Raw genomic sequence first — 282,940 nt, forward strand, 5'->3', positions numbered from 1 at the left:
GAACCATCTGGTGTTTATAAAATCCTGATTCACCTCACTTCCCAGCACTCATCAACCAACACCTCTCCCTTTCAAAAAGTCTGCTAATCAAATGATGGTGCCTCTGAATGTCAACGAGAGCATCACAGTTCTCCAGCAGCCTTGACGACTCAGGACAGCAATAGCTGTGTTAGGACTTGCATGAGGTATACACAGACGAAAAGCCAGAGATATAATCAGCTGAGCATAGGGACTGGTATTGGTTTAAGCATAAAGCTAAAGATGGATGAAAGGGGCCTCCTCGTCTGAGAGGGTCGATATGAGACCGTGGTGGACAGCGGTCAGATTGAAAGGCTTGTTGAGAATGGCCCTACAGGCTATTAAGGGTCCAGGGCAGGTTGTTAAAGTGGAATGCAAGGTAGAATCAGGTGTAAATCACACATCTCAGGTCTGACTGAGGGTTTATGGAGTCACACTGTCAGACAGAGCACATCTTTGAAGGCACTCAAGAAAGGAGCACTTGAGATCCATTTGGAGTCTTATTAAGAGAACAACTCCATACGTAGGGCCTCCCAACAGCTCCAAACGAGCTGGGATGGTATATTCTGAATCTGAAATGTTTAGTCATCATACTGAAAAAATATTTCACAGTGGCTCCCTCACAGAAGAATGGGAGTGTTTTCATTCCAGAAATTCATCAGCTCTGTGCCAGGTAATACGGCGGCCAAATATCCCTCTGTGAAGAATAAATTCTCACTTACCAGGAGTGCCTTAATCTAAGAGTCTGAAACGAGGTGTGGGCAATAAGACCTCAAACTGAGGAGAAAGAATCACTGAAGAGATTTTGTCAAAGATGAACAGTAACCTACCACATGCACATAGCCCTCGCTGTCCTCTGTTAGAACCCATCCTTCCTCTTGAACATCATCCCCATCCTCCTCTAACATCACTTTTGTTTGGCTTTTATTATTTGGTAGAGACAGTGAAAGAGTGACAGGAAAGGCAGGGAAAGAGAGAGGGGATAGCATGCAGGAAACGGCCCAGGCTGGCCTGAATAGAACTCGGGCCTCTGCGGTATGTGGTACACGCTCAACTCTTTAGCTCCATACCAGACCTCCAGAAACATCTACCCACCATTAAGATGAGAGAGCCTCTGGAGAGAGCTACTCTGCCTCAACCGGTAACCCCTCATCAGACACATCACTCAATCCCACAGAGATTCGGTTCACCCAGTGAGAACTGACACGAATCTGAGCAAATGATATATATCTCTGTGACTGCCGATGACGACACTCGAGCAAAGAACCAAAAGGACAACAAAGACAAAAACAATAACAGAAATAGGAACATTTGCTAGACTGACTTGAAAGGCCAAGTTCAAAGGAATATGGAATTGCGGTTGCATTGCATCATATGAGGGCACCCTGAGTCATCTGCTGCCAAGGCCACTACAGCCCAACCTGCAGTCGAGCGTTCACCCAGACACAACAAAGGCTCAAACTCCATTGATCTTGTTCATGAATTTAAACATCACCTCGGAAAAACCTCAACTGTAAATTCATTGGACACAATTTAACAAAGTCCTACAAGAATCGTAGTCTTTTTGTTGAGAATTTCATCATAATCTGACATCCGTGTTACGAGCAAGGTTCTCCCCCCCCCCCCCTCAATTTACCCTATCACTTGAAAAGATGAAAAATCTCAATGCCTGAAGCTGTGTAATTCAGAGGCAGAGTGAGGCTGGATCATAAAGGTCTAATTTAGACTGTTTTTCGTATGCATATCTGCCAGAACTCCCCCCCTGATCGCCACACAACCCCCACAGCAGACTAAACACAGGGTGTTTCCCCCCAGTGCAACCATAATGACACACTGCTATTTCTGCCCCAGCATCTGGAGGAGTGCAGCTCTACTAACTGCACACTTCTTTATTTGACCCCCCCTCCCCCCCCTAAAATCTTGTACGCTGATGGTAGGGCAACATTTTACAATCAAGTCTCGGTAATTCTTTGTTGTAAAATGCCTTTACAAGTGTTGACCACAACTCTCAAGGTTGTGAATGAAACGATTTCCAAAGAGCCCGGAATTCGAGAACGGAATTACATCCAATCTGTTGGCAGGAAGGGTACTATCTCCTCCAGCAGTGCTGGAGCACATGGTTGATGACCATGGGAGCAGAGGGCATGCACATATTAACTCACCATCAGATACCTCACTCTGGGAGGACATGGGATACGGATGTCTTGAATGAGGAGAATCAACCCTTGTGTGGTGTTCATAACTGTTACTCACCTACTGATTGTGAGTCTGATGGACAATACAGCCTTATCATTTACTGTAAACTAACCCCAAATTTGCACCTTGCTGGGGTAGATTATGGGTATTTATGGTAAGACATTTTTAGACCTCCACATTATTTGAGTTTACATACAATGCATCACTTCAACCAGTTGAACTGCTCTGTATTTCTTTTCTTTAACTACACTTTGACCAGAGTTTCTCTGTTACCATAATATGACCCAGTCTGCAGAGCACATGGGCACATTAAGGCACCAGGCCCTCTAAAAATGCTAACAGAAGTCCCACAAACCACTACCCTGGTCTTTGAGGCCAACTGGTTAGGGACACTCCCTTTAAATGTATTTGTATTGCTTTTGCTGTCCAGACGTAGACAGGGAAAAAGGGATGCTATACACTCCTGACTCCAGAACTGTAATATCATATACAGCATATTCTTTGTTTCATAAACAAAGAATAGCCAAAATATGCTATTGTAACATGCTATTAACATACTAACAAATAACATGACCATTATTTACATTTACATTTATTCATTTAGCAGACGCTTTTATCCAAAGCGACTTCCAAGAGAGAGCTTTACAAAGTGCATTGGTCACTGATCATAACAACGAGATTGACAACGAAAACATTGCGAGTAGCCAAAACATGAAGCACACATTGTGAACAACCAAAGTAAGTGCCAAAGGGAAGAACCATAAGAGCATGTAGTTAAACAAGTTACAATTAAACAACATGAACTGCTATAAGTGCAAGTGTACCTGTGAAAAAAAAAAAAAAAAAAAAAAAAAAAAAACAACACTAATACAAACAATATATCACAGCGAGTACAAACAATTTTAAATCAGTTACCACTAACCACAAGAGCAACAAGTCTCTGAGCAAGAGTCATTGTGATCCTTGAGGAAACTAACATCGGGTCAAGCGAACCATTCCTAAGTACCGTTGTACTCCCGGAACAAGTGCGTCTTGAGCCTTTTCTTGAAGGTGGAGAGACAGTCAGTGTCTCTGATGGAGGTGGGGAGTTGATTCCACCACTGGGGGGCCAGACAGGAGAAGAGCTTGTGTTGGGACCGGGCGGTCTTGAGCGGTGGGACCACCAGGCGGTTGTCTGAAGAAGACCGTAGGTGACGGGTGGGGGTGTAAGGCTGCAGGAGAGACTTGATGTAGACGGGTGCAGTCCCGTTCACTGCTCGGAAGGTCAATACATTATGTTAGGTAATGTTAAGTTTAGAGTCAAAGTAATTACATAATTTGATCCTGTCCTACCAAGTATTCTCAGGAAAGAGAAGTTGTGCTGCATTACCTGCTCCTATATGACCTGACTGAGAGGACAGGCTCTGATTTAGGTCCATTTGGAGCCTAGGGCACTTCACAGAGCTCCAGGTCTGACAGGCTAGCAGTCCAGGCTGTCAGCTTTGAAAGAATCCATTCTGAATTAACTTCTAAATTAAACATAACCGGCATTAAACAACAAAACATTAATGCAAAAACAATTAAAGTCAAAAATTAAAAAAAGGGTGGGGGCAAAGTTTTGCTTTTAAGTTAAACGAAGAAGAATGCATAAAATAAACAGAATTAATAGGGTCTAATTGCATCTATAATTAGACACCTCAGAGACACAAAGCTGTGTCTAATTAGAGCAGCTAGCGGAAAGCAAGGAAGTGAATGAGAGAATCTAGCTAGGAGTCTTGAAAGGCGAGCAGCAAAGGACAGGCAGAGCTTCCCTGTGAGTGGAGGGGCCTTTGCCACCTCAAGGTTACAACACAGCCAGTCTGTGTGCCGCAAATGAAATACTCAAGGAAGACATAAGTCTCATTAACGCCTATAAAGGACATCCCTAATAAAATCCCAGGCCTGACATGTAGGAGCTCTCCAGTGATGGCTGATTAATTGCTGGTGCAAATGAAAGCTGGAGAGAGAGCTGGGGCTCCGTGGGTGTAATTTATCCTCCTCTGTCCTGTCTTGTCCTCCCTGCCTGGGGAGATCCAGCAGGAATACGGGGGCTTGAAGAGGAGAAGGAGGAGGAGGAGGAGGAGAGAGCAAGGGGGGGCTGTCTTCACGTCCTCCTAATGTGTGGAGGATATCATGTTTAGGTGGCGGGTGAGATCATCTATTTAGACTGTTTTGGTGATAACAAGCTGGAAGTGTTGACACCAGGGAGTTTCAGAGAAAAGAATATTCCCATAACAGGTTATAGATTGATAATGATGACCATAACAGGCTCTGTGGAAGAAATATGGTGACAGCAAGATGACCCAAAACATATCCCCTGCAGCCATACATCACATGGAGATTGTGCTTATTTCTTGACAGCCAGTACCATAATCCATCACTGATATAACATCCCAGATTGTCTGACATGTGTGTTTCATCATTGCATCATATTCGTTTGTCAGATCCAAGTTTATGATTAATAGAGTGCTTTCGATGCCAGGGAGGGTATATTTGTCAAAGATATGGTTAATGAGAGACTAATTACCTCAGTAAAGGGCTTTGATGCCTTGCCTTTGATCATCTCCAAATCTGACTGAGCTGGATTTATCATTAGTAGGATGGACTTTAAGAATACCTGGCAGTATTGGGTCTTGTAACCTCACAGCCTAGGGGAAGGACAGTCAGGGGGTGGGGGAGGGGGGGGGGGACGGGTTGAGGACAATCTGTCCCCGAGCATCAGAAGACTTTCTGGGTCTGGGCCCACACCCGGCCTCAGGCAGCACTATGGGGCCCTGGTGTATGTAGGCCAGGGGAGCGTTGGGAAGGATGAGGGGAGGGTGCTGCTCATCAGATCAACATCCAATAATAAAGCGACCTCATCGTCGTCATCGCTAACCCTTGTGACAGCGGGCCGGCCGTATGGAGGCAGGATGGGAGGCAGGATAGGAGGCAGCATGTGTCAAGAAGCGTTTGACAGCTGGAGGAGGAGCAGCTCCAGCAGCGAGCGCCAGGCCTAACGAGACGCTCCCGCTCCCGCTCCCTCTCCCAGACAAGCCTGACAGGCTGGTCTCACAGACAACTAACTCAAGCAGCCACATCACCCATGTGCTAACACGGAGTAGCACAGGCGTAGGTACAAGAGGGAAGCGCAGAGGAATGTTAACAGGGGACACACGGAACAGTGCCAAACGAACGCATCACAGACAGGTTATCAGCGAACCAGCAGCAGCACAAACGTGGGCGCGAGCATGCTTAGCGTTGAAACCACAGACACACTGACAGATTCAATGTCACTCCAGTTGCTGGGCTTGGGAGTGCTGCTGTATTAGCCCACTCCATAAAGACTGCATGTCATGAGAACTAGCAGGCAAATGTCGGGATTGATGATGATTTAAAAGGCTGTGTGTGGAGATGGTGCATCTAAAAGGCTCCTGTCAGAGCGTCTGCAATATGGGGTGATGCATCCCTGTGTCACCTTCAAATGAGCCTCTTCCTGACTGAAAGCTTGATTGGACCCATAAATACCAATTCTAATTACATCTGCAGACACACACCCATCCCCTAGCCCCCTCCATACCATCCTGAAAGTGTTGAGAGTAAACCAAGTGGCCTTCAATGCAGTTTTGCATATCTTCTCTGACTCATATGTCTTTGTGATGGCTTAATATTCCATAATTATGCCTTTGTAAACGTCAGTTGGCTGGGCTGGCCGGGCCCGGTAATGCATAGCTAGCCGTGGAGGACGGCAGTGTTTTCCTGTAGATTGCGTCGGTGTTGTTGACATGAGAGGTGATGAATCTTCGGAGGTGACCTACCCACACAAAGAGTGATGGCGGGAGGCGAAAAAACAAAAAACCAACACCCGTCTCAGTCTGACGTCCTGTTCAGTCTGGGGAATCATTACACACAATTACGTATAATCTCTGTACAAGGAATACCTGGCACCAGAAACATGGCATCCATCACCCTGATAGTTTGTTTACTCATAATTCATCATTCTAATTTCTACATAGTTTACAGTATGAGACTCCAGATGATACATTTACATATTAATGTCAGTGGAATGTGAAGAGTTTTACTGGCAGGTGCCTTCCTCAAGGGATTCTGGCTGTCATTAAACAAGCAGTTGTGGAGTAAACTGCCTCCCATTAAAACGTGTTCAAGCTCTATTGCACTTAATATAAGCACAATAAAAAGCAGCTCTTCATTTCACTTCTGATTAATTTGACACGACAGCCGAAGGGGTCAGTCTGCTGCGTGCGTCCCTCAGCTGTCTCCTGAGTCGTGAAGCCTTGCTGTTAGGTCGTCTCCCTTCGGTTCCAGCTCCACCCCAGATATCTGAATGCTCGCCAGATCGCACTTTTGCTACGTCATGTTTTCCTCAGGACTGTCACAATTCTGCTTTCCCTACAGATGTGAAGCCAGAAAGGGCTGTGTAAAATGTTTTCAAATAAAATTGCTTAGCAAATGCAGTCCATGCAGGATTAGAAGGTGAACACGAAGCAGTGCAGAACTAAAACCTAATATACAGATGTAGAACATTTGAGATTACCTTTTTAATAACATTTGTCATGAGAAAGTCTGTTTATTGATATCAAGTCTGTTTATTGATATCAAGTTGTTGTTGAGTAAAACCACCAACACGAATCAATGAAAACAATCAGACACGTTGATAGATGTCTGAGTAGGTAAATCAAGACAATAGTATGTCTTAAAGGAATATGCCTGCATCTGGGTTGCTAGCTATGACCAACATAAGCCTCTTTCAAAAGTTATACAATCTCTATGGCAAAACATCCCAGCCTGCTGCTTATACTGTGACATGATTTAATTACCAGTCAGGGGATGACTCTGTGTCTTAAACTCTCATTATCTGACCGAGCACATTGCTGGGTGAGCTGGAACATGTCAGATTTGGAGCACATGAAAGGCTAAACGGCAGTCTCTGTGGCCGCATGTGGCTAGCAATCACACTAAACCAGAGGGTGTCAAGTCAAATCAGCAGTCTGATTTTCATCACACACACAAAATCAGAATCAAAATACATGGCCTTTCGCTCACATTTGAACATTATCATTTTCATCAGACACATGCCAGACACACAGTTAGAAAACAAATTCTTAATTCTAAGATTTAAGCGACCATGACCCTTCAAAGACTGTTTTCTATGCTACATTTGTGTTTAGTTTTTATAACAAGGAAATACTGAGTTTTAAATCAGTATATTTGTTGCTTGAAACACCCATGTGCAAAAAAATACTGATCTGTCAATATAGAAAGGATTTTCTCACCAGATGTAGCTGCTTGTTGATTAGATATCCTAGATACTGTAAGTTTTATAAGTAGATACAGTATATGTTGATGAAGCCAAAGTGGAACTTTGACCAGGCAATTTGGCTGTACTCGCAACTGAAAATATTATTTTCAAAAAAGTACAGAGCAAATGTATTTCAGACTTTCTGATTGCATCCACCAGAAAATGTACTTCAGGATCCATGCTACTGTACAGCCTTTATTGTTATGCTACAGTAACTGAGTATACTTATTATGGGCTGCTTTCAAACAGGTTCAGTAATCACAATTTGACAAAGTCACATTATAAAAGTCCCTGCATCAGCGAAGACCTAAAATTATCTAGCAATATGGAGGAGGAGTCCTGATTGCAGTGTTTACTTCCTGCTACATGTGACAATGTGATAAGACTGAGTCACACATTGTTTGCCGCCAAACCTTTCATTTACTGCTAACAAAAAAACAGGACAAATCAGAAAATCTTGAATGTGAAGTGGTACAAATTAATACGCCCAGAATGATGTGGGGTTATAGGGAAATCTGAATTAAATTTGCATTTTAAAGTCATATTCAAAGTCAAGTATGTGTTCTGACAGCATCTGCAGAATAACATTTATGTTTGGACTTCTTCTCTCATCTCACAATATTTCCTTTTTACTATACTCCTAGAACATGTTACTGTCAGTCCATCTTAAGTCTAATAAAGTGAACAAGATAATCAGACTGCCTTGCTCCAACCCAATTACTGACAGGCCGTATTCTCAGGCTTGGGAAATCATCCTTAGTTCTGGCAGTGCCTTTGTCACAAAGACCCATCCTTGCTCTCACAGAAGACACAATACTCCTGTCTGCTCAACCACAACTTCATGCTAAATAAATAATTTACATCTCCCATAGCACCCCATCTACATTTTCCAATAAAACTCTAAATTGATGGATGTCATCTTACTGCTCACAGGCCATAACTCCTGCTGGTTTCTAATAACAGTGTGTTTGGTTTTTATTAGGTCTAGACATCCTATTCTTTATAATGCCATCCTGAGGCTTGGACTGTTTGCTTTATTGATATTGGTTTAAGACAGTAGAAAGTTACCCTTGGAGGCATGAATCTGCAAACAATCGGTTTAGAGGACAAGACTGTTTTCACATTGGAGAAGGACGAGGTTGACTGCAGGAAGGAGAGGCAGGAAGAGGGCATAGATTTGTTGATGGACTGTAAAGAATAACCACATAATAACTTTCACAGACATACATTTCTGGGATATTTTTGGGCTCATGACTGGTAGCCAAACTAAACATGTTAAACAAAGGTTCGAGGAAAAAGTAAGCCTATTTAACAATGCTAACTTTATTCACCACCATTATGTGCCGAGGAAAGGCATTCAAAGCCAAATCAAAGACGGTCTTTTTTCTAAGAACACCATTTTCAGAGCCATGTAAATGTACTCCAAACAAACAGCCACAGTCCACAATTGTGTTAAGCTCCACTTGTGAGAAGGTGCACGCACAGACTGAATATTTAAGTCCATACCCTGTCGTAGAGGGCAAAATCCCATATGTTCCAAATGTTAAATGACAGACACTGCCATGAGTGGAACAACACATGAGTTTAAATAGCTTTGTTGGTGAAAACTCTTTCCCATTCATTCTGTTTTAGATCCCTGTGAAGGGAAATCAATGGGCCTGACTTGGTGGAATTAGATTAACATTGTGGAGGGGGTTTAGTGTTCAGGATGACTAAAGGACACGCCAGCAGAGCAGATGAGGGGGGACAAGGAAGACGAGAGCTCCCTACCTGAGTCCAGACGGTTAAGGATAGACTTCTGCAGGGCTGCAATGCTAGAGATAAACAAAATAAATGCACAGGAAAGCTGCTGGTTCTAAAAGTATTAATTGAATTGATTGACTGACAGGGTCAAATACCACAAAGTTTCATTATGACAAAATGACTTCTGACAATGAAATATCTGTTCAAACGGCTCATAGCAATGATAAATCCTGTTCAACGTAGGTATCCAACGCTTGTACTGGACCACTACGATCCTGATTGGTTGTTTGGCAGAATACTTGCTTTCCTGGTTAAGCAGGATTAGCCCAGCTATAGGACCAAAGTCTGTATTTTCCTCTTCTATCCATCTCTCTGTCCTCTTAGGAGGATGAATTTAGGTTTCCTACTCCCATTAATGGCATGGCCTTACTGTCACCCCTCAACAATGTTGCTCAAGTCTGAGAAGCAATCAATAGGCTCCTGGTTTAGGCTGACTGATTATTATTGCTTGGGTTGCACACTGCTGATGGGTTTGACAATGACAGATTAGAGTAGTGTGTCTGAGAGTAATTAAGATAGGTCTAGTGTCAGGCTGATAACTCACAAACTCAATGCCCCTAGGCAGGCTGCACAGCTCCATCATAGCCCTCTGTCATGTAAACACTGCTCAATTATCTTATATTTCACCTTGAGAAATTACATCAAGTTTGAGTTGTGCCAAATGTTGATACTGTTGTATGCACTATTTTATGAAGTCCCCTTTCTTTATTTTGTTGTACTGTCATTTGCACACATTGTGCCACTGCCAAGGCAATTACTCCCTATGCAATACAACCTATAATAACTGCTTTATTGGACTTTACAAAAGAATTAATGGAATACAAGTGGTAGATTGTTGTACCTTGAAGGACATGATAATGACTGAAAGGGATTGTGTTGAGTGATGAAAGAAGAAGTCTTGTGACGTACGTCTTGAGGGTCTACAAGTATATGTGAAACTATATTGTCCCCTTTCAATTCTCCAGCAGTTTAGGGTAAATACCCATTTTCCAGAAGCGAGCTGGCAGTGTTGGCAGGTGGAGGGTAGAGGTGCCGTGCCCAGGTCCAGTCAGATCCGGCTGTGTAAGTGGATAATATGTATGCCATTCCAATCGCTCTGTATAACGGCATCTGCTAAGATAACAACATCACTTAACCATGATGAGCCGTGTCTGCAGAGACTGCAGCACAGAAAAGAAAGCAAATACTGAATATGCTTTGCCCTGACAGTTTCTTACACTGCTCTGAGCCCGTTTTGAAGGTAACTGTCTGAGGCCTTTTCCAAGAGGAGAAGGTATTTCTAATGTGTTGAAGTGACGGTGCAATTCTAGGTATGCTGTGCCCACTTGCCAGCAACTACAGATTGAGTCTTACAAAACCGAGGTGTTTGGATTAGAAATGATAAAGTTGTAGAGCTTTCACCTTCAATGCTAGTCAACAGTTGAAGGACGCCCTGAAGCATTCTTGCATTTAACCTTCTAGACATCCTCGTACTGCATCTCCCTTTGATTCCACGACTTAAGTTATGATTACGGCTGTAATACTATTACAGTTTTATCTCAACACTAACATGAAATGGCTTGTCAAGTTCTTGACCTGAAATAGTGCTTTTAAGCATTCCACGTTCTGGTAGTTACCAGTGGCTTAGCGTTTCTGGGAAACATTTCTCTGTAAACTTCATAGCAGCCAAAGTGTCCTACATCTTCATCAGCAGGAAGAGCTGGGCTGAGCTGGTACTCATCCTTGAATGGCGTTTGTGTTTGCTCCATCAACCAAACTAATGTGCACTCCATGTCCTACAAAAACAAAAACACAGCTATTCCATTTTCTTCCGGTGATGTACTGACAGAGGCCAGGCTGGACAATGCAGAGTGCTCCCTGTAATCCAGGACAGGGGAAAACAATGTCATATTCATACTGAGACATCAGTTCTCCTCATTACCACAACTCTACCATGAATGGAGGCTTCTGTCCTCACAGCCATGAAAGAAACCCTCATCAGTCTCTCACTTCTAATTGACTGTTTACTACAGATCAAGAACCACTGTTCTGATGCAGCCCTCAGCAACATTCCCAAACTCGGGTTAAACTGGAAATTCCAGCCATGAGACTTTGTAATTTGTTTGTAGTGTTTATTCATCACATTTTTCTTTATAAAAATACTTCCAAATGCTTACAGGGACAAGGACTTCAACAGCTATTACCTTTGACCCTGACATTGCACGTATTTATTGAAGCTAGGGGCTATCTGTGTGCTGACATGGAAGGTTGGAGTGTGTTCCCTGCTTGGAGGGAGCGTCACTATGTCTTCAAGAGGCAGAAAAGCCTACAAGGTCAAAGACAGGGAGACATTCTCCAGGCTCCGCTTAGCACGGCTCTCTATAAACACTGTCGTCCCGGTGACTGCCTTCAACCTGTTTGGCTTGGGAAGACAAATACAACAAAGCGAGCTCACTACTCACTCTGAGTCTAAAATTATACAACTGCGAGAGCTTCTTCCCGTTAAAACTACACAGGAAAGGAGAGCAACAGTGAAGGAAAGTGGAACGTGAACGCACACATTAAGCGCACACACTCAAATGGACAAAAGCACACACAAATGAGTATGCATGCTGTATGCACACAAACAAAATGCACACACATACAGACACACAAGGGAACAACACACAGAATTAGAGTCTCAAGCTCAATAAAATACTGCTTGGGGCTTTGCAATCTTCTGTCAACTCTCAGTGATCGTAGCAACACAAAACTGGATGATTTTATTATATACGGTAAGTCATTGCTACTACAGTACACAATCTCTTCCACAAGCTGCTCAGAGAAGAGATGCCAGTTCTGTGGATTATTCTGTCTGAAACAGCAACATCAGCTGCCACAACATAAAATAGTGGCGTACATTATCTCGCAATTATGAAGAGGGATATTAAGCACAGCGTAATGTAATTTTAATGAGCTATAAATTCAATTTCTTTAAATAGAACAGTGTATTATTGTTACAAATGATGTAGTGAACCCAACGTAAAATGCGGGCCATGAAATACTTCACAAGCTGGCACGTATTAGGACTATTAGCCGGGGTGTCAAATTTAACTCGAAAAAGGATAAGTGTCTCTCATGGCGAGGTTTTTGAAAACTGCTGTATGCGATGTGCACCAACAGCAGTTCCAACATGATACGATACTATAGTGCCAGCCAGCATTCAGAAGCAAAAGATGAACAAACAGAGAAGATGTGCAGGACACGTGGACAACACAAAGCCAGATATCTATCAGAACTAGCCCAGTGGGTCCCATTTCAGTTCATCAAACCCCCCATGGCAGGAGGAAGAAGCATCAGGAGCAAGAGAAAGAACATCTCCCCAGTTTGCTGTTTTCTAAACCAACCCCTTCATGAACCCTGAGCCAGTCATCCACAATCGGAAGGCAGGATCCCACATTTTCGACCTGTACGACCAGCACGGCGTGCGGTAACGGCAGTGTGTTTCCGGTGTTTGTGCAGGAGCCCTGTCTGTCAGCAGCACCTAAGGCTCTACAACAGGTTGCATCGATCCACTTCAGCGTCACTCACTGCTGATGAATGAGATCAGCCCAGGATCACAATACGAGGAATTACACAACCCAGTGAAACAGCATGATCGCACTGCAGCTGATATGGCTCATAACAGACATCGCCTCTGGAAAAACACACAGATTAGAAATGCTGTCAGTGTTCAGATTGTTTACGTTTCATGTATTATCGAAGCAGATCATCGCAAAACAGATGAACCAAGGTAGTGTGTCTCGGCTTTAGTTATGAGTCATCTTCTTCCTACAGTATCATCTGCACAGTCCTCCACATCCACTATGAAGAATGAAGCTACTTCTTTTCTACATCTATTGTCCTTTTATGCTTTAGCATACCTAAACCAACCAATCACGTCACAGCTAAACCTCCTTGGCCTGCTGGGCCAGATCTTCACATCCACTCAGAGCTCCAGTTTCATACTTACATCATCAAAATATTGAGCTATTCAAAAGAGAGGAGTTGTCAAACAGCATACTGGCTGTACAGGTGTTTTGAGTTCAGTGGTCAACCCTCTCCTTGCTGGCAATGTGTTGGTGCAATGGCAATCAAATCAATGAAAAAGATCTGCAGTCACATGACTTTCTTGGCTTGGAACATTATTCGCTCACAAAAAACTGCATTAATCTTTAAATGCTGCAATGCTTAGCGTATTGAGGCATGAGCTATTGTGCATTTGTGGGGACAATCTGATATGTAATTTTGAGGTGGATGACAATCAATAGAGACAGGGAGATACACTCCACAATACAGCAGATGCATTTCAAAGGCAATTCAACATTTATCAATTTAAACCAACAGATATAATTCAATTTCAACCTATGGTGGTATTCCATACAGGGACTAAAGAGAGAGAGAGAGAGAGAGAGAGAGAGAGAGAGAGAGAGAGAGAGAGAGAGAGAGAGAGAGAGAGAGAGAGAGAGAGAGAGAGAGAGAGAGAGAGAGGGGATGAAAGAAAGACAGTGAAAGAGGGAATGAGAAGAAGAGAAAGACTCAGTTCCCACAGGGAGCATATAAAGGCATAATCTCAACATGCAATATTCAAACATGTTTGAAGTAGCCTGAGACCTGTTGCTATTGTATAAAGATAACAGATAACCAAGAAACACTGAATCAATTTCAAAGTTAATCTCCTTTTGGCTCCATCAAACCAATATTACCAATACAATGTAGTTTCCAATTGTTAAAATACGTCAAGGAGCTGGATGCAGCCAATTCGGTTATAGTATGACCTAAATTAGTTCATACAATGAGAATGGCCGTATACTATATTTTGGGGATTATTGTAAATAGCTTATTTGAGTCGTGAAGAGATCGGGAATGGGTTTCGTGTACGAGGGAACATTTTGTTAATGATCTTTCAGCGCATCTGTGTGGTGAAAAAGCACAAGTCCGTCAGGTTCTGAACTCACATCATTGTTGACAACCCTTGAAGGACTAAACTGTCTGACACTACCACAACGAATGAACAGGTTGAATGATATACCAACACAATTCCCACCATTCACAACTCTTTAACGACAAAAACGCAGCAAAGTGGCTAGATTCTGGGTAGTCTATCCAAACGTCATGCGCCTAACCTGTTCACGCGTCGGGCTAAAGGACAGACTCACGATGGCACCGCTGCAATGCGTGTTTTTCATAGCGCATACCGGTTTCCGCACATAACACATTTATTTATAATAAATAATTACACTAGGTTAATTCCCCGTTAAAAACTGGATTTAAAGTTAGGTCGTGTTTTATTTGGACTCCGAAGTCGAGTCGTCACGCAAGAAGTTAAAGACTGGTGTTGGATTGCCTATAGGTTGGTTAGTCTAGTGGACACGGTTTCACAGAAAGCCTTTCATTATCTATGGATTGGCAGTATTTTGGCGCAAAATTAGGACGTTGGGTTTAGACTTTCTCCAAGCTACAGTAACACGGCACTTTTAGTTTATGTTCCAATACACTACTGAGAAACAGTGTGCAGAGGTAGCCAATTCGAGCCATTTTAAATCGACAGAAATGTGCTGTATTTATAGGCTAATATATTTCTTAAAAACTGAGTAGCAGAACAGATTTGGATTAAGGAAATAAGAAGAAAAGTGACGATGCTTTACAGTAAAATGATGCGCATCCGTGCCAGCTCGACTCAAGTTAAACAATGTTTTCCTTTCACTTTGAAATCTGTTATTACATGTTTAGGTGGAAACGTAGTGCAAGAAAACATACCTTTCAGAAGAAACGCTGCTGAAATCACGAATATAGATAGAGAAAAAGTGAGAGATCCGTTCCCCGTGATCGCCATGTTGGACACCTGCTCGAGACTGGCGGTGCTAAATCACCTAGAGACGGCCATAGGATGAGAGTGGAAGGAGGGAGCAAACAGGGAATCTGCTGTCAAATGAGAAACCGACAGTGACATTTGCCATCTATCGTGGCAAGCTAGCTTCTGTTTAAGATTTAGCTAAATTTAGTTTTTACAGGCTGCGTGCATTCCATAAAAGAAGCATTGAAATCGGTATTTGTAATGGTCTTTCCTTGAATGTAATATGTCACAATACATCTGCAGCCTCTAAATAATTTAGCCAAATTGATAGAAGCAATTATGGGATTATGTTGGAGTTTACACTTTACTATGGTTTTGGGTACAATCGTTTTAAAGACATTCAGTGATTTATGAAGTTCGGTCTTGATCGTCACCGTTGTGACTCATAGAGCGCCCCCTGTTTAATTCTGGACGAATCATTATTACTGTAATAAGACTAATCAAAATAGAGGGGAAAAGAGTTTCATCTTCATGGGAAGCTGGGTAAATTGAATCCATAGCCCCCACACCAAGACAGTCTGTGTGCGATAACTGGTCCTGCATTATTCCTGCATCCATCCTGTCCACTCTGGCTAAAGGAGTGTCACAAGGAAGGGTGTATAATGTAGAATCTCATTTCCTTTTTTTATTGTGTTAAAACACGGCAGGAAAGCTAATTGCACAATCTTTTTCTCCAGAATTGGTGTCACTCCTCATTCCACTGATGAGCAGATAGCATTTAGAACTTCACTCTAATGCCGTTTCCATCACTACAGATAGAATTTCCCCACATCAAATTCATTTGTGATGTCCTTATCTGTGGCAGCCCACCAGCTCGGCCTGTCAATCACACACGACTTTGGAGACACACACTACAGTAGGTGTTTTTCTCTGAGCAGCTTGGTCTTTCCCAGCTAGTTAAATGATTGGAAGCTTCCATGAATTGTATTACATGAATACCTGCAGTAAGAAAATGTGGCACATAGTACCTCTGTAAGGTAGTGGTTAAAACAGATTGAGCTTTCAGTGCATTGGCATCGTGGGTTGATAGGCCAACGATGACCAGCATCTGTGTCGCTACATAGTAGTTAAAGTCTATTTTTAGGAGGGGACCAATTTATCCTCCCAAAGTCCAAAACTTGTGTTGTCCCTGGTGGTCTTTCACTTTGGTTGCAGTTGTAGCCAGTCACTCAGCTGATGTGTGGCTCCTCTCTACTCGTGAGGATAGACGGGGACCCGGGGCCTCTCTGAGGAACCGACTGTCTTCCATCCAGCAGGATGAATAATGGATGCTACTGGATCAGATGACTGAGGCGCTTCATGTGGGTCATCTGTGGTAATGACCAACCTCAGTCCATGTGTGTACTGTATGTGTGCGTGTGTGTGCATGTACAGTACAGTACGTTTGTATGCATGCATGTGTGAAGTGCACACTGTGTGTGTCTTTGTCCTCTCTCTCTCTCTCTCTCTCTCTCTCTCTCTCTCTCTCTCTGTCTCTATGTGTGTGTGTTTGTGTGAGAGAGAGGGAGCATGTTGGTGACTATTTGGCAGTGGCTTCTCTAGGAGAATAGATACAGTTTGTGAATAGATTTAGATAAATTGTCTCTGTTTCCTAGTTCACAATCATTGTTGTTAGCTTACAATCATTTGTGTATTTATGTCAGATATCTCAGCCTCAGAGCAGACAAGATATCTGACCTTTACCCAGAAGTTGATTGTGTCTACAAAGGCAAAAAGCAGAGCAGTCAAAGGACAGTTTTTTAAGACTGGAGCAAAAATAATAGAAAAAAAGAGGGAAGAAAGAGCCTAACCGTAGACTAGAAATGCAATTAATTTGTAATGACGTTTTTGGTGTTGTGGTAGGAAATCAATCAAATTAACAGAAATAGAATGAACTGACATTGTAATCAGATCAGGCAAACCATTTAACAATGAAAATATTCTCCTACTGTTGTGTAAGAAGGAATAATGGATGTTTGTCAGAGACCAACAGTAGTATTGTACAGAAGAGAATACAGTGAGAATGATCCTCACATAATTATTTGTCATAATAGCAAACATTTGTCATAATCAACAAGTTAAGGTTTAATGGTGTGAATCTGCAAATAGTGCATCATGACTCAGATTTGAACAGGTGACTAGGTTCATAAATGTGCGTGTTACTAGATTCAGTTTGTTATCCTCTCAGAGGTGCTTTAGCTCAAAGGGTAACCTAATTGAAATAAGTGCCGATATTCCAACTTTACCCAAAGGGAGAAAGTTATTAGTAAAATTGTTCATTGAAATGTCGAAGTATGATATATTAAAAGGTCAAATGCTTTCTGGGCATATAATAATTGGCTGCATTTGCATAACAGAATTAGTTCTAAATCATGAAGCTTCCAATGACTTTAGTATCCTCTACTTTAACCACTAAATTTGCATGAAATAATTAGTGAAATTATTAAAATGTTTGGACAGGACTTCGGTGCTGATAACTAACACAATCACTGTTCAGTCTGGCACTGTGTCACATAGGCTAAGACCCCCCAAGAAAGTACAACCTTGTTGATGAAGGGCAACATGTTGGGTTAGGACCTCCAGATCACAGGAATAATAACTTGTCAACCTTCTTCACAATTAAAAGGGTGGGTTTAAGCCACCTCCAGTACAGGTGCTAGTCAGTCCCCAGCTCATAATGCCTTTTATACAAGACACAGCTCACTGAACAGCAATTTTAGCATTGAGGATTATTTCTCTGTTCCAGTTAGAAAAATGGTCCCATTCTTAACAAGTGAATGGAAGCTCTTCGAATCTTCTTGAAAGCAGACAGGATTTCATCAGGTGTGAAAAGTGGTGTGGTTTTATCCAGACTTAATTGGGTCTTGTATGTATTATTCATCACTCTCTCTCTCTCTTTCTCTCTCTCTCTCTATTTCTCTCTGTCACACACACAATCTCTAACTCTCTCTCTCACTGACACTCTCTCCCTCTTGCTCTCACACCGTCTCTAACTTTCTCTCTGAGATCACTGCAGAGTCGTCTGAAAGTATTTTACTCTTAATAGATCTACCATTTCCCCAAATATCTCAGTACCTACACAGAGGAGCACTTTGAAATGTTTTATTCTCATGTTTAGTGTTCCATCACAACTCATACAAGTTGCTGATTGCATTGTAAAGCAAGTGTCAAACTAATTCCTTAAGTATAGAAGGTTGCTGAAATGATGCCAAGCGTTTAAAAACAGACTTGAAAACTATCACCTCTAAATAAGTTTGGAGAAATATGCAGATCAGACAGAAGTGATGAAACGTATTGAAATAACCATCAAACTCTTGCACTGCCTTAACGTATCATAAGCCCCATTAACTGACTTCTAACATCGAGAGAAATAACAACTTATCAAGCCTGAAGAAAATTGTCCTTCCTGTCTGCCTAGTCAATCAACACCTCTGCTTTGACAATTACTGGCTCAGTGGAGTCCACAATCATTTAGGCCAACATTAAAACTTATAGTGGCATTATCTACCTAATCACTCTGGAGAGTAATGAAGCGGGCACCGGATCAATGCAAATGAACTGGTCTAGGATCAGAATGACAGATATGACAGGGCCTCACTATTGGACTCGTTACAATTATTAATCTGCACATTGAATAATTCAGCTCACAGCCATTGCAAGAGACTTGTGTTTGCAAAGTGACCCTCATTATCCCAGTCTTTTATTAGTAATTTTGTACTCCTCTGTAATTGGGATCTGAGACAGTAATGTTGGCAAAATACCTTCCGAGATGTACTGTATTATTATAACATCATGCCCAATTCTGTACTCAGAGCTCTGTGATTATATGAATTTGCTTAGCATACATTAACATTCCAAACTTTGTTCACATCCACACCAGTGTTTAACTATTACAGTATTGTATTGTAAATAGACAATCAAACATAGACTGAATCTACACTGTGTATCACTATTACTGATCTCAGTTATTTAGAATAGCTCCACACTCAGGTAATACTGTCTCAAATGAGCTGTCATTACAAAGACCATTACAATGTCAGTATGTTTTGTATTTTGGAGATTGGATCTTTTCCCTGTAGATGAAAGCAGATGTGGTAGCGTTGATGAGGTCCAATATGAATTATTCTGTTTCATTTTTTATGTTTTCATGTCAGCACGGTCCTTAAGTCAGCCTATTAGAAGTAGGAACTCCCCATTTCATCTGACTCTCTTTTCTTTCTCAACCCTTCTCAACCCCCCTGCCCCTCTCTCTCTCTCTCTCTCTCTCTCTCTCTCTCTCTCTCTCTCTCTCTCTCTCTCTCTCTCTCTCTCTCTCTCTCTCTCTCTCTCTCTCTCTCTCTCTATTAAGGGTGAGTGATGTAGAGTATGTCTCTCCACCCAACAGCCTCACAGTATGAAGAGTAATCCTTTATTCCACCTCCTCTGTGTTCTGTTCATATTTAACATGATACCCTCTATTTTAGCATTTTGCATGTTTGTTTTTTTTATATTTATGTTTGTCAACCTATGCTGAGAGGACTGTCAGTGCTACACAGGGGATTGATCCACAACTCCATGGGAGCCCAGGTATCTCCTGCTAGACCAGATTCAACTTTAAGATAACCTTGAGGCTGTATGTAGCTACAGCCATTGATTTGTCTACTCTACAATGAAAAAATGCATGTAGATTTTGTTAACTAATTAAAAAGTGTAATTATAGCAGACAAGTCTTGTAGGAAAGGCAAGTTCCTAAGATAGAGGTGACCTCAATTTAACCAGTCAAAGGAAACTATTACTGTAATTAAGGATATTTGGTTTCAATGCATATATTTGGGTCTGTGTCCAGTATCTTTTCCAAATGGTGACCCTATAGCCTATGAGCCAATTTAAGTCTAACTGTCTTAGACTGAGGAATTTTTAGTATTTTTTTTACTCAATCGTGTAAAAGCAAACCTTTCTTAGAAGTAGGCTAGCAAAATCACAAATTAAATTTCACAGTAAATGATGACAGGTCAATGAGCTCCCAGCTGAATCTAGGTAGTAAAGCATTGCTATTTACGTAATATGACTCATTAAATTGTTTAACAAAAGATACATTTATAAAGTTGTTATCTAAGAATATGTAATTTCCCTCCTCTGTTACAGGTGGAGTCTTCTTATCAAATTACCCAGTGCCTTTTTTATGTCTGAATGTAATTTTCGTATCCTCATAGGAATTATGCCAGCTCATTCACGCATTACAAAAGGTACTCCCAGCGGAACCGGGCATTATCATTAAATCTGAATAACTGAATTGTGACTGAACGAAAATATCTTTATTAATCCATCTGTGAAATTCGGCATCCGTCCATTCACCACCGTCTCAGCACTCAGACCTTCATACCATTACCCATATTTCACAGCGACTATCACCCAGGTTCGCTAACGATAAGGACATGCCTGTTGAAAGCCTCCTTAATAAGTTTCTCTGATAAAAACAACGTGTCCCTCCTCCGTCACACCAGAAAGCTCTTTCATATGGAAATTGAATCGGTGTTGATATGAATATAACAATATGAACTTAGGAGTATGTGTTCGCAGTTCTGCAAGAAGGTCATATGGTGCATCTTTCTCATACTCTTGTTAGTATTCACCAAAAAGGCCTGACAGGGGTTTATTCTCATTTAAATGCTGTTAACAGCAGGTCAACAATACTGTGCACTATTATTCAAAATAGGGTAGGACAGAACAGCACTGTCTAACAAAGAAAATGTGATCAAGCAAGCACACATCAGAAAGAGAAAACAATGAAATTGATGTGCAGTATGAAGCCATGCATGATTCAATTGAGATGCATTAGTTGGTAGTATTGTTCATCTGACACATTTCATGTTGGGCTTTGTACAACTGTATGTTTTAACATAAATCTGACTTAATTAAAGTCTCTTCCAGACAAGACGTTATAAATAGTTCTGTCGTTTATTCCACGATGATCATTGAATCTACCAGAGAGGAATATGAACACTGTGCTTGATTTAGCACCGACAAAACCAGTGGATAGAAACTGGAATTAATGAGGATAGTTCTGAATGCTAAACCTCTGCCATCTAACATAGCCTCAGCTGTGTACACTAGAGGGTGCGACCCAAAGAAAGTTTGATGGTGGTGATGATGATGGTGGCAGTATGATGATGATGGTGATGATGATGATGGTGACAATGATGACGTAATGATGATTATGAGGATGATGATGGTGAAGATCATAGTGATCTCGGTTTTCATGATGATGATGACACCAGCCGTGCAAATGCACACGATGAGGATTCCAGTAAAAAAGTCACAAATGAGCTGAATGATGCAGCCAGCTCACTTCAAAGACCAAAGTGACACCTGAAATATCCGGTCCAGGCCCATCTCCCTCCACGCCAAAGAGAATGTGATCACACATGAAATATTTACAGGATCACTTCAAAGAAAGCAGTCTTTCAGTGCATCAACTACCTTAATGCTTCAATAATGGGTGCTGAATTGACTGAGGCTTTTTATTTCAACCTTGGAAACAAAGATCTTTGATCAGAGTGCAGGAAATCTACCAAATAAAGACTTTATTTCTCCACGAGAGGATACTTTTGTGGACTATGTATGTCATTAACATTTCCGAAACTATCGTTTGAAAGAGCATGTAAAAAGTAAGAACGTAGTTGCATTATACTGTATACAGTCTGGGGCACATAGCATTAGGACTAGCATTGTATTGTATGTACAGCAATCTGTCCATTTGGAGATAGGCCTACTCTGAGAGGCCCCTATGCCCCTTCATATAAGTTGAGTCTCTTGTGTTAAATTCTTCTTTTTAAGAGGGAATGTTGGAAAGGAAAACGTACGCTCCCACAAATTCCGAGTGAGCTTTCGTTGTTTTGTCCCAACTAAACATGACGCCACTCAAAGAATTAAGAAGTGGACAGAGATGAGGTTTGAAAGCTAGCCAATGGGAAGAGCGGTGGGTGATAATTTGTACTCCTCCCATGCCCACACATACTATATCAGCCAATCAATAAAAGTGAACAGAGAGAGAGAAATACCTTCAAAGTCTGGCTTATGCTGTTTGAAGTCCACATTGTACTCAGAAGTTTTGACATACCCCGGCATATGATAAATTAGTAATCACAAGCTTGTCTGTGACCATTGAAGATATCACATCATTGGATGAGAGGTACAGGATAAAGAGGTTTATCTGGTGGCTTGCCGCACAGAACAACTGAAGTGAACACATTACTGTTGCATACAACCAAAACAGAGCACAACATAGTTAGCCCAATATACCTCAAGTATCATCTCAAAATAAAATTCAACTAAGTGAACCAGTAACTTCACAATCCAGTCAGAAGAAAACTGTATTTATCTGTGCTTACTGACTGAAAGACATGACCAGTAGACTATTTGCAAAATGTTATGTGGGAATATGGAGGAGAAAAGATTATCTGTGCATACACACTTCCACATGAATCAGCATGACAAACTGCTGAATGTGGAAACAGAGTAGATGATGTGATAAACTTGTCATACGAGATTAATTCAAACAACATGTTCCAGACAACATCCTGAGGAAAAATAATGAAGATCTGAAGCAAACTGTCATTGCACATACGCTTGGAATACTGAACTCGAATTACCCCATTTTTTGTTTGAGTGTTGCATCATGACATTTTCACATGAAAAGAGAGATGATATCTTCTGTTCTGTCTGTTAGTATAATCAATAATGTCAGATATGTCCTTATCAATCAGGATGGGAGCATTCGGAGAACAGGTTGGATGCTTATGTTCTGACAGATTTATGATGCAAGCCAGCTTTCCACCACCTGTTCAAACACCACAGATGCGAAGAACCCATTTTCATGTCATTATCAGATTGTAATTTGGATCCATATTTCAGTTATCTATCACAATAATTGAGAGCCAAATTGTTATATCTGTTCATCTGGTATGGTTCTGTGTGTGTCTGCATGTGTTTGTATTTCTGTGTGTGTGAGTGTTTGGTTCACAAAACAGATCTTTCTTGATAGGGTAGGCTGGAAAACAAACTAAAATGAAATGTTGCTCTGACTGGTAAATGAACGGCAGCAATGCACATTTCCATTTGCTTTTTAATTTAAGGAATGAGCCATGGATGGATATTATCGTTCTGTTTGCCAATCACTAGACCAAATCATAGGCATTTTTACGGCACAGTTTCTTTCATTCATTTGTCACAAAAAAATTCATTATTTTTGGTAAAGCATGAGTAAACTGCGATGCTATTTTGTATTGAATTTGGTGTTTAGTAAATCAAATGAAGAAAAAAATAAAACACTTGGGATGAATTGTCTAGATAATACAACTTTTTCTGAAGTTGTTTTCAAATTGTAACAGCTGAAGAGCCAAAACAGGTTTCGTTTCTTATCTTCCACGGCACCTATATCCATAGGTGTAACTTTCTCTCTGTCCAATCCGATGCAATTACAGTAGGCCTACAGTTTATTCTGACGACCGTAGTGCAGTGCTAGTGGTATGCGTTTTTGACAAGGTTGCTGGTTCTTCTAGTTAAACAGACACAATGTGCTTTCTCTTATACATTTCCCTTTTTAGTAAGGTGACAAGATTGCTATTGAAATAAAAACCAGGGACATTTCCAGTTCCTGTCAAGTTTGGGACAATTCGTGTTTTATGTATTTTGACCATGGTAGGCTAAATGTTGTATTGTAATATACTATGGCGCAGGACAACTGATAATATTGGATACTAAGTAGCCTTACTTGTAAACCGTGTCAGAAAACCACAATTTACGGTACCATGATCAGAATCAGAATCAGAATGGGATTTATTCGCCATGAAAGTTTGCACAGACAAGGAATTTGCTTTGGCAGGAAGGTGCATACAATAAACATATACCTAAAATTTAAATATGTGGACTATCTATACTAAGGGTACATAAACTAGCAGTACTAAGTGGGATTAGAATATAATTAAATATACAATAAAATAAAATATAAGTTGCCGTAAATTACAATATAAAAATACAAATATTACAAAAAATACAAATGTACAAGATACCATTTTGTAATGCAGTGCAAAAAGCAGTGTGTTTTAAGCAAGAAGTCATTGATGAGTGAATCTATTGTATTCGTTGGCGTAGCTGGTTGCACTTGAGGTGGCGGGTTCGATCCCAGATTAAGGTGAACTTCGGCTAAGTGTACCTCAGACAGGGGCACGGCCTTTGGATCCTGAGCAATTTACCTTAATTAAACCTAGTGCAATTTCCGGATCTTTTCGATAATCAAGTCACATACTGATACACAGAGATCCATGCCTTTATAGAAAGAACTAGATGAAGACCAACAAAAACAATCACCAGGCCTATGCCTTCATCAGTTTTCACAACTCTCTGAACAGACTACTTATTCCTCAAGAAAACCCCAGATATTAAAACATTGGACAGTTGTTTAAAATCCACATTAGGCTTCCAAAACAACAGGCAGGATTAGTCCAGCTGACTTGTCTTTAAAGACAGTTTCAAAAGTTGAATCCACAATGATACATGAACGGTGTTGCTGGATTCAAGATTAGGCAGATACTGCCCCCAAAAGTTACCAAAGCAGCGGTGCATGTGAAAATATGTTTACTACCATCCTCCTTGCTTCTCTTTATTTGATGTCATAAAACAATCTGGCCACTAGACGGCAGCATATATTAACAATAAACTCTCTAAAAGCTCAGCCTACTACTTCAACTCCTCATGCTTTGAGCAAAGGAGAGTGTATTCATAAAATGAGGAAAGTAGAGCTACTTAAAATGCTATGCTTCAATCTAATAGCTAAATAAAGACCCACAGAGGCATGACCTCCAAGTGTTCGAGCATAGAGCCAATGGTTCACTTGGCTTTCTTCAAAGATTTGGAGCTCAGAGAGGACTCGCTGATACTTCAGGCTTTGTAATTTGTCATTTGTTTTGTCATTTGATGTACTGTGGCCTTCAAGAAAGATAATCATGCATCTAGTTGATTGTGTTAAACTGTGGGTACAGTATAGAGTAGATATTTTTTTTTAAACACGTACAAAATTTAATTTGTAATGCATTTACTTCCAACTGTATAGGCTTCATAAAATATAGTGAACAGTATCTTACAAAGTACTTGACCTAAGGGAAGCATTCAGGGTGTGGTGAGAGTGGATTATTTAATTCCTTCTACAGTAACAATAAGCATGACAACATCATAATGTTGCAATGAAAGAGATGTTACATTCAAAGCAGAGCTTTCTACTAGAATCAAAGTAGCCATCTCATATCCGTTCAAAGGAAGATAACCCCAGATCTATGTGTACCTCTTCATGCATATAAATAGATTTCATGTTAAACTAGCATGGTGTTAAGCTCCACAAACATGCACGTAGCCAGATTTTACATGGGAAACATTTAACCATGTTTCTCTCCAATGCGTGACATAGATCCTGTATGTGTCATGAGAACTAACCTGTTCAGCACACATTCAGTAGATCATCTGCTGCCTTGCCTGGAGGAGATCCCAGAAAGTATCAATCAAGAATAAAAAAATACTTGCTCATGCTCTTTTCACATGCCGTTTTAGTGTACAGTATAATTCTGGGTGTGTGGGTTTCATTATACTTATTATACACTTTTTTATGTCGAAAATGGATGCATCCTCCGTCATTAAAAAAGCTGTCCCACCAACATTTGAAAACAAACCCACCCCCCATGTGTGGTTGAACAGTGAGCAGGTCATGTAGACCACTGTGAAGGTGGACTATTCATTCAATCTTCCCGAACATGATGATGACGTGTACCAGCATCACAATGGTTGGTCAGGGAGACACTGGGCGACTTTGTGGGGGACTGAGGCCTCCCTGTGGTCTGGCGAGATGAACGATGACGTGGCTGGAGCATGGGACAGGCATGTTGTGATGACATCTTAGGTATCAGGCGGAGTCAGGTGGCTGAGCGGTGAGGGACGCGGGCTGGTAATCGGTTGCCAGTTTGATTCCCGGCCGTGCCAAAATGACGTTGTGTCCTTGGGCAAGGCACTTCACCCTACTTGCCTCGGGGGGAATGTCTTTGTACTTACTGTAAGTCGCTCTGGATAAGATTGTCTGCTAAATGACTAAATGTAAATGTAAATGTAGGTATGGAGAAAAACAAAGGTTCTAAAGACAACAGCAAGATGCATTGATTGATTGGTCCATTACACTACAGCAAACAGTAATTTGAAAGAAACTCACAGGGATTGCTGTTGACAAATAAAGACAGGACATCCAGATAGAACTAACAAGTCCGACCACAGTGACCATTAATGCCACTGTGAATGTATTTGTGTGACATTTGTTTGTGTGTGTGTTTTAGAAAGAGAGGGAGAGGCAGAGACAGAGGGAGAGAGACAGCATGAAAAGGCAGAAAGAGTGTGTGTACTGTATGTGTTTGTGTGTGTGCGTGAGACTGGTTGAGAGTGTGTGGATGTGTGTGAACACTAGCAGACTCCTCCAGTTCCCCGCCTCCCCCAGATTGATATCACTGGTGCACAAAGGGCTCTTCTATGCCCCCCAGGACAAACTCCCTGGACAATGGTTCCACTGTTTCCTAACACCACCGTCAACTCAAGCAAACTGATCCATGTGAAGATCTTTCGGCTCTGAGATGACACGGAATTTGATCCTACAATTGTATTAGGGTTTCCTGTGACAATAGTGTTTGTGATGTTAATGATCAGGATGTGCTCAAAGCTTTAATGTTTACTTTTGAAAATAATGACACAGTTGAGCTCACATACGGGTCACTTTGGAGGATGCTACTGATACAAATGTGTTCCACGACAGAATTACAGAAGATTTTAGTATGCCTATCCAGACTTCAATGATTACACTACAACGTAAACTACAATGTGTGTTTGAAATAATCAAATGTTTGACTACAAAAAGTTTTGGGGGGGGGGGGCTGACCGGCACTGATCTGAACACCTACCATATTATTTTTTACATTCAAATTCAAGTATGTGATCCATGTGGGTTTTATGCCTGAAAATCTTGAACAATTTAAAGATCCCATGACATGCTGTTTTTGGATGCTTTTATATAGGCCTTAGTGGTCCCCTAATACTGTTTCTTTCCCGAAATTCAGCCTTGGTGCAGAATTACAGACACTACGAGCAGTCCCACAATGAGCTTTCCTTCGGTTTTATGATGTCATAAAACCAGCATTTTCAAAACCGAGCGTTTCAGCTTTCATTTTCTCAAAGGCGGAGAATAATACCCAGCCCAGGGCTTGGTTTACACCTGTCGAAATTTCTAGCCACTGGCAGGCTAGGGGAACTCATATTAATGTTAAATAACCTCCTAAAGTGAACATTTCATGTCATGGGACCTTTAAATATGTTGAACATGTTGGTGACGCATTTGCATTCAACCACTATTACACAGAGCCAACCGGACTATTTCACGTCAATTTGGTATTAGTCCGCATGGGCGGACTAATCTACGTTTGTAAAAAGGCTCAAGATTGTCACTCACTCTTTGAACAGTGTGCTGGCGCTCAGCATCAGGGCTCCTTTTGCGACTGATATCCCGCTGGATAGCTACGCAATTTCTTTTTAATCAGTTTTAAAATAAATACATTGGAATGCATTATTTCTGAAAAGCATCAAGAGCAACGCGTGCTTTGCCATAGGGACCACTTTATAGAAAAATACGTGATATATTAAAGGAGTTGCAATGCTCCACTCAAAGGATATCGTTTTTGCCTTGCTTCTTGTGGGCTCTACAGGTAAGGTTAAGTTTATTAAGATAATTTATAAAACAATGTTTTTCTTGGCAACAAATGATAAAACACTGCGGTTATAGTGGGAATATGTTCCAACAACCATCGTCCCACACGACCATCGTGACTTGCGACCATTCATTGATGGACTGGCTCGCTCTGCTCCCTTCTTCTCAGGTGCCAGCTCAACTGCTCATATTTAATTCCGTTCCTTATCATTCCTGTCAACTATCTCAACACTTTAAACGATTATTAAGCGAAGTATAACAGCGAATTATACTGAAGACCGTGGGGATTAGCTCATAATATTATAGATATAAATAATTTCAAATCACATCAAGACAATATTTCGTTTGGTACAGTCAGTAGCTCTAGCTAGGTAGCTTGATAAGGAGTGCCAGCCAGATTAAACGCAATGTATTAGCTAGCTACTGTAAGCATTCATCGACTACCGACCACAGGTATACTGTAGTATCCTATTACCCCGGTTTGGGTTACTGCAGGAGAGGAAAGCCAATAGGTTCTGCAAAAATAGATTTGACACAAGGGACAGCGCGTGGTTTCTGTCAGATATTTATCGCCTTATTATAACGCCATAGTTATTTCAAAATGTCACTATTTCACTTCGTTCTATCTAACTCTAGCAGCTTTACAATTATTGCCTCTTCCTGGCCCTCACTCAGTTCGTTAGTGCCAATAGTTTTGTAAGTAGGGCCATCTTGCCTTGCTGCTTGGTTTAAGTCTTCACAAACTAAGAAGTTTGTATCCCGTCTACAGAGGCGTACAAGGGAGTCAATTCTAGTCAGTTTCGTTTGGACAGTAATTTGCTCAATTTTGATATTGAGGCTTGGCTATTCAGTGGTTCTGTACTAAGAACATCCAGGAATTAATTATCAATATCCCTCATCAGAGGCCTGTTATAGCTAAATATCTAGCAACCGCAGGTTCCCGAACAATGATGCTAGGCCAAAATGACGCCATATCAGTTTGACTATACCTGTAATTGTCAATGGGAAGGTAATAAGCAATAATTTAAATCGTTGTCTTGCACCTGTTCACAACCTGTGTTGTTAATTCGTAATTATGTAGGCTACTACAAGCGATGCCAAAGAGACAGTATGGTAATGCACTCACCACCGCTACACAGAACACACATTATGACTCATGTGTGATGTAATGTCTTCACGGTTATGAGTCCAGGCTGGGGGTTCTATCACCCGTGGTGGAGGCTGTGCTTGGCAACACTAGTGCATATCAGAGGATGTATCCCAACTGTGGTTATGCCATGACTTGTCTCTCAGCTATGAATCAAATCAAATCAAATTTATTTGTATAGCCCTTTTTACACGCAAGCATGTCACAGAGGGCTTCACATATGCCCATAGAACTGCCCCTCAACCAACCTAAACCCTCAAGGATAATGAATAAGGTCTGTGTTAGTATAATGGTGCTTGTCTTCCAGGACTATCGTTTGCAAGGGATTTGTGTTTGCTAATGCTGTTGGATTTCCCACATGAGGATAACACTGTTATTCCCCAATGCCTCGATTGTTAAAGTAGAGATGGGTAGATGTTAATTGGCATCTGCAGTTTTTTTCATAAGCCCTATCCAAGGTGCAGTAGCAAAGCTTTTCAATTTACATTTGCTCTTCATGGTGAAAATGGATAGTTTAGGATATGTTATGCAGATGTTTTGAGCGTTAAACACACAAGGGCACTTGGGGGAAAAGAGTGCATCATAGCGTAATCCAATAAGGGCTAGTGTATTCCTCAGAGACTTATCAACACTGAAGTTACTGGAAACCTTTCTGCATGATGATCTAATACAATTGCTCAGGTGCTCATTAGCAGATAGAAAACCTGGGTAGTTTTGAGAGCAAAATGACAAAAGTACCGTTCATTGTTGTTAAGTAGTATTTGGGGGCTTTTTATTTTCGATATCTCAGTGAAAAGAAACTGTCCAAGGTGGGAGTGTCCTGCCTGCCTCTCTCTTCTCTCTCCCTGTGATGCTGACTGGAGCCGACAGATCCAGGACTCATATAGATGAGAGCAGAGAGGCTTGGCTTTCAGGGACTGAAAATCATTACATTACACATGCACACACACTAAATGCAGAACACAGTGATGCTTGGAGGCATCTTTTTGAGGGACATCCGTCCCATAAGGCTGACCTACAGACTGACCGCCTGCTTACCTGGCTTTGACATTGATTCATCACTGATACAAGCAGAGCAGCACTACCAACAGACAGTCACAAGGTTTCAAAACAGAACCGCATGTGGGTATAATTACATAGGGATGGAATGCTAAGTTAAAGATGCTAAAAGTTGTATTCATGCTGGTGTTTCATAGCTTGTCTCTACCTTCACGTGTACAGGTGTTCCCCCTCAGAGTTCTCCTTCCTGGCACGATGGAATCATGAGAGTTTGTCTGACTTTGCCGACGTTTTGTCATAGCAGCAGCTGTCTGCTGAGAGAAGTGTTGCACAGATTGCATTTTGACGCTTCATATACAGCAGATGCAAGACTAAAACATGTCATGGCTCCTTTTGACTCAAAATTGCATTATCTTTGTTTGGTACAATCACTGGCAATAAGCCTAGATAAGCACTTGGCAATAGGTTAAACATCTTGTCAAAGCCAACCCGGGGCTTTTAGCTTGCAGGAAACTTGACTACTAGCTCGGATCCTCTGTAATAAGCGTACTTATAAGGTACTTGTTCATTAAATTAGATGTTGGAGGATCCTGGTGGATCCCTGGACTCTCACTCATCAGCCAAGTCTGCTCCCCAGTTCCTTACACCCGGATATCACGTTCAAGTTACATCTACTGCCTCCTTCCTTCAGCTTCCTTCCCGAGGGCCTCCCCTTGTTATGATGCCGTAATTAAAAGAACATGTGTCATGATTAAGGGTCTTATGTTCCCGTGTGGTACTGGACTTAATCCTGTCTCACCCACCATCGCCTAATCCGGGGGGTTACAGGAGTCATCTGATCCTAGCCTGCTCCACAACAACCCTCTCCAATGAGGCCCAAAGGACCCCAGTATGATTATGAGATCCATCCAGAAGGATGAAGCTAGTGTCCATGTGTGTGTGTGTGTTCATGTGTGTGTCTGCGAGTCTCCATCTCAAGTCTGGCAGAGACATTTTTAATTTCTCCTCGAGCTAATGCCTGCAAGGCCTATCTCCCGATGTGTTATTGGAGATAGAATAAACCAATGGCACCATCTCTATGGTGATGAGCGCCATGCATCTTTTATGTGGTGTAAAGAAATACCATCTTTTGTTTTCTTGCTTCAGTGCACAATATGGTGCGTCCATTATTAAAGCACTGTAGGATGGCAGTGGCACGGCCATAACACAGCAGTCTGACACACAGAGGAAAGAGATGGTGGCGCCTCAGGCTTCGTCTACACAAATCCACACCAGTGCTTTCCCTAGCATCCCTCTCTGAGGTTCAGTCATCTTTTTTTTTATTTTTTATAGTTTAATAGTTTGGTTTATTTCAGACAAACAACTTAGTTTCATACAGTTGAGCTAACAAACAAAAGCATATTTACATCTTCTGTCGTGGTCCAGTTTCCTTGCGTTAACGAGTTTCTTGTGTTTCTTGTTTCTTGTGTTGGTCCTTGCAGTGTGTACAGCACATCAATTTGTGGACAAGACAGTAGTTAATAGTAGCAGAATCATATTTGTTGGGCAGGGTTGTGTGTGACACAGCACCATATTGCCAGGAGCTACAGAAGAGCCTGCACATTAAACATTAAAACTCAATTATCCTTTCGGACCAGTCACTCCTGCGGAATTCTAAAGGGTACCAAGACACATGAACCCTAACCTATCAGGTCTGCTTAATTTATCAGAATTGGTCTATAACGACATTAAGCCTATACTGCGTGTCAGAAGAGTAGGACAAAAGGAGGATAATACTGCCATATAGGCTTAACCTAGAGTACTGTCAGGCACAAAGACATCGGTAAAAAACACAAAAACATCACTTTGGTACAAAAATGGGCAATTGTTAAAAGGTATGGTTTTTCTAATGCATTATCTGCCATTTTCATTCATCTGTGTCCAGCTCTCTTCACCGGCACACAGCAACGCACTGTTTAGCCACTCTGCCGCGTTCCTATTTGTCAAGCACAACCAAGACTGTTGTTGTGTTCTACATGAATAATGAATGTCTGATCAAAAGGGCATAGCGTTCCTTCCTCTGCTACCTCGGGTCTGCCTGACCACTCTGCTGTTCCCCTGAGGAACAGCTCTGTAACATTGGGACTGTTAGAGAGCTGTGACAGACCTGGTTGTTTGTTTTATTCAAGCCAACTGTCTGCTTATGAGTCTCAAAAGAAGACCGGTTAGCAAGGCGCCACAGAAGGGGAAATGGGCGAGGCTGGAGACCCATTTAGCAGCATACTGTGTAGGCTCACCTCCCCAATCATTGTCTTTCTGACGGATATGATGATTTTGGGGGAAGGATCATCTTTTGAGGACTATACAGTTGCCATGAGAGGCGACTGTATAGTTCCCTTAAGGAAAAGCACTTTTAGTAAATCCGCTTTCTCTGTGAGAGCTTCTTATGTTTGGAATACACTGCCATCAGACACATATAACAGCACCACCTATCACACTTTCACCAAAAACATGAAGACATGGCTAAAGGTCAACCAGATTTCTGAACATAATCCCTAGCTGTGTATTGCCGCTTTCCATGTTGTCTGTAGCTTGTGAGGTGTGGAAACACTTTTTTGCTTTTATGGATTTTGTCATTGCTTTTGTTCTATGTTGCTCTATATGTATGCTATGTCTTGCTTGTCCTACGTTGCCCTGCGTGTGATCATTGTTTAATGATTGTTTGTAAAAAACGGCACTTTTACTGAAAAGTTGATTAATGTGCACTGTCCCTGTAAAAAATAAACGAAATAAACTAAACCAAACTTGCTGCCTTGACGAAGTGATTATGTTTTGACTTCACATTACCGTGTTTGGTTAACTCGACCTCTCGTTTGGCTTCTGTGCCCTCATGAATGATGTCAAGCTGTTAGAGGCTACAAGGAAGTTACATTGGTAGCGGGGAGTAAGAGGGGGATTCTAATGTGAGAGGTGACGTAAGCAGCGACACTAAATGCTCTTTCTACATATTAATTTTGACTGAGAAATGTGTCCATTACTCTGAAATGACGGGCCTCCACTCCATGTTGTGTGCGACGTTGAATCTGCTTTGTTCCTTTTGCCTGGCAGCAGGATTGAAGCCATTCGGCACAAACTGAGCAGTGATGCTTAATCTGAGTCATGCCGGACGGTAGAAATGCTGCCTCATTTTCTAATAGATATATATTTAGGTAAATCTAGATTCTGAGTGGCAGTCAGATCCTGACTCTGCTCGCTCATCAGAGCGAGCAGCGAGATGACTTTTATCCCTTAAAATGTAATGCCCTGCAACATTCATAGTTGACTAAGCCATGTTTGTGTTTGTGAAAATTCTACAAGAAGATTCTCCTCACAGATTTGGGTATGCACTGTGATTCTTTTGCTCAACGGGGCTTGTCTGTCCTCATTTTGTTTCCCTCTGTTTATCTCTATTCTATCTAGAGCCCTCTATCTTTTTTCATTTGCCCCACTCCTCTCTTTCTCTCCACCCCTCCATCCCTCTGTCCACTCCGTTCTCTCATTCTCTCTTCATCTCCCCCTCCCTCTTTTACTCTCTGTCCCTTAGCCTCTCCCTCCCTCTTTCTGTCACTCTCTCCTCCCCTCCTTCTCTTGCTTTCCCGTAGGCCATTCTCTCTCTATCTCCCCCCACCCTCTCTCTAGGTTTCCTGTAGCCTCTCTCTCTCTCTCTCTCTCTCTCTCTCTCTCTCTCTCTCTCTCTCTCTCTCTCTCTCTCTCTCTCTCTCTCTGTCTGTCTGTCTGTCTGTCTGTCTGTCTGTCTCTCTCTCTCTCTCTCTCTCTCTCTCTCTCTCTCTCTCTCTCTCTCTCTCTCTCTCTCTCTCTCTCTCTCTCTCATAGCCTCGCTCTCACCCTCCTCCCCAAACGGTCCATACACTGAGTGTGTGACTCATTGCCCTGCTCTGCTTGAAAGCCCCTCTTGCTCTCTGGGCCAAGAGAAGCCGGATGTGTCATGAACCCCATCGTGCAGCCTTTGCACGGATGCCATGCAGTGCCATGGCTGATGACAGCTGACAGCCAGGGCATCTGCAGAAAATCATCTTTCCCAAACATACGCTCACACAGACCAACAGAGCAAGAGGGGGTTGCCTTTTGTTAAAGAGCAGTGGAGCTGAGCACCATTAGAGTTTTCTATGTAACCAAGGCTGTTTCCAATGTTGTTTCCCGTTCTCCCCCCATAGTTTATTTATGGACGCTGACTACACAGGAGCTTTGAGCAGCTGAGTCTTACAAGTGCCTCAGGGTCATCAGCCTGTGTTTAAAGCCCCTCTATTCACTCCGGAAGTCCCGGCATCCTTTGCCATGGGAGATCCCTACATCAGGACCACCCCTCTCCGGGAGGGAGGGAGCAGGAGGAACAGGAAGTGCGTCAGACTTGTTGTTGAGAGCCGTGGCTGAGGTTAGCGTAGTGCGTCTCATTCTGCCTGGCCGCCCATGATAAAACATGGCCAAACACATTCTGACTGAACAGGGTCAACTCTGGTTCGCTGTCTGGTGACTTTATGATGACATTGCAAAAGTGTTGCATGATTGTATTCCTATCTCAATATGACCATATGGATTGAGATGTCTCGCCTCCTAAAAATCAATGTGGCTTGAATAAAAAAATACAATTTGTTATCTGTTGCAAATGTGTTTTCTGTGCAAACATAACCAGGACGCAAAGCCTTGCATTTGATTCAAATTTGTGTTTTTGTGATATTTGATTCAGAATATTTTGTGGGGAAAATACTTGCAAGTAGCTAGATTCTGTAGTGATGTTGTGGTTGAAGATGTTCCCTTTGTTCAAACATTGACTGTGCTTGTGAGGTGTGTTGGAGGGTAAAATGTCCCCTCGCAAAATAACCTACATGAAGTAAAGCCATATTTTTTATATTCCAGAAATTGACACCCTCTAACCAAAAGATAAATGGCCTTATGAAGGCACAGCTCCTGCCTTGTATATCAGCTGTCTCTGTAATGCTGTGTGGACATGATTCATGCCTCAAAAGAGGAATATGGATGTGAGAAAGATGCGAGGAACGTTGTATATTTCTGTTCCTGTGCTTCTCAGGTACAATGCAGTCCAGGGCTTGAGTCAGTATGACTAAAAGATTGTCCGTCTGGTTTATGCAGAGTTAATTTAATCCTTGGCTTTTGGGGGGGTATTTTGTCTCTATGCTGAAGAGCTGTGTGGTAGAGATTAAGGTGAGTTCAGACTGTTGGATCTGAAAGCTGTTCTTCAGAGTTCCAAACGGCAATGACAACTTCAAAGTCCAACTAAAATACTTTTCAGATTGGAGGGTATGCAGATCGGTGACTCTGCTTGTCTTGTTTGCTTGAGAGGCCTCCTAGCTGTCCCTGCAGTCTTCATTTCAATCAACATTCATTGCATTTAGGGAAATATCCCAATTTCCATGGTGATTGTGTTGGTTCCTGAACCTGGCTTATATTCATACTGTGTAGACTCTACACTTTATAGTGTAGAGCTATTATCAGCCATAGCTAAGGGGATCCGAGAGCATCCTATTGTATAGTGATCCTTAGCATGAGTCAAGTGAATACACCCTAATAATTTGATAATAATCTGGTTATTACAGTGTTCTACCACTTGGCTATGATGAAATATATTTTTTATTATAAAATATATGATTTAAACACTGTATAGATATATTGATCTGTCACTAGGCATTCATACTAATATGACTACTGTTTACATGTACAGTACTGTAAACATGGTCATGTTTACAGCCGGAATGTTCTATTCCGGTCAAGATGGGAATCCTCAGTGTTGAAATGCGCAGAACTGTTGAGCGGTGTGTATCGATCTCACAGGAGACACTTGCAAGCAGTGGAATATACTGTTCGGCTCTCTGGGGGATAGCCTTGTTCCCGGTCTATTTTTATCCCCCTGCTTGTGATTGGCCAGCAAGGTGTATTGTATCTCGTAGCGTGTGACGGGGTGCCTGTGTGCCATCTGTCCCTCTTCGTAGCCTCTAAGGCCAGAGCCACGCCTAGCCTGTGTGTCTGGGCTGCAGAGTCCAGTGAATCGTGTTTGGGGGTCCCTACAGAACCTGTTGCTAGCTGGGGGGAGTCAGGTGGCTGAGCGGTTAGGGAATCAGGCTAGTAATCAAAAGGTTGCCGGTTTGAATCCTGGCTGTGCCAAATGACATTGTGTCTTTGGGCAAGGCACTTCACCCTACTTGCCTCGGGGGGAATGTCCCTGTACTTACTGTAAGTCGCTCTGGAGAAGAGCGTATGCTAAATGACTAAATGTAAATGTGGCCATCTCACGGACATCTCACGAGTGTCCGTGAGATGCCACTGCTTCTAGGAACCTCAGGGTTCAGGCTTAGCCACCGCGCACGTGCACAGTCCAGGGTTTAAGGACCAAGACAGGCAGGGACACGGCAAAGTCACAGGAACCCTGTTGTAATACTGCTCGATAGCGTAATCCTGACCAGGAGAAGCCCTCTCTACAGCACAGCGCTGATCTTAAGGGGCTGGTGGAGTTCAGGCACGCCATCTGTTTGCTGGCTTCACTGAAGGGAGCAGTTCAATATGTCCCTGCAGGACCGGTCTGCCATTTTCTACACACACAACGGGATTAGAAACTTCTGCCTCGTGTGACCTCAGTACTCCATTACAGTGTTCTTGACACACGAGACGATTCTTTTCATCAAGGACAATCCCACATACCAGCCCTATTGTAGGTGCCCTGTCTTATTTATCTGAAAATGCATAACAGTCATTTAATTGCCCTGCCAGGATGCTGGCAGTGTGTCTATTATGGGCTGTCACTTGACCCTATCACAAATACAGTACCGTAATCTAATCCCCATCTTATAATCAGATACTCCCAGATCTGTTTCCCCAACCTGTTTGTAATCGAGGACATGAGACAGTACTGTACCTGTAGTTCCTGAGCCCAACTTAACACGATAGAACTTGTTGGTTTGACTCGGACCGGACACTGACTCAGCGCTTACTGTAGGCTGATCAAAGTTCTACCAGGGCCTCAGTTAGTTCATCTGTCACATCTGAAACACATTTGGGAAGAGCCTGACGGAGTTGTCCAAGAGCACACTGCTGTTGGGAGTATTAGCATAATTAAAAGTGGCGTGGATTAATGACCAATGTCAGGGACAGCCTTGATTAACACAGCAGGCTAACACGCCACAGGATCATACTAGTCATGTGCTACAGGACTAACACAGCTCCTGGGTGTAGGCTACTGCATGGAGAATTGTCACGTAATAAAGCTTTTCATTACCCCATTTGAGTATGGGAATTAAGTAAATCCTATGACAATTTTTTCGTAGCCTTCAGAGCAAGTATTATCAAATGACTAATTATAGGCTTATCTCTTACTCTCTCACGAAGGGACAGAGATCGTGTTCATCGCTTCTTTCACTGAACATCATTTACACTAGAGAACTATCATAATTCCCGGGTTAGCTCATTTTCAACTGGTGTTTTAATAAGGGTGTCGTGCAGTAAAGTGTTGGCTGTGTGTAAAGAAAGGAACCTCACAAGAGGTGGGCGAGGGTGGGATGAGCGGTCGGTCGCACGGCCAGTCCCAGGGGGATATCCTGCCTTACCGATCCATAGTTCACAAAGATGAATGGATCTCATTAAGGTGGGACTCCTGTGTGACTCTGGAGATGGAGCTTCAGTCCCTCAGGTGAGACTCTCACCCTGGCCCCGCTCATTGGCAGGGTGAGCACGCCGGTGCAGGAGCTACGGTCGGTGTCGGATCTGAAATCCATATTTGACACTGATGCTTTATGCAGACCGAGACATTAGTATAGTATTTGGTGGATTATGGGACAGCCTAAGGAGGTTCAATGCATAGCAAGGGATTGCTCGCGTGAAATTCCCAATGTTATTAAAACAAAGAAACCGTCCCGAGAGGATTGACATGGAAAGGAAATATCTCTTTTTTTTCATTCTCTTTCTCTTTCTCTTTTTTTTTTCTCATCTGAAATCGAAAAGCCAGATGGTTCTCTCCTGAGAGATTTTGATTGCCAATCTGTTGAGGACCATCAAATCAATGGTTGTGTTCATAGTGTATGAGTTGGTGGTGGTAATGATCCCCAAAGTACTGATGTGTGCTCCACTGGCAGACTGGCACACTCCACTCCATCCCGGCCTCTGCGGGGGGTCTCTACTTAAAGGGCACTGCTACACTTCCAACTTTGCCAATCATCTAGAGTCCATTCCCTTGCTGATTCATGCAAACCGTTCTGAAATTCACCTTGTCCCTTTTTGAAAACGGCTATGTTTATACGGAATGAGCATGTTTGACTAAGTCAGTGAATCATCTCACAATCTGAATACCTTTTTCCGTCAGTTCAGTGGGACAGTTGAATATGGATATTGGAGAGAAACAGCGACGGTAGAGGAACAAAGTGGGGGTAAAAACCACGAACAAAAAACCTCGTTATTGTCCTGGCTCGAAGACTTTGTCTTCCATAATGGGCCATGCTTGTCATCCTTTACCCCCATAATGAGTGCTGAGATGCAGCGTCCTTTCACCTCCTAGAGCTGCCTGTCTGGGTCTGTCTGGATCGGTGCTTTCCCTCCCATCGACCCCCCCATAACCCTAACCCACCCCTGATGGAGGCCCAGGCTGGCTTATCCGGCTCACCCCGGCTCCCGTGCCTGCTGAATGGACACACAGAGAGATGTGTGAGCCTCTGCCAGGCCTGGGGATCACTGTAGTCGCAGGCAGCTTGTGGCTGAGTGGTCCTTGTCTTTCTCCCCCTGTTCTCCCTCTCCCTCTGTCTCTCTCTGGTATTACAGTAATCAACAAAGGTGGTGCATGACTAACCACTTATTTTGTAGAGCAGTAATGGCTGCATCTCTTTCTTTTTTTTGGGGGGGGGGGGGGGGGGGGTGCCTTAATGGCCAGGCCTCGTTCTCTGTCCGCGAGGAGGGCAGCTGTTGCGTAGGCTTCTGTGTTTTGCCATGTGAGTTTGTCGTGACTCGAACAGAGTGAAAGAGATGGAGGGGGGCGGGGGGGGGGGCGCCACTGTGATTAAGTGCCAGGAATGAGTCTCTTCTCTTGCGTTCCTGAAGCCCAACAGACTTTGGTGACTCAGCCGGTTCACACAAACATGTTGACATCTCAATATTTGTAAATGTCACCCAGCCACTCAGACGGCTCTGTACTGTGCTTTGACGCTGAACAGGATTATGAAACAGCAAACCAGAAACCTCACACCTAGGAGTCAATCCGTCCCCTTCACTAGTCATGCGTTTCATGTCAGGCACAGCTCTGTTTTCGTAGTCTGCAAATGACTGCAGGAGTCAATTGAACAAAAGCGAACTTGCGTGGGGGGGGGGGGTTTGGTTCCGTTTGCTCGCTTCAGAGCACCTGCTCCCCCTCCCCATGCTGGCTTTACACTCCCGAAAATAAGGGCTTAGGTGTTGGTGCAACCCTCGGCCCCAACCCAACCATTTCCACCATTATTTATTGATAAGAGACATAGGCCCCAAATGGCCTGGAGCAACATGGCAGGATGGAATGAAAGATTGGGGAAGATTGGGTGTTGTGTTTTTCTCCCAGAGAATCTCCTTCCTTGTCTTCATTGAGTGCCTCCCCTGCCTTCCATCCTCCCCTGCCTCCCTGTTTCTCTCTATCTCTTTGCCTCCCCTGCCTTCCATCCTCCCCTGCCTCCCTGTTTCTCTCTATCTCTTTGCCTCCCCTGCCTTCCATCCTCCCCTGCCTCCCAGCATCTGCCTGTTTCCCTGGCCTAGTGCTCAGCCATCTAAATGGCGTCTCATTACGGGGGGAGCACAGCGAGGCGTGATGGGCCGCAGACGCGGCTCCTCTCACGACTCTCTGGGTTTGCGTGGTGCTGCCACACAACAGAGGCAGATGCTACGGGGCTCTCACTCTACACTGCTGGAACACGAGCAGATCTCATTGGATACAGGCTGCACACACTGCTCTGGGCTGTGCTCATTGGGTCACTGCTAATGTTCGCCAATGAGGAGAAGAATACCCAGCCCAACATTAAGCAGGCAGGCAGGCAGGCAGGCAGGCCAGGTCTTGATGTGTTCAGGTGATGTGGTTATGAGGAAGGGCACCAGAGCATGGCTGAAATGTACCGTGGCTCTTAGAAACAAGCACGTAGATTAGAGGGGAAACAGAATCATCCCTTCTGCCTCATCCACGTTTGGATTTTTGCTCTGACCTTCTTCTCTTCATACTAATGTGCACAGACCTCTTATGTAACTCGTAATCGTGTTCACTTAGGCTACACTCAAAACACTGCAAACAGAATAGGCTGTCAGCTGACAGCTTTATTGCAATATTGTGCATTGTGTTTAATCTGCAAATATGTGTATGAGTTTATTGGACAAATACCCATTACAGGGATTGTATCTCACACTGAGCAACTAGGGGCATGGATGCTTTGTAATAAAAAGACAAAAAGAATGCAATAGGATTTTGTCTTTGATGTTTTGTATTATACAAATTTTTTTCACGGCAGTTCTTTTTATGCAACACTTTACATTTAGGCTAGGTCATGTTAACGACCACCTACACCTATATATATGTAGAAACAACTGCTATGTAGTTCACTTAAGTGAACACGTTATTAAATACAAGTTACTACACAATTGAAACTTAGGTATATTAGGGCAGGTTGGGTTTTCCAGGGGAAACACCCACACACCAAAAGACCCCTTCCCTATTTGTGCCTTTAATACACAACTATTCATATGTGCCTACAATGGTTTTAATGTGGATTTTGACATGGTAGTTAATGTTATTATTACAATTTTTATTACCATTGTAAGATATAATCTACATAATTCTGAGAAAACAATAAAGCGTGTTGAAACGAAAGTATTGTTTGTTAAAACAGTTGAATGTGTGCAGTACAGTGCTCTTTATGCAGGAGTAGAACTGAACTGTAGATTTAAGACCATCTGTCGTGAAATATAAATGTTTTGAACGTGGCAGATACTGATGTATAGAATGGTTTGGCAGGCTGCACTGTAAGCATGAAGCAGAACCAGGCGTTCCTCGAATGAGCTGTAAGATGTAGCTCTGTAAACATGTAACTTGAAAGGGAATGATCTCACGTAGTCCATTTAATATCCAGAGTAATAGACCAGAGCTTCCTCTGATCAACGGGATCCCGATGTTCGACCCTGAAACTTGTGTCCCATGAGGTTCAATCTGTGTGTGTGTGTGTGTGCGTGCGAGCGTGCGTGTGAGCGGTCCATGTGTGCAGTATCGACACCCCTTACATTTTATGGAGGCCGTGCCCCTGCATCCTATCAGAGCACAGTTGTGGAGAGGGAGGGAGGAGTGAATCAGAGAGAGGAGAGAGAGAGAGGGAGGAGTGAACCTTGGGGAGAAGAGAGAGAGGGAGGCTGGGTAACACGTTCCCATAGCAACTGGTAGCAGTGAGTATAACTGTGGTTGAGAGGCATGATCAGCAAGCTAATGCTCCAACACTGACTGGCTCTTTAAACAAAGCACTCTGGATGCAGCCAGGCCAACTACTGTCAGATTAGCCCTTGGTGTCTTAAATTTATTTTAAGCCCGGGAGATTGCCGCAGAGATTCAATCTTTTGTTTAAAGACACTCTGGTTAAATTTAAAGGATAGTAAGGGATACAAATAGTGGGCAATTGACCTGCAATGCGTACAGTAAACCCCTTGGAACCACACTTGAAATCTATTTTCTGTGTGTGTGTGTGTGTGTTAGAGAATGAATGTGTGTGTGGTGTGTGTACATGTAAACTTTAATCCCTTTAATCTTTGACTCCAAAGCACAGATATCATTTGTAAATGTTATAAAGACCTGGATTTGTGTTGAACCCATAGTCCTGCCCACTTAGCCTCTCTACCTCTCTTCTAACAAGCACAGTCCCAGAACAGTGCTTGTGTCGAGGAGAAGGTTCGGTGCAGAATCCCAGCAACAGACGGGCGCGGCAGAGGTGCCTGAGCGACCGTAGAGGATGGGGAAACGAGGCCAACGTCTGCATAAATTGACCTTCTCATCTGTGCGGCACCCTGACTCATTACATCCCATTAGTAATTTCCAACACTTGTTGCCAAAGCCAGTGTGTTCCTGCAGGAAGTCGAGAGACGAGCGGAAATGTCAGCGTGCGGAGCAAAGCCCTCTGGGATAGGGAGGTATGACAGGAGGGAAGCTGCATGAGGACGCTCCACCGGAGCCTGTGGCGCCCCAGAGGAGAGAGGACGCCATCATTACCATACTCTGGCGTCCTGCTCTCCTAAGCAACGCGGGGAACCCTGTAGGGAATGCTGGGAGGAGTCCAGGCTTCAAGGACTCGGACGCCCCGTAAAACACAAACATAAGGGAAAGAGTCAAGGCACCCTTGGGTGGAACTTCCCCCTCCGTCACTGGGGCTACGGGGGGAGGAGACGTGTGAACGTGTCCATGCTCGGCTGAATGATCCCCAGCACAGAGCCACACAAGCTACGGATGCTGATCGTTTCTTCAACTCGCTGGGAATGGTGCGGTGGGCTTTTTTTTCCTCTTTTTTCTTTGCGTTGAATTATTGAGACTGCCAGCTGTCACCTGGGGTAGGATGAGGATGGATCCAAATCTGTCAGTCCCCCCCCTCTACTTAAGTGTTCTCTGCCTAACAGTGCCCGCTGGGCCGGCGTTTTTTATCGGTGCATCTGAAAGCGATACACTGCATCCAACCAAAGAGTGATTCATTTGCAATGCATCCTGAGGGCTATAACTTTAGAATGTATTCCACGGCCAGCCTCTTGTTTGGCTGCTTCCTTAATCATGAAGAGACTGTAAACATGGTCTGATCAAAAACAAAGAATAGTTTTTCTTGTTGTTTAGTTGTTGTTGTTTTTTACATCATAATCCGAATTATTCATTTGTGTGTTGTTCGCAGATGTCTTCCTTAGAATGAATGCAACCAATGAGCTTTGGGATTAGGGAACGACTAGCACCACCACAGAAATTCAATATTCAAATAATGTCTTCCTCCTTTCTCTTTTTCTCTCTCTCCCTGTTAAGTGCGACTAAGAGGATGTGTATATTAAACTGCTGGCACTGGTTTGAATCTCTATAGATCTGCCGTTCCTCAGACTGGCTCAACAAACTGACCTTGTTGTCTATGGATGTGGGGATTCCGATTAAGATTATAGCACACTGTAAATCCCTCAGCCTATCCCTGAGTAATTAATGCTGCTTGGCTAGGCGCCCTCTGCCTTGAAGTTCTCTCTCCACCCTCTTAGCGGACATGTGCATCTGACTCCTCTTCCTGGTTAATATGAAGAGATCTGACGGTAGGAGAACAATTAGTGCACCCAGGGCAGTTCATGACCGTCTCCAGTACACAGCTTGAGGCTCCGGAACTCTGGGAGGGATCTGCGAGGACCAATTAGTGTTTTCAGTTTAGTGTTTAATTGTTGGAGAATTCCCAATTTGTGGGAAGTCAGACTGAGCAGGTGTGAGAGATATGTAGAATCTCTCTCTGTGCTGTGTTCATTAGCAGCGAAGGGGATGATAGTATGTGTTTTAGAGAGCTCGGTGGGTATTCCTCGGGGACCTTCATTGGTCTGTCATCTGCCTGCTTGCCAGAGTCTTGTGCAGTAGGAGATGAAAAAGGATTCGCTTGAATAAGCCTGGAAGCAGTCGCTTTCAGTTGCAGCTTTTATTAGATGAAATATAATGCAGTGGTTCAGCATTAATGAGGATTGGGGTTTTGGCTCACATGGCAGATTGGACAAGCTGCTCTGCTCCACTCCACTGGGGGTGTTCTGAGATATGCTGGAGGGAAGACCTTCACTGGGCAACTGATAGGGGACCAAACAGGATACTATCCATGGGTGGGAATTTACTTGGCCAGCAAATATATGCAATCCCCCCTGTCTTTACTTGGATACATACATTTCATTCTTTTGAATGTATGTTTTTGTCTTTTTCATGCTTTATTGGACAGTGAAAGTATAAGATTAATAGGAAAGGCAGAGGAGAGAGAGAGGGGAAGACATAGGAGCGATTCCCAACCAGTGGGCCGCGGCCCACTAGTGGTCCGCTAGGGTAATACAGGTGGGCCACCAAACCAATGAACACTGAAAAGTATGAAAGTATGAAAAATGAATCAATATCAAAATATTGATGTATACTGTTGGTAAACGATTATTAAAATTGTTACTCATTTTAAAATGACATTTTGCCTTTGATTGATCATGACCGAAACGCCAATAGTTACATTTACGACCTTGCTGACAGGCATCCTTGTAAGTTGTAACGCCTCTTTAATGTCTTTACATTCTACAGCTTTTTGCCTTTATGCAAAACATACAAAATAATAATATACAAACTCAGTTGTGTCTACGGAGATGCCTAATGTAGACAGTGCCGTGGTAGTACTGTGGTGACCTTATTTCTGGAACAAAAACTCAATAGGGGAGGGTAAATATGCTTGTCTGGAGCATTCCTTAATAGTACTGCTGAGGCCAGAAGACTTTCATAGTCTATCCTTATGTGGTGTGTGTGTGTGTGTGTGTGTGTGTGTGTGAGAGCTGACTGTTCAGAGGTATGAAGATAGACATCTATGAAGCGCCTTTTAAAGCAGGCTCTGTCTCCAGTAAACAAATGATTGCCTTGTCTCTTCCAATCTCACGTTGGTCTCAAGTTATCAAAATCAGAGATGGCTTTACACTAACATCGCTCCTCCGTTTACTGGAGACTGGTCCAATCTCTCTCCGAAATCAGATCCTTCTCTCGTGGGGAGCTTCTGGAAATGGACTCCTAATCCATAAAAACTGTTTCCCAGACAGCCCAAGCTTGAATACATGATCTATTTCTGTAATGATACACTGAGCAATTAGACGGCCACATTCAAGGTAATCCTGCACATACCCGCGGAGCAAATGCACATCTGTGTGTCTGTCTTTGTTTTGACGGAACCGTGGCACGAAACTAGACAGGGTGAGTTAATCTATCCTGGTCATATGAAGCTTTGATGTTTGCGCACAGATATCACAAGGCAAGGATTACAGAGCAGATCTCCATTAGAAGCTAAACAGTCATGGTTATTTACTGGCATTAAGCTCATGGTAAAGTTACGTGTTTGTGATGACCTTTGCCTATGACTGGCTTGCCATAAACTAGCTGGCTAGTACAGAATTCAGAGACGGTTCTTGGTTCTGTTGGTGTAAACAATCTCTCTGCGATGACAGTGCCTGGCTACTGAGTGGATTATCCCCTAATTAGAACAATCACAGCATTTTTAGTCTTTGTATGAGTAAAACTAAACAGCTGCAGGCCTTTCAGTACCGACCAGCGCCAGTGCAGAGCCGTGTGTTTGAGCTCCAGCCCCTAGGCTCTGTCTCCCAGTCACGAGTGGGCGGGCGGGTGGCTGGGATGATGTGTGGGAGCAGGCTGCATTCATTCTGTGAACCAGAATACTCAGACATTTACATTACATTTACATTTAGTCATTTAGCAGACGCTCTTATCCAGAGCGACTTACAGTAAGTACAGGGACATTCCCCCCGAGGCAAGTAGGGTGAAGTGCCTTGCCCAAGGACTCAACGTCATTAGGCACAGCCGGGAATCGAACTGGCAACCTTCTGATTACTAGCCCGCTTCCCTAACCGCTCAGCCACCTGACTCCCTGTTTGAACAAGAAGTAGACTTTCACTGATTTGTTACATCCACACTGTCAATGTAAATTGGGTGGTAATATGGCTCTGTGTGCATCATCCAAGTGGGTTAAGATGTTAGTTTCATGCTGAGCAGCAGAAATCGGGGTAATTTTCACTTGTACGTTCACAATGAACGTACAAGCAGATTCACACTGAAACTGGATTTAGCCAAGTGTTTCTCAATTGAAGTCCTGAATTCTATCTGGCCTGTGTTGTTTTCATCAGTGACTTTTCTTTTAATATGATGTATGGCTCCAAACTTCTGTTTGGAGATGTATTTGTCTTATTTGATGTTATCGGAACAGCTTTGGCAGTTATAAATTAGAAACACAGTTTTCAGAGTGTTGTGTCTTTGGTGATGATGAATATGACTGTGTGAATAGTAGGCTACATCTCACATCAATCACCTCTGACACAATCGAAGAGGAAATGTCTCACAATCAAGGCCAGATTAATATACTGTCTGAATAGAGATTTTCCTTCTCCACTCTGGCATGAGAACATCTAGAAAATATGTTTCTAGCCCTTGGGTCTTTGAGGGTCTAATGTGCCAAATGCATGTTCAGTACAGAGTAAATGGTGTCTGTCCAGTTATATGCTGCTAACCCTCAGTCAGTCTGCCAGGGATGTCTGAGCGGGTTAGTTGAGTAATTGAGTCAATTTCTGTTTGAGGTACTGATAGAATCTTCTAGATGCTGCTTTTGTTTTCTTGCATCATTATTGAGAGCCAAATTACCTGCGGTCAGCTCACTAGTATCGATGCCTCCAGATATTCATAACCGCAGGCTGACAGCCAGGCTGGTAGACAGGCGGACAGCCAGGCTGGTAGACAGGCTGGTAGACAGGCAGGTTGTCGGGCTGACATAATTCTACTGTACCATACCTGTATACCTTGCTGTGTGAGGCTGCATATTCATTGTAGATCATGTCTACAGTTTTGTTGAATTAGGCTACATTCAAGCAACGTTGTCTAAAGTGTCCCGTCAGACACTATGTAAGCAGGCTAGAGTATCACATGATTGAAAAAATCCAAGTGATTATTAGCAGTGGCAGCTCTACTGGGTCTCATAATGGCTGACTGCTGAGCTAGCAGCGTAGATAAGGACACTGCTGCAAGGATTTAATGGAAGGTACTGAGCAGAACGAGCAAAGGCCCTGAATTATATATCTAAGCAGGGATGCAGACATAAACCCCTCACACGATACCAGTGTCATTAACGATATGTTCTCACTCCCTGCCTCACAGGCTCACCCGGTGGCTTATTAGCTACTTACTGTAAATGTACTATTGATGTCTCTCTCTCTCTGTCCTCAGTGGCTTTGGACGTGCAGATCACCCCCAGGCAGGGAGAGATCAGTGTCGGGGAGTCGAAGTTCTTCCTGTGCGAAGGTAAGCTCACCAGCTGGAACACTGCGGTGTCCACTTTGACCAACCGTCTCGTTACAATATTAAACATCTCGTCAAACATCAACGCCGACACTGTTTTCCCCCTTGTCGGCATGTCCGATGAGGGAGGCAGAGACGGCTGATCACTCACAGTGACACGGCAGGAAGCTAGGTCTCCTGTACCCATGACTATTCGACTCTCCGCTTGTTAACCTTCTTTTTACATCACACTAACAGCCAGGAAGCTCATTGCTGTAAAACAACACAACAGGAACACCACAGATACAAGAAAAAGGCACACGTTGAGTCATGCTGCGTACTGAGTTCATGAGTATTCATGAGTATCTACATTTACATTTAGTCAGTTAGCAGACGCTCTTATCCAGAGCGACTTACAGTAAGTACAGGGACATTGCCCCCGAGGCAAGTAGGGTGAAGACACCCTACTTGCACACTTTCCTGTTGTCAGATGTTTTGGCAACCACAGATGTCAGGTCACGACAGGAACAAGGAAATGCTCACCTTGTCTGGGACACGTAATACCATCGGCCCTCTTTTGACACTGCTGTATAGAGTGTCTGCATCAGTATTCTAGAGACTTACCACCCCCCCCCCCTCCCCCTTCAAACATTACAGCATGCCACCTCATGACATAATGACCTCTGGAGATCAGGTGTTAAGAGCGCCGTTCTAACAGAGCATGCACTGAGTGTCTGTTTCCCGTCGGGACACGAGGGATTTTCGTTCGCTTACAGCCCAAGCGACCTGTTTGTGTTTACAGTGGTCGGGGAGGCCGAGAAGATCGACTGGTTATCTCCCAGCGGCGACCGGATCGAGAGCAACAGGCCGGACGTCACCGTGACCCGCAACGACGAGTCGTCGTGCACGCTCACGCTCTACAGGGCCGGCGTGGACAACGCCGGGACGTACAAGTGCGTCGCCACCAACGGAGACCAGCAGGCCGAGTCCACGGTCAACGTCAAGATCTACCGTGAGCCCCTCCGAATGCTTCTTACGTGGTGTTATTGGATGAATGCAGGAGGGGCGGTCTGGTCGCAGTAATAGCTTCATAGGATCATACGAGGATGTCTGGGTCCTAACAGGGGGGGGATGCGCTAATTATGTTCTTTTCAGTAAAGAGCAGGAAACAGTGGATTGTATTGATGGCTGTAGGGCAACACATCTTTCTTTTCATTTTCTGGTGAAGATGGATTTTTCATCACTCCAATAAACCCTCTGAAGTCTATTAAAGCAGGAGCTAATGACCCTGTCTGTTGTGCACTTCTTCTGAGTAATGGGTTTTATTTCTCTTGATTGCCTACCATCAGGAAACGTCCATCAGAGAAATCCTTTATGACTGAGTATCCCAGTGTTTGCAGCGGAAGCCATTAGAAATGGTGGCGTAGCGAAAGATATTAGCATATATAAAAATAAAAAAAACGGAACATCAGTTCAGTTTGGTTTGTCGTCGTGCCTTTGCTGAGTGAACGTGTCGCCTGTCGCCCTCTCTAGAAAAGATCACTTTCCAGAATGCCCCGTCCCCCCAAGAGTTCAACGAAGGAGACAGCGCCAGCCTCATCTGTGATGTCATCAGCTCCCCGCCCCCCACCGTCATCTGGAAACACAAAGGGGCCAAGATCCAAATGGAGAAGGATGGTAAGACACCCCCCCCCCACACACACACACACACACTTCTGGGGGAGACATCGTTCTCTTTCCACCCCCTCCTAGTGTTGTCACCCATTTACACCCAGACATCTCTGCCCAGTCGTCTCCCTGCTGCCAGCCACCGTTCTGTCTGAATTCTTTCCTGACAAATGATAAGTGATGGGTGTGAATGGGTTACTGTAAAAACACTTTTACAGCTTAATGAATCACACAGAAGAGTGCGAGTTTTTGTCTTGTTCCCGGGGATTGCCCATTTTCCACCCATAAATCACAGCTCGTCTGACTCTCATGCGAGTGTTGACGTGCTGAATTCAAACCTTTCCTCCGTACAGTTCGGTTTAAGATCCTGAGCAACAACCACCTGCAGATCCGGGGGATCAAGAAGACTGACGAGGGCATGTACACCTGCGAGGGGCGCCTCATGGCCCGGGGAGAGATCGATTTCCGGGTCATCAAGGTCGTCGTCAACGGTCAGTTAACCCGCACCCTCGCTCTCGAACCCCACGGCTAAACTCTCAGCTCGCTGGAAAACATGTTTCACATCTGCCAGCAATTCTCCCGGTTGGATTTGTTGTTGTCGTTCAGAGTTGAGTTTTTTTCCCTCTCCTTTGACAGTGGCCCCGTCCATCAGGGTCTGGCAGTCTGAGGTGAACGCCACGGCCGACGCCGGCCAGGCGGCCATGTTGTCTTGTGCTGCCGACGGCTTCCCAGAGCCCATGGTGTCCTGGGCAAGGTGAGCAGACACACACACACACACACACACACACACACACACGCAAACACACACACACACACACGCAAACACACACACACGCAAACACACACACACACACACGAATACACACACACACACACACGCAAACACACACACACACACACGCAAACACACACACACACACACACACACACACACACACACACACACACACACACACACACGCAAACACACACACACACACACGCAAACACACACACACACACACACACACACACACACACGCACACACACACGCAAACACACACACACACACACGCAAACACACACACACACACACGCAAACACACACACACACACACGCAAACACACACACACACACACACACACACACACACACACACACACGCACACACACACGCAAACACACACACACACACACGCAAACACACACACACACACACGCAAACACACACACACACACACGCAAACACACACACACACACACACACACACACACACACACACGCAAACACACACACGCAAACACACACACACACGCAAACACACACACACACACACGAATACACACACACACACACACACACACACACACACACACACACGCAAACACACACACACACACACGCAAACACACACACACACACACGAATACACACACAAATACTACCCCATGAGCCCCTCACTCTGACTGGCAGGACTCTTCCTGCTCGTCCTTAGTTTGTTTTTCCTGCTTCCCTGACGTCCTCTGAGCAGTTTTTAAATGATAAGAAGAGGGCAAGACAGAAGTGGACTGCGTTTGACACCTGAGAGTCGATACGTTGAAGGGTCTAAGATCACGTCTTCATTGGAATGGAACCATCCCCCCCCCCCCCCTTGCTATCTCCTCTACCCTTCCATTCTCTCTCTCCCTCCCCATCACTCTCAAGACCACAATGCAATTATCTGAGCCTAAACCTTGACTTCAAGGGTCATCGTTCTTGTCAAGAAATAAATGGCTTTCAAGAGTAGTCTTGGTTTCAGACTGGGTGAAAACACCCAACATTGGATGAGGAGAGTTCTTCAGGTTCGCACTGAAACTTGAAGTTATATGGGAGCTAATTTGTCCACAATGTGGTAACGTGTTGTTGGCCCACTTCACAGTTTGAAAACTACGTTTAGGGTGAACGGTTTCATTTATTAAAAGCCACACAAGCGCTGTGGCAGACTTATCTGTCTGTGTCTTGGATTCTGGCCTGTGTGGTTTCAGGAGAGCTGATTGCTATCACGAAACTAATGACCTCTGTATGCCCGCTGCCTGCCTCCTCACTGGCCTAACTCAGGAACGGAGTGGTTCTGGAAGCAGGGGAGAAGTACAGCTTCAACGACGACGGCTCCGAGATGACTCTAATGGACGTGGCCAAGCTGGACGAGGGAGAGTACACCTGCATCGCCAAGAACAAGGCCGGGGAGGTGGAGCAGGAACTCAGCCTGCGCGTGTTCGGTGAGACGACCACTTAAGATCCACTTCAACTTGGTCTGCCCAGGGGCATGGAGGGTCATATTGGATTTATTGTGTGTGTGTGTGTTCCCAGTGAAGCCCAGGATCACCTACCTGGTGAACCAAACCGCGTCAGAGATGCAGGAGCAGGTGACTCTGACCTGCGAGGCGTCAGGTGACCCCACCCCCACCATCAACTGGAGCTCCAGCAAGCGGGTCTTCAAGGAGGAGGAGCAGGTAGAGTCACTGAGGCTGTGGGGGGGGGGGGGGGGGGGGGTCTACAGTACTGCTGTAGACCCTCCTGCTAACCACCGCACAGTCACCTGTATGCCCTTAATCTCCATGCACTGCAGCCTCCTGTACTGTGCTAGGCTAGTGGAATCTAGGCCAGTAGGAGGAGGAGGAAGCTGGGAGTTCTGGGAGAAGTGTGGACGGAGCCTCTAAGGTCCGTTTCATATACAACATTCTCTCCTTTACAGGAACATCCAAACAGGATCTATCAGGTATGACATCAGCGTGGCACAGAAATGTACAAAAAAACTAAACCCAAAAAACAATTTATGGAACAAATTATGTATGCGATTCAATTCGCCCCAAAACCCTGATGGAATCAAATAAGCCTTTTTTATTGAATTTTCTACTCTGCCCTTGAGTCAGAATTTATTGGAAAATCCTCAGATATGATCTTATCAGGGTTTGTGAATTCAATTTCAAAGTTGCATGCCTTCCAATTATCGCCTGATTCTCGGTCCTTTAAACACTGTTTATGGGTGTTTACAACGTGGGGTCTTCCTCCGGCCTGTCCACAGAGGTCAGGGGAAACCGTGTAAGTGATGGCGCTCATAAAGAGAGGACCTCCTCGTTTCTGTGTTGTCGTTCCTCCATCACCTGCGTCTCCCCCCTCGGGAGACGCGAGGACGCCTGCTCCATGCCCTCGCTCTCCGTCCGTCCATCCATCCTCTGTCATCGCCTCTCCTGTCATCTGTCATTGTCATGGGGTCAAGGTTGAAGCTGAAAGCAAAACGCCCGCGTCCGCCCTCTGCCCCCCGGGCCGCGCTGCCCTCTGCCCCCCGGGGCCACGCTGCCGCTGCCCTCTGCCCCCCGGGGCCACGCTGCCGCTGCCCTCTGCCCCCCGGGGCCACCCTGCCCCCAGGGGCCGCGCTGCCCTCTGCCCCCCGGGCCGCGCTGCCCTCTGCCCCCCGGGGCCACCCTGCCCCCCGGGGCCGCGCTGCCCTCTGCCCCCCGGGGCCACCCTGCCCCCCGGGGCCACGCTGCCCTCTGCCCCCCGGGGCCACGCTGCCCTCTGCCCCCCGGGCCGCACTACCGTGCTCCCGTTGTGGTTCTGCGGGGGCCGTGGGGTGTAGAGATGATCAGCATCCTCGTTTTGATTGTGGTTCAGAGCGGCATGAGTAATGTACACATGCGGCACACAAGGGAGATGGCGCCACACCATCAGCAGACATTGTGCTTCCATTGTTAATGGTGTGCATGGAACGTCTGTTCCCAAGGCGGCCCGAGTGTGAATTGCAAATGGCTGTTAATTGTTTGAAACTTTCCTGTCGTGTGGTTTCTCTATAACAGCCTCTGTTTCAAGTGGGTATTTGGCTTGGGAAGTTATGAGAGATGAAAAGGCCTCACTTGTCTCTGTTCAGCCGTTGGGAAAAGTTGTTTCGGTGAATACGGCCGGTGTTGAGCTGGCTCTTAGCATGATAATGACTGCTTTCCTCGTTCCTGGATCTGGTGATGCTGGATATTGTCGTCCCTGTCTGTACAGCACCCGTGGGCTTGCATGGTGGGTGTGTTCCTCTGCTGTGCACTGTGTCGTTGCCGCCTATCTCTCTCTGTCTCCCTCTCTGTCTCCCTGTCTCTCTCCCTCTCTCTCTCCCTCTCTCCCTCCCTCCCTCTCTCCCTCCCTCTCTGTCTCCCTGTCTCTCTCCCTCTCTGTCTCCCTCTCTCTCTCCCTGTCTCTCTCCCTCTCTGTCTCCCTCTCTGTCTCCCTCTCTGTCTCCCTCTCTCTGTCCCTGTCCCCCTTTCAGCGTTTTGAAGTCCATTCTCCTCAGGCAGATGGCACCGTTGTACTCCCTTGAAACACTCATACTCAAAATTCCATCTGAAAGCTGTGAAGGATTAGCGTAATCACAGCCACCTGGGCGTTCCCCGCCCACTCCTGTCTGGGCTGACCTCAGAATCAGGCGTCCGTCCGAGGTGAAAGAGGCTTCTCTGGAAAAGAGACTGGTTTCTATTCTGAAGCACCCAGACGTGAGTGTGTGGCTAACAGGCTCACAGAGGAGCGCTTGTCGTGTGTGAGAGACGACACAGACGATAGTACAATGACGCTCGGCTTGTTGGAAAGGAGATTACCGTACCATACTACAAAGACACAGTGAAGAAGCCCCTTAGATTAGAAGCGTTAAAAAGCATTTTGAAGGATTTCTATGTGGGGTTTCCATGTGGTTGGATCTGTAATTATGTAAGTACATTCTACTACTAGTCTGTTCCTCCACTTGCGGTTTGCAAGCAGTGGTATTTTTGGTTGTGAAGGAAAGTTACATGAAAGTTACATGTCTAGTGCAGTTGGTTGTAGAGTGTCTGTTTAATAACCGAGATGCAAATAAACTGTTTTCTCGTGCTTCACACATTATCTACATAATGAAGGCTTTGCTTATTTGAATACATATTAAACATTCAGCTGCAACACTAGGGTTTGCCAGCCAATGTTCTGTTGCTGTGAAAGCCGAGGTTCCTGCGAACAAAATTAATTGATTCTCATTTGATTTGTTCCAAAGCCATGCAGAGGAGGGGTCTCGATGTAGACCCGACGATTACATGACTAATGTCGAGTGGCGGATGAAGTGTCGTGAAACGAGGCTGTCCTTTTGTGTGAACCATCGGTGGCCATGGACATGAAACCAGAAGCATGCTCTCTGCAGTAGGTGAGGGCCTGCTTCTCTGAGAGCCGTGCTGTGTCGTGAAGAGGCTCTTGTTGTCCATAGAAACAATGCCCATCTCTGTGCCTCGATGCCAGAGCGAGGGTGGAATGACTGGGGTTTCTTTTCCGCAGAAAAGCCGGTTTGTTCTCAGACATGGAACTGGCCCGGTCGTCAGGATTGATGACGGACATTTTTCCACGCAGCGGCCGGTCAGAGTTCATTAAATGGCCCAAACCCTGTTGCCCCTGCGTGCTCTCCTGGCTATCTAGGCTGAACCGTGATCCCATATCAACATGATGCCTTGTCTGTGCTCTCACAGCCGCTGTTCCTTCTGCCGAGTCCCTGCCACAGCCCCCTCCCCCAAGACTCCCGTGACATCATTAAGCACGTCAGAGCAGACAGCCCGTGTGCAGAGACGCGCCTTGTTTACCGCTCTCTCCATCATCGTGTCATTTGCCGTTGTTTATTTACCTCCTCGTCTAAAACAAACATCGTCGTGTGGGTTTTTTTTTTTACGTCGACACGTGTCAACTCAATTACAGCCACGGAGCAGCCGTGCCAGACTCGACTGTTACTGCCTGTTCCTGCCCGCCTGCCCGCTCGCCAATCTGCCTGCGTGATAATTGGTCAGCAGCCCATCCTCCTCCCTGCGGGACACGCAGCCCTACTGCTGTTCTGTGATCATGAGCAGAACGTCTTTCACAGGGGTGGGGGGCTCCTCTCCACCTCCCTCCCTCTCCACCCCCCCCCTCTCCACCCCCCCCTCCCTCTCCACCTCCCTCCCTCTCCACCCCCCCCCCTCTCCACCTCCCTCCCTCTCCACCCCCCCCCTCTCCACCCCCCCCCCCTCTCCACCCCCCCCTCCCTCTCCACCCCCCCCCCCCTCTCCACCCCCCCCCCCCCCCCCCTCCACCTCCCTCCCCGACCCCCTACCGACAGCCTGGTCTCACCCCAGCGAGCACCAGAAATTACAATTACAACCAGGCACTCTGTTGCCAACACTCACTCCCGGGCTATAACAGCTACCCCAGCCACTAGCACTACCCACCGCTCATTGAGAAAGAGATTCCTATCTCAGTGTGACCTCTCCGTGACCAGGCTAAATGGAGAGGCCACACACACACGGCCAGGGCAGCGCACAGTAGAACACAGATGCCACAGGACAGGCGGTTGAAGAGGGAGTCGCCCCACATCCCAGAGAGAGAGGTCAGGATGTCAGCGGCGCGGGGAAGCTGTGGAGCCCCAGACCCGCGGTCCTGCTCGGCGCTGTGTTAGCATGGCGTGAAGACAGCCAGATTCATTCAACCCTGTGCATCTGGGTCTCTGCCAGCTGTGAGGAGAGCACGGCGCGGTAGGAATATAGAACATGACTTTGTTCACGTGTTGAGAGACAGGCTTCTGTTGCCGATGGATCCCAGCAGGTTGGGAGACTGCTGCTCGCTTTTTGTGCGCCGTTTCTGGTTTTGCTTGTGTTGCTTCAGTGCCCCGCTCCGCCCATCATCCTTCCCTCATCCCATCCCATTCCTGAGTCCTGTGTCTCATCCTCCGCAGGGACTCAGTCGAGCTGCTGTGGCAGAAACACACCTTCTAAAACACATTTCAGTAGGTGTGTAAAGATTTAACCGTAGCCTATTGAGTCTAACTCTCAAAACCAAAGGTGGATAGCTAGCCGTCGCTTTTGTTTTTGCCCGTGAGTTTTTCGTTATCATAAAGGTAATGTTAATTAATATTTATTTGAGTGGATTTTCACACGGATTCCTTCACAGTATAAAAGCCTTAAATGGGAGAACGTAAGCAGGTTTGAAGATGAGGCTTAATGAACCTCCGATTTTCTTTTATTCTTCCTGCAATCCAGCCATGTAAGAAGGTAGTCTTTATCATGCTGGCTACTGGATGTCATACATGAAAGGACACATTTCTGAATTGAATATATAAAGCCTTAAATCCCTCATCGGTGTTAGAATAGTTGGATTGTGACTGGATATATTTACTTCCGGCATGCCTGAAATCTGAAAGACTAATTAGAGGCATGCGGCGAAGCCTACAGAAAGTGCATCAAAGATGTTCTGAATGAAAGCGCGTGCCAAGCGGCACGGCTACATCCTCATTGTTGCCATTCTCATGCTAATCATATGAATCTAGAACATCTGCATATGAATGCAACATAGTCTGTAGCTGTTTTTTTTTTTACTTTTTACGTTTGACCGCCATGCATGTTCATTTAGCAGTAGCCCGTTTAAAGCCTCGGACTAGAACAGGTACCTGCTTCGGCCGGCCGGCCGGCAGCCAGACAGTTGTTGCATGCCCTGTGCATTACTAGCTCGTTGAACCCAGCTGCGCCTGGATGAAGACTCCTGTCTAAGGTCTGCTTTGCCTGTCTGTTGTTCTGTCTCTGCCCCCCTCCCCCTACAGGCCTCGTGGACTCGACCTGAGCAGCACAAGGTAGAGCTCCCGCTGTCCACCCTCATGCATGCCTACCTACTGGAACACGCACGCACGCTCCTCTCTCTCTCTCTGTCTCTCTTTTTACTTCCTTCTTTCTTGTCCCGCAACACCTTCCTCTGCTGTTGCGGTAGTCATGGAAACCGCCCGAGGTTCCTCTCATCAGAGTTCTGTTGGGTTCATTAGAGAGGCTGGCACACCGAGAACCGGGAGAGTTTTTTCCCCTCCTTTCCGAAAGCCCTGAAAAAATGATTACCCTCCTCCCTCGCCCTCCTCCCTCGCCCTCCTCCCTCGCCCTCCTCCCTCGCCCTCCTCCCTCGCTCCCCCCTCCCTCGCCCTCCTCCCTCGCCCTCCTCCCTCGCCCTCCTCCCTCGCCCTCCTCCCTCGCCCTCCTCCCTCGCCCTCCTCCCTCGCTCCCCCCTCCCTCGCCCTCCTCCCTCGCCCTCCTCCCTCGCCCTTTCTGTTCCCAGGTTTCACACACGGCTGAATGATGCCATGTTTCCATTCCTTTCAGGGAATAAGGGTCTACTCAAATGATCAAGCCGTCCTAAAATCGCCTAGATGTTTTCAATAGACGCCGCCACCCTTCTGAATAATTCATAGCGCTTCCTTGTTGAAGTTATAAAACTTTAATGAATCAGCGATCTCATGTTGCACATCAACAGCGATATCCCCCCCCCCCCTCTGTCAAACATGAGATTGTGTATCTCTGACGTGTATTCACCTCCTGGTACCACTGTCTGCTTGTAGCCATGGAGATCTGTAGCGACCCTTTGACCTCATACCCCCACTATCTAATCGAATGAGGTCGCTCTCCACCATCTGAACGGTGTGGGGTCACCAGCACTCGCACTCAAACACACCTAGACCTGACTCGGCTCACGAGGGCTGTCATTGGTCGCAACACAACCCAGGTTAAGCAGTGACGATGCGTGATGTCATCTTCTCCAGACTCTGGCTGGCGGTGATGTCATGAGCCTCGTCAGTGTTTGTGGAAGACCAACAGAGGGCATCGGAGAGAATGAAAGGGGGACTGCGTTATGTAAGAGTTTCCCCCGGCCCCGCTCGCCTCGGGCATAATTAATGCCCCAGACACGCTGCTTCCATCGAGTTAGAATGCAAAGTAAGGAGGTCTTCTCTTACCAGGGCTCCCCTGCCGAGGCCCTCCTCACACGGTCTGTTCCGGAGCTGTAAGTGTAGGTGGCATGCTTGGCATGTCTGCTGGATCAAAGACATGCAAATAATAGAAGTCCCCGGAGGAGGGAAGCAGAATAGACCTGAAAGAGAAACATTGGGAGTATTTGAGGCTGTGAGACCCAGGCGGACCCTGTGTCACCATCCATGCAAACGCAACTTGAAGAGAGATTCCCAGCCCCCTTAGACTGTAGTTAAGGCAGGTATCATAAGGAGACAGCATCTTATTAGCATCGTCTCTGCGTGTGTTGTAATTGGCGAGCCCCTGAGTGTGCTGGCACTCGTCCTTCATCTCCCTCCTGGTCTCCAGGAAGATCTCTTCGGGAAGTTTCCCTCGTCTAACTTTGTTGCCTCCCTCTCAGAATTCGTCAAATGCATCATCAGCATGAACGTGCTGGCGGTGGAAGCCGTGGTCACTGTGACTCATGAAAGCTGCGGCGTCCTAGGGCGCTCGTGTCATAGGTGGCATGTATGCACCATGCCAAGGTGCTTGGTGGAGTGGAGAAATAATTCAACACCATATTTTATTAATGGACAGTCGTATTTAGGTAATGCTAAATAAATCAAACCCCCGGCAAGACCTCGGAGGGGTTGTAAAAGTGTGAGCTCGGCATGTCGACTCATGTGACAGACCCAGACACCCTTCACAACTGGTGACCTAAATAGGGAACTTTTAACAGTTTTCATCCTCCAACTCGCTGCACAGCCATTGTGAGAATCGGTTGATAGTTTCTATCCGCCTCTTCCATTATTGATGCTGTGTCTCTCCTACTGTACATATCTCTCTTCAGTCTCACACTAAGAGACCACCTGATGTTTTCTCTGGCTATCATGTCTGCCTCTTCTACAGCACCGGCTGTGTGTGTGTATGGTTGTCCACGTCTAACACACACACACACACCCACACACCTTACCAGTGATAAGACTCACCTTATCAGAGAACACAGTTAATTACAGCGCTTCAGACCTCAATGATCCAATATTGTTCAAAGTGTTGTGTGACTATGTTCCGGCTCCGGGGTCAGGAGGACAGAGGGGTGGATGTGGGGCGGAGGGCCCCAGCGCTGCGTGTCTGACAGGGTCTTCCTGCCCTCCCCGCAGAGCCTGGACGGGAACGTGATGGTGAGGAGCGACGCCCGCCTGTCCTCCCTCACCCTGAAGAAGGCCGAGTACACGGACGCAGGCCTGTACCTCTGCACGGCACGCAGCTCCATCGGAGAGGACGCCCGGCACGCGTACCTGGAAATACGCTGTGAGACCCCGCCCACCCTAACCTGCCATACCCAGCATTTACTGACTGTTTTTGTTTTGATGAATCAATGACCTTTTTTTTTGTCTGTGATTTTTTTGGTTTGTTTGTTTGCTTCATCTGTGATTATTTTGTTTGTTTGTTTGTTTGATGAATCTGTGGGTTTTTTGGGGGGATAAATCAGAGATTTCTTTTGTTTGTTGGACTGTGCATGACACATGGTTGTTTCTCTCATGGACGTGGTCTTCCTCAGACTCTCCTAAGATCACCGGCTCGGTCGCCGTGTATACCTGGGAGGGCAACCCAGCCAACATGAGCTGTGAGGTCCTGGCCCACCCCAGCCAGGTGTCCTTACTGTGGCTGAGAGACGGCCTGCAGCTGCCCAGCCTCAACACCACCAACATCAAGGTCTACAGCGGCCCATCAGCCAGCTTCTTGGAGGTGGGCACACAAGCAGGCACACGCACACACACTCACACACACATACACACTCACACACGCACACACACTCACACACACATACACACTCACACACACATACACACTCACACACACATACACACTCACACACACACACATACACACTCACACACACACTCACACACGCACACATACACACTCACACACGCACACATACACACTCACACACGCACACACACTCACACACGCACACATACACACTCACACACGCACACATACACACTCACACACGCACACATACACACACTCGCAGACCGTGTACACACGCTTACGTAGGCACTCGGACCAAAATAACACTTACCTCAAGCCATAAAGATTTCATATGTTTGCGCTGGATTGTCAGGGTTTTCCCATAGTTCCATTGTGGAAAAACTCTCCGGTTCCAATCAATAATTCAGCTGCGGGAACGATGGGAGGGAGGAATAAAAATAGAAGCCTCCTGATGGACAAACACCAGCAGAACTAAACACCCCCAGTCACCTTGGCTGGCCTTTTAGAGCCCCTACTCTCCCTGCATCCTCACGCCCGCTGGTGCTTCTGCCTCCGCAGGTCACCCCAGAGTCGGAGAACGACTTTGGGAGCTACAACTGCTCCGCCTCCAATGAGATGGGCACCGAGTCCAAGGAGTTCCTTCTCATTCAGGCCGGTAAGGGCTCCACTGTCTCTGCCCCATCACGCAAACACAGACACGCCCTCACACACAGCTGTGTTTGGGGACTGTAGCCCTCTTCATTTCCCCCCAGTTTGGTGAAGAAATGTGCTAAGACATGAAATGAAACACTTGAGTTAAGAACCTCGGAGACCAGATTGATGCTAATTATAGACGACTAGAATCAGCTGAGGTCCCCCCCCCCCCCCCCCCCAATCCACTTACCCCTGCAGAAACACATTTCTGCACCTAAGCACCCACTGCACTCTGCCTCTCCCCCCCACCCCAGACGTGCCATCTGCCCCTTCCGTCGGACAGGTGGAGCCCTTCTCCAGCTCGGCCAGGGTGCTGTTCCAGGAGCCCGAAGCCTCCGGGGGGGTGCCCATCCTGCGCTACCGGGCCGAGTGGAAGCCCGTGACCCGGGGGAGCTGGGTGCACCGGGTCTACGAGGTCCAGAGAGGTGAGTCTGGGGTGTACTGGGTAGTGTCAGGTCTACGAGGTCCAGAGAGGTGAGTCTGGGGTGTACTGGGTAGTGTCAGGTCTACGAGGTCCAGAGAGGTGAGTCTGGGGTGTACTGGGTAGTGTCAGGTCTACGAGGCCCAGAGAGGTGAGTCTGGGGTGTACTGGGTAGTGTCAGGTCTACGAGGCCCAGAGAGGTGAGTCTGGGGTGTACTGGGTAGTGTTGGGGCTAGAGAGGATCTCAGAGGTGATGCTGTACGTTGAAGTCTTGTTGGTGCCAGAGCAGCAGGAGTATTCACCAGTTGTGGGTCATCAGTAGAGCAGGTGTGGTTTTACCGTGTCCCGTCAGAGTGAGATATTGAATGGGTCTTCCCAGGTGCTTCGACGGAGGTGACGATCACAGGCCTGAAGCCAGAGACCAACTATGAGGTGAAGATGTCTGCCGCCAACGGCAAGGGAGAAGGTGACAGCAGCCCCGCTGTGATCTTCAAGACGGAGCCTGTTCGTAAGTCGCACACAAACACACTCGCACTGTCACATCACGTCTGTCACACCTACCTCTCTGTCACACCTGCCTCTCTGTCACGCCCGCCTTGACAACCCGAATCTAACCACACACCTGGTCCTCTTTTAAACCTCTCCTGAGGACATAGCAGGCTCCCTGTGTCTTTGTGCTTCATATTTCCCCTATAATTTTTTGTTTCGTACCGTAACCATATTGTTTGTGTTTGAGATGGACTGCATAGTCTGTCTGGAGATCCCCCCCGCTACCAGGATATCCACCCCTCTGCTAATGCTCTCCCTGCCTCCTTAAGTTAGTTCGCCACCTGCTGGTTGTGTTTGTATCTTAGTGGAATATGCCAAAATGGCCTAGAGAAATTGATAATATACCGACAAGGATTATGTAGAAGTACGTTTTGATCGCTATTTTCAGTTTTGCACGTGACCCCCCCTTTTTTTCTATACGCACATTTGTTTTTTCATGTTATGTTCATATATTTTCTGTCATCTCTTTAATTTCTTTTTTTCCCCCTTCTGTGGACCACTCAGGTTATTCTTACACAAGTAAGTGTCCCATCACCCCCTGTCCCAAGCCTAGTTTGCGTGGTGCTCATGTGCGGGCCTATCCTGTCCTCAGCTGGGTGTCCTACTGGGGGCCTCAGAACCTCTCCCTCAGCTCTGGTGACCCTGAACCCTCCCTGTCCTCCTCCTCCCTAAACACATCACCTCTCTCCTCTTCTCTTCAGTCTGACATCTGTTCTTTTTATATCCCCCCCCCAGATGGCATTTTTAATTTTTTCACCGAGAAAACAGGTTTGTTGGGAGGACTTCGGAGGTGATAGACGGTAGTTGGTAGCTAGAACATTTGTTTGTATTCCTTTTTCAGGAGGAATAGATCCCCCAGTCCCCCCCCCTTGTCGCTTCCTGTGCTGGTCCTGGCTCCTGTGTCTTCTAGGTCTCTTTGCTCCTTCTGTTGTGCTGTGAACCACACCTCGTTGTGGACCGTGTTTTTTCAGTGTCATTAGATTGTCCAAGCAAGCCCATTAACTGAACATGGCTCATAGTATTACCAATACTACAGTATTTAAAATACCAACATAGTGTCTAAAACGTGCCCTTCTCTCCTGGGAGTGTTTTGAATACTGTCTTTATTGGAAATACTGCAGTTTCCTCTGTCCTGAGTTGACAGACAAGGGCTCCTTTTAGATCAGGCCGAGCCCAGGACTGATTGAAATTATAATGTAGATATCCTGGTGTAAGTCTCACTTGTCAACTTCTTGCAGAGGAACCATGTCTGTTGTTCCCCCTCCTGGATTCTGTGTGGTTTTCTGTTTCTGTAAATCTGTTTCATTTGTCATTTTCTTTTGAAGTCTTTAACTGTGCTTTTTCTGTCGTTGTTTTATCTTGTCTATTTTTGTATCTTTCATGTTACCTCTTCCGCTTTCCTTTCAACCAATCACACGCGTGCGTTTCATGTGACTGTTTTGTGGCTTGCATGGTGCTGGTGATCTCGTCTGACCCGCAGAAGGTAATTCTTTGTTCTGAAGAATCAGAACCTCGATACTAAAAGCTGCTTCTCACATCCTAACCCTTAAACTACCTCTGACTCACCACATTCATCCACATGCTAGGCACTCAGTTATGTGCAGCCGATTGTCTGCACTGTGTATGGAGGCTCCGAGTCATCACAGAGATTTAGTTGAGAGCGTGCTTTGTTGTCGCAGCTCCAACTGTCTCCTAAGAAGCCCTCCCTGTTTAACAGCTTTAACAGTGCAGGATAAATCACAGCACACACAGTCATAACTCTTCTAGAAGGGTTTAGCCCAAATGAAGACAAGCTTTTGTCTCCTTTCCAGATAGCATACTAGCTTTCCATCTGCTGTGCCAGACCAGGCTCTCCATGTTCCTCAGATGCAGTCTTGAACTGGCCTTCTGGATTAATCAAGTGAATTGAATCATTGTACACACCTAACATCAGAACTCCGCCTCTCCTGACTAACACCGAGTCTTCAGTCTGAGTGTGTTCTGCTGAGGTGCCGTGTCTGTGGGGTGCGCGCTCTGAGGCACGCTCCACACTGTGGGCCATGTCCTCTTCAGTCTGTCCTCACGGCGCTCATCTCCACCACTCTGGAGTGGGAATACACCCCCTAGTGGTCGCTCCTTGCATGTATAATTACTATGCCGAACCTCTTTGTTCTTCCACAGTAGTCAGGCCTGCTGTGTAATTAGATCAGATAAACATAGGCTGCTTATTAAGCGTAAGTAGGTCAGGAATACCAGCGTTAAAAGTTCAGAGGAACTACAAACGGCTTCCTCGCAGCTGTTGCATGCGCCTTGTTTGATGAGGGATTCAGGCTTGAGGTTGAAAAATGAACAACAAATGAACACTTCTGTTTACCTTTAACCGAATTTTCATATATATTTTAAGCAGGTAGCAGGAGGTTACAGGAAACATATTCACACAGTGCCAGACTCAGACGGTGTCCCACTCCCGTCCCAGTGATTCGACTAACGCTGCTGTCCACCTGCAGGGGAGCCCAACCCTCCTAAGCTGGAGGGCATACTGCAGCCCAAAGGCAACTCCCTCAAGGTGAAGTGGACCAAGCAGGATGACGGGGGCTCGCCCATCACACACTACCTGGTCCGCTTCAAACCAGTAAGTAAGGTCGCCTGGAGAACACAGGGGACGGGTGTCACTCCAGACAGCCCGGCCATCCGCACAGGGCTCTACTGGAGGCGCTGTAGCTGTAACTCTGCTCCTCGGCCTTAACCACGGTTTAACCGCTAGAACGGTCCATTTGTGATCTTTCATTATCCGCCCGCACTCGCCGCAGCGCGTGCACTTTGTCACGTCGCTCTGGATTTAAAAAGGTCTGCTAGAGGAATGAGTGGAAGTGGATGGCAGCTCTGCATGGGGAGCAGCTTGGCTGACGGAGGCTCGGGGGGGGGGCGTCTGTGTCTCTAGAAGCAGCTGTCGGAGTGGAAGCCTGAGATGAGGATGCCCAGCGGGAGCGACTACGTGGTGCTCACCAGCCTGGACTGGAACACGGAGTACGAGGTGCTGGTGGTGGCCGAGAACCTGCAGGGGAAGTCCCAGCCCGGGGTCCTGACGGTCCGGACCGACCCCGAGCCAGCGGCCATCCCAGGTAGGTCCCTCCCGCGGCCTCCCGTCAGGGGGCACGCGGCGTCTTTTCAAAGTGTCCGCGTCCGTTTTGGACTGCTGTCTGACCTGCGGTGGGGACGCTGAGGTGATGAGGCTCACACTCCACACACAGAGGTTTGACTTCGGTACGCCCTTTTTTTTTCCTTTCTTTTTTTTTTCACGCGCTCCTTTTTGCGAAAACGATGGTTGTATCTGGCTTCGGAGATTAATGGCGGAGCCACAGCCGGCCCTCTGTACGAGTATGAGTTATTGTCTCAGGGTTAAAACAGGCTTCTTCCAGGCTCCCGTACACGCAGAGGGTGCTGCTGACCTGCATCCCACAGAACTGCAGGTGCAGAGCCGTACGTAGCTAGCTGGGCCCTGTGGAAGCAGCCTGTACCCACGCAGCACCCTTTGATGAATGGAGCTTTCTTGTAACATAGCCGGGCCAACTCCCATCCCCATCCCTCGCCCCCAGTAGAACCACACATAGCTGCGCTGCTGCAGTGCCCATCTCCAGCTTGTCCCCAGGTGAGACAGGGTGCTTTGATCTAATACCGCAGGGCTCTTTCCTTCTCTCACTCCTTCCCTCGTTTGTTTTTCTTTGACTTACTTGTCTCTCACTCGCTCACTCATTCACTCACTCTCGCTCGCTCACTCAGTTACACACACACACACACACACACACGGCACTCAGTTACTTCCTCTCTGTCACACACACAAACACACTTCCTCTGTCAAACACGCACTCTTACTTATGTACACGAGTTATCCCTCATGTACTCACAACAGTCCCGTAATCCTCTTGATCATATCTGCTGTACTCCTATCACTTGTGCTGTGCTTTTGCTTTACTGTTGTAAAGTTTTGCTTTGTTTTCCAATTCTCTCCAATTTGTCCTCTGTTCTTTTTTTGTTTTGTTTTCAAACTTGACATATTTTCTCTTTTCTCTCCCCCCCTCTTTTCTATTTTCCCGCCCTTCTCTCCGTGTCCATTGTTTTCATTTACCCCGACTTCCTTCCCTCGTTTTCCCTTTCTCTTCCCTTTGCTCTCTCTCTCTCTCTCTCTCTCTCTCTCTCTCTCTCTCTCTCTCTCTCTCTCTCTCTCTCTCTCTCTCTCTCTCTCTCTCTCTCTCTTTCTCTCTCTCTCTCTGTCTCTCTCCCCTTTCCTCTTCTTCTCTTCCTCTCTCTCTATCGTTCCTGTTGTCTTGGCGGGGCTTGGACACGGGTGGACCACATGACCTTTGTCCCCATCACTTTTCAAAACACCTTCCTCTTCCTCTTGCGCCCATGTGCGTGTCACGGTGGGCGTGGTGCGCCCCCCCCCCCCAGCGTCCCAGGGCTGCTCCGCGGTGACCTCCACCCTGAGCGCTCTCTTCATGTCCTTACTGACCACGCTCCTGCTCTCATAGTCCACCCACACACACACACAGAGGTCGCCTTGCCCGTCCCGGCTCTCTCTCTCTCTCCGGACGCCTTCTGTCACCATGTCGTCCTGGCCGGGACAGACATGTTTTGTATGGGGAGGGTAGCTCGGGAACATCACCGGGAACATCACTGACCTACTGAACATAAAAGCTTCCTCTGTGTGCTGCAGAAGCAGTGGGCGGTGCGGCGCAGCACCGCTAGCATCAGCACTAGACTACTGAACAGTGCTGGAGTTTACAGTAATGAACGCTAGTGTAGTGACCCGGGTATGAGGTATTTGTGGTAGAGCACCCCTTGACCTGTGAAAGGTGAGTAACAGGCGTGTAAAGGATGTGCATCATTTCTTTTTTTTCACTCATTAAATGGAAATGTACCATATGTAAAGATTTGTTTAACATGAATTATTAAACGAGCAACCATATAAGGCTTCTAACCAGAACCAAATATGTAATATTGAACATTAACGCCCCAGGGTTAGACTGTACCCAAATCATTGTGATGTTGATATGCGTGTCAGTGCGTGTGTTTTAATAAAGGAGTATTTGCCGTGTGGAATCCCATCCCAGTGTGCCAGCTGATGTGTTTGACACATACCAGCTGATGTTACTGATGCGTGCTGATGTGTGTGATGCATGCTGAGAGTGGCGCTCCCTGGCCTCGTGGCAGAGATCTCCTCAGCGTGAGCGAGGAGGCAGGAGCAGTCCTGGTGGTAGATGAAGCGTGTGTCCTGAAGGTCTCTACGCAGACTCTACTCCGTCTCTCTCTCTCTCTGTCTGTCTCTCTCTCTCTCTCTCTCTCTCTCTGTCTTGGAGATAAAAAGGCCACTCAAACATCAGAGATGACCCAATTGAATACACACTGGCGGAGAGGGGGAGAGGGTGGGGGGGGGGCATTTAAAGTGCTGTTTACAAAAGCGTTAATATGGTCCAACACAAAAACCTTCCCTCAGGTTTTATTGTTATTGTATTATTGCTGTTTGGAGTGGTGGCAGCGTGGGTGTCTAATATTAATAAAGTTGGTTTAATACATCTATCTGTAAATTGATCTGTCTTTTTGTAAAGGTCAGGCCAGGCAATGCCTGTTTCAAAACATCTGAAATGGCAGAAAAGATCAATATGTTTATTCGAGTGCATTTAGCACACACACTGTTTGCTAGCGGTGAGCTATTGATTGGCGCGCTGTTCTGCCCGGCACGTGTATCTACTGCTGGGCAGATGCAGGGACTCCTCCACTGTAGACAGGGTCATTGTGCATGCCAGGTGAGTTGTTCATTCCATGAAATCATTTTTTGCCCCGACAGTATAGAGTTCTCGTGACCATGTAAGAGGTCGGCGTAGGCGTGCCCCCCGGGGCGGCTGACCCACCGCCTGTTCCCTCCTCTCCAGCAGACCTGGGCGACGAGTCGGCGCTGTCCACGGGCATCATCGCCGGCATCCTCCTGGTGGCCGTGCTGCTGCTGCTGCTGGCCGTGGACGTCAGCTGCTACTTCATCAACAAGTGCGGCCTGATCATGTGTCTGTGCGGGAAGCCCGGCTCCACGGCCAAGGACAGCAGCCTGGAAGGTGGCAAGGCAGCCTTCATGTGAGCCCCCCGTTCATCCACACCCTCATTCAAATCGACAACGTGGTTAAGTTCATGTTGGTGACAAACCTTTCAAGGAAAGGCAATTCGAATGACCTCCCCGACCCCGAACTCTACCAATAAAACGAGTACCCTAACATAGCTGCTGTCCTGTAAATGGTGTCATAGATGCGTAACCGGAAGGCTAATCCCAGAATGCTCTCCTCCACAGGAAAGACGAGTCCAAAGAGCCCATCGTGGAGGTGAGGACGGAAGACGAATGCACGGCCAATCACAACGCGGGCGGGCCCACGGAACCCAACGAGACCACGCCCCTCACAGAGCCAGAGTGTGTATAGGCTGGTACTGACTGTACACGGTACATGTCCGAGCTGGTACAGGACACTTCTCTTTGAAGAATCACAAGGCCACGTCCCGACCCATCCGGTTCAGACGTTTTTTTTGGTTGAGTTGTAGCCAAATTCTTGATTCTGACATCTAAAGCACAGCTTGTCAGTGTGGGATGGCAAGTCGTTTATGTTCTGTTACTGTTTACGACGGTAAAAGAAGTGATTCTGAAGGGGAGTCCTCTGTCTTGAGCTCATGTGAAGCTTTCTGTTGTAAAGCTACTCTTTTCGCTTCTTTTTCAAGGGGGGGGGGGGCGAGGGATTGTGTTGTTAAACCATTTTTCTTTCGCAGCTTTTGGAGATGATTTATTGTGTGTTGAAGGTTGAATCAATACCAGTCAAAGACACGAGCAGGGCTTTTGTCCTCCAGCGTAGGTCATTTATGGTAGTATCACTGAGATACATCCTCAAAATAGTGCTAGTCAACCTGGTGCTGGATTAGCTAACAGTCACTGGTACTGTTCAACCCTTTCAGGCGGTGATGCTTGGTGCTCTAGATGTTTCTAGACGGTCATCTTTGCCTACAGGACTGTAGGTCCTCTGTGAAGTCTATGGTAGTGGATGCATGGGATGTAGTTCCGCTGTGTGTTCACTCACTGCATGGTTACCTTGTGTGTCTTTTTGTCTGTGCTAGTCGATGTTTGGGGCTGCTCTCTGTGTTTTGGCTGCTGTCTGTCTGTAACGCACGCCTCCCCAGCCTAACTCTGCTTGCCTGCTGTGTGTCAGTCAGCCCTGCTGTGTGTCAGTCACCCGGGTGTCTAGTGTGTGTGTCTCTGCTCTCTCCCTTGCTCTCTCAGGCTGGCCGCTCACGCCGCGGCCCTGGCCCTGGACACGCTCTCCTCCGTAGCCACCAACTCTGACACGCCCACCGCCGACACCTTTGACCCCACCCTGGACAGCCCCTCTAGCGAGACCACCACCCTCACCTGCAGCTTCTTAGCCCTGGCTAGCGACCCCTCTCCTGCCCCGGCCTCTGCCCCGGCCCCCACCCATGCTGCCCCACCCAAACCCGCAGCCCCTACACTAGCCCCAGCCCACACCCGCTCCTCTGCCCCAGCCCCACCCACATCCCCTTCCCCAGGCCCCACTCGTTCTGCCCCTGCCCTCACCCCTGCCACGGCCACGCCCCCGGCCCCCACTCGGAAGATCTCCTCTGACGTCCCAGCTAAAGCATCCCCGTTGCTAGGAGACGGAGCCCCCCTGCCTGAGGTCAGAGCTGCCCCTGCTGTGACTGCCTCTGACAGCCCCAAACCTCCACGGTCCCCGATACCAATCCCCCCCAAGCGCCGCAACTCTCCCAAACTACTGGGCACGCCTCGCAGAGCCAGCCCCCCCCCGTCTGCCCTCGCCACTGACTCCCCCTCCTCCTCTCCCACCCTGAACACCAACAAACCCTCTCCCCTGGCCCCTGCGAATACATCTCCTGGCCCTGAAGCACTTGTTACCCCCAGCTCCACCAAACCTACCCCAGCTCCACCTACAGCCCTGTCCACCGGTCTGCTCACCTCTACCCCTCCTAACACTGATCCACCAGCCCCTGGTGTCCAGGACACCAGCGCTGGACCACCTCCTACCAAAGATATCCTGACCCCAGCTCTCACTACCCTGACCCCAGCTCTCACTGACCTAACAGCCACCAGCGGTAATACCCCAACCTTCCTGGACGCTGACATCATTTCCCCCGGATTCCTTGATAGTATGACACCTGCCGCTGACGCTTCAGACATCCTCACCCCCACCCCTGTAGCTGCACCCACACTTGTCCCTAAAGTCCCCATCCATGCCCAAGCGGTGCCCTCTGCCACCCCCACACCCATCTCCTCTTCCTACGACATGCTAGCTTCCACTCTGACCGCCTGTCCGCCCGCGACCACAGAGCCCAGGGCCCCATACAATGACTTAGAGCTGAGCGGTGTGCTGAGCCCCTCCATGGCCCTAGCAGAGCTCTCTAGGCTGGGGAGCGCTCCCGTCCCTGCCCCCTCCCTGGCCAACGGAGACGGAGCTGACCTCCTGCCTCTGGAGGACCCTGAGACTCTGGCCAAGGCTGCAGTCCACAACGAGTATGGCGCCCTCTAGAGGTTTATCTCCTTCTGTGTGTGTTTTTCTGTGTGTGTGTCTGTATGTGTGTGTGTGTGTGCGTGCGCGTCTGACCGTATGCCCATTCACTCCGCATCTTGCCATTGCTCACAGAAAAGGAATTTGTATTATTGTGGGTCATTTGTAGTGAAGTGTGTCGTGCAATGGTGTTACAGAGAGCTAGTGCAAGTCCCTGTAGTTATTCTGAGTGTGTGTGTGTGTGTGTGTGTGTGTGTGTGTGTGTGTGTGTGTGTGTGTGTGTGTGTGTGTGTGTGTGTGTGTGTGTGTGTGTGTGTGTGTGTGTGTGTGTGTGTGTGTGTACAGTCGATTGGTAGTTGTGCAGTATTGTAGTGTGACCCTTCTTGTCTGTTGAGGTGGTGGTGGTCATGTCTGCTGGCCGCTCTCGCTGATTCTGCAGCTTAACTAGAGAGAGGAGGAAGAAGAGGAGGTCCAGCTGGGGGCATCAGCAGGGCTGTGGGCCTGAGGGGGGCATCAGCAGGGCTGTGGGCCTGAGGGGGGAATCAGCAGGGCTGTGGGCCTGAGGGGGGAATCAGCAGGGCTGTGGGCCTGAGGGGGGCATCAGCAGGGCTGTGGGCCTGAGGGGGGCATCAGCAGGGCTGTGGGCCTGAGGGGGGCATCAGCAGGGCTGTGGGCCTGAGGGGGGCATCAGCAGGGCTGTGGGCCTGAGGGGGGCATCAGCAGGGCTGTGGGCCTGAGGGGGGCATCAGCAGGGCTGTGGGCCTGAGGGGGGCATCAGCAGGGCTGTGGGCCTGAGGGGGGCGGCAGGCGGCAGGATCAGGCCTTAAGGCTCCTGTCAGATGTGGGGTTATCTCTCCCCTCAGACAGGCTCAGTCTCCCCCATAGCAAGACATAGTCAACATGGCAACAAACTCAGGATTCTCAGGAACTAACTGCTGACTCATTACCGTAGTGTACAGGAAATACATGTTTGTTTACTGCTGGTCTGTTACTGGCTGATGGAGGTGAGTGTTGACTACACAACTTTTCTCCATTACAGGAAGATGATATGCGAGGAAAAGACTAAAGAGGAGTCGGACATGAAGACAGCCCTGTCAGAGGTGACAGGAGAACTCAACAACATCGCACGTCTAAACGCCAGCGAGAGCAAAGCATGATGGGTGGGCGAGGCCCTGGCGTTCCTCATGGCTGCAGCAGCAGCAGAAACTCTGCCGGTTTTGATTTCCAGTGCCCTTAACCGCATCTCCAGCACACATAGACGAGCATGAGAATCATCAGAGCACAATCTGATTGTGCTGTGTTTCAGTTTAGTTTATCATTCCATTACAGTTTGCTTGTCCCATGAAACACTAAAGAACACTGTTTTACGTTTAATTTCAAATCACATGAAGCATTTTCAAGAGACAAGTCTTTTTTTGTTTTTGTTTTTCTTTGTTTTGTTTTTTTACTACACTGAGTTAGTGGTAATTGTTTGAAGTCTGGTTGCACTTAAACATTGGATTATACATTATATATATTAAAAGATTGACTCTATATAGATGTTATTTTATTATTTCCATGTTACATCGTTCAAATGTAAAATTATTTGTATTTTTTTATCTTTAATAATTTGAGGGCTAGTCTAATAGAATAGTGTGTTTGCATGTCAGATTTACAAATGGTTGTAATGTTCAATATTTTTCTCTTGTCTGTTAAGGGGTTGGGTGGTTTTAAACATCCAGATTGTTGTCATGTAGCTAGCTATCAAAACATGTGTATTGATTTGATTACTCTCAAGAAGGGTGTGGCCATGAACACTCTGTACTTTATATGATGTACAGTGAGGTTGGGTTTAAAACACAGATCTCCTGCTAGACAAGATAGTATCAGATGGGCATCTCTTGGCCTGCTAAGCTTTGTGATGCAGAACTTGCAGGTACACATACTGGTGTCAGTCCCACTCCGGTCCCCGTGAAGTCCTTATGTCCCCTGAGGAGAGAGACATCTGGAGCAGCTATCTTACCTGTAGAACAAAGTGTTCCGAGTGCTGGCAGAGAAACGTGGAACCTCAGCAGAGCCCGTGGTTCTCATGGACAAGGGTTGAAGAACCCAGATCAAAGTGAATGTCATCATAAACTTGATGTATAGCACTCCATTCTTTAGCATCAACTATGATGAGTCTCTTCTCATCTGGAGAAGGCAGATGCCGTGCTTCTCTCTATCATCCATTCAATCGTGTTTTTAACACAAATCTTTAAAAAAAGGCATTTTTTTTGTACTCTGTAAATCTGGAGCAATCTTCTTTTCCACTCTTGACTGCAAGCTTGTGCACTGTGACTGTGTCAATTGATTGTCTTGTCATCAGTTTCAATAATATCTGCATAGCTTTGTCGTGAAAAAAAAGCCTTTTTATATGCTGTAGTGTATTAAAAATGATGATACAAGAAATGGATTAAAAGAAAGGTCTAGTGTAATGTTGTCAAAGTCTCCCATCATAGCACTATTTATAATAACCAGTAGTGCAAGGGAGATGTGTTTTGAGTCTTGGCATGAATTCAATTAAACCTTAATAACATGTAACTTCAGCCCAGATACCTATGTTGACCATGGTGAAGCTACTTTCTGAATTCTCTGTGAACTCAAAGCCTGTTCAGGCCAATTGAGTTTCGTTTTCTTCCCCTGTTGTGGTTCAAGTGTTCTGAAAAGTTGACATTGATTTTGTACAAAAGCAGTCACTGAAAGTGTTTGCCTGTACTGAGGATGATTCCATGGGCAGGAGGTGGGATGGTTATCTGACTTTTATTTTTATTGAATCCTGAATATGTTGTAAATGCCAAAGGTGATGTAAAATAAGGTCAAGCCCTTGGCCCTTTAATGTAACTGGACAACTAAACATCACCTGTTGAATCATTCGGAGGTGCCGCGTTACCAACCCACCCCCTGGCAAAGATCCTATCTTTTTTTCTGGGTTCAACTCAGAAAATCTCTCAGTGGTGTACAGTCTGAGTACTAACCCATTTACAAAATAAAATAAGGTTTTGAAAACTCACGTGTGCTTGAAGGTCGAAGTCTATTGTGAATTCATTAGATGCAGTACATATTTGTCGGCGCTAGATGGCATACAATTCAATACATATCCTGCTGGTCAGTGCTCTTTACTCGTAAAATCTCAATATCAATGGTCCAGCTGCTGTGAGACAGTAGAATTAGTAAGATTCATAGATAAACAAGGCTCGTATACAATGTTTTTATTTCTTGTGAATAATGAAAAAAGATAAGATTACAACGTGGATTTTCATGAAAATAGTTCTTGCGAGGGCATACATTCGTTGAATATGGAGTTTGAGCGCGTTATATTTGGTACTGCTTGGCGAACGTGGCTGCACGCATGCTTGGCTTAAATGAGATTATTAAACAAAGACTCGTTACAGGAGTTTTGCTATTTTGGCACATCGGCAAAACCGTATAGGAATGTCATAGTCTTGGCTATCACATCAAATATGTCTGGTAATGATTTTAACATTATCCTGCAAGTAAAGAAACTTAAGTTCTGCTCTTCTGCTGATGTCGTCCATAGATTTGACAAAGCATCCAAACAGAACAGGACTTACTAAAACCCCTCCCTCCTAAACCCAGGTCGTGCCGACAGCTGCCCTGTAGATGTCTCTGTTTGCAGCTCAGAGAGCGCCCTGGAACACAGGACAATCATTCAAAGCTCTGACGCCGCGCGGGTGATGATTTGCTTATTCGGAGCAGGAGGGCGTCCGGAGCGGGTACTGTGAACTGCCTTACCATGATGTTGCCTGAATGATAAAGAAATAGACGGAAGACACGGGGCAATTAAGGTAAGCAGTAGTATCTTAAAGTTTTTACAAATGAATCGCAATGCTCTTTTACAATTGAATGATACGCGAATATATGGATCCCGCTATACAGTCTACAATGTTGTGTTTACAAATTACGATGTTGGCCATTGATTTGTGATTTATTGCGTAAAATGCTTTGATATTGCTATTTTTACACACAATATGCCAGATAAGAACTGTAATTTAATAAATCGCACACACTGAAGTTTTTGCGCACCCAGTAGTTTAATCAAGGACCTAAAAACTCGAAATTCAAAACGCGAGCCAAAAATATTCCGTTTACCTGTTGGTTGTTGTCATAAAATCAACGTTTTTTGCTTTTATCTTGTCACAACAATTCAAATGGACTGAGAATTTGGGATTTATGATGGGAGCGCGTTCTGCACCTGATGCGCTCAGTGTTGAGGGATCAGTCTAATGTTGATCCATTTCCCACCATTCAAGGTATATAGACCATTAGTCTCAAGCCACTGGACTGTGAGTTTGCACTGTGGGATGTTTTACAAACGTATCGTGCAAAGCTGAAGTTGTACATTCATCTACTTCATTTTGAATAGTGACCATTGGACATTGTCAGGAGCGGTCACCACCCTCAGACATGGGCCACAAACGATAGAGAATAATGCAATGCCTCATTAATCTTTTCACTATTCGTCACGTATTATACATTTTATCTAAAGTATTTATTTTAAATTTAAAACGGAAGTAAATTCTGAACCATTAGTGGTAGAGCTGTGCCCGCTTAGGTTTTAACGCATTCCACCAGAAGACTAGACGCATCGGAGCGCGTAGACTGTAGCCAGCTGCATACTCCGAAATCAGGCGGTAACCTGTTGCCTGCACACATTATTTTCCCCCTGTGCAATTGATGTCATGATGGCTTTTATCTGATGACAAGTTGAAGACTTCATTGCCTAGCTTTGACATGGCAAATCACAAGCAGACCGGGAAATAAGACAGTGGCATGTGCATCATGCCACTGTCTTATTGGGATGTAATGTGCATCCTGCTCTTTCGTTAGACGTTTTAAAACGTCCTTTTGGATTAATTTAAACAATATAAATCATATGTATATATAACATTTATATTGCTTGTAACAAATTGTATTATGATAATTACATTTCATAATCATTTTCAAACTTTAGGAATATGCTGTCAAGATATAATTTAAAAAAAAATATGTTGACTGTTAATGGCAATTGCATGAGCATCGTCGGTGTAAGCTAATTACAACTGATATTTGTATCTCCCTTCTGCTCCTCCACCTCTCCAGACTCACACACACACTGAAGGCAGGTGGGAGAGTCACACCTCATGCGTGGGCTCCAAGGTGGTTGGAGGCATAGAGGATACGTCTACCATGGGCATGCTCCAACTCCACAACCCCACCCACCCCAGTACACTCCTGCAGAGGGCCAATGAGATGCGTCTGACAGGCACACTCTGTGATGTCATCATCACCGTGGATGGCCAGGAGTTTCCGGCTCACCGCTCCATCCTAGCCTGCACCAGCAAGATGTTTGAGATCCTGTTCCACCGTAGCAGCCTGCGCTACGCTCTGGACTTCCTGTCTCCCAAGACCTTCCAGCAGATCTTAGAGTATGCATACACGGCCTCCCTGCAGGCCACCGTGGAAGACCTGGATGATCTGCTGTACGCTGCTGAGATCCTGGAGATAGAGTATCTGGAGGAACAGTGCCTGAAGGTGTTGGAGACCATCCAGTCAGAGGAGAACCAGGAAACGGGAGGCAGGAACCCGATCCCGGGTGAGGGCGACCACAGCAGGGCCAGACACTGGAGGAACATGCTGAACTCCAAGAAGCATTCCAAACAGGAGAAAGGCTGCAGCCCGTCGGGGCCGTACCTGACGCTTTACCACATGGCCGAGCCGGCCTCCCCCGGGTCAGACCCCCCGGGAGCAGGCTCCACACGGCAGGATGCAGAGGCCAGCCGGGAGGGCGGCGAGCTCTCCCAGCAGAAGAGCTTCGATCTGGGCCGCAGTCCCTCCTCTACCCTGACCAAGAGCATTAAGACCGAGGACATGCAGGTGGACGAGGCCAACAGCTACGGAAGCAGGTCCTCCAGAGACGGAGAAGGGGGCTTTGAGTCCGACCAGCCCAGAGTGCAGAGCCCCGGGACCCCCCTCAGAGGCAGCGTGATCACCAGCGCCCGAGAGCTCCACTCAGGTCAGGAGGAGGGAGTCTCGTCAGCAGGCAATGCCCTGGAGAGCCTCCCCGGCTTGGCCGAGAAACACCTGGCCTCGCTCTACGCCATGGCCCCCAATCACATAGGGGAGGGGATGGTGCCGGTGCCCGTCTCAATGGCCCCATCCCTGGCCATGTCCCTGGACATGAGGGCCTATGGCGGTCTGCTGCCCCAGGGCCTGCTCCACAGGGAGCTGCTCAGCCGGCTGGGCCAGTTTGCAGCAGGGATGAGGCGTGAGGGTCAGGCCGAGGCCCAGCGCTGTGGAGACTGTGGCCTGCAGCTGCACAGCAGGGAGGCCATGGAGCAGCACAGGTAAACCGTGATCCTCCCTGTTTTCTGTCACATCTCCTGCTGCTTTTGACACTGTTGTTGTTGTGTTCTAGCGTTAGCATTGTACTGTACTGCAAGCCCATGTTAGGAAGCCAAGGCAACAGTTGCTATTTATCAGAGCTGTCTCCCATCAGTTTGGTGCTCGACTCCTCAATGTGGGAGATTGGATTTGAGGTTGGGGGCGAGAGTCCATGTTAACCAGCTGAGTCCAGGATTGTGGACGTTTTAATGAACTCCTCTTGATGAAAAGGGTGGATATTTTTTTGATTCATCAGAATTGTATTATCATAATAAAACATCTCAAAGCAATCAGGCTGGGCGCAGACCCAGCTAATATGTTCATTAGTTTGAGGAGACACCTGTGCTGACTCTCAACAGTGAGGCCTGAGGAGAGGTGTGAACAGGCTCTTTGGGAGCTCTTTATTTACACCAGACTTTTTTTAAATAAAGTGTTGACCAACGACCCTCTCACTGACCAATTTCTGTGCATTCCTTTGTCAGTGAGAGAGACTCTTCTCAAACAGGACCTTAGAGACAGCTCCACTCAGCCTGGTTAGGGATGTCTGTTCACGAAGCAGGGAAGCTCTGGCACAGTGTACATTTAAACCATCCATTGGCCTGTTCTACTTTTTCTTTTCAGCTTCAGTCTTTTGTCTTGAACCTTCTGTTGTGTTCATCCATGAAGACCTCTGACCTCTGTGGGAGGCATTAGGCCCCATGCTTGCTTATCTCCAACACAAGTGACATCAAGTCCCATTTCTCAGTCACCCTATCCTCTCACCCTGTCTGCCCACTCATATACCGGAGCTGACATTTCAGACTCGAACCAATCCAGCGTTTCATACTGCCTGATGAGCCAGAGCGTCCAGCTGGAGATATGGAACTGCTTCTTGCCCACTCATGGAGACTGGCAGACGTCCAGCGTCCAGGCTTGGGAACGCTTCCTTTGGTGGCTCAGACAGTCATAATGAGGTGGGACCCTGTGGGACACCATGCCAATGACCATCCACCTGAGATAGATTGACATTTTGAATGTCAGGAGAGGACTATCTCAGGGCACAGAGCTCAATGTAAACCGTACTTTTACCACACTGAGGTAATAATTAGGATTGATTGTCTTCAAGAATCTCCAGGGTCCACAGTAGGAGGATTACGTAAACAATATATACTATATAGCATTTTATATGGACTTTAACACACAAAATGATTGTGTGTAACGTAATTAGGCTGTCATGAATTCCGGTATAACTATTCAATTGGTCAAATGTATTTGCTGTGACTTTGGTCAGGCTCCTGAGTGGCCTACTGTTACAAGGAGGAATCTGAGGATAACAGTACAGATGCATTGCACGGTTGGCTGTCTGTGATGTGATCCGATTGGTTTGGCTGCAGGCAGAGCAGCGAGTCATGTTTTCTCATGCAGCAGCAGAGGGAGGTAAATGTGAGTGTGTGTGTTCACGTGAGTGTTCATGTGAGTGTGTGTGTGTTCACGTGAGTGTTCACGTGAGTGTGTGTGTGTTCACGTGAGTGTTCACGTGAGTGTGTGTGTTCCCGTGAGTGTTCATGTGAGTGTGTGTAGGCGTGCACACATACCACTGCCTCTGTTTGTATGTTTGTGTTTGTCTCTGTCTGTGTGTGTGTGTGTATGTTTATGTCTGTCTGGATGGTGAGTGTGTGTATGTGTGTGTGTGGGTATGTGTGTATGTATGTGTGTGTGTTTATGTCTGTCTGGATGGTGAGTGTGTGTATGTATGTGTGTGTGTGTGTGTGTGTGTGTGTGTGTGTGTGTGTGGGTGTGTGGGTATGTGTGTGTGTGTGTGGGTATGTGTGTGTATGTGTGTGTGTGTGTGTGTGTGTGTGTGTGTGTGTGTGTGTGTGGGGGTATATGTGTGTATGTATGTATGTGTGTGTGTGTGCGTTTATGTCTGTCTGGATGGTGAGTGTGTCACTGAGTGTTTGAGCATCCCCAGACTGTGTGTGCTCATTGGTTGGAGGCAAGTGCATGCATTGGTTGAATTTAGCCAGATATCCTTTTGTCTGTGTTCTTTTAGCATTCATGCAGTGTTATTCAGGCTCTAAGGGCCTCTTACTTTAATGAAACTGTGTTTTGAGAGCCTGGAATGGAATCATGCTGTTCCGTACGGGGACAGAAATAGAGAGTAGACAGAGATACTTTGGGCCATACCACTTGATCTGCACCCCTCCATCTTTGTGGTCAGTTGTCTTCACCCATCGTCTCTGTCAGTTGTCTGCCCTAAACCTGATCCTCTTCCTCTCCCACCTACAGGTTGCTGCACAGCGGAGACAGCGGCCATGCCTGTGAATACTGTGGGAAATGCTTCATGGACAGTGTGCGGCTCAGGATGCACATGCTGTCCCACACAGGTAATCACTGGAAACCATGAATCCCCATGACACACAACCATTAAACGGTTCATATTTGATGCAAGTTACTGGTTTAGATTAGAAAAGACATTGAGGCCCAGGTGCTGAATGGGTCCACAGGAAAGATGGTTCTGTATCCTGTCTGTGGGGTTCCTGTGCCTGTCTCCTGTATCTGAGTCTGTTTCACATCCTTAGAGAGAGAGAGAGGTAGACAGACGGAGATGTCTCCTCCTCCTCTCTCTCTCTATCCCTCTCTCTCTCTCTCTCTCTCTCTCTCTCTCTCTCTCTCTCTCTCTCTCTCTCTCTCTCTCTCTCTCTCTCTCTCTCTATCCCTCTCTCTCTCTCTCTCTCCCTCTTTCTCTTTCTCTCTCTCTCACTCTCTCTCTCTGTCTGTCTCTTTCTCCTGCTCTCTGTTTCTCTCTGGGTAGAATCTTTCTGTGTTTTTTTGGAGAGCCTGGCAGCTCGCCAGCTCTGCCCCTTCTGAGTGATGACATCATCAGCTGCCGGCAGGCCTGGGTGTTCTGCCAGTGTTCCGAAGCGTGTGTGATGGCTCGCTCGCAGATGTGTGTCCAGGAACACACTGTACCCAAACGCAGACTTAATCAGACCTGACTGCTCTCCCAGCCACTTTATCCAAAATAGAGCAGGAGGAGGAGGAGGGGGTGGGGGAGGGGGGCATGGTACATATGAAACTAAAACACAAACAGAAATCCCAGTTGGAATATGAGGATGGACTAAACTGCTCTCATCTTCTCCCTCTCTCTCTGTCTCTCTCTATCTCCCTCTCTCTCTCTCTGTCTCTCTCTCTCTCTCTCTTTCTCTCTCTGTCTCTCCCTCTCTCCCTGTCCCCCTCTCACCTCCTCTCCCTTTCTCTTTCGGTGTTTCCCCCTCTTCCTCTGTCCCTCTCTCTTTCTTGTCTACTCCTCTTCTCTCTGCCTCCCTCTCTCTGCCTCCCTCTCTCTGCCTCCCTCTCTCTGCCTTCCTCTCTCTGCCTCCCTCTCTCTGCCTCCCTCTCTCTGCCTCCCTCTCTGCCTCCCTCTCTCTGCCTCCCTCTCTCTGCCTCCCTCTCTCTGCCTCCCTCTCTCTGCCTCCCTCTCTCTGCCTCCCTCTCTCCGTCTCTGCTGAGTCTTCAGGCATGACACTGCAGACAGAAGAGAGATGTCTTGTCAGTCAACATGATCCTTACAAACGAAGTAGCAGCTCTCCTGTTATCTGTTGTGTGTGACTTCTCCTGGTCTCTTAGCCATACTGTTGCTCTAAGCAACAAAACACTCCAGGCTTTAATTCAACATGTTTTCCGAGGGCACCTTTGCTCTAATTTGAATACACAACAAAAGTATGTCGCCCCTCCACATGCAACATGAAGATCGTAATTTTGGTTCTTGGTCGTGGTGTGTTGCACTATATAGCAGCCTTAGATCCTGCTGGTTGCTAAGGAGCGAGTGCTCTAGTGCTCTAATGGGCTGATTTGGTATTCAGCTCAATGCTGGCTCTTATTTTGGTATGCCAGACAAAGTGTTTTGATGGAGGACGATTGCAGCCGCGTCTGAGACAGTTTGATGGTTTATGGATGAGAGCACACTCCGTGCCTTTGACTGCACAAGACAATGCTCTATGTTCTCTTCCCCTCTAATCAAACAATCCTCACAAAACACCACACAGACACACACACACACACACACACTGGAAAATATCACACAACATTGTAATCTTTTACCTTCAACATGCGACTTTCAGTCAAGTTTTTCAAAGAGCGCAACGCTAGTCTAGACAACACAGTAACACCGGTTTGACATCTCTGTGGAGATGGGAATTCGAAAACAGAAATCTGTTGGAGGAGTCCCTGAAGGCACTGTTGTGGAGCACGGGGGACTTTGGTTCCACGTCTGTATGGGGAGGTGGGAAGGGTTGAAAGAGGACTACATTTAGGCTGTAGTGCGCAGACTTCGCAAAGCTTGTGGGCGTTTTAATGAGTCATTTTAACTTCATTTAAAGCCAGCTGAGCAGAAAATAGATCAGTGAATGAGCCCTGGGCCAGTATGGATCTGCAACCGATTTACATCTCTGTGAGAGCCAACCCACATTCAAACAGTGTGTGTGCGCGTGCGCGTGTGTGAATGTGTGTGCGCGCGCGCGTGTACGTATGTGTGTCGGTGTGCGTACGTGCGTGACCGTGTGCATGATGGCATCGGTGGGCACCCCATCGCGCAAACATACATGCACATGTTTTAGTGAGGGCTAGTGTGTGTGTGTGTGTGTGTGTGTGTGTGTGTGTGTGCGTAAGTAGGCCCACACACCCACTTCCACACCCCACCCCCGAGCGGCGGCCCCAGTTGGAAGCAGCCTCTGGAAGGAGTAAATCTCCTCTCCCCATCCTGAGTGTTGTCAGCACCCTTGTGCGAGCGGAGGGCTCCATCAGTGGAGACAAGGGCATTCCAGAGGTGAGCCCAGCGGAGTGGTGCACGGCGTACACAGGAGCAGCGTGGGGAGTGTTGACTGTAGAGTGTTTTCAGATAAAGGGATGCGCCGCAGGCGGGGAGCGTCTGCTGTGGAGAGAACAGCCAGTCCTTCTGTGGCCTCTCCGGCAGACAGTCTGCTCAGTGTTCGCAGGCTGATAGCAGGGCACGGTAAATAAAACTCTTCAGCTCGCCTCCTCACCAGGGAAAGAGAGGAGGCCATGGCATGTTTGTCTGGCGCCTTTGTTTGGCCCGACTTGTGTTTTTCCGGTGGGTTCTGTTTTTTTGGACTGTCTGTGCCTCCTTACGTAACAGTGAGAAGGCAAAGTGTTTGCAGACGAGCGAGAGTCCATGGGGATCTTTAAATAGAGCAGTTTTTTTCCCCCTCCGCCAATGAAGTTAATGTAGATTGATTGTGAAAAGGGAAGCTTTGATGGTCTTAGTCCTGGATTTTGGCGCTGGAGCCGCACACGCCTTCCTTTAATGCCAGCTGCGGCATTTATTATCTGAAGCTCAAGACCTCTGTACACATGTTGTTTATAGGGGATATCACAATCTGCTTCCAACTCAGCACTGATAAGCAGAATATTGGACAAACATTATCTGCTGGTATCTAACGATCAGCTGAGCGCTTAGAAAACAGCAGTTTGTCTATCATTTTGGACAGTTTTTTCCATAGCTTAATCCCTAATCAGGCACAGAGTGCAGCTCAACAAACTGTTTGCCCACATGCCCAGTTTTTGTTTATGACAGTAACACATGACTGTTTCTCTTGCAGCTGGAGCAGAGGCTCTTGTGTGCGACCAGTGCGGAGCCACGTTCTCTGCCGAGGACGCTCTGGAGGCCCACAGACAGACACACACAGGTACTGTCGAAGCTCAACTGCACATGCACACACACACACACATACCCGCATATACACGCACACAAACGCTGAATTAAAACATTTGGGCCGAAACCTCCTTGTCATGCTGGCTAGGTTAAACTGTCCCTGTCATGCAACTCCATAATTTATCAGGGCTGAGGGGAGGGGCCTTCTCATGTTTCTTACAATAATATCTCCTGGCATCCAGCGTGAGCGCAGCGTTGCCACAGCCATGGCAAACCTGACACACTGGGCCAAGCTCGACCCCCTCTTTCCCGGTACATTACGTCGTCATAGATATGCCATGCTCCCCGTCTGTGTGCGTGTGAGTGGTGCAAAGGTCATTTACTCCTGGCCCCTCCCGGCACAGATGTCAACAACCAAGAGGAACCTGCTTTGTTTGGGAGCGGTTTCACAGCGAGAAATTGTGAAATTCCTATTCTCCGTAGCTTCAGAAGAGAGACTATACACACCCTCAAAACAAGGCTGAAACCAACCCACCTGGATAATCTGCCTGCCAACTGAGGATGTTTTATTGAGGCTGGTCAGATCAAGCTGAAATCAAAGCTGCCTGTAAATGTCATCCAAGCCAGGATTCAGCCTCGACACCACGAGCTGCAGCAGAGTCCAGTCATCACAGTTCAATATTTAAAAGTTTTTCCAGATCAGTTCAACAAAACGTCTATTTACCTTACACCACATACGCCCTGTGTCTGAATCCACACCTTTTCTGCTACTGTTAGAGAAATCTGATAAGCTTCAGGAGCGTTGGCATGTAACTGTAACTGCAGGCACACACACTATGAATAATTAACGTGTGTGGACATGGAGGGGTGTTAACGATGCCCAGAAGTTTCTACCTGTTCTCCTTGAGTTGTAAACATCTACAGCTCCGTTTCAGTTTGGCAGCATATCAAGTGCAGGATACAGGAGGGCATCGCTCCCTTATTTTGTCATGATCTCAGCTCGGCTTGATGTGACGCGTGACCCTGTTGCTGTCACTATTCAGCCAGGGCCAGCCGAGGACACCACCACAGCAGCATGAGTTATATTTGAGGTCTTTGTCTGCTCGGTCAACAGAAAGTACGATTCACATGTTTCTGGTCAAACGTCTGTACAAAGAGTAACTTCTGCTGTCACCGGGTTACGTGTGTTTGATAGTGACAGCATGGCTTAGGTTTTCGCAGTGAGGTCTGGTGTACCAGGGAGATAAATGTGCTTCCTTCTGACAGGGGAGCCCATGCCAGGCCCAAGCAGCTGCAGCTCAGTGGTCAGCCTGCCTAACAGGGGAAATAACCCTACTTGAGAAAGACCTGTCTGTCTGTACAGCTAACTGGCGGAATAGCTAGCTAGTTTTACAGTCCCTGTGTGTTTAGCTCTGTGGATATATCAAAGGTGAATGACCGGGGGTTGGCAGGGGTTTAAGATCAAAGACTGATGGTGAAGGGGTGGGGGAGGGGGGTGGGAGGGAGGGGGTTAGGGAGAAGGGGTTAGGGGGCTTGTGTGTGTTTGGGGATGGGTGAGAGGCTTAGCAGAGGGGAGTTGCTGAGAGCACAGGGAATGGTTGGTGGCACTGGATGCCAGCATAGCAGAGGGAAATGAAAACAACATCATGTGGCTCTGTTTACTCCCCGCCACCGCCCTGTCATAGTCTCCACTCTGACCTACTTGTGAGCGCCGAAAATATAAGAATGGAGCCGTCTCAGGATCTCTCGGCTAACAAAGAGCCTGTTTCACCAAGCCCTGTCGGAGCTTTGGGATACTGTTATCTGGTTGAAGCCATTTTGGGAAAGCCCAGGATTGGAAGCAGATCTCCATCGCAGACTGGATATGCTAGAGAACCTTCTGGCTCATAGTTCAGCCATCTTGCCCACAGGAGAAAGGCCCTGAGAGAGGCGGTCTCTGTGTGCTAACACGCAGCTGCAAATTTCACTCACAGAACCCTTTTCCTCCACTCCAAAACCTTAATAAATACTAAGCTTTTATTAAACTCTGTGACATTTGGCTCTTTGAAAGCTCCCTTTGTCTACATTGTCTATTTTCAGGTACAGAACCCATTGGAAATGAAACCCTCTATTTTACATAGCGTTGACAATGGCATGGTCATTACAGCACAGTACTGTAGCCCACTGTCCCCCAGTACGACTGTTAAAACCCCATAATCATTCCAGAGCCTTAATTGAATGTCTCTGTGATGCGGGCCCTCCCTGTCTATTGTGCTGCTGGCCCCTAGTGGTTGACTGCACAGCCTGCTCTCCTCTCATGGGCCCCCAAACAGTCTGACATTCAATATAGGGGAGGCAAAAATATGCAGAAATGCGTCGCAATTAAGGGATAGCTGATCTGGAACAGCATGCAACCTCGATGAACCGGTTCACGGAATAGTGGTTAAACACTAGCAACGTATCTTCTTGTTGCATTAATTATTGAGCGGGCTGTTCCTCACTCCGGTAGATTAGTGTTCTTGTGATCAGAGCTCGGGGTCACCTCAGGTACTGTATGAGGCTGTGGTGGCGCGGTTGCCGGGGCTGTGGTGGCGCGGTTGCCAAGGCTGTGCCCGTGACCACGTCTACAGAGAGCAGACTCCCTGACACACTGTGCTGAATCTTGCACGGTCACACAGAGTCTGGAGCAGGGGGCATAATGTACATGACTGTTTATGTCTAACTAGGTCATGTGAGATCGCTGGCATTCTGTACAGAGCTGGCCATGAGGCAGAGCTTTGATCCCAGTGCCTGAGCCGGAGTCTGGGATGGAGCTAAGTGGCTTGTGTGTCACTGCGTTCTGGAATACGTCACAAGCCATGCGACGAACACTTTCAAGAGTGTTTGTGGCACTCCGGGGTCATTAGGACCCTTTTTTGTGCCTTTGGCTTATTAACTTAGGATTTCCTTGACACACAAACCTAGTGGCCCAAGCTAAGGGCAACTCACTTGATTAGATTGAAAGTCTTTTTAAGCGCACCTATCCCCCCGCCCTCTGTAAGACGGCTGTGAAAGAACTATCTTCAGTGGTTGGTTTGTACGATTGTGTTGAGTTCTACAGTTTTGTAGGGAGACATATTCAAACACATGTTACTAATTCAGTCTGTTAAACTGGATTTCTTTTTTAACCCTAAACCCAAGACTGAGGACTTTGCAGAGATCTGAATTAAATAACTGAATGTGATTCCTTGTTCAATTTGCAGTTAGTTTACTCTGAGATTCTCAGGGTGGGAAAACCATTGTGTGTGTTTTGAAAAGGAACAGGCTTCGCTTATTTGTGAATGAAGGGATTAAGCCCAAACACTTCACCCTGAGCTGGGCCAGGATCTAATCTGGTTGCCTAGAGACATGGTTTTGTCGGTTAAGCAGCGTGAGAGGTCCCGTCCTCACGTTAGGGTGTGAGGGTCTGAGGACAGACCCCAACACACCGCCACGCTCTCTGGTCCGACCGGAGAAAACACGGAAGCTACAACCATGTCCGGCACCATCCTGAACTACCTCAGGCTTCTTTATCACCCCAAGACGTGCTGAAGCAACACATATGCTACAGTCCAACTGGTCTATTGAAACCCCAGCGTGGGGAAGTTTCGCCGATGTGTACACTGAGCACATTGTCTGTGTGTCCTGAGAGCCACTCCTCCTGGTTCCCACCCTTATCTTTGTCCAAAGAGTGGAGTGCAATGCCCAGTCAGCCAACCAGACTCTGAGGAACACCCCTGATTACATGGTATTTACCCTATTGAGGGCATGAGGTCAAGAGGTCATTCTTTGCCTTAAGACCAAATCCAATCCCCATTGTCCATTTAAGGGTGAGAAAGCAGGGGGAAGTGACATCCCAACTGGAGGTCCTGCTCTCTCACTGAAAGGGTTCTCTACAGGAGTAAAGCCCTACTGGAAAAAGCTGCAACAGCAAATGCTGTTTTTGTTCCCCTAAAGTTATGAGTGCTCGCTGGTGCAGACAGTGGGTAACTTAACAAAATGCCACAGAGGCTGCTCTTTGACCTCTGAAGCTTAGTGTTTAGAATCGTGTTGAATAATAGGTATAGGTGCCTGCTGTGCGGGCCTTTGTATCAGTTGTTATGGCAAACTACTGTCACAGTTCTTGTCACCAGATACCTCATCTGCCTAAAACTGCAATAGAAGTTAACGGTGTAGAAATCTGTGTTGGATATTTTAATGTCTGATTATTGGTAGTAGACAGTGCTGTGCTTTGAAAACCAGACCATTCTAAAGTAGCTGTATTCCAAGAAGGTAATGACTGTGAAGGGATTGTGAGCTGAGTAGTAATTTGAGCTCTTATTCTCCAGCAGTTTAGAGGGTGCAGTGTAAAGAAAGCACTCCCCCTGCTGGTGGTAGTGAGCACTGACACCTGCAGAGAGCAGGGCCACTCCATACAGAGCAGAGAATGAATTCTGTGCGCCTCAAACATCTTTAGCGTTTTAAGAGAAATTATTATTCAGACGGGGGGCTGGGGAGCTTCGCCAAAGGGCTGGTCTAGCTGTGACTCCGAAAATCCCCAGCCATCTCAGACAAGGAGACAGTGGGCGGCTCTCCTGCTTGGTCAGTGGACACGGTGTGGTGTTGTCAAGGGAAGAGGGACCTTTTATCTCCTGGTGAAACATTGTGCTCCGTGGGTGAGAAGGGGCTCTGGTCATTAGGCCAAAGCACAAAGCCTAGGAGTGTGGGAGTAGCAGGAGAAGCCTGTGACTAATGGCCAGGTCAATGAGGGTCTGAGTCACATTGTGTGTCCTTTGTGTGGCCTGACCACTGGAAGAAATCTACTGAACAGGTGCAATGCATTCCAGGAGACTATTTCTCTCAGCAGCATTGTTCCAAGAGGAGAATGTCCCTCATCCTCGCTTTTGTTAATGAGCAGAAATTCTCCGTTGTATTAGTGCTGTTTGACAGAACTCCACTAATACAGGAGCAAGCTGTGTAGATTCAAAGTAGAATCAAAGAGATAGGGAGTAATCAGATATCTCGCTCCAAGTGGATTTCCCGGTGCTGCTTATTTCTCTCATAATAACTCAGACAAACCCTCGTTGATTTTGACGTGTGAATCGGACAACAACAAACCGCCGAGATATTGTATGGTTTGTATTCCTGAGTGAAATTGTGAATTAAATAATTTACTCTGAATACCTTCGTCTGTTAACTTGATTGAACCTGCAACACTGCCTGACACTCTCCCTTCTTAGTATGAGCGTGCTGTATCCCTTTCCCTGCACTAATTCCAATTTAATTGCCAGTTGCCTCAAGGCACTTCAATAACAGTAACAAATGATTTGATTTAGTGGACCTCATCAGACTGCATTTTAAATGCGACACAGCCACCCCACTTGAATCCCAATGAGGCTGTGGCACAGCTCGGTGTTTACTAATGATGCTCCACTGGAGATGTCTGATTGAATCCGAGTTGGGATCAGCGGGACCTGCTAGCGTTGTAAATGACTCGGAACCTGAGCTGCCAGAGAAAAAAGCAGATGATAACGGCTTGCGTTAGAGCACTGCTCGACAGGACACACGCACGTCATTGTCTCTGGAGTTGATGACCTGACAACAGATGCATTCTAATGAGGCTTTAATTAAGGATTCCGAGATGTGGTCTTAATAACAGGTACCTTGTGTGTTTGTACCAAATACGGTCTCTACTACCCTGACTGTTGAGTAAAACTAGCCTGTGTCTTCCTATCTGTATTCCTCTCCACACCCGCTGCAACAGGAAAGCAGCCCTAAAGTGATGCCAGGTCACACGCAGGATTAAAAGGATTGTGTTTTTTCCTGCAGTCCTGCCTTTAATGGCTTGATACCGCTACTTAACATTCTGCACGTAGCACATAGTGTAGGCATCATTTAGGGTGGAGCTGCTATCTAGGGCTCTGGTTGCACAGAGAAAGAGGACTTCACAGGCTGGGGCTGACTCTTGATGGGGAATGAGGGGAATAATTACACTTCTAACAGCCTGGAGAGAAGACATTGATTACTGGGATTGACAGGTCCACCCTTCTCTGTTCTGTGTTCTGCTTTCTGTCAAATAATCTGCAAGACTTGAGTTGAGAAATTCCTACACAAAACACAGTTAGCGGGAATCCAAGAGTCAATACGACAATGACTCCTACTACCCATGATATTTTCTGAAGTCAAACTGAAAGTGCCTCAGGGCTTCCGTGAGAGTTGGTGGAGGTAGAAGTACTTGCTCTTTGAAGGAAGCTTTCTCCTCAGAGGACTCACAGAAAGTTGAAGTGACCCAGTTTCCCCCACTTAGGGCCCTGGCTGTCTGTATATGGGACTGAAATAACTGTGTTCCTGCCTCTCTGTCTGTGTGTTGTTCTGTCTCCAGGGACAGACATGGCGGTGTTCTGTCTGCTGTGTGCAAAGCGGTTCCCGGCCCAGAAGGCCTTGCAGCAGCATATGGAGGTCCATGCAGGCATGCACAGCTACATCTGCAGCCACTGTGACAGGCCCTTCCCCAGCCACACCACGCTGAAACGCCACCTGCGTTCACACACAGGTACTGTTAGGACTAATTCATCTTCAGTATCATTGCCCATTGTCATTGTTATCGTACACATCATCACATGTAGCATCATTGTTATTTCTATTCTCATCGTAATTAACTTCCTTGCCCTTGTACTCACACAATCAACACCCCTATTAACTAACTTATCCGAACAATTTATTTCTGTTTGTTAAAACATTCACTTGTCAGATAAAATATACCTAATTATAAAATGTTCATTCTCTCACGCTCAAATTTGGTTTCTCTCTGACTGACTCTCTTTACTGATGCCAGCAGTGAAGTTATGGCCAGTGTATATTTTAAGCAATTTTATCCTGTTTATATTTTGGGGTTTTCAGACAGCCTTTAGGCGTCAGCGATTCATGCCTGTCACTTTGACTGTGGTTCACTCCACATAACAGTGAAAGGAAATAAATATCGAAGGGGAAAGCAAATGGAAATGACTTGTCTGTCTGTCCCACTGAGGACAAGCCTGCTAGTGCCCAAGGAGGGAAACAAAATATTTACTGAGAAGATGTCCTCTTTCTCCATTACCTTAAAATAACACCCTCGCCTGTCAGGACTGGTTGATGTCTAGACAGCAGAAATGCATAATTGATATGAAGAGACAGTGTAGAGAGTTTGGCCATCACTGCATGTCTTGTTTATATCGCAGCCTGCTTGGAAGTAACATTTTGTAAATGTCATCTGTTCTGTGTTGGGGGGGGGGGGGGGGTGGAGGGGGGGGGTTGGGGGGGTTGGCATAATGAGAAGAGCAGTGTATCCACTGACTTGGCTGTTGCTGTGGACACTGAGATAATGAGACACATAGGTCATTGGAGATGAGTCAAAGCCTCAGCCGGAGAACGAGCAGGAAATAGATTTACTACTGTATGGAGAGCACCACGTCTGGGGCAGCTTTATTAGCTATAAGCAGCCAGCCCTGGGGAGGCACTCGTGTCGTAGCATTAGTAATGTATGAAAGCTCATTATTCTTTGCCTGCCCGCTACCCTTGGTGGCCTTGAGTCTGTTTGACTTGTGTAACTCTATCTATATTTGTACCTAGCTTTTATACCAAGTCACAACAGCAACTTTAATAAGAATCCATCATGATAATGGGTGGTTTACACCTCCAGCTCAGTCCCTGTGGCCACAGACTACCCACTGTGCTAACTGGAATTAGAGAGTCTATTCAGTGTCCAGTTACAGACGCTGTAATGCATGTTTCAACTTGCTAATTAAACTAACAATGTTGTGTGTGTGTGTCCTTTGTGTTAGATACTGCTGTGATGACTGTGCCGTATCTGTTTCATTAGGTGACCACCCGTTCGAGTGCGAGTTCTGTGGGAGCTGTTTCCGCGACGACGGCACGCTGAGGGGCCACAAGCGAATCCACACCGGGGAGAAACCGTACGAGTGTAACGGCTGTGGAAAGAGGTTCAGCCTCAAACACCAGCTGGAGACACACTACCGAGTACACACTGGTGAGAACACACATGCCTCCACACAACTCACACCTACACGAACACACACAAACACGAACACACACCTACACGAACACACACCTACACGAACACACACAAACACGGTTTATTTTGGGTCGCCTCTTGTACTGAATGAACGTATCGTGTGAGCGTCGCCTTTTCTACTGTGGGTTTCAGGTGAAAAGCCGTTTGAGTGTAAGCTGTGTCACCAGCGATCACGTGACTACTCTGCCATGATCAAGCACCTGCGAACGCACAACGGAGCCTCCCCATACCAGTGCACCGTATGCCAGGACTTCTGCCCCAGCCTGGCCGCCATGCAGAAGCACATCAAGGGCCACAGGCCTGAGGAGGTACCTTCAGACTGGCGCATCGAGAAGACTTATCTATACGTCTGCTACGTCTGAGCGGGACTTGGACAACTTTATACACACACACACACACACGGAAATGTGTACACTCTTTGTCGCACACACACACACACAGAGTTGCATGTGTAAGGATGCACACGCACAGATGCACAGGTACGCACTTGCACACACCACACACACACGCACTCACACACTCTAGTCCTTCCTTAAAGCAACATTCAGTTTAATTGCTTATGTGGTTTAGGTCCTTGTGATGGTCAAACCGGAGCAGGTGTAGCAGGGGAGTAAGAATGTTGAGCTTGAAAGCAAAGTAAGTTGCTGCAAGGGGTTGAAGTTGAATGCAGTTCCTCCAAGAATTGAGTGGTTGAAACGTGTATTGAAACATTTCCTGTCTTATTTTCCTGTGACATTTCAACTTTGGATTGTTATTTTTTGCATGTTTTTTACTTGAATGGCCGCAATGTTTTGACCTCATGAGCTTGATATGACTTGGGTTGTCTTTTCTTCAGTGATTTTTAAATTTTGCTGTTCCTTTTTTGAACAACTTTGGTTGTTTTAAGGAGCTGTGCTTAACCTTAGGAAGCGTAAACCCTCACGTTCTGTAATTGATTTAAATGTTTTTTCTGCACGGAAAGATGGGATGTTTAATTTGCTGAAGGGACAGAGGATGAGCATCGAAGTTTCCTGGATCTTTCTGAAAAATCATTTGGTCTGCAGTATTAAAAACAGCATTTGAGACAAAACAAAAGCACTATAAATTGTCATTTGTTTATATTGGGTTTCATAGGCTATTACCTATCAGGTAGTCTCTTCATGCTGATTTGTTTTGCATTAAGCGGTAACATTGTTTTTTGTTTAAAGTACGTTTTGTTACCAAATAGGTGTTGAGGTTGTCACCCAACTGCTCAAGGGTGGTTGTAGAATAACTGCTACCTCGTCAACCGTCACTTTTGCACAGAGGCAATAGCAGCGCGTCTTAGTTTTGGCCTACTTCTTTTTTAATTTTGTTTTTATTCACGTCATCCGTAGGTTCAGTAGGTAGATCAAGCATTTAGAGATGTTAGCACAGTACATTTATACAATTGATTCCTACGGCTGTCTGGCTTTGGTGTTCGAAAGACAAGACCCGCAAAGTGAATCTTTTTTTTATCTTGAAAGTTGTAGATGTGTTTGAAATCACAGAAAACAAATTTTCTAGGGGAGGAAATAAAAGAAAATGTCATAGGTGTTTCCTTTTTTACTAAACGTGAAAAAATGATTCTCAAATTGAATCACTATAAGCAGGTTATTGTCATTTGTGGTGTTTTGTTGGTGTCATGTACAAAATGTAATTGTATCTAATTCCTAAATGAGAGTCTAACAAGGGCCTCTCCGTTTTTAAAATTGTGTATTTTTGTATTACTGTGATTTGCAATTTGTTTACATTTGTTATGATTTCAACAAACATATTTGTTGTGTTTTATAAGTCTCTGATTTGAGTAAGATCCCTCCCTTGTGCCTCTTTTATAAAGTGTGCATACATGTGCTTGAATACATGAATACAGTTTGTTGTGCTGATTGATGTTTCTGGGTGTTAGTGAACGACTGAATATTACTGCCATGCTATAAATCATGTAGTTTAACATTGTCTTAAAAGGCAAAATGCTCATAGGGACTCTGATATTATGCTGCAGATATATGAAAAAAAAATACAGTATTTTTCAAAATAATTTTTTTGTGGATTATTTCATTATTTAGAAAAAAAACACCATGAACGTAGTCTCTGTAATAATATTCTTAATTAGTTTTATATTTGACGAGATTTTCTGCATCCGAGGGCGTTACCTTGGCCAACACTCAGTGCCATAACAGCGTTGAAAATCAGTAAGCACTGTACTGCTGTCTCTACTGTGTTCATGCACTAAAGATCGATTTCCACGGTGGACCAAAAGGAACAGAGCACTTTTTCTTCTGTTCTCGAAAGGTTTTTTGTTTGTCTTTCTTATAGTGTTACAAAACAAATGTCGTTTTATTTGTCGTGAACTACAGGTGATTACCGTTCGTATAGATACTGTATGTCTCTGTCTGTCTACCTCAGCGCCAGCTCAGCTTGACCTGGTGTCCAATCAGGGTTGTTCTTCTTGCCATGTCTGTGCAGTAAAAATCCTCTTCATTACAGCTTTGTAACACTGTGTGCAACTGTTTCTCTCAGTGTGGATTCAGGCACGAGTCTTTGTACGCGTCAGTGTTCTGTGGCATGATGAAAAAATATGAAATAAAATTATTAACTCTTTTGGAGGGATTGCCATTTTGCCTCATTTACCCAGAAAACATAGCATGTCCAAGAACTAAAATCACTGTAGCCTACTTGTTTATATTTGTATCCTATAGGATAATTAACAGAAATGTTCACATAGAGCAACTCACTATTAATTCTAATTTAAGATGTTTACGTCCTGCTGCTAGAGCTGCGCATGCTTTATTGGCTCACGCCACACACAATTACAAGCTTAAGTAGTTGGAATTTTCACTTGTCACCGTGCGCTGGCAGCATCCGGCTGGCGTCCCGCCAGACACCGTGGTGACCCATGGTGGCACGCCGCCATATGCACAGCTGGCGTGCCGCTACAGATGTGGAGAAGGATGAGTTTACTGGCTCGTCTGCCCTCCCCCCTGCAGCATGTACACTGGCTGCTCCATGTGACATCAGAATGACAGCCACTCTCGGAAAAAGCACGGACAATCTCCCCGGTAGCAGGTAGGCCTTCTGTATCTATTCACTTTGTACGTTATGTTGAAGTGTATGTGTTTTAGGTGTGGATGAGGATAAAATAACCTGGACTGTTACAGTATTGTCATTGTGTTTTTCATCCAGTTGCCTATCTACCGAGATCTGATCAAACTTTAAATATCCTGATGGATTCTTATGCACCATGCATGATTTGCGTTTGAACGTTTTGAATTGCTATGAATTATATTGGATTAAGCAGTCACCTACATCTCTACCCACAATACAGTGTTATAACAACTTCCCAAAGTAATATTTTAGTGAAACCAGAACACTTACAATACACTGTTTCATCTGTGGATCTCCATCAGAATCCAATCAGCCCAACACACTTGTTTAGACCTGTTTTTACAACAACAAAACAAAAAACATGTTCTGTATTTTGAATGAAAAGTGCAAATATAATTATCCTATCTGTAATCTCCTTCAATCCAGGGCTGTGTTCAGTAGGGAAGCAGATTAAGGCAGCACCAGTTCTAATGTAATCTCTTCAGTTTAATTAGAGGGACTGTGGTGGGCAGATAGTGCAGACCACATTACTTACCATCTGGACTGCAGTTTCTCCGACCCACTCTCAGAGTCATTAGTCTACACAGTAAGAAGACACCAGCTAGCAGTTGTTATCTCTTCATTCATTCTGTCAAATGTACTGTACGCAACAACACACACAAAAGGAACAGCAGCACATCCTAATACAGGCACTAGAGCACTTCAAACCTGGTGATGTGGAGTAACACGACAGGTATAATTGAAAAGATCATAATGAAGGACTTTTGTCCAGTCATGTTTCCCACAGTGGTCTCCAGCAGCATGGCTCTTTGTGACCATGGTATCGACGGCACCCCAGTCTTCCTCAGGAGGAACCTGAAACCCAGAGCCTCATGTCGTCACAGCCCACACCAGCCCTCGGTGGGACTGAAGCAGGCAGTTCAGCTCTAAATGACTGCTGGTTCACTTAAAAAAGAATATCAAAGGATCGATAGAAAATGACTTTTCTATGAAAGTGACTTCTGTTGTAATAACAGTGTTCATGTCTAAATTGCAGGTGGAAACTAGGGTGTATTTTTCTGATGTGAGAAAGAACTCCCGAACCACCAGAAGGGGTCACTATGACACCATGCATGTCCGCCACAATCCCAAACTGCACCTGTCCCCCAGACTGGGGCAGAGGCCGGGGCTGCCTCGCTCCTATAGTAGACGGAGCCCATTGCCAGTGGGCCAGAGGATCTACCTATCTAAGCATGCAGGAGCCCAGGGCAGGAACTCTGGGAGCTGTTCCACCAACTCCGGGGTTAGCAGTAGTTCCAGATCTGGGAGAAATAGGATCACACACACAAAAGCCTCCTCCTTCACCCAGACCAGAGGAGACTCAAGACGCTCGACCTGTTCAAGTGTCCGTCCGTACCTGCGATATTTTACCAAGGATGGCATGTGCCGTGACACCGTTTACAGTTTAAAGGAGAAAAGCAGCTTCAAATGGGATCTTATCAGCACCCTGGTGGACCTCAAGTATAGGTGGGTCTTCTGTATCTTCACCCTATGCTACATTGTCATGTGGACAGCTTTTGCTGAGGTCTACTTCTTGGATGCGTGGTTGCGTGGCGACATAGCGCACATGCAGGACCCACAGTGGCTGCCCTGCTTTGACAGGGTAAACAGCTTCCACTCTGCCTTGTCTGTCTCTATGGACAGCTCCATCATCAATGGCCATGGTCCCCGAGGTGCCACCACCAACTGCATTGATGGCATCGTTCTCGTGATGACTCAATCTATTCTGGAATCAGTCTTGAACGCCCTTATGCTGGGCTGCGTTTTAGCCAAGTTGTCAAAGCCCAAAAGAAACCTCCCTTCTCTGCTGTTCAGTCAGCACTGTGTGGCCAGGGAGAGGGATGGCAGACTGTGCCTGATGTTTGACGTTAGAACTGTGAAGAAGACCCACATGCTGGTCGCAGAGATAAGAGCAAAGCTGATTCGATCTCGCTACACTAAGGAGGGTGAGTTCATCCCTGTGGAGCAGAGAGAGATGGATCTAGGGCCAAACTCAGCAGGAGCCAGGCTTTTCACCCTGGAGCCTCAGAGCATTGAGCATGTCATTGATGAGGCCAGTCCTCTCAGAAGCCTCTGCTCGCGCCAGGAGACCTTTGAGATTGTGGTCATGGTGGAGGGCTCAGCCAACAACTCAGGTGTGTGCGGGGGCCTTCTAGAACTTACAAATTGAAAAATCAACTAGTGTTTATCTCGTGTTTGAATAAGTAGCTTTGACTTCTAAATAAATCAAGATATATGCATATACATAATGTATGTATTTACTGTATACATGTAGTACTTATAATAATAAACGAATAAACTTCTCATACTGATGCATTATTCCATCATCAAAGCAGTGCGCTAGAATTTGATGGGTTTATTAGCATATTTGACATGAATATGTATATTTTCCTAGGGGCTGCCTTCCGTGTGAAGACCTCCTACACAAAGGATGAGGTTATTTGGGAACAGCACCAGGAGTTATATAAGACACTGGATGAATCTGTCTGTGGCTCTCATCACAGGACTTCTGATAAAACCTTCAGAGACAGGCAAAGATCTTCCAGTCAGAAGAGGCTGTTAGTGAGAGACACGCGTGAGAGACCAGAGCTGGACGCAGAGACTCCTTCTGTCAGCAGATCTTACAGCGTGATCCCAGAAGAGAGATACCGCGTTCCAACGGGTGAGCTGTTTGTCCACAACTCAGCTACAAATGACTGTAAAACTAAACTAATTCAACTTGGAAAGAATGAGTTCTTTATATGACTTGCATTTTTTAAATTGTATTTGTATGTATTGTGTTTTTGTTGTGGTGTGTAAGATGTGTAATTGAATGCATTTTAAATAAACTCCCAACCTTAATTCTATATTTCACCAGCAGAGGGAAACATTTCTCCATCATAGAAAACGCGAAAAAGAGTCCATTTAATACCATCTGGAGATCAAACCCAGACTCAGTCAATAGTCTGAGTCTCAGCCCACTGTTGTGAATTGTGAGATCTTTTTTCGGCATGATTCATTTTGATGCTTTTCACTTTGAAATCATTTACTGTGACAGGCGTTAGATGAGCCAGAAAGATTCACCTTTTATTGGGATGCTACCTGGATACTCTGAATATGGTACAGAATGTTCTCCTTGTCATTGATCCCCTCACCTGGTCTAAACAGCTTAATCCCCTACCAGGAACAGGAGAGATAGCATCATTCAAAGGTAGCCTCTGCACAGGTGAACATAGCCCTGGAAGATTCGTTCAAATTGACCATGCCATTGTTAGACCTTGCTGTTCAAGATTCTAAAAGGTGAGACAGAGTCATGGTCTCCAGACACAACATAAAGGTACTTAGATTCACACAGTTTAAACAGTCTGAAAACCCTGACTTGAATCTCAAATTGTTTTTTCAGTTGTCTGCACTGAATTATTCTATAATACTGTGTATACAATATTCATGTTAAGTCTTTGCTATCCAGACTGAAACCCTTGGAAAATAATGTTCCCAACTAATTTCCCATATACATATGATTATCCTTAGCAGTCAGCCTATAGTGTAATGAGCAATCTGAAATAAAGTATTATTAGCAAATACTGTGAAAGTGTCTTTCATGAAAAAAAATTCTTATCTGTCGGCAGGCTCAATGAACACTGTTCATTTTGTTTTTGATTGACCGGCTGAGAGAGGATTCTTGTGGATACTAAATCACTGGGACTGATGTGACATGAGGCTTTTCAACAATTCGTAATAATGACCTTTGCTCAGAGCCTCCAAATGGTCAACTAATAAAGTTCCATCGGAGAAAGTGGACACTCCGTTGGCACAGGTAAAGGTGTTACCTAGCAACCAGGGTCCTATCAGTGCCTGGCTTGAGGAGGTTATCTCTGGAGATGTCCCCCTTTCCCCCCTCTTAAAAAGCCCAGGTTGAGCCAGCCTCTACAGGCCCCATGACCCCCTTAGCAACAACAACAGGTTCATTCTTTGCACCACTGCTGACCTCATTGTCTCTTTGTGAGGGGAAAATCCATCCAGAGTTGCATTCTGTTCAACAGTAAACGTTCCGCCAGCTGGGAGCCGACAGCTTCTACTCTGGCCTTCACACAGGCTATCCAATGAGATCTGACAAGCACCGTTCTCCTCTGGACTGTACACAAGAAGAAAATGGTAAGACGGCATGCGAATATATGTTACATTTATACATACTGTGCATATGGAAATGTAGATAACAACACCGTTCTTTTCTCTCACCTTCACACACAATTCATCTCAAAACAGATGTTGTTTACACTTGTGACTGTAGTTATTTTGGCTCATCCTATGATTCACTGATTCTGACTAAGCTACAGATCTATGTCATACATTTTTATCCAAAGTAGCAATTTCATTTGAATGGTTAGAAGAATAACTAATCTCTGGACACTAACCCGGTGTTTTTATTTAAACAATGACCTGTTCATAATAAACTTCCCCAGTCAATCGTTCACCAGCTGGTATTACAGGGGTTTTGTTGATTTCATCTTGTGTTTTTCCACACCATTTGGCTCTGCATTGCAATTACTAAACTGATAGCATTGTTGCTTGTTCATAATTTAATTTGGACACATCTTACTTTTTCTCTTAACAATGTAATTTACATGTGATACAGACACATGTATTAGTGTTACAATGTTTGGTGTCAAGTCTGTAAGTGGCAAAGTCTGCACTGTATGTCTTGAAGACATGGAATAACGTTCTGTGACCAATTACTTTGTGGAATGAATGATACATTGTGCTTCGTACACCGGGTCACCTGTGACATCTACATGTGTTTACACACCTGCGATTCCAAATCCAAACACCTGGACATGACATTCCTCTGGGCATGGCTGTTTCAGCTCTAATTAAATCGGTGATATACATGGAGACGGACATCTACAGAAGATGGGCTGGCAGGGTGGTTTAATGTTCATGACGACTGACAGGTAGAACTCATAATCTGAACAGAAGATGAAATGCAGTCATTGTGTTTGCTCCAGAGTCTTGATGGAGACACATTATCTGTGATTGAGAATCCTGCGGCTGTCAGTCATCCTTTCCACCAACAGAAGACAGAAGTTGGAGGGGCTAGAGAGGCCAAGGTCTACCATGCCTGGTTGAAGTGGATTCCTAACACTAACCATGGTAAGCCCCTGTGGTTCACTGATGGCCTGGGGATGATTTCTCCGTTTCTGCACCTTATTGAAGGGAAATCAATGTTTCAATCAGAGTGGTGCTTTGTTGTCAGCCCACAGACTGGTGAGATTCCTGGCAGCTGTGTGTGTGGTGGGACTCCTTGGAGGCCTGGCTGTAGGAGTCTGGTTTCTGGGTAAGACACTGCCTGTGGCTGAATCAAAGAAATGGAGAAATGACTTAAGTAGTTACTAAAGACCCGGATGTTCACGGATAGCTAAAGATGAAAGACAATACCAAGTTGTCATGTGCATATTAGAAATCCAGACATTTGCTGAAATGCCAGAGATTCTCACTTGTGGAATATTATACTGTATAACTGCATTTATAGGGAATACTAAAAGGATGGTAAATGTGTTTCAGCTTCCGGCCATAAATCATAATCTGCATGGAATCCGACTGAGTCATAATATCTCTGTCATCCTCTAGTGAGACTGCTGTTGAAGCCCACCTCTTCTCAAAGCCAGTCCGGACTGGAGGACACAAAAGACACGGCCTTCTGTAACGTGACCGAGGACATCCCTGTGAGCGACCCTAGGAAAGGTCAGTGCTCCCCTCCCTCGGTATCTTCACCACCTTCACACATGCCTCACTGTGATAGGACGAAGACCCTGTTGCTAGGCAGAACACTGTAACATCCAAACAGTTGTCCTCTTCATGAATTGCACTTGTGGTTAATAATCATCATCTGTAAAGGTTACAACAGGACAACATAGTTCATTTCAATTATTATTCATGAATGCCTGCAACCTCTGTGTCCTGGTCGCTCCAGAGACCGTACCTATTGACTGACAACCAAACATCCCATAATCAGATGTTTATATTGACTACATTAGCTTGAATATTACAGCCATGGCTACTTACCATGTCCCTCTCAAACACAAGGTTTGTTCATTACAGTTTATGTATTCCAGTTGGCATCTGGAGGGATTTTCAATCAATCAGGTTCAGTCTTTTACAGGATCAGCCCAGAAAACTCCCTTCTGGAGATCCAGCTGGAGAAACAGGCCACATGGCTGCCTGTGTGCTACGAGAGATGGAACGTGTCCTTGGGGACGTTGGTCTGTCGCCAGCTGGGATACCTGAGGTTAGTCTGACTGTCCTTGGTTTCCAATATCTCTTCCTCCATACCCCTCAGCTGAGCACCCCCATTGACTGACCACAACCTGCCCACCAGCCACAAGCTTAATTGGCTGCAGAAAATGAAGGGTTGTTTTATGTTCTGTTAATGCTTTGTGCATTTCTTTGGTTTCACAGCCCATAGGGTCTTGAATTACTTTTATACCTTGAAAGAGACTGTGTTCTCTTTACAGACTGACCAAGCATAAAGGAGTGAACTTAACTGATATTGGGCCAAACTACACGGATGGCTTCATCCAGATTACTCCGGAACACAAGGACAGTCTGGAAAGCATATGGCAGCTCAGGTAAGGCAGCAGACTAAGGACATACTGCACATAATGATGCACGGAAAATGAAAGGGGATGGTGAATTAATCACATCTAATTGTCTCATTCATTTTCATTCAGGGCAAGCTGCATCACAGGGAAAGTTATCGCTCTGCAGTGTTTTGGTAAGTCTGGAGCTGTGAAAACTCCCAATAATAACCCGCCTGTCAAAACCTTGTGGATAACTGTAGTTTCCTGTGTTTCTGTAGAGTGTGGGATGCGAGCTAAACTGCCAAGGATAATTGGCGGAGCTGAGGCCACGCTGGGCAGGTGGCCATGGCAAGTCAGCCTCTACTACAGCAACCGTCACACCTGTGGTGGATCCATCATCACCCGCCAGTGGGTGGTGACAGCCGCACACTGCGTACACAAGTAAGACCCCCTCACCCCAGTGACCTTGTGACAGGAGGGTCATATGCCAGTGTTCACAGTTCTGTGACATTAGAAAATGCCTGGACCAAACTAATGTAAGATGGTAGAATGATCGCTCTTCACTGATATTGTCTTCCTTCATTGGGTTCCAGTTATCGGCTTCCTCAGGTGTCTAGCTGGGTGGTGTATGCAGGTATTGTCACACGCAGTTCGGCCAAAATGCCTCAGTACACTGGATACGCCGTGGAGAAGATAATCTACAACAAGAATTACAATCACAGGAGCCACGACAATGACATTGCTCTGATGAAACTGCGAACCCCGTTGAATTTCTCAGGTCAGTTCGAGCCTTATGGCTCACTCTGTATGCGGCATGCAGCCTCGCCGCTGAGTGGAACACTCAGCCATTATGATTACAGTCATCAGTTCCAAATCAGCTTCCAATTTCAGTAAAATCAGCTTTAATCAGGTTTCCTAACATTCAGCATAATGTTCTTTCAACCTCCAGACACCATCCGGCCAGTGTGCCTGCCACAGTATGACCATGATCTCCCTGGAGGAACACAGTGCTGGATCTCTGGATGGGGCTACACACAGCCTGATGATGGTACAGCACTATCCTCCAGTCCTTTCTGCACACTGACGTGTCAATGAAATGGAATTAATTGAAAACACACTGATGGGTACATGCTAACTTGTCGTCCTCTCGTTTTCAGTTAATATTCCTGACACTCTGAAAGAAGCCCCGGTTCCACTGATCAGTACCAAGAAATGTAACAGCTCATGTATGTACAATGGAGAAATCAGCCCTCGGATGCTCTGCGCTGGATATACGGAGGGAAAGGTGGATGCATGTCAGGTCAGCTCAGAGTGAAGGGCCCAAAAGAGAGAGAGAGAGAGATTAGGAGAGCGAAAGAAAAGTGTGACACACAGAACCAGAGATATGAAAATGTGCCAGCTAGCTCCATACCAATTAGGCTAGCAGTGAGAAGTAACATGCCGCCCCCTCTGTCATCTTCTTCCTCCCAGGGGGACAGCGGGGGTCCTCTGGTGTGTCAGGAAGATAGCGTGTGGAGGCTACTGGGGGTGGTCAGCTGGGGGATGGGGTGTGCTGAGCCCAACCACCCAGGCGTCTACACCAAAGTATCTGAGTTCCTAGGGTGGATCTATGACATGATTGAGGTACAGTGAGCAGAACATGAAAACAAGAGTGAAATATATTTTGTATTAAAGACTACTTAGGAGTGGATTTATGACACCAGATGTCAGGTCCAGATAGACTGTTCTCTTGACTCATAAGTTGCATTGTATCACTGAAACAATGTTTCCTTTCTTTCAGAGTTACTGAGTGAGAAGATGATAAAAATGGAGAGAAGATTTAAACCAGGAAGACTCAGAAACATAGGCTCTGACCATTTTTATCCTGTTTCAAACTGTCATGTTACCTGCATATAATGGCAATAGTATGCACAAGTATACAGCAATCTTTTTTTACTATACATGTTTGTCACGAAACATTTAAATGGTAATATATTCATACCATATATTTGTCATGTAATGAAAATAAATGATTATTATCAATAGCGTCTTTGTATTTCTTCATTCCCATAGAATGAACGGCTTGGTCTCGTGCAAGCCCCCTTTCTTCCAGTAGGTGGCGATTTTGCGCTCCTCCACATCTTGTTTCTATAGTAACAGCCAGTTACTAACAGGGAACCTACAACAAAAGTTAGCTAATTTTCTCAGGGATCAGAGGGGTTTTCTGTGGATTGTGGGCTGTTGTTTTTGCAATCATTGAAAAAGGAAGCCCATATAGAGCTACTGAGGTGTATGAAGTTGTAACTACACTAGCTAGTTAGCTACAGTATACATTGCACCGCAGTCAATATGCTGACAGCGTTAGGCTAGTGCTAGCTAGGATAGCTAGAGCTAGCAACAGTACAGTACTAGTAGCTAGTAGTACTAGGTGCTGGATAGTCAGCAAAAAGGCAATTTTGTCTACTTCACTTGGCTACAGTTCCTACTACACTGAACAACAAAAAACGTTATTCTTCTTCAGAATGTCATCCCAAGGGTTTTCCAAAGACGTGCTGCAACAGGTCAACCAGTTCTGGTCCTTGTTAGATGACATGTCACAGAATGACCCGCAGAGTTACCAGATGTTCGTTCGGCGCCAGATGAAGGATGGCGCAGATTTCTACTCTCCACCCGAACCTGATTCCTGCCTGCGCACTGAAATACTGGTAGGCTGTCTGGAAAGACACTCATGAAGTCTACTAGACTAGGCTAGATCTAGTGTCAACATTTGTTGTCAATTTGGCCTTTTAACTTAAAAAAAACAGTTTATTGTACAAATGGTGTTTTGTGGTCAGTATGGTGTCTTGTCCGGTATCATTACACTGTTTTTCTTTGGGCATTGATTGGGTGAGTTCTTAGATCCTAATGTGGATGTGTGAAGGCCTAACAGACTTATATTGTTTTCCTAATATCAGGAGCCGAAGAGAGGTTTGCTGTATGTAAACGTGTGTGGGTGGAAACGCGTCCCAGCTGCCCCTCTGGAAGACCACAGCAGGCCGGTGCCCGTGTGCGGAGGATGCCTGGAGATACACTCTGACGATGGAGGTACAGATAGTACCTCTGAGCCGCTGTTGTGTTGTTGCTCTCAAATTAGGCCTAATCAAACTCAATTAAAACCAGGTGCAGAGGAAAAATCGGTTGGGCCTGTTAATTACTGTCAAGAACCCTTCAGACCCACCATTTTTATTACCATAAGAAGGGTTGCCCATGGGGCTTCCACTTAACGGAAGGGCTCGGATTGGACAGCATCTCACACACTGCTGTGGTGTTGTTTTCTCTGGCTGTAGAGGAGTATAGCGTTGTGGACGTGGCGTTCAGCCCTGTGGTGCTCCAGGCCACTCAGAAGGACAGGAGAGAGAGGGACCAGATCCACCTGCTGGCCCTGAGCTTCACCCAGCAGCAGCATGGCCTGCGTCTGGCCCAGCACCACACCGTGGCTAGCAGCAGGCTGAAGGGCAAGCTGGAGGACATGCGACGTCGCCTTGCCTCGCCACAGCAGTGCTCCTCACCCACCGTCCCCTCACAGCCACACGCTAGTAGGGACAAGGCAGCTCTCTGAATCAACTTTTTTGTCGCTGTTTGCTACCAGTCTGTCTAGCTTTTGTGTCCATTTTGGTTTGCTATTATAGTAGTATCCATCAGTTGTTGTTTTTTGGAGAAACTCAAACTGTTCCCTTTCTCTGTCACAGCATTGCAGAGCCCCGCCTCCCTCCTTCAGCAGATCTCCTCTTTGCGTGTTGGCGAGGGTGAGGCAAGCTCGTCTGTCCAGCTCACCTCAGAGCCTGCAGACCAGAAGCAGAAGAAGAACTTCATCCAGGTGATCTCCAGCTCTGAGGCAGCCCAGCCTCAGGAGCCCAAGTACCACCTCAGCGTGACCTCTGACCCCCAGGGCATTTCTCGAAGGGTGGAGCTCAGCGTGGAGCTGCCCCAGGTCCGCTCCATGGCAGAGTGCCAGCTTAACATCTCCCAGGTCTGTCGGCCCCCAAAACACACATAGATAGAACACATCGATTAAATATTGGAGCTCTTTTAGTGTAACTAGCTTGGTCTAATCCATTGGTTCTTAACCCAGTCCTCAGGGAACCCCCCTGCATGTTTTAGATGTTTCTTGGCTCCAACACACCTGATTCAAATGCATGTTCGTTACCAGGCTTCTACAGTCCTAGATAACGACCCATTTATTTTAATCAGGTGTGTTGGAGCAGGGAAACATCTAAAACATGTAGGACATGGGTTCCCTGAGGACAGGGTTAAGAACCACTGGTCTAATCTATCATGTTTCAGTCCCTTTCACTCTCTATGGAGTATAAGGTCTTAACGGCTGTGTCTAATAGTGCGTGGCACTGTGGTTATTGCCCTGTAGGATGATGTTGTTTTGGAGGTGGAGGATGTGTATTATCTACACCTGGAGCTCCCTGAGGCCGTGCACGAGGACGGTGCCTCCGCCACATTCAACAAGAAGACGAGGACACTGACTCTGAAAGCGACTGTGCTCTGAATACATTACGCCCTCCATATACAAACATTTAATCAGCCACTGTCTGCCCGGCCATCACCCTCCCAGACAGGCCCCACCAGGTGGGGAGCTATCCCCCCGCTGTGACTGGGAAAATAGAATAGTGGAGCTGGCGGTGACGAGTAACACAGTTACTTTAGATCCCTCACAGGAAGTGGACCAAAAGAAATGGAGTCCCTGTTAGGAGTCCTACACGGCTCAAAACACTCTGTCACGCATCCTCCCAAGCTGCGCCTTTGAACTTTGATTGACTCCACATTACCATATCTATGACAGTCAGGTTTTCTCTGTGTTTTGGGACTGTAGTCAGTTTATAGCATGCATGGGGATAAACTGACACAAAGTCGGTAGTCATGCAGTACTTCATGTTTATTAAAACATCAAAATTGTCTCTGAACAACTCCATTTATGTTTGGCAGTCTACAACTTGTGTGTAAAACATTTCATAATCCATAGGAAAGAGCCATTTTGGAAAGTATGGTTGGATTTCAAAACTGTCATGAATAGATTGGTCCCGATGTATGAAGGAAGTGTTTGACACCTTAGACGAGCTGCTGAATACTGAGAGGGTTTCATGGCATTGTGGTCCAGTGGTCATCGTCGAGCTTGTCTCCAGGGGCTCTCTACCGTCTCTCTCCATGGTCCTCCTCCACCCAGGCTACTATCTTCCCCTCCCAGCCAGGCACCACTGCCCCATCCTGGAACACCTGACACACAACCCCCCCCAAGCAAAAGCACCAAACTAGTCAGACAGTCTGAGACTTCAAAGTTAAATTCACCAACACCCTGATAGACACTGAATACCAATGAGCTCTGCAGTGAATCCTGATTCTACCATCCGTGGCTGAAATCATTCAATTACAGACCATTAAACTTTCTAAGAGTTTATTCTCCTTTGGTTATTCAGTCCTTTCCAATTTATAGGGCTCCCTTCACTTCACAAGTCAAGAATGTAATTCGCTGTGCGACATTCAAAGCCTACCTCCTCTTTCACAGTTCCAAACTCTGGGTCAAGGGCTTTGAAGTGGTATCTGAAGCTGCCCTGGCGGTCCACCGCTGCCTTGAAGTCCCTCAATGTCACCTCTCCTAGCCTGTCGGCACCGCACAGTCTTTCAGATGGCGATATCCACACACATGCACATTCTCAACTATATAAATCCGTTCCTTCACTCTAACCTGTGTGGATAGAAAACCAGCCCACTGCCAGGACACAGTTCGCACCCACCGATCAACGCAGGTAATTAACAACATGCGTTTAACCTATCAGTAGACAGCATGCAAAGACACACGTCTAAATGTATATGGATGTACATGTGGATTTAAAAAGGGCATCTGGGGTCCTACCTTTTGGGGATGTTGACCAGGAAAGGTGTGAGGGAACGGTCAGTGAAGTAGAGCACTTTAGTAGACACTGAGGAGTCCAGCCCAGGGCTACTGTGAGAGTGAGCTATTTCTGGACACAGAAAGACAAATCCCAAACAGGCTCCACATCAAAGCCGACCATGCCCCCTCATAAATGTCCATGTTAATGAGATACACTATTAAATGATTCCGCTTAATAAGACAATTAGCTGTAGAGAAAGAATGGCAAAATTAAGATGACTAGCGAGCAGTCTGCTTCTTACTGGAGCTGGGCGGCCAGGAATCTCTGTCTGTGTGGTTGGCCCGCCGTCCTGGGGATTTGAACTTGCCCTGTAGGAGAACAAATACTTAAGACTGAGCAGGCTTGAATGAAAACCAAGTCATTCACAGTAGGCAAAAAACACCACATTTACAAAACCTTATATCACATTTTCATTGTATTATTATCATGTGATGGTTCAGGTGTGTGTGTACGTGTAGGACCTCTCGGTCCTGTCTGCGGTGTGGGTCCAGGGTGTGTAGACGGTCCATGAGACTGGCCACGCCCTGCTCCAGTGTGTCCAGGGTGTGATGCTGAGGGTCATGCCCGGAGAAGCTGTCCCTCAAACTGCGCAGGGCCTCCCTCACTAGCTGCAGCTCATCACCCTGGTAACACACATACACACACGCACAGGACACATACACACAAACACACTGCATGAATAGCTGTTGCTGGCAGTTGTTGATCATATTACGGTCATGGGCTCCATTAAGTCTCCATTAAGTCTAACAAACATGCACAGTATAGCCGTAGCCTGTCCAAACACAATTCACTTCAGCTGACATCTCAAGTTTCCTCTGTAGTTGACATGGAGAACAAGTCTGAATAACCCTTTATTTTAGATTTCACTTAAATTCAACAGGGCGGTGATTACCATAAGTACAGCACTCAATCTTCCTGTTCGTCTCCTGGGCTTACCTCTCCATGCTGAAAGGTTGAGGGAGGGGAAGGTCCAACTGAGTGACTGTATCCATGGTTCTCACTCCTGGAGGACTGCAACACCACAAGAACAAATACCATCTCAGCTTGCATACATACAGTTATTTCCATGCTAAAACAACACCATTAGCATATATGTTGAAATGTAGGTGTATGTATTGTGCCATGGTGGCAGTATCTGCTTCTTACTCTTCTGTGGCTGTTTTCATTCGTGTTGTGCTGAACCTCTTCCTGCTTCTGATGCGGTAGTAATCGCTCCTTCTTCCCAATCTGCTGCTGATTAAATAGACGAATCACGATAAGGACTGTGGTGAAGAACGCTGCATGTATGAATGAGCCTGAACATATGAGCCTGTACATACGGCATGTCTGAATGAGCCTGAACATAACTTCCTGTGGTTTACCTCGTATTCACTGAGTAGCCTGTTTCGATCACTCAGCTTCCGTTTTAACTCTTCCTGCAAATATTAACACATACATGTATTTCTAATGAGAGATGGGAAAGAGCTGCATGTCATCTTTCGGTCGCAAGGCAAACATTTACCTTGTATATAGGAAGTCTAATGTGACAGTCGACATTAACAGTAACAGTCTAACCTTCTATCGAAACCATCTAGTATAGAGTAACAGTCTACAGTAATAATCTCTAGTAACAGTCTACAATAACAGTCTAACAGTCTACTTTAACCGTGTACTATAAACGTCTACAAACAGACAACACCAGTCTGCAGTGAAGGTCTCCTCCAGTCTACAGTACCAGTCCACAGTGACAGCTGTAACTCACGTTCTCTCCCTCCAGTTGTTCTCGGGCCATGCTGCACCTCAGTAGCTCCTGTTTCAGCTGCAGAACAGAGTCCTCCTGCACTGCCATCCGCTGCTGCATAGCATCCTGATGAAGGGGGGGGACATCGAACACACCCAGGCTGAATGGACGCCCAGCACACACCAAGCACCACCGCTGTTGCCTTGCACTCCAGCAGACACATCCTGTCCTGTACTGTACTCCTTCACAGCAGCTAGAAGATTTGAACGCTTCGAAAAGAGCCTGTTCTCTGGGGAGGACTCACTCAAAGAAAGGCCCCCCGATGAAAGCTGGAAGAGCTTGTCCTTTTTGTTCAGAGCTGACTAGAACTCAATAGGTGCTGAAATCCTTAGAAATCACAAAGATAGGAGGCTCGTTTGTCAGGGCTTACTTTAATGGCCTGGAGGTGGCGTGCTTCCTGCTTGTGCCTCAGAAGCTCCCTCTGGAGAGAGACAGACAGACAGACAGACAAAGATGATCCAGTTAGTGTACTCTACAGTAGATTTCCATCAGGCTCATACTATCTGGCAGCTCATCCACATACAGTGCAATTATTGAACATCCTGACTGTACCTTGAGATCAAGGGCCTCCTCCATGCTTTGGTCCAGACGACTGCGTATTAAAACCTTCGACAAGAGGGGATATGAGCAGCATAATGAGAGAAAAGAGAGATGTCAGGGCTTATAAGGAGGCAGTGAGCCAGCACGACAGCAGGCTAAGCAGATAAGATAGATTCATTTATGCTCTTCTGAATGTGTCCCTGGCAGTAATGACAGTGAAAACGTTAAGGCTTGACAAGGTCTGACACCAATGCATCACAGAGAATGGCAAACAAGATGTTTTGCGATGTAGGGTGAATGGAGAGAGGCCGGGTAGGTGTACCAGCTGCTGTTCCGTGTTAGTCCGGCTGTCTCCGAAGCTCACAGAACCGTCCTGGTCTTCCTCAGGGAGAGAGCCATGCAGCAGCAAAGTCTGGAGACAAACAAGCCCACACAGACACACACACACACACACACACACACACACACATAGATCAGACCCCTGATGATAAAGTACATTTCATACCACGCAAAGATGAGAGAGATCCCTGATAAGTGCAACACACTGCCAGCCCTTTAAACATACTCATGGCGACAAACAGAAAGACAGAGTGAATCAATAAGGAAACCCTATTGAAAAGATACAGACACACCCTTACCTAAACCTTCATCAAAGGCTGCAAACATGAAGTGGACATTAGACTCGAAGCTGTTGTGGACCATATGTGTTCATTATCAATTGTTGAAGAGTGGGCATGGACAGGGTGATTAAGTTAATCACTTCCTGGAACTAACTCCTGTACAGAATCCCTTCATTACCCTGGAATCCCTACCACATAATCTCTGAGCCATATGTACAAAATAGTATGGATACCAAATGGTCACAATAAACACCATCCAATGTAGTGGATCAAAAAACCTGATCATTTAAAACGACACATCAAAAATAGTCTCATAATTCTATAGCTGTCTTGCAAATCTGGCTTTGCCTGTAATAGATTTTAAAAGTCCTTGATACTAGTAGGCTATTAGCTCCTTAATACCAAGATTAATCACAATCTCATTGTATTCTTGGTTTAGCTTAATCTGCCAACAACCAACTCTACCACTGACTGTTACATTGAATGTAGTTGCTCACGAGTTTGTGCATTCTTGTTCTCTGTATATTATACCACATACAGTATAAATCCTAAATATCCATATTGGTGTGTTTGTGTAGCAGTACCTGCAGGCGGAACACCATCCTCCTGGCTTCCTGCATCTCCTTCTCCAACTGTTCCTGGTGGGCATATAGCTGCTCCTCCCAGGATCTCTCTTCTTCGCTCCCATCATGCCCTGGGGCTGGGCACAGGCCACAGAGTGACACCTCCCCTGGAGAGACACAACACACAGACACCGGGCACAATGGCAGATGGCAGAGATGCAGTACATGAAAATGGGGGAAAAAAACTCTATCTACAACAGAATACATGTGCCGCCAACCAACCGGTATCAGCTTTCCTCTCTGTCAACTCTGATTTGTCGTCTCCAGGCTCCTTGTGGTCTTCAGGCTGAGTGTTGATAAATGCTTCTTTAGGGGTGTCTGAGGAATGAGCGATGATATACTCTTCCTTAGGGGAGTGTGCAGGGCTGGCAGAGCTGAGGCTGGAACAGAAGGTGGGTAATCACAGACACAACTAAATCTGCTGCTCTGGTAACAGATGAATGGACAAAGTCAAATGTACATGAATGGTTCTTCTGTAAAAATTCTTCATCTGTTCTGTATGCAGTGTAAGACACACCGACCCCATCTGGACTAAATAATATTTGGATTTTAAGGCCAATGGCAACGGCAATATCATTCATTTGGATTGACAACATAAGCAAAACATATTCTGGAAAATACTCAGAGATCTAGTAACAAGTAAGATACACTATGAAGAAAGAGGCAGGAAATTATCCAACATTCTATTCGATTTTTCTATCAAGACATTCTCAAGATATTTTGGCTCTCTTGAGATGTATTATTTAAGAACAGACTGTTTTCATAGTCTGTGAATGGTCTTTTCTCCTGCAGATTCAGCTGAGTCTGTGTATTCCGATATTTGTGTGTGTGGAGTTCCTTCCCAGCACTTGCATGTGTCTGTGGAAATCAGAGCCAGACATATGTGACCTGTGACCTACAGCGTTAGACATGGTTCTCTAAGGGGGAATTCCTCCCTCTCCTTTGTATCGTTGTGAAAACAGCCATGCTTCTGTGTTGTTAAATAATATGCCAGAACAAAGCCATACAACCCTGCACTAGTCTAACTCAGTCCCTAAGGCGTCCAAAATGAATGGTAGGAGTCTTCTGTGCTGAAGAACGTCTCATGAAGAAAAGCAAAGCAGATGGCTAGTTGGCTGTATTTGTTTTGATAAATAATGTTGACTTAAGTAAAGAGATTGACGTTTTAGCCTAGATTAATGACTGATTTACTGTTGGGGACACATCTTCATAGCATTACATAACCGAATACAAGACGGGAGGCAACTCAATACCTGTCCTGGCATAGTTTGTTCTTTTGTGTCAGTAATACCTTACTGGTTGGTTGTTATAGAAGAGAAGCCCTGGGTGCTGTCTTAACTTGATCCCTTCATTACAATTACTGTGAACCACAGAGATGGGATACCACTGTCTTGTCTTTCTTTGTCTCGACAGGAAAATATCAACCAACTGGAAAAACTGTGTTTTTAGACATGCTTCAGTGGATAATGTTCTGGTATGATAATGGGTGAGGTAAAAGATAGTTGTATAACCTGTCTATTGTAGTACTGTAGTAGTTAATTTTGTTTTATAGGAACAGAGACAGAGTAAATGATATTATGAACAGAGCATTCTGTTACTATCTCATCTACTGTGATTATAAAACAAACACTGATTTAATGTAATTTAGTCATCACAACTTCAGGCAGTCACAGTATGTCATAAGAACGCCCTTCTGCTAACTTATTCCCAGGGTGTCCTTATTTAAACAGTTCTGAAATTTAAATTGTTTTTGCTTTTTGCAGCATGCTGGCATGTTTTGGTCACAAACAACATATGAGAGTAGGGGGATAAACCACAGTGGAGATGGGCACAAGATTACTAGATTAGCAGGAGATAAACTTAATTCCAACACATTTCATCTGCAATTTGCATGTTTCATGCAGTAAAATAATGACTTGTATGTACACCGGAACTGAATATGGATCGTTGGATTTATAATATCATGGTTTTGAATCGTTTTGAATAAAGTGCACTCAGTTTTGGCAGAATGGGGACATTATTCAGAACCATAACACTATACGTAGCCTATGCATGTTGACACTAAAATGGCACGTGATTATACAATTGCATGTTTATCACGGTGATCCATGTCAATCTGCAGCCTATCTGATCTGCAAATTATCACGACATCGCTAAATACCGTAGTTCATCGTTGCTAGGCGATTGCAAGCATCCTCACGTAGATAGCCACAGAGATGCTAGGATGCCCCTCTATCTAAATGGCAGGGACACACCCACACCTACAGAGATATTCACAGACAAAATACATTGCTCTGATGACTATCAACCACTCTCACATTAAGCTACTGCCATTTGTAGCTGTAAGCATTGGTAAAAATCCAGACAAAGTCAACTGGGCTAATTCATAGAACACAAGCTTTGTCTAATAATATAGTATCTACTGTAACGGCTTGTCTGAGTAGCCTATTGGAGGCTATTGCAGATATCACATAACTGGCATCATACATGCTCTGGGATACATTATTGACCACCACATTTCTAAGACAGATGGACACAGCAGTGTTTACAAAATGATTGAGTGTGTGTTGTAAATCCATGTCTTACCATTTCATCTGTTTGGCTCCCATGCTGTTGGCTGCACTTTTAACCTCCCACACAGCCGGTGCCCTGCATCTGGGTGATGCCCTGACTCTCTGTCAGAAACATATCACCAAGCAGCCCTAGCAACACAGGGTGCAGCAGCACTGCCAACACTCCCCAGCACAGTCTCCACGTTGCACAATGTGTTCAATCAGAGGCAGCGTGTTCAAATCCTCTCAACCAACATTTCCCTACAGAAAATTGCTCAAATCCTCATCCATAGACCTGGACTCCTCTTCCTAAATCACTCCATGGAGCAGCCCAATGGAAATCCACAATCAATCCCAGTCGATGGCAGGAGACAGAGGATTGGTGTTCAGTCTCTGACCAGCGGCTGAATACTGCCTGGTTTTTCACAGCACACTCCCCCTGTGGCTGAGCTCACCAGCTCCCATTCACGAACACAATGTTTTTGTTCCTTCTGGAGGAGAACTGATGCAGATACCACGCATATCTTTTCTCTCCCTCCCAGTCTTGTGTTCTCTGTTTCTCCCCCTCCTTCCCCCCCCTCTCTCTTTCTCCTGCTCAGCCAAATAGGATTTTTACTTGATTGTTCCTTCAGTGAGTGAAGATATTAGACTCTGTCTGAGTGTGTGTGTGTGTGTGCCTACCCTCCCCCTCCCACGATCTTCTTTCTACCTCCCCCTTCTTTAGTCTCCCCTCTCACCAGACCGAGGAGGGGGTCTGTGTACTGTAGCTGCAACAATGCATATCTCCTATACTGGGCTGTATTATTGGGATAAGAAGCTGGATTGAGGTATTCTATTTATTCAGTATTTAGTTTCCCACAGACTGACATAGCTATTTTAGTTTGACACAAAATTACAGGTTTGCATGGTGCCACAGAAGAAGTGGAAGCATGTGAGAGTGGGTAATGATATACATTTACAAAATCTATGGAAAACTACCAGAGGATGTATTGATAGCTTTATAAAGCTTTTCTGGTAGAACATTTGTATATAATTTTTGTGTCACAATATTTTATGATACAGTGTGTTTATGTTATATGTTTATATAAAAGTTTCAGTTGTTGGGATTTTATGTATACATTTACCACACAACACAACAGCTTGGACAAAGTTATGTGGAACTATGAGTTCTCTTGGATTGCATGACAAGCACTTTAAACAAAAGACTCACTGTGACAAGGAATTCTAATGATACGTGTTTACTCTTTTGTACAAGAGAAGAGGAGTTAAAAATGCAGTATCATATATCTATAAGGCAGCTTTTCAGGAAATAAACATAATCGGTTTCTCAACAGTTTACATCTTCCCATTTTTGTCCCCTTTCTTTCATTCTTGTAGCTGAAAGATTTTTTTGTATGGGGTTCAAGGCTGCCTTTAGCTTACTAAAAACCAAAAAAGAATCATAAATGTTTTGACATTTTCTTTAAGATATTTTCTAGGACACTTCGCCATATGCCTCAGTCAATCTTTGTTATTGCCATTAAAGCACTTTACCCATATCCATTATAAATTCCATCAATCCGTCATACATATGCCGGTGTAAGAAACACCATTTGTTAGTGATGAAAAATACGTGATATAATTTCTGTATGTTAGCCTTTATGTTCTTCAAAATTGTGTAATGCAGAGCCATGAAAAGGCACTGGTTTAATGTCTTGTTGATACTCAGTATGACTGACAGATTTATTGACCAAGCAAATGTCTCTTACGTCATTAATCATAGGCGGGATATCCTCTTCCGCACATCGTTCCAGAACGGAAGTCGACTGTGTTCTAGCAGTTAGCCAGTTGCTAGCTAATTTCAAATTTGCTGTTACAGTTTTTTGGTCGCCAATACCACCCACCTAATTAAAGGTAAGGTTATTTTAACCATTAGACACACTCTAATATCATTTGTATAAAACAAGCGACTTTTATACAGAGCTTCTTATTTTCCATACACTATGGTTGACAAACACATTGGCTTACTTAGCTTCGCATTCTTTCCATTGCTCCCTTGGCTTAAGCTTAACCTTAACGAAGCTAGATACTTTGTAGCTAACTAACTAAATGTTAGAGTACTGCTGCACGCATTAGGACACTTAATGTTCTCTCTGAAGGTGTCATCATGGCCCGAGAACCGATGGGGAAGGTTCTACTCCGTAATGTAATCCGTCATACCGATGCCCACAATAAGGTATGTTTTATATTTCCCACAGCCACATGAGTCGGTGTTGCAAGCGCCGTTGTGTCAGTTATTGTTGTTTTTCAGATCCAGGAGGAGTCAGAGATGTGGAAGATGAGGGACATGGAGAAGACATCATGCCACAAACAGATGCCAGTCATGGATGGAAACAGGTTTGTCACTGATTTTTCCCTAGGATGTTCGGATCATCTTCATTCTGCTCCCCTACCAGACCCTCCCCTACCAAAATCCCACCACCCCTCACCCCTGTCACGCTCCCCTTGAATTATTTTCCCCCATTCTATTTATCATGGGTTGATGGGTCGCTTGGATTGTCAAGAGGAGCAGGACAAAATAATTCCAATGGACTGTTACCTGTTACAAATTGCAAATAAACTTAACTTGAAAACGTGTTCATCTATCTATACTGATGAGCAACAACCCTACTGATGAACAACCCTAACCCATATTTCATAACTTTATTTCAAGTACTTCCGAATAAGTTTTGTTTGAAAGTTGTCTTGTATTTCAGGGGCCACATGCATTGTGATCGTATTGGGAGTGAATCCAGAGCTCGTTCTGGGAGCCAGGAACGTAGCTCAGGCCAAAACGAGCGCGAGGCTCGCTACTGGACGCGCAAACTCTACGAGTTTGAAGCCAAGGATCCTGACAGGTAGGTCTAGTCTAGTCCCTAGAGCTCGATTTAAAGGAGAAGCAGTGGGTGGAGAGTGATGCTCATCAAAGTAGGTGTGCAGGTGCTGACGGAGAATATCATTGGTCCAGGGACAGCAGATTAAAATTAGCCTCTCTGGCTAACTCTGGCTCACTTACAGTTTTGCTGTTGATTGGTGTGCATTGTCCCTGAAATTAATGAGAATATTAATAATGAATGTGGTGTTCTCATCCTAGATGGGGACACAGTGGTTTCAAGGAGTTGTACCCAGAGGAGTTCCGGATAGAAGGGTAATCCACAGGACCAAGCCTGTTATTGAAGACGTTTCACAGACAACATGATAACACTATGGGGGGGGGTGTTTTTAAATCCACTATCGGAATTCACACAGGCTGTAACCCTAGAACCTAGTCCGTCCTCACAAAAAACACACCACACACACACCCCAGGAATTAATATTTTCGTTTTGAATCACATTGTATCACTAGTTACCATGCAGAGGAGCTATTAAGATGCTGTTTGATCAGTTCAAACTTTACTCTGTTATGTGCTTTGTCCGTATCGTTCCTTTAATACGTCACTGGGAACATTTTCATTATCATGACAGGTTGAATGCCGTCATAAGACAGTCATGTGTTTTTGATGCGTACACGTCTGGTTGTTCACTTTCTGACGCTTTGCTTCGTCTTCTCAGAGAAGGTGGTGCAGGTGACAAGAATAATAAGCATCGGAAAAAGAAAAAGTCCAAGTTCACCTCGGAGACAGACAGGTCGAAAAGCTCCAAGAAATCCTCGAAGAAAAAGAAGAAGAAGAAGAAGAGGAGAGATGGGAAGCGGAAGAGTGCGGACGCGTCGGGGAACGAGTCCAGGGACGAGGGAAGCGCCGACGAGACAAAAAAGCAGAAGAGGAAAAGTAGTAAGAGCAAACCCAGGAGGGAGAGGAGCAGAGGGAGAGAGGAGGAGAGCAGCTCAGAGGACAGTGATGGAGAGGGAGAGGGAAGGGGGAGGACTCAGATCCATGGCAAACGTCAGAGGAACTCTGACAGGGGCCCTCAACCAGGACTGGAGACGCACAAGAAGAGAAGAAAAAACTGGAAAGCTCCAAACGAGGAGAGATCAGAGGGGAGTTCTGATGAATGATCTGGTTTTCTGGCACCTGCCTGCTCTGAGAAGCGCCCTCGTCCGGCTCCTCTCATCTCCCTCTGTTTCTGGGTGAATCAGCTGTGGCACAGCATCGGTAAAAGAAGACTACATCAGAGTCCAGATTACCCTTATGATAATGCCCGGTTCCTGTTTTCTATCCTTCCCAAGGTTACACCTGGTCCCAAATACCCCCTTCTGTTGAACATGCTCTCCCTCATGTTCTGTAGCTGAGCTTTCAACCAGTCCAGGCTCTGACTGGAGAAAACTATGGAGTGTCATTATCCCTTTCAGAGCATTGTTCTGTCTTGTACTTTTTTCAGCTTTGTCCAGTCCTGTGTTGGCCATCCCATGGGCGCTTTGTTTACAGCAATACCTCACAGAGGCCTGAAACACAGCGGGCCCATAGGGATCTACCGGGACTCACGTCTGCACAAAGATGGATGCATGCCACGTCATCAACCTCTTCTGCTCGAGAGAGTTCTATTGATTATGGATTCTGGATTATGCTTTCACACGGAGCTGTTGAATTTTACCATCATATCACAAACATGTAAATATGGGGACATTCTATACAGACTTTTCTGTACCAATAAGGGCAGGTTTTATAAATGTATTATTTTTCGTATTTATATTTTTAATGTATTTTATAACAATCAGTGTATGTCAGTTTAGAACTGCACATCTGGTAAATAAAATGTATTTTTTAACTGCTTCATTTTTATTGTCTTTCGCCTCAATCAATTATAAAGACAAAGGTACCTCATTCATCTTTTTGTCTGGTTGTAAAATTTGCTAGGTGATTGTAATCTAGGTGAAATATGGGGCTGGTAGCCAGATCCAAACAATATAGTCTTGTGGTGATGAACAGCCATGTCACAATCCTTATGTCTTGGAGAAGTCAGACTTGAGGCCATGAAATTGTCAGCCCTGATATATCATGGCCCTCCAGCGTTTGTAGCTGTGGTGCTTACCGTAGATTTGATATGGGGAATGTTGAGCGAAGTGCCTGAGCATCCAAAATCGGGCGTGCATGTATTGGCGTACAGAATGTGACATCGCTTTGTAAGACAGAAACTGGATTACATTTTCTACCCTTAAACCTGAGGCTTCGTGGTCTTATTCGTAGTCATTATGCGTGGTTTGCTTTCCTCAGTACATGATGTCTCGTTGGGGTCGTTTATTTCTGAAAATCTAACATCTACCTTTGGATAATCTTTAATTTTAGTAAGCCTGCCATTCCAAATGCTTAGCCTGACTGTGGCGTTAAAGCTCACTGTCTCCACCTAGTGGATGTCACCTTGCAGTACGAAGAGCAGGCTTCTAAATTCGACACGCTCAGCCGTGCCGGTTGCTCAACAAGAGTGGTATATTTCACAAGGGTGATTCACAGCATCCTTGTTTACCAAATGTCAGAAAGACTTAATGTCAAATAGTAAGTATGAACCAATCGTGGCATTAATGGGATCGTAATAAAAGGACACTAGACACGCAGTACAGTTAACCCACACAAAAAATTTAATACCCTCTGGTGAAGGCTAAGTGGTCCAAACCCCGACATACTAAGTAGGGAGAAGTTCAATGACACAAGTTTTTAATGTAAAAACCCGTGGCCAACAAGCCAATGCTTTGTAAAAAGTCATGTCATGACATATGACTTACTTACTTACATAGTTAGTACACATACACCAATGTTTTAATATACTTATATATGTATTTTTTGTTGTCTTTTTATCTAGACCAGCCAGATACAATACCGATTAATATCATACACTCACATCAGGAACAATACCTAGTAATATCATACAGTCCAACCAGCAAGGAGGATTCCATAGATCTAGCAGGTCCATCCTCTCTATGCTAACATTTGAAATCGGCATGTGTATAGCTAGTATCTTTTTATTTATTGTATAGACTGGTGTGATACTTGTCCTTGTATCTCGTGTCTTCTGTGCAAATGTCTTTGAAATAACCAAAAGGATGATCAACATACAGGATACCTGGCTGTTCACTTTACAGTGTGTTGTTTTTGAACAATAAAAGGTAAACAGTCACATCCTTTAGCCACGCCCCTTGGCATGTCATAAAAAAGGGACAGAAGGCCCCTGCCTAATAGCAGAGACCAAAGACAGAAAAGAAGGTTTATGACTGAAGTGAGCAGCATCCTCCATTCGTACATATTTTAGAATAAGGCACTGCTGCATAAACAAATGACATGACCGACAGCCCGCTCTGGGGGCATGTGGAGGGGAGGCAGGAGGAAAGGAGATTGTTGTTCTCCTTCAACTCACCAACAGTCAGTGTGCGGTAGTGTGTAGTGTGTACGTAGAAATGTCTGAGGTGTCAATATGTGTTTACGTGTCTGTGTCTGTGTGTGTGTGTGTGTGTGTCTGTGTGTGTGTGTGTGTGTGTGTGTGTGTCTGTGTGTGTGTCTGTGTGTGTGTGTGTCTGTGTGTGTGTGTGTCTGTGTGTGTGTGTGTGTGTGTGTGTGTGTAACTGCCAGATTGGCCAGACTGTTTCCCTCAGACCGTGCTCTCAAGCATCCACTCTGTGCTGCTGAAAGTGACTCTGCGGTTGGCGAGTGGCGAGGATTCCATGTTGAGCTGGTTGGTTGACTTGTGCCTCCTCGTCCTTGCTCTGCGGGGGTAGCTGTGGCTCTGAAATATGGAATAATCCCCCCCGTCGAAGGAGAACCTGTGCCTAGTTCGTGCAAGCTCGTTAGGGAGAAGCCCCATGTTGGCGAGGGCACCCTTCTTGTCCTTGAGCCGGGGGGCTTCCTTGGTGCCGGCGTTGGGGCCGATCAGACACAGGGACATGGTGGAGCCCGTCAGGCTGCTGTCCGTCTGCGTGTCCTCAGAGGGGGGGCCGGAGCGCTGCTGAGCGTCCAGGCTGGTCCTCCTCTTCATCCTCTCCTTGGTCAGCGGAGGCAGCTCCACCTCCAGGATGGCTGTGGTAGCCCCAGGGTCCTCCCTCTTCTCGCTGTCCACCCGGAGCACCAGGGCCATGCACTCCTTGGCATCGCGGTGATCCTCCTCAGAAGGCTGTTTCGAGGTGGAGTGTTGGAGTCTGTGCTGGCTGCCGTTGGTCTGGGAGTGCATGCTGAGGCTGACCTTGGTCTTGCCGTCCTCGGGACCGCTGTAGGCCTTGTAGCGAATCATAAGGATGATGATGAACACCAGCACCGAAGCCACGATGATCCCACCGATGATAATGATCATGGTGCCTCCCAGGAACTGGCTGTGGATGAAACGGCACTGGCTGACCTCACTGGCGGTGTGAAACTGGACGCAGCCCACCACACGAGTGGCCGTTAATGAGGTGATGCCGTCATCGTACACCGCCAGTACACACAGGTCGTATTCCCGCCCCGCGGCCAAGTCGTTAATCAGGAAGGTCTTGCTGGTGGACGGGATCATCCTGCAGAGAGCGAGAGACAGAGAGAAAGCAGAGAGAAAATAAGATCTAATACTGTCACAGTTATAATAAACTGTAGCGACGCCTGAAATATCACGTATATTTGTGAAGCAAGTAAAGGAGACAAGCCTGCTGACAGATGACTTACAGTAGACAATGTTAAAAGGTGAATGTGAGAAATTACCCCTGCAGCTTGTTTGTATGCTATGATGGCAAATGTTAACCCTTGTGTTATCTTCGGGTCATTCTGACCCATCAGTCATTGTGACCCACTGTCGTATTGCGACAAATTTACCTCATACAAAAACAAAGTGAAGAATTTTCTTTTAACTGTCGGGCTGTCTCAGACCCCCCACATTGCAATGGTTAAAAGAAAATTATTTTTATTTGTTTTTGTATTGGGTGAAATTGGGTAAACACAACGATGGTTCGTTGTGAACCTTTGGGTCATGTGACCCGAAGGCAGCACGAGGGTTAAATAACAAGGTGACAAATAAGGTAGTAGGGTCATCATCTGCAGGGAAGGACAAGGCAGGCCTTTGGCGAAATGCCCATATGCCACATGGTGCGAAAGCAAGCTTGATGTTGTGTGAATATTCTAAGGTCAAAACAACATTGGCATTTGCAAGATTACAAGGCAAGCACTCGTCTTTGAACATGAAGGATAAAGCCATTGTCTTTGGGGCTGGCATCTGTGTTACAGTAATATAATTAGAAGTGTGATAACCCTGAAGGAAGGCTTTGATGCTCCTCACTTGTAGGTAATAATCTATTACCTAAAGTCCAAACCACACTTTTAGGTTAAGACTTAAACAAGATGTGTGAAGCATACAGAGGAGAAACTCATTGAATCTGATAAGAATAGCAAAGTCATGAAATCTGATAAGAATAGCAAAGTCAATTAGTTAATACAAGACTTGACCAATGATGCCCCAGAAAACTTAACAAGACACTTGTTCAATGTCATAGCAGTGCACTTTGAATCACATTGAATGTTTTTTTGGTTTGTGTTATTTTTATTTATTTTTTCACTGAAGGTGAGTATTGGCATCAGCTCATTTGCATAAAGGAACCTAGGTTTTTCTTCATCTATGCAGCCCAACCTGTCATTGGATTATTCTGTGGTTAACAACTTAATTAGCGCTCAAGCAAATCTCATCACCTTTTAGTGTGTTATGGCTAACTAGGGTTGACACTCAATAATTGCACAGACATGCATCACAAGTCACAATGCATAATTAATTACATGTTATGAAACAGCATGTGTCAGAGAAGGATTAATCCCTGTTTATGTACTGATAATGATAGATGTGGGTGAGTCTGCCTGAATGTGTGAGGGAAGTTCACACAATCCTCTAACGGATGAACATGTATCTTTAGCAGAGCTCAATATCAAGCCTCAGTGTCTACCAGAAGACCAACATTAGATCCTTGTGGTCTAAGGGGCTAACAACTCTCAGACAAGACTGCCACCTGACAAAATAATAGTTGTTAAATACCCCCACAACATATGCTGATTCTACAAACAATCAAATCTCCTGGTTTTATATGTGGATCCTTCATGTCTGTCCTTCATTAAGCAGTGATATAAAATGACGGCAACATTCATTTAGTTTTATAGTCAACTCTTACTCTATCTTCTTACATTTTGTGGCCTACTTAATCATACAGCACCTATGTAGCGGTGGGAGCCATGGATCCATTGTAATGGACTGTCACTTCACATAGCAGATGGGCCTACCAGATGGCTCCCCTCTCCTCCGACCCCCCCTCATCCACCTCTCTACCTCCTCCTCTCCACCGCCATCATCCCAGCACCTCCATCTCTCCACTACCTCCTCCTCTCCACCGCCATCATCCCAGCACCTCCATCTCTCCACTACCTCCTCCTCTCCACCGCCATCATCCCAGCACCTCCATCTCTCCACTACCTCCTCCTCTCCACCGCCATCATCCCAGCACCTCCATCGCTCCTCTTCCTCCCCCTCTCCTCCGACCTTCCTCCTCCATAACCCCCCTCCCTCCCCTTTTGCCCCCCTTTCACCGACTCTCACCTGTACACCAGGGTGTCGTCTGCAGTGCTGTTATACTGGATCTGGTACATCCTTATGCCGGGGATGTGGCGCTCCGACGGCCACCGGATCACAGCCGTGGATGAAGTAAGATCAGCCACCACCACCCTCTTGTCCTGGTGCTTGTTGTGACCCTTGGTGTCGTTGCCAGACTTGGAGGAAGTGGTGATGTCGGAGAGGCCTGGATCGGCCTCGCGCATGTGGCCTGTGTTGTTGACAAACAGAGGCAGCGGTATCATGTTGATCTCCACGGCGGCCGTGGCGATGCCGGCGGCGTTGGAGGCCACGCAGTTGAAAGCGCCACTGTCTTTCAGGGTGGTGATCAGGATCTCCAGGGTGCCGTTGTCATACAGGATGGTACGCGAGTTGTTGTGGACCAGCTTGCCGTCGGGGGAGCGCCAGTGAATGGCAGGGTCGGGGTCTCCCATAGCTTTACACTTGAGGGTGACACCTTGACCCTCCATGACGTAGGGTTTGGAAGCCAGGTGCTTGGTAATCAGAGGGGGCTCGCACATGAACTCCTCCTCCTGTATGGACCAGAAGTACTTGTCCATGAGGTTGTCTGGTGAGGCGCAAGTCTCCAGGTCGTCCTCCCGGGTCAGTCTCCGCAGCCACAGCAGCTCACAGTTGCAGTGGAGAGGGTTCCCTCCAAAGCTTACGGCCAGGGAGGATGGGTTGGAGCCCTGGGTGTCGGACAGCACCTGGGCGTGCTGGAACAGACTGTCCGGAGGCAGCTTCTGCAGCCGGTTGGAGGTCATGTCCAGCCGCACCAGCTTGGTGAGGAGGGTAAAGGTCCCTGCTCCAATGTGGTCTATCAGGTTGTGGTCCAGCGTGAGGGTGTTGATGTTGGTCATCCGGGCGATTGCCTCCCAGGGCAGAGATCTCAGGTTGTTGTTGGACAGATCCAGATCCTCGATGGTGGACACAAATTCGTCGAAAGAGGTGGGGGCCACATGGTGGATCTGGTTGTTTCCCAGTATGAGGTGGCGCAGGTTGACCAGGCCTTTGAAGTGGTCGCTCCTTATGACACTGAGGCGGTTACCATCCATGTGAAGAGCTCTCAGGGCCCGGAGGCCCCCGAAGGCATGGGGGGTGATCTGGCTGATGGTGTTCCTGGACAGGGTGAGGTGGACCAGGCTGGTCATGTTCAAAAAGTCTTTATTGCGGATGATGGTGATGAAGTTGTCTGTGAGACGCAGCTCCACCGTCTTGCGGTCGATGGCGGGGGGCACGAAGAGCAAGCCTGTCTTGGCACAGAGCAAGGTCAGGGTGGGAGAGAGGTGCTGGCAGATACAGCGGCCTGGGCAGCTATAGCCCTCCACCAAGGCTGCTCCAAGTAGCACGCACAGAAGCAACCGCTCCATGGTCTATCAGCTTCCAAATCCTGAACACAGAGACGGGAGAGAAACAGAGACAGACATGTCAAAAATAGACCCCTTTCAAGAAAAAAAAAGAAAAAGAATGTGTGCATATGAACTATGATACAAAAATGGATGTACCCACCAGGATTATTGAAAATATCAGCAGGGGCATCAATCACAGTAAGACACAGAGGTTTTTCAAATAATGGTGTGGGATGATGAAAGGCAGTGTTGCAATGGACCCCCAGTCTCTTTATCATTTCTAGTGACTAAAACCACCCCCGAATGGGTTTCCACCAGGGTAATGTACCACTACGCTATATCAGTACTGAACCCTGTAATGTGCCGAATGATCACCGTGTAGTTTCCTGCATTAAGCTAATATGTCATGCGCATTTCCATCATACGCTGTGGGTTTTGTATTTTTCCGGTTCTGAGAATTCACATCAGCACAGAGAATTAGAGGGGGAAAGGGCACTTGTCAGCTGTGCTTGAGGATCTGTATGACCTTTTCATGCTCCATGCTCTCCTTATGCTTCCGAAATGTACGGCAAAATTAGACATGAGTCTGTCAAGTAAATCACAGCAACAAAAAGTGAAGGTGAAAAACATAAGGGATATAGCAACCTGGTCCTGAACCCCTCAGATGGAGGTATGTATTATAGCGCGAAAAGTGTTGAGGGAACGCTACGATTCCGTGATACCCATTTAGCGGTATTGATTTCAGTTCTCCTAGAGCATAAGTCTGCACTGACAGGTGTGGAAAGACATCCTTGGGTGTAATAACTAAATCCCGATGGAAAACATTCGTTGATGTCTGCCATATTGCCAGTAGATCCAGGTTTCCTTGGCATCCATCTTTCGTGACTGACGCATTAACTCTTGATGTTTATCAGAACGTCCATTAAGGTGATAAAATGAGGACATATGATGACAACTGACTTTATCTGAGAGAAACACATCCTTTCAACAGTATGTCCAGACGAATGATGGAAATACCAACTTTCCAGATGTTCATTCCTAACAATCGTTATCAGGATTAAATCCCACGTTTCTTCCTTTCGATAGCAATATAAGTCTGTAGATTTGTTTTTTTGATTTGGACTCAGTACACACACGTTTGATTTGAAAGAAGAGACTTCAGCTTAAACGTGTAAAATATTAGTGTATGTCTCAGGCTTGTTTCAGGCTATGCCATTTTCAATGTTCTGTCATACTTGCACAAGGTTAGAAATTCTTTACACATTCAGAAATGTCACACCAGGGGGTGATTCTGTGAGAGAACATTTCAAAACATCACAAAATAGTTTTTGTTATTATAATGTTATTTAGAAAAGCCCCTTTATTGTTGGCAGATCAGTGTGGCTGCCTTGAGTAAATTAATTCTCACAATGTGACCCTTTAAGACGCTGGGGACATTACATTTATAAAGTAGAATATGAAAGCTAATCTTATTCTAACTCATGCCACAGATCTTACATAATGGGTTCACAGCCTTAACAAACCGCTTTTTTAAACCAATAAATACCAGAATATTTTGTGCAATGTGCCCGCAGTTTTTATCACCCAGTAGGCCTACTGTTTAATTTTCATTCAATATTATCTTCCAGTTATTGTGTTAGCATTCAAATGGTAACTAGGCCACGAAACTCATAGAATCTCTGAGGGCCATCTGTGCTAGAGCATTTCCTGCCATCACCGTTGAGGATACCCTATTGATCTCTCTGCATCTCCGGTGAGGAAGGAAAAAATAGTTTGTTGCCAGGCAACTCTGGTGTAGAATGTAGGTCTTTGAATTGCATTAAGATGTTAAGCTTTCTGAAAAACGAAGTTTCAATCCTAATTGAGATAAAGATAAAGAACATTTACACGGCTTTATAACAGCCACCCACTTAAAACCACAGTGTGGCCATGGGTAAAGACTTGTAGAGAATAAACAATGTATCTGCATTCAGAAACTAATTTTAGGAATAACACTTAAGGTTATCCTGTCTGTGTTTAAATGTCTTGCTGGGTATTTTTGTTCTTTGTACTGCATAAAAATTTTCCATTATTCTATTATTGTTAAATTTGACTTTGACCTCCATTATTCAGTTAAGAGCCTCTTGTTAAATGAGTGATTGCTGGCTTATGAATCGGTTTGGGATACATGTTCATTCCTGTGGAGACAAGATAAGGGCTGGAGTTTAAGCCTACTATCTTTGGCCAATTTACAGCAGTATTATAGCCTAAAACAAATCAGCACAACCTTGAGAGCATCAGTCAGAAAGACCACTATTAGATAAAGGGTAAGTTTGCCTAGTAATCCTTTTAATTATGTCCACATATTAACTATTAATTATAGGCTCAGCTAATTAATTATTATTAATTAATCGTTGTTGTTTTTCCTAACATAATTTAACATACACAATCCACGTGTTGATATCTTGGAGAGCAAATGTTCATATTTAAACAATTACCGACAGAGAAATCGGCAAACGAAATTACAATTTCATTTTAGGACACACAATTCCAAGGTCCTTTTAGTAGTCCATGAAATTCATGTACTTCCTTAGGTAAACTTGAGTTCTGCAAGTACTGAGTGCTGCAATTCACAAGCTTTTCACCAATAAGTAGTTGCCCTGCCCTTCTGGTCAGAACAGCCTGACCTACTGCACTACTGGGAGTACACAGGATACAGACTATTTTATAACACTATCCATCAGTGACACCGAATTAGATACCATGTCAATGACAGTACGATCTCACAGTGTGATACAATACAAAATATATAAATTATTACAAGACCTGTGAATAAATGAGAAATTGTTGTTAACCAGCTTAGATATTTCGTTGGTGGTGTTAAAACTAAGAATAATAGTGAGAATACTCTTCTAAGTGAGCAATGTCCACTTGCAAGAAAGAAAGTCATTGCTTCTATTTCAAACAAGCTTGCACATTAAAAACATTCTCTGCTGACAACATATTTTTACAATTTATATAAATCATTGGTCCTTCGGCCAGAATTTGAATATAACATTGTAAATGGTCAATTATATCTGTCTTTCTGGAATGCAATGTCATATCCATAGTTTAGCAAATGCCATCTTGACGTGCACGCAATGCTCTTTTTCTTTTCTCGGTGCGACTGTCAAGCAAGAGTAAATTCCAATTAGACAGTGCCGGCAGTGAACTGTTGGCTGCTCCACTGTGACTCTCGTCAAGAAGCCGGCATAATTATTGACAGGCTGAGTTCATCGGAGTCAGCTCCATCTCAGCCACACGGCGCCATCTCAGCCAAACTGTGTGGAGCTCCACTGCCCTGGGGACTTCTGGTCCCATCTTGTCAAAGCAAAATACCTTGGTAAACAGAGGACATTTGCATTTTATAATTATGTCCGCATGCAAATATTGGGATGCAGAATGATGTGTCTTATCTTTTCAATTACGACCCCTCAACAACTTTGTAAGGAGAAATTGAAAACTACTAACTAGGTCCAAAGATTTTAGTGCCACAACATTTAAACAACATGCTAGTCCTGAAAATGGCAGAGAAGATTCAGAGATCATTGCTAGGGGTAAGTCATTTTTAGAGGAATGTCTATTTGATCAAAGTTTCACTGGGTGATTCACACATACACTCGCCGGCCACTTTACTAGGTACACTTCTTCAACTTCTTGTTAACGCAAACATCTATTGAGCCAATCACGTGGCAGCAGCTCAATGCATCTAGGCAGTAGGCATGGACAAGACGATCTTCAAACCAAGCATCAGAATGGGAAGACATTTGATTTAATTTACTTTGAATGTGGCATTATTGTTTGTGCCGGACGAGCATGTTTGAATGTTTCAGAAACTGCTGATCCCCCGGAATTTTCACGCACTATCGTCTCTATGGGTTACAGAGAATGGTTGGAAAAAGAGAAAATCAACAGTGAGTGGTTCTCTGGATGAAAATGACTGGCAGAGGTCAGAGAACAATGGCCAAACTGGTTTGAGCTGATAGAAACAGTAACTCAAATAATCACTTGTCACAACCGAGGTATGCAAAAGGGCATCTCTGAATGCTCAACACATTGAACCTTGAAGCAAATGGACTATAACAGCAGAAAACCATGCCAGGGGCATCTACTGTCAGCAAAGATTGCAGAGGGTCACCAAAATTGGATAATAGAAGATTGGAAAAATGTTGTCTGGTTTGATCAGTTGATCTGTTGCGACACTCAGATGGTAGGGTCAGAATTTGGTGTAAACATGAAAGTGTGGGTCCATCTTGTCTCTACGGTTCAAGCAGGTGGTGCTGGTGTAATGGCGCGTGGATATTTTATTGCTACACTTTGGGCCCCTTAGTACCAATTGAGCGTAATCTAAACACCACAGCCTACCTCAGTATTGTTGCTGACCATGTCCATCCCTTTATGACCCTTTTTTCTGCTTTTGAATGCTTAATATCTTGCTTTACGTCAAGACCCTAACTGTAAAGCAAAGCTTAACAAATTGTATCCAGATACAGACATGTTTACAACCACAGCAACATTCCTTTTGCCTGAAGCTTAATTAGGTCCATGACATTATTCATGGGGATGGTCTCAGTAATCGAAAAGACAAGACGATGCATAATAGAATTATTGGATGTGGTGTTTTTGAAGCCAAACCACATTATGCATGAATTACTACTGCTGAGCCAAAAAGCCTCTGACTATGTTCTCCTTGTTAGCTCCCATAATTAGTAGAATAATTAGGACAATACACAGTCCTTTTATTTGAGATGGCCACTCACCCAACTTAGCAATGCTACGAGAACTTTCCCATCTCGTGGTCAGAATGGGAAATTAAGGCATTTAAAAGTTTTATACAAAACATTGTAATGACAACTTTTGGACGGCAATCACAATAAATCTATGCAAAATAGTTTTGTATCTCTTGTTAAGTGAAAGCTTACTGTCAGAGGCTGGGAGCAATATGAATAGAAAGTTGGGTATCAAATGCAGTTTTTATGGCAGGTGAGTTGGTATTAAACTGTTATCTTGGTAAACCTGACTAATCACTATGCTCATGTTAAATTTGTAGTCTCACCAAAACCACTGTTTTAATGGCTACTGTAATGTTTAATGATAACCATATCATGTCTTAAAACTGTAGTCAATCATGAAGCCACTGCAGACCAATCCTTTGTAGAATCAGAGGTCACTGATGGCCACTCCATAGAACCAAGAGCCCGGATTACTGTAATGTGTGGAGTAAAACAGGAAGTTATCTCACATTACTAGGATTGTTTATCGGGCTTTGGTATTGACTGCTGCAGTAAATAAGAACAACATTGAGTCATGTTATGTGTTTAAACTATGTGTTCCTTTAGAAAAATAAGTTAACCATCTGAGTGTGATGATATACACACACTCTTACACAACAGTTTGCAGGCCAGGGAACAATGTGATGTTCTACATTGCAAAGCTCTGTAGAAAGACATTATACTAATCGCCTTTTTGCAGATGATGTCATTATTTGCATTAGATAGACAATTGAATGGATGTTATATGCATGGGCTTCTCCACTGAGCATTTAAGAGTTTAGGAACTCATAAATATTTCATTGTTCATTATCAGATAGTTTTCAAAGATGCAGTATACGACAAAACAATGCATTGAGCTACAGCATATGTTCACATCTTCCTCATAGACTGGAATTTACAGGACCTTCCTGTGTCATTCGAGGTAAATCGTTGTGCTGTGTACTACAGTACTGTAGCTTGATCGCTAAGACAGTCAAAGCTGGCTCAAAAACAGCTTTAATCACCTGTCTTGTGGAGTGACATTCCTTCAGTGTTTTCAGTCGGTTTGTTTGCTGTGCATTAGAGAAGTCCCTGTGGCAGAGCACCACCAGAACATGGCTACAGACCGGACATTAAACCTTTGCTACTGCGGGAAATCACTTGCGTCACACAGCCAGGCTTCAGGGGGCAAACACAACTGAAATGTTCCATTTGAAATTTGACCTGTTTTAATGGAACAGCGGTTTGTTGTTGTTCTGGACAACATGACAAGGTTTTATTTTTCGACATGCTTAATTATAAGATGACAAGCCTTTGGGAGACATTGCCACATACTCGTGGAGCTGGACATGTTGTTCCAGAAGAACTTAAGAGTTTCTAGACTCTCCTACACTATAAAATAATCAGTCTCTATTGGGCTTTTTGACTTGTCGGAAATGTCTGTTCATTTTGATACACTGAAAGTAAGATCAGAGTACATGGATTGAACTGAGCTCCAAAAACAAGTTTTGCTAGATCTTACAGCAATGGTATCTGAGTCCAGTTACATATGTGCTGAATGTAGGCATACATTCAAACCCTTTTGTAGAGTGTGTTCTATGATTGATCCTTTTAAGCAAAATGTTGTAAGTTCTCAGAAAGTATGTGTTTGTGTTTGTTCGGGATATACATTCGCTTGTACATAAAGCCCTTCTGTACACATGGCTAAGGTGGGCTTGGCTGTGTTCTTTATCACTCTCAAGTACTTAGAGCGGACTGCAGTCAACAGTCTTGGTGACGGAGGATTCACAGCAGCCGAAACAAATAAGAATCAGTCTTTTTGCCTGAGGTAAACGTACTATTCCTGGTGTATCAGGGCATCGTGGGGAGCTGCTATGACCGCACTTTCAGAATTTCCCCTGAAGCTACACTTCCCTTTAACACACCAATATTAGTCAGAGGACAATACTAAAGTGCCTGTGAGGATTTTGATTGGATGTTGCTGTTGCAGACGAGACAAACAGAAGAAAGATCAGCCCGGCTATACGGTTATTAACTTACAAACGACAGATCATGATTGGACAGAGATTCCAATGCGCTATCGTATGTGACTCAGGTTTTGCAGAATCCACTCAGAACACTAGGCAGCCTAGTAATCACATTTTCAGTCAGGGTTAATCCAGAAATTCACTTCAATACCCCATTTTCAAACACAGTTTTTCTGTAATTCACCACCCCATGCTCCCGCCTTAATCTTCAACAGAAAAGCAACTTGCTCTGTGACATCATTACACTTTAATACAGGCCTGATTTTTCTCGCCATCCATAAAGCTAAGCCCAAGCAAGCTCATTGTGCTGCCAGGGCCACTTATATCATCCCTGCTTCATGGTGTCCCGCACCCACCCTCCCCCCTTCCCTACCCACGAGCCAATGCAAATTACAGTAACAGCTTGGACGTGAGCATAATTTGAAGTGGTGCAGGCAGGGTTGCATTGCCAGGCATGCAGGCAGATGGAAGCAGGATGAGATGTGCCAGCCCTCTTCGGGGGCACCCATCCTCTCTCCCTGTATGCCAGACAATGGAGGAAGGCAGGCTTGCAACCAGTTGCTCGTCAGCAAGCGGTCACGTGGCTCGCTTCCACACCCTGCGTGTGGTAAGCGATATCAAAAAGGAAGGTTCATATCATGGCCTTGTTTACTTTGAGGCACAGATGGATGCCAACTCTGCGTGGCTCAGATATTAGCCTGCATGCTGCGCAACCCATCACACCCCTACGTGTCAGAAAGTATTTTAAATTGTGCGGAGTGAGGAGGAGAATGATGCGGGCACGTCTCTTTGCACAGCTGGCCACAGGTGCCTTTCAAGGGAGCCGAAGGAGCCATTTACAAATCTTGTCGTGATGAATAAACAGCCTATCTGTTGACAGTGAAAGCGTGAGCAAAAGTCAATTGTGACTCAAATGCTTTTGAGAGGTAGGCTATTTGATCCCCCCCTCCCCCCCCCCCAAAAAAGAAAGAGAAGTCATGCTCCTTTGAAGATTTTCCTGCTCAGTTCACTCTGGAGAAAGTTGTGTCTATTTGATTACTGCCTATTTTCTAGTTTCACTGAAACAGAAAGGTATGTACTAGTCTGAAAACATGCCACTCATATTTTGGTGTTTCTTGGGGTCGATAAAAGTGCTGGAGTGTTTAGCCGGGAGTCTGAACACAGTCAAACACACTGCTGACAGCTGGGTGGGGAAATTGAATTTGGTATTGTTCTGTCTCATTGAACATATCTTTGATCAATTAGTTTTCTGAAGTGTTTGTGTGGAAATGACTGTTCCTGTTGGTAATATGATAACGAGTCATGCTTGTCTTCGAGGAGTCAAGATAAACTCAACAGACAAACAACAACAAACTGTCAACGAAGAACAAGAGGTGAAGCCTATGAACAGAGTGAGTCAATTGTCCAGCCATGCTCTCTGTGAGTCACGTCTACATGCGCTCACCAGAAACTGCAGAGTACGAGTGACAGGGTGCGGAAGAGAAAATAACCAGAAGTCAGGTCAAGCACGTAACTCAGGCGACACCCTCGCATACCCATGTCTACGTTGTCTGCCGCTTGAATTGTTTGATCGATGATATTTGTACGTCGCTGTGACTGTGAGGCACCATGTCTCTAATAAGAATCCGGTATCTTGTTTGACTTGATTCTGGTACACATCTCACCAAATTACAGTACTTCCAGTTTGTAATCCCTGTGAATCAGTGTAATATGGTTGACCATATGGTGTCGTTTTGTGCTTGAGTAGTGCACCAATCACAGGGACTGGGCTCCGACATGTTGTCTTGGCATGGTAAACCTGCCCCCCCCCCCCCCCCCTGATTAGGCCTAAAGCTGCTCCGCTCCACACCACGTTATAATGCCCTCCCTCCCTTTAACTCTCTCTCTCCCTCCCTCCCTTTAACTCTCTCCCTCCCTCCCTTTAACTCTCTCCCTCCCTTTAACTCTCTCTCTCTCTCCCTCCCTCCCTTTAACTCTCTCTCTCTCTCCCTCCCTCCCTTTAACTCTCTCTCTCTCTCCCTCCCTCCCTTTAACTCTCTCCCTCCCTCCCTTTAACTCTCTCCCTCCCTCCCTTTAACTCTCCCTCACTCCTTCCCTCTCTCTCGCCGTCACTTTACAGAATCTCTCTCTGCCCCTTTCTCTTTGTCCATCTCTCTCTCCTTCTCTCTGTCTCCCTCTCTCTCTCTCTCTCTCTCTCTCTCTCTCTCTCTCTCTCTCTCTCTCTCTCTCACTCTCTAGCTCTGGTACTTGGTATTCTAGGAAACATTGAGGCAGCAGCTCAGATGACTGTGAAAGGAGAGCCTACCACAAAGCTAGATGGGGGAGGAGGGCTGAGTTCCACGGCGATGAATCCTGTGCTGTGCTCATTTGCATTTTGAATATATGAGGGAAGATCTCTCAAGTTAACCTCCATCATGGTCTCCCTTCCCCCAGATTCCTGATTAAACGTATGTATTTACTGCTTGCTTACTGGACACTTACTGTAAAATCTAATTTATGAGCACGAGATTTATGTACATAGACATGAACTGCAACGGGCCATCTTGTTATGTATCTTGTTATCACTTGCACCCCGGACGACTTATTAAACGGCAGCCAAAAGAACAGCTGTAGCACATTCTTTTACAGTAACACACATGTTAAAAGAATGTGAATTGACAAAAACATAAATGTTCCAAATACCCAAAATTGAAATAGCTTCCACTTGACAGCAAAGTGTATTCTAGCATTCGTTTGCTATAGCTAATTAAAGCATGTGCATTCTTTTGATGGCACTCAACAGACAGATTACTACGTCCTGAGGTGCAGGAAATATGCATCGTGATGCAGAACGCATGACTACTGCAGACTCTGCTAGTTAGCAGGTGGGAAGAAGGGATAGAGGGCTGGGGGGCTGGGGGGAAGAGGGGGGACTCATGGAAGGGATAACAGCTCAGCTAGGCTCAGTAATACTAGCTGTGTAATTAGCATTGCCCTCTCATTCCCTTTGAGCAAAGGCACACACGAGGAAGACATCATATTTCTCTGTTCCAAGCACTGTGCGACCCCCCTGACCACAGAAACCACAGGGGTCCTGACCACAGGGGTTCAGTGAGACGCAGGGCAATCCACCATGCCCACCCCCCCTGTGGGAATCACACACACCTTTTCTTTACACAAAGCCCTTAGCCAACACTGGTGCCGGCAACACAGTAGCTCTGCATCATCATTTATTTGACCCAGTAGATATAGTGTGCTGACATTTCCAGGCAATAAGTCTGGTCCAGCTACAGATGACAGATGTTGGGGGGGGGGGGGGGGGGGATACAGGTAGCTGTATAATTCAAAGCACACCAGCAGGGCTGTAGATTGGCTTCACTCTGAAGACACAGCACAGATGATTACCCTGTAAAAAAAAATGACTAAATGTATCCTCGTGTATTTTCTTTTTAATTAATCGCCTCAAATTACATGTTATTTAGTGGATCACTATGGCTTCGCATCTCTGCTTTGTTTGGGGGTTTGTTTTGGAAAGAGGGGAACTCTATGGTGTTTTTTTGGAACTGCCATTGGAATAATTGGTTACGCACTGGTGGCTCTGAAGGACTTTCTTTAGTTTGTAATGTATTTATTTGTTGCAGTTTTTTGGCGCCAAATGGCCAGCTGTTTCCAAGTGCCAGTGATCTACATAATTTTGCATCTGCAAGCCTCAAACACATGCCCCTCCTCCTCTCCATTGCTTCACAACAGTGAATGTTGCCCCGGGTGAGAGAACAACAGATGCAGCTACTCAAGTCAATATGCAGTGGGTTGGAAAGCAGACTAGGGAGGGCTTCACACCACACTCACCAGATTTCAGGCCCTGGTTTCCATCGTAGATCTCACATGGGGGTCCTGACCCACTGACAGTGTCGACGCACGGAGGAAGATGCCTGCATCAAAGATACAGCTCCACCTAGAGGCCAGGGGTGCAGAGGTGAAGTTGAGTTTGTTCTACATAAAATACAACATAGTTTAACCGAAGTTTGAAAAATACTATACCAAATTGGAGCTCCGCCAACGGAAAAGCGGTTGGCTGAACAGATTATTTTAGGACAGTTTTTTTTTAAGCTTATCAATATTCTTGGGGGAGGATTGCACTCCAAAGAAAAGCATTCATACATTCATAATCTAATTGACTGATAGCTAGCTGCTTTTCCACTTGGCAGCTTTGGGTGAGATATGAACACTGATCTGATTATAAAACAACAGAAGAAAGCACAAACAGCAGGAAATACATTAGAGAGAAAACTGAGTTGGATACACTGACTTTGTATTCTATCATGAATATTTCATTGCATCGTTGTAGCTGAGGAAGAACAAAGTGTAAAGAGGGGCATTATGAAAAATTAATCATATTTTGACAGAGCTTTGGAAGTTATCTTTATGCAACAAAACACACTCTTGATGAATTTTAGGAAGAAAATCAGGATGAATAAATCCCCAAAGTCATTCTCCAATCTTTGTACAAGAAACACGTCCATGGACAGTGACTAATTCAGGAGTAATCTTGTCCATGTTTTTCTCCATTTTCATTTCTCTTTGTATCGGTTCTTCTTGCTCTTCAATTTTCAGGCAAGGTCACACGTCTTCAGTTTCGCACTTGTCACAAAAAATTCAAACAAGCTGAAGCCACACAGCCTGACCAATAGGGAGGCTGCACGCAGTGTTACCGAGATTACCATATCACTCTCATTCGTCTGTGCAGAGTCCTCATGCATGAAAACAGAATTCTCCACTCAAGTTCTCCTAACCCTACACCTATTTGTATTCGGTAAGGTGTTCTGGGGTTGTCACTTCTGGCAACTCATCCATCCAATAAAGTATTAATGATGGAAGCTCTTTCATAGTGAAAACTTTCTTCCTTTTTTCAGTCCAGTTATACTTTGAGCCGGTGATAAGGGGACACAGAAAATATGACCCTCACCATAACCTTAACCCATCTGTATTTTTCTGATGGAAGTATCGTGTAGAACAACCATAAGAATGATGGATTGATCCCTATCATGATACCCTGATTGAGATCAATTGTTAGAATCTGGTGGCAATCTTCAACAGCCTGCTAGTCTAAAAGATGGAGCGAGCGCAGGCCTTGGGAAATGAACAAAGTTGTAATTAAGTTTCGAACAAGATGTCCTTGGATTTTCCACAATGACTTAACAAGTGATTCTGCCGCTTTATCTGAGTCTGGTAACCTCAGGTCCGTCACCTGCCCAGTGCTGATAAGTCCAGGGTCAGCTCAGGACAAGCAAGCTGCACATCTCAAGCCCACCTTTTCTGAATAGTACGGAGCTTCCTTCTTCCTTTCCCCCTCTCCCAGACCCAAGTTGTCACCTTTCAGCTTCTCCCTCCAGCTCCTCACATGAAGGGAAAAGATAAATAATAAGTCAACGCTGGGCAACGTTGGCCCAAGGACAGATTCTGTCAAGTCGTTATCCATCACTGTGATTCCTGTCTCTGGGAGTGAGACAAAGGCAAGTCATTAGAGAGACAGTCGTTGTCTCTCCTCCTCCGCCAGACCTGCTGCTTAGACTACTCTGATATGACAACATGCTGGAGTCTGGCTACACTTTTCCTTAAGTTGTTATATTTCTACTGTCAATCGCACCGAGGTTGGCATAGGAGTGTCAGGAAAACAGCCTGACCAGGCAGGTAGGAAGAGAAGTTTAATGGTTTTCGCTCTTCCTCTTTTTTCAACTAAAAAGTAACAAGCATGGGTTAAGGAATTAACAGACATCTCTCTTACGAACAATGCTTTTTTGTTCACATGTTTGAAGGGTGGGCTTTGCAAAAAATGAACATAATAGTGAATGAATTCTGATGAAAATGTATGCATTCCACAAATGTAACTGGCTGGTACTCAGATCAAAGACGTTGATGTACGACTGGAACATTTACATGCTACGATGCATGTTGCATTATACCTGAAAATAATACTGTCCGCTGTTGTTTTTCTCCACTGGGAGATTGACTTGTCCTACAGGAGGGAAGTACTGCTAACCCCTTCAGGCATCTCATTGCATCAGATCCTGCTGACCTCATTGTAGGAGACAAAAACATGCCTCTGAGTTCAAATCAATTATAGATTTCACTCAATGCATACAGTACTGCAGGTAGTCTCAACCCTGAGAGCTACCCTATCCAGGTATCGGCAAGCCCTAAGCTTGCCATCATGTATTATAGGCCCTTCCCCATGAACCGACCCTAGCAATATGGGAAATCAATTCCACAATAGCCAGGCGTGGAACATTGTGAATTAATCGCAGACTTTAATTATTTTAGAACGGCCTCAGTGGAATAAAGGTCCTGGTGAGAATGTCATATTTCAGCAGGTGTCTCCCTCTCTAACTGCACTGATGACTACCTGGAATGAAGACAAGTAATAAAGCTGCTCAAGCTGTAACAAGCTCCTGTAAGGACACTCTCAAAGTCATTATGTGACTCAGCAGTGGACAGACTGAGCTATTTGATCGGGAAATGGTGGTGTTGTGGAGTGGTGTACAATAGCCTCCTGGTGTATCAGCTTTAAAGGCAAGCTTCACCACACCGTCATGGCGACGCCATTTCAAAGGGGCAGTTACGACACGTTTAGTCTCTATTACTCAACATGTCCGAATGCAGATTAATGTTTGTGCAACTGCATCACAAAATGTGACAGGACATCAATCACATTAAGTATTAATGATTTTCTGTAATATAATGTGACCTCTATCAATGTTTAATTACATCAAACAAATAGGGCTGCAGACAGTAATGTTGCAAATTTGTCAGCATTTTGAGAGGATGCCACTGATATTAGGTCCAATCTGTTAAAATGCTAAAAACCTGTTTAAGTGATAGTCACTCTTACAAATGTTTTAATCAATTCAATCAACACCTCATGATTATTTCCCTGTGGCAGAATGCTAAATGTCATCTGAGGTGTTAAACTCCAGTTTCCAGATAACCAGTCTAACGAATGAGGTGATTAGCCAAGGCAAGCAACTATTATGATAAAAGCGGTTCCTGTGGTATTAACCTAGATCACAGTCACTAATTAATAGCAGTATCCCAACAGCTAGTTTGCTATCTGAGTTCTTTACTTGGGATAGTGGAAGATGTTTTCAGGCCAAATTGCTTGTAGAGGTGGTTTGATTGGCTAATTAGCTTTTTATTAGCTTTTACCAACTTTGGCATTAGAGGTCTCAGATAAATGCCCAGTATGTTGAGTCCAGGGGTTTGAAGTGGAGGCTCAAGGCATACACGATTCTGAGACAAGGTTGTTCTTTTGTGTGTAAAGTATGGTGAAAAGGTTGTGGTGTCATGTGCTGTTATTATGGAAAATAGTTAGTTCTTCCAAGTGAATTGGCTGCCTCTTGAGTTGAAGAGTTTGTGTAATATTTATCGGCCCCACTGCCCTTAAAAAAAATTATGTACGAAATACTTCTGCCAATCGTGTTAACTTGTAGAAGGTCACAATGTTGTAAACATCAGCCATCTCTTCATGGTGTTAATCCAAAACAACTGGCAGTTGAGTTGATCATTGCAGCAGTGTTGGGAATAACTGTAACTCCACTACTTTTGGCGGTAACTAGAAATGTAACTAATTACTTTTTTCAACTAAATAACGCAGTTACATTACTGAAATTTAAATGGGCATGTTACTCGTTACTTTTTTCTTGCTTGAATTTCCCAATTCCTGTTTTTAATCTCATTTAAACGAGTTTACGGCGACGCAGTGTATGAACGAATCAATCCGCGTATTAGACTAGCCCACACAATGGCCAACAGTTCGGACCGTACAAGCTTTTTGTCATGGAAATATCGACATTATTTTTCCCTTGTCCAGATCAAGGATAAAAATATACTGGTTAGTTGTAGTTTTGTGCAGGTGCGATAACTTTATCCACTGCGAAGAATTATAATTATAATCTTCACAAGCACCTAGTAAAACAACACGCTTCTACAAAGCTAATCGCGAAAGAACCCAGTGCTAGGCTGCTAGCTCCGCTGATCAAGCAGTCGGAGCCACTTCATCAAAACAGCCAAGGCCGAAGTATTTCCAGTCTCTAAGCCAAGCAGAACTAAACAGACTTATTGCCAGGTATGTTGTCAAGACATGCGAACTATGTCAACAGTTGAGTCCGTTGAGTCCTAACTAATTAGCAACATACAATGATATAACATTTTACAGTTGTCTTGTCACCCACACTCTGCACTGCAACACTAAAATAATATACATATCTGTGTGCGTTAATTTGATAATAGAAAGAGGGAATTAAAAGTAACGCAAACGTTACTTTCCCTTGTAATTAATTAATTTGCTATGCAGTAACTAGTAAATTAATGCAGTTACTTCTGAAATAAGTAACTAGTAACTGTAACAAATGACTAATTTTCGGTTACGTTCCCAACACTGACGTTTATATAAGATCAGCTTTACAGTCACATTAGATTTGTGTGTTGTGAGAAGAGACGCTTGAGACATGCTAGTGTATCAGTAGCCATGTGGAATTTAAGGGCAAGGATTTGGATTCTGATCAAGATTTAACATGTTGTGTTTTCAGATTTAAAAGTGTACTCTGAAGAATTCTCCAAGCGTTGCTTTTTTGGCTTTGTAACTTGGCACATGATTGAACATGCCTCCAAAATGACTCTTTGCCTAGTTTACAGTACGGTTATTCCCTGGGTGAGTTACAAACTTAAAAACGGCTTATTTTGGTGATTAACACTCAGGCCTTTCTGAATGAAATAAAACATCATTTTGATGTTTTAACAAATTCCTTGAGAGGATTATATTTTACATTTGCTTAATTCCCTGAAGACGCTTTTGTAATTTCTTACAGATTACATGTATAATCTTTCCAACTGGGAGGTTTTGTGAACATTTGAGTCAGACAGTGGTTGGTTTTACAGCTCCTCGCTCGGTCCATGATACCTGGGACACTGGGAATCACTAAGTAAGAGATGTTTGGACCCATTCAATATAACAAAAAACTAATTGGGGGATCTTAGATATTTCTAACAGAATTATGAGCTCTTAATTAGGTTTGTATGGATCATTAAGACTGAGACATCTCAGTGGATGGCTGTACCCTTAGCATATTGATAACAAGGACAAATGTAAGGAATGGCAACCTCCACACAGAACTATTCTGCCTCACCAATATGCTTTCTATTGTTCTCAATAAATTAGCCCCATTTCTGCAATCAACTTCTATTATCCCGAACTAATGAAGCAAATGTATTGGATAGTGCAGTTATATTGTTCTCCACTGTGCTCTCTCCCCGAGAAAAAAAAAAATCTAGGCCTGCTTTACTTAATATTCCTTTTGCATTCCACTAACTCAGCAAAAATTCAAAATAGGTCAAGATGAAGAGCCATATGAAATTAGATTCATCGTTCAATTCAAATTTGTATTCGCTGATGGTTGAGTGAATGAGAACGATCTGACGAGTTCACATAGAGGGAGGGGGGTTGATTCACAGAAACCCTTCCCAGGCTCTATGTGGCCCGTGCTGTCTAGATGTACTGTCTGTTACACTGCATTGGTGAGCAATCTGTTCTGAGCAAATATAAAACACATTCAGACTCCTCAGCAGCATGGTCTAATTGGCCATCACCGCTCTGATACATTTAGTATTTTTTTATTTTTTTTGCAGCAGCAGCTCTTATCCTGAGCGGCTTGATACAACGCACAGAGCTTTATGATTTCCTTATTTGGAAGATTGAGCTCCAACCTGACGATACAATTGTGCTCCAACAATAAGTAAGTGATTTTGTGGTTCAGTGACGGCCTGTGTAATCACATGGTGTGATGCTTCCATCTCTAGGAAAATATGTTTGTTTCTGGGAGTAAATACATCATGATTTCCTGTGTAGATGTTTATTTTCTAATCATTCAATCACAGACAGCCATTAACGGTGCTGTAGTGACCTGCATTCTCCTCAAGAGCTTCATTACAAGCAATGAAAAAAGCCCTGCGTGTTTCACGGAATTCTCTCACATCTGAATATCTATGTATAACATATAGCACGCATAACACTGCTGTTTTCAGAAATACATGTATAGAGATTAAAACGGCAGTATTTGCATAGTATTAAATAGTATCAAACATATCCAGTTACATAGCATTCTTTTAGCATGGAAACACGGGCTGGAAAACAGAGACGCCTTTGATTGGTTGAACATTTTCGTTAAATTATCTGAATAATTAAAAACTGCTACGGTATGAAATATGTAGTGTAAGTATGAAAGCATTCCTCAAGTAATCCCCCGGCATGGATCAATGAGAAGGACTTATAAGTCCTAGCTCATAGACAGAGCGGATCAGTAAGGAAGTGACTTTCAGGTCTTCCACAGAAGGACAAGTTATTTTAAGGCGCCTCCCCCCTCCTCTCCTCTTCTCTCCTCCTCTCCTCTCTAATCCTTCATAGTACAATGTACACTACACTGTATTCTTCCTCTCAGCGTGGCCGTGCTCTACCAAATGAATGTGACAACTTGCCCGTGAACACAGACCGGAGCTATCGATGAATCCCTTGTGGCTGACGTAGCCAGATATTCCTCTGTGTTCACCATCCGTAAAACCCAGTAAGACCTGCTCCTGTGCTCCTTCAGGCCTGTCAAGCTGTCAGGCTGTAAGTTCTGGTGAGAACAGAATATGCCCAACAACCGTCCCCCCCCCCCCCCCCCCCCCCCCCCCGGCTCCTAAAACAAACTAGGTTGAAAAACAAGTTTCTCATTTCCTGTCTTCATGAAAGGCCGCCACTTCTGTTGCATCTGTACAATATTTATGGGCTCTGTAATTTGGAGTCCCGTTTCTTTATTTATTTGGATTTTTTTCCCCTTCACAAGAGCATATAAGGTTTATTTTTGTCAAGACAAGAGGAATGAGCTAACTAAAAAGAACAGAGATTTGATCCTCTAATTTGCAATACACCAAAAGAGCAAATTCAGAGCTCATCTTAAAGTGTAGCGACAGTCTTATGTATTTTCTTGTTCCCTTCCTACATCTTTGCTCACTACAGAAAATAATCAGTAGCATCTCTGCTGCCTTGTATTTGTTGTTCTTCAGTTTGGATATTTATCTACCATTTTGAATTTCTTCCATCTCAGTTTAACTCCTCCAGTGCTTCATGATATTGTCGAACAAGTGCCGCAAAGGTGGTTTGAAACCAAATATTATGTTTTAAGACTATTTCACGTTACAAGGTAAACAACATTGAAAAAGGAAAGAGGAGAGTGTGATTTAGTGCCTAATAAAAGTATAGTTATTGTACTTCCACATTCTAAATTCCAAAAGTGCATAACATGTAGCTCATATGCGCAATTGATGTCAGGAGAAAAACAGCAATGCTTCTCTTATTTAAGAGGCTTTCTCCTTAACATCAACAATTAATTACTCTGGACAAGATGCACTACAAAGAAAATAAGCATCAGCCTCCCTAAGTGTCCTAATATGGCCTAATTTTTTAGGGTATGAATATATATAGAAGACAATAAAAAATAGCTTGAAAGGGGGTGCATTCCTCTAAGTTTAATTGGGCTGTTGGAACTTTCATGTTTGTCACAGATGCTTCATATTTTCATTTAACGTCCAGCCACAATTAGTTTTGCAACAACAGAAGGAACAAATAAACACACAAAACAACTGGCTTGGAAAAACAAAATGTCATTACATCTGCTCATTGTGTTGTGCGTGGCATTACATGTCAGGTTGCAAGCCGGCAGACAATCTTTGAGTTTTACTTTTACCATATGGGATGCATAACCAATTTGTCTGTATATATCAAAATGTGCTCTATTTGTGGCTGTGTGCGCACAGAATGTTTTCCAGGTATCAAAACAACTAACCTCTTTGTCAGAACACAGTTGTATCCCCACTACTGATCCAATGCACTCAGGCACACTTATCTCTCTATGTATTATTGATATACTTGGAATATCACACTGCAATGAACTCTATGATATCTCTGCAGAACTCCTTACTCAAGGTCCTGCAGGTACCGCTGAGCTGCTGTAAACATGTGTACCAATGCACGGGCGAGCCAGCCAACAACACTGGGCTTGTAGCACAAGCTAGAACTCACCTTTGGTGACACACAATGGGAATTCATGAAATGTTAAAGTGGGTCTCCTTGAATATGCTTATTGGTTCTCCAGTAGAAATATCACACAGGAGAACTATTCAAAATGGCAATCACTCTCTGGAAGCCTTTCAATGATCCCCTTGAAAAGCAATGGGGAAATATGTGCTTCATCCAGATGAAATGTATTATGTCAAGTGTCCAAAACCAATGTGAATTGCATGGTATCAGGGCTTTTCAGCGACTTGGGGGATGTGCTAAATCATAATATGTTTGCACCCGAACCCAGAAGACTTCATGGGCCTTTTCAGAATCCTATAGACAGTATGACAAGGCACGCATAGTTTCAAGGATCCTTTACATTGTGAATATTAATTCAAGAGATGAAAGGGCTTCAGACTCTGTGAGAGCTCTTAACAGTATCACAACTGCCTGCTTTGCGTTCTTATTTTTGATAATGGGTTGGCACAAGTCCCAAAGCATCTAGTTACAGTATTCCTGCTCCACTACGTTTCACAGGCGTTTCCTGGTGCGTGCAGACTGGAAGAGCCTGAGATGAAGACAAGCTAGTCCCAAGTTACTCTCACTTCACTGCCTTCCTAAAGAGTGAAGTAGGCTATGGTGAGTTCTGTTCTAAAGAGGCATGTTACTTTTAAATAACTCAGAAATTGGTTTGACCATTTCTCACTCGACTGCTCCACTCACAAGGCCTGAGTAATATGGCAGATGGGACCTCCTATTGTAATCTACCTGCCAGTGCCGAGAGGTCAGAGGTCAGGGCCACATGCAGCCAAGTAAGAGGCTGTGGGAGAAGATGCTGACAGCTGGTGACGGTGATGAAGTATCCGGGAGGTAATGGTTGCAGTACCCGCGTTCATTTGATTAATTGAACCTAACGTCCCTGGTTCTTTAAGTCTAAACACTCAAGTCTGTCATGCATATCTGATGAAAGGTCAGCTCGCTCCAATTTATTTCCCAAAAGGAGAGGACATGAGGTAACGTGACACGGGCCAGGATTTTAATCAGTCTCAGATCCAGATGCAGAAACCCGGTTCTGCTCTGTTAGCAGCAGGTTTCAGCATGACATGCTAATTCTAAAGGGGGCTCTGGTGCGTGGCAAATTACCAGTGAAGGAACCCTGCTTTTATTGGTGGCAATTTTGAGCAGGCATTTGTTAAATTGTCAATGAAAGGGTTTTCAGAAAAGAGATTAGGGCGAGGTCGATCGATTTTGGGATTTGGTGCCTTCTTACAGTAAATGCAATTTGCAATTTAGCTTTTTTTATTTGAAAGGGATATCATTCTATTCTATTATATCAGACGCCAGTACAGATAATATTGCTGAGTGCTAAGCCTATAGGGAAATGAGTCACGGACACTCGTTCCTCACCTCACAAGTCTTTGGTAACAGAATTTAAACAGTCACAGTGGCAAAGTGATTACAGAAATGATTGATCTGTGTTTTGGGCTAACTTCTCATCTGAAAGTGAGTGTACTTCACCTCAGTTTGGATCCTTAACTCCTCTACTGATTCCATGTAATTCCAAGTATCATGTTGACAAACAAGATTGTAAACATACACTCGGACTGCTTGCACAATGAAATAGTTAAGACACTGCAGGCATTATCATGAACTTTTTAGAACATTTCTTTACCTATTACTGGTTAAAATGACGGTTTTATTCAGTTGCGTACATGTGGTTGTATAGAAATCAAGAAAATTGAATGTTGGAACCTTTCTGAAAGCAAATGTTTATTTAATTTAACAATCCACAGAACTGAGTCAGCTGGGAGTTGAACTCATTCACATCCACTGTCAAATTGTCACCTGGGAAATCAAACTATCCTATTGTGACATTATGTTGTAGCCTCTAAGAAACTGAAATATTTATTTCCTCGGCTGAGAAGTTCTAATCTTAAACAATATTACTTCCATCTCTACAAGAGATTGATTTATTCCTTAAAAGGATAGAACAACTTACTATTTGAAAGGTGTGCACGCAGGGAACTTATTTGAGTTCCAAAAAGTTGGAGACTTTACTTCGTCATAGAGTTGTATCACGCAGTACACATCCATCTCTTCTCACAGTCTGAAACACAAGTCAGGCATTGGAAGTGTTGCTGCTGAGTCAGTGATTCAGCTTGTGCAAATGGGCCACCTGCTCGCTACCAATCGCCAACCAGTCCAAAACTGAAGCCCCCCAGCACTCATTGGAACTCAACATTTTCCAAGAAAGCCAAACTATGATGTGAGAGAACTTCATCCCTGGGATGAAGGTCTCGTGGGAGTCTCGTGGGAGTCTTGAGAGAAACAGAACCATTGTCATTGCTAAAACTTGACACTCAGCACAATTCTCACTCTGGCCCGGAAATGAAAAAGAAGAGACAGGGAGATATGCCAGCGTGAGGGAAGATGTCCTTCAAGGGGAAAAGAATAGCATTATACTTGAGTGCTGAACTGTTATCTGTCGTCCTCTACTTGCACCATAGCTTGTGAGTGGCTGGAACTTTCTTGTTATTTACATGCTGCAGCAATAATCCCCCTTCCATTATTCACCCCTCACATTCATACTCCCATTCCATTTGCTATTAGAGGCTACATGCAGCATGCCTGATATAGGCAGTGTGTCGTGTATACATTAAACATTAGAGTCAAGACAGAGTTCCAGTCAGTGGACACGTGCATTTTGCTGCCATTTTAAAGCTGTCAAGACTATGAAGAAACAGGGAGGCAGGAATGTGTCCAGGCGATGAAAGCAGCCTTACTGTAAATAGGAAGCCATCAGAGAGGCCCTGAATCATTTATGATGCCCCTTGTTCCGCAGCACAATAAGAATCCTTTATTTCAACTAGGGAGCACCGTGACTCTAGTGCACAGCTTCACCCTGTTGTGTTTCTGCTCCTTATTTGCATATGTATTAGATTTACTTCACTTGATTCATGATTTTATTTATTTTTTCCCGGCATGTTGTGTTTTCAAATGAATGCAGCTGTCAGTGGTTCCTGGTGTCAGTACAGCAGCATTGCCGGAGTCAGGAACCAGTAAGCACTAACCACCATTGGGCTCTTAATCAGGGAAAACACTTTGCAAACGTCTCACAGGTGCCAACAACCCAGTCTCAAGGGATCCCAGTCTGACAGGCCCTCACAGTAGGAATCTTCCAGGGTGTCATCAAAGAACAAGCACCGCTTGTTATTGTCTTCAGGTGTCCCTCATGCCTACCACAGATAAAATGTGATGATGCCACTACTTACGTGGGAACAACAATGGTTTATAAAGAGAGCCATCCATTGCAAACGGTAATTATAATCGATTAAATTTTGTTTGGCAATTCCTACACAGTGGAATAACACACTGCCCACTTGTAATGTAGACCATCTCCCGTTAATTACAGCATCACTGCACAGATAAAATAACACTGTAACTTTAGCATGCTACTCACATCCTCGCCAATATAGCAGGTTCCTGTCTTGCTGACTGCAGCCATTTCCTGTCTTTTGTCCTACCCGGGCCTTGTCTGGTCCTTGTCTAGCTCCAAAGACAAATCTCAGGGATTGTGAACAATCCGATCCTGGAGCTTGATACACCACAGAAACACCACAGTCTACAGTACCTGTATCTTTTTCCAGCTGTTCAAAAGCATTACACAGCACTGAATGACTAGTGACATGCCATGGGTCGTGTAGCCCTTGGTCTGGTTTGTGCATGAGAGCCACAAAGCCTTTGAACAGACTACAAAGATTGCGGTGGAAGTTTAAAACCTCTTCCTAAAGCAGCTTTTAATAGCTTTTCATCTTAACTGCCTCAGACCTTTCTCTCAGCAATCTACAGAACGACCTCTTATCGGAGGTCCATTTTAAGGTCTGGAAAAGCCAGGTAGATTATAATGTGCATAATGAGGTCCTTATGAATTGTGTATTAGAAATATCACAGAGAGAAAGAACACACCATAGAATTAGTCTCTATCTGTTGTATGAACCGGATGTTTATCTGATATTTTCCAGAAACGCACATGAAAACAAAAGCTCAGAATTAAAAGCATTTTATGTTGAGTAAGATTGTCCCTTTTGCTATTAGTCATGAACTAATGAACTACAAATCTTTAGGGTCAGCTGACAGTACTTCTCCATTACAGAGAACCAACAAGCTCCTACTGTATAATATACACTGAGTTAACCACTGGGTGAGTAGGATTGTTGTCCAAGACACTAAGGATTTTATGGGGTATCCATTCTATGCCTGTCTCTGGATTATGAACCAAACTCTGACAAAATGGTTAATTCTGTTCCCTGTAATGATGACAAACGAGATCTATCAGGAGGGAATGATGTTGGTTCAGGATGCGTCTTGAAGCGTAAGGCGAGGCACTGACACGTGGAAAATAAGTTAAAAAAACCCACATCATTTTAACAAATTATGGCTACTGTGATGGAGTGCCTGTTAAAGAAAAGGTAGGAGCAGGTAAAAGGTGCTTGAAATGAATTCGCTCAGTTAAATTGACCTCAACAGACTATTGACTTTGTATCAGTTCTGTTTACTTTTAATAGGGCCTGTACTGTAGATTATTGTACTGAGAACAGTCCACTGACTCAATGTATAAATGAACTGGCAGGGACGGTTTTACAGTCCAAATTGAAGAAGGATTTTTTACAATCCTCAAGTGTGATAGTTTATAGAAATAGTTAGCATTTGCAGCCATATTATGAATTATCTTCCGTGGATAACGTTATCACAGTGCTTTCTCGAAATGTGTTCTACACACAGGTCCCCCAGTGCGTTGCAGACATGCATGTCATTGAGATAATGGGGATTCATTCATGAAGCCCACACATTTTCAAAAGTTTCCTCCTTTGTGCCAGTAATCTGGCTGTTGTTTGACTTTCATTGGTGAGTTGTAATTAATATTGAAACAAAATGATTCAAATGGGATATCTTCTTGTTAAATTATCATCCTAGAAAAATGGCTTTTCGAGTTAGTTTCGGTTGTAATATGAAAATCTGACAACAAAAAGTGTGACCAGAGGAATCTAACCCAAATGAGTTTTGCTTTGTTTTCCTTGTTAACTTACGTGTTTGGTTACAAACAAAACTGAACCACCTAATTCCTTCTTACACCAAAGTTCACCCAAGAAATTGAAAACTTTCACACGTCAACTCAGGGTACACCAATTAAGGCAGAATGCGCACCGTTTACTGGTGAAAGAAAAACAAACATACTGCTTACAAAAGGTACAGTGAGTGACCCTTATAAGGTATCCAATAAAAAGTAATTGTTTGTGTTTACTAATGTTATAACTTGATTACATAGTAACACTAGATGATTAAAAAAACATCTTACATTACAAACCTTAGAAGCGAAGGCCTTTTAAGACACACAGACCAGACACTCATTTCACATCAGCCACCTCAACATATTGCAGTATTTGAAAGAAAAGGCTGTTTGTTGTACAATTTGTCTTTGATATATCAACGTAGCACATTGTCTGGAACATATCTGCGTCTTTGGTTAAAACCGCAGATCTGCATTACACTGTTGGATTTGCAACGACAGAGATGTATGACAAAAACAACAGATAAATTACGATCAGCCCACTGAGGAAGATGAATCAGAAAACAAATTCTATTAGCCTGGTCTGGAAGCCTCTGTTACAGTGTGTCGACTCGGTGCTCCAACGCCATCACTATCGAGTCACAGTAAGACATAATAAGGTGTCAGAGGTGTCGGTCTCATTTCCTATACTCAATTCATCACCAAAAGACACCATAATCACTTTCTCAAGACACGTGTGGATAAAGTAATCTCATTTTGAATGACCAGTTTATCCACTTTCATAGTTATCTTAATAAAATCTCCCAAGAAGAAGCTCTGAGTTGTCACTTACCAGAAAGGTAATTCTTTACCGGAAAGAGAAAATACTAAAACTCATCTCTTTTTCTGTGCATCAGCATATGACATAGTTTCTTCTTTGATTTTTCAATTATATCAAAGAATGGTTTTACATCTAATTAAAAATAATTCAACTGCAAGTTAATCACTTGTTTCACCTCGTTTTGATTTTTATAATTTGTCAAAGTCTTACCGTGTACAATGTTATCATTGGGTTATTATTTTTATAAGAAGGCATAGAGAAGACTAGTTGTATTATTAGCTGACAATGGCCGGGTTTCCCAGATTCGTTAAGAAGCTCTTAACGCTATGAGCTTCTTAGGAGCGTTCTAAGAGCGTTATAAGAGCGTTCTAGAGCGTCCTTAGAACGCTCCTAAGAAGCTCTTAGCGTTAAGAGCTTCTTAACGAATCTGGGAAACCCTGCAAATGTCAGTTTATGGAATATTGAAATATGTACCCCTCCCTTGTGCAAACATATACCATGGTGGTAAGGGTAGGAGAGTTACAGGGAGCAGGTGGGCCTTTATGTTTATTGACATTGTGTGTTAACACAATGAGTTCCCATTGTGACTTGGTGTAGAATTATGTTAGGTTTTCACAAGATAACCTTCCCTTTATAAACATAGGAATTCACCTGATTTAAGTTTTATAATTTTTATGAATAATTCTTTCAAACTGAGGCCTTTCAAGCACAGTGAATGCATTGCTTCTGATATCCACTTTCCAAGCTTGCTGTCGTAATCATGATAGAATACCCAATGACTGTTCATGTAATTTTACCAACTGGTGCCCTTACATACTCACAAAAACTAATTAAGCTAGGTGTATCAGGTTGTACAACTTCCTGCTCACATAATGTTTTAAGGCCTCCAGAATCTGACACACAATTACTTTTCCTCTGGCCGGGGATGACATTGATGAAGCTGTGAGCAAAAACGAACAAAACAAAATAAGTAAAAAAAATAAGTAATATAAAAGATACCTGTGATTGGATTGAACCGCAACAAAAGTGTGCCTTTGATTCTGCTCCAAAAATTTGAGTGGTAATAAAATTAAAATGAATCAAATACAAGGAAAGACAAATTTGCCACAGCAGACTCGTGGTACAGAGCTTGCATATTTTGTTCCACCGAAGCATTTCTGAATACATTTGTCATCCAAAATATGAAACACAACCATAAAGTGGCCATGCTGCACTGTAAGCCACAGTAAGCCATTGTAAAGCATGTCTTATGTTGGCATGGACATACCTTGTGACTGAAAGCACTATGGGTAAGGGACCTCACTAATCCTCTTTTAAAAGTATTGCCTGTCTCCCCTTCAACCGCTGACAATCAATAACACAACGCCTACTCCGCTTGTCTCGAGATAGAGAGGGGACACACGAGCAACACATTACAGATATTCATCTACTTGGGAAACTGTTTATGGTTCCGATACGTCATTGATGGCAGACCCTTATAACGCATCGCTTTCGGCTGCATCTTCTCTGGATTAATGTGTGAGAGAGGTTTCCCAGTATGATAATTTATACAGCAAAATCCCTCGGAATATCTATTACCCTCCCTCTAATCCTAAAAGGAGTATTAGTGCTTTCCCTGTTTGTAAGTTTATCAGCCCATCTAGGGTATGTATTCCAGTGCTGTGTACACTGCTGCCCAGGGTGTTTTCTGCTGTTCATCAGAGGGGCTGTTTTCCCTATCGAGATAAGAAATTAAATCTGCAGGAGCAGAGGATGCTGGTTTGCTGCAGGGTGGTGGAGCTGAGGCTCTGATAATGGAGCGGAGTCCCACTGCGCAGGCTGGGAGGCAAACAGGCGTGGCGCCAGCCCAGCCCTGCCCTGCCCTGCCTATGTGAGGGGATAACAAATGCTGCCTAATAGCAGCACTGGAACGAGGAATGTGTCACTATGTGGAACTGCTGTATGTGTCTGTGTGGATGTGTGAATGTGTGTGTATGTCTACGTGTGTGTGTGTGTGTGTGTGTGTGTGTGTGTGTGTGTGTGTGCATAATGTCTTTATATAAACATTTCTTCTGAAGGGAACATGTTTTTTCAATGCAGGTATCCGCTGAACTACAGTCATGCATACTTTATCAAGAGAGGTTATTAAAATCGCTCATACAGTACAATCACATAGTTATGCATGGTTTTTCATAACCATGTGTATATCGTCTCCAGTGCAAGCCCATATTATGTGCTGTACTGTGTGTAAATAAGGAATTGTTTTTTAATAAAAGGGAGCACTTACCAGAATGTCTTCTCTTCTCAGCCTCTCAAAGTATTAGCTTCAAAGCAGCCTGTGGAAAACAACAGTCACACATGAGCGGAGCTAGTTCAGGCATGGTACTAGGGCAGCGCACGTCATCCGCTCATTACCACACCTGTGTTAGCCAGCACAAACCCATTGGGCCACGTCCGATAAGGCGGCATTAAAAGGCCGCGCGGATACGCACACACTCACCCCGGTTGCTGTATGATCTGTGCTGCTGCCACCCTCCACCGTCCCCTTCTCCCCCATGCTGTCTGTATGTTCTATCCACCAGGGGGATCATATCTCTATTGCTCCCTGCCTCATGTGTCATGTATGTATGTGTCGCATCGAGGAGGCAGGGAGTGCTTCCCTTAGATCATCCACTTCGCCAAAGTCAAACCTAGTATTTCCATGTCATGGTTATCAATAAATGCTCAAATCAAATACGTGAGTGTCTTGACTGAACATTTCATTTGAGGGAACAAACATCCCAGAGAGCAGACACCACCAATACTGTCAGGATCAGTAGAAGGGTTCGATTTAAAGTTCAATCTTTTATTCCATCCCAACCCCAATACAAATTACGTAGACATTTGATCTTCTGTGGAATCGAGTTTCTACAAAACCCTTCTCTGAATAAATATAAACAAATTTAAATAATTTAACATTTTACAAACTGAACCAATAGTGTTAGATCTCAGTAAATATATTAGTATCATATAAGACAGTTGGAAACCATACTTAAAAATCCTAAATATTTCATTCATAATCTTTTGAAACATCTATTTGTGAAAAACTCCTATAGTTTAACCTTTTTGCTGTTACTATCAAGAGAATCTGAACCCCGGCTGTCTTCAATGCCTGCCTTTCTACTGCATGGTTGAGAGGGATCCCGTAGCTCTCTAAGACCCATAATGAAGGTATTTGAGATAAAAAACAAGGACTTTTTCCTTTCTCACTTTCATATGGATAGTGATAGCACAGGCATCGCTCCCCAACTCCTTTATCACATTTAATTGGCAAAGCAGCAATCTTGATTATGATCTCAACAGTACTCTTATCAGCACCTGCCATAAAAATACCAGCCCTGTGTCCAATCATTACTGACTGACCAACCAAATCCTACCTCGGACTCATTCTAAAGACAGGAAATCAACCCGTCAATCAGACTAACTGTGACATTAGGCAGAGTCGAGGATGTCCTTCAGGCCTTCAGAAGCCGTCCATTATACCCACAAGGACAGTCTCCTGTCGTTCTTTATTTTGTATTTTTTTGATCATGTTTGCACCCTTCAATTCGACCAGATTGGAACTCATAAGATGGGCAGTCTTGTATGCTGAGTGTCCTGTTTCTCGTATCCACTGTCCAGGTCGAATTGCAATGCAGACAATCAACATGCTGGCCTATGAGGATGAAGACGTGTGCAGCAATTACAATACGGTAAAAAATAAATTATGAATGCCCATTTGCTAACATGAAACTGACCCAAGACAATGATGTGGCAAATTAAAGCATGCATGCATCATTTTACAGGAATATTCCACCCCCATCCATGAGCCCCCCAGCAACAAAAGCTTAAGAAATCAATTGATGTTCTGTTCACCAGAAGCATCTGTGGATTTCATGCCAACCGTAATCCTATATAAAAAGCATTTCACATGCACACCCTAATACATACTTTATACAACACATAGTTTGCTGAGATGTCAAGAGTCTTATGTAACAAAACATCAGACTATAGATGTTCATGGGTCTATTTGCAAAAATGGTGTTTAATGGTTTTGTAAATCTGCATTAGTATGGCTACACTGCTTCCAAGGCGTTTTACTCTTCCAGCTGTGGAACAAATCACAATGACCTTGGAAGAAACTGGAGAAGGGGGCTGGTACTGGGAGGAAAAGAACACCTTTAAAACACCTTACATCACCAAGAAAATACCACGAGTGCTTTGGTTCAAAACATCAGCTGTTACTCATCAGCACTCTAACGATGCTTGAATGTGTCTAATTTGGTGCTAACAAATGGGTGCTGAAAAGAAGACATGCACTTTCAGGCGATAAGTTGCACAGAAAATCTAATGTGCATAGGCTTAAATCTTACACCGAAACATTTTCTTTCCCTGCTGATAAGGCTTTACAAGGCTAATGATTAGTTTGCTTGCTATGACATCACATGGCTGGTAGTTCTGTTTACCTCATGGAACCCCAGCTTGTTTGGATTCCGAGCCCTCACGGGTAACTTTCGCCGCAATTCAGGACAGAAAGATAGTTACATTTACATTGAAATGTATGCATTTAGCAGACGCTTTTATCCAAAGCGACTTCCAAGAGAGAGCTTTACAAAAGTGCATAGGTCACTGATCATAACAACGAGATAGCCCCAAACATTGCGAGCAGCCAAAACATGAAGCATACATTGTGAAAAAACAAATAAGTACCAAAGGGAAGAATCATAACAGCATGTAGTTAAACAAGTTACAATGCAGTTAAACATAGTTGTGTTTCTTGTTCCACTGAAGCTTGAAGAGTATAGGTCCACTTTGTGTGCACAGGAAGCCTGGCAACAGTATCACCTGTACAGTATCTGTTCAAATATTGAAGGAAGGGCATGCCACTGGATAACCTATGGTGGTATTGAGGCGTATCGCCCCTCAACAGATATTTTTCTTCATCAACCGTACCCAACAGGGGAACCAGCATTGTCAATACTGTTGTTATCACTTCCTTGTCCAAACAAGTTCTAGAATTCTAAATGAAGAGATAGGAGACATGTTTCAGGCCATGTACACGTCAATGTGTGAAGAACCTCTGTAATCAACCCATCTGTCTTCCCAGCAACTCACTTGCCACAAGGCTAACACAAACATTAGAAGGGCAGCACCCATGGCCTGGACATGGCCCTCTATAATGAAAAGAACATATTTGATCTTGGCCTGTGGTGGCCTGGACTAGTCAGATAGAGAATGGAGGGAAGAGTCCAGACCAACCTATTGATCCCTATAAAATACCCCCTGAATCTATTGCTTTTATATGAAGCTTTAAATTCTCTCCTGGAGTAATAGTCATGGACTGTAAAACATGTATTCTCATTACTAAAACACCACAGAATTCAGAATTGCCGCTATAAATGCTCTGCACGTTAACCTGAAGGTCTGATCGCGGAATTACCGTTGTCTACTCCAATGGTCCTCATTTTGCTGCATCATTAAAAACAAAGGCAGTCGACCATGACATGGTTTTCATTAGATACCAGTCAGTGTGGTTGCAGCACAGCCTCCACTGGCTAGGTCTTAACTGGTAACATATGGCTTCGCTAGCATGCCTCCACAGTTGGCAGTCTGACAGTCCCCATAGCTCTGGGGTGGCCAATGTGACCTCCAGAGATACACCAGCTCCAGAGACAGACAAAAACCCCAGAGTAGACTACTGTGGTGGCATCCACTGTAGTCTGCCAAGGAGAATTCATAGCAGATATGCAGAGGATGAAGCATGAAAAGAAGGAACATGCAATGTGATACATGTATAATGTATCACCCCCCTGGTTTCTATTAATAAATGAGTCTTTGGTAAATAGATTATTGACATATTAATAGATTAATATATCTTCTTATTTAAAATAGTTAAATGTTCTCTGGGTAACCAAATAAACCATTAAGAACCGTTTTGCAATGAAAACCTTCAGACTGTTGCATATTTTAAGAGTCTGATGACTGCACTGGAGTGACTTGCCACTTGTTTAGACAGATGACACTGAGTGGTAAAAAATGCTGGCTTAGAATATCTGATCAAATAATGTATGCTCTAATAAATGTTCAGACTTTCTGGTTATTTAGAATAATAACAAATTAGTTGGATTTTGACCGAAATACTCTCCCATATACATCAGGCACTGAACCAAGTAAAATATGTAATTAGATGAATCACGGTCTCCTTGCACCCTATTGCCCCGCAAGGACACTTAGATCTCAAGATGCCGGCTATCTGGTGGTTCCCAAAATTAAGAAAAAAACAGCTGGAGGTAGGGCGTTCTCATATAGAGCGCCTCTTCTCTGGAATAAACTACCCGTCTCAATTAGGGAGTCTGATACTGTTTCGACGTTTAAAATTAGGTTAAAACGTTATTGTTTAGTCAATTCTACAACTATTAAAGGTAAGTATGTTACTAGTTGGAGGCAACGGGGGACGGGTTGTTTCCATCCTTATTCTTTAAGTATAACTTATTTTAGAGTTCTCTTCCCCTGGAACAGATTTCATGTTCCAAATGAGGGGGGCTGTCGCTGTCTTGGTGTGTGGGGTTGCATCAAATTCCCCTTTTTTGCTCTGTTAAATTGCTGCACCAGACCACACTTGACCGGTGGGGATCTCATTCTATTATGACTGTAACTGTTAGCTGCTCCTGGCATTCTCTAATCCCTGCTCTCCTCTCTCTGTCCCCCCCCACACACATCCCTTGTGGTGTGGGGGGTTTGAGTTGTCAGCACCTGCCTGGTCGTCGGTCAGCCAACGCTGGACCTGGTCGCGAGTCTCCCGGTCCTGTCCTACATCTATAAAGTTGAATAATGGATTTTGGTGTTTTAAAAACCCATCGACACTGTATGACTATGTTTAGCCTGTGTTCTGCTCCTCTCTCCCACCAACCGTCTCTGGAGGAGGGGATCCCTCTCTGAATTGCTCCTCCCAAGGTTTCTTCCATTTTTTTTCTCCTGTTGAGAGTTTTTTGGGAGTTTTTCCTTGTCTTCCTTGAGGGTTTAGGTTGGTTGAGGGGCAGTTCTATGGGCATATGTGAAGCCCTCTGTGACATGCTTGCGTGTAAAAAGGGCTATACAAATAAATTTGATTTGATTTGATTTTGATGATCACCCATTCATTCATTTGAATGATTACGCACTAGGAAAACACAAAACGCAGCGCCCTAGTGACTACAGAGGATGCCTAAGCTAAGCTTTATAACATGCAGACTGCACGTGTGTGTGAAAGAGTCTCCCTCGGTTCCTGATGAGTCAGTGTAGATGGTCTCCGCTGCTCATGATCTGATGCTCTGATAATGTGCTCTTTCCCCTCCCTTTCCCATGTGAGCTGCTGGCTCTGATGATGACCACGCTCCTATTTATACACTAAGCTGTGCTCAGCACATTTACGGGCACCACATAAATAATCAGTAGGTATGAAAGACAGTGTCCATGAAGGATAAGTTTGTTCTAACACAGCACTTCTTACCAACTTCCAAAACTCCCAGTGAGTCCTCCCTATTTACCCCTCTTTTTCAGTCGCTGTTCTCTCTCTCTCTCTCTCTCTCTCTCTCTCTCTCTCTCTCTCTCTCTCTCTCTCTCTCTCTCTCTCTCTCTCGCTCTCTCCATCTCTCTCTTTCTATCTTTCCATCTGTGTCTATCTCCTCTATAATGCACTGATATGCCGCAGCTAAGTCCTATGTCATAACAAAGTTAATGCTGGTTCTTAATGCAGGGGTAAACAAGTATAAGAAAGCAATAGAGGCTGCTACATCTGGCAGGCTACAGCAGTATTGATTATTCTGGAGTGCCTGGCTATGGTCTTTGAAACCAAGAAGAGGCACAAGTTACTTCCATTTCATGTCTGGTTCTGTTCCGTTTCGTCAAGCGACCTGAAGGATCAACCTTAATCTGGGATGCGTTTGGAAGATTTGATGGGACTGTGGTTTGGAAACTATTTCAGAGGTGCACTGGGATTATCCCCATACAGTGTCCTGGACATAATGTGATAGTAAAGGATGAAACCAAAAAAATTGAACAGATTCTGTCAAGATATCTTGAAAAGATAGTTTAGTAGAGAGAAAGAGCAAAGGACTGTGTCATATAACAGCACATTCAAAGTCCATAGCATACATTAAACACCCTAGTAAATCAATTTTTGGGAGAACTTTCCCAAACTTGTCATTGTCCTCCGAGGTTAGTCAGATTTACTTATTCATTCCAATGGCATATGCCCTGGAAACTACCATGACAGGAACTGGACAGGTTATAAACCAGTCATAGTCTCATTTCAGCCAAGACCCAGATTGTGGAAGAAGCACCATTGTTTGTTTAGCCTTTGAGATGCTCTCTGGTCTGTTTTGTGTATCCAATTATTTGCCTCAATATCTTCAGGCCCTGGACAAACACTGTGTGTGTGTAGAGGGAAGAGAAATGTTGAGGATCTTTCTCTCCCATATGCTATTATTAGTGCTGCAGTCAGCTGCCATTAAAACATTGGTTGTTGTTGTTGTTTAAAATATAGCATAGCATTGCATAAACCATTAAAATAACACCAAGGAAAACAGTCAATGGCCTTAGAATTCTCACCTTTCCCAGTGACAACGAAAGACTGCTATCTGAAGTGTCACTAAATAGTATAAGCATGCAAATACATTGCACCGTGAGTGTTCTTGTCAGCATATTGACATTCTAACAGATATCGGAAGGGATTATGTGACTTAAGCCTGCATGTTCTGCATGCCTGGAGAAGTGTTCTACTTGGATTGGAGGGAGATCTCACAGTGCCAGACAGCTCTGTCTGAATACGACAGTCCTCCCTCGCAGATAATCCCATGAAAAAGACAACTCTTTAATGCCTAACGTCCTTAGCACAGATTTCTGTGTAGAATGAATAACAGTTAGTTACCATGAATGCTCAAATTCCGTAATGGCTCTGAGCATCCTATATGCTTGTGACCGAAAATGTGTCATAAAACACAAAGATAAAATCTAACATGACTGCAAAAAAAACAATCACAGATAAGGTGACCTGTTTCACACAGACAAAAAACACAGATTATGGTGAAAGCTTTGAAGCTCCAAAACAACTGAGGCTTCTGTTTGAACCAGCTAGTGGCTCCTGTGGCTGTAATATTTATGGATGTGGCCTGTTATGTAGTTTCCAATGGTTAGTAAGGGAGTCAGGTGGCTGAGCGGTGAGGGAATCGGGCTAGTTATCCGAAGGTTGCCAGTTCGATTCCCGGTCATGCCAACTGACGTTGTGTCCTTGGGCAAGGCACTTCACCCTACTTGCCTCGGGGGAATGTCCCTGTACTTACTGTAAGTCGCTCTAATGTAAATGTAGTAAGGGTCACCGAAGCTAGTGATTATGGAGTGCATGTATGTTATCAACAGATGCTAGGGTTGGTTCCAGAAATATGTCAAACTGTATTTTGCTTAACACTCTCAGTGGCGTCCCACTGCTTACTTTGCTGTACAGCACCTTCAAGTCATCTTGGAACTACCTTTGGGTTTGATTCGACTGATACAACCCTGTGCTTATAACCACGGTTCCACTACAAGAGCAGATTTTCATTAAGATAGAAGCAGACTCCCTGAGGTGCTGTCGCCTACACAAGAGTCTCTTCACATTCTGAACACCCGAAATACCCGAATATTTTTACCCATGAAGAATTTTTACTTAATGGACACAAGTTGAGATACTGAAATCTTCGGCACTGACTTCCCAATTGAAATAAATGTAAGGACTTAGGGAAGCAGGCCTTCACACATCTCCTCCAGGCTAGATAAACACAATAGCTGATGACTCATAATTCAACCTGCTTGAGTATATTTGAATGCTGCAGTCATACGGGCAACAGACTCCAACTCACAGCTAAGATAATGGAGACCCATGACTCAGCTAGCTAATGGAGGTCTCTATACTGCTGTACTTACAGCAGTCTCTATTCTCCGAGCAATACAGCTTTTGTCCGATTAAACGTTGCAGATTACCTATAGCTCACAGAGCTGTTATCCACCCGTGATATGGCGCAGTGGTGGAGCTGCAGCCCTCTCTCTTCATTACCTCCTCTCCTCCTCAGAGCGGCAACATGAGAGGGATGTAACACGTAGCTGTGGATTCAGCTGCTCGTTCATCCATGTCTGAGGGCCCGGGTCTGTTTCTGCTCAACCCCCTCAGACCCAATCACAGAGTCACATCTAATGTAGATGGATTCTATAGTATAAAGCAATACAAATATTTTCCATCAACAAAACGAAAGACCAAAGTCTATGTGATCTTGGTCTGATATTGAATGATAAATACCCGCTCCTGGTCTTTGTGTAATTGGTACTTAGATCAGTATCTTCCCCCAGCAATGACTAAATATAAAACTGAGAGAATTGTCTTTATAGAAAAAGAAGTGTTTAATTCCCATGATGAATGTTTCCACCATGATATATTAACAGCATATATAGAGTGTATTGTAAGAATCAATTCTTTTTGGTTAATGACCGGTTAGCTACAGTCAAATGCATCCCCCTGCTAGTGATAACAAACAACACCTTTATTTTCAGTGATGCAACACATAATCTCTGTATTCTCTGTAAAGGCATTTTCATGCTTTTGACCAAAGCGACCAGACAAGCAGGGATATATAGAGAAAAGGGACGGTTGATTGTTAATGGCCCTCGGAGGAATGAGAGAGACAGCAATGAAAAAGCTTTGTAATGTCCCTGTTGCACCATGAGAGCGAGGCGGACAAAGGTGAAAGGATTTCTAGTCTGTCAAGGTCAATTGTTCCACATTGATTCGATTATGAGGGGTAAAAGAGCTTGACAATAAGCTACCTTAGTAACTGGCAATCACAAATTACAAATAGGACAGTAGCACAACTGTCTGAGAAAACAGACAAATATAAGCCGAAGCATTTGACTTTTGTAATATGAATTTCATTATATGAAGGAGAAAATCTGTTTCCTTTAAATCCTGTAAGCGCCAGGACCCACTAACGATACGTTCAAAGACTGTTACATAGGTCGTCCGGTTGGTTGCCATGAATTTCTGTCTTGCTACATCTCTCAATTAGCGCAACGCAAAAGCAGTCCATCTAACACGTACAACAAATAATATCCTTCGTAGTAGCTATTTGCATTAACGCAGGCAGCAGAGCGAGCTGTGAGGTAGACAAAGAGGGAGAGACACAGGGTTATTTGTCATTACGCTGTCATCATTTCCATTTGGGTGATAGACTGTGCTAACTATGAAACCCCAGCCAGGCTTCATCCCTTCTGGGAATAAACAGTGAAAGGAGACTCAGCACATTGAGTTCAAAGCCGGGTCTCAGATTGTAGTCATTGCAGTTAATCCCATCACGGGAACACACACTGTAAGGAGCCAGGGTGGGAAGATAGGATATGCATATACTTGGAGAATGGGATCAGTAAGGAAATCCAGCCAGCCGAGCAGAACAGGAGGTGTGTGAGGCGAGCTCAGAGGTTAATGGATTAAGCAGAGAACCAAGCTCCCTCTCATTAACCTGGCACCATTGTAGAGGGGCTGGCCCCTTGCGCCCCAGGGCTCAGGCCGTGTGCCTCTGTCCTCAACCATAACAGCGGGGCCCCGGGCCTGGCCACGGGGCCACCAGACAGCCCCCTGGAGGCCCTGCCTATCCATCTGTGAAAGGCAGATGATGGGGGGACTTGGACTCGCGCAGCATGCCGGCCCCGTGACTCACAGACGGATACCAGATCTGGCAGGATTTGTCACCATAATGGAAATGGTGTGTGTGTGTGTGTGTGTGGTGGTGCTGGTGGTGGGACTGTGTCACTGGCTTGCAGAGACTCCGGGTGGGTGGAGGAGAGCGGAAGAGGTGGTTTGACAAGTGCGTGATGCATGCTCCTGTGACGGCAGCAGGCATCAGAGAGCAGTGGGCTGTCAGAGATTGATAACCCAGACAGCAAGCATCTACCATGGCCCCTGTCACCAGGCACAGTTCAATGAGGCTCTTTACAAGACTTTTCAGATGTACCGTAGACTCGGATCAAATGCTGGCATTAGCTAAATGCTTTTTTCATCAAAGGAACATTCCCAATCTAAAGAATTCTTCATCATACGTTCATCGTTAGCTTTTCCAAACGTTTCATCCTGCAACAAATATTGAAATATCGAATTGAAAACACATTTAATTGTATTTTTCCACCTTCCAACAAATAAAGACTACAGATCAAAAACAGCTCATAAAGTAATTGAGAGCTATTTTTGACATCCTTGCTCCTTATATAATGGAACCAGGGGCCTCATTACGTTGACAGGAGGCTGTCAGGGAAACAGCCCTGGAGCTTGTCACATCCTCCTAACAACAGCATCCACCCTGAGATGGCTCTCAGAGAGGGAATACAACCGCAAATACAACCATGACCCACCACACAAACCACTGTTTACAGGATGAGTTGGAACTGGGCGAAATTATCTGGCTGTAATATGGTGCTGAGAAACTGTCTTAGTGACCTGTGCATTCAACTGAACCGCCTGTGGAGGGAATTTATCAGGCTTAATTTACTCTCTGGCTGGGTTGCTGTTTGAGCTTATGCTCCAATATAAGTGACTATGGGACTTAAACCTGAAAAGACTCGACGCTTAATAAATCCAACCACTCCTACAAAAGGATGTTTTTTTCCAGACTTAAAACATCCTACTCACTAGCGCTAAAACCTCTGGAAATCTGCCAGCTTTGACAATATTGTGCGTTTTGTTGATGCTTTTATTGCTCATAGCTAAGGGCAAACTTCCTCACCCACATCTTCAACACACCTACCTTCTCACAAAGCTTCACCTCCATAGACTAGCTCCTTGGTGTCATTATACAATGCAAGTGCATGCAGGTGTTATTTTCAATAACTGAATGAGACAGTAATTATAAATCGTCTTGATTTTGCTATTATTTTTTAGACAACAAGCAAAAGTGGAATTCTATCCTGACATAAATCAGCAGGACACGCCAGAAAACATTCACTCATGTTTTAATATTGTTATAATCTACAGTGTTGGGTTAATAAACAATGTCTGCCAAGTGTTTTCTCTTTTGAACTACCCTAGGAGATAAAACTTTCAGACAGGTGTTTTGAGGGAGTGAGTGTCACTATAATATTCTATACGCCAACATCTCTGGAGATGACTTGTCTTGACAGTCTCTCTTTGAATTTATATCCTGTCTACGGAGTCTTCCCTGTCTGATGAAAATAAAAGAGATCGACTTGGCATCTGTCTGCGACAGAATCAAGATTCTATGCCACGTTCCGACACCGGTTTTAAAACACATGGGACTACTTGGTGTCTCGGAAGGAAACGTTCACGGTCCCTGCCAGTTTCAGCATTTGAAATGTGTACCTGATTTCACAGCTGCGCCCATACCTCAAAATGAAAGTCTAATCAGTGAATTGTGTCATTGTTTATGAAGGACTAAGGAAACAGGCTACAAACAGAAGAGCATGTCAATAGGTGTTTTGTTTTTTTTCTTACGGTAATTTGATCAAAACTAACAAACATATAAAAATCGTTCTATGTCAGGCTTGTTTTTGGCTATCCTATAGGTACACTACATGAAAGTAGTTTAGGCTATAACAAGCAACCTTTTAACACAGAAGCAGTCTTCAGTTCACAATTTAATTAGTTTAGGCCGTGAACATGAACAATCTTACATTCTTAGTCAGCCATTTTGGTCCAATGGAATTGTGTCTCAAAGCACCCTTTTCCAAATCCTAGTCTACACCAACTTTATCACTCTTCAGGAGCTGCGTTGTTCCAACTGCAATTACGATGTGCGGTGTTCAAGGTCTTTAGACCATGTCCGTATCAAAGCATACCCAGTTAGTCCCTCAGCCAGTTAAACACACTAATTTACATGCAGCTGAGGTCAGGCTATTTCTTGCGTCACGGTGAGAGAATGGAATTGTGACTTTCGTACTCACCGATGTCCCAGTTGTCTGTGACAGTCACCAGAGCCCGATGGGGAAACTACCACATGTTTTAGAAGATCCGAGAGTTCTGTCTCTCTACACACTTTTAATTAACGACAGAAGAAACTGGATGGGTTTAGAGGAAGAGGAATGAGCGGGGGGCTAAATACAATCAACATAAATATTCTGTAAAAGAGTTCTGAATTCTGTCTGAGGAGCGCTGATTAACAGCATCTCTGCAGTCCGGAGGTGGTTTTATTCTCAGTCCTGCTGCTCTGGCCTCAGCCCCAAACTCCCCACTAGTAGATTACTCTGCAACAAATTCACTTCTTGTAAATCACTCGCTGACTTTATTTTCTAGGAATCTCCTGGACAAGTCAAAGAGGATTCATGGAACAACAGCATGTCCACTTAATTAAAGGATGCTACTTCATTGGTAGAAAAGCTTTTTTGAAAGTTGTATTACTGGTTTATTACAAGATGCTGTACCTTACTGGAACAATGGCCAAGCCCAGCAATACAACACTGCCTATGTAGAAGCTCTCTAATGAGTTTGGGTCATAATTGTAAATGTGTATGTCAACAGTCCTGTGATAACTTGTTTCTACATGTTTCTATTAAATGTTTCATCATGACTGGTTAACGTGAGCCTGTTGTCTCAATCTGTTCAGTGTAAACAATAAGATAGGGAATTCACGACATTATCCTTTTTTTCCAAGCGATGAGACTTAGTTGTATGCTCAGTGATGGGATATGTTGCCCCACTTTCAGTCCCAGACCCTTGGGGACGGTCTTCACTGCACCCGCCTGCCTGGTGGAAAACAGCGAACTAGGCCTTGCGAACAACTGCACTAAATACAGGCTCACTGTTACCATAGAAACCAGCTTTGGCGCATCTCTGACTAGGTCCACACTGTATTTCATTTTGCACTTGACCCAGAAAAAAAACGAAGGTGGAGCCCAGCAGCCTGGCAGTCAAAACATCAGTACCAAGGAGATAGAGAGAGACAGAGAGAGAGAGAGAGAGAAAGAGAGAGAGAGAGAGAGAGAGAGAGAGAGGGAGAGAGAGAGAGAGAGAGAGAGAGGGAGGGAGAGAGAGAGAGAGAGAGAGAGAGAGAGAGAGAGAGAGAGAGAGAGAGAGAGAGAGAGAGAGAGAGAGAGAGAGAGAGAGAGAGAGAGAGAGAGAGAGAGAGAGAGAGAGAAAAAGAAGGGCGTTGATGAGAGAATAGATGCCTACCAAAGAGACAAATTACACAGAGGTGTGAGTATGGAGGGAGAGAGGTGTCAGCGAGCAGGCAGGAAGGCGTGCCAATGATGCCTCAAGCTGAATGAATTTACGGGGGCTACAAAACCAAGTTCTACTGAAGGGCTACCACTGACTAGGTCTGGATAGCACATAATCCCATCAGAGATATACTGGACTAAGATTGGTCCTGATGCAGAGAACCTTCTGTGTCAATAATGAAACCACCAGTACACTATCAAAGAAACGTGTTACACACTTTTGTAAGTTAAACAATTGCAGTGCACTGACCTTCCGAGCGGTGAATGGGACTGCACCCGACTACATCAAGTCTCTCCTCCAGCCTTACACCCCCCCCCCCCCCCCCCCCCCCGCCACCTACGGTCTTCTTCTGACAACCGTCTGGTGGACCCACCGCTCAAGAGCGCCCGCTCCCAACACAAGCTCTTCTCCTGTCTGGCCCCCCAATGGTGGAATCAACTCCCCACCTCCATCAGGGACACTGACTGTCTCCCCACCTTCAAGAAAAGGCTCAAGACGCACTTGTTCCGGGAGTTAGTTTCCTCCAGGATCACAATGACTCCTATTGAGAGACTTGTTGCTCTTGTTGGTTAGTTGTAGTAGTTTCAAATTCTTGTACTCGCTGTGAAATATTTTTACTGTTGATTGTTTTTTCTACAGGTACACTCTTGCACTCTTGTGGGGAGTTTCATGTTGTTCAATTGTAACTTGTTTAACTGCATGCTCTTATGGTTCTTCCCTTTGGCACTTATTTGGTTTTCCACAATGTATGCTTCATGTTTTGGCTGCTCGCAATGTTTGGGGCTATCTCGTTGTTATGATCAGTGACCTATGCTCTTTTGTAAAGCTCTCTCTTGGAAGTCGCTTTGGATAAAAGCGTCTGCTAAATGCATAAATGTAAATGTAATGTAATGCAGTGCAACTACAATGAAATCTGTAATGTAGTGATTGACTGTATAATGTATATCACAATTGTCTGCATAGCAGGCCCAAATTTGCAATTTTCCTCATGCTTGCAAAAATTACTTCAAGATGAATGATTGAGTTTCGCAATGATCACAATTACCCTTAATATATACAGTATGACATTTTAGTTGATGAGAAGAGTGGTTTGATGACCTCAATATTCCTTCGGGAAGTAGCCATTGTTTCACTCTGTCACTCCGTATCCAGTATGCAGTTACCTGGCAACTGCACAGTGCAATCTATGACTCCTGAGATAAAGAATGTATTTTAAATGTAATATCTAATCTAATATATATTGTAGTGTCCATTATTGATGTAGAGACAACTTTATGTAATCAAATGCAACAACAGCATGGCATTTGGCCCGATTATTGTTAAATCATATCATAGCACTAAATGCTTACAGCCCAAAAGATTAGAGTTAATCTGGTGGCATGAGCAGTTTATGCTTTAAATTCACTATTTTAATGGTAGGTTATAGGATGTTCCTACAAAAGAATTACCAGATTGTACTAACACAGTTTGTATTACTCAATACACGGTTTTGAGCCCATCACTGAGGAACACAAGGAAAGACCCCAGTACTCTGCTAATGTGGACTACTGTACTCTACCAGTCCATCTGGATTTGGCTTCTCTTTTCAGATGGATTGCAAAACAGTTGCAGGAATGTTTAAAAAAACTATGTCAAAAATGACATCTTTCATCCTTTACCACAGACCCAATTCATTGGAAATCCTCTTCCACACCCACAATCTTTGCCTTCGGTTTAAGATATGAGTAGTACTAATATATAAATTCACTTGACTAGAGATTTATTACGGAATTATGTAATGCCGGAGTAGAGGGTGTTGAAAATAAACTGACTGAAGAAAAAGCGATTTAAAGTATACATGTTGTTATGAACAAATGCCCAAATTAGCTGAAAATTGAAGGCGCGAGGACAACCATATCCTCATTTAATCATTACCTCTCGGCTTCAAACTCCTGATTGAGGAGACATCCTTCCTCAACACACAATGAATACTTCTGATAGTTTGAATGTAGTGATTCAATTTCAGTTGTTGTAACCCCTGTAACATCGTCTGGTGTAATGACAGCCCTGTGAAATAAGATAAACGGCTGTTTTGTGAGCAGATCAGTCATTCAGAAGGATCTGCAAATGCGAGGGGCTATGTGGACTAATTTGGGTCAGGGGATTATTGTGTGTGTTCATGTTTTTAAGCGAGGCATATAGTTAGAGGCCTTTTGAAATGGCACGGTAAGCCTGCATCCAAACACAGAAACAATGCATATGCTTTTATTTGGTATGAAGCACAAGCTTATCATTTGGATGCACGATAACTTGGGCCTAATCTCATTCTTTCCACGCTTCTTAAGCACCTTTTTCCGCTGCGGTGAAGAAGCGCTCTGCATTCTTTAAAATTCCACATCTGAAACCCCCTGTGCACTTTTCTTCTCCAGACATGTTATTTTGGGAAATGTTATATTCAGATACATATGCCTTTCCATTTTAAATACCCTGGTTTTGAATCATGCAATGAATGATTTTAGCCTGAATTATACTCAAGCAAAAATGCTATGACAATATGTGTCCCTTGCTATGTGCCAATAATCTATACGGAGAGAACATAGAAAAAGACTAAAATAATAGCTGTCAACCCCTGCCGTTCCCTGACCCAAGCAATGTCAATAGTGGTAAGACTGATCAGCTGCAGGAATGTCTCCAGTATTCTCTGTGGCATGAATCTAGTATAGATACTGTATGAACGGGTTTCTTAGATGAAGGTTTTTCTTCCTTCCTTGGTCTCCGATGTGTGGCATATGAGCTCCCAGCAGACATCATTAGCATGGCTGATTAACTGTCCAGGTTAAGTGTCCTGCACTTGAGGGCATAACGACAGTATCTGCCACTGTGAAGGTTTCCACCTTCACCAAGCAGCTTTTTTGCAAAGCGGTCCTTTCTCCCAATCAGCGAACCGGCAGGAGGTCCACTCTGGTATAAGTGACACATACAGTACCACCAAAATGACTCTGTTTGTCCTTACGAGGAGGAAGAGGAGACGAAGGATGCATAAGCCAATCACTCGAGGGATGGGAGAGAGAGAAAGTGTCACAACACTGCCTGTGGGAAAAAGTGAGTCATCTCATCTGGATTAACACGAACCCATCTCACATTCAAAATTAATGAGAGGAAGAAAAAAGAGAGAGGGGGGAGAGGTGGAAATAGTCCCATTTCCATTAATGCAACTTAAAGAAAATCAATTTTGAAGCCCAAGTTCAAAGACATTGCAATCAGTGGTTGATGGTGACTTTAAATGAGTCTCCACTGGGAATTTCTGTTCACGAGAACAGTGTAGATTCTTCCGGTTAAGGCTCTCTCAAAGGTATTTAACACTCCGCTCCTTCGACAGATGGCAGTTTCCTCTAGTTAACGTAGGCTCTGCAGTATTCATGAGGTTATCTTAGGCCTAATAATTAACATCCAGTTTGATGACACAAAGTCTGATGTCTTGCCTCACAGCAATACGGCGCAAATGACAAAGGGGTCAAAGGTTGTATACTGTAAAAGCAATTTAGTCTTTAAGACCTTCACTCTCCAGAACTCTTTTGGGTATCAAAAATCCCTAAGTGCAGTACATTTAGACTTTGAAAGGGCTTCACTTCAGTCCGTTTTTTTTTCCCCCTTTCAAAATAAATAAACAAATGCACAGCAGAGAGTTGACTCCATCCAAGCGTTGAAGACAACACAATCTTTACAAGAGCAGAGGACACTCACCACTGGATGTTTTGTGTTTGAGGGTGACTCCAAGTGCAACAGTAGGTTCAGGGTTAGGTCACACACAACCCAAGACCAACTTCAGAACACTATTTTCCTCCCCCAGATCCCTCTCCACCTGCTGTTCAATTGATTGTCCATTTCCGCTGAGAGAAGATGAGATGTCACACTAGCATTGACCGAGCAGTGCTATGGTCTTGAGCCTGGATGTCTTGAGAGCTTGTGGATCCTCTGCTGTTTGGGAAATGGAAGTGTGGTTCGCCCAGCAGTCCACTGTCGCTTGGAGATGTCTGAGTGATAGATTCCTTCATGTCTGTGTCCAACGCGCTCACAGCAACACCAGGGTGATGAATATATTACACCAGGACAAGTCATTAGTTGAATGTCATCTGCTGACTGTGTACTGATAGGGCCTTGACTTTTAACCACTACTCGCTATATGAAACGAGACCTTTCGCTACACTCATGTCATCCACACTATAATTTAATAGTGTGCAATAATGACGTGCCATATTTTGATTGATAGAGAATTCCCTTGAAAAATCACATGAAATTAACCGGTGAAACTGAATCAGTTTTCCTTCATCTTGTAACCTGCTAAGGAGACTATTTCAATGTAGACTCATGCACAATGAATACAGTTGTTAGATCTTTCCTTAATGTTTTCTGATTATTTTTTTCATATACATGTGGCTTCCATTTGTGTCTCAATGGTTCAAAAGATATTGCACCATTGTCTGAATAAAAATTACATATTTTTTAAGGCCTTTTGTAAGGCCTGTGATTGCCTCATGGTTGGTAGGCTATGTGCACAAGGTGATGGGGGGGGGGCAAATCCAGATCTTTGCGCAAATAAATATTTGTCACTGCTGGTGAAGGATCTTAGCACTCTCTGCATGCTAATTCACACAGACCCTGTCCTTCAGAACCATGTGATTAATAATGGATGCAGTGGCACTTCATGCCTGTGTCTGGGGCGAGCTATAAAACACTGAACACACAGCACTGGATCGGCAAGCTCAAACGATCGTCTTTATCCAACGATTTAAAATGTAAAGAAGGTGTTCAGCTTTCCTGGGGAAAGAAAGCGAGTTCAATGTTATATTTCTCTTCACCGGAGATGCTGAAACAAAATACAGGAAGTCAGTGAAATCTGATCATGTATTCAAGCGTGTGCCATAGATGCACACCAGCATCAAAACTATTTGCAGCAGACATGCCTTTTCAAAACCCCCTAGCTTCCTCGAGAGGAGAGGATCCACAAAGGCAGTCGATGAAAATATGAGAATCACCTGCTCGTCAGTGAACATCCTTACTGTAATTTAAAGGTCCTTTCCAAACGAATAAATCAGCACCAGTCTCATGGAATAACGCAGAGCTACATTCTGACTGTGTCAAAGCTCACACAACAAAAGGATTTCTCACATTATTGTCAGCCTGCTGCATACAAAATTAAAGACCAGTCTAAATCAGAGGCTGAAACGCAGCTAAAACTTTCTCCTGCAAGCTTATCTTTAATGCATATTCCTAAACAGATACGTCTTGGCCCTGGTTCACATTTAGATGCAAACATCCACTCTGACAGCACCATCTGCGTCCTTCCCCACTTCAGAAACATCTTCATACGTGGTCTGTGGGCAGCCGTGAGACACAATGCTGAACACGTAAACCTCAAAGTAATGTCCAAAGGGAAAGTGAATGGTTAACATGTAAATACTGCATGTTGTGTGCACTGCGCTTACAATGAATAAATTAGCCAGCTACAGACACATTAGCTAGAGGCTTTCTCCCAAACCTAAACACTTAAGCAAAGAAAACCAAACAGGAAAACAAACAAGTCGCATCTCGCAAATTAAACAGAAGAGCGCATCACCAAATGTCATCATGGCGTTTCTTGTGTCAGTGAACTGTGTGAGGCGCTTTCGATGCAAGATCAAAGTTGTCAAAGCAACTTATGCTTGAACATGACAGTCATTTTTTAAATCCTGTTCTGAAAGAGGACAGGTACATCATGCTTGCTCTACTCAAAAGCCCTAATATGATAAAAGCACCAGTAACCTATTGATTCCATAGGGAGATTATGACCTACAGTATGATGTGACATTGCAAGTGTAGACCGAAAAGGGGACCACCTTATCGTCCAAGTCAGTGAGACTCAGGACCACAATTGGACACAGTTGGCTACACAGAAGACAAACACAAACCAGAGGGATAGGATCCGCCAGACCCCCCCCCCCCCCCCCCCCCCACACACACACACACACACACACACCCCAACCCTCCGTGACCAGGCACTCAACACACAAGCCAAGTTGATTTACTGACAAAAACAAGGGCACCTTCTGTCCGAGTCAATGCTGGTGCGCAACACAGCTTCAACTGTTTTTTTTGGTTGCTCTCAAATGGTGTCCATCTTTCAAAGGTAATGGCTTGGAAAATCTAGATGTCTTTAAAAGGCAGAGAGGGGTTACACTCAAATGTGGCCACTCAACAAATCTCCACCTACTGACATTTCAATTTAGGTAAACTGACTGAAGAGGTCACCCTATCTTTGACACTTTCAAGCATTTTCAGTGTCAACAGTGGGGCTAGATGATTCATATTGCATGTCTCAATGTTTTGTGCAGATTTCAGGAATTTGCTACCAAACACAATAAAACATTGAGTATGTTTAGTCCCACAAACCACCTAAACAGTCTGTCAATAACATGTCTACAAGACTTAACTAGCTTAGTGGGCTTAGACTGTAGCTTCAGCTTATCTAATCCTCTTAACAAGAACGCCCAAACTGAGATAATTATTCATAGACGCCCCCCATGACGTTTCAGGCAAGAAAGACACTGATGGGGAGTGCCAAACAAGCCCCAGTCGAGTCATGAGAGGATAACTTATCATGACCTGTTTTGAGAACGACATCTAAAAACTGAAAAGAAGTTGAAAAGTTGAAAACAGGCAGATGAATACTGCAGTCTTGTAATATTCTGCAGTTTCCCAAGATATATTCTGCTGACATTTGAATCTGTTAATAATCAATGCCCATACTTGTTTTCTGGCTTTCAGTTTGAAAAACCAAAAGCATCTCATTCTGATATTATTATGCACTGATCAAATCAATTCAACGGAGATGACAAAATAAACTCCTGCAGTGGTAATTTTCCTATTTTATTGCCAAAACATTTTATCAATGATGGATTACAATTGACAACAATGATTGGAGCTCATTCTATAGCACCTACTTGCTACAGCAAAAGTGGACTAGTGTTAAAATACCCTGCTGTAACTGGCTCCAAACATTTATGCACTTGTCTGGAAGGGCTCAGGGTAGTGTGTGAAATGTGGTGTACATGAAGAGACTGTGTAGCCTATCATTACTCTCAGAATCTTACCCTTCGACTCATGCACAGCCGATGGATGAAAATTCCATAATAATAATGTGACAACACACAGAGCCAAACCATTATGAAAAGGAGCAGATACTTAGTGCCACTACTACACTCCCAATCTGTGAATTACCTTGTTTGTTGTAAATGGATTTACAGGCTGGTCATGAAGTCTTGCAAGACTCATGTAAAACAAAATCCCATTCATAAGTCTGCTTAGGGAGTTCATTACCTGACAGGTTGTTGGCTTTGCACCTAGAATGTGGTGATCACCTGAGTATTTAATAAACATGAGAACAATTAAATTAGTGGAGAAGATTGCTACTGAGCCAAGTAAATGTTATTGTCAAGGAGTCTACACTAAACAAACATGAGATGAGGTGAGTCAACAATGATAACTGACTCCTAGTCATATTTAATAATATCACACAACAAATCAGGCATGTGTGAGATTATTCTGTGTAAATGAACTGTCTAAGACATTTAAATCCAACATGGATCATAGCTAAATGTAAAATTCAGATCTTTTTTTTAAATGGTAGATTCTTAAATCATGTACTACCCTTAGCCCACATTTTAGGTGCTACAAATAAACAGCACAAGAAGAAGGTTGAATGTTTTTTCTAGGATCAAACCGGGGAAAGTTTGGTTATGCCAATGGTATTTGGTTATGGTATTTGGTCCGCTCATCTGCCAGTCCACCCAGGGCCCTCAACTCCAATAGCTCACACCTACACTCAGTGACATCCACATATATGTTCAAAACATACATCTGCATCAAACACTGACTGTCGCTCTCAATGTACGTGCAGTTTGATGCAGACTGTTTTCATCATATATGTTTACAACACGGGACAGAAGTTCTGACACTGTATGTACGTTGTGTCAATGTCAGAAAAGTATCTTATTCCTTCTGACAGTGGGCTCTGAAATCATAAACCCAAATTCCTCCACGGTGTGATTACGATGATGTATAGATAATGAGAAAACGGTGATAATGGTCTGTATTAGATTCATGTTGCGGTGCAGAACCACTCTGAAATACAAAAATAGAACACAGGATGCTTGATACAATTTCGAATGTGATGCAGTATGCAGTAAATCAGCTAACTGAATAGAAAACAGCAGGCAAAGTTAAAAATAGCGGATAAGCAAAAGCCCTGTGACATCAGCCCTCCGAGAAAAGACAGTTCGAAAAGATTTGCTGTAAACGTAGAATATTGGTAATTATACTTTACATTTGCTTATTTACTTATTACGGTGGATGTTGAGAGCAATCACACACTTTCAAAATGTTATTTATTGAGTATTCATCCACACCATAACATGGCAGTATTTTTCCCCACACGATGTTCACTTAGCTATGATGCCATTTGGATTGAAGGTATTCTTTTCTGAACAGATGTGAGAATTCAATTTATTTCATTACTTGTATGAATTTATTGTATAAAATGGTTGATCAAACACAAAGTACACAAAATAGATCTTCTCAGACAATGACAGCAAGGTCTATGTAATGTAAACTATGAGCATGCAACAACAAAATAATATGAAATCAAAATATTATTTTATTATTACTAATCCAGAAATTACCTCCCTATTCAGATCAAGACAGACATTTGCATGGAACAGGGCCCACGCATTTCACTTCAGGAAGTGTAATGGGTTCAAACTCCATTTGTGCTATTCTCCAGGGTACCATACCGGATTAAAAGAACATGCTCAAGGTACATATAGCATGGGCAGCATGTCCATGCCCCTGGCTCAAGACTGGACGCTTCATGGAAGAGTTCAACATCAACTGTACAAATTCATCAATTCCTCAGCATCCTGTGGTATACTTTTTAACAGTTTAGCAATATATGCGTAGAGCATATCACAAATGTATGACCATGTAGTGCATCATTTCAATTGAGCTAAATAGACACTTATCTGTACAGGTACCTGGATGATTGAGCTTTAGGCTCATCGGCCATATGCTGGGACACTAATTAGGAGAGGACACGCTGCGAGGAACATCATCCCCTAAGTCAAATATGGAGGTGCATCTGCTTGCTGCTGGTCAAACGGACTGATATTTCCACCTCACATTACAAAATCTGGAGATGTTCTCATTCAACATACTGTAAACAAATTACTTGTCCTTTAACCCTAAAAGGGGTCCTCTGCCTTCAAGCATGGCTTCACCCACATCACATCAGCATCATCTTTTGCGGACACTGAAGACTAAAAGCTGTCTAAAGTGGGTTAATTACTTGTGAACATTTGGTTTGATATTGGCCTGCATGCCTGCAGACATCTGCATTTCTGGACGACCTCTATGCCCAGTAGCCTCCGCAGAGCAATAATCACAATCTTTACTCTGCAGAAATCTGGGAGCAGACAACTGGCGTCATCAAACCGCAAAGTCAAGCAAGGCTCCCAGGAGCGGGTTGTATGAAAGTCTGCAGCACACCTGCTTAGCTGATCTCTAAGTAAAATTGCATAGGATACTATTACGTATAATACTTTTTTTATCTTTATCTTTATTTTTTATCTGTCAAGTTTTTATAATTGTATCACCAGCATTCATTATATCCAGGCTTTTCTTTTCTTAGAACAGTTATGATGTGCAGTTTGTCCCTTGTGGGAGCCGGCCTTTACTGTCTTTCCATCTCATTCTTTTAATAATTTGCATGATATTGATTATATTGTACCTGCATCCTATGAAGACTTTAGATAGATACTGGGAATACCCTTTTTTAAACTTGAGATTTTAAAATAGAAATATCTCATGGTTGCGCAGAATTCCTTTACTCGCGCTGATATACACATAAATGGCATCTTTGAAGATGGTGAAATGCACAACAGATGTCACAGTCTTGTTGGCAAAACTCTTTCCCCCACATCTACTCAACTGACAGCCAAGTGTCTTCTTGCTTTAGTTGTCTGATCTAAATATCCCTATCATACCAAGATTCAAAGACCTGCACCACTGTCAACATACTTTTAAAGACTTAATTGGAGACATCTGTGCTTTTATCATGTAAGGCACACTTGGGTCTTAAACTTAGCCAGCTTCACATTGGTCAAGAAGTCATTAAGGAGTGATTTCAGGTACCCACACCTACCAACAAATATTCCACTAGTCATACAGTTATAAGATATAACAGATATAAGTTCATTCTTCTATTGCCTGTTGGTTTGGAGTCTACAGTTCCGGGGAAAATGGGGGAATTAATCATCTGAATCAAATATAATAAGGCAATAATTGCAACATTTGGATGTGCCCCAGAAATAGACCCCAACCTCTTTCTCAGATGAGTGACATCTGGAGACGCACAGCAGTCTATCACAGTGTTTGCGTCGACTTCTCCAGCCTTACCATGAACAGACAGGGTATCCATGCACGTGCTACTACTGTGCTAATGCCACGTGTGCATCCCTTCAGATGGTTTACCCACTGGGATCTACCTTGAATCCTGCAATAACCTTCTTTCATCGCAAAGAAGGTTATGACACGTCATTATCTATCAACAGAAACACTGCGAAGGACAGGAAGACAATTAATTGAATGAGACATTTCAAAGTATTTGTACATGGATTCATTCAAGGGCTCTCATTTTACTGTAGCATCTACTCTTAAATCTGTATTATTATTACTTTGGACCTAATGAATTGCAGCTATATAGAAAATGGTTTGGAGAAGCACAAAATGGGTTTGTGCTTTAAAGATGAAGGCTGTTGCTGCAAAGTTGCTCCAAATGCATTTTCCTCAAATTCCCTGTCTCTTTTATCCCAGCTAGTTCAGTTGAAGACAACTAAACTAGATTACTGGCTCCTTCATGTCACTTCTGTATGAATCCTTGATCCCAAATCAAGCTATAATTCACAAGAGAATATTACTGGGGAGGTACGTAGTTCCTCAGGCGTAGAGAGTGGGACTTCCATAGGTAAAAGGTAATGAGGTGATTGAGGGATCAGGACCTGTGTGTGAATGAAATTGACTTGTCATTGAATACAAATCCCAGTTTACAATTTTACTGTTAAATCAACTGAGGATCTTAAAAGAGAGAGGTGCTGTTCATTTGTTGAACATAAAAATGATAAACTCCCAGAAACTCATCAAAGCAAAACATCAATCAAAATGGTAGAGGTATATGAGAGGTAGAAACATGGGCAGATGTCTGATGTCAGATGATACGCCTGTTCAGAATATTTGGCAGAACTGTATTTTTGCCTGTTAAGCTGTTAAAAGTTTGCATTAAATCATATGCAAATACTCAGTCAAAACATTTCTACAACAGGTATCACAAAAACACTCTTCTGTCAATAAGGTCACAGTGGGATTGGTACAATTTAAGTAAAATAAATACGAAAGTATAATCGGTGTAGAATCGCTCAAATGGTGAAAGCCATTTGAAAAAGCATTTATACACTGTTATGGAGTAATGGGTTCACAGAGAAAAAGGCTTTTTAAGTAAGGAAATCATGTAGTACCAGGGAACGATAGCATGTTCAGTAAAGCTTAGTCTACAGACAGATATGTCTGCTATGCTTCATTCCTATCGATAAGATATTTGACCTTCTCCCAGCACATTCTGTCTGACAGGTGTGACTGTTTGGTGAGCATGTCTCAATGCAGTTTGACTGAAGTGTTCGCTGTTGGCTTAACCTGTCATGCCATTGCTGTTCCCCTCCCCCTTTTACAGTGACTTTGGTTGATGGATTTGGTTGTTATCTCATGCATTTAAATGTCACCCAACTGCATTCCCCAAAAACCCCATAACAGAACAAGTGCATGGTAAGAGGGTCACAGTGAATTCTGGATCCACTGCGCTCAAACCTATTATAAAACCACTCACACTATGTGAGTGATTCAAGAAACATGCACAACATTAGCACATTAGTACCCAAATGATTCAAACTTGCTACTTGGATCATTGGTAAAATTATAGGTTGGTTGCATAGAACAATTTGTCCTCCCTCCAGCCCATTTAAAACCCCTTAATTTCACTACATCATGAAAAAGAACCAGAAGTGATTTGTCAAAAAGCAATTATGATGTTTTACAACCCTTTATCAATTGGGAGATCTTGTATGCATATCAGATATCAAAATGACCAAAGAGTCCTAAAGCATACAGTTAACCGTTCCACCAATGTAGGTCTGTTACATATACCGTATATAGCTGTACCACTCAAAGTGGCTTATTTTCTTTGGCCTGATAATCAATTCTCTTGCATCATACATTCTCTTTGTGATTGTCAAATCCACTCATTGGCCATGTGCCAAAGTGTTCTCAGTGTATTAAGGAGATGCTCTCTAGTGTACAACTGGAGGGACAAATAAGTCACTATTCTCATCACACTGAGTAAACTAAAACATTAATTATGAAAGTGATTATCCTTGTTGCAGTGACAGATTAAATGTAAATATGACTTGATATCCAAAATGATGAAAGTGCGATCATGTTCTTCATCTGAACAAGAAAAAGTGTGAGGTTTCACTGGTACATTCTGATTACGTTTTTATTCATCTCATTTTATTAATAACTGGCAAAAAAATCCATCATCTGGGGGCAGAGTACATTCTTGATGCTGAGTTAGCAAATGTTCCAATTATTCCTCTTTGCTGCCTCAGAAGGAAAAGTACAACTTTCTTGAGCCATTAAAAATGACTTGTAGTACTGTACAAAATGATAGTGTGATAACAGATAGATGCTATAGAGTTCCTGTCCTGCTCAGTAAGACTGTTTATGACAGGTTCAAATTAGACAGCTACATCAGACAGAGAATTTTGTTTATTAAACTAAAAATTGAGCTCTTTCAAGTTGGCTACAAATTTGAAACCTGAACCAACTCCTCGTCAACCCTCTTTGAACATATTTGACCTTAAAAGGTTGTTGAAATGCCCATACTGATTCTGGTGTCCACAGAAATGTCTTGATGAGCCCTTCTGAACAATTGTTTTTTTTATGAAGAGAAAAGGCTGAGGTGATCCCCCCCCCCCCCCCCCCCCCCCCAGAAATTATACAAAATTAATTACCAAAATTGTCAGAGAAGTTTCTTGTTTGGTGTTCTTAACAGTGGGTCAAAAACAAGGCCAAGCATCCGAGAGTAAAGAAAATGTTAATGTAGGTGCTGACGTGCAAAAAACAGGCATTTCATGTAATCAAAAGATTATTTAAAAATATTGTTTTTATCACAGTAGGTAAACATAAGCTACAGAGAGCTTAGAGAAATGCAGTTTTAATAGAACAGTGTGATCAATACCATCTGATGCAGCTACTGAAAGCATATGGAAATCAATGTCACCTTCAGATAAACAGTAGCCATTACAGTCTAGAGCCTTGCAGACCAGCTACTATATGGCTACCGTCTGCAGCACGCATAATGATATCATATCTCTTCATTTTAATGTACGCATAAAGACACTGACATGCAGCACTGGTAACTGTAGTCTGATGCTATCCACATAGAACGATAGTCATAGAAGAGAAACTCTTAAGGGAGACAGATGCCACCTGTAATCTTGTTATCTGTGGCCTGTGGAGTCAACAAAGGGAGAGGGAGGCTGGCCGGTGTGTGTCTTGGTTATCAAGAGACATCCTGTTTTGTAGTCGGGGCACAGTATGAGATGCTTGCTACTATGGTGGTCGCATAGGCCACTACTCTGTCTCTACCGGACTCGTGGAGTCAGGATGAGGGTTATCCAAGCTAAACCAGCTCCTTGCTTGCTATTGAGTGTCATCAAGACTTCTTCCATAGGTTACCACCTCCTCCAAACCAATACTGACAGGCCGCTCCCATGACAGTTTTTTATCCTCAGTTCATAAAGGAGTCTGCTCGCTTTCTCTCTCTCCCTCTCTCTCTCTCTCTCTCTCTCTCTCTCTCCCTCTCTCTCTCTGTCTCTCTCCCTCTCTCTCTCTTTCTCTCTCTCTCTCTCCCCCTCTCTCAAGCAGCCCTGGTGTTCTGATTCTTTATTACCATTGGATTCCTCCCTGCTGCCTCGTGTGGCCTCTGTCACAATGCTATTGTTTATACGGCCCCCAGAGCTCCACCCTACATATGATCCTCAGCAGGAAGCAAACACCAGGTCAGTCCTTTGGCACTGGAGCTCCCAGGACCAGACTGTTTTATCAGTTAATGCCAGGAGAGGCGTTGCTTTAGCCCAAGATGAGATGCAAGCTCTGGGCCCACACTCAACACTCTGCTCCCCCGAGGATATGAACAGCAATTTCCCTCATACAGATTTACAACTCAAATTTAGGCGTGGCTAAAGGAATGCCCTCAGGTGTAAGAATGATGTATCATGCAGTAATTCCAAAGCTTGTTCAATTAGAATACCAAATTTCATCAAAACAAAAGGCAACCAAGACATCAACTAGCTGGTAAGAAACAGCAGTCCCAGGAGCTGTCCATGATGCATAGCATAGAGGGGAGAAGAAAGGAAGCTGTTGTTTTCCACTGCAGAGAATGAGAGGTACCATAGAGGTGGTGAAGCATAACAGATAAACAAGAGTCACAACCAAGTAACTGTTTTAAATCTATTTTAAAATGTCTTTCATGCGGTTGGCAATGTAGCCCACCTTGTAACTTAAGACCCTGATTTGCAGTATGGTTGTTTTCCATGTGTGTGCACTAAATCTACACGCAGTTATTTCACTCGTCCATCATTTTATGGCAGTGTTTGCTGTGTGACAAATACACCTCAGCAACACACTCGGTGGAGATTTCTCTCCAAAGAATTTGCCACATTCTCCCATATAAAAGGTCAATGGTTTTGGGCGTATTGTTTCTCTGTCGTTTCTGCTGAGCCTGGTAATAGACGTATCAGTCCTGATTTCGTAACGCTAACACATGACACCAGCACTCTGAGCAGCTGCTGTAACACAATGCAACAGACTGGCAAGAGGGTAGCTTCCTTCATCTCGCCCCGCTGCCCATACAGCAACCTAGAAACCAGCACCAGTCCCACACGTTCACGCCTTGTGAATCTCTCTACGGCTGGGATCCAGCTGTGTGAGAGAGAGGGCTGGGACGTTACACAACATGCAAATGAACCCTAGGCTCGATAATGAGTTTCTTGTGGGTGATTTAATTTGGATGGCACTTGACACTGCCACCCTGAGCCTGGCTTATCCTGTAACAGTGCACAATACACTGGTGAGATCAACCCACTTTAGCAAAAATATTCAGTAAAAATAGAAATATGAACCGATGGCAAGGCACTTCACAAGTAGGGTGAAGTGCCTTGCCCAAGGACACAACGTCATTCAGCACGGCCGGGAATCGAACCAGAAACCTTCTGATTACTAGCCTGATTCCCTAATCGCTCAGCCACCTGACTCCCTGTTTGTGTGTGTTGTTCGTTTGAATAATAAACCCAATAAGATTCAAGCGTTTTGACCCACCTAAGAATGAACTTCAATTATGTTTTAATAATATAATGGCAACATCCTACAATACATATTATTTGGTGCACCTGTTCAGCATGTCAATCGTAATGAATGTCATCTCTTGTGCTCTTCCTAACTATATTCTCAACGCGATTGATTACCATTGGTTTTTGTCCCCATAAAAAATGCTCCACCCATGAGTGGGAAATATCTACATTTACATTTTAGGCATTTAGCAGACGCTCTTATCCAGAGCGACTTACAGTAAGTACAGGGACATTCCCCCCGAGGCAAGTAGGGTGAAGTGCCTTGCCCAAGGACACAACATCATTTTGGCACAGCCGGGAATCGAACTGGCAACCTTCTGATTACTGGCCCGATTCCCGCTCAGCCACCTGACTCCCATCCTATCTGTTAGGAATAAAGACTTAAATATAGCAGTTTGTGAATTTAACAATACATCAATGAAGCAACACGACCCTGTTGTATTCCTTTTCTGTGAAAATCACTTTAGACTGTGGCTGCTGTCTATAAGCGGCTGTTCTGCTGTGCTTGACCACCGAGTGCTCTAGTCGGGTAATGGTCATGCACAGATGGGTGCAGCTCATTTATGATGGTGGATTCATTCTACTGCCACTGTCTCCAAGCAGAGCTGCTATGTAAAATGAATTCCTCATAAAGCAGCTAAGCCACGCCAGCTCAGCTTGTCACTGCACTGACTTTCCCCAGGGGTTTGTCATGGAAGGTAGTGTGGATCAGGCTGACCGATACAAGGAGCATATGCTTGGATTTACAGTAAGTGTTTGGCATTTAGTCTCACCTCTCCTAAATGGGTTTACAACCCTGCTACTACCATGTCTTCATCTGGGAAGCCTTTCCTTCGCCTATCTACATTCACAAGCGAAAACAGATCATCCAGCACCCTGACCTCCTGATCCCTCTACTGCCTTTGAACGCTGATCTCGGCATGGCCAAAAAATTACTTGCTATAGGGGTCAGTGCCACTAAGATACCATGAGATGAATTCCTGAAAAAATGTAGAGGAGAGAAGGATAAAGGGTGTGTGTGTGTGTGTGTGTGTGTGTGGATGGGGGGGGGGGGAGGGGGGAGGCTTTATAGTGAAAGCAATGACCTCGTAAAAGGCTACTTTAAGGCTCATTAGTTTGACAGTAATTATCACCCTTTTTCTAAGATGCTTTAGCCTATTGTTATTGTGCTGACATACTGATTTGTCACCTATTTTACGCTATTCAATACATGAAAGATGATTCACTTATCAATTACCATTTCAATTAACAAATGGTGCGTTTTGGACCAGTCCGATGTTGCTTTTGACAGATAATATTCCTAAACAAGCATATGCATGCATAATACATGTATTTGGCAATTCAACGTTTTGTCTTCGGCCACTACTTCTAAAACATAAACCTACTTGCGCATGAAACCAGATGATTGTAGAGTAATATAGAGCACTAACTGAAAAAAGAAATGTGGGTATTTGGGGTATTAAAGCACATTGCCTACTATGTCGTTAGCATGAGGCATATAATAAGGGCCATAGTTAAACTGCAAATTAGGGATCGAATTCAAAACCTTTCCTTTTTAATTCCCGCTAAGGTTTCATTGGTCGGCTTTGTACCAAATAATAGATGGTTCTAGCTTAGCAGTCAGTGTCCCCATGCGGCCATTGGGCTTTTCTGCACTGATGAACATACTCCTGCTCTACTGCTAACTTGCGAAAGTATGCCTTGTGCTGATACAGACACGCCCGTAGCATTCGGTCATTTGCACTCAAAGCTGCCTGACTAAACACTGATGGAACACTTAAATGTAATTATTCTCACCTGAAAGCTTTTTAGTTCTCACTTCCCACCATAGGCTATTAAATCACATGTAGCCTATACGCAGTTTAATTGCATAGCGTCAATGCACAATGGTGCATACATGTCTGTGATAAGTGTTCACAGATTTGCTTCCCTTTGATAACTTGCAGAAGTCCCATCGGTTTTCCAATAATGAGTGAGAATTACAACATCAGAAGGATGACCTCGTTTCCACTGGGAACCGACTTTCTTCGCATTACACAAAAATAACCAACATAAGTGGAGACTTTCCTAAGGTCAATTGAAATCCAAAATGCGGCTGACGGCCTAGATTTCTGTAAATCATATGCTATTCGTAGGTACTGTAGGCTGTTGAATTTGTTATTATTCAAAACAGTAGGCCCATGTAAATTGTATTACAAACACCTTTAAAAAAGTGAACTGCTTTGCCAATGAATCACTTTTTCTAAGTAGGCTGTGCAATATTAATGTTGGGTCAAAAGTAAATAATAGGCTATACAATTGTCAGTTAGACTATTAATTAACCCTTAATATTACATAGTATCGACGTAATGTATATTAAGTGTATGCGTCATTCAGCCTATTTCAAGAAAGGCAACATTCAGTCTACGGGATTTCATATCTTGTCAACTTGCAACCTGAGCATCGATATCCTGACATTGGTATTCTGCCATGCATACTGTAAATCTAAATCCACTGGGCGAAACGGTGTTTCAGAAAACTACACCCTACTTTTCACAATGCAAATGTATGCTTACCTTATGACATGCGGTGGATAGCACCCCGTAGATATTGTTAGAAGATTACATATGAATTATTTCCGCACAAGCATTATCTTACAGTGGTATTTCTAAGTAGATCGTTGGACGAAAGAGTTCGCTCCAAGGTGACATCGATTTCGCTTGAGAAAATGCTCACCGAATTGATGCGCGTCTTAAAGCATCATTTTCAAATCCAGAGCTACCATTCTGTGAAATTCCTATAGGCATGCTATCTTTCAAATAGTCTATCGGGTTAAAAGCTCAAACCACACCTTAATTCCAATATGATCCAAGTGGGACAGAAAGCGACGTAAATTGAAAAGCTATTCCAATGCCCAGTCGAGAGCTATACAGTCCAAAAGTGTCTGATTCCAGAGTGTATTAGATGTTGTATCAGAGTGTACTGAAGTGTACTACGGTTGGAATTATTTGGCAACCATAGCATAATGAAAAATCTGGCAGAGAGAAGTAAAATGCATTTTAGGATCCCGTGAAGCAATGGGTAGCTCTTCAGACACTGCCCCTGGTGAAACAGACGCAGTGAAGAAACTGTAGGTGTTAAATTCAGACGCGCCGTCTCATTCTGTTCGTATCCAAGTAGACTGAGATTGTCCTGAATGTCAACGCCAATGCTACATTGACTGATAAACACTGTCCTATATGGTATCCGTAATACGCTATTGCTTCCCAATTCTCAGAACAATTCACCCAATGTTCTTATCGCTTTTGGTCGGATTGTTATCGTAACTTCCATCTTCGATACAGTGCGGTGTTCCCACCCACGCATAGGCAGGCGCTTCTTTTACGTGATACAGTCCCAATATATTTGCTTGACTGTGCGAGCAATTCGTTTTCATACACGACTTGCTTTGTCCGCTCCTCCAATGAAAACAATGCGGTCGATTTTTCCCAGGCAGGATGGCAGTAGCAGTTCTCTGTACCCTGCATCTGTACCCTGCGTCGTCCCATGGACCGGAGAGCTTTTGCACTGCGTCTCTTCTTAACACCCAAGTCATATCAGCGTACTAAGAGGATGACGGCTGTTTTAAATGAAAATAAATCTCCACGCCAAGCATACAGTGAACCGTGTAAGTGTATGGAAATCGTGGTCCAATTAGTATATTTTACAGCAATGATTGATACTACAATGCACTACTTTGGTGTTATTACACTGAAGGCAACTAACAACAGTATATAAATAATTTATGTTAATACTGTTGAGATTCATACTCTCATGGATCAACAGAAAACTAGAAGCACCATGGGGGTAAGGTTTTTGGATGGAAGTTTGGATTGCAGTTCACCATTTGATTTCCTACTCACAATCCGCATAAACATGATAATGTCATATTCTTTGCATCTCCAAAACATAACCTCCATGCTTTAAATTCTATTAGCTGAACAGGATTACATAGACACCCACACAGTGTTGTAAAGACAGCTCCAGCATGTTTGTGACACACTCAACTCCAGAGTCAGATCAATGGAGTTGGCCGAATTTCATGAAGGGAGACAGCCTCGTGAATTTCCACCCACGAGAAAAACAATGGATAATCCACTCTCAGAGTGAATAAGAGCCACATCAGCCCCCTCGGTGGAATTAAATGGGGGCTTTTAATGTGCCATGCCCTCTGCACAGTCTTTCTAAAGAGAGGATGACTGTCCTGTCCAGATGAGTGCTGCATTTGGGCAGGGTCCATCAGCCAGTATCCTGTATCTATAGTAAGTAGTTTAGAGGATGGAGGAGGAAATGCTGATGTGGACATTTACATTTATTTGACAGTATACAGCAATTTAAGCCTTTTATATTTGTTTGAACTGCTGATTACTTTATTTCCAGTCTGGTGGACAGTTTGTACTTTTATAATTTTAGAAAGTTGCATGTCAGCGTTTCACCTTGATTGGTTGTGAAAGGTTAGCTGGGTGTTCACCTTTGGTGCCAGACTCCCGAGTTCACATTCCAGGTAGTGCATGTCACATGCACTACCTGGAATGTGCACTACCTGGAAAGGTTCAGGTTACACATGCAGCATGTGTAACCTGAACCTTTTAAACGAAAATCCAAGAAAATACAGTGACAATGGTGTAGGATTTTCTTTTATTATTCTTTCGTGAATTTGAAAGAAAGAAGAAAGAGATTAGCTGAAAATCCGTTGTAGACCAGGGTCTACATTTTGGGGGATATAGAGTGTCCATGAATGAGCATGTTCATTGGCTAGATGAATGCATAGGGCCCCTGCACTGCATACTGATGGCAGTAGACACAGAGCATTGAAAGAAAGCCAATCCACAATTTATGTCAGGCTATCTCTCCATGGGGCAATGCTGGCTTTCGCAGTAATGCACTGTAAAAGTGATTGATTGTTATGATATTGAAAGATTGTCCATCTGAACTGTCCTTAGTCTCCAAAATGATGAAATTACTGTGCACTGGTCTTTGAAAGTATAGAAGAAGATAAGGTCAGTTAGACGCATCCATTCTCATAAGTTAATGTACTCTTTCCGAAAGTGCAGATCATAAAAAGGTGACTGATCAGAGATCTAGAGTAAAGCCTCTTTCTCCTAATATCCCGAGAGGTTTGGCTTAATGTTGTGGAACATATTAGGTATGGTTGTTCCCCAGTCCTCTTTCAGGTGGGATCCTAAACTAGGTCTAAATGCCTTTTCTGATCAAAACATAAGTGCCCTCACCATTTTAAAACAACTGGCTCAGGTCAATTTCCAGTAGGCAGAGAGAAATCCCACAATTTTCGTTTTCACTATTAGGCCCAAAGGCCCACCAATCGGATGGCCCGTTTTGGAGTGCCTGCTCCCCCTGTGAGCATGGTTGGAATAGCGTGAAGAAGGATTCAATCCAAGTCAAATACAATAAAAGTCCACTCAGGAACCAGGACAGCCATACATGATCAGGGTGGCCATGATTTTCATCTGTCCTCTCAGTGAGCCCCGACCCTGGATCCACCCGCTCCACTTCCAAAGATTTGCAAAGATTTTTCTTTTCAATCAGATTACAACCATGTTCACATAGTGCATCGGAGCCTGGCTAGTGCTCTCTATTAACAGATGCTGTAATTGGCTTGTTACCTGTAGTGTTTCACTACCTGATAATATACAGTAAATACCTCCAGAGAACATTGCTTTTTTCGAGGTCACTGTGACTATGAGGTTCTTTGACTTCTGGGGCCTCAAACTGCGAATCCATTTGTGGATTTGTAAAAGTAATAAGTGGGTACTGTGGTGTTGAAATGGGTTACTCATCACATACAATGGTTTGACACTGGGAAGTATAATTTTGTTGTTCACTGATTATGATTCAATGGCTTGAAATAAGCTCAGAGTCATACTGACACCAGGTGGTCATTTTCTACGCCTTAGCTTTTTCTCCAGAGTTAATTAAATTTCCTTTCAGAGTTTATGGAGCACCCCACGTCCATTTGAAGTCACTAAAAAGACAGCAGACAGTCTTTGGTTGGATTTGTGACTGGTCAATTACAATTCCTCGTATTATGTTTTCACTCATTATTTCACATATTGTGTTTTAATTTAGCCTCCCAAGAGGAGCCAAATATATTTCAAAAGTAGGAAAGTGAGAGAGAGAGAGAAGTCAGTTTCCCTATCTGAGGGAAAAAATCTCAGCAGTACAATTTTCAGGGTGCCATGGCAACGAAGCATTCAAAAGAATTTTGATGCGAGCAGCAGGGGAGGAGAAACTGATGACAAGGGACACAATTTGTTACCCCAATTGCAAGAGCAACAGAGCCTGATTGCGCACACAAGCATCATGCCATAGTTCTTATCTGGACCGTTGATTGAAAACACGGTTGTTCTCCACTGTCCAATCATAATAGCCCTTCCGCCATAGGATGAGTTGGAGAGGCTGCAGCATCTGGATCTCCATGGAGATGGAGGACTCCGTTCAGGTTGCTGCTGCATCAAGTGAGGCTGCAAAAGCGTTGGCATAGCGATGGGAGGTAGATACCATCGGATTGGCGATGCTGCCAGATGAACACAGGACAGGTGCTGGGCGGAGACTGGCAGTACTGTCTGAGAAACTCAATTTCAGATCACAAGAGGGGAAGTGGCAATCACCATAGCAGTCCAGCTGTCCATCTTCAGCAGCCATGCGCATACCCTCCAATCTCACTCTTCAGTGCTCTGCAAACAGACCCCTGTCCTGGCAAACATAATCACGCGCAACACAGAGATCCAGTGGCTGTCTGTCGTTAAAGAGTCTGCCCAGCAAACACCCCACACATCCCAGTTAAACATCTTTTTACACAAGGCAACAATGTACAACCATCAGTTGAATGTTATCTGGTGATGAAGTCTTGAAAACACAATATTTGCATTTGTTAACATCCATGAATGTTTGTTTGTGGCCATCTGTCATAAATTGTATTTTCATGTGCAGGTAAACACACAGAACATCCATGAAGCCATATGGATTGACTCTTGGGAGCACATTACAGTAATATGTGGCGTGTATGTGGGTAGAATAAAGACCTTATATAAAACTAATGCTGAGCACCTCTGTGTCATTTCATCCACACTCATCTCTCCCTGTTGCTTCCTCGGTTCTACGATAATTCTAAGATAATCAACATTCATTAAGTTTCCATGTAATGGGCCTACACACACTGAATTTAAACCATTTCATATTCTCCTAATCCTACATACCATTGGTTGAATTGACCCAGATACACAGTGATCAATTGCTGGTGATTGAGCTGCAGCGGCCATGACACTCTAACACCAAGAAGATCGTTGAATGAAGGAGTTGTGCTGCTAATGAAGAGCTCAGTCATTATGTTTTGTCATCATGCGCTGCCTTTGTCTGGGCTGATGTAGGTGAGCTCCAAGGTTTCCTGTGCTGGCTTTATGGTGTAGAATAGATGAGTGTTAGGGTTCAGTGGGTGTGTGGAATGAAGGGGACCAAGGTTATGGTACAGGTCCATGCTTGCCCAACACAGTGGACTGTGTCAGTGACTGAGAGCCTAACCTGAGCAAGACTCCTCTTCTCTGGGTCGGCTCTCTGATGGAGTGTGTTATCAGTTCAGGCAAGGAGGCTAAATCACTGGTTGAGCAAAGGTTAGAGCAACTGGTCTGGACTCTCTGCCTTGGAGGGCGAAGGGGTGAGTGACAGAGCTGCCTGAATCACAGGAGAGCGCTCAGGGGTGGAGAGTGACTATATCGCCCTGGGCCAAACTCTGAGATTTAGGTAGTGCCGACATTCTGTGATGCAATGTTCAATCAAAGCAAGACAGTGCTTGATGAGAAGTGTGTTATCTATAAGTACCACAAGCCTAGCTCACTGTTTCTGGTTCTGTGCCTCCACAGTTCAACATTGTTCAATCAAACAAATAGGTTACACAACTTGATGGGTGATATAGCTTATCTACTGGAAATAATTTACCTCTATTCAAACTGATGTATGAATGTTGTTAACCATGTGTAATGTCTTCCTGTATTATCATCGGTACAGTAGGAATATTGCCTTCTGTTGTACCTCTATGTAATGTCTCTTAGTTTGACCTCAGAAAGGACAACATAACGTTTGTGAAAGTCAGGACGTTCATCTGCTGTCAACTGCCACTCTGGCAGACAAAATACCATTACTTCATCCATAACAGTCATGGCCAGATCCTTATTCAGCTTCTGTGGAAGGGTAATGAATTAGATTCCATTAGAACTGTCTGACATGGCGACAGCCTGGTCCAGCGCTTGCTTCCTCTGTCAATTGCGCAAATATGCTTTTCCATCTCCAAGAAGAAAGTTCTCGAGGGATACCTCCATCCAACGTTTTATCATTGCAGCATTGCCTCTTCCTGTGAAGGCATGACATATTGATTTTCCTCCAATGTAGCTGTTATGCAAAAAGAGAACTTTGAGCAGCTGTTTACAGTTGAGAACGCTCTAGCCTCCTCGATACACTCCCCACCTCCGCTCCACCAGCTCACTTTTGTTCTCGACAACACCGCCAGCCTCACACTGTGCTGCATTGAAAGTCCTCTTTCCACCAATCCCAGTTGGACAGCAGTGCTGCGGGTCAAACATCTGTTGTTGATCTTTCCGGAGCGCTGCTGTGTGTTTGTACACAGGAAGAGGGAGAGCACTAAATAGCTGGGCAAGGCGGAGCCCCCCCCAGGGCCCTGCGTAGCTCAGCAACTTCAATAGATAACTCTGTCTCAGCTCCGCCATGTTTTGGCCCCTGGCACTCCTTTGCTTTCCGCCACTGTCATTATTACCAAGCCTGAGATCGAGCCCCACTGCAGTAAAACCCCATTAATTTCCCCCGGCGCCCATCATTCAATATTCAATAGCTACAGTTCTGTAACACCAACTGTGGATCAAGCTGTTGAGATCGCCTTCCTCCCTCTCCCCGTCCGATGTCATCAACGCTCAAAGCAGGGTTCCGCAGAGGTGTACCACCGTGTTTTCACACGTGAGTGAGATGGTGTACTGTCAGTACATAGTCATGCTGCTGTCTTTAAGATGTTTTCCCGATCTATCGTCAGGATATAAGAGCAAGGTACTAACGGACAATCACTTGTCTTTGGAGTCTCATTAGTGCGTTCTAATGAAATGTGCCATTAAAGGTCTAATCACTTAGGTGGGTTTTCCACTGTCTAACTGGGAACGGCTCTGTCGGCCCTCAGTTACCCTTCCTCCATAGCAAATGTTTAGACATCATATAAACCAGGTGACGATCAGATCTGTGATGCATGGTCATGTAAAGTGCTAGCTGATCTCCCCAAGGCTTGGCACATGGGTCGCAGCACTAATATAAACTGACATTTGCGGTCTCACTACTGATAATGCCTGCTGCCACTCCCAGAAGCAACTCTCTAAAGGGATGGACGTGAGCTCTTTGGAGAAAGGATGTTGTGTCTGGTGCTGTTCCAGAATAGCTTGATGGCCACATTATATGTGGTAATAAAGTTATTATGCGATGCCTGAGACATATGTAAGTCTCTTCACAGAGGATAAAAGGGGAGTGCAGTCCCATTGCTCTACAGACAGACTCGGATGAACAAGAACAGAGGAGGTACTCTATAACCATGTAGAATATAACCATATTCACAAAGAAAAGCACATTTCAAAGCGTGTCTCCGCCTTGTGATGAATGCAGCCTTCGACAATGAATATGTAAAAGGATGGATCAGAATATTCGATTAGGGTCAAGATAAAAGGCCAGTCTAAAAGATTACATAATGGTCTGGTGAACTTTTTTCAGTGAAGCTTCTTATACTCTGGAGGTTGGAAGTCTAGCTGTTTGAAGCAGATACTTCACACGTCTACAGAAGTCATCTCAGAACTGAGTAAAACTGTCTGAAATACATCAACATAAATATATTCAAACAAATCCTTTTCATACTCTTAGCTACGCAGTTCATCCATTTATGTACATCTGTAACATCAAATTTACTTTTAGAGTTTAATTAATTACAGTTTAGTTTTCTGGAGACACACCTACTAACTGCTCTCTTTCTGGTGTAGCTGAATTGATGTGTCTCCCAGTCCACGGGTCTGCAGGGGAGACATTCATCTATTGTAAGATTAGAGACTCGAGGTTTGCTTCGTGCTGGGACTTTATGAATTCTGCATCTTATCTTAGAACGAAAGAATAGTTTCTGAACTCTTAACACGGGCAGACTATTGCAGTCACAAAAGGTGTTTACTGCCACAACAGGGAAGTCCATGCTTTAACACAAACAGAGGGAACATAATCTTAAATTTAAGATGAGTTATTATTCTACGAAAATACTTTTTGAGATTGGTCCACTAGTTGTGGGGTAGACAATCCGTCAGGAGGAAATGTTCATATTAATTTGCTGAAACATCCTGTCAAAATACAGGCAAGGCATTCCAACACATTAAATATATCATGGTTATGACAGAAGCATATTTCTCATAAATGACTGATATTGGACAGTTACATTCTAACAGTTGTGTTTTAAGCACCGCTCAATTGGTCAGTATGCTGTGAGACTACTCACAGGCTCATAGTACATTGGCAGGCGGATATGACCGTGACTGTTATTTTCTCTGCACTGTACTGTATTTATAGTAACAGCAATATCAAATGATGGTAAAGTCAGACACTGTGATTTCGGTGTCTGCTGTAATAGAAATTCCTCTGCAGCAATGTGGACATTACGGTGTAAGACTGGCCTTATTCTGAGAATATAAAGCACTATTCTTAGCGCAAACATCTGTTCTGAATGTGTACTCACAGCTTTGTACCGTAGTCAGGATTTTCTTACATGAAATTATAAACATTCTTTCTTCCATCACGTGTCACGGATTAAAATTCTTATCAGTGTCCTTCTTGCTGGGGAATGGAGTTTATATTATCCATGGTTATTTGACCCTCTCTGGCATTTGCACTGCATTTGATGCACCTGTGTCAGAGAAGAAATGTGTTTACACCTTTTCATGTTAACATGAATAGAGAAAACAAATCTAACAGCAGTCTTCTGACATCCTGAACTGATCCTTGAGACACAATCTATAATTAGGTTTTGTCTGACGTGACTTTTGTGGGAAGCTGTCCTATGATTACTCAGTTGATTTAATTATCCTCTAATGAAACCCCCTCCACATCTCATCACCAAAATGTCATTTGTTATACTTCAACAGAGACACAAGAACAAGCAAAGGTAGATAGAAAAGTCCGAAGAGCAAAGTGAAGCCCCTAATACAAGGAGAATTAACCGTCCAGATTTGCTTTCTGCAGCCACAGACAGTCTTAACCAAACACTCCAGTAGATAGTGGTAATGAGATGTACATGATGCTGTACGTATTAATTTTCAGCACCAAAATCTGAACTAGACCTTAGAATTATCGAAGAGTTCAGAACAGGGCAATATTAGGTACGCAATAAACAGATATTGAACAGTGGCTTAATGTAATTAAATTATTCTAGGAAAGGAGGTCTAGGAGTGCAGTATTCATAATGTGTTGATAGATGAAGACATATATAGATGTACCAGAAATACACTGTATCATGGCAGTAGTAGTAATGATGGACATTTTATTTACAGACGAAGTGTCACATACAAATGTTCATGTCTGAAGATTCTTACTTGTGCAAACAAGGAGGAACTATTTGTGTTTTATGGACACAGCAACATGCGTTACCTGGACTCCTGTTGCTTGGCAGCCAGATTACTGTAAACAGCAACACTGAGTGAAGACACATGGTGTTCTTAAAATACAAACACCTCACATACACTCACAACTAAATGTCCTCCTGGCTTCATGTTGTCTGGGGTGAGATGAGATGGAACAAGATGACAAACTGTCAAATGTTTTGTACAGCGCTCTCTTTGCATGTTTGAACACATGTTGATGAATCACAGAGCTTGAAAGTTTCATGTCTATGTGTGTGAGTGTGTGTGTGTGGCTGTTTGCACATGGCCTTTGCTGTCAGTGCCTGTGTTCAGTAAGCGCTGTTTTGCTTTTGCTTTTCAGTTCAAGGAGGTTTACAGTGGCACCCACATGCTGACAATTGTCAGCTATCTGTATTTAAAGCCTGCTGCACTCTGCAGCGGTTACCCTTCAAGCAACAATTACTGTGAATTACTAGCCAACATTCTGCATACCTGAACATTTTGGACCTTTGGACAATGACAGAGGGGGAAGATCCACTGGGCACCCCTGGTATTTCAGTGTGATTGTCAGGCTTCCTGTTCTGAGAGAAGGAGGTACAGTTGACGCCCTATCAGAGTATGCTTCAGCGCCTCCAGCACCCGCTTGATTGTCTGACATTTTTTATCACCAGTCAAGTATTTCTGTTCCCTTGGCAACAGCTTCTCACTGATGCACAAAAAAATCCAGTCTCACCTTGAAAGTGTAGAGGGAGGCAAACAGAAGCTCTGTTTTTCACACGCATATCATAGAGTGAGTCAAGAGCAGACAGTATTGATTATGATCTTGAATATTGTGAAAGGAGACCAAGGCAGAGATCAGTCACCTGCTTGTCTGGTTGTCTGGAACTCTTAATATATTTGATGGTGGTAATTAATTTGGAATACTTTATTTTCGCCAGGGCAGTGAATGAACATATCACTTTTGTATGTCATCTCCATGCACTTCAAGGACCTCACACACATTTTCTTAAGCTTTTTTATTTTATTGCAGGTTGCTGTGTATATATTATACATATTATGAGGGTTCAAACAGCAAACATATAAACATCAGTCTGAATGTATGAACATAATTCCCTAATATGTAAATGTAGGTCTGAATACACAAATGTTACTCTGAAAGTATACGTTTTTGTTCAAATGTAAACATTTAACTCTGAACATATAACAGTTAGTTTACACACAGGCATGTCACAAGACTTTATGTCTTCACTAAAATGTAGGCTGTCGCAGCGATTGAATTTCACATTTAGTTTATTGAGTGAGCAAAATAAGTTTAAAATCAACATCAGTAAGATTTTATAGTAAATTTAAATATAAACACAAACAAACCAAAACATTAAATAATATACATTTTAATGAGGCAATAATTGACTTCATTGACGGGTCAACATTTTCTTGGTATTAGGAATTTAGATAGGTGCGCCAAATTTCACAAGGAATGTCCCAGCCAGAAGAATAGTAAACAATCTCTTAACTAGCAAGGGTTTCATAGATCTTCGGTAATTTCAGGTTCTGTTTTCAGTGACTCTACTTCCCTTCACTACAAGGTCAAATATCACACTGAGCACTGTGAGCTGACTGAAGACAAAAACAGTTATGATGTGTGAAATGTCTGGGCAAGATGAATACCTTTAAGGATGGCAGAGAGGCGATTCCTTTGCTGTGTGTTGGAAAATATTAAATAAATAAAAAGCCTAGATGGCTCCCTGGAAGAAGAGAAAGCCAGGTGAATGAACGATATAGCCCTCTCAGGCCCTTGGTTTCTCCCACTCTCCGAGTCTTGGAACTGGAATCTCAATTATTCACATCTGGAAGGTTAGAGTGTCAAACATTATCAGGAGGAGTGAGACTTCACCATCCCCCAGAGAAGGCTTGGAAACTGAAAAGGTGGCACTGAGGTCCTTGCTGAATATCATGGGTCAAATGCTTCTTTGTAGCATTCGCATGAACACACAGCCCTTATCCTGCTCACTTCGGCATCACCCAGGGAGTCACTCAAGAGCTACTACATTGACATTCTGTGGATGCTTCTGTCAGGTATGGAGCGTTGCAGGACTTACGTTACACAGTGTAGATGTACACCAATGTGTAGCCTGTGGTGGTACATGTATTGAAACCCAGCGTTGGGAATGTTTAAAGTGTTTTAGTCTATAAAAAATTTGAGTCCGACAGGCGTAATTGTTTAGTTGTGTTTATGAGGTTACGAATCAGAAGAACACCACAACTTAATAGTTGATTAGAGGTTCTAAAACATACCATGAAATCCTGCATCAGCTTGCAAAAGGGAGTCAGGAGGCTGAGCGGTTAGGGAGTCGGGCTAGTAATCTGAAGGTTACCGGTTCGATTCCCGGCTGTGCAAAATGACGTTGTGTCCTTGGGAAAGGCACTTCACCCTACTTGCCTCGGGGGGAATGTCCCTGTACTTACTGTAAGTCGCTCTGGATAAGAGCGTCTGCTAAATGACTAAATGTAAATGTAAAAGGACATATTCAAATGCTTTCCTCCCATGTAAAAAGACCATTCCCCAATGAACTGCTGTCAGAAAAACCGTACTCCCTGTTCTTTGTCTACTGGTTCAAAAATAATTACCTCTTAAACCAGTGCTTTTCATAAGATTACACATGAGCAATTCCAAGACACAGAGCCTACCATCTTGCTATTAATTTCCAAATGACCACTCACTTGGTTTTGTTCATGGGACTGCCAAATATTATTATCAAAGTCCTAATCAGACAGCCCTGACACTGCAATTAGAACCACCCATCAACACAGCCATCCAATGGTATAGGAAGCACCGTAGCACATTTTTTGAAGGGGTGTGCATGAGACTGACACAACACTGTCATCACCATGACATGACCACTGCATGAATCCTTCTGAATGTTTATGACTGTTTGGTGTCATGAGGTCAATTTAGTCATTTTTTATGCAATTTTGACATTGTTTGGAATGTCTTTGTAATCTGCCATTATGCTAACTGGGCATTAACCAAGACAACCTAACCTGTCAATGTCTTTATTATGACAACTTGACTAATAAGTTGTTTTACCAAAGACTGACAGATCGGGTTGTCTTGGTTAATGTTGTTGTGTATGATTTCACAAAGTTCAAACACACATCACTACTGAGCCCTAGTCAGCTGCACAGTCCTCTTGTAACTGCCTTGACATAATTAGGCTAACTAAAGATCATACGCTTTAATAAGAATGGACGTTTCAAGAAATATTCAATTGGAACAAAACATTATTTGAGTAATCAAATGCTGATACACTTTTTTTTTACAGTGGATGCATTTTTAATACCCCTTTTAGCTGACCACTTCCCATTCAGTTTGGCTTTTATCATAGCTAATTTGCACGCAATTACAAATAATTACAAATTCACATAACAGCATGATGCTGACACGGCAAAGCAGATTTCAATGTGACATTACGGTCATTGTTTTCATTTTAACAAAGGGCAAACCTAATCCATTATCTGTAATCTACCATAGTACAAGTGTTGTGTACATACAAAAGGATATTTAGTTAAAATTGACATGCACTTCCAAGTGATCATTCTCCTTTTATCTCTGCTCTGTCTCAATGGGATTATGCGAAAGTCTATTGTATGACAGATGGAGTGGAGATACACAATTTTGGAATGCTGAAAAGCTTTGCCTGTCCAGGGTGCAGGGGGGTCTGGGAGTGTAGCCTGTGAGTACCAGTGTCGTTGTCAGGGCCCTTCACCCAGTGTGAAACTCCCAATACAGGAGACATTTCTCAAGGTATCATTGATCTGGGAGCAATGTGGTTAGGGGAGGGGTTGGGTGACTTGCAGAACATGCTGAAACAAGCATCTCCACAGCCCTGAGCGCCAACCGCAATATTTCATCATGATCTTTTTCCAATAGAGACTCAGAACCACAAACATGGGAACACCTGATTTACCACCAGTCAGAAAAAATGCAATTATAAATATTGATAACTAAAATATCTTCTCTGTTTGTATGGCCCTCCTATGAGTAATAGTATAAGGTGCTGAACTTGGTGAGGTTCTATTATTGGCTTGTCTGCCTTCACACGCAGATGAACGTGAGTGACATCCCATTGTTAAACGATAGGATGTATATGATGTTGGCCCACCCTTTGCAGCTATAACAGTTTCAACTCTTTCTAGGAAGGCTTTCCACAAGGTTTAGGAGTGTGTTTATGGGAATTTTTGACAATTCTTCCAGAAGTGCATTTGTGAGGTCAGACAAATGTTGGACGAGAAGGCCTGGCTTGCAGTCTCCGCTCTTATTCATCCCAAAGGTGTTCGTTCTATCGGGTCGAGATCAGGAATCTGTGCAGGCCAGTCAAGTTCTTTAACACCAAAATCGCTCATCCATGTCTTTATGGCCCTTACTTTGTGCACCGGAATTCAATGATTTGGATAGCTGAGTGAATACTTTTGGCAATATAGTGTATATAGCTTCTGATTGTTGTTGTGTGACATAATCAATGCTTTTAATAGCATTCATATTTTCCTGAAAGATCGGTTATCTTTATTGTTTTGTTAAATTCATGATTGACCTGGTAACATATAAATTTGTGTAATTTAATGTTGACACAGTAGAGTACAGCTTCAAAAACACACACGCTAAATGACAGAATGAAAGAATACACATCTCAGTCTTTTCAAACCGACTGAACAAATTCCTGCTCCATAACAAATCTGCAAGTGAATTCTTCTGAGGCGTTCTTTGCAACGGTACATTTATTACAGAGGCACTCCCATCAATTCATGTGAGAGTCATGCGACATTTACAATTAGTACACATATTCAGTTTCTTAGCCCCCAAGGACTGATGTGCATGAGAAGGGCAATTATATGTGAATATGTGGACAATTAAAATAAATTGCACTAATTGCTTCAATCATCAATCATTTTTTCTTTCTTTATGGAGCCCTATAATAGTGGGTTTATTTCTTCTGCACTGGTGAAGGCCAAATGTGTGAAATGCATTTGAGTCCATTTGCACTTGAGTGCTCAAAAGCTTTCTTTTATCAGCGGCACACTAAAATGAACATTTTCAATGCTGAACATTTGAATATTTATTTTTGTTTTCTTTCACCATGCACACAGCAATCCATTCTCCAGTCGGATGCATACTACATTCAGCCTGCTTTTACTCCTTGCTGTTGAGTGAATATGATAACCCGCCTCTTGGCCTTCCTAAGTATATTATTTTCACAGAGGAGTACATTTCATTTGAATGGTTTTGCAGCATCTGTAAACAAAAAATTACTTGGCTTTTGTGACTCTTAAAAGAAACAGTTTGAAAGGATTTTCATGTTGCAAAACATCACATCAAAAAGGAACGAGGTGGTTCTGTTTGAGCTGCTACAATGTAAGACTGAAACACCTCACTAACTGGCAATGTCCCTGACATCTCAGTCTGGTGGCACAACGGGAAGGTACAGCTCTTTGGACAGCGACCAGGATGCAAATGGTTGACAATGAGAAGGATATTAGGGAGCACTAAGCTCTGGTGGAACCCACCTGGTGCTCATCAAGCCTGACCTTTTCATCAAAGTGTCCGGGTCTCTCAATCTGCTAGAATGCACGAGGACATGGATGTTCAGTGCCTTTCTGCATCGCCTCCACACCTCCCTCTCCGTGGCAGTGAGGAAAACCCTTGTTTAATCCAGACGAAAAAATAACTCCATCAGCCGCTGAATTGATTTTAATAACTTTTTTCCATATATAAATATATATTTGTTATCATTTTAATACTTACATTTACTTGACATATATATATTTATTTAAACTACGGTCCTTCTGTATAATGAGTTTGTCTGTGAAAGGCGTCATGCGCTGGTGGCTCTGAGGATTTCTCCAGGTCTAACACCACATCCTGCCTGTTATCACAGAGGACATTAATCCCCTGGACCTCAGCGCCTCCACCCTCGCTTCACACAAATTAGTGACTGCCTGATAAGGATGTCCTGGGGGAACCCTGGCCTCGCAAAGGTCTGACTGCCATTTCAGCTCATCAGAGGTGTGTCCTGACCCCTCTGGAGAAGAAATGCTTTTAGCTCGTCACTTCAATGCAGAGAGTTTTCTTCTCTCAGATATCAGTATGGAGTCTGGTTTGCTCCAGAAAAAGATTGAAAATGTTTTCATCAGCTACAAACCTTAAATCACACAGCAGCCAGAAAGTTAGATTTCACATGTAACTGCCCACGTCCCCAACCTTTCAATCACATTTTGACAGAATTTCAGACAGAACTCCAGGTGTCCTGAACTGTTCATTGCACAGACTGTTAAATGTACTACAGTATATCTGCTTTGAAAACCCATACATATGAAGGTGATGGGTTGCACACAAACCATTCTCTTACAGAAACACTGGTTAATGTTCCACTCGAAACACCACACAATACACTACAGGCCCAATTCTCCTGTCACCTCATGAAGTGCCGCCCTCAGTGAACTCAAGTGGAGATATTGTCAGCTGAGTGAACAGTTAGAAGTGGTGTTTTGACAGTTCATTGTATACTTAATCTGTGTGTTTATGTTTCCGGTACTTCTGGAAAAGCTCTGGGATACAGATTCTATGTACGGTGCACATATGATGTATGTTTTTTCAACTTCTGACTAATGTTAGCTAACTAAATTCTTAGAATGGTGTCTTATGTACGTTGCATTTATTTTTGGAGAAGAAACAAAGTATACATTTTGTCTTTAAAACACTAGATTGAACATAAGGGTCTGTGTTGTAGATGTAATAACATAATACGGAATACTATAAGAATCAACGTTTTAAGAAGCCATCTCAGCCAAATGTAACACTTTGTAAATATAGTTGAACTGTTTTTAACTGTCTCAATTATACGTATACATAATACATTTGTGTATATGTATAAACTATAAGCTAGTTTTTGTTTTTTGATTGGCCTTCACACAGTCTCATGTATCAGCTCAGTGTTTAGGCCCCCTGACTTTAAATTCCCTGGCAAGGATCTGCAGTCCATCTCCTTAACATCACTAGGAGGTCTGGGAGGTTCCCAGACTCACAATGATCCTAATAACAGGTCCTGAGGGAGGAAGGAGAGGAAGGAACCAGACAGAGAGGACATGCTACATGGATTCTAAAGTGGACTCCAATGCGGGAGCACAAAAAAAACTCTCTTCAGAGTCAAGGCACTGGGCCCACTGCACCATGTCATAGCTCTGTACCCACCACCACATTCATATTTCCCACTGGCCTCAATTTGTCAGTGGGGATTGTATACGTGTCAGGGGTTCCTCCCCTCATCCAGCCCCTGCCTTGCTATGTGACAGAAGCCTGGATAAACAGCTGCAGTGAAGCCGTCCTAATGCCCACCCTCCTCTACTTAGAGCAGAATAATCACTGTCAAACAGTGCATCGTCTGCTCCTCTCCTCTCACTCACCCATTGCAGTGGAGTTGCTCCTGGGTGTTGCCATATCATGTCCGGCATGTAAATAGAAAACAACATTTCCATCTGTCTGGTAAACTAGCAAGCCCAGCCGTCACCTCAAATCACCCCTCATTGGTTTGGTTCTACATGAGTTAATTTTATGATGCACACCTGTGCTTGCTGTTCTGATGCTGCTCATGCTCAATTCTGTGGGTGACTTCAATGGTCTTCGGAAGATTTAGAAAATTGGATTGAACTGCCAAAAAGAGAAATGTGGAAACTCTTGATTGAAATCTACATTCAAAGACCCTTCTGCATATTAATGGTGTACTTCAATACACCAAATTGAAGAGACAACTTTCATGTGGCCGTGAGTAGTTTATTCTAACAGGCTTTTGAAGGATACAAAATCTGCTTTGATGTTCAGCATACTGATATGAATCAGAGGAGGTAAAAAAGGCAACAAAGTAAATCACGACAAAACAAAAATTAAATCCGGTAGGACTGCAGTCTTACTTAAACTGCTGTAAAAACACATCATCTTTATGGGCAATATATAACAAGATTGATTTCATGCTGCGCCATGCAAAATGCGAGACCTACTCTTGGCAGTCAAACCACTAGAACAACTTGCCAGTCCAATCAGTGCACAGGGTTTCCCCAAAAGGGAGTGTAAGCAGGAAGTAGTAGTTATATACATGCTACATTGTAGTAGATTTGCTGAAGAGTGGCAGTCCTCACTGCAGTGCAGATATGACAGTACCCCCATCTATACAGAACTTATTAGCCAAAGTAATCAGCCACCCTGCTGCAAGTAATCAATGCAGACAGGAGCATATGGTCACCGCTTTAATTGGTTTTCTGTTGGGATACGACCTGCATTATAAACCTACAGCCAGTCAATGCTTGGCACATACTTCATGCACAAGTGATTGCTTTTGGGATGCTGACACTTATAATGACAACTAAGAATCCATTTCACTGTTGTTGGAGAGAAAGTTGGAACACAAATAGGCATTTTCTCTCATAAAGAGAGTGGTTATTTTCAGTGTTGTGGAATCAAATCTATCTCTCATTAGGAAATGCTGTGTTTGAAAAGAGTATTATGCAGAATATCCCTGGGACCTCTCCTTAATGTAAAAGCCGATGGCAGTTTTATTTTCACTGGCTTAACTTCAAAAGTCAAGCTCCACAAAATGTTACTTGTGTAGTGTTATGCTCGTCCATGAAACGCTTACTCTCCAAACTAATGAATTACGTTTGGTGTAGGTATCATCCTTTTCAACTCATTTAAGATTAGGTATTACCGTAAAAGGTCATTGGAATAGATACAAGCTCCTGCTGGAATTAATAGATCAAGATGCTGAGATTTGGAATATCCTGCTGCAAATACTGGCAGAATGTCTAACTGAATAGAAGCTAATTATGCCTCAAGTCATCGTGATAAATTAATTACAATAATTGAATCTTTTTAAGGTCAGACTATTCTTGTGGTGATTTCTCTCAGTCTGACTTCAACATCACATTGAAAACCCAAACACATCTTTGAGCAGGAGGAAAAACATAACAAAATTAAAAATAACAAGTAAATAATATGTCCGTGGAAACTGCATACGGGAACGCTGGTACGTTCTTTGATCTTGGTCTGGTTTTGGACTGGTTTTGAGACCACACCTGACCAAAAAACATATTTGGAAAGATTAGTCGAGCGAGGTTGTTATCTTTCCTCCCCATGTTTACGCCTTTCACAGCACCAGAATGTCAATGCAGAAGCCGACACAGGGAAACTGTGTTCTCTCTGCCAGGACTACACAGACATCATTCATTTGACGTCGAGACGTCTACGCACATCAAGGCCCCCCTTATATTGAAGAGTATGAAAAACATTTTCTTTGTTGCTTTCCAAATATGATAGAATACTTTGAATGTTTTAAACGAGATGTGTGCGTTTTATTAAAAAAAAACATTACATATTAGAATATCATAGATGTCATCGACTGGAAGTATGTAATTGGCATACAGTGTAAGATCTTCATAGCAGTGATCCAAGTTCATTTAGGGACATCAGGTGATTTGTTTTGATCTTAGTCTAGATATCACATTCCACTATATCCTCAAATCTTTTTTGAAGAAAGGGAATCTTTTTGTTTTCTTGATGCTTTGTTGTCGTGGTTACACACAGACCCAGGAAGTCTCCTCCCCAGTTATTTACCTTGAAATGCACATCACAACAGAACAATGTTGTGCCGGTGATATGTATGTCCAGCACATACACGGCTGGGCAGAAAATCCCAAATCAAATTTCAGCAAGACAGAGTATGATCTTATCATGAACAGAAGGTAACGGCTTAGTGCATTTGTGCTGTGTTTCCCACAGAAGGGCTTAAAGAGGTTAAAATAGCACCAAAGAGAATTAATTCTCCTGACAGAATACCCACATAATATATTTCTCAATGGAAAATAAATGTCAGTTCCAGGGCAAAATGATAGTGTTTGTCAGAAGACACAGTAACTTGAAGTATAGTGACAATGTTTTGCAGCAGATGACGGTGATCCCAATTTTTTAAAGACCATGTTAGACCATAATGAGACTTGCTGGTTCTCTGCGTCACTGCATCCAAATAGAAAGCAAATCAGTTCCAAACAAATCCTGATAAAATCACCAGACAGTTAACCAGTCGGAAAACTTGCAAGATGTTTTAAACAAAGATCTTTCTATAGTTTCTTGTCTGTCTGTCATTTTTTTTACTGTCCCTCAATGCAACAGTGACATAAAGGATTTTCAGTAGCCTTTTCCACTGGCAGTGCTTCCAGTTCAGGCCCAAGCTTTGTAGATCTCATTTGATTGTCACAGCTGATAGTGAATGTGGTGATTTATGCCAGCGTTCATTCAAGGAGCGTGAGATCAAAAGCCCTCCTCCTGCTCCTCCCTCTCTCTAACTCCCCATCTCTGGTTTCACGACATCTACATCGGGACTACGTAGACAGAATTTCTGATAAGCAACGTAAATCAGGAGGTCAAACTCAATTCCTGCAGCACAAAGAGTGCCAAAATGATGACAGCTACATATGATGCTACTGCATTTCGTTTAGCATATTTGTCAAAACCGTATGTAGGAAAATGTTGCTGATTGAATCAACTAGATATTTAGGTCCTGCTGGTAAACACAGCACACAAGGTGTATTTTTAACATTTAAACAGGGGCACATTTGCTACAAGAAAGGTTTGCAGCGCTCATGTTGTAAACAGAATGGTCCAGCAAAAAAACACTCAAAATGCTACATCATTGCTAATCACAACATTTACACTCATACATTTACAATAAAACATTGTACACGCTACTTCGTGTAAAGATATCCCCTCGCCATATGTTAATGAGTATATGTAAATGAGTATATGTAAATATATCCAACCCTGTCATTTTCAGCTAATTTAAGACAGTATAAACACATCCAAGTAGCATCCTTAATGCCAGTTGGTTGCCTGAACTTTCATTATTGTGATTTTCTAATCTACTTTTCACATCACCAGGGAAACGGGAACATGGCAGGGCCCAATGCTCATTAATTGAATAGCAGTGTGGCCAGACATGTAAAACATACATGGATGATAATATAATATTATACCATTGCTGTATATTCACATTGCTTACCATTGAACTGTTGCTTTGCGTCTATGCTGTTAGAATGCAGTTAGGAGCCCTATTGTCACAATGATGCAGAAGAAGTCAGTCATGTGCTGACACAAAAGTGCAGCACTGTCCATTGAAATGCATTTTATACCAGTCAGTCTGTAATGAGAATATCCCATGTCTCAAATGCCACCACACAGAGAAATGGTGACAGAAACAAGAATTCAGAATGTGTAATTCATACGGATAGGACCCTGTTGTGATTTGCAGTGTGGATTTGTTACCTATCAGCTTGTTTATATGAATAGATTTGATTCATATATCATTTTTGTACTGCTCAAATCATTGTTGACATTTATGTAGACAAATGTGAATTCAATTAGTCAGTTTAAATTAGATTTGTTTGCCTCCATTCTGGTGGCAGGTGTCTATTTTTATTGGACGGTGGGAGAGAGAAAACAATCTTTGCTCTGTATTTGCTCGCTTCATGTGAAAGTTGTTGAATGAGGGTGGTGCCAAAACCCCCAGTTATGCACTACTTGTGCTTTGATTTTGACAATTAAAAATGGAACATGGAACATTCCAATAGCTCTGTTAGACATGCATCCCAGGTTTACTAAGTTTGCTGACAAATTACAATTTAGCTTAATCTGAACACAGGCCCAGAAGGAACTGCAAAAAAACAAGGATACCTAAAGGAGACTTGACTTGTAATACAGTTTACATGAGATATTGACCAGCCTTTTATGGATTCAGAGCGTATGCATAGAGCTGAGAGCTGTGCCTCTACAGCAGAACTGCTTGTTTGTATTCAGCAGTACAACAGGACCGATGAATGTACACAATGGACAAAGAAAACAACGGGTAAAAAACAAACAATTGTTTTAAATTAGCATATCTTTGCAATATGAGATGCTGAATACTTGCATAGTATATTAATAACTGCAATCATTATGCAAATGAAAACACATTTGTGCGCATTTGTCGATGCAGCAGCTCTAGCATGCAATAAGAAATTCAGCTATAGAAAACAGCTGGCCTTGGTTCTGGAAACAGACACCTGGTGGTTTCTCAAAGAAGACATTCAAAGACCTCATAGAGACAGAGACTAGAAAAACTACCCATATACCTTATCTGATATTTACTGGACGGTGGGGTGGGGTGTGTGTGTGTGTGTGTGTGTGGGGGGGGGGTTATAGTATACAAAATGCAGTGGTGGCAACCAACAATGTCCTTTGGTAAACACAGGAGCCTTATCAGAAAATGATCCCCTGCTCTCATGCACTGAGGTAATTCATGGACGTGCAGGAGAAAGAGAAGACAAGGCTCTGAGATTGATCTCTCCACATTAATGCTCACAGCCCTGGCTCTGGATCCTTGGTGGGATCCCTAATGGGAATTGCACCTGGAAAACAGCTCAGATAGATTCTTATTAGCAGATGCTGCAAAGTGTATTTTGATCTTTCCATTATGGCAGATAATAGCATTATTATTTAACTGATTGTTGTGGTTAAATGGAGGAAATATATCCTGGATTCCATGTGGTACTGAAATCAGAAGTAATTGATAAAATCAGAGGAAGCTTAATTGGAAGTGATGACATACCAACACAAAACAGATGAAAACAGTAGAATTGCTCTTGTATTCTCCTTACATATGGTCATTGATATTTTACACTGACACAATTTCTTCTTTTAGTTAGTCGTTTTGACACTCCAGACTGGATCTTCTTTCTGCATTCTTCCCTGCAAGGTATGATCCCAGTAGTGACAGGAAAGACAATTCCCACCCAGGTGAAAAATAATGAGAACACAACAAGAAGAAGTGTAGGGAGTCAGATGGCTGAGCGGTGAGGGAGTCGGGCTAGTAATCTGAAGGTTGCCCGTTCGATTCCCAGCCATGCCAAATGACGTTGTGTCCTTGGGCAAGGCACTTCACCCTCCTTGCTTTCGGGGGAATGTCCCTGTTCTTACTGTAAGTCGCTCTGGATAAGAGCGTCTGCTAAATTACTAAATGTAAATATAAATGTGGGTGGGGGAGGGGGAGGGGGCATAGTTCTCTGGTTGAGTACAAGAGGGTCAAAGTTTGACTTTCAGGTCAGACTTCATCATTGTCACTTGTTTTGAGGTGTCAAATAAAGCTCAACCGTCAGAAAAGTCAGATGTCCTGTAGGCAACATAAAGTTAAAGTTTAGTCAACAGGGTTTGCCAGAACCTAACATAAGCGTCAAGATATACTTCAGCTCTTGAATAAACAATGTTAACTGTATTCAGGTGAGCAAACTGGAATTAACATTTTCTTGGACAAATATGTAGTTTTTTGTCGTATTTAATTTGCTAATGCTTTCATGGTTGTCATCTGTAATTGAGGTATGTACAGCCAAGACAGTTTTCTGATAATGTTTACCCTCACAACTTCAACCCAACTCTTTGTATAAAGTCACGACAACAACAACAAAAACATCTAACATCAAACTTTTTCTTCAACAAGCTTCTGAAGATAGATACAGTGGGAAAACACAGTGGCCTCACATTGAGGATTCTCCTGTTGCCTGTTGCCTGTTGTTCTGTGAATCAAACAGTCAGCGTTGGAAGGAGAGCCCAAGGCTGTGGTTTCACCCCGGTATAGGGTTATTTGCCGACCACTGTAAAGCCTGCTCTCTGTGAGGTCTGTTATGCTGCTTTTGTTGGCCGTCCTATCACAACCCACACCCGGGGGCACGTTACTGCTACACAAACGATGATTGCCAGCCATATTTCTGAAGGTAAAACAAAGAGCAGTTGCAGAAACTGAAATGGTTTGTGGTGTCACAACTAGCGTGTAATGACCCGCAGAGCATGTATCATAATGGACTTTATTTCTCCCCTTGGGTGTCCTCGGCCCTTGTTGATACTGAACATGGCCTGGGCTAATCAGGCTCACATCGAGGAGGAGGTCACTGCTATGGGGCTTATGGAGATAGGATCTGGATGTACTACCCAGGCTATAGAAGGCTTATCAGACACTGCAGATACTCTTACACACTGCTGTAATTCGTCTTTTCTTTAGAAGTTTCTTTTTTTGCCACACTGGAAAAGTGACACAGCGCTGAAAATAGAAAGCATTGCTCATTGTCTGTGCCGAAAAGATGAAACGTAAAAACATAATAAAGGAAATGCGGTAAACATAATACCAGAAGTGAAATGGTTTTACTAACTGTCAAAGGGGACATAGTGTTTAGGTGCATAGATTTAGCAGTCAGTTTCGTGTACTAATGGTCTTAGAACAAGTCACTGAATAGTTAATGAATATTTATTATTTGATTTATTGATACCTACCATATGAATTATTAAACGTTTTTTATAATGAAACAGATTCATGCATGTATAAATGTGCTGCTGACGCAGCCCAGTAATAAGAACCTTGTTACATTTCGGTTTAGGGTTTGGTAATAGCTGGTGAATTAGTTTCAAATGTTTGGATGCAGTGCCTACATATAGTATGAGGGATTTTATCGTAGAACAATTTACATAATTATAATATTGAAATGTAAAAATTGTATTTGAAAATGTGTGTGAGCCAAAGATTATTCTTTACCTTGAATGCAATTACAAGCCATTATCCACTTGTCAGACATACATTTCCCTGCACTTTTGCCATCATGTTGTCTGCTCAGTATTTAAAATATATTTCTAAAAGCAGATAGGGATGTAAAAGAGAAACAACAAAGCTTTGGGCTGAAAATGGGCTTGAAAGTGTTACCTAAGACTAGTGACATGACAGCTGCCACCTGTTAGCCTCTGATTGGCACCCCAGCAGAGAAGCATGGCACCTCTGACAGACTTCAGAAGGTCACTTGAGACTTTTCATTAAGTGATGTACATGTCTGCTTTTCCCAGTAATCCCAGAGGCCAATACTAATGGGCTGCACCACCAGAACGGCCTGCTATTTTCAGCAAAACATTGATCTCATAGTCTAAGGGTTTCCCCTCAGTATTCTCACTAGTTTAAAGGGTTCAAGTGTGATAGTCCAGGGGAATCTGGTTTATTTGCAACAAAGTGGATGTCAGTCTATAAATAATGCAGGTTGTAACTAGGGCTCTTTAATGAGTCCCACAGCTAATGAAAACTCTCATCGCAAAGAAAGAAGCAAACACTAGATATGCCTCTGAATTATGAATGATGTTTGCTTTATCACAATTTAAGGCATCAATTGTGAAAATACACAAGGAAATAGTGAAACTATACTCCCAATAGACAAGAATGAGTTCCAGTGCCAAGATACAGAAATAAAACAAATCTTTTGCAAAAAGCTAGGCTAAGAATGAGGTCAAACTAACCATTGAAGCCCTAGCTTGATGTCTGACAATATTGAGGTGGAGTTTTCATAATGTGGGTGTACAATTTGTGACAATAATCCCTGGCCTGGGTTTATTTTACCTTAAAATACCAATAGCGAAGGTTGCTATTTTATTACTTGAACTACTTGAATTTTCAAAAGATCTTTGAACACAGCGACGATGACCTAACTGACCATATAACAGCATCAAGTGAGTTTCGAGCCTCCTCAGTAAATATTCCTGAATATGACTGACGCTTTTGATCTTCCTACAGAAGACATGCCTTCAGCATTGGTAGGAGGTCATACTGTGAGAATGAATAGAATTCGGAAAAGACCTGGAGAGGAAAAACTCAGACACTAAAGTTTTGCAATTTAAGTAGCACTCAAGTCTGTTTGAAGGTTTTATTCTATTATGTTGATGTGGTGTTGTCCTCTGGCCACAGCTAAGTATCCTCTGGTGAAGGATTTTTCTTTGTCACCCCGCAGGTTAACGTCACCCAATTAATTTATTTTGTGCATAGAGTTATATTTTCCACAACAATAACACACACACTAAAACAAAGGGGCTCAGTGTAATCTCTTAATGAAAGTATTAAGGAGTACTGACAAGAGGTCTGGGGCTGCAGGCTTTGTGCTGTGTCTGTGACTCACCGATGCAAACCAGTGGGTGCCGGTGTCAGGGGCCTTGATCCCCTGCAGCTTCTATGATTACACATAGAGCAGGAAGTTTAAAGTTCATACACTGGCAGACACTACTGCTTTAAAGTTCACATCAACAGACAAAAGAGAGAGGAAAAAGTCATTTGAAGTAATGATGCACTGTTCTCTTTTTAGAACCTAAATTTGACAGGTTTACTTCCTAAACAACCATCTAACATTAAAGACAAAATTATCTTTACAGATCATGACAGACTATCAAATAGTAAAGGGTACAGTAACAACACTTCATTTTAAAGCATAAATTCACACCGCATGAGTTCAAGGGAAATACTGTATTTCATTGTAAAAATCCAACACCTGTTTGAAGCTAATTAAATTTTTGTCTCTGGAATATAGGTTTGAGTTGTATAACCATCATGGGGTTACAGGGAAAATCTCTCTATTTTAATAATAATAATAATACATTATTATTTCCAAACACTTCGTTCCATCAGTCTTACAGGTAAGGGTTAGCTCCTGTTCCAGACTCTCATGTTGGCCTTTCTTACATTGAAAGGTGTGAATAATTAGTAGTTGACTAGCCAGTACTGTTGAAATATGATTATTTGGACCAACCCTTTCCTACATTTTCAAATGTCATATTCCCATGGTAAAATGTAATGTCAAAAACTGAAAACGATACTGATTTGAACCCTCCCGAGGTTCAAAATCACGAGAATGAGGCCTGTGATTCCATAAAACTGATTGAAATGTATTTTAGGGGCACAGCAACAGCAACAAAGGGGTCAGCAGGTACATACAGGTACATATACACAGCTGTATTGTACAGTGTAAGGCGTGACAACTATAGCCCGGGCTGCATGTAAGTTTCTCAGATTGCGCCTCTGAGCCCAATCTCTGGAGAGCAAAATGAAAATGCTGAGACAAGGATGAATGACCTAATCCTATTTATTCCAAAAGGTTATCCTTTCCTCCACCTCTGAGGCCCCTGTCCTGGTCTGGACCGCCTAGGCGCCTGTCTTCCTTGCATAGGCCCAGCAACAGCATGCCCTATTTAACTAGACATTTAGAAATGTCACAGGCATTAACAGTCAAAAGGTCCCCATAACCTACATTTAACACAAATATAAATGCCACCAAACATGTCCTCCTGAACACACGTTGTCATAGATTTTACATAACAAAAACGGCTCAATTTAACTCCTATATCCTCATTTGTCTGTAATGGTGTGAATTAGTCTTCTTTACACAACATAAGCCAGATCAAAGCCATCTCATAGTCGGCTGTAATGTAGACCAAGCACGCTTTACACAGCTGTTGGCAGAGCACTATCTTAAACCTATTTACAGAGAGGAATGCAATTGGGCCTTTCGCCAGTTATGAACACAGCTATTGATTGGCTGATGTGCTATCCTTGGGCTCGTCTGTGAGCCTCATCATTTATACCTCCAAATGGCCTATTGGTTACATTTCCCAGTCTGAGCGTAAAATTGGGCTCTAATGCTGATTATTTAATTTTGAATGACTGTATTGTCAGGCAGACAAATAAGTGCTGCATTCCTCGTTTCCCGCTGGTGCAATCAACCGTCAGTAGAGATCCCCACCGCTCTCTAATTCCTCCCGCCATGACTACGCCTCTCTAGAACCCTCAGGAGGACAACTTACTGACTCCATCATCAGGATAACAACATCCCACCCACTGTAAACTAGTGGGTGGTGCTGCAACATTTATACAGTTGTCGCCAAGATAAACCTGTCACAATGTGACAGCATTTTCATAAATTCCGTTTGTGAAGAAGTGACCTTTAGATACATGATGTGTTCTCCCTTCCTTTGTGAACCTGACAGCATTCACTATGCTGCCTGGACTCACTCTTCGAATCAATCTATAAGTCCTCTGCTTTAGGGAAGACTCTTCTTGCTGAACAATGGCACAAGAGGATTAATGCCACACTGCAATGTCAATAAATCTATCTAGGTCTTCACACAAATGTTACACCTCAATTCTAGCAACGCAACAGACACCTGCCCATGTGCCTGGAACAACACAGAGATGAAAGCAAATCACTTTGTAATCTCACAGTACAGTTTAAATCATCTTCAGTTTGATGTATGACAATCATGCGGAGGCCAAACAGGGAGGGCCTGACATGAAAGTCAAATGCAGTTTAGTTTCAAGCTTACATAGGCCCAGGCCTAACCCCTGGCCGTTGCCTAAAAGTAGTGTGAGTTGATTTTATCTGCAATTGCCCCTCGAAGATTTACCATTTAATTGAAAGTAATTTATGTAACAAATGAGGTCCCTCCTCCTGATGTCATACATTGGATGCTTTGAATGCGGCAGCTCAAGAAATAATTTTAGACCATGAACTTCCTTGAGCTTTCACTGGCAATTAAAGGAAATCAGACAGGGTTGGGACGCTCTGCATTAATCAGTCAACTTGAAGGGCTGGTTGTTTTCAGTTGGAGTTGCAAGGCCAAGAGGTAATTTGAATAGACACACTGGGCATGCTAATGGCTGTCTCTGCATCATTACCTCAGCCTGTAGGGCTGAAGGAGTATTATTGAATAGATCTCTCGATCACTTCATTTATTTCTGTCTGACTCTCTCGAGGCCTAAGATACTCTATCCTAAGCGGATGCTCAGACACTGTGTATCTAAAGGCATCTAATCGGATTTCCTGTTTCGATTGATACGATATAAATATTATCCCATGAACGCCTCATTTACCTTATCATGGAAGGGTTGTGCCCTGGTCTAATGAGAGGTCCCTTTCTGAGGTGCTGTAAATTACAGGATGATTGATAGCCTTTGAATGGAGGTTGAAGCTTCCTGTGCTTATATATGACAATAATTTGGGATTCCCCATGGAAGTCGTCAAGGATAGTATAGTATAGGATAGTATCACGAGACAAATATGAATGCCTAAAGAAAAGACTAAACAAATTGTATTATTTCATATGTGACTAACATCTGTAAGCAACATCTGGATAACCATTTGGACAACATGTAGAATTTTAAAAAGGATGCTGACATGCAACACACCGGATAGCCACAAAAAGACAACTGCGAAATTCACTGATAACAAAACAAGGATACTTGAAGGTTAAATACTTCCCCTCGCCTCTATCCTCCCCGTTTCTAATTATCGAGCGAGAGGGTGAGAGAGCAATGCTGGTGATTGTGGCTGCCTGGTTGCTACAGCAGGAGCTAAATCTGCTCTGTCGGTTATAATAATGAAAGTAACCAAAGCCACAGGCCTTTCTTTGTACACAGTGCCTGTAGACGTCGGCTCCTGCTGTGGAGCACATACTCTCTGTACTACGTGTCCATTTCACTAATGACACTCTTTGTAAAGGTATTCAAGCCATCTTAATTTCCCCATCACTGAACAAGACGTAGCAATCATTGGACTTGTTGACTATCGGTAGATGCGTATGGATTGCACTCTGATGTGGAGACAAGATTTTTTATCAGAGCTCTATTATATTATAGCTTAACCGAAGCAAATGTGTATATGTATACAGCAAGGACTGTATGACTTTAGTAACTGCCGATCCACACCTTTTACACCATTCACACCTATTTTTTCTTTGTATTTTGACTGCTACAATTAAATCTGAGGATTCAAAGAGTTTGAAAAAACTAAGGTATCCACGGACCTTACATGTTCTAGCTGTTATTTTAATGAAATTTAGAAGCAATTTAAAAAAAAATCCACAACAAAATCAGTTTTTGTTGTCCTTTAGAACATCTAATTGTCGCCATCATCCCTTATGGTACAGGAGTAGTCGTCGAACACACATCCAGCTGGGTCTGTTTACAAACTGTGGCTGATAGATAAGCTGCTACTTGTTGGATACATTTCCAGGTTATATCCAGCGTTCTTTGCTCTGGCTTTCCATCATATGATTTGTGCCATCCACTGACACTATGTGATAGCTTGCACAAACTACCATTGTGCCAGGAAGCACCAGTCACTGCTGGGAAAGTGTGGGGGGGGGGGGGGGGGAGGGGGGGGGGGCTGTCATGAAGATATGTCACAGGCACAGTCACACAAATGCAAAGAAAAAGAATGGGACATAGGATTTATTTTGTGGCGATACACGTTTGTACCAAACCCGAAGAATGCATTGTATAAAAAAAGCTGCACAAGTACTTTAACCAAAGACTTGCTTGCAGGGAAACCGCTCTACTAAAGTAGTTACTGATAATAAAGGTTTATGATAAAGATGAAAGTTAGACATTTGTCAGTACCTGGCTTTGATTACTAAGCTTTGTTGATGGCCAAGACAATATCCACAAGATCAGGTATGAATTTCAAAGTGCATAGAAGCTTCAGAACTCTTGAGTTAATGTTGAATTTCAGTGGGATTCATTAAGCAACAAAAAAGTGTGTATCCTCAATCTGCAGATCTTCCTGTTCATTGTGATGTGTTCCTCTTCAATGTGTGCAGGTTCACCTGTGTAGCCGTATGCGGACGGCACGAAACTAGAAACTGTTTCATTCTCCCTCCCCTGAATTCATGTCCTAGATACATGAAAAATCTGATGGAATTCCTGTTCAGAAAATACACACACACACACACACACACACACACACACACACACGCACCTACCTCCATGTGAGATTTCCCATACACATGTCATTTGAGGCAGATCTATATAAGAAGATGAGCATTTTCAGAGCTGTTTGGTTGATTATAACCAACAGATGATTTGGGAAGTATTGTCCTCAGGTGTTGTGAAGGTTCCAAGCCCATTCTCCACCCTGTGATGTTCCTTTCTAAAGATTAGGCTCAGAAGAAAATCGTCTTCCTCAATGGAAGAGGGGAAGAAGGGGACCGAACAGATACAAAAACACTAAGTATGTGTGGCCAATCAGCTTTCTACCTTGCTTGTGCCTGATGTCCCTCAGGGCACGTTGAACCAGGCGCAGTTAAGTCCTCCTTCTCCCCCAGCGCCTGTAATACCTGCATGATGAGAGCCAGAGCGCTGGCAGCTGCAGCAGTCACGCTCCTCTCCCACTCCCCTTCCTCACCCCCCACCTCACCACCAGCCCAGCCTAGCTCTCCCTGGCTCTCACACGCACGCACACACACACGCACGCATATAGATTTCCAGCGTGAAGCTCTTTGGAGCCACCTACTGCATCCCTCATTGAACGGCACAGTTCTTTACAGCCACACACAGAAAGGAGAGTGCAGTCGGTGGAGGAGTAGATGACAACATCGGATCAGACCCTGAACAGACGACGGCAGATGTCTTTGGAGTCTGGTGTTCCTGTGTCCATGGTGGCAAAGCACATCCACAGGAACCCATTTCCTCACTCAAACCATCATGCACGGACCCTTATTCAAAATTCGATATCTATTTTCTAAGCAGAACCCTCTCAAGCCCATTCAGTAAAAGCACTATCTGGTCTACTAATAGAGAAGAAAGGACTACCTTTGGATGTTTGTGATCTAAAAGGATATACTGCAAAACACAGCACACACTGTAATCAACAACCACCCACTCAGTGACCAAGACCGCTGAACAATGACAGAACATCTCAAGGTGGATCAAGGTGGGTGTGCAGGTCAAGATTGAGCTGGCAGTGTAAAGTAAAGGCACACGAAACAACCCCCTTCTCAAATGTCATTGCGTGTTTAGAGGAGCTGTGTCTACAACCAGGTAAATATTACAAATATCCCTCAGGTGTGACAAACAAGAGCTATATTATCTGTTTCTCTCAGCTGTGTTTGCACAATCAAGCCAGAAGCAGGGACCAGGAACAGACGTTGGAATGAGAACAGCAGCACGACTCCCATTCAGAAGGAGAGAATGGCGGAGAGATGAGTGAGGTGAGAGATCCTTCATGACAGGTACTGTGGTAATTCACTGTGAAGCCTGAAGGGGTCTGGGCCTGCCATGTGGAAAATGTCCGGACAGCACAGTAATAGCTGGACATCTTGAATAGCAAGGTATTACGTAAAAGGCAACATAAGGTCAGAACCCAACATCCATTGTGATAAGGGTTGAATCATCTCACAACCTCTTTGTAACCTCACACTAAATTCATGGAAATGTGTGCCTAAGAATGCTTCGTAGGTTAGATGTCTCTCTGGCAAAGTAACAGCTTTTACAAAGACATTGAATAATACATGATTACTTCTGATGCAATGCATTTTGAATGCAGCCTTAGGTGCTTACATGGTATTGCTCTTAAACTGGGGTGACTTTCTTCGAGGTGAAAGCTTGAAGAAAAAAAACAGAGGAAAAAAAACAGTTGTCTATAACAAAATTCTTCTCACCATGACATGAATGTTTTGGAATGAATCAAATTACCTATCAATCTGAAACAAAGTGCAGACCATCCTCCACCCTTCTCATTAAATTGACATGGCTGTCCACTGTGATTATTGCTTTGGTGCACACACCAATTACTGCAGAGACAGCTCTTTGTGTGTTTTCATTAATACCGAATTGTTGTTGGCACAGTGGCAGTTGTCTGTTCCAGTGCATAGGTAAATCAGGCAATTAATCCATGAATAGGTCCTAGATAACCAATAAAATGGAAGTCACTCTTGCATGAAATTTGTTGACCCTCTAAGTTTTGTTTGGGTCATTTACACAATATTAATTTCTCTAATTTATCAAGGGCCAGTGTCTGTTCAAATATGCTAATATATTTCCTGTCTGTCACTTTACAGGCAAGCTTCAGAATGTAATTTCCCCGCATATTATTTTAGTTTGAGGATAGGGAATATGGAATCCAGTGGTGTTTACACAGCTTCTAAATGCATTCAATGGAAGTTTGGTGACAGAAAGGGCAAACACAAAACATTTCAAACAGGTCATCATTTGCCAGCCTTATTATGGTCATGACAAACCAGACATAAATTCACTTAATTTTGATCTTAGTAGTTTTCATATCAGTTTTAGGTAGACACTGGACATGCTTAGATCCCCATCATATTGGGGTAGCAATCGTAGGCTGTTCTAGATTAATAGGTAAGGTAGTCTATAGGCGTTTATTTGTCAATCCCCTTGATTCTTACACAGGCTCAATGAAAGGATCAGAAGATCAATTTTCCAAAGCTACCTAGATCCACTTCCTCTCTTCAGAGTCAGGATAGAACTGCACTCAGCTGGTGTGTAACCTTCTCAGCACCAAGCTGATGAACAGCTCGATGCGGGAGGATTTTTCCACTGAATGCCCTTCCTGTCATGTAATAAATCCAATTTACAAGTCTTCCTCTCATCTACATGATGCAAGATATATCTGTGAAAAACATAAACCTGCTGTTAGACACACATTGTTTTTGTTAGAATGAGTTTAATGTGATAAGGTTTGCCGTCTAGTTGAGTTAACATTATCCACATAGATAAAAACTGGTTTAACCCTTGTGTTCTCCTCGGGTCGTTCTGACCCATCAGTCATTGTGACCCACCGTCGTATTGCGACAACTTTACCGCATACAAAAACAAAGTGAAGCATTTTCTTTTAACCGTCGGGCTGTCTCAGACCCCCCACATTGCGAAGGTTAAAAGAAAAGTATTTTAATTTGTTTTTGTATTGGGTAAAATTGGGTAAACACAATGATGGTTCGTTATGAACCTTTGGGTCATGTGACCCGAAGGCAGCACGAGGGTTAAGACATATAAAGCAAAAAAACAAATAAATAACGTAGGTACAATGCCGTGGAGTTTAATGGAAAAGAGGGTGAAGCCAGTCCACTCAGAGTCCAGCGAGAGAGGCTAGCTTCCCCTAACACGTCAGAATGTTCCTGTCGTGGTCCATGGCCTCCAGTACCGGCCCGTCCTCTATTCCCAGCAGGTGTCCATCCTCCGTACGCGCACCCTCTGTTTGTAGTGGTACTCCTTCAGGTGCTTCTTCAGGGCGTTGGGGATGGGCAACACGTTGATGCCGTCGTACGTGGTCCGGCTGCTGGTGACCGCTCGGCAGATGTGCTGCAGGCTGAAAGGCTGGCTCCGGTGGATGGGGTTGGACAGCAGGGGCTCGAAGAACATGCAGGAGTTGGGGTCCTTGTAGTGCTCCAGCAGGCCCGTGACGGTGGGGGCGTGGAACACGCTGGGGTCGTGCACGTCGAAGCTGAAGTTGTGGTTCCACTGCTCGATGCGGGCGTGCAGCGAGCGACCGTAGCGGCGGAAGCTGACGGAGAAGAGGTAGTCCTCCTGGGCGGAGTCCCGGAGGAGGAAGGTGCCCTCGGGTTTGCCCTCCAGGAGAGTCTCCGCCTCGTAGCGGTCCATCACGCCCCAGTAGCAGGGCAGGTTGGTGATCTGCAGCAGGTCCGGCACCAGACAGTGGATGTAGTCGATCTGAGTGTGGATCCGATAGCCGTCCTGGACTTTGGGACTCTCGGTCGGAGGGTGGGCAGCTCTGGCGGGCAGGCTGCTCGTCGCGACCTCCGGGTCAACCAAGGGGACGGGGACCACGTCGCAGGCAGGGGTGGAGGCGGAGACGGAGGCGGAGACGGAGGCGGCAGCCGAGGCTGAGGAGGAGGCCACCACCTCGTCCAGAGTGTCCAGGCAACTCTGCAGGAGGAGCTGGTGCTGCTGGTGCTGCCTCTGGAGCAGCAGCTGCTGCTGCTGGTGAACGGTGGCCCGCTCATCCCCAGCCAGCTCGTTCATACCGTGAGCCAGCTTGGGGCCCAGTTTGTACAGAGGATTGATCTGGGCCGTCACCTCGAAGGTGTGGATCTCTGCGTTGGGCGGTGGCTCCACGCCCTGCTCGATGCTAATGCGCCTGCGCTCTCGCAGCCTGTCGTCCACGTCCTCCACCGTGGCGGCCATGTTGGAGGTGGAGGGGCTGCTGACCACCTGTGTGTCCAGGAGAGGAGGCTGGGAGATGGGAGCCGTGTGCTGCTTGATCAGGTACCACTTCTGGGCCAGTTCGGAGTCCGCGGGGAACGGGCAGTCATCCAGCATGAGCTCACTGAGGTGGATCTTGCGGCGCGATGAGGCGGCGGAGGGCGTGAGGACCTGTGGGATGGCTGACGCACTGTGGGTCTTTATGGGGAAACACTGACCCATGGCATCTTGGATTTTTTGACGGAGAGTGCGACCGCCACCCGCCCCCCTGCCTTCAGCCTCGCCAGCTAGTGGCAGCTCAGTGACCTGGCCATTTGTCCCCTGTCTCGACCGGACAGTCCCCCTGTCCTGTCCCATGGAGGCAGAGGGGTCCAAGCTCTGCCACCTAGTTCCCTCCCTCAGGGGCGAGGAGGAGCAACGATCCCTCGACTCCAGACCGTTCAGTAGCTCTCCATACTCAAAGCCGTCACTGACAGGGCGCTCAACAGTTGGCTCGTGGGATGTCAGGCCTTTTTTCTTACCCCGTCCTCCCTTCCGCCCCCCTCCAGCATCCCGTCTCTCCTCAGACCGGCTCTGTCTCACCTTGGGACGGGCACCCCGTTCCCTGTCTTTTCCACGGTCACCTGACTCTTTCAGTAATGACATAACTGTTTAGTGTGGAGGTGAAGTGATTCACTCAGTTTACAGAGAATAAGCTGGTTAGCTCCCAAAGGCAAGTATCCCGTTCAGTCTTTCAGCAGGGGTTACGGGGCAATGCATAGCATTATGGTGCCTGCATTTCTTAATCAGGTACTTGAGGCAAAAAAACAACAAAAAACAGTTACAGTTAGATTAAAAATAGTAATTGTCATCGAATTTAATTCTTGAGATATTAAGCGTCTAGAAAGAGTACATTTACACTTTTTTGGTAAAGCTAACTAATCAAAGACTCTTTGGGGTCGTATGTTTCACTAGTTTTATTGATGATACACAACTTGTTATCAATTTAATTCTGGTCATCATTAATCTCTTAGCCAACATTTAGATGATTCCCAGATAATCTACTTCATACTGAGTATAAAAATCGGGAAGTAAACATTAGCTAATCTCTAGCTAGCTAACCTGTTTCGGCTGCTAGCCTGCTGTTGTGTTGACTTTTCCCGCTGTGTTGTTACTGTATTTCAATGTAACTCCTTTGAGTACCTACCTTTAAGCTAATTGAGTATGTCCACTTGAATATATAACTAAATATGAACAGATTTGACTAATTTGCTTTCAACTCCTCTTCGTCTATGCTATTGTATTGTGTTCGCTTGCTAGCAAGTTGGTTAAAATCAGGAAGAGGAAGTACAAGAATACGTTTTCATAATAAAAGTTCATATAAAGTAAAAGTCAAATGTCCTTGACTAGTCTGAATTTTTTGTATAGTAGATTCAGTCCCCAGATTAAAATTGTGAATACGTGTATTATATGTTTATGAACATGACCACAAAGAAACATGAGTTGAGTAGCAAAAAAAAAAAATACTCTTTATTTGGACTGTCTATCTGAGCAAAGCTGCAGTTCAGATCATTCAAACATAAAATGTGTGACAGTAAAAAAGTAGTTTCTAAGCATGGGATGCAAAATGTTCATTCATAAAACATTAGAAAAACGTTTTGGGGGTGGGGAATTAGTATTAAATATAAATTTTACAAGACAGAGATGCAACAAAGTATACAACTGACTGCTTATTGACTATGCCAGGCAGGAACATGAACACCATCTGAAGGTCCAGGACAAAGAGTCTTAATATGTACTGAATGACACACAAGCTATGTACCTCATAACTCTGCTTGGCAAGAAAATATTAACCCAAACTTGTGAAGTGTATTTTCAAACCCAATTCACACATCACTGGAATGTAAACATACGGTAAACATATTCCTTGGCCTGTTGTTAGTGTTGAGTTATACTCATAATCACATATATCACAGCTCAGACTGGAAATGTCATTGCCCACCACTCTTCAATAGAATATGAAGCTCCCAGAGTCTATTTTGCAGGCTTAAAGAACCCTGTCCTACACATTGGTAGCCTCCAACCTGTATAATCATTTCAGGTACGCTATACTATGGTACATAGACCAATCAAATTAGACTCTGAGCCATGTAACATGTACGTACTGTACAGTGTTGGCCCAACCAATTTCACACAATAGCTTAGATAAGAGAAAATTGACTAACTATATCTGAAATATGTAGATGTTTTCCCCCCAAATATACTCATCTCTCTTTGTGGACAAGAAATCTGATGTAGTCATCAAGTCAGACATGTCCTAGAGCCAGCTCTGAGGATAACTGTGACTAGAAAACTACTCAGCTCAGTACCCAAGCAGAGACAGAAGAAGCAGGGGCTGTGCCTCTCAGGCTAAACGCCTCGCTTTATCAGCAACTGGCATCTGACAGTTGAAACCACAAGGCCAAGCAAGATCAATCTTCTCGTTACTCCACAACTCCAGGAAGGCAGACGGCACGTGCCCCACATGGGTGTCCGTCTGACTTATATGCGGAGTCATGATCGCAACGTAGATAAGACTCGTGGTAGCAGGCATCAGTCAATCTCTACCCAGCCAGCCAAGTACTTTATGCATTACACATATAAAGAGATGAAATATTCAAATGAGTAATCTGATTTTCAGACATCACATTACACAAGGGCATGCCCACGCCAGAAGTAAACAGTGCTCATTGGGAGGCATCAACATTGAACATCAGTCACATCACTTTTGCCTTCTCCATTTGATGACATCGAGCACCATCACGAGCACTCAATTCTGTCCTCTTATAAGCAATATCAGAACTCAAATCTTGTGGGGGAAAAACATGCATTTCAAGAATAAGAAAAAAGCAGAAGTTGTTTATCAGGGGAGCGTATAAAGAATAAGAGTGGAAAAGACGTTGGTAAATAACCATGTTTACTAAACAAGTAGAACAGTCATGGCTCTGTGGAAATAAAAATGAATATGGAGATCCCTGCCTTAAGACACAGACGATCCATGAGATAAGACCATATACGCACATGCACCTCTCCCCTGCCACATTCAAACACAGAGGCTGGCACACAATCTTGGATTCAACACTGATACCACATGATAATGTTGGGGCTGAAGGATATCCAAGCGCCTTCCAAAAAAAGTAAAAGTAAAAATATATGATTCATCAAATCTCCACACTGGCCGTTGGGAAGAGAGGTGGGTACTGGTTCATTCTGAACAAGACTTGAGCCTCATTTGCATTTTCCAGAGCCAATCATAACAGTGCCTCAGGGTAGAAAGGGATTTCATTAAGGTTTCTTACCCAGCGTTAACAGTGAGGTAAAGAGCAACGCTCCCTGAAAAATAAGTACTTGAAAACAGACACAACACCTGCCCTTTCCTCAATTTTTTTCTTTTTTCACAAATGCAATTTAACTTCAGCTCCCACAGTACAAACCTCCCCAGCCCTGCTGCAACCCTGTAAGGATTGCTCAGCGCTTAGCTTGCAAATGAGATTCATCATCATTTGTGTAGTACAGCACAAAATTTCAATGCAGACTGGTTGCGGCTGGCATATTTTCCTTCTTCAAAACTGACATTGTTTTAACAAATACCGCATTTACCTTTACATATATGACTCTGGCATCAGAATTCGCACAGACCCCTTCTCTTTGGCCTTGTTACGATAGGGTGGGACACAGTCGTTTTTTTTACCCATATGAAGAGTTTATCCACTCTGCTGCAGGAGTGGGATGAACCAGGATATTAAGTCTGTCAATGTGTCAGGGCCTTCCTTGCTAAATAGTGTACATGTACATGACACGCAGGGCCTGGCTACAGGCTGACCATATGTATGTGTGTGTGTTTGTTTGTGTGTGTGTGAATGCGCAGTGCCCACAAATAGGGGGCAGCGTGCAGAAGTGCCTTGCTCCAGGTCAGGAGACTGTCTGGATACAGTATATGGGGTGTGAAGCTTGGCTCTCAATGTTCCTGGACAGCAGCCTTGCTCCAAGGCAGTGTCGTTACCCTTTGTATTTTCTAGCTACTGGGAGGAAGAGGGGAGAAACTTGGGGGTAGACGCCCCTTAAGACAGCACCAATCCTCCATATTCCTCTCAGAACCCTGCTCATCTTAATGTCACAGTCCTGCAGAAGACACTGAGCAGTTTTGTACAACTAACCTCTCATCTCTCCTGTAATATAATAGTAATCTGTATTCCATTTATAATAAACTTAGTTAAGTATAATAAAGTAGAAAAATATCAGAGAACATATACACAGTTAGTTTTGTCGTTGTCGTTTTTGTAGTGACCATTTCGCTTTGTTGTTTTCTGAAGCATATACTTTGTGCTGGGCTACAAGGAGCTGAACAGACTTCTGTTGGAGTGAACCGGCGACTTTGTTTAAACTTTTTTTTTCCAACACTTGTTTCTTGACTTGTTTTCATATTGTTGATGTTCGGTCCATTCCATCTAGAAAAACAGGAGATTGGTATTTCAAATGACATAGATAAAGCAAGGAGACAACAACATAATATTACAATATAATATCGACACAGGAGACGGTCAGTTGTGTTGAGTTGCTGTGAGCTTTGTGCTGTGCCTGAGGGTTACCCGGACACAGTGCCGGTCCCTTACCCCCTAAGGCATGCTCTGTCATACTGAGGCACAGTGACTCCAGCGTGGGGTTGATCTCCAGGTCGGACCCTGGACCTTGAAATTCTGAGGGAGAGAAGGGACAATCACATCAACCTGTTATGCTGCTGAAGGGAGAGGGAGGTTGGGGCAGAGTGTGTAGGTTGGGGGGTATGCGTGAGGCCGTGGAGATGGCAGGGAAGCTACCTTGCTGCTGGAACAGGAGCATGGTTTGAGGGGAGGTGTGGACAGGGAGCGAGTGGGTCCGCTGCACGGAGCTGCGACTCTGGCTTGGCATGCTGTTGCTGCCCCCGGGGTTGGCGAACCACAGGTTCTAGAAAGAAAACATGAGCGTCCAATAAAAACACGCCATTCAATCTCTGTATTCTACACAGTTTTCTCCTGCGGGGACAAACGGACGATGCCTCCGGTTATGATGATGATTCATCTAAAAATGATATGCCAACCCTTTTGAGTTTTACATTGATTAAAGTGTCAGGGACTTTTATAATGCCTCATTCGTCTGTCAAAAAACTAATTTTAACCAAGAAAGGAGAAGACTCCTAAGGCACAAACTCTGTCCTTTCCACTCAGATCTGTCCTTTCCACAGATGGGAACAGGCTAACTAGCTCAAACTTGATTCAACAAACACTTCTCTTTCGTAAGAACATTTTGGTTTTCCACTTCTGAGCACGACTTTGGTTTTCCCCGACAGTGTTTCTATACGGCTTTTGGCACGGCCATGAGCACTGACCTGTCTGCCTTGGCCCCCCAGAGCAGGGCTGGTGAGGGTATGGCGGGGGGAGGCCCCCCCGATGCCACCTGGACTCAAGAGCCCCATGCCTCTGGTCGGGAGCCCGCGTGGCGGCATGGTAAACTGCCTCTGTCCCCGGCGCCCCAGAGCCCCACTCACAGAGCCTGCTGTGGGGAGGGAGTTGGACCCATACGCCCAGCTGGAAGAGGACACACACACACACACACACACACACACGTGACATCAGGCACACTTGCACAGTCCTCATTCTAGGAGGAGGTAGAGGCAGCCAGACCTCCTGAGCTCACCGAAAGAAACATTTCGGCGCCTTGAATGAAATATGTGCTGTTTTCATATGAACAGAAGTAGGGAGAACAAAGAGAGAGAAAGATCCATCAAAAGGGGAACGAGAGAACAACAGGAGTCTCACCCTTTCTGTCGGTAGACAGGCATGTCCAGCATGGTCTGCATGGCCTTCCGGGGAAACAAGCGGAGCAGCTTAAGAACCTGCTGCTTCCACGAGACCAGCCTCTTCCTCTGGGTCTCTGTGAACGCCTGAGAGAGAGACGGCGAGAGAGAGACAGCGAGAGAGAGAGACAGCGAGAGAGAGAGACAGCGAGAGAGAGAGAGAGAGAGACAGAAATGACAGGAGCAAAGATAAGAGAGTGCAGCAGGGAAGCAGGAATCAGTACTTCAAACAGCAATGCAGTCAAAGGCATCAAGCAGCGCGTATAACTCCACCGCTAAGGGGAAGTTATACATTTGTAAATACTTAGAAAAGGCTTCCTGCAAACAACCGGATCACCACGTCCTCCTGAAGCCAAATGGATTACCCCCCCATGTGAAGTTGCCATTCCAATTTAGACTACGCCACATAAAATACGTCCAAAAAGGTGTGCGCTTCCATCCAGGAATAGATGCGTTCCCAGGCTCTCACCTCGTGTGTCAGACACTTCTCGATGAGCTGCAGGTAACAGCTGATGTTCTCCTCATCCGGCCGCGACACCAGCAGCTGAGTGCACACTGCAACACACACACGATAGTTAATATCACACACACACCATGGTACAAGGGACAAGAAAACAAGAACCAGCGGGACCTCCTAGAAATGAAACTGTATCCCCATCTCACCTTTACCCATGACGCGCGTAAACTGGCCAGCAATGTCGCCGTCTGATATGGGTGCGGTGGAGGACTCCCCGTCACAGGCAGGGGGGTTGTGGGGCTGGAAGGCCTCCGAGGAGAGCTCCTTGTCCTCCCCAGGCTTGGAGTGCTCGGGGGCGGAGTCGCCGGGCTCGCTGAGGTCCCTGTGCGCGGCGCCGGCAGGGCAGCAGGATTTGATGGGCGTGATGATGATCTGCTGCAGCTCCTGGAGGGCGTTACGCAGGTTTCCACCTTCCAAGATGTCCTGTCAAGAAGGAAATTGCGTTTTTTTTTTTTCTGGAATAACACTGCAAATTCAGAGAGGTTTTGAAATTGAAAGGCTCTCTGTAAGTGATACCTTCTCTAAAGACTTGAGGACACTCTGCCGCTCTCGCAGTTTCTGGATGCTCAAGGCGATCTTGTGACGCGCTCCCTTGGTCACATTCTGAAAAGGCAAAAGAGGAAAAAGATGGAGAGAGCAGTCATTTCAATGGGGAACACATAACATCCTTCCCGTCGCTAAATAACCATCCAAATAACCACCAGTCTCATTCTAGCCGTGGAGCAGAGCCCAAATCACTGTGTTTATCTGTCAGGACAGCTCTATATAAAACTGGGGGCTGCATTGCTTAACTTCACGCTTCACTGGCTTTGATGTCAGGCGCTGTTGAACAGCTCCCTGTGCTGTTGAACAGCTCCCTGTGCTGTTGAACAGCTCCCTGTGTTGGACTGGAGGACAAACCTGTGACTCCAGGTGGTGCTCTGTAAGAATCATCATCTCCTCATACGTCATCTGAGAGAAAAGTGCTGCGTATTTGTGAAGACGGAGACTCTTCAGCCACGTGGGAACATCTAAGACAACAAAAAAAAACGAGGGAAGACGTCACACTCTGAGCCACGCTCGCCGTCGGCGGGAGGTGGCTTTTTACCGCGGGGGAAACATCGACAAAGCCTCGGGATGAACTCTCGACCTTTCATGCCACTGCCGTCCTCCTGGAAGGTGTTGCGTGCAGAGCCCTGGTCCTCCGTCTGCTCGCTGCCTGACGAGGCCACGCTGCTCTGGGGGGACAGGGGCGCGTGGTCCGTGGGTAAGTAGGCCTGGCGCCCCCCCAGGTCGTCCTGGCTCAGCCACTCCGACCCACACGCCTGGGGGCTGGAGGGGATCAGCGACATCGACCTCTTCAGAGGGCTGGGCTGCATCTGCCCCCCCAGGCCTGGCGACAGAACACAATCACAGCATTTTCAGAAAGGCCACACAACAAACGTTTCAACCAAGATAGTTTGCGTGCTAATTCTGACCACGCGGCGCCAATGTCACCTCTCTCTGTTTGTCCCCGCTGGGCTGACTGACCTGCGCTGTTGCTGTTGATGGGAGAAGGCATCCCGCCAGGGAACGACATGTGTCCGTTCTGTCCTGCTGGGGAGGTGCTGGAGGAGGGGGGCTTCTCGTGCCAGGCATGGCCAGGATCCATGGCCTCAGCGGAGCTGGGCCACTCATCTGAGCCCTGGCGAGGGTGGTAGGGGGCGGAGGGTGGCCTGGAGGCGGGCGCGTAGCCACTGGAGAGGTGCTCCTCCAGGTGGTTGAGCCACATGGCCAGAGAGGTCCGGTCATCGAGGGTGGTGGCGGGGTGGATGAGGGCGTAGGATAGCAGCTGTCGGCTCTCCTCCACAAACAGGCTGCTTTCGATGGTGTGGCTCAGCACCTTCTGCAGCAGCTTCATGTATTCACACTTGGCCTCGCTGTTGCGGGGCTGGAGCAGGGGCAGGTGGGATAGCAGCAGGGACACTGCCTTCTCTTTGGGCTCTTGGTGCCATTGGCTAACAATGGCTGTGCAGAGAAGAGATCGACAGGAGAAGAAAGACAACGAATTGAAATACATTGCTTACGCGTGTGCTTTGGAGTGAGCGAAATGTGGTCAATATCGTTAATACATGATCACAAGTGTGTAGATTATGATGAGAGTGTAGTCCCCCAGCTACCTGCGTTGTTGGCCTCGGCCTCCAGGATGTGGATCTCAGTGCAGTCTGCCAGCCAGTGCTCCAGGCAGATATGCAGGAAGCGGGCCTGGGTGCGGGACACCCTCTTGAGCAGGGACAACAGTGCCACCGTCTGCTCGCACTCATTCCAGCCCTTGAACCAGTCAGTCAGGATGCCCACCTGGTCTCGGAACATCATGGCGTGTTCCCTTGGGAACAGGGACGGGAATGTGTGGGTGGGGCCGGTGGGTATGGGGAGGACTGCAGTATCACAAACTGTTTCAGTCTGGCTCCGCTCAGTGGCGGCGGTACAGGAACAGTCCTAGGATCCCCTCACAGCGAAGCGGGGGGGCCCTCACATGGTTCAGCTGCAGCAGAGGCTCCTGGTGAGGGGTGGTGCAGAGACAACTAGGACAGGGTTCAGTGCAGTTTGGATGAGAACTGTGTATGTCCAATTGAGCTGGTGGTGTCTCAGACAGGAGGCAGAGGCTCTCTCCTGAGTATCTGCACCTGCATCTTCCCAACCCTACCAAATCGACAGGGACACGGTTAGGTCAGGGTACAGGTTAAGATTAATTGCGCACTGAGGACTGTCAAATCTTTCTCAATGCAAATACACTGATACACATGTTGTTCAGCTTTAATTGGTAGCTTAGAAACGCCACAGCCCGGCATTTCTATGCTCAACATTACTGCATATTATGGAGTTTACTTGTTTACATTTACATTTTACACTGCATAAACATAACAAACAGCAGGTTATATTATCAAACATTGTGTTTAAGTTGGTTCTGCACAGCAACAGCCAATTCATTTGCAAGCGGACTTGAAAAGCTATCATGTTGTTCTATGCTCTAATTGTGTCTAATTCACTGAAAATAATGCCTGGGTCGCTGAATGATAACGTTTAAAACCAAGATCAATCAGTGATATGAGCATGAATGGAGCATATACATGTGACAGTTGTTTTATAATACACATACTATGGTCCAGCAAACTAGCATCCATGTCCTTTATTTAGCTCAGCTAACGCTAATCATAATGCAGAGATAATCAGCTTCATGGTGCAAAAGTGGAGCACAATAACGCCAGCATCATCACTTCCGATGAAAGCGGGCTCCAAATGATTATTCCCAATAATTTATATACTGGCTAGGTAGCTAACAATTATATTGTGGTTTAACGGCATTTACAGTCTAATCTTATCGGAATGTGTTGGAAAAAAGATATCTGTTGATTTGGCTGTGAATGACACGTAGCTTGCCAGCCACTAAAATAGCTAATGTGGCTGCCTCTGACAGCGTTAGTTTCTTGTAGCTAACTAAGCTTTCTTGTCGGTGTTAGCAAGCCAGTTAAGAAGCCGGTTTTGCTTGTCTAGATTCATCAACGTCTACATTCACACTGATTTAACCAGCTAAACAAACCAGAACACAGTCTGGTAACTGAAAGCTAGCAGATTTACCCTATAACACACGACTTAGCATTAGTGTTTGCATAGTAACGTTATCTAAATGTGATTAACTTGGGACTTGTTTTGATAATAAATAGCACGAATCTAACTAGCATAATTAGGCCCTTACCGACTTGATGTTTTTCCACCGTGTAATGGGTGAGAGTGAATCGGGATTGGTATTGTTTTCCGTTCCGACGTTGCTGCTGGAATGTCCCTCTCTTTCTCGTCTCGGACGAAGCTAACGGGCTAGCAAAGTAACGACGAGAAACAATGTAGATCTCACGGTACAAATGTCCTACTTGTTATTTAGCCAACACGCTAGGTAATTTAGCACGAAATGTATGACGTTGAATAAATATAAATAACATACGGTAGCTATAGTCGTTTGTTTGTTTACGTATGTGGATTGCACTTGTCAGCTAGCCTAGCTGTTGGCTAATTGATTAGCTAGTTAGCAACTAGCAGCGCTAGCTAATCTCTCGCTTGCTAGCTAGCAAGAATTTCCTAGAGTAATGTTAGCTAGCTTGCTAGCTATAATGCAAAACAACTCAAACAAAGCGCAGATTTCGATCCGATGCTAGCGGTATATTAGTTTCCTTTACAATAAGGACATGTAATGATTTCAGACGTAACACAATGCATCTATATACAAAAATGTTTCTTTCCACACACAAAAAATGGAGCGCAGCGCCGCTAGCCTGGAGAAATTTACTTCGTTCGGTCTGATTTGACGCAAGACGTGGGCCACTAGCGTGGGGTTGCCAGGTTGTCTCACACCCTCCATAAAGGTGTCTAAACACTGATCCATAACAGTTTTAAATAACAAATTCGAACAGTAAAATTCAGATCCCCAAAATTCGAACCAAAGAAATTCTATAATAAAAAATAATATTTGAATATCTGAATCTTGATTTTTTTATAGCATTTTTGGGATCTGAACTTTACTGTTCGAATTTGAGCAACCTGAATTTCAGAAACTTAAATTTTAGGATGAAATTTTTTTAAACATTTAAATAAATTTATATTTACATTTTGAAGAGGTGAATTCAAAACCAAACAAATTCGGTGTTGTGTAAATTTCAACATTAAATATTCAATGCCTTAAAACATGTCACAGACTTGCTTCAATACATCTTGGCTTTATGAAAAAAGGGAGGGTCAGTGACGAATGCTCTATTTTCCTCAGAGTGAGTGCCCTCCCCCTGTATGAAAAAGGAGGTTCTTGTGACACAGGCAGCATCCTCTCACTAGCTGGTGGTAGAGAAGGAACTACCTAAACAAGAAAATCTCACTGAAGACCAGAAAGCATAACAGGACCTTTTCCAGAATGGTATGGAAGACTTGCTTACTTGTATGATTAGGCTCTTCCACAAATGTGTATTTGGAATGGTGATGTGCCCCAGGTTTAAAGTAAATTACTTTTTTTTTAATATATATTACTCTGTTTGTCTATGCTACCCATGTCCACCATCCCCCACATTGCTTAACAGGAAGCTGCACAGTCTCATGATGCAAGAAAACACTTCCTGGCCTAAATCTGTCACTTTAAAATGTTTGTAATGGGTTGAAATTCATGCATGGCAAAACCTGCACATCATAGTTAAGATTCTTTTGCACTCTCCCTCTTTCTCTTCTTGGTGCATGTGTAGGCTTGTGCATGTTATTTGACCAAATAGACATGTTTTAATCAGAAACGCCAACACCTTACTGAAGTAAATCTTATGTTTTAGTCGAGCTCCCTTGTTGTGTGTGAGGTGGACGAGAGCCTGAAAGCAAAACTGAAGAAGTTCAGATTCCGAAAAGAGACCAATAATGCAGCCATACTGAGTGAGTGCTGACTCATCATATTCACTTCTTCTTAACTAAGTGTACATAATATAACACATGCAGTATCTTCAAGACTAACCTTATTAACTAACCCTAACACATGTTCTATGGGTAGTGCATGTGGACATACATTATGCAAATACCTACTACAATCTTGTATCTCCCAGTGAAAATTGACATGGAGAAACAGCTTGTAATCCTGGAGGAAGAATATGAGGCAAGTCTTTCAATTATAAGACCTGAGTGTCTTAAGCCAGATTCACTTAGAACTTATTTATACGTATCAGGTAACCTTAGGTCATTTCCCTCCTATTTCAGGACATAACCCTGGATGACTTGAGGAATGAACTTCCAGAACGTCAGCCTCGATATCCTCATCATTCTCAATTTCAGTTTTACACAACTTGTATTAGAGGTCATTCACTGATTCAAATTCCTTAACTGTGAGCCACATTTATAGTCTACAGCTACAAGTATATCCATTCAGATGGCAGAGTGTCCTATCCTCTGTGTTTCATATTCTCAAGTCCAGTTGGTGAGTCATTTTTCAATGAGGGAACCGTCCTGTTCCTATTCAGAATTGTGTGGATAGGCAATAATGATCCCTCAAAGAAACACAGTAATGAATCCTAATGGTAGACCGTTTTGTCATCCTGATTTACTGGCTTGATAATATCAACAGGATGCAAGCCTGAACAGCAAATGATGTATGCAGGCAGTAAAAATCAACTGGTCCAAGCAGCCGAGCTCACAAAGGTGATGGGTTTGGTTATCTCTAGTGTGGGTTATCTCTAGTGTGGGCTTAAAACTAAAAGGCTCATCATGTCAGACATCTTACTAAACAGTGTTTCCATCTGACCTATGAACTGTACTTTGTCAATAGGTTTTCGAAACACGGAACATCGATGATTTGTCAGAGGAATGGCTGAAAGACAAGCTGTCTTTCTTTCGTTGAAGAGTTTTCCCCTTGTTCTTGAATGCATCGATACAACTTAATAAATGTCAGACAAGTCAGGTCCATTTCAGTCATTTATTATGAATTGCTTTACATAACACCACTACAACCTACTCATGAAGAGCATTTCAACCAACACTTTCTAATCCCATATCCCTTTTCTATAAGCATTCCATCTGTGGTCCATACACATCAAGGGCACTTTGCTTTGAAGAAAAAAAGGTTTACAAAAGACACATTTTATAAAATCAGCAACTACAATTTATTTACAAAGTCTACATGTTCATAATTGACATGTCCATTGATGTATTCACTATCTGCAAAAAAATGACATAAAAGCCTATAAAATGCAACACTGCATTATAACATAGCGCTGCATTTTATTGTCCATTTTCAAAGACATAATGCAACCCTCTAATGGTGAGAGGACATGGAAACAAACTGAAATTCAACAGGGTTAGGCATGAGATCCCAACAGAAAAAAAACTTGTGTACATATTTGAACCATACACTAAACTACAGTGTACAAGTAGTGCATCCCCTCTGTCAAGCAGACAGGCATCATCAACGAGACAGAGATTCTGTTCCCAGACTGTGCCGTTTAAAAAGGGACGAGCCGGATATATTACATTTGTGGCTCTGAGAAATCGCCCGCCTGGAGCATAGGGATGAGACGTGGGATGAGTACTGGTACCGGTCCGGCGGCCCTATTCACTGTCGCTGCCATCACTGGAGTCTGAGCCCTGCTCGCTGCCACTTCCGCTCTGAGCCCCGCCCCCAGAGTGAGGGCTGCCGCTGGCGCTGCTGTGGGCGGGAGTCGCACTGCCGCTCCTCCTCCGCCCCCTCTCCCCTTCGTCCTCGCTCCCGCTGCCCTCCTCGCCGCTGCTGCGCGCGCCGCCCTTGGCCTCGTTGTCCTCGCTGTCGTCGTCGCTGCCAAAGATCTCCTCTTCGTCCCTCATCTCCCGTGTCCTCTCCTCGCCGCTCTCGCTGCCGCTGGCGCTGGTCTTCCTCCTCCGCTTGGCTCCCTCCCCCTCCTCCTCCTCCTCCTCCTCCTCGTCCCTGCGCTCCGCCGGCGCCTCCTCCTCCTCTCGCTCAGACTCGCTCTCCGAGTTGTCTCCTTCGCTGTCACTGCCTTTCTCCTTCTCGTCACCTGTGGAAGAGGACAGAGATGAGCATGCGCAGGTTGCAGAGGCGGAGCAGGGGGTTCACACAAACGTAAGTGGAGATGAAAGAATGTACGAGACAGAGCTGAGAGGAGACACGGACCCGAGTCCTGCAGGTCTTTATCCAGATCCAGGTCCTCCTCGTCCTCTGGCTCGTGGTTCTCCAGCTGGGCCTTGCGGGCATCCTGAAGCGGACAGGGATGAATCAGTACCACTCCTGCTGAGGCTCGTCAGCAGACACGAGTCACGGTGAGACGACATGATACGCGGCCTTACCTGGGCTTCCAGCTCCTTCTCGTTCATGTCTCTGTGCTTACACACCAGCACGGCGTTTGTGGTGGACTGGGCTCCAGCCTTGGCCCTTCTCTTGCTCAGACGCACTCTGAAAAACCACGGGTCGACAAGAGTGAATAACTACGAAACTAAACCGATAACAGTGAATCGTGCTCACCGCTGAGTGAAAAAATGTCACACTTCAACTGTCTCCGTGTAAAACTGAGCTAGGTCACGGTCAGCTCCGTGCCTGGCCTTGCTTACCTCGTCTCCAGCTCGTTGTAGTAGACTCCATCCCCATCTCTGAAGATGAAGAAATAGTTCTCCTCGTAGCCCTTGCTGGCCTTGTTCTTCACGTTCCAGTTGTACTCCCTGGCTATCTTGTAGTCATACCTTTTCACAAAGAAAACCCACTCAAACTTAGAAGCAGATATTTGCATAAGTGGACATTGCCTGTCCAGAAAGATAACCTGTTGGTAAAAAGAGTGTTTCCCTATAAAAAGGTGACTTTGCCTCTCAATTTCAGAAGGCGCACTTACAGGTCTTCAGGCATGTAGTCCAATTCTTCGTCCACATCTCTCTTGCGCTTGCGAAGTGTTTCTTCGTTTGGTAGGAAGTAGGCCACAAACTGATTTCCTTCCTCGTCCATCATACCTCTGCACAGTAGTTAAGTAAAAAACAAACAAAACATCAACATCTTAACAGCCGGACACCGACCCACACCACTAGTGGAGATGTAAATAGGCCCAACACACCTAATCATGGCTTGTGACATCATGTCCACACCAGCAGGTCCGGCCATGTCTTTGGGTGCAGGATCCGAGTCAAAGATGACTTGGGCACATGGGTTGATCCACATCTAGTGAGTAGAGCACAACAAATACACATGCTTACTGTCAGGTTCATTATACAGCAAGACTGACACACTGATCTTACAGCAGCCAATAAGTGCCATATATTTCATATGGCAGCTCACATGCCCAATAGGACCCATCAAATATATGTTTTGGCCCTTCACCATCCTCTGTGTTAAACTGTGAGCCGTCAAAACAATTAGTAACAAACAGAATCCAATCACTGGGACTTGATTGCTAACCTTAAAGTCAGGGAACACTGGAAGCACCTCAACAGGAGTGACTCTGGGTTTACTGTAGTGCTGGGTGACCTGAGGACAAAACCACAACACATCCTTAAATCCTAATGTTTGCCAACTCAACTCTGTGAGGAAAGGTTGAAGACACGCAGTCAGCCACGAGGGTTCAGTACACCGTTGCAGAACGGCTGAGCTTACCGATTTTTGTGCATCCTCAAATGTCTTCTCAATGGCAGAAATCTGGCTGTCCCTATCCTTATAGATTTCCTCCTCGGTGAACTGCTGTTTGACGGACACTCCAATCCTGAATAGTGATGACATACGCAATATGAACCAAATGGAGCAAGCACACAGTACGTATGGTTTATGGACAGGGGATCAGGGGAGTAATCACAATGATGGGATGAAACTTACTTGACTTCCACTTTCTCATTGGAGACTCCGTATCTGTTGAACTCTGTGGAGATGTACTCCGTTTTCCTCATCCATGGGACTACCTTGGCATGCTGCTGGGATCTAAAAGGGACAGAAAGGAGATATTCAGTGACACAAAAACACGGTTAACAAAGTCCTTCCAAATGAAGGTTGAACTATGTCACATAGATGACTAAATTTGAGTTTAACCGTTTGGAGCTTGATGGAGCCTGAATGTCCTCCTCCAGTAGTTTCTCGTCAGCTGGATCTAAGAGAACTAGAAAAGATAAGAAAATGAGTCTGAATTTTACACATTAGTATCAATGACAAAAAGACACATTGAGAGGGTTGAGGTCATGGTTGATGGACTTACTGCTGGGGTCAATACGGTAGGTGTCTGGGTTGATTAGGTCAATGGTGACTCCAAGGTCTGGCTCTGTCAGCAGTTCATGTTTGTGCTGCTTTTCTAACGAGGTGGCCTTATACTGCACAAACCTGTGTGCCACCAGACACACAAAGCCATCCAGCCACATAAGAGTCATTGGTATTACAGTTGCATGGAGGAAATTTGAGTGAAACCTGACATTTACCTGTGCTGGTCAAAGGGGTATGTGATGAATTTAGGGTCAAATGGGATGTCAGGTAAGCTGTTGCAGTACTTAACCCGACAGACGACTCCAGATCTTAAAGATAAATCAAAAACGAGCAGTACAATCAACATTAGGAGCATTTAATTATCCTCCAGTTGGTAGGATGTAATGTAAACAAAACATTCTCTCTAGAAAATGAGATACCACGATGTCTATCAAAGAACAGATCTGATATAAACAAACTTACCTTTCTGGGACCGTTCTATGAGAGGAACTCCTGGACAGAAGGAAAGATCAATCCACAGTGAAGATTTCCAGAAACGTCTGACAACAACTCATGAATGTATACTATCTAGACAACACCTGCAAGTTGACTTAATGCAACCCAACCAGCTAGCTAATCCAGAAAGGCATTAGGTTACCTACCTATCTTAGTTATTCAGAAAAGTGAAGCTAAAGTCACGTTGGCAGACCAGCTAGAGCTAAATACACTAACGGCTGAACAGCTAACAACTTACCTGTGACCGTCTTCTCGCTGAGCTTGTGTCTGAATAGTTGGAGCCATTATCCTCACAGAAAGACCGCAACTATTACTAGTGTACTATAAATCTTGACTACGATTAACACTCCTTACATATACAAACACTAGGCTCGATAACGAGAAATGTTTAGCTAGTTTACTGTCTTCTGCTTTGCGTTTGCGCTCTTTTTTCAGCTCGTTCCTCCTTAGTCGTCTCTACAGGACCCTTGATGGTTCTAGTTGGCTTGTAGAGTTGCCTGTATATAAATAGACGGGGATTTCAACGATTCAAGATCAGCTTTTTAGGATTTGTTATGGTTGATTACAGTGGGCATTACTAAACCAACCTGATCCTAGATCCGTGCTTCCGTTAGACTACTGTTCTTTCTGTGGTCCTACGATAAAAAATGTCAGCATAACTGGACGATGAGCGCCACCTAATATCCGGGAGGACTGGGTTAGGGCCGGTTTAGTAGATTTGCCATTTCCCATGTCTGCTTTCCATTTTACAAATAGAAACATAATCAACAAAAATGACTTTATTTCCTGTAACGATAAGAAACGGACATTTATATCCCAGTTGCTGTACAGAAGAGTAAAATTACATCATATTTTACATCCTCTGGTAACATTTGTACCTGGTAGGTGAACATGAAATGCTTAATTTCTTTTTCCAGAAGTGCAAATTTATTACAGTTATACCAATCAAAATTGAGAGGAAGGGTAGTTACATTCAAAGCAAATGGTAAACATGTCAAATGTCTGCCAAGGAGTGCAAATTCTGTTTTAAGTTTGAAGGATGTGCAAGCTTGAAATATTGTGTGTTTGAATGGTCAGCGTGTTGAACATTTGGAAACTGGAATAAATATGAACAAAGAAATTACACAAATGTCCTTAGACATGACAGTACAAGTACACATCAATGTTCTATTTGTTGAAACCAGAACATTTCAAGCAAACATAAACAACACAAACCAGGACAATGTGGAAGTATCCCATCTATTATGAACGTAAGAACAAACCAATAGAAAAAACAATGTTTTATAAAACTCCGCTAAATTTCCTTATTGCTCGACACAGTTATCATGGTCTTCCTCAATATAACAAGCAGCATCAGTTCATCCTATGCAGTTTCCACATCACTGGTTACACTTCATGTGCACTGGAAGTCTGACTCTGATAATAACCATGCTTCAAGAGGGTAACTGACACACAGAGGGGCTTATTCAGGGTGTGCTTCGGGAGCGCTTCACACGCATGGCTCAGGAACCAATCTCAGCTCTTGATATGTTGTTCTTCATGTCTCCTTCCTCAACTCCGTCATGTTTGCAACAGTCTTATGGGATCCACCCTGTGTGGAAAAATAACCAATGCATTGTTCAAAGCAGGAGTTGAAGTCTATGATGAATATCTTTGTAAAACCATGCATATCATTATGGTCATCTGTTCCAACAAGTCAAACTGAAAGGACCTCTCACCAGCTCAAAATGTACAGCATTTGACTGGGATCATCATCATCAGCGAACCTCCTGTAGAATTAAATATAATTCTATGCTATTCAATGTGCACAAGTAGTTTAGCTAAACAACTATTTGAGATCATGGACCAGGAAAGTCTTACCCATCTCCCCAAAGGTAGAATACTCGGTCCTGGTAGAAGATGCAGAGGAACAACCACACACTTATGGTCTCGACCCAGAAGATGACATAAAGGAACCACATAGATGAAAGCAGGAGCTCACAAACCATCATGGGACCTGAACGTCAAAGTGATATATTAATCAAACTGTTGTCAGCATTCAAACATCATATCCGTGTCCTTATTTAACAAAATGTTAGTTTTTTTCCTTTGTTTTGTTTGATGGATATGCGGTCTAGTGGCGAAATGTATTTAAAGTCAATCTTAAGTTCTCCCCCGACTTACTTTGCCAAAACTGTGCAAGATAGCTCGAAGGAAGAGGCATTTTGCTGTTGTGTACATTTTCATTTACCTGTGCAACAAGAAGCTATTTACATACATTTTTAATAAGACTGCTGTCTTACCTTTTCTACGAGGATAACACCTTCCTGCTAGCCTGCATGCTAGCTGGCTACATCGTAGTACGGAGTTTCCGGGTGTCAACATACGCAACTGCTGGGATAGAACTTGAGGGGAAGAAAGCGACAATAAGGTCCCATGTTTTTCTGTTTAAGAAACTATAAAAGGCATGCTTCGATTTTGTTAGGTTTTTCAATTTAAGAGACAGGACACAGACTATACTAAAATTACTTTATTACAGTTGATTTCTGTTCAATATCCCTCCGCCAACACAATGGTAATTATAATACAAACAAAATAGTACATTTGATCCTAGTTTTTATTCTTCTGTTTATGAATCTTTTTTACACAATTTAAATCCACTTTGTATTTTTTTCCAACTTGTATGTATAATCTTCATAATCTTTCAGACATTCAATAACAGGTTTCACAATCTATACATTTTAATACAGGTTATATGAGTTGTAGTGGTAACGCTGAGCCAAGGAAGAATACTGACATCCTCATAGAAACACACCCTCTTTGTTTTTCTTCAAAATTTTGCCTTTCACCATTTATTATTCTCCAGCTTTCACATTGCCTATATGACCAAAGCCAGTTGGCTTGCATGCTTAAATTTTGATCATTTTATGCCATCAGCCCAAATAACAGGTGACTAGGATGATGCAGTGATGGCTGGGCTTGGCAGCTGTCATGGCACAGTGTTTGACCAGAGGGAGGACCTCAATATTCTTAAGACCATTTCTCATTCAGTATTCCATACGTTCAGTCAGTAGGACAAAAGTTGACGGCAATGTTACAATTATATTTAAAATATAATGGAAAAAAATATTCAGGTTTGTTGAAGAAGCCTTATAAAAGATTAAAACAATTATGAATAAAAATATCTAAAGTAGTCTCCATCTCACAATAATGATTTAAAACACAGAATCTAAGGTGTGATAACTTCAGGTTGGCAATAGTCCATTTCTGTTTGAGGTGAGGCTTGACTGACTTGACATTCGAACCATTGGCATTTAATGTTAAGCAAAGTTACATTGTCAAAATAATCCATACCTTTCCATCTTCTTTCCAAACCACTGATCAGTGACAACTTTGCAGATTTAACCAGCAATGTATTAGCTGCCTAATGGTTTTGTTGTCACCTCTAAAATAGAAATTAAAAAGGAAAATGTCAGGAGGGTATTGGGACAGCCTATGTAACATAAGATCATAATTGATTTTGGAGGAGGGCAGAGGACATAGTTAAAAAACAAAAACAACCATGCTGCTTGAAAAGTAAATCTTTCAAGTACTTTTGTGCACAGAAGTTATTATTTGTTGCACAGTGACAGCATCACATTGAACAATTGTGAACATCAGAAGGCATACCAATCTGTGGGGTGGGGCACTTGACTGCAATAGTTGGTTTCAAAGGGGACAATGAATAATAGAAACAGGAAAGCTAGATGAAAGCAAGAGCATGCAGGGCAAAGGGAGCAGTTAGAATCAGTGTACAACCAAGCACAGGTTCATCAGCTACTTTCAAAGACCCCAACATCAATGTCTTCGACATTCTTTTCAATTCTCTAATATCTGCATAGTCCATCAGTTAAATAATGTTAGTCTTAGAGATGATCATGTTTCCTTATTTCCAAAATGCAAGTTTAGTTTTAAAGGTTTAATCTCTTTTACATCGTAAATATACACAATATTAACATTTTGCTTCGCTTCAATGATTCATAGGATATATTTCCTAATCATCTCTAGATCTTTTGTATATATGTGTTTGAAGTGTTTCTAACTTCCATATGGAGATAGTCACTCCCTAAAAGCAATCTTAGTTTAGGGAAAGCAGGCTGACAGGAAAGTAGGTTAGAAAGAAGTTAATCATGAAAAACTGGGAAGCTGTGGGATCTGTGCTGGGAAAATAATTGAGTGTCAAAGTAAATTATTAAGTGCTTTGCCACCTTAATCCATTTTTAAAACTGCTTGCCAATGTCAACATATTTGTAGAGTTGTATTTACATGCTACACAGCAGTCCTTAGTATACAGTATATGTGCTTGGTTCACTACAGGTCTCAGATAGTGATGAAGTTGGTCAATGAGTGTTGCTTAGTTTTGGATCATTCCATCACATATTTCAGTTCACAAGAATGCCTGTCCTCCATATTATGCCCAAGACTGCTGTTGAGGTAAAAATTGTCCCCTCAGTCAAACTGTAATACATTCACTCAAGATCTGTTTAAAAGTATTCTACAGTATCTCCGTTTTACTGGCACTAAATCTCAAACGTGGTGGTGCAAAAGATGCCCTCAACCACACCAACATGTACCACCTCCAGTCATAGATGCCCTCTTCACTTCTAAATAACTCACTGTTTCTGCATCTGGACCTGAAGTGCCAACACACCGCAGGGGGCCGTGCCCATCATTAGAAATAACATCCATTTTACTGTATACATTTTTGGCTGTATAAAGTGCTTTGACAAGGCAGCAGTTTAAAAAAAAAAAGGCACTGAAATAAAATAAAGAGACCGATACCATGGTCCCACATAAAAGGCATTAAAATGTTGTATTACAAAACCATAAAACCCAGAATAATACGGAACCTTCCACAAGGTGGAAACAGCTCACACATTCATGTTCTTCAACTCACCGCAGGGGCTCCCAAAACCAGCCCTCAAGAACAACCACTTAGAAAAATCCTGTATCAATCAAACTATCCCGTGTTGCTCATCTGTCAATACGATAACCGATAAGGATATACAATCATCAGTTTTAGTATGACAATTCTGCTCTCACACAACATGAACACTCTACAAACAGAACTTCAGGATGAAGGGATGTTAGTCTCTCTCTCTCTCTCTCTCTCTCTCTCTCGCTCTCTCTCGCTCTCTCTCGCTCTCTCTCGCTCTCTCTCGCTCTCTCTCGCTCTCTCTCGCTCTCTCTCGCTCTCTCTCGCTCTCTCTCTCTCTCTCTCGCTCTCGCTCTCGCTCTCTCTCTCTCTCTCTGTGTGTGCTAAGCTGTATTGGAAACTATGGAAAATCAAGACAATTTCCATCAATGCAAATAAAGGGGCTAAAACATTAGATTTTGTGCATGTTCTCAAGTGAAACTGACACATCAGTGCCAGCAGTTAAAAAGGCACCATATTATTATTTGTTACATAGACTGGACTGTTCTGGCGATTTTGGCTGATGTGGTGAAGCTGTGTGGACGTCTTTCACCCGTGGACAATAAAACAAAAAATATCCATACTGCTATTGCAATGTATTCACTAACACCATCAAAACTAGGAAATATACATAATGCTGTAGAAGAACACTCTTTTGATCTTCTCAAAAAGGTGAACTAAAAAAAAAAAAAAAAAAAAAAACAGCTTTAAAAAAAACTTTGCAACTCAACAGAATTTCTTTCCTAAAAGTAAATAAACATTATCCACTCTCTGTAACAACTGACTGGCACTAAGTAGGGTTGGCTATATTCAAATAAATATAAAGTCAAACATGCGATCTTACTAGCTTATGTTTCCCAACCTCAAGACGACGTGGAACTCCTGTAACAGACCTGGCTCCTAGCAACTTGGGTAGTCAATCTACTGTGCAAGTAGCATCAAATCTGAATGTTTACATAGACGGTGCAGAAAACAGGCACATTCTTCTAATTTGGGAATGGATCTAACTAAAACGACTGTAACAGCAGACTGGCACAGGAGGACAGTATTTTGCCAACAAAGCAGAGCATTTGAAGTTCACTGGTATTTTGTATGTTTTGGGATTTCCTGAACAACCTCATCTTGCCGTGACTGCTTCACACCAAATTTTTTTTTTCTGTAAGTAAACGTGGTGCCTTGCCGAAAGGCTTTTTTAACAGCAGTCTTTGTGCAAACAGAGAGCAGTGGCTGTGAAGAGCACATAATATTATGTACATGCACAAGAGGAAAAAATATCAGTGAGTGTGAGCTGTAAATTAAAATGGGAATATGAAGTGTTGACACTTGAAGGGTTTAACATAGACAAGTGGACTGAACTGGTTGTGTGCCAATATCTGCTGTGTAGAGGAAGCTTGCCTCTTTCAGCCCTTTTGACCTGAGCAACATTTATTCCCATACACACCCACACACCTGCAAAATGGGACAGTTAAGAGGGGAGGTGAAGGGTTGGGAGAGGGGTGGATAGTCAAAACTGTGCCCGGGGCTCGATCCCTCACTGCTCTTTCCGTGGAGTCCATGGTCCCCCGCCTCCAGTGGTCCTCCAGGGCTTGTGGGGCTAGCCTATGTGTAAGACAGGTGGGACCCGTTGGAGATCTGAGAGGTGACACTGGTGCTCCTGCTCATGGCCTGCTCGCCGCGGCCCCCGGAGCCTGTCCTCCCCAGGGCCTGGGGGCTGTTCTGCAGACCTCCGCCAGCCCTGGAGCTCAGGGGACCGGCTGAGGGGTGGCCCCATGGCTGGGGGGCCCCACCTGCCTGCATGCCTTGGCCCCACGACTGTTGCATGGGGGACCCTCCCTGACTGGAGTGGTAGTGGTGATGGCTGCCTTGGTGGCTTCCCCCTGCACCCCCACTTCCCCAGTGATAACCCTGGGAGCCCCCTGATTGGTGGGGCGTCTGGGGTTGGGACCAGTTGCCGGGGGCCCCGGGGAAGCTATGGCTGAAGGCTTCAGGGGAGAGGTTGGATAGCACCATGTTGCTGAAGCCTAGGCGCATGCTCTCCGAGTCGAAGGCCTCGATCTCTCGGGCCTGGCGCTCCAGCAGGCTGCGGATCCTCTCCTGTCGCTCGTTCTGCAGGGACAGCATTTCCTCCTCGATCTGTTTACACAAACAGCCTTTCAGAAAAAAATCACCAACCTTTATCCCCTCGCCCTTGTTAAATATAACAGATGACCAAAGCATGTCATGGAGAAAAAAAAAAAAAAAAAACGAAAGCCGTGCGTTAGTATGTGGACCGCAGGATCTGACCTTCTGTTCCAGCAGGGCCCGGCGGAGCGATACCCTCTGCTCCAGGTCCTTCCTCTCGCGCTCGTGCTGGGCGTCCGTCTGCATCTTGATCTTGCTCTGGTAGGCGTTCAGCAGCTCCAGCTCCTGCTGCAGCTGCATCCTCAGCACCTGGCACTGGGCCTCCTGAGCCTCGTCCAGCCTCAACTGAGGACGGGGGCGAGGGGGGGGGAAATATAGAGGGAGTAAGTGGGTGATGTCATTGGTAGTCAGCATGCTGCACCCTCACCTCGAGGCCGTCCTGGGAAAGGAACACACACACACACAGCAGACTCACCGCCTGAGTGGAGAGCATCTCGTTGATGGTGTGGTCGTACTGCTCGGCCAGGATGGCCAGTTTGCGGGTCTGCTCGTCTTTCAGGCGCTTCAGGACGGCCTTGTGGTCCGACTTTGGCGTGCTCTCCAGCAGGTGGTTCCTCAGGGCCTTGTACTGCCTGGTCTGGATCTTACACGTGTCCTGGAACTGCTTCTTGATCTGGAGCTCTTTGGACTGGAACAGAGGTCAGGAGGAGAGGAGACCCGCGTGAGACAACAGCCACCAGAGGAGGGTCAGGATACGAGAGTGAGCGTGCGAGCGGCCCTCACCTTGAGGCTCTTGGGCTGCTGGCGGACCTCCATGACGTGCTTGCGCCTCAGCTCGCGCTCCCTCCTCTTGTTGTACTCCTGCTGGTTGGTCAGCTCCGTCAGGTGCTGCGTGCGGATCAGATCCGCCCTCATCTTCTGGATGGTGTTGACCTGGCGGAACTCCAGCTCCTGCATGGACTCGTGGTGGCGCAGCAGCATGGCGTGCTCCAGGTCCTTCTGGGTCTGACGCTTGTTCAGCTCCTGGTCACACACACACACACACACAGAGAGGGGGAGTGTCAGATCGGAGTCTCTTCTGTGAGACATGAGAACGAAAAAGTGACCAGAGTGACCGAGGGAGGCTGGCTGACTGGACCAACCTCGCGCACCAGGTCCTGCTCAACGTTGTGGCGAGCGACCAGAATCCTCCTCTTGAACCTGCGACACTCCAGCTCCAGGTACTGCCTCTGTCTGCGCAGAAGGTTAGCCTCCTCTTCCGCCTGAAAGTGCTGGAAGTTCTCCTTCTGCTTGGACAGCCACTCCTGCTTCTCCTTCTTGGGGGTCGACTGGTTCTCGTTTAACTCCTAGGAAACAGAGAGAAAACTTGGATTTGCCCAGTAGATTTGGGATTTGAGTTTGTTCTCATGAAATCCACTGTGTGGTTCCACTCTGTGAGTTTGTGCACCTCTTTGAGCTGCTCCTTGCGGAGTTTGTACTCTCGTTTCTGAGACTCCAGGAAGCTGCTGAGCTCCTTCTTCTGCTGGCTCTGGATGTGCTGCTGGAACTTCTTCTCATCATTGGAGAACGTCTTTGCCTGCGGCAAGAAAAACAAAGAAAACATTCATTTCTGTATTTAAAAATAAAAGTGTGTGCGGGCTTTTAAACTTCATTTATCAATAACATCAGAACATGTCAAAACAAACACTTGAATTGAGCTTCTGCCCGACAGTAATAGTTGGACACAGTTTGATCAAAACGGCCTACATCTTTCTCCATGGCTCCCTGGTGTTTCTTAATGAGCTTCTCCATCTCCTGGGCGAAGCTGTTCCTCTGGTTCTCCAGCTCCTTGTCCAGCCTCAGCCGGTGCTCGTCCATCTCCGACTTCAGCTTGTTCTCCTGGGCCATCAGCTGCTTCTGGTGCTGCCGCCTCATGCGCTTGTACCCAGACATCTGCTCCCGCAGCTCAGAGTCCTGCTCGTGCTCCTTCATCTGACGGGTGACCTTGGAAGATGAACACACACACACACACACAGTTCACCACCGTGCACATGCTGTCTTGCAGAGAACCAGTGAGGGTGTCTGCGGGAAGGTGCTCTTACCAGGGAGGCTGTGCGTATGGTGGCAAAGTGCTCGCGGTTGCGGTGATGTTTAGGCCGTGGAGTGTGGACAGGTGGAGACATGGGCTCGGTAGGCCGGCTGTGAGCCTGAGACTCCTCAGTGTAAGTCTCTTCCTCCTGGGGTGAACACAACACAGAGAACGGGCTTCTCAGCGACAATCGATCACAATATCCCCCCCCGTTTGTCACGTCACAAATGTCCCACTCCGACCCCGCGAGACACAGGTGGGGGGGGGGGGGGGGGGGAGCGCCTACCGGTTTGAGGTGGATGACGGAGCTGTTGGACATGACAGTGTGGTCTCCCTCCATCATGTCCAGCTCGCTCTTGTCGTCGCCTGCGTCCGTCAGGCTGTTGACGGAGCTGCTCTGGGAGCTGGCGCTGATGGACATGCTGGGGATGGACTGGTTACTGCCCACGCTGTTCACCGTGCCCGTCCTGCCCACGCTGTTCTCTGGCTCCTGGTCACACACACACACTCAGGTGAGGATACCCACGTAAGAGTTGCCATTTTCCGTGGGGCAGTGAGAGATGAATGGTGTGCAGGAGAAGAGAGAGAGAGAGAGAGAGAGAGAGAGAGAGAGAGAGAGAGAGAGAGAGAGAGAGAGATGGGGAAGAGGGCGAGAGATGGGGAAGAGGGCGAGAGATGGGGAAGAGGGCGAGAGATGGGGAAGAGGGCGAGAGATGGGGAAGAGGGCGAGAGAGAGAGAGAGAGAGAGAGAGAGAGAGAGAGAGAGAGAGAGAGAGAGAGAGAGAGAGAGAGAGAGAGAGAGAGAGAGAGAGAGACCTCCTCCTCGTCCTGTGCCTCTGCTGCAGGTCCGTTGTGGGCCTCGTGGAACAGGATCTTCTTCATCTTGCGGTACTGCAGGTTGTCCAGCTCCCGCACGGCGTCCTTGGTCCGCAAGATGAGGTCCATCAGAACCGAATCGGGACGCTCGCGCTGTACAAATGCATGCTGGAAGAGGGGGGGGAAGCAGAGGAGAAGTTTGTCATTTCCTGTCTGCTTGAGGATGCCGATGATAAAACGTAGCCCGTGTCGTGCCTGGCTGCTCTCTTACCTTTAACAGCTCCTCAGAGTTGGGTCTGTCTTGGGGGAATTTCTGAAGGCAAGAGTCAACAAAATTTCGGAAGTAATCCGTCCTAAGTGGCGGAGAAAAAAACAAAAATATATAAGCGTTAAGGTGACGATGCCAGTAACCACTAGGCCTGAAGTAGGGACAGATTTATTCACAAAGAAGTCAGGTAGCTCAACCGACTGCTAATGGACTACTCACCATTCACTTGACTCCAGGGTCGGGCTCTCATTCTGTGCTATGTGGTACAAGGCACTCATCGCATTCATGTTAAAGAGTGGTGGTTTCCTTTCAGCTGAAGAGCACGGAGCAGAGAGAACCGCAGGTTAGTAAATTCACACGGACTGTGAGCAGTAAAACATGAGAGGGCCAGGGAGAACGCGGAGGAGCAAGATCCCACTAAAGCACAGCGGGCACACGCTATCAAAAGGTTTCACAGGAGCCAGAGAAGCAGAAGCTCCGTGTCTCTGTGGGCCAGACGCCACTTTGAGGCGGGATGAAACAGAAAGCAGTAAAGCAACAGGAGAGATACTGCTGACTTGAAGTGGACCACATGGACCAGGGGTACATACCTAATTCAATGCAGGTTATTCCCAGAGACCATATGTCCACTTTCCCATCGTACTGACCCTCGTCCATGGCCAATATCACCTCTGGGGCCATCCTGAGGAAATACAAGAATAAATAGATACACACACACACTCACTTTTGTGCCAGACCAGGTAGACCAAGAGAATGTCGTTGGCTTGATGGAAAAAAAACTAGACGTCTCCTTTACATAGGTGAAGATCATTACTAACCAATATGGAGTCCCAACAAAGGAGTTGGCTGGAGAGGCAATGGAGGCAGAACCAAAATCTGCGAGCTTCACCTGGCCAGGCTCCGTCAGCAAGATGTTCCCAGCCTTAATATCTCTGTAAATCACACAGTGATGAGTTGAGGGCGGAGGCTTGAATCAATAAAAATGACACTACTTGATAGACCTGGCACACAAACTGGGCCCCTTGGCACATGTTCCAACTCGGTCCTTAACACACCCACAACACACACTCTTACCGGTGAATCATGTTGTGGGAATGGAGATAAGCTAAGCCCTCCAGAGCACCGTGGGTAATCGCCGCAATTTCCATTTCTTGTAGAGGTTTCTTGTGAACTGGAAGACGCAGGTAGACAAAGGGAGATAAGGGTGTTGCAATTCATGAGAAAATTCATGAGAAAAATCACATGGGTGAATCCCGGGGAAGATACACACCCTATGCTACAGTCCCATTATCACTGATCAAAGAAAATAAAAAAAGGATAACTAAATGCCGAATTTACCTTCCAGTACGTCGGAGGTAGAGCCCAGACAGTACTCCATGACCAGCTGTGAAGGGAGAAATAACACGTTGTGAGACTTTTGCAAGATTATGTACAGTTGATCCAACTGCAATGTCACCAATTCGCTATTGTCCAATCGAAGACTGACCCAGGCTGTGTGCTCTCTCAGGTAGCATCCTTTGTACTCTATGCTGTTGGGGTGCTGTATTCTCTGGAGAAACTTCACCTCCTTGATTATGTCCTGCCATTTCTAGGATGAGACACAGTAGAAGAAAAATGACCATCAACAAGCACACATATACCACAAGTACACATCCAGTGTCCTCGATAAGAATCCTTTGATTTAGACTCCAATTCCCTCGAAGAATGAATTATGTAATTGAAGCTTTTAGACAAGAAACAAATCTAATATTGGTGAACGTCAGAGTGAATGTGTCCCTGCTAACAGTTTCTCTGACAAATAACCTAAACCAATCACTGGCCAAAGATTTTTCATTTCAACAGTACAGAGAAACAAGAAGCCATTTTTGAAGCAAACCTAGAATTGACTTACATTACATTTACATTTAGTCATTTCGCAGACGCTCTTATCCAGAGCGACTTACAGTAAGTACAGGGACATTCCCCCCGAGGCAAGTAGGGTGAAGTGCCTCGCCCAAGGACACAACGTCATTTTGCACGGCCGGGAATCGAACCAACAACCTTCTGATTAATAGCCCGACTCCCTAACCGCTCAGCCATCTGACCCCCCCCGCCATCTGACTTGGATGGTCCAAACTGGCTGATGACAGGCATCGCAGAAGCACGCTGCATCAGAGTGACAGAATGTCACTGAGCTTGCTCACCGTGTGAATCTACTGAAGCTTTATAACGACGCTCGTGAGGACATTATACATGGTGCTGTTAGACAACTGATTAAATAAAGTACCATGGGATTGGTGGACTGTATATTGTCCTAAGAGCTCATTATTCCACGAGGCGAAACACAGACGCGACATCACTCAGTGAACGCAATTTGTTTTGAAGTGAGGCAAAAGGGGCACTTCAACAAAAACAAAATTACGCAATCAGCTGGAAGGCATCCATAAAGCTGAAAAACTGGTAAGTGATCATGACTCAGAATACTGGGGCACAGTTGTCCTCTTTAATCACGGAGCAGCCTTTCAGCTAAAACTCATCATACATCACCGACAACAACATAAACAAGGGCTCGTAACCAGGTACCCCTGAGGACACGACCCGGATGATAAAAGGGTCTTCATGCACACTCTTACCTCATTGGACTGTTTTCCACTATAAGACATCTTCTTAATGGCCACCACCTCAGTTGTCCGAACATCATGTGCCTGAAGAAGAAAACACACATTAGCGTTTAGCCCTCCACTCAGACAGAAGAAATCAGTTAAATCACTCCAGCTCCATGTTAAAGAGTTGTAGAGTGCGACCTCCCGGCACCAGCGACACTTACAAAGTAGACGGCTCCGAAGCTTCCATGCCCGATCTCCCGCAGGTCTGAGAAGAGCTTCTCAGGGTCCTCCTTGAAGAACAGGTCGGAGACCTCTGGGTCCTTAAGGCTCCCAGCCCGGCTGCTGTTGGGCATGCTGAGGACGGGGGGAGGGGGCAGTGTCGCCGCTGCCAGGGACTATCTGGATCTGCGACAGCGACGCAACAGCCCCCGCCGATGGCTCATCTGCAGGACAGCCGCCTCATACGTGTCAGTACCTGTGGGAGGGGGCCGAGGCAGAGGGGTCAGCGGGCCCGTCAGGGTGACTCGGGAAACATCGGCCCGAGTCCGGCACTGCTCCGGGCGAGGCAGGCGCGGTATTTTACGGGTGTTGCGAGACTGGATGACGTCAAACTAGAGGGGTTTGTTTAAATCGCAGGTCCTGCTCTGGGATCCCAGCCTTCCGAGTGTCCCTCAGTACCATCATAACAGGAGAGGGGGAGGGCAGAGCTGCGCGCACTGGCCAGTGATGTCAGACCCGCTCTGGAGACTGGCCAGTTAAAGCTCTGGGTCCTTTTCTGGTAAAGGCGGGGAGAGATCAGTTTCCATAGCAACAACAGCAACTACAGTAAGAAAGCCGAGCGGACTGTGTCCTGACAACCTCCCCTCCCCAACACCCTCCTGCTCCATCACTGGCATGGTGACAGACACAAGTACTGGGGAAGACAAAGAAAATAGCCTTGCTGTTGATAACCTCACACAAAGAAACCTACATTACGACAGTGTGACTAAGGAGGACGAGGCATGAGCTATACAGGCATGGCATGTACAAAAGCATTCCATCAATCCAACCAAACCACTTTGACTCGTGAAAAGGACACACGAGACAAGACAGGGTTTAATCATTACTTGATTCAAGTCATTAATTACTTTGACACTTACAGCCACCCCCCGCTCATACAAAGAAATAAGCATATAGGCTAACCCTGATGCTTATGAAGCAGTCAGTACAAATCAACCAAAATTAGACCTTCCCAACCTCACCAACAACACGCAGCGAATTCACAACAACACTACATTGAGCATACACCTCACTGACGACCAAAAGTTTGACTGCGGTTGGGTTCAGTTCCTGTTTCACAGGACCTGGGTTAATGGTTGGAGTGGATAGGCAAGACCCAACCAGACCACTGGGGGAAGTTTCCCCAGCCCTGCTCAGATGACTAGAGCTGATGCCAGAGTCACAAGACTGCTCCTCTGTTGGCCTGGGAGGAACAGTCCTCAGTCCTTGCAGCAGACATCTTTTGTCCCACAACAACAACAACAACTGGATGACCATCCCCCCCTCACCCCCCCCCCCCCATAGCCCCCAGCCCACACAGATGCAGCTTTGGCCCTGAAATGAAGTCTCATTAACATGTGTGGGACTGTGGCTCTTTATTGCCATTGTTATTTACTACATTGCTAGTGAATGAGCCTCGTCTTCAGGCTGCTGATGACACGTGAGGGTGACAGCAGCCCTGATGACTAACACCTTTAGATTAAACACCCCTGCATGCAACCTGACACACAGGCACACACACACAGGCTACAGACAGCAAGAATGCGGTCGGACTGGACAACAAAGCTGGAGGGCTGGAATTCCCTCTGCATGCTCTCACTGCACTGCATTTCCTGTTCGCTCAGCTATAGGGGTGGGAATGGGGCCTGATCAGCAATTACTGGCTCCATCAGTCTTCTTTGGAGACAAAATAAGTCTGTGTGTAGCACGCAACTTACAATCTTAGCCCTATAGCCAACTTCTAGTTGAAACAAACCCTGATTATCAACAGACTGGCATTATTTCCCCACCCAGTAATGTAAGTTTTCATGAATCAGTTGTCATAACTGTATAGTCAAATACAGTCATATAATAAGCATTCTGAGATGCGTTGCGCTGAACAGTACTTTTTTATGTTACCAACATTAAAGACCTATGAATCATTTTAGGAGGCTTCTGTAAGTGGCGGGGTTCAAGCACATTTTAATGCAACTAATATCAATGTTAAATGTCTGGTTTGTTTCACCCGAATACCGAAAAGCTGTAACACCGTCTTGTGTCTAACTGAAGAAGACCCTCCCAAAAGTTAGGAATCATTCTATGTCCAGGCATCCAAAAGCTGGTCTTGAGTAATGACAACAGTTGTATAATATCGAAATAGCAAGCAATCTAATGCCAATGAATTTTAAAATGTAACATGGCATGGGCTTATTGGGTGAATTTGATGGTTATAGCCTACTACTGCCGTCTTGGAAAACAAAGTGTTAACAAGACCGTGTTTGCAACACTTGTTTACACAAGTCTAAGACAAAGCTTTGCATCCTCTGATGTACAATCGGTTTTTATCATCCACAAGGATCCAGGCTAGACTACTAAAGCTAGCCACTACTAGCACTTGCTAGCTACGTGTTCACACTAACAACTGGGTGACATCTGGTTGGCTAAGCAGGTATGCTAGATAGCAAAGCTAACTAATAAGCAACCGTGTCTACGACCACGACAAGTTTAGTTAGAAGATTTTCCCTGATAAATTACGAAACCGACTATACACACACAGCACTACATTCTCCTCAACTTACTTGGATAGACAAGTAGACAAATTTTCCTGTACTTTAGCAAGCTCGCCCAGGCAGTACTAGCCTAGCCTAACCCACAACTATTAGCACTAGCCATTTTCTGCGAATTACAGTACATACAAATGTGGTATGACAATTCTTTAAGTCGCAAACTTTCGTAAGTATTCGCTATGCTAGCAGCTAGCAAGGTATGAATTACATCACCAAACACCGAATCGTCAAAATGTCAAGATACTTATCCACTACTATCATATAAATACTCGCTTCAACTATCTGGATAGATAGTAGTTGCTAATAGCTAACATGGACATTGGGATGGCTAACATTGCTAGCTAACTTGCTCATTGCTCACCCTTCCGACAGGCCAGGTTAACGCGTAGTGTGTCGTGTGGTTCAGCCGATTTGGAATAGGAGTGCCGGATCTGTATTTTGTCCCGTGTAATACCGCTCTTGGACCGATCGCTGAGGGTTTTCAAAGTTGTCAACAAATTCCTCGCTCTATTTTTGAACAATATTGCTGTCTAAAGTCTCCACCCTTGAACTAACAGGGGCCCAGGATCTAGAAGCCAGGCAGGTTCCAAAGATGGCTGCCGTGCGTTCGGTTCTACCGCCTCCCTCCGTGACAAATACAGCAGGGAAAATATGAAGGAAGTTCAGGGAACACCCTCTAAACACCCCCAAACAAACTGCGACCGCACCCTTGATGTCGTCGGGAGATTGGAGTGGTCGACCAACACGACTAAACTCTGCAGTAATTAAATTGAAGCTTAATTTTCCTCTTGTCTCAGTTCCTGAAACGTTAGTTCCGCCCTATCACTGTAAACTCCCTCTGACCTAAAAGCATGGAGCAGAGCAAGGCGGCCAAGATCCTTAACTTCCAGGGGCGGAGACAGTGTAGGCTTCGTTTCAGACAAGACAGCATATAAACAGAGATTTCATATAGCTCTGTCCAAAGTTGAAACGAGAGTAGTTGGCGATGATGTCATGTGGTTGGAAACATCCATACGATTCCGAAGACAGTACTTAACTTCATTTCCAGGGCAAAAATTGGAATATATTGGGATCAATTTTAATTATTTTATACACACTGTTGCTGTACCTTTACTCATGCAGTGATCTACTGATTTATCAGTTTGTCTGTTAAAATCAGGGAAATGAATTTAGATGTTGCAATTCTCCGGAATGAACAGTAGATGTCACAAGCAACTAGTCTTTGGCCATCTACCACATCCCAACTGCAAGAAGAAGTTGCGAAATGCGGAAGGGGTTCATCCCACCACACTCGCATGGCGAAAATGGCTGCTGGTGAGGAACAGCAACAGGGTCATAGAGCTGGAGTGTTCAAACAGAAAAACAAGGTTCATAAACATGGCAAGCATCGGACTAAGGGTGAAATCGAGAGGGAGAACAAAGGTAAGCCACGTCCATATCTAGAGAAGAGAGTAACTACTATAGATATCTTAGTGTAAACGGTAGCTTGCGAAGCGCAATCCGAACACGTGTGCATGTACGGTGTTGTGATATGGAAAAGTTACGTTTTCTAAGACGACGAAAAAGAAAATAGATTCCCTATTAGAAATGGCCGTATCGTATGCGTGATCAAACGGTATCTCCTGTATGGCTAGCTTTACCTCCATGGTATTGTGGAGTTGCTCTGACTAGTGTCGGTGTAGACTATAAGGGCTTGAGATGGACATGCATTTTAGAAGGTTGTCTCTCCAAACAGGACGAGTGGGTGTAACCGTACTAACCAAAAAACAAAGGAAAGAGCAAAGAAAGATGGACAGAAGACACAAAGCGAACCAGCTGCGCAGGAATAAGAAGGATCAGGTAAGTCCAACAGAAATAATACATGTGGTGACGTTGTCAGTTAAAGGCGATTGCACGTTTTAACGTGGAAGAGTTCATGCGTCTCTGTTCAGGTCCTGACAGAGAAGCGTCGCCTGGGCAGTCGTGACGGACCCCCCCACTTGGTGTCTGTGGTGGCCCTCCATGCTGCAGTTGATGCAGAGGCTGTCACTAAAATGCTACGTGGGGAGGGGTCTGGAGGTGTTGTGCGTCAAGAGCAGAGTGTCAGTGGAGTTAACGACAGCTTTAGCATGGTCCTGCCTCGCTTCAAACAGAGGTTCATCTTCCTGCGTCCAAACCCAGGTAGTTAACTCGCGGGAATGTGACAGTTGTTTAAAGAAATAGTGACTTCTATTTAAGCAATGAATTTAAAGCTTGTTTTGCCTTTTGTTTGCTCTCGCCTTCCCCTCAGAGGACATGCACTCTTTGCTAGATCTAGCAAAGGTTTCTGACAGCCTGGTGTTTGTGCTGGATTCCAATGACGGTTGGGACAGCTATGGTGACTACTGTCTCTCCTGTCTGTTTGCACAGGGTCTGCCAAGCCATGGTGAGACATTGTACAAGTAAATGCACACAAACATAAACAATGTGCTCGGTCAGTCAGACCAACCATCAAACAACCAATTTGTTGTGTAAAGCTTCAGGTCATCAAATCTATATTTGGTTTTATATTTTATGAAGATTCCTGTCATCAACTTCCACACTTTTCCATTTGGTCCCCAGCTTTGGTGTGCCAAGGTGTGTCGGACCTGGCTGTGAAGAAGCGCGTGGAGTCGAGACGTAATCTGGCAAAGATAGCAGAGAACCGCTTCCCAGACGCCCGCCTTTTCCCCCTGGACTCTGAGCAGGATGCCACTCTGTTGCTCCGACACCTGGGCTCTCAGAAACAAAGGAAGCTGGGCTTCCGCTCCCGTCGCCCCCACCTCCTGGCGCAGCAGGTCAGCTACACCCCCCACACTGCCGAGGGGACCGGAGGCGCGCCCACCGGTCTGGGGACCCTGCGTGTCTCGGGGTACGTCAGAGGCTGTGCTCTGCAGGTGGACAGGCTGGTGCACATCTCTGGCCACGGGGACTTCCAGCTCAGCCAGGTGGACGCCCCCGTAGACCCCCTTAGCCTCAACCCCACCGCACCCAGACCAGCGAAGCCTGGAAAGGGAGGCGACATGGACATGCAGGTGGGTGAATCCGGGCTCTCCTTAAAGTCTCTCTCTCTCTCCAAAAATGTCCGTCTGTAACCATCTAGTGAATGAAATTTGATAGAAATCACGTCCAGTCTATCCCACCTGAAGCTTTGCGTGCTGTGTGTCTTATCTAGGACGGAGGCGGCGAAGATGTGGAGTCGGTGCGTGTGCTGATGAAGGCAGACCCATCCCGCAGGGAGACTCTACAGACCGAGGCGGAGGTGGACCCCATGGACGGAGAGCAGACGTGGCCCACAGACTCGGAGCTGCTGGAGGCTGAAGGTAAAGGGTTTCCCTGAGAGGTCGAACGATATCTGCGCTGGCTGGGAAGGTCAACCCCAACGTGTCCGCTTGCCTTTGACAGAGACCAGAAAAACCAGGCGGGTGATGAAGGTTCCGAAGGGTACGTCCGACTACCAGGCAACCTGGATTGTGGACGAAGACGATGGCGAGGAAGAAAGCTGTGATGATGAGGATGATGACGATGAGGATGATGACAAAATGATCGATGAGGCCATGGATGGCGAGGAGGAAGAGGATATTGACTCCCAGGTGAACCCCCCCATTCAGACACACACATCTAGCCACAGGATCAGCTGGAATTCTGACTTACATTTACATTTAGTTATTTAGCAGACGCTCTTATCCAGAGCGACTTACAGTAAGTACAGGGACATTCCCCCCGAGGCAAGTAGGGTGAAGTGCCTTGCCCAGGGATACGTCATTTGACACGGCCGGGAATCGAACTGGCAACCTTCAGATTACTAGCCCGATTCCCTAACCGCTCAGCCACCTGACTCCACTTGGGGCACCTGGTGTTTTGAAAGGCCAGCGTGGGTTTGTTTACCCCTCTCCTTGTTGCCAAGGAGACAGTGGAGGCACATAATGGTGAGCTGACACACACCTGGGCGGAGAGGGTGTGGGGGCAGAGGAGTGCATACGTGACCCACGGTTAGTGTTCCCGTCAGATGGAAAGGTGCTGTTTGTTTTCTCAGTGTCTGCCTCTGGCCCACAGTGCCAGGCTAGTCAGTCCAACAATAGTGTTTGGAGCTGGGGTCCCGAGAGGAGTCTCCTGTCTTCCTGTTCTGTGGACGAGGCTTCCTGTCTGGACAAGGGGAAGGGGCGGGCATTTATTTATAACAGCCATGCTTGAAAGAGGGTTGGGGGGGGGCTTTACGTGGAAAGGCTTCAGCTCCATTTGTTTTCTTTTAATCCTAATTAGCATGTGGTTTGATGTCAGACTTCGGCACACAGGATTCTCTCTGAGATGTTAACAATAGGGGAAATGGCACAGTGGATGAGGAGGATTATTATTACAGCTTGAACTGTTCAAGGGGTTGGAAGTTGACCCCCCCTGTGGATCCCCCTCATGTCTCCTGTACGTTTATGCCAGTCCTTTGAGTACCCCAGAGTGCTGCTTCTTTGATGATAAACTTCCCTAAAGAAACCTATTGCCAAGTTACTGGAAATCAGGTTTACCCACCTAAAGATATGGAAGGTGTATGCACACAGGTTTATCTAGAGTTTCCTTATACAGTACCAGTCAAAAGTTTCATTGGAAAATGTGTCCAAACGTTTGACTGGTAGTGTATATTGATGTTCCCTGTGTGTAAGGCATTGCACACCTGCACTCCATAGAACCAGGCCTGACTGTCTATTTCCTGTGCTCTAGGCCGCCGAATCAGACTGTCCGTCAGACGAGGAGGAGGAAGAGGAGGAGCTGACCTCCACGGAGCGCGCGGGCACCGACCGCTACGACGAGCACATGGATGAGGCCGAAGAAGGGGAGGGGCTGAAACGCTACCGCGAAGCTCGGGCCAATGTGATGTTCCCAGACGAGGTGGACACGCCCCTCGACAGAACAGCTAAGACCAGGTAGAGACCGCCCGTCTCTGGCTCTGTCACGCACGGGTGACTCTGCTTTCGTCCTCCGCCCCCCCATAGGACTTCTTCCCCTCCCTCACCCATCTCTCTCTCTCCCCCCCCCCAGGTTCCAGCGCTACAGGGGGCTGAAGAGCTTCCGCTCGTCTCCCTGGGACCCCCTGGAGAACCTGCCGCTGGACTACTCCCGCATCTTCCAGTTCCAGAGCTTTGAGCGCACCCGGCGTCGTGTCCTGGCCGAGGCCGCGCAGGACGAGGAGGGAGCCGTGGTACGAGCGCGCGCGCGTGTGCGTGTGTGTGTTTGTGAACGCAAGTGTGCGTGAGAGAGATATCCACATCCAATACACAAACACGCCTCCCACTTGATCTCCCCCCCGCCTGTCCTCATTCACGCCCCTCCCCCCCCCCCCCCCCTCCCTATGTCTGAAGGTGGGCTGGTACGTCACCCTCCACATCGTGGACGTCCCCCCCTCGGTGATGGAGAGTGTCCAGACCGGCCATCCCCTGGTGGTGGTCTCCCTGCTGCCTCACGAGCAGAAGGTAGGAGGGAGACGGGAGGACGTTTAGCCGCCTCCAACAGGCCCAGGGTCGGCCTGCTACGGATGTGTTGTCGGATATGGGTTTCTCATTGCGTGCTCTCCCTTTTAAACCAGATGTCGGTCATGCACCTGTTGGTGAGGAGACATCCCAGCAACACGGAGCCCATCAAGTCTAAAGAGGAGCTGGTGTTCCACTGTGGCTTCAGGAGGTTCAGGGCCTCCCCGGTCTTCTCCCAGCACACCTCAGGTACAGCAGACGTCTGTCGCGACAGACGGCACGGGAAACGTCCGGATTTCAGCCTGAGGTCGTCGTGAATGTTAAGTAACTTTAGGACGGTTTTAAGACGGTCTCTCGCTCTCTCTCTCTCTCCCTTCAGCCGACAAGCATAAGATGGAGCGCTTCATGCGTCCCGACGCCCCCACCGTGGTGTCCGTGTACGCCCCCATCACCTTCCCCACTGCTGGGGTCCTGCTCTTCAAACAGAGGGAGGACGGTAAGGGCTCGGGGGGGTGTCTGCCTTACCCGCTCATACTCGACTGACTTTGCCCTGTACCCTGTTCATGAAGGGTGTCCTGTGTCCACCCCTTTCCAATTGATGCTCGCAGTAAAGAGTGTGTGTGTGTGTGTGTGTGAGCCTGACTCACCCGCCTCTCTCTCCCTGTAGGTATACAGGACCTGGTCGCCACGGGCACCCTGCTGAGCTGCGACCCCCAGCGGGTGACGCTGAAGAGGATCGTGCTGAGCGGACACCCCTTCAAGATCAACAAGCGCTCTGCCGTGGTCCGGTACATGTTCTTCAACAGAGGTGAGAGAGGGGGCGGAGCCACAGAACCCCGCCACGCGGTACCCACTGCTGGGGTTTCATTGTGGGGGGTCCAGTTATCTAGACTCGTCCCTGTGGCGGCCATGTTATTATCTGTTGTTTTTCCAGAGGACATCCTGTGGTTTAAACCTGTGGAGCTGAGAACCAAGTGGGGCAGGAGAGGACACATCAAGGAGGCTCTAGGTCAGGACCCCGACTTACTGTCTCAGTTTCCTCTAATTTTTGTTTTATTTTGGATTCAGTGTTTCCCCCCCCCCCTCGAACTGGCCACTCACCCAGCCCTTTACCTGCGTGTGTGTGTTACTCTCTCTAGGAACTCATGGACACATGAAGTGTGTGTTCGACAGCCAGATGCGCTCCCAGGATACTGTGATGATGAACTTGTACAAGAGAGTGTACCCCCGCTGGACGTTTGACCCCTACGTGCCCCTGTCCCTGCCCTGGGTCAAGAGAGAGGGCTCGGAGGAATATGAGGATTTGGACATGGAGTAGAACACAGCCATCCAAGTTACTGAGACACTTGGACTCAATGAACAGAAATGGACTTGCATGGACGTTAAAAAATGACGATCTTAGTCTAGGAACAGGATTGTCATTTATATCAAATAAACCAATTTGATCAAAATGGCTGCGTTTTGAAGTCTTTTCTGAAGATTTTTAAGTCATCAGTACAAGGGCAATTGTTCAATTTCCGGCCACTAGAAGGCAGCCATGTATAAGAAGAATTGGTGAAGGCCTGTGTGGCTGTGATATTAACAGAACTGTTGTCTTAAAAACTTCTTACTGACCTGATCAAAGCTTTTACAGTGTTGACAGAATCTAAATCATTATGCTGAACTGACTGCTACGACAGTAAATCCATATTTTATCATTTGTATACATAGTTTTCTAGAGTGACAGTCATTATCTTTATAATTTGAAACCAGTCCCTGATCAGAGAACATCTCCACCCCCTCCCATTCCCTGGTGCCTCCCTGGTTTTTCCCTGGTGTTTCCCTGGTGCCCCCTGCCTTCCTGGTAACCCTCCGGTGCTTCCCTGGTGCCCCCCTGGTTCGACCCCAAACCCTCTTTTCTCCACCAGTCGAAACTCACACGCAGAGAGCACGATCCGTCTCCCGTTCTCTCTGGATCTCCAAACAGCCAACAGTTTGACATCCCTCCCCATCTCATGCTTTTGTTTTATTTTTTTGTGTTTCGGAGAAATGAAATGATTTATGAATTGTTATATTTATCATAAAACTGCGCTCTCGCAATGCTTGCAGCTACATGATTCATCCCGGGGCTCTGGTGGGACCGCGGCGAGGCATGCCAATATGTCTGGGAAAGAAGGTGAAGACGCGAGGTTGGAGAAGAGAGCACCGTCCAAGAAATGGAGGAGGGGATCAAAAGTTCAATGTGTACCTTTTTTTCATACTGTAAATTTGATTACTGTGGAAAAAAGTGTGTGGGGGGGGAATAAAGATAAAACAATCTAGCTGGAGCAATGCCTCTTTATTGCCCTAGGGGGGGCTGGGGGCGGGGGGGCAAGCCGGGAGCCCTGGACAGTTTTACTGAAACACTCCATTTATTTCCTGCTTCATTTTTCACATGTTCATACTGAAGCAAGGGCACTCGACGGTGCTGTGTTGAACACATCTTGTTTTAAGATGAAGGGGTGTGGTGTGCCTGGCTGACTGCTCAGGACCAGTGAGGGGAAGGACGAGGAGGGGGAAGTGGAATTCAATACCCCCGCCTTGGAGAACGTCCTAACACTGAAAGAATGAGCCTCTTCCTGGGCACACACAGAGCATTTTTTCCTGACACTATCAATTTGAGGCTGATAAACATGACGTTGTTTTTGGGACCGACCGAGTGAGACGTGGTAAGGCACAGCCCGGGCCATATGTGAAGTGTGTGTTTGACGTTGGCCTGTCTTCAGGAGTAGCTAGCGCGGGTGGGAGAAGGCTGGATCAGGAATGCCCTGTGGTTCCCTGTACGCTGCCACCACACTCAGCTGGCTCCCACTGAAGATATAATGGGTGATAGATTTTTCTGTTGGATGTGGATGGAGAGAGGGAAGGAAGGAAGGAAAGAAAGGGGCAGTGAGGGAGAGATAGATAAAGGAACAACCCAGTGAGGATGTTCAAAACGAATAAAAACCAGAGAGGGTGAACGACGGGGAAATGCTGAGGGGATCTATAGAAATGGGAAATGAGAATAATATCTGGAGAGAGAGAGAGACAGAGAGAGCGAGAGAGAGAGAGAGAGAGAGAGAGAGTGAAATGGAGGAGTGTGAGAGAGACTGGAGTGGTGTGGGCGAGGGAGAAGGAGAGCGAGAGTGGCTGGCGTTTATGGATAGCAGATGTGGCGCTGTGGGGTTTTGGCAGGGGCCGAGTGAGCCTGGATCCCGCACTGGCTGGGTGGCACCGGGGTGAGGGGGAGGTCACCTCACCGCAGCACACAGCCCATAAAACACTGAGAGGGAGAGAGAGAGAGAGAGAGAGAGAGAGAGAGGAGGGAGAGAGAGAGAGAGAGAGATGGGGAAGAGGGCGAGAGATGGAGCGAGGGAGAGAGAGAGAGAGAGAGAGAGAGAGAGAGAGAGAGAGAGAGAGAGAGAGAGAGAGAGAGAGAGAGAGAGAGAGAGAGAGAGAGAGAGAGAGAGAGAGAGGGAGGGAGGGAGAGAGATGGGGAAGAGGGCGAGAGATGGAGCGAGGGAGAGAGAGAGGGAGAGAGAGAGAGAGAGAGATGGAGAGAGAGATGGAGAGAGAGATGGAGAGAGGCAGGGAGAGAGATGGAGAGAGGGAGGGAGAGAGACACCCACCGGTCTGGGATTGCAAGGCAGTGAGGGAGCGCAGATAACACTCACCCATGTGTGCTGCTTGAACACAATGAACACCCATTCTTAGACTGTGGCTGTATCCATGCCCAGCCATGACAAAGCATCAAAGGTATATCTTGGACTTACAAGATGGCCAATACTCATTTCATTCAGAGATTGGCTCAGGAGTACAGTTATCTTAATAGTTAGGTAATTGTATGTAAATTGTTACTGTAATTACTTTAAGATTACACTAGACAATATACTCTATTTGGCCTTGTGAACACCTGCTTTGTGAACCTCTCATTTGAAAATCATGGGAATTAACATGGAGTCGGTTCCTACTTTGTTTCTCTAACTGCCTTCACTTTTCTAGGAAGGCTTTCCAAGAGACGTTGGAACAGGGATGCGTGTTTTGCTTCCATTCAGTCACAAGAGCACTGAAGCGGTTGGACAATGGTGTTGGGTGATTAGACATGGCTTGCAGATGGCGTTGGAATGTGTGTGTGTGTTTGATGGTGTTCAGGTCAGGGATCTGTGCAGACCAATCAAGTTTTTCCACTCGAACAATTTTTCCTCAAAACATTTCGGCATAGACTGTATCATTTTGTGCATGGGGGGCTTCATAGCCGCTGTTATAGCTGCAAAGGGGGGGACCAAGTCCATATTAATCACACATGGTTTTGGAATGGGATGTCCAACAAGCTCGTATACATATGAAGGTCAGGTATCCACTTTCTTCTATCCAGTGTATCCTGTACAACGATACAATAGAATTGGCTGGTGTATTGTGCGGTCAGTTCACCTATTTCTGCATCACATCCATGTATTCGTCCATTCATCCATAACATTGCTATAACATTCCTCCACAGACCTTCCCGACGCACAGACATCACTTTCTTCTGTTAGATAGCCAAACACACATACTTTACTCCAGGCCCCACTCTCCTTTATGACATCCCTCTTTCTCTTTGTTGTTCCTCCTTTCACTCCCTCTTCGCCTGCTCCTGACTCCCTGGATCCTGGGGCCTGGCCAAGGCGTGTGTCCCTGGAGGAGCCAGAGAGGAGATGGAGAGAGGGGGCAGCGAGGGGGCGCTGAGACATGCTCCAAAACCACAGCTGCAACAGCCTCTCCTTTCCTCTCCTTTCCTTTCCTCTCCTCTCCTCACAGCCCTCTCCTCCACTCCCTCCCCCCCCTCTCCTCTCCTTTCCTCTCCCCTCTTTCCCCTCTATTCCCTTTGCTCTGTAAGGATCTGGCCTGGCACACACCCCAGCTCTGCCATTAATCAGAGAGTGGGGTAGTTTTGTGTGTGTGTGTGTGTGTGTGAGAGAGATTATGTTTATGTGTGTGTTTGTGTGCGCTGATAGAGCACTGGATGGAATGGGGGTGATGGTATGGAGACCAAGACCTCCCAACAAAGCTGCAGAGTTCACCCAGCGAGCGAGCGAGTGAGAGGGGGAGGGAGCCGGGCTGATAGACAAAGAGCCTGGTGCACAGCCGGGGACTGCCAGTGAGTGGGACTGAAGGCAGATAATCTGGAGATACTTTGTGACTAGAGATGGATGAAGATCGGCGAGCATGAATCAAGCCCTTCCGAAGGTGCTTGTGTGCATGAATTCTTCAGCTTGAGCAATGTGGGATTGCTTAGTGCCCACAGTGGTGCTCTGTTGCACAAGATCCTGTATATTTGAGAAATACTTTTTGGCTGGGTGGGGTACTTTTTGAATGTTTGTGTGCATGTATCAGTGGGTACAATAAGCAAGCGTGTCAACATGCAATCTGTTAGTTAGTACAGACACTACACCAAAACCATTGCCTGAAGAAAAGCAGTTCACACAAAGTCCACAAGACCCCCAAGTGTCCCCCCCCACCTCCCACCCCCTGTGATTATCCAGGTGGGAGTGTGGACCCACTTCCAACCTGCTCTCCTTCACCCCCCCAATGGGCCTCCCAGAATGCCTCTCTGCTGACATCACCACACAGGCCCTGGCAAGCCAATCTCTCCCCTTCCGTCTCCCTCTCCCTGCTTCCTGTCCTCATGATGTCACACACCATATGGTTTTCAGCGAATATCAAGCCGGAAAAGAGATTTAGTCGGGAGAGAGAGGAGAGAAAAGGAGGAGGGCCGGGGAGTGCGTAGGACACAGAAAACAAAAGGTTGCTCTTCCCCCGAGTTTGCAGCAAGTGGAAGTTGAAAAGAGGGGAGGAAGGGGGAATGGAGGAGAGGGGTGAGGGAGTGGGGTGAATAAGAGGGGTGAGGAAGAGGGGATGGAAGTGTGGGGCCGGAGAGAGTGGTGAGGGACAGGGGGGAGGGAGACGGGTTCAGGGAGAGGGGTGAGGGGCTGAGAATGGAAGGGCTGTGCTGTGTGAGGCTAATGAGGAGAGACCAGGGAGCAGAGACCATGCAGCGGACAGCCATGTGCACCACAGACGCCCAATGGGCTGGCCTGCGAACAAACACACACACACACACACACATACACAAACACACACCCTCTACATCCCACACACAACATCATTATCTTCCTGGTCAACAGCTTGGTATAGGACAGAACCAGGAATGAGCGAAGCAAGTTCAGGCATGGCACTCGGGCAGCGCGCGTCATATTACCCATCGCCGTGTTCGTAGCCCATAGGGTTAGCTCACTAGGCGGCGCTATAAAGTCGCACACATGCACGCACACGCATCCTCGATTACCTTAGTGTTCTGCGCTGCTGCCACCCTCCACCATCCCCTTCTCCCCCATGTTGCTAACTCGTTGCTCCCTGCCTCATGTCATGCATGCTTCAGTGAAGGCAGGGAGCGCTTCCTCATGTACATCCATTCCGCCAATGTCAAACCTATTTTCATGTATATGAATCAATGGTGAAATCAATCATGTGAATGTCTTGACTGAACTGATGGTTAGGACGTTAGGTACTGAAAGCCATTTATCTGGTCAGAACTAACACAGGCAGGATGTCATGGTCAATGTTTCCAATGACCAAGTCATGTGACCACATCTAACCACTTAGTGTTTCCGTTTTTTTCTCTCAAAAAAACCTTTCTCACCTCCAATCCCTGACAGCCCGCGTTCCTCAGTCGTTTGCATCTCCCTCTATTATCATAATTCAACCACAAGTATTCCCAATCTGGCTCTTGGGGTATGATAATTACTCATCCCCAGCAAAGAGGGAACTAGAATAGCGACCCAACGCTCACAACAGCTCAGCTCATTCTAATGACATGCCTTGCACGCCTAGCCTCTAAAGCTGTCGCAAAACCGCTCATTACAGTGAGTTGTGAGAGGGCAGCCAGTAACGCTGAGCGTACCACTCAATTTCTGGTGACGGGCTGGCTCTCAAGGGGGTGTGGCCAGCCCGGTGAGGAGGGGCTGCTACGTCGCATCTGGTGATGCCTGCGGCCGCATTGTCTGCAGAAAGGGGGGGGGGGGGGAGGGGGAAGAAGGCTGCCTGTCTGGTTCAGGGTGCTGAGCTGCCATGCTCTCCCTGGTGCTGTTCTGCACCATCTTCCTGCCCCAGACTGCCTGCCAGACCATTGTGGCTCAACAATCACCTGATTGGACTGATATCAGTCAAATTGAAATGAGGCACTCCAAACTTTTGGGGCCTGGAGTGTTTACATCTCCTCAGAACCGTCTGGGGGGAGTTCCTATACTCCCTACCTCACACACACACATACATGCAGCTCTGACACGGGGAGAAATAGGAGACGAGGTGTGTGATTTAGGAGGTGACAGCAGACTGTTAAGTGCCTGTAGCTGTTCAGCTGCACCATGCCTGCCTTATCTCCAGGACCGGTTGCTTGCCATGGCCTTGCAGGAAGGGCCTGTGCGTGCTCACTCTCTGGTCTGTGTTTCAACCAGAGATGGCAAAAGTACACACATCTTCACTCAAGTAGAAGTACAGATTATCATGTTTAAAATACGCTGGTAAAAGTTGAAGTACTGACGAGACTTTTTCACTCAAGTAAAGAAGTACAGGCTCTGACATATACTGAGTAAAACGTAGCCATTACTGCTACCTGTTTTAGTGTCACGTTGGTAACTGGACCTCACATCATAATTATATATTAATACACAAAGAAACTATAGACAGGCAGCCCATTCCCCAGGAATCTTTTTTGACACCGACAATTTCAAACATCTCCCTCAAGGCCATAGTCTGAAATGCGTGAGTCTCATGGCGAATGTGGGAGACTTAAAAGTCCTGTCCATAATTAGCCATTCTTCTTGTTGCCTTTTGCCTCTTGTTGCCTCTCTGGTAGCTTCATAGACTAGCTTATGTTTGTTATGCGTGAAATTATCTGCCAGGAAATGAAAAAAGGTGCACAATGACAAGAAATAATATTGATCATGCCACCAAATACAGATTAAAACTAAAGTAACGAGCCTGGTTTGAAAATGTAATAAGTAGAAAGCACAGATATTTGTGTATAAAATGTAAGGAGTGAAAGTAAACGTCAGAAAAATAAATAGTGAAGTAAAGTAGCCTAGGCTACTGATAGGAAGGCTACAGTAAAGAAGTAGGCTATTTGTACTTTGTTACTTTCTGGTTCCAACCCAGCTCTCCCACACTCATAATTGAATCATTGCTTACACCAGCAATTTGGAACCTTTTTAAGTTCATTAAGAGTTCAGCGTTTCAGGTTTGTCGCACACCAGATCATGTGAAATTGTGTTTTGACAAGCTGAAGTTAAATGTCCATCACAGGTCTGTGGAGAGTGATAGAGAAGATAAGGCAAATCTAGGCCGACAGCTAATATAGGCTTACCCACAGAGAGAGGAGAAGATAGAGATGTGTCGGCCATCTAAGTTGTGTCAACTGCCCTAGACAGACTTAGCCTACTCATTCAGACTTTGCTAACTTTCTTGTAAAGGCTAATAAATATGTTTCCGAAACCTCCTAATTTGTGTTTCCCTTTAATTTGATCTTCTGTCAATATAGATTTTGGTTTCGTTGTTTATTCTTGAAGTAATACACCCTGTGATCCCAAACATGGCAAAATCCCCCCTCACCCACTTTAACATGAAATGTTGTGTTACTGTTCCAGTACTCCATGAAAAAAAAGATAAATAATTGAAACACATGTTCCCCGATCCAAGATGGCTTACATCCCTTTGGTAGCCCTGTTCTGCCCACCTCTGTGTCTTACTCTGGGGTTATCAACAGTTCATCATGGGAAACTGGAAGTGAGAGACAATACCTCGCTCCTCAACCCAGACTCTTGTCAACACTCTTTTAATGAAACAGCAGCATCTTGAACTTGGATAATTTCAAAGGGAAGACTCTGGATCAAGAGATAATCAGCTGCTATTGTAATTGCCTCGGCTTGAGACATGAATAGGCTTCAGTATGGTAAGAGCCCTTCAGTCAACATCTTTTGTCTGTGTGCAACAACACACTGATGGCAAATCCATCAGTGAGCATCCTCATGGTGCAGACCTGATGCTTGTCTTATCACTAACACCTTGGTGTTGGACAGACAATGACAGGATTGGGGGTTATGGCCAGACTGACAGTGTAAACTACAGGTCCCTGCAGGGGACATCCCTGGGGCTATGACAGTCAGTGATCAGTCCGATTGAACGTTTGAACAACTCTGAGAATTTGTTGTCATTTTGAATCTAAACAAGATGTGTTGTAAATTCATATTTGGCAAAGGAATACTAATTTCACATTTTAATTTCAAATTTTCAACTGTATACATAGAAGTATATTTTATTTTATAAATATTTTCAGAAAAGAAATATTAGTCTTGCAGGTCTTGGTCAAGTAGATATTCTTATTCTATAGAATTAAATAGTTGTAAAAGTGTTTACCTTGGCTGCTTTGGGGAAGGTTTAAGATATGTGGTGAACATTCACAGCTCCATTTATTTCTAGACTGACATTAACCCATAAGTATCTGTAGTGATAATTAGATAAAACATCATGTGTGAATATCACTATTTTAACTATCAAAAAATCGTTGCTTGGTCAGAACTAGCAGGTGTGTACTACTATATGCTGATGTTAAGTCAATTAGGATTTTGTTCAAATGGCCTTTAAGTAACCTAATATACAAACATTATGTCTGAGGAGAAGGGCTCAACATTTTGGCAGTTACATTTTTTTAAATTTGTATGTCTTATTCTATGCGACTGGTTTGAAGTTTCCCACGACAATAGCAAGACGGTGGAGCGGGTCGTAAAGAAAAAATAGACCCAGATCTTTGAGACGATCTAGTCTAATATAATACAACAACAAAAAATTACGACATTAGACGTATAAATGAGAACGCAAGATCCATAGTAAAGGGCATGCTGTCAATCCCGTAGGCTACTTGCTTATCTTCCACAGGCTGTTGCGCACATCACCATTGAGTGTGCCAGCCAGTGGGTGTCGCTGTGTGCGCATCCTCTCTCTTGCAACCCTGGTTCGATCGGACCCCAACCCCAACTACATTGGAAGAGGTGTCTGATACAGCACTCTTGCACGTGAGAAATAAAAGACTGTGAGGGGCAGAGACGGGGTACCGTGCAAGAGAACAGCTGAAAACACGGAAGAGTTTGGTAACAGTACGGAATTTGGGGCCGAACGAGAAAGTCTGTACGTGGAATCCCGGGAAGGAGAACTCTCAAACGGCCACGACACCAGACATGAATCCAAGGTGGGTTAATGATGACAGCAGAGAGAGAGTGAGAGAGAAAGAGAGAGCGAGAGCGAGAGAGAGCGAGAGAGAGCGAGAGAGAGCGAGCGAGAGAGAGAGAGAGAGCGAGCGAGAGCGAGAGAGAGAGAGCGATGCCATGCGTGAATATTCACACCGCGTCCGGATACTGCAGGCGGCTCCAGGTGCTGAGCAGGCTAACCTATACAAACTGCCATCGATAGTCTAACTATTCATGTAGTTTGGTTTTCAAGTTGGCTCTGACAACTGGCATGTGTAGGCTAGACAAATGTAAAGCGTCCGAGGCTAACGTGCCTATCTCATATCAGCATTAAATTATCCAAGCAGTTTAGAGGAACCTGATTATCTCCATATGATTTTGAAGTAATCATCGAAACATCGACAGATTAAACTGTTACTTAGTGGAAAGTCCAAAGGGCTTTCTGCTTCAACATGATTTTTTTATATACAAATCTGAACAGGTCTTCTCAATTATGAGATCCTAAATGTTATGTCAGTCAGTATTTTTGTTTTACATGATTAGCCTACGCACTAGGTTGTATTGGCTATTTCCACACAAATTAGTTAATAATTCAGATTAGCTAAATAATTCAGATTATTTGTCAGAGGAATGGAAATCAGATAATATGGCATTTGGCAAATATATATCATAGGCCTCAGCTATTGTCAGCTAAATAACTAGGACTATAAGTTTACTGGCGTAGCCCTTCGCTATAAATATACACAGTTCTATGCATTGAGAAATTAGGGGTTCACAAAGTGAATTCGTGTTAGAATCTATCCAGCTAATAGAAAATGGCTTGTTTCTTTCCGTTTTTCTAAAAGCTTCCGTGGATGAATCCACAGGTAATGCACTGTAGAAAAACATTTTCATGCAGGTCTTTGCCCACAGTAAATTGTGATAAGGAGAGCGATGAAGAGAAACAAAGCGAGGGACAGAGAGACAGAGAAAGATAATGTCGCTTCATTTGTTTCAATATTGACTATTGTTATTGTAGGTCTGAACTCCACTGTAATGAGCTATGTGATATACAATAACGGCCTGTCTCTTTAAGACGAAGCTGCGATGTGTTGTGAAGTTCAAGTTGGGGTCACTTGAAGTTCCTGCCCTCGATTTTACCTTCTAGTTTTATTATAGACCGACATCACACGGGGAGCTAAAACACTTAAGACGCATAGAGGCTCCATTATCATCTCCGTGCGCGTTATTGCCTCGACACAAAAATAGTCAAGGAAATTACTAAAATAAAAAATAGAAGGAAACTGATCCTGGACTAAGCACGTATTTTCTTATAGGAGGAGGTGACAAGAGAGGGAGGGGGAGGAGGCAGAGAGAGAGAGAGAGAGAGAGAGAGAGAGAGAGAGAGAGAGAGAGAGAGAGAGAGAGAGAGAGAGAGAGAGAGAGAGAGAGAGAGAGAGAGAGAGAGAGAGAGAGAGAGAGGTGTGTGGGTGGGTGGGTGGGTGGGTGGGAGGACGAGAAGAGCAACAAGAAATTCATGGCAATTAATAATAAAAGAGAGTTGGCAGACGTGCTTGGAAAACTGGCATGGTTTTTGGAGGCTGGCAGTTCAAAGTTGAAACGTCAGAAATGACTCCAAGAGACTGCTGAGATGATCATTAAGGGAGACTTACATCGGATGGCAGAAGAGATCGGGCATCCAGGTAACGTTTAAGTGCCGCTCTTTAAACTACGATCAGTATAGCCTGTCAGAAAATTTTAGAGAACTTTTTAACATGACGACACGAGTTCGCTTTTCGTTTTTGACTGAGTTCGTTTCATTTCGAATAGGCTATAACTAGCCAATATTGTATGCGCCCTTTTTTTATATGGTTTTGCGTTTAAACATAACTGCCTAATACTGTGGCACGTCATGATGTATCCCAATGTGGGCCTTTTGAAAGAAAAATAGTTTGAGTTATTTTTTGTTAAATTACCAAATGGATGATTGGAAAATACTATAAAAAATCACAAGGTAAGAGATATTTGATTATTATAAACCACTCAGCTCTTATCAGTTATTATGTCATATTGTCATTGAATAAACTATATATGACCCAAAGGTGTTGTGGAGGCCTTTTTAGTTCTATATTGACAATGCATTTAAGTTAGAGGCCCATGTTGTATTGTTACTGTAACTTAAACACCACGTCGCTTAAAATCAACAACACATCTTAATGAATTGCTCCTGCGTCTCTCATACCCACTTTTGACTCGATTCAAACAACGGCCTGGACTTCTGTTCCTCTCGTGTCAACGCAGAGGTGTTGTGTAGTTTGATGTGACGAGTTAATTCAGTCTGACTTGAACACAGTACATCAATATGTAACTTCAAATGTTTGGAAGCAACAGTTATTGTAAAATTGAGCGATGAAGAGTTTGTGTCATTGGCTGATTGACACAGAGATGATGCGGTAAAAACCAGGGACGGTTTCACGCGCGTCGACGTCTTGTGATATGCCTAATGCGAGGACAAGGGTAAAATAGATAAGAAACAGAGAAAGAGAGAGAGAGGATCGGGTTTAAGATGTCTTATAAAGCAACATGATTCAAGCGTTGTCAACCTTCATCTGAAATCTAAATGGCTTCTGAATGATTAAGAGAACGCAATGAATACAATTGAAATTAATTAGCCTATGTTTTTTCTTTCTTAAATAATATACACAGTAAAAGCCACTGTTGTTTTCTAAATCGAGATGATTGTAAGAACAGGGGTCAATGCACAGCCTATGATCACACAGAATCAATCTACAATCAGGATGCAAGAAAATCTAAAAAAAGTGAAATCCCAAGTACTAGCCTACATGCCTACACAAAGTGAATGTAGCCGAGAGTGAAAACAAAATGATCTTGATCAGGATATGAATTTAAATAGGCCGTCTCAATTTAAGGATTTGTAACCACTTAAAAAATACATTCAATTTCTAATCTACGCTTATCGTTGCAAAATACAGAAATCCGTTTTATACGGACAGTGTCACATGTAGCCTAATAAAGTAAATTGAGTAAAAGGAATAGCCTACAGGCCATAAACAGGTGCAGATAAAACGATTAGGTCTTACATAAATTCACATAGAGTAGACTTTTATTTTCAGAAATGGGTGCTAAACTATTTGAAGCACCTATGACTTTCCTTTCCATAAAACCCCTACATGATACAGCGTAAATGTGTTTGACATTTGGTCTAAATGTAATGGGGCATGCAACCTTGCTCATCTTGCTCTCTTTCATCCCGGTCTGATTTATGAATGAACATCCAGAGGTCTCTGGAAAGTGTAGGAGCGGCGCTTGTGATTTCCACCAGTGTAGCATTCGTATAGCCTTTAGCGATCACAGGGAAGTTCAAGAGACAGCGATTCTGATGTGAAAGCTGACTTGGGGCGTGTGAACTGCGGAACACCTCGCTCTGATGTGTCTAAACCCCGTTCAGTCAACTTTCGATTGTGCAGTATGTCCTCTCTAAAACAAGCCGTCTCCGAAGCGGAAGGACTCTGACGCCTCAGGGTAGGCCTACTTTTAAAGACTCTTAGCGTGGTTTTCATTAAATACAGTTTTATGCTCGACTGTGTTTCACAAAATATCATGTTATTTAATAAGCTCCATTCCAGCAAAGAACATAACATTTTTCCCTACACTTTTAAAACATGATTCAGTCAGTATTTGATGCAATGTAAAATGAAAAAGCAGTAATGTGGCCCTCTACAGCCTTGGATTAGATCACTGTGTACACATGCTTTTAAAGTTTCCCGTTAATACATCTATGAAAAGAGGCTTACTTGGGCCTAGTACGTTAATGTTAAGCCTTGCATTGTCCATAACATACAAATAGCCTACATGCACAATACTTCATGTCAAAACGTCAATGTACTACAAAATCGTCCAAAATGACATATTAGTCTTTTGCAATATGACAAGATGAAGGCGGGGAGAGGAAGCGTGGAGGGTGCAGTGCAGACCCCCCCAGCCTAAACCCAGCCTCACCCCTTACCAGGGAAGTGACAACACAGACCAAACAAAGGGATAATGAATCCCAAATTATCATACGAGTCAGAGAGCGTCTCAAACTCAGTCCCCATTCACCAAATACAGCACTCACCCTAAAAATGAATTATTGCCATCTGGTAATATACATCTGGTAATATTATAACTATTGTGTTTCTTGATCTCGGACAAAATATGCTTGCTGACGAGGCTACACGAACTCATATGGGAACGAATAAAATGCGAATTTAACCATTGTTGCGATTGTGTGCATTGTTAAGACCTCTTGTACAAAGCAGAAAATAAATGTAATTGGCTGCATTGAGGGATGTCAACTTGCTGGAAGAGGATGCACATGTTCATCCATGATGCTACATTTTTAAATCATGACGCCTCGTTCTTCTCTCTCTCTCTCTCTCTCTCTCTCTCTCTCTCTCTCTCTCTCTCTCTCTCTCTCTCTCTCTCTCTCTCTCTCTCTCTCTCTCTCTCTCTCTCTCTCTCTCTCTCTCTCTCTCTCTCTCTCTCTCTCTCTCTCTCTTCCCCCCCCCTCTCTCTCTCTCGTTTTTTTATTTTTAAATCATAACAAACGTAAGAATTACCAGTAAATATAGATATAACGTTTCTATTGAGAAACTGTTGTCATAGGCTGATCAACAGCTTTAATTTACTGACTTTACTGATGTCAGCGATCCTTCGACAATGCGCTTTTACGCATGCTCATTACAAGTCTTGTACGTAAACAAATCTACATGTTCTCACATTTGAAAATTTAGTATTAGTAAAAAGAATACATCTCTGTCAACTTAACATTAAGTGTGCTGTCATGATGTGGATACCAACAGCATATGCGAAGTATTCTTTTTGACATTTGATAGGTGCGGAGGCGACAGCCGACCTGTGCACCAGTGTCTCATTTATGTTAATTCTCAATATTAAATCTTAACGTTTTCTACACAGGCTGTTTTCACACCAGAGCAAATGCAACATTGATATGCAAACAACTAGCAAACACTTTGATTATCTGGTGATATGCCATGCGTAAAGTGCGGCATATGACACAGTTGATGCTGGTCTATATTCTTTCAGACGATTTCTAGACTTTCGGCAAATAACTGAGCAGTGGTTAACTCCCGTTCACACTTGCACAAGAAAGGACGGCGCCTGTCGCAAACTTACGTGTGTGTGTGTGTGTGTGTGTAGCCTACCAACCCGCATGTGAGTGGTGAGCAGCGCGCTGCAGCCGACTAGAGCGGGGGACTGGAGAGGGAGAGAAACGTCGAGTTTAAACCCCGAATTTCTGTCATTTATCTCGATCGGTTGAATTTATATAAAAATATGACACCATGTAGATCAAACACTGCAGAGTTTTTTTTAGCGACTAGCACTGGACACCTGTTAACTATTAGGGTTATATGTTTTATTACACCTAAACTATCCCTTATTTGAAAGGCAGTTCCTTTTCAGTTTAAACGGAATAAGAATATATCAACCAAATTACACCGCAAGTGTAACGTATACAATTAGGCATGGACTTCTATTATGGAGATAGGAGTCTAACATGTCTGAGACATGCACATCTCTGTATAAAACCTAACAAACCCATATTACTAGATTTCCTTCTAAAATGACTGTCTCATTTGCAGTGGGGGGGATTCTGCTGTGCAGAAAGGAAGAGCATATGAATTTAGACTCAGCGGGTGATTAAAAGTCCTCCTGCAATATTCCACTTCCCTATTTGTCTAGCTAGGGGCTTATACTCAATGAAATAAACAAGAAGAGGATGAACTTATGTCAGGAAGAGCATGATCGGATATATTTATTTACTCGCTTGTTTCCCATCAGTAAGACCAAGGCCTTAGGGACAGTTACAAACTTTTTCATCTCATAGCTAAAGTATCTTCTGTAACCAATGTTTGAACAATACATCCTGCTAAATTTGTACTGTTAATAGTGTTTACAGAAGGCTTAGTGCAACAACACACAACTTTGTGTGTGTATTTGAGCAATTGTGTCTGTGTGTGCTTGTTTGTGCATGCGTGTTTGTCTAATGTTGTTATGTGAGCATGGGTGTCTACATTAGAATTCCAGAGTCCACCTCAAGTTAAACTATTGGGCCATCTCATTTTGCCGTGATTTACATCCAGTGTTTCTCTGGTGAGAGTTCCTTATATGACTGGGCCGAATGGTAGCTCCAAGAGATCTGCTTTTGGTTGTGTCTTTCTTAGGTTTATACCTGCTGTTCGTCATGTGAAACCTCTACTCTTACTTTGTTTAAAAGTCTGCACACCACTTCTGAAATATCTTATCAGGAAGCCAAAAACCAGAAAACATATTTATATCTGTCTTAAAGAAAAGAAAAAGTTCTCCTGTCAGTGCTCTGTAGTGAAGGAAGTGTAGATTGGAAATTCTGCATTATTACTAATCCACAGCTTTTGCTCCCCCTTAGAACTGGCTCGGTTTCATAGTGGGACCCTCTTGTGTATGACTTTCATACAAATGACTCCGAAGACATTTATCTTTCATAGTCACTTAGCGATGCTTATCCATAAATGCTCAGTGTACACATATGCATGTATGAGAGAAAGAAAGCCTACCAAAAAGTTAATCTGTGTGATCTCCTACTGTGACCAATGATGTATCTTTTTCTAAGATAAGATTTTATAAAAAAAAAAAAGAGAACGTTGAATTCCTCTTGAAAAACCTTGCTTTGTCACTCTAGTCCTTTATGTGTTTCTTTTTCAAATGTAAAGCCTGACTGCTGCTCGAGGTTTACAGATTTCTGCTGTTCCAGGTGGTGGTCTGAAGACAATGCTGGATGCCATGGAAGTCCCAAGTCATGCTAGGCACCTCCTCCTGCAGCTCAACACCCAACGCACCAAGGGCTTCCTGTGTGATGTCATCATTGTGGTGCAGAACGCTCTATTCCGAGCTCACAAGAACATTCTGGCGGCCAGCAGCCTATATCTAAAGTCCCTGGTTGTCCATGACAACCTCATTAACCTGGACCACGAGATGGTGAGTCCTGGGGTGTTCCGGGTCATTCTAGACTACATCTACACCGGCCGTCTCAGCGACGGGGACCCTAGCTCCCCCTCTGAGCCCAACCTGGGGAGCGTGCTCGCAGCCGCCAGCTACCTGCAACTGCTGGACCTGGTGGCGCTTTGCAAGAAGAAGCTGAAGAGGAACGGCAAGTACCCCTTCCGCCTGACGCCTGAATTCCTGCCCTATCCAAAGATTGTCCCCAGCAGTTTGAGTTTAGGGGCAGGGGGGAGGTACAGGGTCCCCACCCCTGTCATCCAGTCCTGTTTCCCTGGAGGGATCGTGAACAGTCACACGCCCCGCGTCCCGCCTCCGGAGGAGCTTGCGCCCCTCCCCCTAGGCACCCATGCCGGGGAGCTGTACGCCCCCACCTCCTCCCAGGGCCACCATGTGTACCCCTCCTCACAGTCCCAGCCTAGCCAGCGGCCCGCCCACACTGACAGGAACTGCTCTCCCATCTACGGCCTGGACCTCTCCAAGAAGAGCCCCAACTCCCAGTCCCAGCACACGCCCTCCCACCCCCACCAGGCCCAAGCGCTGCCCCACAACGATGATGAGAGAGACGGAGCGCTGAGTGGCCGAGCCAGCCCCCTTCTGGGGCCCAAAGGTGGGGCCTACCCAACAGAGAAGATGGAGACAGCCGACCAGGCTGTGTCTCTGCCTCCCCACCCCTACCCCCACCTCACCCAGCCACTAGGCCCCCACCACCCCCACCTCCGCCGCCCTCGCTCCCACGGCCCTGACCACTACCCCTGCCCCCCGAGCCCCGACACCCCCACAGAGGAAAGGGAGCCTGGCAGGGACGTAGGCAACGTCTACCGCTGGGTGAAGCACGAGCAACTGTACACCCCCGAGGACGAGGAGGAGGACGAGGAGGAGGACGAAGGGCTGGGAAACGGGGACCGCGAGGGCCACCACCAGCGCCACAACCACCGTAAGGCGGGGGAGGAGAGCGAGGCGGCCTACCAGGGCACGGGCTGCGACGGCGAGGACGAGAAGAGCGGCTCCGGCAGCGAGGAGACGGGCAGCAGCGAGGGCCGCCCCTCCCCCCCGGGGGCCCTGGGCCGCTTTCACCTGCCCTACGAGCCGGAGAGCTTCGGCGACAACCTGTACGTGTGCATCCCCTGCGACAAAGGCTTCCCCAGCTCCGAGCAGCTCAACGCCCACGTGGAGACCCACACCGAGGAGGAGCTGTACAACTCCGGAGGGGAGATGGGCGGCACCAACGGCAACGCCAAGGCCGCCAGCAACGCCAACGGCAACGGCAGCATCAACAGCAACGGTAGCCTGAGCAGCTACCTGGAGAGCAAGAGCAGCCAGAGCGTGGGTCTGGGGGAGATCATTCGGCCCTACCGCTGCTCCTCCTGCGATAAGTCCTACAAGGACCCGGCCACCCTGCGGCAGCATGAGAAGACCCACTGGCTGACCCGGCCTTACCCCTGTAGCATCTGCGGGAAGAAGTTCACCCAGCGGGGCACCATGACCCGGCACATGCGCAGCCACCTGGGCCTCAAGCCCTTCGCCTGCGACTCGTGCGGCATGCGCTTCACGCGCCAGTACCGCCTCACCGAGCACATGCGCATCCACTCGGGCGAGAAGCCCTACGAGTGTCAGGTGTGCGGCGGCAAGTTCGCCCAGCAACGCAACCTCATCAGCCACATGAAGATGCACAGCGGCGGCGGGGCGGTGGCGGGCCTGACGGCTGACGGCAAGCTGAAGCTGGATTTCACGGAGGGGATCTACCCTCTGAGCAAGTACGCGGCGGAGCACCTGGGTCTGAAGCAGGAGAAGGCCTCGGAGCTCCTCGCCCAGGCTCAGCAGCACCTGCTGGCCGACGCCAAGGCCATGGAGAGCCTCTACCCGCTGTCCAAACTGGCCGCCGAACACCTGGGCCTCACCCACGACAAGATGGACATCCTGGGCCAGCAGCTGTCCCTTCCCCCTCCCCCGCAGAGCCTCTCTGAGTCTCGCACCATCGACCGCTACTCCCCCAGCTAAGACACCCCCCCCCCCACCACATAAGTCGCCTAACCAGCTCAGTATCCACCAACACCATAAAGACGTCTGTGTGAACAACCTACAGTATTCTAACGCCTCTCACCTCAGTTTCATATGTATCTAAAACTCTGACTCGGGCTGTTAGCCTCATGATGCACACCAAATGGTTTAGACTCTTGGAAAAGTGCCTTCCTTTGCCTAATGTTGCATTTTGTGCATTTGAAATTATTTCCTAAAAGGGAATAATACTATGCTATTGACAGTCTATTGTGACCAAGGAATACCAAAAACAGTGCAGTATTTACGTCTATGCAACCCACCTTTTTCTATCAAGACATTGAGCCAAAACATCTGAAACAATTGAATACCAAAATAAAAGTTATTTATTTTTTGTAATGTACTGAAAAAAAACCCAAAGAGAAACTGTTGCAAGAAAAGCTTTGCAATCTGACCCTAAACCTGTATAGTATTCAGAAATGTACATTCATGAGAAAACAAGCACATGCTGACAAGATTCAGGGCTTCAGTCCAAACCCTAGAGGAACATTTGGACAAAAGAAAAAAAAAAATACACTTTGGGATTTTAAAGTCATTTTGTTTTTGGGTTACTGGATTTTCCTTGTGTCCTATTCTCCAGCTTCTGCCCAAATTCCTACACTTGTAGTCGCGAGGGAGTGAATAACTGAAGACAGCATTTTGCTGCAGCGTGTAGATAAAGTGACAAAGACTGTTCTCTCTGTGGGGGTTACATACCCCGTCAAACCCTGTGTGTAAACCCAGGCTCATATTCAGCATCAGCAACAGCAGCTCAGTTGCTCCCACCTCGAGTGCCTTAACCCTTCACATCCCAACCCCCTTTCTGACAGGAATGTGTTTGGACTCACATGCCATGTGCATGCCTATCGAAATTGTTATTGAAAAAGCAGCAAGCACAGCCCTGTGATCTCACAACTGGGCTATCATAGCATACCCGACCGATGACACGCTAATGCAGGAGTGTTGATCCGTCCAGTGAAGGAGACTAAGCATGGGTGTTGCCTCTGACACTGGGATATTTACAACAGTGGGTGTAGCTGTGCATCCCACTGGGAGGGAACACACAGAGGCCATCCAAGGCAGGGCCTGGAGCAGAACTTCCAGTCACCACTAATCACTCATCACCCAGCCTATCAATAGAAGCTGTTCGGCTCAAGTCAGTACGCTGATTCAGTCTGACTGATAGGAAGTCATGTGCCACAATGAGGTAATGTGAAGCAACTTCTACAGTGTGACTTGGCCACCCATATAGGCCTGGCTATCACTCACTGACCCCCTGAAAGGGCTAGGCACCACTGCCTTACCAGCTGTCCCTACACACACACACACACACACACACGCGCAGGGAGCTGCTAACGTGACAGTTCTGCTAGCAGCAGAGCGGGCGCGTGTAGCGGCCGCACGGGCGAGCAGCACTTCCCAGCTGCTGTCCTCCAGTAATCCCTGTGAAATCTCTCGTTCTCCCCGACTGTTCTCGCTGCTTGACGGCCTTACGCCCCATTTCATGGCTGCCATCGAGCCCCTCTGATCCACAACACAACACGACACCCGAGAACCAGGCGAGAACCGACCTCAGATCTGAGTACACCCCTCCCCCACTCCCCTCTCCCCCTCCTGGCTCGCGTCAGACACAGCCACTAGAACGGTGGGCAGACCTTGGACCTGCCTCGCCCGCTCCTTAAGAAACAACAAAGAGCACTTATAGGGGATTTGGGTTAAAGCCACTTCATTTTTCTTTTTGTCCATTGTCGTTGTGTCTTGATATGTTTATTTTCAAAGAGCATGCTGGCTTTACCTTTGTCCACTTTGTCGGACCTTGTGTCAGATCAGAGTGTAATGACCACTATAGTGCCTCTGCCAACCTCAGTAGGTGAATGTGAAGCCTAAAGCCATGAATGCACTGTGATATACTTAGTGAATCATAAAGCCTTAGACTTAGCTTAAAGAGACTGAACATGAATTTAAGGGCTTGCTGTTTGTAGCATATCAGCATATCAATGTGTTGCTTTCCTTAGCTTGTTTTTGTTATTTTTGTTATTTTTTACCAAAGCAAAGTGAAGCTGGTGCTTACCTCAGGACTAAACCCAGCATGGGACGCTACACTTCAGCGACACACACTCACACTCACAAAAGCATACATATGCACACACGCACGTACACACACATCTTGAACATATTCGCAGACACACAATCTTTTCTTTTTTTCTTTTTGAGGGGACAGTTGTCCTTTGTTAAACCTGTGGTTATTTTAGTGATTTTCCATTTTTAAGTGTGTGTTCACTCTATGGGGAGAGATGAAAATATGTAATATTAACATTTCTGCTTCTTGTTTTTGCTATATCTTACTATGCAGTGTACATTACATGTTCTAATGTCCTCAAAGAGGCTATGTGTGGGTCTGACCAATGACATGATCATTATACAGTAAGGCAAAGTCAAGCTGGTATTTTTTTTTATTTTTTTTTTTTATCAGCTGTGTTACCGTAAATGTAAATACTTGTGAGTCTGTAAACCAAATGTCAGTAAGCAAAAAATCTCTGCTTCCACTAGAACCATACTAAACATGCAGACAAGGTCATGCAGAGTATCCATGACGTCTTAACCTCCACACGAGGTGCGATGTATTTATCAATATTTCCCTAAATAGATAAACAGTCATTTGACTGGGGATTGGATGGAACCTAGTCCCATTGCCCCATTTTCCTGGAGGGAACTGTCTCTTCGTGACGCTGTCTAGGGGAGAGTGAGACCAAGGCTCTGCATACACACACAAACACACTTGGTAAGCCAGCTTGTTTTGGAAGGCAGGACTGAGGGAGTGTTTCCCAGTAAAGTATGTGGATCACTGAAACCCTGGAACCGGCTCTGAAGTTAATTTAGGAAAATGACATGAAATCCAATGGAGAACAGTTGTTGAGATCCGTTACAAAACCAATTGAAATGTTGTGGATTTACCGAGGAAATAGATGCTATTACGGCTAGAATGGCAAAGTGGGCCTGGACCACAGACATGTGAGGAACACCCATTCAAAGTAGTAACAGTCAATTTGCTGTGGATGTCAATGGTGGGAATGTAAACGTCCAACCCCCCTCTCCCTCCCATTCATTAGCTCACGCTCACTGAAAGTCTATCTGCCTCTTTCCTTTTCTCTCAAGGCCAAGAAAAAAAAGAAAGAAAAGTATTTCCACTGCCACTCCAAATCTGTACAGGAAGAGTGGGCTTGATAATGTGGGCTGTGGACTGTTTGGAAATTGCCCTTAATATATGGGAGCTTGTGCGTGTGTGTGCGAGAGAAATAGATAGCGTCTGCATGTGCATATGTGTTTGTGCGACAAAGTGTGTCTATTCAAGGGCTAGGTGTCCGGCGTGTGTGTGTGTCTCCATATGCTATTTGAGTATATAGTAGTTGAAGCATGATCTGGGACTGGTGCTGCTGTGCAGGAGGAGGGCTGTGGAGAGGGAAGTGGACTCTTGGCCGCTCTGCTGCCTAGAGCAGGACGTTCAGGATGTCTTGGATAGAGAGAGACTCACACCAGGCAGGGAGAGAGGAGCTGAGAGAGGAGCTAGGAGCAGAGAGGCAGGGAGAGAGGAGGTAGGAGAGAGGGGGTAGGAGAGAGGGGGTAGGAGAGAGGGGATAGGAGAGAGGGGGCAGGGAGAGAGGAGGTAGGAGAGAGGGGGTAGGAGAGAGGGGTTAGGAGAGAGGGGATAGGAGAGAGGGGGTAGGAGAGAGGGGTTAGGAGAGAGGGGTTAGGAGAGAGGGGTTAGGAGAGAGGGGATAGGAGAGAGGGGGTAGGAGAGAGGGGGTAGGAGAGAGGGGATAGGAGAGAGGGGGTAGGAGAGAGGGGATAGGAGAGAGGGGGTGATAGAGGGGATAGGAGAGAGGGGGTAGGAGAGAGGGGGTAGGAGAGAGGGTCAGGGAGGGGCAGGGAGAGAGGGGTTAGGAGAGAGGGGCAGGGAGAGCTCAGCAGGAAAGACCTGAACCATTGTCTGAAAATGAAAGGCTGCTTTCTTCATCGGGAATAAGAAAAAAGGAAAGGTTCAGAGTTCAACTGTATGTCCCATTCTCTTCCTTCCTTTCCCTCTACAGAGAGCTCACACCTGGTCACCAACACAGTCCTCATGAGCAAGTCTACACACTTAAGACTAACAACTTGAAATCAAATCATAAGCTTTTATTTTCCACCAAAGAAACATCCTAGTGTGATGATGATCTGAGGCTAGCCTGGAGAGGGAGTGAAGAGTGCTCTCTAGATCTCCAGGATTCATTTTGACATTTACTATATAGCACACTGCCAAAAGAATGCTAGGTTTGACCTGACTGGGAAGTGCTCAATATAAAACATGGCAGAGACAGACATGTGCCTTTTAGCTTCATAGTGGTTGGGTTCTCTCCTGCCTTTCAGACTCTGACTTTGCCGTATTAGAATACAAACAAGCAGTACTGAAATCTAAACTCAGCCAAGAGACTTCTCTCTTGTTTTGTTGCATGTTTTATTTTAATGTGTTCTTTTTTTGCTTTTCAGTTCTGAATGATTTTGAAAAGACAAACTTATGCAAAACATACAGATGTCTGTACCCTGGAGTATGGCCAAGATGGACCTGTGGGTCAGCCAATCCGAACATCATTTGGTGTAATCTGTAACTCTGTGATGTTGAGTGTGCGTGTATGTCGGCTGCGTGTCCACATTGCACCTGTCCATCTGTGTGTTCACGTGGCTTTCCCACAGTGAAGCAGGGTCAAGTGGAAGGGAAGGAGGGGTTTGACACTTTCAAGAACCTTCAGTCCAAGCAGCTGCTTTCAATGTATTCCCCCCAAACTGCACTTTCTGGAGAAATCATTGAATTATGATTTTTATTGCCCTCGATACACCCTAAATCTCCTTTCCTCTCTCCCGCTTTCCTTCCTCCCCTTCCTCGGCTAAAACCACTGACCTCCCTGGTTTTCCTTATTCGTTACCTCAAAGAACTGCCCCCCCCCCACCCCCCACCCCACCAGCTTGACACTCAGCACGAACCACCTACCCACACCGCCCAATCCCCCCCCCCCTCCTCCTCCCCCACGATCAAGCCGCTTCCAGCTGTTTTTCATGCTGTAGAAGACAGTTGTCTAAATGTTTATGTGAACAACTACTTTCTGTTTCTTAACGCCCTGATCAAGTTCCAAAATGAACTTTGCGGCATGTGTACAGGATACAGCACACAGCGGGGGCCCCGACGCAAAGTCATATTTTGTGTCTTGAAATGTATTGCAAAGATAAAAGAGCAAGCATCATTACTGCGGAAAATCTGGATAATTTGAGAGGAAAATGTGTGTGTGTGGGGGGGGATTCTTTGAGAGATGCCAGTAAAGTAAACACCGTTGTTTGAAATTTCACAATGGAGCTGGACAAGGGCAGCCAAGTCACGCGCTGATACAGAAGAGGGGAGCGACTGAACGAGGGAAAGGGAGGGGAAAAAAGAAGAGAGATAGTTTCAATGCCAGAGCCATCATTTCAGTAAACAACCTAAGAAAATATGTAATCGTCCACATCTGCACAACATTTTTTAAGTCAGATGTTTAATGGCTGTATTGAATCTGGCCTATTATACCTCATGTCCCCCGAAATGCCATCTGCTCTCCTCTGAAGGGCCTGTGGGCTGCTGCAGCGTCGCGTCTGCATGTTGTTTGAATGATCCTAGTACGGCTATCATCTTACCAGACCTCTTCATTATGAACCCATGTCCACATGGCAGAGACAGGCAGCCTTTGTACCAGCAGAGGAGAGAGCTGGTGCTGCCCATGTTCTCCTCAGCCTGGGGTGTGATGGTGCTGCCCATGTTCTCCTCAGCCTGGGGTGTGTGGTGCGTCTGCTTGATGAAATGCAGGCAGACGGCCGGCCTGGTCATCGGACCAGACAGCGTAGTAGTGGACTCTGCAGTCTTTTAGAGTGTCATGTTGCTATTTCACACTGCTCAACTCTATGTTATTCCACTGACGGTACTGACCCTTCTGAAAAGATTTGACAGAAAATCAGTGAGAGAGAGTGCAACGGAACAAGAAAACAAACTGTTTCAGTGAAAATTGCCGTTCCAACTTTGGAATCTATCCCTCTATCTCTGGGCCAGGGGATGCATGATTTAACACACATACATGCAAGACCACACACACAATCTCTCTCTCTCTCTCTCTCTCTCTCTCTCTCTCTCTCTCTCTCTCTCTCTCTCTCTCTCTCTCTCTCTCTCTCTCTCTCTCTCTCTCTATCTCTCTATCTCTCTCTCTCTCTCTCTCTCTCTCTCTCTCTCTCTCTCTCTCTCTCTCTCCCCCTTTCTTTCTCTTTCTCTCTACCTTTCTCTCTCTCTCTCTCTCTCTCTCTCTCTCTCTCTCTCTCTCTCTCTCTCTCTCTCTCTCTCTCTCTCTCTCTCTCTCTCTCTCTCTCTCTCTCTCTCTCTCTCTCTCCTCTCTCTCTCTCTCTCTCCCTCTCCCTCTCCCTCTCCCTCTCCCTCTCCCTCTCCCTCTCCCTCTCCCTCTCCCTCTCCCTCTCCCTCTCCCTCTCCCTCTCCCTCTCCCTCTCTCCCTCTCTCTCTCTCTCTCTCTCTCTCTCTCTCTCTCTCTCTCTCTCTCTCTCTCTCTCTCTCTCTCTCTCTCTCTCTCTCTCTCTCTCTCTCTCCCTCCCTCTCTCTCTCTCTCTCACACACACCAACACACACACACAGCTGGATGGCAGACCGTCCTGTCAATGTTCACTGCTGGCTGTTCCAGATTAGGTCAGATTTAATTAGGCTTCGTTGCTCCTTTTGGAGTGTCGCTTCTTGTACAGAAAGTCATAACTAAGGCAAAGGCATTACTGACTGCTTGAACCCAACACACAGTGAAAAGCCTTCCAAGGTGTCACAGTGCCCAGTCCTGACACACACACAGAACTAAAAACATTTGGGCCTAGGAAAATTGGTCCTAAATAGTAACAGTGAATTTATGATGTGAGGGACATTACTGGGATGGGTGAGAGAGGGAGGTATGGGGAATCATTCTGTAGAGCTACAGGGGATAGAGGGGGTTAAAGGTCAACAGTTATGTAGTACTGACACATGCACAGCAAACCCAATAGAAGAAAAGGGAGAAGACTCTCTCCCAGTAGAAATGTTAACCAGAGACACCATAATGCATTAGCAGCACTATTAGGGTTTGTTTTTCTACCTTTATCCAGTATTTCAAAACAATATTTCAAGAGATTCCTTGAGAATGTTCTAGAACAACAAGAAATCTTGAGAAATCAGGAGTATAATTCATAAAAGCAATACACAAAACCTAACAATATTTTTCAACATTACCTTGTCTGATCTTTTATTTGCTTTAGTGAAATGAATGTATTTATTGCATGTCCAAAATGTTTTATAGGTAATTTTGTGTACATTTCAATGGTGGGATATTGTTATAATTATTTCCTCTAATTTCAATGTCTTAATGTTGATAAGGCTTTTTTTGTTTTAAAAGCCGTTGTGAAAATATCATGTCATTTCTGTTTGTTTCTATATTCCAAATCAACTTGGCAATAAAATGAATTGCATAATGGTTTCACACATCAGGCTTCATGTGGTTTATTCTGTTTGGGGATGAAACGAAACAACTTGAATATAGCAGTCTTTTCAACCCTTAGTACACTCAGTAACACTGGTTATGCCTGACCTCATTCTCACTAAAACTTTGCGCCCCTATGACACTAAGATATGCTATTATATCGATTTTCCCACAATGAAAAACGAATAATGCAACACATTATTGTCCAAATATTGTTTATACCCTGAATCATTTCTAAGATTTCCTAGACATGAACTATGTTTCCCCTGCCCCTCCGTGTGCTAAACAATGCACGACCAAGAATCTCAAATGAATCTCATACATCACACCAGGTCTACACGCAACACTGAGCACATCAATTACTCTGTCAACAAGAGCAAAGCCAGCCAGACACACACACACACACACACACACGTACACCTTTTCTATCACATTCTGTTGACGTGTCCTGATTGACTATTCAACAGCACATGAGAGATGAAGAAGATCCTGTGCGCGTCTGGCCTCTATCAATCCATTGCCAGGAACATGCCACGAGTTGCATTTTGACATGAAACAAATGAAAACGTCTTATTCAGACTATTCAGATGTGACAGGAACAAGCACAGGCCGTGAGCACTTCCAGGATACAAAGACACGTCATCATCACTGGGCTGTCAAATCAACATGGAGATACACAAAGTGCATGGGCCAGCAGGAAGACAGAACATGAGCTGGTTGGTTTACCTGGTTTCTGTTTGCACTGTCTCAGACATCTTCCTGTCACTGTGTGTTGGACATCATGTGGATGATGATGCCCACATCTTCTTCAGAGGTAGAGATAGGGGCTAAGGCAGGGGCAGGGATGTGAGCAGGGGCAGGGAGGTGGGCAGGGGCAGGGAGGTGGGCAGGGGCAGGGAGGTGAGCCGGGGCAGGGAGGTGGGCAGGGGCAGGGAGGTGGGCAGGGGCAGGGAGGTGGGCAGGGGCAGGGAGGTGAGCCGGGGCAGGGAGGTGGGCAGGGGCAGGGAGGTGGGCAGGGGCAGGGAGGTGAGCCGGGGCAGGGAGGTGGGCAGGGGCAGGGAGGTGATCAGGGGCAGGGAGGTGGGCAGGGGCAGGGAGGTGGGCAGGGGCAGGGAGGTGATCAGGGGCAGGGAGGTGGGCAGGGGCAGGGAGGTGGGCAGGGGCAGGGAGGTGAGCCGGGGCAGGGAGGTGGGCAGGGGCAGGGAGGTGAGCCGGGGCAGGGAGGTGAGCAGGGGCAGAGAGGTGAGCAGGGGCAGGGAGGTGAGCAGGGGCAGAGAGGTGGGCAGGGGCAGGGAGGTGATCAGGGGCAGGGAGGTGAGCAGGGGCAGAGAGGTGGGCAGGGGCAGGGAGGTGGGCAGGGGCAGGGAGGTGATCAGGGGCAGGGAGGTGGGCAGGGGCAGGGAGGTGGGCAGGGGCAGAGAGGTGGGCAGGGGCAGGGAGGTGGGCAGGGGCAGGGAGGTGGGCAGGGGCAGGGAGGTGAGCCGGGGCCAGGCCAGGGCACATTCTAACATGGTGCTCTGAGAAACCCGGAGCCTGCTGGCAGTATGCCTACACTCACCCTGCACTCTTTACCCCCTACCGCTCAGCAACACCCCAAATCAAATGCCAAAGGTCTGGGGTGTCTGGTGTCGGGGCACTGGAGGTGCCTTGAAACAACCTGGTAATGTAGAGGGCACAGTTGGTGGACAGTGGCACTTTTCCCCGTCCACTGCGACACACTCTCGTACACACACATGCACACACACCAGACAGCCAGGGGCCTGTCCACCAATCAGCAGGGCTCCTGGTTCAGAGCACAGCTCCACTGCAGCAGGGGCAGCCTGCGGACATCCATGTAGGGGAGTGGCAGAGTGTGAGTGGGGGAGGGGGGGTGTGTGTGGAAGGGGGTGAGGAAGCAGGGTGTTGAGGGGGCTAAGAAGGGTAAAGGGCGGCAGTCACTGTCACAGCATGGGGGTGGTTCGATCTGCCCAAGCAAAAATACACATCAGATGCTTACACGTGTGTAAATGCACACAGACGCACCAGCTTGCAAGCACACATACTCACGCACACGCCAGGCCAGGAAGGAGGGAAAGGAGGAAGACTCTCCGTTTCTCTCGAACCACATCCCTGCTCTCCTCTCCCCTCGTTCCTCCCCCCTCCTCCTCCTCTCCCCTCTCCCCTTACTCCTTGGACACCCCACTGAATGGAAAACAGCTGGATCAGGGACTGACCGGGAGAACATTGCCCAGCTCCTCGACGATCTCCCCTCCACCTCTCTCCTCTCCCCGCTCTCATCCCTCTTCCTCCCATCCCTCGCTCGCCCTCGCTCCCTCTCCTCATCTAAGGTGGGGGCTCCGCAGCTGAACAAAAGAAAAACAGCTCGTATGAGAACATGCTTCTAACCCACATATGGTCCTCTCTCCGTCTCTCTGAATTCATTTCCCAACTCAACTCCCCAGTGAAACGCTCTGTGTTATGACTAGTTCTGCTTCTGACATGTCGAAAAAGCCAAGGATATACTGCAGCTGAGCTCCACAGCCAAATATGCGTATATCCGTAACCGTGGGGACGTGTCAGGGCTGCGGAGCAGGATGAGGGGCTCTCCACTCCCAGGTCACCTGCTGTGGAGGGTAGGGGGGGGGGGGGGCAGCGGTGGCTGCAGGTGCTGGGAATCCACGTGCCTGAGATGCTGGGAGACGAAACAGACAAAGCCAGAGATATACAGTCTGTGTCTGTGGCGGCTAAACTCTGCCAGACACACGCTGTGCTCTCTCACTGCGACGTTTTACGAACTTTGGCTCGGCGCTGGAAGCCGGGGGTCCCACGCCTGGAGCGCGTTTCCCTCCACTTTTCGGTTTGTTGACGTGAACTAATGAGTCGAATGAGTCTGGCTCTGAACTCTGGCGTGTGACAGTTAACAAAGTGACAGGCATGGAGGTGTTGCAATGTGGTACGGGTGGCTCACTGACATAGTGAGAATTGGAGTGTCGCAGAGAGATGAGATCAGGTGTCGGGCGAGCTGAGAGATGGTGAATACAGGGGGGGGGGGGGGGGGGGGGGGGGGGGGGGTCACACAGACAGGAAGCTCGCCTGTTCTCCTGTGGTCATGCCTTAGATGCAGGCTGTGGGCACAGTGAGGGTGTGTGTGTTTGAAAGTAATGTAGGTGTGAGTGTATGTGTGAATACGGTCGTGCTGGGGGTGGTGGTGGTGGTGTGTATGTGTGTGTGTGTATGCCATCGCAATTTCCTGTCTTCAGAGTCACATGTGGCACCCAGTACTTGACAAATCCACCCATCCTGTTTCTCTTAGCAAATACAAGCCTATAGAGAGCAAGACATGTAGACTTGAACACACACCTACCCCCCCACCCCACCTCACCCCACCCCAGAGCAGTGACCTCGCCTTCCCCGAGTCACCAGCTGCAAACATCACATCTGAGAGATCGATACGATCTCTGGGGCGAGAGCGCACACATGTACCCCCTCCGCCCTGGCATGGGGCTGGAGGCTCAGCGGGCTAATGCTAATGCATTAGTCATGCAGAGACGCTGGAAGCTGTGGGGAAGCACATGGTAAGCAGGGACTTCACAGCAGATATACTGCTATCATCCAGCAGACTAGAGGGTGGGGGGGGGGAGAGGAGGAGGCTGACAAGCCTGGACAGAGGCTCTCTGGCCTGGGGGAGAGGAAGGCTCGGGCCAGCCTGGCTGAGTCACACCTCTGGAGCTCAGAACAGAGAGCTGGCAGGGCCCGGGCCACAGGCACAGCTGACACACACACACACACACACACACACATGGGGGGAATCATGAGATCGCTATCTACTGTAGCGAGGACCGAGAGAGGTGAGGGAGAAGAGGGGAGGAGGACGTGGGAGAAAGCGTGTTGTGTTATGTGTGATAGTGAAAGTATCAGTTAACGGTGTGCTTAGGCGTTGATGCCGCTATGTGAAGCACAGTTTGGGTCTGGACAGGACATGCACTTTGTGTAAGTGTGTGTGTTTGTGTGTGTGTGAGAGACAAGTTTAAAGTAAATGAGGCATTAGAAGAGGGTGTACATTACCACTACAGTGTAAAAGGCTACACTTTAAAAGGCAGACCATTAGTATTCCCTGAAGTGGGTGCTTATTACCTGTTTGTGTGTGTGTGTGTGTGTGTGTGCATGTATTGAGAGGGTGTGAGTGCTACAGCATTTGAGGAAAAAAATGAATGAGGG

At 44.8% G+C, this 282,940-nt stretch overlaps 15 protein-coding genes and 1 long non-coding RNA gene across 35 annotated transcripts in view; 8 read left to right on the plus strand and 8 right to left on the minus strand.

Moving 5' to 3' along the window:
* cadm1b (cell adhesion molecule 1b) overlaps positions 1 to 15,218 on the minus strand; it is a 74,831-nt gene extending 59,613 nt beyond the window's left edge. Inside the window, exon 1 of one of the 2 annotated variants that reach the window (XM_062472834.1) lies at positions 15,092 to 15,218. In XM_062472834.1, the coding sequence (XP_062328818.1) occupies positions 15,092 to 15,167 (76 nt within the window). In that variant the 5' untranslated portion in view covers positions 15,168 to 15,218. The remainder of the gene's footprint in view (positions 1 to 15,091) is intronic. The other variant, XM_062472835.1, reaches the window with a different exon arrangement.
* Positions 15,219 to 27,681: 12,463 nt separating this feature from the next.
* Positions 27,682 to 70,782, plus strand: ncam1b (neural cell adhesion molecule 1b). 10 transcript variants are annotated; one of them, XM_062472364.1, is made up of 22 exons: positions 27,682 to 27,931; positions 47,058 to 47,132; positions 47,911 to 48,120; positions 48,642 to 48,785; positions 49,130 to 49,267; positions 49,413 to 49,530; positions 50,856 to 51,016; positions 51,108 to 51,250; positions 51,493 to 51,516; positions 56,356 to 56,385; positions 58,681 to 58,831; positions 59,082 to 59,269; positions 59,858 to 59,954; positions 60,247 to 60,417; positions 60,793 to 60,921; positions 61,467 to 61,481; positions 63,449 to 63,573; positions 63,883 to 64,063; positions 66,872 to 67,067; positions 67,279 to 67,395; positions 68,251 to 69,513; positions 70,548 to 70,782. In XM_062472364.1, exons 1-22 carry the CDS (start codon positions 27,880 to 27,882, stop codon positions 70,663 to 70,665), a joined length of 3,846 nt encoding a protein of 1,281 aa, XP_062328348.1. In that variant the 5' UTR covers positions 27,682 to 27,879; the 3' UTR covers positions 70,666 to 70,782. The 10 variants fall into 10 exon arrangements, with proteins under 10 accessions (XP_062328348.1, XP_062328352.1, XP_062328349.1 ...); XM_062472368.1 differs by lacking the exon at positions 68,251 to 69,513; XM_062472365.1 differs by lacking the exon at positions 61,467 to 61,481.
* Positions 70,783 to 73,121: 2,339 nt separating this feature from the next.
* On the plus strand, positions 73,122 to 90,080 carry zbtb16b (zinc finger and BTB domain containing 16b). Its single transcript, XM_062472660.1, has 7 exons — positions 73,122 to 73,332; positions 74,627 to 75,870; positions 78,176 to 78,273; positions 81,508 to 81,594; positions 87,919 to 88,089; positions 89,395 to 89,562; positions 89,740 to 90,080. Exons 2-7 carry the CDS (start codon positions 74,714 to 74,716, stop codon positions 89,967 to 89,969), a joined length of 1,911 nt encoding a protein of 636 aa, XP_062328644.1. The 5' UTR covers positions 73,122 to 73,332; positions 74,627 to 74,713; the 3' UTR covers positions 89,970 to 90,080.
* A 6,688-nt stretch (positions 90,081 to 96,768) lies between these two features.
* On the plus strand, positions 96,769 to 101,343 carry tmprss5 (transmembrane serine protease 5). Its single transcript, XM_062473209.1, has 13 exons — positions 96,769 to 96,882; positions 97,734 to 97,878; positions 97,982 to 98,062; positions 98,356 to 98,469; positions 98,878 to 99,013; positions 99,240 to 99,353; positions 99,456 to 99,499; positions 99,584 to 99,746; positions 99,899 to 100,083; positions 100,255 to 100,353; positions 100,463 to 100,605; positions 100,776 to 100,928; positions 101,086 to 101,343. Exons 1-13 carry the CDS (start codon positions 96,880 to 96,882, stop codon positions 101,092 to 101,094), a joined length of 1,389 nt encoding a protein of 462 aa, XP_062329193.1. The 5' UTR covers positions 96,769 to 96,879; the 3' UTR covers positions 101,095 to 101,343.
* Positions 101,344 to 101,517: 174 nt separating this feature from the next.
* Positions 101,518 to 104,727, plus strand: pih1d2 (PIH1 domain containing 2). The gene is made up of 5 exons (XM_062473212.1): positions 101,518 to 101,989; positions 102,239 to 102,368; positions 102,611 to 102,859; positions 103,013 to 103,293; positions 103,687 to 104,727. Exons 1-5 carry the CDS (start codon positions 101,807 to 101,809, stop codon positions 103,819 to 103,821), a joined length of 978 nt encoding a protein of 325 aa, XP_062329196.1. The 5' UTR covers positions 101,518 to 101,806; the 3' UTR covers positions 103,822 to 104,727.
* Positions 104,191 to 111,935, minus strand: dixdc1a (DIX domain containing 1a). 2 transcript variants are annotated; one of them, XM_062473211.1, is made up of 15 exons: positions 111,373 to 111,935; positions 109,009 to 109,166; positions 108,748 to 108,893; positions 107,866 to 107,955; positions 107,556 to 107,609; positions 107,374 to 107,424; positions 106,965 to 107,069; positions 106,585 to 106,638; positions 106,370 to 106,453; positions 106,160 to 106,234; positions 105,685 to 105,846; positions 105,465 to 105,531; positions 105,184 to 105,292; positions 104,822 to 104,930; positions 104,191 to 104,546 (listed from the first exon to the last, which is right to left on the minus strand). In XM_062473211.1, exons 1-15 carry the CDS (start codon positions 111,393 to 111,395, stop codon positions 104,463 to 104,465), a joined length of 1,371 nt encoding a protein of 456 aa, XP_062329195.1. In that variant the 5' UTR covers positions 111,396 to 111,935; the 3' UTR covers positions 104,191 to 104,462. The 2 variants fall into 2 exon arrangements, with proteins under 2 accessions (XP_062329195.1, XP_062329194.1); XM_062473210.1 differs by having other exon boundaries at positions 106,370 to 106,456; positions 111,373 to 111,925.
* A 1,152-nt stretch (positions 111,936 to 113,087) lies between these two features.
* On the plus strand, positions 113,088 to 116,071 carry nkapd1 (NKAP domain containing 1). Of its 2 annotated transcripts, XR_009931609.1 has the most exons (7): positions 113,088 to 113,231; positions 113,477 to 113,553; positions 113,629 to 113,714; positions 114,074 to 114,214; positions 114,451 to 114,504; positions 114,909 to 115,461; positions 115,546 to 116,071. XR_009931609.1 is itself a non-coding variant. In XM_062473038.1 (6 exons), exons 2-6 carry the CDS (start codon positions 113,485 to 113,487, stop codon positions 115,351 to 115,353), a joined length of 795 nt encoding a protein of 264 aa, XP_062329022.1. In that variant the 5' UTR covers positions 113,088 to 113,231; positions 113,477 to 113,484; the 3' UTR covers positions 115,354 to 116,071. The 2 variants fall into 2 exon arrangements, 1 of the variants encoding a protein (XP_062329022.1); XM_062473038.1 differs by having other exon boundaries at positions 114,909 to 116,071.
* A 777-nt stretch (positions 116,072 to 116,848) lies between these two features.
* lrfn1 (leucine rich repeat and fibronectin type III domain containing 1) lies at positions 116,849 to 181,217 on the minus strand. The gene is made up of 5 exons (XM_062473037.1): positions 180,245 to 181,217; positions 149,203 to 149,251; positions 132,807 to 132,912; positions 120,822 to 122,223; positions 116,849 to 118,770 (listed from the first exon to the last, which is right to left on the minus strand). The coding sequence occupies exons 4-5, from the start codon at positions 122,201 to 122,203 to the stop codon at positions 117,876 to 117,878; spliced, it is 2,277 nt and encodes a 758-aa protein (XP_062329021.1). The 5' UTR covers positions 122,204 to 122,223; positions 132,807 to 132,912; positions 149,203 to 149,251; positions 180,245 to 181,217; the 3' UTR covers positions 116,849 to 117,875.
* Positions 181,218 to 213,057: 31,840 nt separating this feature from the next.
* On the minus strand, positions 213,058 to 215,568 carry socs9 (suppressor of cytokine signaling 9). The gene is made up of 2 exons (XM_062472216.1): positions 215,426 to 215,568; positions 213,058 to 215,031 (listed from the first exon to the last, which is right to left on the minus strand). Exon 2 carries the CDS (start codon positions 214,882 to 214,884, stop codon positions 213,232 to 213,234), a length of 1,653 nt encoding a protein of 550 aa, XP_062328200.1. The 5' UTR covers positions 214,885 to 215,031; positions 215,426 to 215,568; the 3' UTR covers positions 213,058 to 213,231.
* Positions 215,569 to 215,726: 158 nt separating this feature from the next.
* LOC134028595 (protein Smaug homolog 2) lies at positions 215,727 to 224,946 on the minus strand. Its single transcript, XM_062472215.1, has 13 exons — positions 224,323 to 224,946; positions 222,746 to 223,268; positions 222,117 to 222,593; positions 221,737 to 221,979; positions 221,508 to 221,617; positions 221,124 to 221,210; positions 220,754 to 221,030; positions 220,560 to 220,645; positions 220,053 to 220,177; positions 219,623 to 219,821; positions 219,075 to 219,201; positions 218,871 to 218,954; positions 215,727 to 218,705 (listed from the first exon to the last, which is right to left on the minus strand). The coding sequence occupies exons 2-13, from the start codon at positions 222,939 to 222,941 to the stop codon at positions 218,677 to 218,679; spliced, it is 2,040 nt and encodes a 679-aa protein (XP_062328199.1). The 5' UTR covers positions 222,942 to 223,268; positions 224,323 to 224,946; the 3' UTR covers positions 215,727 to 218,676.
* A 430-nt stretch (positions 224,947 to 225,376) lies between these two features.
* Positions 225,377 to 227,040, plus strand: gmfg (glia maturation factor, gamma). Of its 2 annotated transcripts, none has more exons than XM_062473094.1 (7): positions 225,377 to 225,525; positions 225,926 to 226,022; positions 226,190 to 226,239; positions 226,341 to 226,390; positions 226,475 to 226,557; positions 226,705 to 226,778; positions 226,906 to 227,040. In XM_062473094.1, the coding sequence occupies exons 1-7, from the start codon at positions 225,523 to 225,525 to the stop codon at positions 226,975 to 226,977; spliced, it is 429 nt and encodes a 142-aa protein (XP_062329078.1). In that variant the 5' UTR covers positions 225,377 to 225,522; the 3' UTR covers positions 226,978 to 227,040. The 2 variants fall into 2 exon arrangements, with proteins under 2 accessions (XP_062329078.1, XP_062329079.1); XM_062473095.1 differs by having other exon boundaries at positions 225,456 to 225,525; positions 226,138 to 226,239.
* A 175-nt stretch (positions 227,041 to 227,215) lies between these two features.
* On the minus strand, positions 227,216 to 231,325 carry paf1 (PAF1 homolog, Paf1/RNA polymerase II complex component). Its single transcript, XM_062473092.1, has 14 exons — positions 231,029 to 231,325; positions 230,758 to 230,787; positions 230,511 to 230,603; positions 230,294 to 230,415; positions 230,131 to 230,197; positions 229,921 to 230,022; positions 229,705 to 229,810; positions 229,510 to 229,578; positions 229,169 to 229,272; positions 228,953 to 229,069; positions 228,678 to 228,806; positions 228,417 to 228,522; positions 228,244 to 228,325; positions 227,216 to 228,127 (listed from the first exon to the last, which is right to left on the minus strand). Exons 1-14 carry the CDS (start codon positions 231,073 to 231,075, stop codon positions 227,685 to 227,687), a joined length of 1,617 nt encoding a protein of 538 aa, XP_062329076.1. The 5' UTR covers positions 231,076 to 231,325; the 3' UTR covers positions 227,216 to 227,684.
* Positions 231,326 to 231,555: 230 nt separating this feature from the next.
* Positions 231,556 to 232,972, minus strand: LOC134028977 (uncharacterized). Of its 2 annotated transcripts, XR_009931600.1 has the most exons (4): positions 232,954 to 232,972; positions 232,651 to 232,786; positions 232,509 to 232,559; positions 231,556 to 232,381 (listed from the first exon to the last, which is right to left on the minus strand). It is a non-coding gene; the product is annotated as an uncharacterized LOC134028977 (long non-coding RNA). The 2 variants fall into 2 exon arrangements; XR_009931599.1 differs by lacking the exon at positions 232,954 to 232,972 and having other exon boundaries at positions 232,651 to 232,891.
* Positions 232,973 to 233,284: 312 nt separating this feature from the next.
* Positions 233,285 to 247,240, minus strand: taok1a (TAO kinase 1a). 2 transcript variants are annotated; one of them, XM_062472908.1, is made up of 20 exons: positions 246,747 to 247,239; positions 243,803 to 244,056; positions 243,609 to 243,680; positions 242,483 to 242,584; positions 242,335 to 242,380; positions 242,071 to 242,167; positions 241,815 to 241,928; positions 241,587 to 241,678; positions 241,216 to 241,309; positions 241,000 to 241,081; positions 240,729 to 240,896; positions 240,199 to 240,402; positions 239,926 to 240,060; positions 239,591 to 239,827; positions 239,292 to 239,420; positions 238,987 to 239,190; positions 238,628 to 238,867; positions 238,320 to 238,532; positions 238,007 to 238,189; positions 233,285 to 237,856 (listed from the first exon to the last, which is right to left on the minus strand). In XM_062472908.1, the coding sequence occupies exons 2-20, from the start codon at positions 243,932 to 243,934 to the stop codon at positions 237,323 to 237,325; spliced, it is 3,078 nt and encodes a 1,025-aa protein (XP_062328892.1). In that variant the 5' UTR covers positions 243,935 to 244,056; positions 246,747 to 247,239; the 3' UTR covers positions 233,285 to 237,322. The 2 variants fall into 2 exon arrangements, with proteins under 2 accessions (XP_062328892.1, XP_062328891.1); XM_062472907.1 differs by having other exon boundaries at positions 239,926 to 240,402; positions 246,747 to 247,240.
* A 376-nt stretch (positions 247,241 to 247,616) lies between these two features.
* tsr1 (TSR1 ribosome maturation factor) lies at positions 247,617 to 253,292 on the plus strand. 2 transcript variants are annotated; one of them, XM_062472911.1, is made up of 15 exons: positions 247,617 to 247,807; positions 248,121 to 248,224; positions 248,317 to 248,545; positions 248,655 to 248,789; positions 248,966 to 249,421; positions 249,565 to 249,705; positions 249,788 to 249,975; positions 251,096 to 251,298; positions 251,414 to 251,573; positions 251,734 to 251,844; positions 251,958 to 252,090; positions 252,221 to 252,337; positions 252,509 to 252,649; positions 252,776 to 252,850; positions 252,981 to 253,292. In XM_062472911.1, exons 1-15 carry the CDS (start codon positions 247,681 to 247,683, stop codon positions 253,157 to 253,159), a joined length of 2,499 nt encoding a protein of 832 aa, XP_062328895.1. In that variant the 5' UTR covers positions 247,617 to 247,680; the 3' UTR covers positions 253,160 to 253,292. The 2 variants fall into 2 exon arrangements, with proteins under 2 accessions (XP_062328895.1, XP_062328893.1); XM_062472909.1 differs by having other exon boundaries at positions 248,966 to 249,417; positions 249,558 to 249,705.
* Positions 253,293 to 261,930: 8,638 nt separating this feature from the next.
* hic1 (hypermethylated in cancer 1) lies at positions 261,931 to 271,755 on the plus strand. Of its 4 annotated transcripts, none has more exons than XM_062472915.1 (2): positions 261,931 to 262,117; positions 268,890 to 271,755. In XM_062472915.1, exon 2 carries the CDS (start codon positions 268,923 to 268,925, stop codon positions 271,149 to 271,151), a length of 2,229 nt encoding a protein of 742 aa, XP_062328899.1. In that variant the 5' UTR covers positions 261,931 to 262,117; positions 268,890 to 268,922; the 3' UTR covers positions 271,152 to 271,755. The 4 variants fall into 4 exon arrangements, with proteins under 4 accessions (XP_062328899.1, XP_062328898.1, XP_062328896.1 ...); XM_062472914.1 differs by having other exon boundaries at positions 268,906 to 271,755; XM_062472912.1 differs by lacking the exon at positions 261,931 to 262,117 and adding an exon at positions 263,633 to 263,797 and having other exon boundaries at positions 268,906 to 271,755.
* The last annotated feature ends 11,185 nt before the right edge of the window (positions 271,756 to 282,940 follow it).

This window comes from Osmerus eperlanus, chromosome 11 (genome assembly GCF_963692335.1).
Source record: "Osmerus eperlanus chromosome 11, fOsmEpe2.1, whole genome shotgun sequence".
NCBI classification, from domain to species: domain Eukaryota; kingdom Metazoa; phylum Chordata; class Actinopteri; order Osmeriformes; family Osmeridae; genus Osmerus; species Osmerus eperlanus.

Coding starts and splice junctions, on each gene's coding strand:
- ncam1b (XM_062472364.1), top strand. CDS start 27,880: ATGCTCCACTCAAAGGATATCGTTTTTGCCTTGCTTCTTGTGGGCTCT. Junction 27,932..47,057: donor GCTTCTTGTGGGCTCTACAG/GTAAGGTTAAGT, acceptor CTCTGTCCTCAG/TGGCTTTGGACGTGCAGATC. Junction 67,396..68,250: donor ACGCCCCTCACAGAGCCAGA/GTGTGTATAGGC, acceptor TTGCTCTCTCAG/GCTGGCCGCTCACGCCGCGG.
- zbtb16b (XM_062472660.1), top strand. CDS start 74,714: ATGGGCATGCTCCAACTCCACAACCCCACCCACCCCAGTACACTCCTG. Junction 81,595..87,918: donor CCACAGACAGACACACACAG/GTACTGTCGAAG, acceptor TTCTGTCTCCAG/GGACAGACATGGCGGTGTTC. Junction 88,090..89,394: donor CCACCTGCGTTCACACACAG/GTACTGTTAGGA, acceptor CTGTTTCATTAG/GTGACCACCCGTTCGAGTGC.
- tmprss5 (XM_062473209.1), top strand. Junction 99,354..99,455: donor GAAAGCATATGGCAGCTCAG/GTAAGGCAGCAG, acceptor ATTTTCATTCAG/GGCAAGCTGCATCACAGGGA. Junction 100,606..100,775: donor GAAAGGTGGATGCATGTCAG/GTCAGCTCAGAG, acceptor TCTTCCTCCCAG/GGGGACAGCGGGGGTCCTCT.
- pih1d2 (XM_062473212.1), top strand. CDS start 101,807: ATGTCATCCCAAGGGTTTTCCAAAGACGTGCTGCAACAGGTCAACCAG. Junction 101,990..102,238: donor GCCTGCGCACTGAAATACTG/GTAGGCTGTCTG, acceptor TCCTAATATCAG/GAGCCGAAGAGAGGTTTGCT. Junction 102,369..102,610: donor GATACACTCTGACGATGGAG/GTACAGATAGTA, acceptor CTCTGGCTGTAG/AGGAGTATAGCGTTGTGGAC.
- dixdc1a (XM_062473210.1), bottom strand. CDS start 111,395: ATGGGAGCCAAACAGATGAAATG. Junction 106,235..106,369: donor ATGAAAACAGCCACAGAAGA/GTAAGAAGCAGA, acceptor GTGGTGTTGCAG/TCCTCCAGGAGTGAGAACCA. Junction 104,931..105,183: donor CTGGTCAACATCCCCAAAAG/GTAGGACCCCAG, acceptor CGGTGCCGACAG/GCTAGGAGAGGTGACATTGA.
- nkapd1 (XM_062473038.1), top strand. CDS start 113,485: ATGGCCCGAGAACCGATGGGGAAGGTTCTACTCCGTAATGTAATCCGT. Junction 113,554..113,628: donor ATACCGATGCCCACAATAAG/GTATGTTTTATA, acceptor GTTGTTTTTCAG/ATCCAGGAGGAGTCAGAGAT. Junction 113,715..114,073: donor CCAGTCATGGATGGAAACAG/GTTTGTCACTGA, acceptor CTTGTATTTCAG/GGGCCACATGCATTGTGATC.
- lrfn1 (XM_062473037.1), bottom strand. CDS start 122,203: ATGGAGCGGTTGCTTCTGTGCGTGCTACTTGGAGCAGCCTTGGTGGAG. Junction 118,771..120,821: donor GACGACACCCTGGTGTACAG/GTGAGAGTCGGT, acceptor CGCTCTCTGCAG/GATGATCCCGTCCACCAGCA.
- socs9 (XM_062472216.1), bottom strand. CDS start 214,884: ATGTCATTACTGAAAGAGTCAGGTGACCGTGGAAAAGACAGGGAACGG.
- LOC134028595 (XM_062472215.1), bottom strand. CDS start 222,941: ATGATGTTCCGAGACCAGGTGGGCATCCTGACTGACTGGTTCAAGGGC. Junction 219,822..220,052: donor CCTGTCTACCGACAGAAAGG/GTGAGACTCCTG, acceptor GTCCTCTTCCAG/CTGGGCGTATGGGTCCAACT. Junction 218,706..218,870: donor GACAGAGCATGCCTTAGGGG/GTAAGGGACCGG, acceptor CTGTTTTTCTAG/ATGGAATGGACCGAACATCA.
- gmfg (XM_062473094.1), top strand. Junction 226,558..226,704: donor CATATTCTCAAGTCCAGTTG/GTGAGTCATTTT, acceptor TAATATCAACAG/GATGCAAGCCTGAACAGCAA. Junction 226,779..226,905: donor AAGCAGCCGAGCTCACAAAG/GTGATGGGTTTG, acceptor CTTTGTCAATAG/GTTTTCGAAACACGGAACAT.
- paf1 (XM_062473092.1), bottom strand. CDS start 231,075: ATGGCTCCAACTATTCAGACACAAGCTCAGCGAGAAGACGGTCACAG. Junction 229,811..229,920: donor AATGAGAAAGTGGAAGTCAA/GTAAGTTTCATC, acceptor ATCACTATTCAG/GATTGGAGTGTCCGTCAAAC. Junction 229,579..229,704: donor TTGAGGATGCACAAAAATCG/GTAAGCTCAGCC, acceptor TTTTGTCCTCAG/GTCACCCAGCACTACAGTAA.
- taok1a (XM_062472907.1), bottom strand. CDS start 243,934: ATGCCCAACAGCAGCCGGGCTGGGAGCCTTAAGGACCCAGAGGTCTCC. Junction 242,168..242,334: donor TACCTCCGACGTACTGGAAG/GTAAATTCGGCA, acceptor TGCGTCTTCCAG/TTCACAAGAAACCTCTACAA. Junction 239,828..239,925: donor CCATACGCACAGCCTCCCTG/GTAAGAGCACCT, acceptor TCATCTTCCAAG/GTCACCCGTCAGATGAAGGA.
- tsr1 (XM_062472909.1), top strand. CDS start 247,681: ATGGCGAAAATGGCTGCTGGTGAGGAACAGCAACAGGGTCATAGAGCT. Junction 251,845..251,957: donor TGCTGCCTCACGAGCAGAAG/GTAGGAGGGAGA, acceptor CTTTTAAACCAG/ATGTCGGTCATGCACCTGTT. Junction 252,650..252,775: donor GTACATGTTCTTCAACAGAG/GTGAGAGAGGGG, acceptor TTGTTTTTCCAG/AGGACATCCTGTGGTTTAAA.
- hic1 (XM_062472912.1), top strand. CDS start 263,746: ATGATCATTAAGGGAGACTTACATCGGATGGCAGAAGAGATCGGGCAT. Junction 263,798..268,905: donor AGAAGAGATCGGGCATCCAG/GTAACGTTTAAG, acceptor CTGCTGTTCCAG/GTGGTGGTCTGAAGACAATG.